This window comes from Pithys albifrons, chromosome 12 (genome assembly GCF_047495875.1).
Source record: "Pithys albifrons albifrons isolate INPA30051 chromosome 12, PitAlb_v1, whole genome shotgun sequence".
Lineage (NCBI taxonomy): Eukaryota > Metazoa > Chordata > Aves > Passeriformes > Thamnophilidae > Pithys > Pithys albifrons.
This window is the reverse complement of record NC_092469.1, coordinates 2,858,684-3,105,425: the sequence shown is the minus strand read 5'-3', so window position 1 is coordinate 3,105,425 and position 246,742 is coordinate 2,858,684. Positions and strand designations below refer to the sequence as shown.

At 44.9% G+C, this 246,742-nt stretch overlaps 2 protein-coding genes across 3 annotated transcripts; one reads left to right on the top strand and one right to left on the bottom strand.

The window, feature by feature from the left end:
- The first annotated feature begins 34,826 nt into the window (after nt 1–34,826).
- KCTD15 (potassium channel tetramerization domain containing 15) lies at nt 34,827–82,897 on the top strand. 2 transcript variants are annotated; one of them, XM_071567171.1, is made up of 5 exons: nt 34,827–35,099; nt 40,821–40,996; nt 63,542–63,686; nt 73,036–73,341; nt 78,803–82,897. In XM_071567171.1, exons 2-5 carry the CDS (start codon nt 40,833–40,835, stop codon nt 78,956–78,958), a joined length of 771 nt encoding a protein of 256 aa, XP_071423272.1. In that variant the 5' UTR covers nt 34,827–35,099; nt 40,821–40,832; the 3' UTR covers nt 78,959–82,897. The 2 variants fall into 2 exon arrangements, with proteins under 2 accessions (XP_071423272.1, XP_071423271.1); XM_071567170.1 differs by lacking the exon at nt 34,827–35,099 and adding an exon at nt 35,270–35,599.
- Nucleotides 82,205–238,254, bottom strand: LOC139677320 (transcription initiation factor TFIID subunit 4-like). Its single transcript, XM_071567169.1, has 15 exons — nt 237,384–238,254; nt 233,467–233,639; nt 218,355–218,456; nt 216,714–216,941; nt 215,754–215,876; nt 214,526–214,615; nt 211,907–212,164; nt 201,580–201,685; nt 197,385–197,499; nt 186,294–186,463; nt 167,334–167,464; nt 165,208–165,333; nt 154,456–154,512; nt 128,346–128,468; nt 82,205–83,956 (listed from the first exon to the last, which is right to left on the bottom strand). The coding sequence occupies exons 1-15, from the start codon at nt 238,252–238,254 to the stop codon at nt 83,789–83,791; spliced, it is 2,841 nt and encodes a 946-aa protein (XP_071423270.1). The 3' UTR covers nt 82,205–83,788.
- Nucleotides 238,255–246,742: the final 8,488 nt, after the last annotated feature.

Genomic DNA, 246,742 nt, shown 5'->3' with positions numbered 1-246,742 from the left:
CCTGCCCGACAGGGCAGTTCCTTTCATTGCTGCAAACAATTTGCACTTGCTTATTTTAGTAACAATTAGATCTGACTGAACATGCAAAAAGTATTCCAGGTGCTTTAGTTCAGTTGTTCATTTTCTGTATTTGGGAAGGCTTTCTCTCATCTCTAGCAGAATGTCTTGTGAGAATCAAACACTTGTACTCCCACTGGTTCTGCAGATCCTCAGACATTCTGTTCACAGACCCCTTGTTCACATGCCATTTCTCCACTTGACATGATGACACCTAAACTGGCCATACTGGAACAAGGATCAAACTCCACCCCAATGCCAGAGCTGAACTCCTCAGTTATTTCTAGAGTTTGCATTTCACAACCAAGAATTCCACCAGAACAGGCACTGTCTGAATGTAAACACATTTACATCTGAAAGACTTTGTTGGCACTTTACACATTAAGTGTTCATTGTGTGAACAGAAAAAAATACCAGCAAAATTACACTTCTGATTGTATCAAACCAGTGCTTTTCCTACCACTACCCCCTCTATATCTATTTTAATTATTTTATAATAAAAGAGGACAAAACATTTTTAATGACAAATGAAGATGAAGGCTTTGACAGGGTTTTATTTTGTCTGGGGTAACACACATTCTCTACACAAAAACTCCTCAATGATTTGCATGTTTATGACAAGCTGTATATGGCACAGGAGCATCTGTTTTACTGTATCTCAAGGAAGACAGAAGTGTCCCTCCAATCCTCAAAGGTACTTAGTACTGGCTAGCTGCATTAACTTAACTTTGTTATTCATTTCCCAGTCCCAACTGACTAGTAGAAACAAGGCAACAAGTGGTTTAAAATAAAAAAAAATCTAAAGATATATTTTAAACCCAGAAGAAATGCAATATCTTGAACAAAAAAATTCTGAGGCAGCAGACAAGTAAACTAATATTTTCATATCAATCAAAATGTTTAAGTGAAAAGTAACAATTTTGACTAGATGATGTTAAGTTTGCAGACTGCTCATTTCCCTTTGGATTATCTTGTCTATCCCCCCACATATAAAATCCTGGCATTTTCATTTCTGATAATGCAATTGAATTTTTTCAGAGGTGTTCATTCTGAATTCATTCCCATATTTTATCCTTCCCTTCAAGTAGAAATATTTCATTTGATATGGAAAATGGAACTTAAAGGCAACACAAAACAATCCTATTTTCAGACAAACAGCCTAGCTCAGAGGTCAGCCAAGGCAGACATTAGACAAAGTAATTTTGTCAATCCAATTGGGTTTTTTTTAATTTTTCTTGCTGTATCTTAGGTAAGAGGTGAGATTTGTTCCTACTGGACTGATTGCTGAACTGTACTCCGAGCTCTCACCTTCAGGTTTTTGCTGGTTTTACTCCTGCTCTTTTCCTGCCACCTCTCTACTCACAGCTCTGCTGTCCTGGATCTCTGTCCATCCTACAAACAGCTCAGGTCCACCTGCCCCAGCACCTCCCACGCACACAGGGTACAAACCTGCCCTCCAGCTTCAGACATCCCTTCTGAGGCTGCTCCAGGACTGGAGACACTTCCCTTAATTCCCTCTGGGCAGCTCTCCATTACACCTGATGGACTCACAGCTCCCCAGATCCACATTTCCCACCTTGGGATGGCTCTGCACGGGAGGAGGGAAGTGTCCGGGATCCCTAAAGCAGGGACAGAGGCTGAGGAGGGAAGTGTCCAGGACCCCTAAAGCAGGCACAGGAGCTGAGGAGGGAAGTGTCCAGGACCCCTAAAGCAGGGACAGGAGCTGAGCAGGGAAGTGTCCAGGACCCCTAAAGCAGGGACAGGAGCTGAGGAGGGAAGTGTCCAGGACCCCTAAAGCAGGGACAGGAGCTGAGCAGGGAAGTGTCCAGGACCCCTAAAGCAGGGACAGGAGCTGAGGAGGGAAGTGTCCAGGACCCCTAAAGCAGGGACAGGAGCTGAGGAGGGAAGTGTCCAGGACCCCTAAAGCAGGGACAGGAGCTGAGGAGGGAAGTGTCCAGGACCCCTAAAGCAGGCACAGAGGATGAGGAGGGAAGTGTTCAGACCCAGCTACAGCAGGCACAGGAGCTGAGGAGGGAAGGCACACAAACACCAGCAGAGCAGAATCTCAGACCTGACACCTCCAAGTGCTCTAAAGCCTCCAGCAGAAAAAAGGATTAGCACAGGTACAAAACTAAATCGTGTAAACCAGGTCGGTGTTCCCTGAATAAATCAGCAAGAGCATTTTCAGAGGAGAGACCACCTAAACAAAGCCCAGCTTTTTAGGCAGCTTTTGCTGTCCTGGCACTGCCAGCTGCCAGCTGCAGCCCTGCTATTCCATAGGTATTTCATGAGAACTAAACCAACCAGGGACCCAGACCCAGACCCAGTCAAGACCCAGCCAAGGGAAACTGAACAGTGCAATGCACAGTTTGTTATCTGGCTTTGCAGTCTCGAACTGAAGACAGCAATAATCTTTTAATTAAGGGATAATTTAAGAACTTGACATTGGGATGCTCTGTAAATGAAATTCATTAAGATCTAAGCAAACTCATCTTCTTTAAGACCTCTGTGTGTCCAAAAAAGTCATCCTTGCAATGTGCACAAATTGAGTGATGGTGATTTGCTGATTTTTGTGTTATAAAAGCCCCCACCCCAGTAAAACAGCTGTTTACCATGGCTGACTTCATACCATAACAATCACCAGCATTTGAGCACATCAGACTGCACAGGATCAAAAGAGAGGATGAATTGAGGACAGCAGATCACTTTGGGTTTGCCACAATTTATATTCAATGGTCTCAGAGGTCTTTTCCAGCCTAATTGACTCTATAATTTGATTTACAGTTTATCTTCACAATGGCTGAAGCAAAGAGTTTTTAAAGTTTTTAAAATGTAGGTACTGAGCTCCAGTGATCCCCTTCCTCCCCAGCCTCCCTTGAGCAACTCACTGAGAAAATCCACTCTTTGGATGATCAAGAGGTATCTGTTTTGAGAGAGAGAGCTCCAGAGTGAGAGAGAAGCACATCCATGGACTGCATGTACTACACAGCACATGAATTTATCCTTAGTTTCCTCACACTGCTCCTGTTTGGGCGACAGCATCGCTGTCAGCAGAAGCAAGAGCACACCTATCACAAATCCATGTCCAGTTTATCTGCTCACATGCACACATGTAAAGTGCATGGGGGAAAACAACCTGTGCAAAAAGCATTACACACACTAAGGCATTTACAAACTTACAAATGCATAGGGGAGAAATAATCCCACAAAAATTAATCAAAAAATTAATTCAAGGTATATCAAACATATGGATAGGTTTTAAGTTAGTTTTCTTAGTTTTCTAGTACAATAACACCAATTAATTTGTCACACCAACTCAAATGGTACCACGTTACCAGGATTGAACAGATCAAAACTGTTTTGGTTTTTGTTGCTGTTTCATTAAGTATTGTTGCTTTCTTATTGACACTTTGAGTCACTGAGCTGAGATGTTATTCTACCTCCAACAAGAAATCCCACAGGCAGCTGGGCATAGCCCAGCCAGCTGCTTGGAAGAGAAACAGAACTGCACAAACCTCAGCCTCACACCTACACACTTTAACTTCACTGACACCAGAAGACCATCTGCAGCAGCAGAAGTTTTGTTTGCAGAGCACAACGTGAGGGACAAGGCTGAGCACGGCCTGTTGGAGCTGACAGTGCTTCAAGGCATGATTTTCAGACTGGCATTGCCAGTTGTGGTGATTTCAGAGCCTTCCCATGCACCTGCACACCCTGGAACAATGAAGTGTCCCAGGCCTCACGTGGAAGGTGCATGGAACTCATTTTTGTCCCAAGACAACAGCTCCTGGTTAAGAAGCACCAGCAGCTTTCTTGGCTCTTGCCAATGGAAGCAGAAGGCAAGGCTGTAAATAAACACCTCCAATGGCTTCCAGCATGATGCTGTTGTAAAAATGCACCACAGCCAAGAACAAGAGACTGAACTTTCTACATTACTGTGCCAGTGACAACTGACACTTGCCATTGGTGAGGCGCTTTGGCCAAAATCTCTCAGAACCACCCATTCCAATAGAGGTGTCCAGGACTAAACATGCAGGAAAGAGTCACAATGATTCAGGTTTTAAGAACAGCAGGCACTCACCCATTCTCCATTTCTTGATCCTGAAATATGGGAAAGCATTACACACAAAGCATCACTTGAGCAGTAAGGGCGAGGCAGCACAGAACATACTGACACAAGAGAGCAAGACAGATGGGACTAAGCCTTGCTCACTGCCATCAAACCATTTGGTTAACACACTAGGAAGCATTTGACACAGTCAGTTGTGACTCATGGTAGAGAATAAGAACTAGTCCTGTAGAAACATTCAACCTTGCAAAAATATTTCCTGGTTTGGTTTAACAAAGAACTCCAAATATTTAGTGTTAAAGTAGCACTTTGGATGCACACACACATCTCAGGGGCCAACTAACATTCAGGTAGGGAGGAGCACATCTACACAGCACCTTCTACATGGAAAAATCTTTTGAGTGTCATTTTCCAGGCAGTTTGTGCCACAGTGATTTTTACCCAAATGAGCTTGTTCAAATTATGCCATCCATTGCCATTTTTGCCACCAACTTTTTTCTTTTTAACTGAAGACACATTGCAGCAGAGGTCAAGTTTTCCATTATGTACCTACCTTGCATGAGACCCAAATTCCTCTGTTTAAATTCAGCTATTACAGCAGACCTGGCCCTGTGTTTCAATTCAGCTTCATGGGATTGTCTGTCAGTGATCTTTTCTAGCAGTGTCATCTTTTATCCTGGAGCTTAAAATTACACTGTCAAGTTATGAAAAATGAAAGAGCCTTTCACAATCCAACTTTTCCACAATTATTTTTCCAATCTGGGATTCCTGTCCAGATTTATTTTCACTTAATGCAGGAAATTTCCTCCCAACATATCCAAACATAAGTATGTCACCAGCTGCAAAAGGTGTTAAGATTATGTTCAAGCAGAGAGAACAGCAGCATGGGAAGCAATGGCCTGAGGCAACTGCACTAAGAGCTTGTCCCAATCCATTAAACACTAGTGGAGGTGGCTTCTTTCCCAAGAAATGAAAGCTCCAGGCTACAGTTCACCTTCAAAGTCATAGATACAGACTAACATACATTATGATCACAGAAGAAAGTTGTTTTATCTTTGTTTTAAGGGGGCACCCAGGCAGTATAACCCTTTCTGTGCACCACGGTGGAGCCACAGAGAAATCCCATGAAGGGGATGCCGGTCCATGTCCAGATCCATGCCCTGAAGACCACAGAGCTCAGTTTAACTGCCTGTTCCCATCAAATGTCAAAGAGCTGACCTGTTCCTACAGCTCTCACTCACAGCAACACTCCTACACCCAGAAGTCAGGGATGGGCAGACTCAGGGCAGGTAACTGGGAGCTTTGGGCTGTCGCCTGCCCTGGTTTGGATCTGAGCTCCCAGAATTGCTCAGCTCGCCTTTGTCCATCCCTGGTGTGGAGGAAAACTCAGGAATTAAATAACCCTTAGTGTTTTACACTGTATTGCATTTACTGATCTCAAATTCATTTAATTCACCTATTGCAATATGTGTTTAGCTTGGGGGTTTCCCCACTGATGTTAGCAGAATATTTTTTTCTTAATAATACCAGAAAAACCCCACAAAGTCACTACAGCACAGGTAACCTGACCAATAAAACAGACAACGTGATAGAGCAAGAAGCTGCAATATTTATGCAGTCTCTTATTATATTTCTCAACTGAAATCCATCCAGACATGAATCCTGCTCAAGTGACACACTGTGTACTCATCAAGGTGATACTGTCTTTATAAATCAGGCATGCAGTGACCATTTCAAGCAGTGTGGAAAACAGCAGCCATAATATGAGATGGGCTATGAATCTGACAATTTATCCATGTTTATCCTTGAAAAATGGGGTTTATTTTTATTATCTTAAGTAAATCTGAGAACTTCATTAGATCATCCCACCAAAATTGAATGTCAGGTTTATATTACAGCCTACAAAGTGCACAGCAGCTGGTAATGATCAAAACATTTTACCTTGGACTTTCAAAATTGACTATTCAGAATAAAAAGCTAAGCCTGCCATACTTGACCAAACATACAGCTTATAAACACTGAAGATTGAACATGTGCTGAAGTAAAATGAAATTTAGAAAAACTCAAAGACAAAGTCCTGATAGTACCCACTATTTATCCGTTCTCTCCTCTTTCACAAGCAGCTACTTCTCCCCCACTATTCACCATTCTAGACTATGACAAGTAATACCCAGAATTACAGTAAAGACTGGTCTCAAACCCATTTTCCCATTCCCTACTTTCAACTCAAAAATCTGTTTCCTTGCAGATATACCTGACCAGCAAAGTACCCTGAAGGAATACCTTCCAAAGTCCTGAGCTTCCCAATCCAACTGGCTCTGAAGGCATTGACTCCTCTGGTTTTCTGCAGTAAAAAGGAAGTACTGTCAGAGCTGTTTAAGGGGCACTGTCCACTCACTGACTTTGTATCAACCTGGAGGTGTTAAAATCTCAAAAGTAGCTGATCCACTTTTGCCTTCATTTCAGAGTTTATGTTGTAGCCTTGCAGATTATCTGTACCCAGAATGGTTTCAAATGCAATGGGCCTGTTTCTTACATCTCCAAATCTCTTAACCCTCCTGAAACATCCTTAAAGAAGCAGGGATGGGGAGAAGCTGCACTGCCCTGCCTGCCCAAGCAGCTGCCTGAATCTCCTCAGCACTTCTATATGCTCCTGGTTTTGGACTTACACCCAACTTCTGCAGGTTCAGTTTGTGACACAAATGTCACACAGTGCCAGACAGATGTGCCAGTTCTGAAAATCCAAGTCAGAGGGAGGATTCCCATCCTCCCTGAGAGCAATTCCAACCTGCAGGTACACTCAGCCTCACTAATCCTGGTCTGTGGATGAAATGCTAACACAAATCCAAGGATATGCAGCCACACTTCACTTCTGCCTTCATGGACTGTTTGATTGGTAATTAAGGCATATATTTGGTTCCAGAGATACAGAAAAAAAACAAATCCCAAAGGAAGCAGTCGAATCTGAGCCCAAGGTTATTAATCATACCGCCTCTAATTGTATATAAAATATCTTTACTCCCTCAAAAATGTTTTTTAAATATTATGGGATTTAAATATGTCACAATATTCTGGATATCTTGATTAGATCTCCTTTAATATCCTGCCTCCGAATAATTCGTAATTTATTTAACACCACTATAAATCTCACAGAAATGAAGAACTCTTACTAATCATTAAGATTAAGCAGAATTTTTAGCCTGACTAGACTAGCAACAAAAGTTGATAAGGGGAATTTTTTTTTACTTAAACAGTGCTTTTTACTGTCTTCTTGTAATTAAAGTTTCAACTAAGGTCCCATTAGGCTGATAGTGATCCCCCCTGTGAGTCAGACAGACCCTCAAGTCTTCAAGTTTCCAGAGTTAAGTCTCATTGGTAAGTGGCATCTGGGAAGGTTTGGACTAAATCAAGCGAAAACTCACTAAGATTAAAAGCCTAAAGAATTTTGCTCCTCATTGACATTTAAAATACTTTCAAGAGCATTCCCCTGATCCATCCAGGGGTTGTGGTGTCCCCACAAACACCACATGGGTTACTCCAGCCCTCCTTCCCCTGCAGTCAGCCCTGCACAGGTGCCCATTGCAAGGCAGGCAGCCAAAGGACATTCAAGTTTGCTAGAAATGCCTTCCCTCATTCAGGGGCCCCTCAAGATTAGGGCATCAAAATCAGTACAGTAAAAGGCAGGGAGGACACAGAACCTGTACCAAGCAGAAATCAGCTACAGGGCAAAAGGAAAGGGAGGACTATACAGGATCTCTGAACAGAGGAAGAACTGGCTTGGGAGAAGCACTGCAGGATCTGCCCAAGGGAGAACACACTACCCACACACCTGGGCAGCTGGGCCAGGGCTGGGCCTGCACTGGAACTGCTTTAGAAGGTTTCCCCACACCTCCAGAAGCTGTAGCAGGGCCATTCTTTTTTTCTTTTATGGCTTCTATGCCCCTTTTATCTTTGTAGTCCTTCCACAAGTGTGCCTACTTTGATAAAAGCCACCAAATCCCTCCTGCCTCTGCCAAGAGCACTTCCAAACTACAATCATATATATTCTCCAGGGGGCTTCATCCATGTCACCTTCTGATCATACATGTTCTCCATGGGGTTTCATCCATGCCACCTTCAGATCCTGGCTCTCACAGTTTCTCTTCTGCATTACCCTTACAGCTCCTGTAAAATCCCTCGCTCAGTCTTTCCCTCTCCCCTCAACCAACATGCCAGACTGTAAGACCCAATTCAAGCTTTCAGACTCTCTCCTTCATGGTAAAGATATTTTAGAACTGCCTGGACTACTGCTCTACTAGATCACCCAAATCAACCTCCTCCATTCCCTGTTCATTCCATTTCTCCCCCTTACAGCTCAATTGTAGCTCATAAGCATAGATATTTTTATATCTATAAATAAGCATACATTTGCCACCTTCCAAGTCACCCTGAAGAAGTTCAACTTCAAATCCTTCTTCCCAGTGCTTGTTGCTCTCCACAAACCCAGCAGACCAGCCCACAAACTCTGGGTGGGCCAGGAGGGCAGATCTAATGAACAGATAATCAAAGCATCAAACTCACAGCACAGGCAAGGCTGACCTTGTCTACCCACCAAGGACTTTAATGAGGACATCTGGACAGTCCATCCAGAGGGATGGGCAGTCAAAGCCAGAGAGGCCATTTCTCTAAGAAAGGGATCCCCAGATGGAAGCAAAGCAAGTCTTTCTGTTACCTTAAATATGCATAAAAGCTCAGTGCAAGGCTGCTTTTTTTATAAGCTTTAACCAAACACACCTCAAAACAACCATTAACTCTGGTCAAGGACTGCTCTTAAACAAGCATTAGAATAAAAAGGACATCGTGCCTTTTGCCATACCATAACAGTGTGAAATCCTGTATTTACCATAAAACAGAAACAACAGTGTCTGTAGCATTTGATCAGCTGAAGAGATCACCAGTCCCAGTTTTGTGTGTTAGTATTTTCAGCTCCAAAGAACTGAAAAAAAACTAACAGCATTGCAGCACAGCTAGTGAAGACAAAGGGAGAGTAAATCAAAGCACCAAATGGAGAAGAGGTAGAAATCCACACACACCAGGTCTGCATTCAAAGTTGCCTTCCTGCTCAGAGGAAGGTTTTCCCTTTCATTCCCTTCTGAAGCATTCAATACAGCTCAGTGCCAAAGGCAAATTGCAGACTCACTAGCAGAACAATTCTGATGTTCTATGGGAAGCCTTATGCAGCTTGTCCCAGAATATTTCTCTGCATCCCACTGCTTGCCTGTAGCCTCAAAGGATAAGGACATTTTTATTACACAGGTGATCTGGTGACAGAAAAATATGAACTCTTCATGTAAAACATCTTGCTGCAGTTTTACTATATGAAGAGCCATAGTCCAGTTTTGAGGAAGATAAGGTGTTTTGGAAGAAGAAAGATTTAAAGATCTAATTAAGTTCCTTAACCAAAAGTGTTTAAATTATGACACTTTGTGCTGTAGGTACTTAATAAAGCTATTATCCAAAAAAGCAATTATTATTATTTGAAAATAAGAAGTGAAAGATGTCCTTATTTAGAAGCACAAGGCTGAGCACAAGAAGCTTAAGGAACTCCTGATCACAGACTGCTGAACTGCTTCAAAGATCAAGTTACTACAGCCAGAATCATTTGAGTTAAAACTGATAATGTGCTAAGAGAGTGAACAGTTCAATTAGTTTGTCTGAAACAAAAAATCTCAAGCCTATGTAGGGGTGCCAAGACCGTGCCAGCAAACTACTTGTTTCTCTGTGGCCAGAATAATGTCCTGAAGAAGTGTCCAGGTTCCTACCATGCCCCAAGTACAGCAGTTCTTACACATCACACATTTCCTAAACTGTCAGAGACACTTTGCACACTTGAAATAAGAACAGGAAAATGCACCTGACAAATTAAGACGTTTATCTATATAAAACTTGCTACATTATAATACAACTACTACCTTGGCATGCTGTTCTTTCACTTCCAGTTAACTTTTGCCATACTCTCCAGGGTCCCTTCATTACCTAGCTGTGATGCTAACAACTATTTGTTTCCCCACAGCCACAAATTCTTTAAATATCTGCCTTGAAGGAGGTGATAGATTATTTAAATATCTGTCTGGGAGGAGATGGTCTTTTCCTTTGAAAACTGGAAACCATAGTTTGCATCTCAAGCAACAGTGATCTTAAGTTTAAAAAGAAAGAGGGAGGGAAAAAAGAACTTACCCTTCATAAGCTTTCCCATTGGTTTTGAAAAATCTGGCAGCTGCCCAGGAGGAAAAAATTGTCCCAATAATAGAGGCTGTGCTGCTGAAAAATGTCAGCTCTAAAACTGTTGCTCATTAGTGAAACACCATAGATCAGGATCTTTTTAACCAGCAGCACTAGAATAACTTGAGAGGGTGACTAAAGCCAGTGAACAGTTTTCCCCATAATTACTGAAAAATGAAACTAATTTCTTTTCACCCTGAATAGCTTTCACCTCTTGCCAGAAGCACTAATGTAGAATACGGATGTTAATAATGAGGATAGTGGGAATGAGAAGTGTTTTAAGATTTAAAGGCTGACTTTTTAATGGTGTTCATGTGTAGTGTGGCATGCCACATAATTAATGCAACTCCTTTTCACCAATTCAGAAATGTGTACTTCTCTGCACAGAGCTGCAGTTCTGATGCCATTCAGGGAAACTCCTGGTCCTTTTGCACCCTCTCTTATCTCAGATCATTAAGGATTTTGGGGGACATTATAGTAACACAATTTACTTTCATTTTGTAAGGTCTTTGTCTTTCCAAATGTAATATAGCTAGAACTGTAGATGTTTTATGCACTGAACACCCCACCTAATAAATAAGAAGACTGACAAAGTATTCAGTAGAAATGGACACAGTAAATCTTTCCCACCTTTCCCCAAGCACTGCCTGCATTTTTTGTGCTGCTCTCACAATTGCAATCACTCTCCTTCCAGCTTTAAGAAAACTAGCTGGGGTGTGAGCAACAAAACTGGAGCAGAACAAGCCACTATCACAGAATTAACAACAAATTTTGGAACGTTCTTGGGCTGCTCACGTGCAAAGCCAGGCAGCTTCATGCTCAGAAGTACCTGCAGCAGCTACAAGAGAATTGTCAAGGCTTCCCTTTTCCTTTTCACGATCCTTCCTCCAGCTCACGTATTTTCACACCTGCCTGTAGACAAAGTTTTGCTAAGTCTTCACTTTCTTGAAATTCAATTGGTTTGAATCACAGCAAGCCTAACCCAATTCCAAGTTTTCTTGTAAAAAAAAACCAAAACCAAACAAAACCAAAACACCAATGCACACACTACGTGAAAGACCCAATTTTCAACATTTGTTATTTTCCTCCACTTACTCTAAAGCCAGATCTGAGCAAAACCTACAGTTCCATCATTTTCTTGTTTAGGGGGGTGGGGTAAAAATGCTATCCAACTTCTTCACAGCTATATTCCACAGGCAAACTTATGTTAATGACCAGCCAGACACTCTTTGCCCCTTAATCCTTAGTTACTGCCTTTGCTCCCGTTCCCAGAAGGTTCAGGATCACCAACACGGTAACTGAAGAATTAAATCTTTGGTGTCTTTTAATCAAGGAACTAATACTCTTGCACAGCTTTAAAATTCACACATCTATGAGTAGATTATTTCAAAAGACAAAAGTATTCTTTGCTAATGATGACAGTGTTGCCACTGTCTGCTGCCCTGATCTCACACAGTCACCTGTGGACTTCAGTCTCAAAATATTCTATAATACAGGAACGTTTTCATGCACTGTTTAAACATTGTCCTATCTAGAATAGAAATAGTGAGATCTTGACTTCATGACACTGAATGACAGAAAAGAACAAAATAAAAAAACAAACCCACCACACTCTTGGGGAATGCAAACATGTTGTAAAACACCAGCACCAAATCCTTAAACATCCAGTACGGAGCAAGGCCAACAGGGTAAGGTTTCTATAAGTCATCCAGGAGCTTCACCTTTCCCAGAGGCTTTTTGTCAGTCACTTGAAAAAAAAGGAATATACAAATGTCTATTCTGTATCTTCTGTAAGTGATAACTTTTCCATGAATAGCACAAATTGATGAGGAAGGTGCCTTCTCTAATTACTCACTGTGAAAGCACAGTCCAAACTGGAATTCACAATCAGCTTAAATAATAATCAGTCTAATGACTAAGTTGGCAACAGCCAGAAGCTGGAAGGAACAAAATTAGTTGCTGCAGGGTTATCACAGGGAAGGCTGCTGCTGATGAGCTGGGAGCTGCTGAAAAATCTCCTCTGAGAGTTTGAAGAGACTTGCAGTGAAGGACCACAGAGATCCAGCACCAACTGAAAGAGTCATAAATAATTTTGTACCAATGCACTTTCCATACAGCAGCAGCCAGAGGATGCAGCATCCCCAGAGACCAGACAAATTTACAAAGACCACCCCCATGGGACACTGCAAGCACTGAAGGACAAGGACTGCAGAATGAAAACCTACATGGTGAAGATGTCACCTTTAAGATTTATGCAAACATTAAATTGTGATGGTTGCAAGTAAAGCAAAAAGAACAAGTCACTGCTTTGAGATACTCAAGCACAGGTTTACCTGGGGTAAAACCAGCTGGGTTTTGTTCCATAATGATTCATGGCTATAAATCCACATGCACCACCCTGACCATGCCTGTGGCACAGAAAAGGACTCCCCACCTTTGCTCCAGAACACATTTACTCTTTGCCTACTGCTTCTTGTAAAAGATACACAAGTTTTCTTTGGCACTTCTGGCAGTGGGGTTTACTGTAAACACATATTAAGGCTTCCAGTTAACAAACAGTGGCACAGCTATGAATCAGTAATTTTTGTCTTCAAAAATTACTGCTGCAGTAGGGACTGATTTAAGGAACACTGGAAAGGCTGTGGAACACTCCTGATCTTTGCATACATATACACCCAGTAAAGAGGAAGCCTGGGGACTGTTTGGTCTTCTGCATTGCTCGCTTTAAAATGAACAAGGGATGAGGGGGAGAAAAGAGGCAGTAGCAGCTCATGTATTTCATTTGTTTGCCATGCCTTTTTAATCCTCTCTGGCTCTGCCTCTGCATTAGCTCCCTAACCTCACCACAACCCCTCAGAAGCCCAGGCTTGAATCCTGCTCTGTTCCATCTCACTCCCTTTTCCCCAGCACACACTCTATTGAAAAGCCCAGGCCCTCCCGTGCAGAAGTCAAACTTCATTTAGCTATTTTTCTCTGACAGCTGCAAACCACAAAAGGTAGAGATGATATATTTAGGCTGTTGTCCAAAGCCACCAGAAAGATGCCTGCTTCTTTTATCTTGCTGTATTTCATGTCATTGTTTAAGCAATGCCACATCAAGCCACAGCACAGCCACTGAGTGTTCACAGCAATGAAACCAGACCTGCTGCAAGCCCACAAGGACAGGGGGAACCTTCTCTCTGCATGGCATAACAAATGAGCATAACAAAACCCTTGGGATTGCTATCTCAGGACAGAGATGAGATGAAGACACAGGTAACTGCAGAGCTTCAGGGAAGGTAATTTATAAACAAGCCTTCCCCCAGGTCTAGGCCAGAAGAAGGCACAGAGCAGAGGGTAGTAGATGAAGGGAGAGGGCACAGAAGTTCTCTTTAGAGAGCTCTCACACTGAGATGACTGCCTGGAATTCTCAACAGACACAGCAGAGCCCAGGCAACCATTTTGGAAAGGTCCTTTACTAAGTACAATAAATTACCACAATTCCCAAATAACTGCAAGCCGTGTGTTTTGTGAATTCACATGTTCGAGTCACAACTGAGCAAAGCCCAGCGACTCCCACAGCCCGTCAGCAGTGGGTCAGTCTCTTGGGTGGATGGGGCTTAAGGGCAGGTACCACGGCACAGCTGGAGCTCCGTGAGGGGCTGCAGGAGACATTTATTTCTCCTGACACTGTAACTTACTGTGTCAGTCACAATGTTATCTGGGTCACCGCTACAAGTTTATGCGGCAGCAACAGCAGCTCCAGGGGCAGGCTCCCCTTCGGTACCTACAGCGAGGCAGGATTAGCATCCAGTCCTGAGCGCTGGAAAAGTTCGATTTCAATATCTCATCCAGGCCAAACTTCAGTGCACGTTCCAGAAGAGAGAGGAGAGCTATCAGTGAACAGCAGCATAATTGAGCTGCATTCCGGCTGTCAGACACCCAGCACGAGGGCCGCGCTGCGGCTGCCAGTCCATCTCTGAGGGCAAACTTAGAGCATTTCCTCGGTTCTTCTCCCCCTCAATTTGCCTCCTAACGCAGCCGTGAAGCAGCAGAACAGCCCCGCGTTCTCCCCTCGCCCTGCTGCGGCCCCGCACGGGTTGCGTGGGCGCTGCAGCCGCAGCCGCGCCGCGGAGCCCCCGGGCTGGCAGCGCCCGAGGGAGGGACGCGGCGCTGCGCTGGGTTGCCATGGCACCGCCGATGCCCGCGGCCCCATCCCTGCTGTGCCTTCTGCACAGCCCCGCACGCACCGCGCGGGGCTTTCTCAGCGCTGCGTGGCTGCTGCTGCTCCTTCCCTCGCTCTGAGCCCTCGGAGTGCACCATTCCCATTGTGGCTTCTTCCTTCCTTCCTTCCTTCCGAGCCCTCACAGCACAGCATTCCCATTGTGGCTCCTTCCTTCCTTCCCTCCAAGTCCTCGCAGTGCACCATTCCCATTGTAGCCCCTTCCTTCCCATTGTGACTCCTTCCCTCTGAGCTCTCACAGAGCATCATTCGCATTGTGGCTCCTTCCTTCCCATTGTGGCTCCTTCCTTCCTTTCTTCCTTCTGAGCCCTCGCAGTGCACCAATCCCATTGTGGCTCCTTCCTTCCCTCCAAGCCGTCATAGCACACCATTCCCATTGTGGCTCCTTCCTTCCTTCCTTCTGAGCCCTCACAGTGCACCATTCCCACTGTGGCTCCTTCCTTCCTTCTGAGCCCTCACAGTGCACCATTCCCACTGTGGCTCCTTCCTTCCTTCCTTCCTTCCTTCCTTCCTTCCTTCCTTCCTTCCTTGTGGCTCCTTCCTTCCTTCCCATTGTGGCTCCTTCTTTCCTTCCTTCCGAGCCCTCGCAGCGCATCATTCCCACTGTGGCTCCTTCCTTCCTTCCTTCCTTCCTTCCTTCCTTCCTTCCTTCCTTCCTTCCTTCCTTCCTTCCTTCCTTCCTTCCTTCCTTCCTTCCTTCCTTCCTTCCTTCCTTGTGGCTCCTTCCTTCCTTGTGGCTCCTTCCTTCCTTCCCATTGTGGCTCCTTCTTTCCTTCCTTCCGAGCCCAGTACATCATTCCCATTGCTTCTGCCTTTCCTCCATGCCCCCACCTTTGCTAATTAGGCTGGCACCTCATGGACCCAACACCACTCAGGGCTCCCCCAATTAAGCAGGAGAGCAGCACAAGGTGCTCTGTCTCTGCACAAGCCAGGCCAACAGGCTGCACGACACCAGGAAAAGCTCCTCTCTCAGGGTTTTTTTCTGAACTTTTTATTTTTTCCCCCATGGGAGAGATGAGGAATTAGGTATATTCACAAACAATCTGAAATTGAGGCTTTGGATTTTAGGATTTTGATTCCATTTCATTAAATTAATTAAATTTTTGTCATTGCTTCAGTAAAAAAGAAAATTTTTTTTAAAAATGGCAAATTATAAACAACCAAGCTGTAGGACCTGGAGAAAAGTTCCAGAGTTGCTAATAAGGTGATTACAAATGAATGTGTGAAAACAAGCAACGGCCATCAAAAATTCACCTGATGGCCTTCACCCTCCCTGCTTCCCCCAGGAGGAAAGAACTGGAACAAGGGAAAAACATTCTTTCAAGTCCAAAATGCCCAGCACTCGGGAATGGAAGTAAACAGGCATTTGCAAAAGTGACCTCCTGCCCTGCTCTCTAGGATGACATTAAAACAGAAATAAAAGCTCAGTGTCCAAATCCAGTTGTGATTAACACAGAGAGAAGGAATTTAATTACAGGGAAAATTGGCTGCTGTTTCATCTGAACCTTTTTTCTTTTCAAGAAAAATATTTTTCCTTAGAAGGGAGGAAAAAAAAATCAAAACTTTGTGTCATTCCCTTTTCTTTCCTGTGACAAGCTGTCACTTCTAGATATGGAAACCATATCACCATGTTGCTGGAGAGAATAAGTGGGGCACGATTTCTCCTTTCCTTTGATATGAACAAAGATTAAAGTAATAAAAAACTAAGAAGATGAGAGTGAAGGAGAAGCAGAATTTTTCAGCAGAGCTGATGTTATTTTAGTATGACATTCCATGAAGCAACAGTGGCATCCAGTGGTATATTTCCATAAGCAAGTTTCATATCCTACTTTACTAACTTCTGGCTTACATCAGAATTTTTATTTGTTGGGGATTTTGGCAACAGGTTCTGAAGGAACCTTCCTCCTCCCCCAACACCCACCACCACAACAACCACCATGCACCCAGCCATGAGCACCAGCAGTGGAGATCAAGATGCACAAACACAAGCTCTCAGCTTTCTCAAAGGCTGTTTATCACATGTGCACTGTCAGAAATTTCACATATTTACTGAGAAGCTGCAACGTTGATACAAACATTTTCTTAAATCTTTCTCGGGAAAACAAAGGGCATTTTTCTCCTGTTGCCCACAAGAGTGCAGCAAATAGAGTTCTGCACTGCCCCCTCCTCAGTGCCCCTCCGCATTTTGTTTCTCTGCAAGGCAATATGTTCATTCTTTTCTCATTTAGTGACATTAAGATTATTTTCACTTTATGATATCTAAGTAGATGCTCTGGGCAAAAATGAAGGGCTTATAAGAGTACACTACAGAGGAAAGCCCATTCAGTGAATTTATTATGGTATTTTCAGGCTGACATCACATTTGTAGTTAAGAAAGCACCTCGTGCTGGCACGAGCTCAGTACCACCAGCAGCTGTAATTTAGTAAGAAGGAGAACCATCTCCTCACCAATGTAGAGCTGAGAACCAAAATCTCAGTCTGGCTCTCAGGTCAATCAAAAACTTCTGGTTTGAATTTTTTTAGGTTAGGTCTGGAGAACTTTTAAAATAACCAACCTCAACTTCACTAAAAATTGTGTTTGTCACTTGAAATAGTTAAACTGGAGCATCTGCTCCATTTTAACAGGACAGTTTCTCTATGTGCACACCCCAAATTCACCTTCAGAATGCTACTGACTGATGTCTGTGGGTTCCCTGAAGGAAGGCATTAGGCTTGGTTCTCTCCCAACGTGATAAAACATAAACCCAAGCATCTCCTGAAGAAACTGAACTTGGCCTGCCTCCAGACTTGGTAAGAAAATACACTCACAGAGTTGACTGATTTTTAATTGGTGTGGTTTCAGGAGTATGAGACTGCCTAGCCAGCCTACCCCAGCAAACACAGACAGACAAGGATAATTATAATTACTGCCACACTGCTGAGGGAGAGGAGGCAGATTGGGAAGGGAGTGTTCAACACTGAGCTAAACTGCACTGAAGTGTCCCAGCAAACTCTCTGCCACAGCCCTTCTACTCAAACCCATTTGATCATCCAAAACTCTAACAGAAGCTGTGCTTCAGTTCTGCTAGCACAGCACAACAACTCACTCTTTGGAATAAACAATGCATTTTATTCATCATGATACCAAAACAGAGTTCATAAGTATCATCCATTTGTGACTCTAACAATGAGGTGATCTGAGAAACAGGTTACTCACACATGCCAATATTACTGACCAAGAACAGCCACCTGAGATGGGTCCATCCCATTTCAGTCTAGCCCTGAAATGCCAGATTTATGGGTTTAAGTATTTCCTAACTAGTTTCCCTGCTTGAACTGGCTAGTTCCCAAAAAGCATTATTTCTGTGCAAGCAGGCAAAAACTTGCTGCTGGAACCTGCCCCAAAGCAGGAAAAAGTCACTGCCAACAGCAGTTCAGAACTCTTATAATATATTGTTCTAGCAAGAGATATGCTAACATTAAAAACAGAAGAAAAATGCATAAAAACCAAAAGAAGCTCCAGAACTACTGCCTTCTGATGAGGGGGAAAACCCCACATGACTGGGGCAGGCAGTTCTGCACAGGAGATGAGCCTGAACTACAAAGCAGAACGGTGATTGAACTTGCACTGTGCTTTGGATAAAGCAATCTTTCAGCAGCAAAGTCATAACACAGAAAAATCTCAGACTGACATGGCATGATCAATATCCCATGGAATGAAACTTCAGAGGAATCAGGTACTTTAAGGCAGAGCTGAAAGATTAAGATGAATTCTCGTATTTTCTTTCCCCTGGGCCTCTGAGCTGAGCTGGGAGCTTCCTGAACATTCTTAATACATAGAGTTCCCAAGGAATTGCAGACTCTTTTTCAACAACATATTTTGGAAATAAATATAATAAAGCAAGATTTCTGCAGCTCTGAGCCCACCCTGATTTCATGCATGTTCTAACTCTAGCAATGTGACACCAAGCAAAAGGTAGCTCTATTTTTCCCTCCCTCTTCTCCTACAGAGTTCTTCCTCTCTTTCTCCTCCCTCACATCTGCAACCCTGGGCCATTCCCATGCCCTGCATCACCAGCTGGAAGGGAACAGAAACCAGGCAGGGGCTCCAGTGCTGAGCTCTCCAGTTGCATCTCCAAGCCAGTACCACATCAGTATCCCACACCAGTATCCCGCACCAGCATCCCACACCAGTATCCCACACCAGTATCCCGCACCAGCATCCCACACCAGTATCCCACACCAGCATCCCACACCAATATCCCACACCAGCATCCCACACCAGTATCCCACACCAGCATCCCACACCAGTATCCCACACCAGCATCCCACACCAGCATCCCACACCAGTATCCCACACCAGTATCCCGCACCAGCATCCCACACCAGTATCCCACACCAGTATCCCACACCAGCATCCCACAAGAGCATCCCACACCAGTATCCCACACCAGTATCCCACACCAGCATCCCACACCAGCATCCCACACCGGTATCCCACACCAGTATCCCACACCAGCATCCCACACCAGCATCCCACACCAGCATCCCACACCAGTATCCCACACCAGCATCCCACACCAGCATCCCACAAGAGCATCCCACACCAGCATCCCACACCAGTATCCCACACCAGCATCCCACAAGAGCATCCCACACCAGTATCCCACACCAGCAAGCAAAGCTGGGCAGCATCAAATGACCCTGAAAATTTGAGACTTCGTATTACAGAAGACTCAATAAAGAACTCAAATTTCAAAAAAGCTACTAGGATACTCATCATAGTCATTTAGGTGGCATTTTTCTGAAAAAAAATACTGGAATACTCAAAGGGAAATAAGTCTGTACCATATTAATTTATTTTTAGTGTCAATTAAGAGTTTGGAGAAGGAACTTTAAAAATAAGCTTTCTTTGGTAGCTTAGAAGAAGCAGAGATCACTATTTATTAAGAACATAATCATCTTGCCATGTTTACTGGTTTGGACAATATGAACTATGAGATCACAAGATATGTCATTCATCTCTGCTTCATCTCCAGCAGTGGTTTCAAACATCATATAATGCATCTTCATGTCAAATAATTCCATTTTTCATGGATTTCTTGCTCCCAATCCCATCTTTCCAGCAGATGTCACACTTCCCCTTTACCTGGTAACTCCAAACCTGTGATTATAACCCTGTACCCAGATGCATTTGTTCTTTTGCTGGCCACTTCCACAGTTTTTCCTTCATTAAATATTAGCCCTTCTGTTTGGTTTGCAGTAAAAACACTGCATTAAACACCAAATCATGTATTACTAGTGCTGTTAAGTTCAAGACCTCCCTTATATAGTGATGCTTATGCTGTCATAACCAGAAAAAAAATCTGCATTGTTCTGCTACGGTCTAAACCCCACACATCTGTATGCATCAACAGGTTATTGAAAATGACAAAAAATTCCCTTCCTAATGCCCCTTTTTAAACAGCATCATTCTTAGTGGTTTTATTTTTCAGGCCTCTCAACACTCTAGAGTAATTAGAGAAAAAACTTCCATTCATATTGACCAAATGCACAAAGCAGAAACATTATTTTCAAGCCCAAATACCTAAACCCAATCACTAAATAAGTGTTTTATGATAGAATTTAAGACGTGAAAAATAGGGGGGTTAAATCAATAATATTTTAAGCATAAAAGCAAAGTTTGGTCTAACCCTGCCACATTCTGAGGTGACCTCGGTTTTGTTTTACTTTCCTATTTCAGACTGCTGTGTCAGAAGGAACCATTAGCATTAGCTGCCTTCAGAGTCTGCAACCACCTGCCTCCTGTCTTGATAAATGCAATGCTAATATGTTAATCTAGAAAATAATCCAGGGAAAGGATCATTTTGAACAAGCATTACCTCAGCCAAAGAATATGCCATCACACTGGGCTGCAGTGCTTTATAGATTTGTACAATTCCTTTCCTGTCCTTTGACAATGACCTATTTTTAGGCACACATCACACTGAGTGGGTATGTCACTTGATAGAATACCATCCTGAAGATTCGAGTCTGTCATAAATAAATATGTAAGACAAACTGGTACATACAAGTTGCCTCTGAGACCTGCTTTCAAGTCCATTGCAGAAGGCAGTGAATGAAATCATTTCAAATGAATGTCTGCTGGTCTCTGCCATGTTCCTTCTCTGAGGATTGCACATCAGCCCACAGCTGAGCCTCTCCAGACAGACAGCTCTGAGAAGGGACAGAGCAGGACTCAGAGGAAACCTTCCACCACACAGGTGCCAACCCTTTTCCAGCTCTCCCCTCCCTGCCCCTTGGAGGGGAAGGTATCTGCTGAGATGCAGCTGATGCATCTGGTAACTCTGCAGAAGGAAAAATCACCACTAAATTAGAAAAACAAATAAACAAACACATTAGTATCAATAGCAAGACAACCTGCAGGAAGTATTATTCTGAGGAGACAGCACTTGGGTTTTGGGGGTTTTGCTGTTGATTTTGTTGTTGGTTTTTAACTCCACCTAGGAAATATCGCCTAGCAACAATGGGAGAACCCTCCTAACCAAATGAATCATGCAGGTATTGGCTGTTTGTTCCCATGAAGGGCTGTGTTTCCACCCTGTCAAATGACATCAAGGCCATGTTGCCAGAGGCACTGGGAGTTTTGACCTCTAAAAGGCAATTTTCTCACTGTCTGCTCAGAAATGTAACATTTTTCATATTGAAGGCTTTTATATCATATCTTGTAGGTTTCAGATCTACAAATAACATACTAAAATTCTCCAACACAATAAAGCACCAGCTATTATCTTTCACTATTAACACTGTAAACATTAAATATCACCAAGTTAGCACTCTATTAGCATAACTATCAGGCAACACACACAATAAAAAAAAAAAACAACCACTACATTGCATGATCAAATTTACTGGAAATGAACAGAGGTCAAAACTTGGTTCATACAAGTTCTGGATTTAAGAAAGAAAATATCCACTAGATCACCAGATACCCAAGTGAGGTTAACTCTGGGTTTCCTCGACCAAGTAACTCCTCTCTTAATTTCTTAATGGAGCTATTACAAGGAGGAGTTTTAAATTAGATAATGCACTAACAGCATGTAAATAGAAAAGGTAAGACCTGTTATTTGCAAAGAATGCAGTGAGTATAATTCTCACCAATAAATGGGCCTCTGTGTGTGTGTCCCCTCCCAAATTAATCCTTACTAAAAGCTTCCCAAATTTTAATTGCAACATCTCTGCTCAAAGTAGAGTGAGCCAGTGAGCTTTGGTCCTAAAATTATTGCTTTCCCAATTGCTCTGCAAAGGATGAAATGCAGCCTTGTGACAACTCAATTTATCCAATAAACATAGTTAACTACAGCCCTGCACACCAATACTGTGTTTGTCAAGTAAGGAGACAATGAGGAGTCCCAGGACACTGCAAGCACTGTCCTGCAAACTGCACTGGGAAACGCCATCAGGGGGGTTGTTTGCTTGCTTTTGCCCATGTGAAAAGTCATCAAATCTTTAAGAGAATCAGCATTTGCAAGCCATGGAGAGGCAGGCAGTTGTCCCGGAAAACATCAGCATTTTGATAAAATTATTCTGTCATTATTTGATCATGGGGGTGATGGGGGATGAGAAATTTCCCCTGAGCCAGCAGTGAGCACTCATAGCCCAGAACCCAATGGGATCCTGGGCTGCAGCCAAAGGAGTGTGGGCAGCAGGTCCAGGAGGGGATTCTCTCTCTCTGCTCTGCCCTTGTGAGACTCCACCTGAAGCACCGAGCACAGTTTTGGGGACCCCAACACAAGGACACGGAACTGTTGGAGCAAGTCCAGAGGAGGCCACAAAGTTGACCAAAGGACTGGAGCACCTCCCCTATGGAGACAGGATGGGAGAGCTGGGGCTGCTCAGCCTGGAGAAGAGGAGGTTCCATGGAGACCTCACAGCACCTCCCAGTCTGTGGAGGAACCTCCAGGAAACCTGAGAGGGATCTGAACTGCAGTGAAAGCACAAGGAGTAATGGGTACAAACTGAAAGAGGGGAAATTTAGGCTGGATTTTAGGAAAAAAAATTATTGTGAAGGTGAGATGCTGGCACAGGTTGTCCAGGAGGACAACAACCTCCAGGGAGCTTGTGGGTGCCCCAACCCTGGCAGTGTTTAAGGTCAGGCTAGATAAGGCCTTGATCACCCTGGTCTAATGGGAGTTATTGTAAGATCCCAAGCCTTGACCTACAAGCTCACCAAAGGCACTTTCCTTTAAAAAATATACAAGGCTCAAAAAATTCCTCAGTGAATTTTTAGAAGAGCCCTTGGTTCTTTTAACACTCTAAGAGCGAGGACACAGGAGAAAAAGCTGTACACATTTTGTCAGAGGGTGCTTTTTCTGGCAAACTTTAGAAAACAGCTTGGCAGAAGTTTAAAGGGTAACATTCAACCAAAATAAAGCATTTCACAAAGCACTGACTTAGCACATGCTAACCCGTGGCAGGGGGCTGGGACCAGGTTATCTCTAAGGTTCACTCCAAGCCCTTCACATTGTTTGATTCCATGATTCTGTCAGGCTTTTTCACAAAGTTATTCTACACAGCTTATAGAAATCAAGATAACCAACTGTGTATTTCTAGTGTTTTCCTCAAAGTGAAAATTTTGGACACAAGTGGATGGTCAAGAAATTAAATTCCGAAGACTACAAATCAACTTCCACAATCACAACCGATCTACAAAACAATGAGGTGTGAAATGAGGTAGAAGCACTCATAGGGGGGTGGGTTTTATAAGAGAACAGTAACTGTTCTCAAAATAATAGAATGTAATCTTGAATTATTAAGTAATTATTTTCCTCAAAAATGCTCAACAAAGATCATGCACTGTATGTTGGCAACCTTTCCCAGATATCTGTACTACAGAAGGAAAATATTGAAGCACTTATTATTCTATTCAGGGAGTTTACTCCATCATTTTCTGAGAACTGATACTGATACTGTGTATTTTCTATCCCAGGAATAGTGCATTGCTCTTCATCTAACACAATGTTACTACTCTATTACTTTCTACAAGCCACAAAAACACCAGTAACATAATTTTGGGTTCAAGCACCTATTTCTGGGAAGTCAAGTGTTAGCAGTGTTGGCACCACACTCCTTGGAGAGAAAAAAATGAGAATCCCAGGGGCTGAGAAAAGCTCCCCAAGCTTTGCAATGCAGCGTGAAACTCGAGAGCTTACGGATATCTCTATGGATAGATTTATTCAGTCATACTAAATTCAACTCCTATATCATCTCCTTTCAATTTGGCTTGTTGAGAGAGACCTTCTCCCTTATTACCTGTCTCAAGAAGAAATTAACTCCAAAATAAACATACACTTCCACATTGAAATGAGATGTTTTTAATCAAGTTCTTTGCTTGAACATCATCACTACAAGCAAGTCAGACACAACCTCACTACAAATGTGTTGTTAAGTGCATGGTTGAAACTGAGTTTATAAAAAGTACATAGACACAAAGTTGAAGAAAACACATATTAGACACTTCTATAAGTACTTGAAATTAGCCCCGGGGGCGGGGGGGATATTATAACATAAAAGCAGAATCTAATTCATCTCATTATTTCTCCAAAGGACTCCTGACAAAAGTTTATCCCAGCACATGGACACATCCAAAACATCACTAACAAAAACTTTAGCCCTAGAACCAAGTGCACTTCCAAGAGCAGGCAGTCCAGTCCTCCAGAGCAAGGCTTGCACCAGGGATGAGCAGGGCCATCATCCCCAGGGATCAGCAGAGCCATCCCCAGGGATCAGCAGGGCCATGCCCAGGGATCAGCAGGGCCATCATCCCCAGGGATCAGCAGGGCCATCCCCTGGGATCAGCAGGGCCATCATCCCCAGGGATCAGCAGAGCCATCATCCCCAGGGATCAGCAGAGCCATCATCCCCAGGGATCAGCAGGGCCATCCCCAGGGATCAGCAGAGCCATCATCCCCAGGGATCAGCAATGCCATCCCCAGGGATCAGCAGGGCCATCATCCCCAGGGATCGGCAGGGCCATCATCCCCAGGGATCGGCAGGGCCATTCCCATGGATCAGCAGAGCCATCCCCAGGGATCAGCAGGGCCATCATCCCCAGGGATCAGCAGGGCCATCATCCCCAGGGATCAGCAATGCCATGCCCAGGGATCAGCAGGGCCATGCCCAAGGATCAGCAGGGCCATTCCCAGGGATCCATGTGGGTGCTCTTCTAGTGAGATGGATAAAAGCAGGAGTCAGTCTCACCTCCCCATTACTGGCTGACAGAAGCAGGAGAACAAGCATTTAGTATCCAATGAGGAAGGACTCAAATGAGCAGAGAAAAAAGCTGTACAGGAAATCAGCCGAACTACTGCTGGAACTACATAAATATCGTGTATTTCTTCTGTGCTACAGCCACAACAGCAGAGTTAAGTGCAGCACAGGACCCAGGCAGATTTATAAGTACTTTTTAATTAACTGAACCCTAGAATATACCTTTGTTGCTGGAATACTCCTGAGAGCCCCATAACGCAGATTAGGCTACCACACAGGCATTAATTAGAAACAACAACACTCGGTCCCTCTCGGAGGGCCGCGCTCCCCCGCAGCTCCCGACACCGCTGCCTGCGGGCACTGGGAGCGGGGGTGGGCCCGCAGTCCCTGCCGCCCCTCGGGGCTGCCCCCACCCCGCAGCCCCTGCCGCCCCTCGGGGCTGCCCCACGCCGGGGTACCGCGGGTACACCCGCCGAGGGGCGAGCACAGGTGGGCACGCTGCGCAGCCCGGCCCCGAGGGCCCTCCACGGCGCCGGACCCCACCCCGGAGGGTCCCCCCAGCCCCGGGGGCTGCTCGGCAGTGCCGGACCCGCCGAGCCAGTCCCAGAGCCCCGCAGGGCCCGCTCCCAGCGCCGCTTCCCCGCAGCCCCCGCAGCCCCCCGAGCATCCTCCCGTCTCCACGGCAACGGCAGGCGCGGGAGGCCGCAGGGCTGGGGCGGCACCGGGGACACGGGGGGGCTCTCCGGGGCCCCAGCGCAGCTCCCGCACCCGGCCCAGCCCCGCCAGCTGCCCCCGCACCCGCGGCCCCGCCGCGGCCAGGCTGGAGGCTCGGGGACCCCGCTGGCCCCACGCCTGTCCTGCGCAAAACCCCGACCTCAGCGACACAAACGGAGCCACAGCTTCTGTCCTGCATTATTCATGCTCTCAGCACTGGATACGGGGAGAAAACTCCACCGAAATATATCTATCTATCTATCTATCTATATATATTAATGTACAACTATTTTTCAGATCGCTTCAACATTCAAATTAATTAAGATTAATTAAAAATTAAATAAAAAATAAAAAGCTCCAAAAGTGATTTTTTTCTATTTCACTCACATCTTTAATGTAGAAGTAACTCCAGTGGGGTTGGTATTTTTAGTTTCATGCAGCATAACAGGAGAGATGGGGACTTGCTATTCTACTGTGGCAGAGCTGCCAAGCGGGGAACAATGTGGATGGGGAAACGACTGGCAAAACACGTGTAGGGATGAAGAGGGGACACAGGAGGAAGACTGTGGCTGAGATGTCCTCCAAGAGAGGCCTCTAGTCCTTCTCCTTCCCCTAAGCCAGACCAGCTTCCTACCAGCTCCACCAAATGGAAAAAGAAAAGGGAGAGGAAGGGAGAGCATCTTCTCTGCCTCTGCCATCGCTGACCTCAGGGAAGCCACTGCCACAGTCACCCACCCTGCTTTACCATTCCCCCGATGCATGAAAGAAGAATCTTCAATCCTCTTGGAAGAACTGCCCTTTTCACAGGCAAAATGTGTGTTCCCCCTTCCCCACCATTCTGGGAATATGAACGTAGACGCTCATGAAAAGCAAGTAAATACCTGGCCCACAGGGGGAAGAGTCTGCGTTTGAATTTGAGGCCTGTGACTGAAGAGAGAAGCTGAAAAGTGGCAAATGAGAAACAGTATGGGATCCTGCACAGACCCAAGTGTAATTCTTATTCACATCCCTTATCATTTAATCAGAGCAATTGTGTTGTGAGCGCTGCTGCCCAGGTGAGAAACGGGCTCCAGTGTGGGCTGGACCACACAAAACCATCACTGCTCCAAAAATGCCCAGTAACACCTGAAATGAGATGCAAGAATTGAACAACAAAGCAGCAAGAGGAGGAAGCTGGAGGGTCGTGGCAATGTAGATGAGATTACTTGTCCTTGGACACCTTTATGGTCCTGTTGACTGAAGATCATGTCCACCTGCTCAGTTCATTTACCCTTTTACTATTAAATCAGCAGTTCCTCAGAGGAAAGCCAGTAGGTTCATTTGTTATGTCGTAACTCAGGAACATCTTGTGAGGAACAGGGGGTGGTCTAGAAAACTAACTCCAAGATGAGGTTTTACAAGGAGAGACACTTCTGAACAAACAGATGAGTAGCCAAGGCTGATCTCCTCTGTTTCAGAAAACACAGTGTATTCAGAAATGAGAGATTAATGTGGAACTGTTTGATCCAAGGACTTTTTGAATACCTTTAGTCACCAAAGGTGTTTCACATCTGAAAATTTACCTGCACTTTTTTCCCAAGAGGATGTCTCGACAACAGAAAGCTTAACTGAATAACATTTACAAAAATAGTGGAAGTGCACAACAGTTCTTTGCACAAAGCAGAAACAGTGTAATGTTCCTAAAATGAACAACACACAGCCATGTAAATGCTGCTACAAACCATTTTAGGAAGGCTACTGTCTTGGCTCTAGTAGCATCAAATAATCTTTTTTTCAAATTGCATCAAATTCATCTGTTTACACAGTTCTTTTACATGTTCCACATCTCAAACGCTGATTGCAAACTGAGAGCTGGATATGAAAATACAAATTTTAGTTCCTTTTATAACCTTTCAAACTGAAGATTGACTACAAGGTGGGAAAAACCTGTGGCATTGTTCTAAAACACTTGAACTAAAGGTTAAACAAGGGTTTCACAGAGACTGATTATTCTCTCCTTTGTGCACCATTTAATATGCACTTCATGATGAGAAAAGATGCCTCTTATTTAAGGAATTTATTCCAACAAACATTCTGCTGTTCTTTATCTGAGAAGAAATCCATGACAAAAATGTGGAATAATACAGTACTTAAGAAGTCAAGAGTGCAAATCCATTGAAAATGCACAGGTTAGAACAGGTAAATATAATTTCTACTGCTTGACAAGCTTCTGTTTCTATATCAGAAGCTTTGGGGACACTTGTTTTATTACTTGTATGATATCTGGTGTGATATCACAGAAATAAAAAATTCTACAGAGTGAGGATGCTGGAATTTTACTCTCACAGAATACTGGTCTCTGCTTTTGCACCCAAATACACTGTTAAAGTGAAGAAGTCCATCCCTCTGTATCTGCCTGAAAGCATGTCAGGCAGGGAAAATGGAAAGCTGCAAATAGCTGCATATCTGAAATCAGTGAAGCAAAGGAGCAGAGCCCATCAGGGAGACCGCTCAGGCCCCTGATTCTCAGGCCCAGCGTCAATGAGAGCCCAGCTGGCAGTGGCACTGGGGAGACCATACGCCAGCCGAGGCTGGCTGGAGCACAGCATGTTCCAACCATATGTCTGACATACTGCCTCCTTTCCAAGGGGCTCTGGCAGAGCAGGAGCTGCATGGGCTGCAGCTCAGCTGGCCAGGTCCAGAGCTCTGCTCTCCTTTGTGCTGGAACAATGGCAGCGGGGCTCAGCTCAGCTCTCCTGGGCAGCCCAGGAAGGGCAGCACTGCCACAAACCCCTTTGTAGAAGCACGTTCCCACCACGGGGTGTGGTGGAAAGGCTCCAGCTGAGCCCACCCATGTCACAGGTGGGCAGGGACAACCACTGCGGGGGTCACAGGCAGAAATCCTGGACCACAACACTCACACTGCTCCCTTTTGTTGCCTGAAAAGTCTGTGAAAAAAACTCCAAGCCAATTTTGTAGGAGATAAGTAGGCAGTGGCTTTAATGAGCTGTGCTCATCCAGGAATACATCGATGTACATGTGAGCAAACTCTAATTTCCATGGCTTTTATAATACGGTCTATCCAATCATTATTTTACACATCTCCCTTTTCAACCTTGTCCCACCCCAGTCCCACCTCCTCAGGATCTGAGTCAGGGGTCGGTGGGAACCTTTCTTTCTCATTTTCCTCTTCCTCAGACTTCTGGAGTTCTTCCAATGTTCTGACTTCTGGGTCACTCTGCCCCATGTTTATGTCTCCTTTTGATTCTTCAGCCTTCTGCCTTGAGAAGAGTCTAAACAGCTAAAAGAATTTGAGCTATGGGACAGGAGTTACAATAGACAAACATCGAACTTGAGCTGTCAGAAATATTAACACACTGAATCTGCCTTTGCTACACCTACTGCATTCCTAAAATCTATAAAATGTAAAAATCAAAAGTCAAACCCCCTTCCTGCATCACTTTGCACACTGGTAGCAGCAATGAGTTTTGTTTTGTGGTGTGTCTCATTCTGCAAGTTCATCACAGTCCCCCCGATTTCAACTCACCAGTCATTTGATCCAAAAGATGGACATCACAACCCCAAAATTAGTTTTAGTTTCCTCCTTCCAATCATGTTACTTGTTTCTATTATTTAGATACTTTTGCAACATAAAATTGTGCTTAATTGCATCTTTGTGTGCTGTTAAATTCAGGTTTTGGAAGAATTTGCTCCTTACTCTTCCATTTTCATGTCATTGTCGTGATGCTTTAGTGAGCTGCTGCTCTCAGGCTCCATCCCTGCTATGCATGATCTAAAACCCTTGGTCTGGTATTTGCCAAAGAAAAAACATGCTGAAAATGCTGCTACATAAACAAGAAGCTGTGACTCTAGAGGTGCCTGTGCCCAAAGACCCTAAAAACTGCAAACGATTCGTTACAAAAGGGCCATTATGGTTCTTTTCTTCATTCTCTGTATTCTGCTAAGTGATTTTTTTTCAGTTTTACATATTCCAGACCTTTGCTGGCAGAAGCAATGCATATAACCTCCCTCAGAAGTGTATTCAGTTGGGAGCTGCCTGGCTACACAGGATTTTATACATCGTTCAGCTAAGTCAGCGATCCATATGCAAAAATCAAGTGCTCAGGGACACCATGTGGATTTGTGACATTCTTCAGAGCACATTGTGCCTCTAATAAACCAATGAATGGATTAAACTCAGCCATAAAAAGGTTTTTCCCTTCTGTGACATATATAACATGGAGAAGACTTATTTAATAAGTAATTAAAAACTAATGCCAAGCATGTTCCTTAGACAGGTTAAAGGGTTAAAAAAACCCTTCTCAGTTTTATCCTTAAGGAGGGAGAGCACTCAACAAAATGTATAAAACTGAGAAACACCATACTGAACATTAACGTGGGACATCTCAATTAAGTAAATTTCATTTTGGAAGCTATTTTTGGCTTGTAATAGTTGGAAACAAAAGAGACAAACAAACCTTTCCTATCCTGTATTTCCTGACAAGCTATTTCATCTTGGCATTCCGGGACAGATTATTTCTTTGTATCACACTGTTGTCACGAGGTAGGCACTGGATAATGGATAGTTTAAAAAACAGTCCATCTGTATTTAGTCAATAAAGTAATGGTTTGTAAACTTACTCAGCAGCAAGCTGTTTCTTGAAAAGAATAGAAGAGCATTCAAGGGAAAAGACTGACAAGACTTGGTGATTTCCTAATAATCAGATTTTGTTCTTTGTATGGTCACACTTACTGCTCTCAGGAAACCCCTTATCTGCCTACAAATGAGAAACAATTATTTGACTTAATTTGCAAACTCTGGGTCAAGTTCCTGTTCCAGAATGATTGACACTCCTACTGGCTTGAGAACTTCTTCAAATGGGAGAAGTTCTTAATTCTTCCTTATTATTCCTTACATGCCAAGTGACTGTAGCAAGTGTTGGGATTTCAAGATGCTTAATATTTTCAGGTTGCTCATAGGCCTTTCTCCCCTGGTGCCTCTGTGGACTTGGAGATGGGGCTAAGCCCAGTTACATCTGTGAACTCACTGAAGGAAACACAGTCACACAGACTGTGCTGACTGAAGGTGCACCAGTCCAACAGCTGCTTTTGAAGCACAGATTTCTTTCTCAAATCTCTCTCAAGATAAAAGTCCATCTAGACTACAGCAGTGTCTTCACTGTGACTGGACAGAGTATCAATCTACATATCGATGTTGATTCCATCATTTTAAGGGAACAACCCCCTAATTCTCATTTATCTGCTTTAAACATTTAATGGAATTCTCCATCTTCTCTCTTACTGCTTTATCTTGAAATGCCTGGTAGAGTGTGCTGTGTTCTAGAGAGCTCAGGCAGCCCATGGTTTCCTTCCTGCACTCATTGCAGTCCGTGGGAATGTTGGCATCATCACCAGGGAGCCTCAGGTCAAGATAAGTAACATAAGAAGACCTGAAGTCCAGTTTCAACCTCAAGGTAAGACACACAACATAAGGAAAAGAGTAAGGACTAGGACAGGATGAAAATTAGTACCACAAAGTCATACAGGGCCCTCAAGAACAACACCAAGTGGAAGATGTTGTTACTCTAATTCAGCCAGCACAGCACGGAAGAGGTTGACATTATTTTTCAATTCATGATACCTTCCTTCATACATTTCAAAATAGATTTGGATCATCCTTTTGATAGGAAATTCATATTTCTTCAAATCAGTGTGTTTTCACAACCTAGTAATATTCTGTCCTGTAAAATACATAGTTAGTTATTTTTGGGGGAAAAAAAGGGTATTTTTATGGGCTTCTCTTTCACACTGTCTGAAGTGTGTCAATAAATATTTTGCCCATTTATTAAAAAAATGAAAATAAACTATGGAATAATTAGATATAAAAACAGATTATAGAAAGGTTCTGTCCAATTCCATTTTAAAGCACCTGCACAGAATACAAAGAACTGTTGGTAAGAAAAAAATCCAAAGTATTTATTTTAAAGTATTTAGTATCATAATAAACACATGCTGGGCATCTGGCCAAGAACTCTTAGACACCTATGATAAGTTACAACTTATCATTTCTAATTATAACATCCTGCTACTCAGCTCAGGAATCTTCTGTTACAAATTTTGTATTTCTCTATAGGGAGGATAATAGAGTTGTTGAGAAAATAAGTTATATTCAGCTCTAACAGTATTACTTCTTTTTTGTTCACTACATGCTATTTAGTATTTTTCTTTGTACACTTCTTAATAGTTGCGCTTTAAGTGAAACTCTGAAAAACAACATTATGATTCAAAATACACTGGAAGATTTTATTTTCAGGGTCACAAGTAGCAGAGCGAGATTTCCCTCTTAAACAATGACACTTAGTATCTCTGTAGTTCTATGAATACTTTTGAAGTGTCATATTAAAACCAATCTCTTGGCCTTCAGGCAAAGAGAAGCAATTAGTCTTGGAGTTGTGAATAAATAAAAATCCATTTATATACCCGTCCTTGACACGTACCTTGCAAATCTTAGAAACTTCATCTAGTGGGAAAAGAAATGTTAAATCATGAACACCAATACTAATCATCCTGCAATGTTGCTTCCTAAATCTGTTTAGTTTATATCAATCTTTTAAGTATTAATTCATATGTATATATTCATACATATTGGAACACAACAACAGAAAGGCACTCACACACTTGAGTGAGAAGAAAGAAAGGAGACCGTGCATATAGAGCTGCAGCACGTACCTTTATTACCCTCAACATTAATACAGGCAAGAAAAAACTCAAAGCTCTCAAGTACATTGTCCTTCTCTCACATGAGGCACAAACAATCCCGCAGAAGTTCCGTGCCATGCGCCTGCTTTTTCATCCCAAGTGCTACTGTGTCTTTGCTTTGATCCACAAGCAAACAAACCCAATCTGTATTATCCCAGCATCCCATTTCCATGTAACACAATTAAATAGTACCTGTCACAGATGTGTTGGGATGAGTCAGATCACAATTTCTACTTTTCATTCAAGCGCAGTATTTTTAGGTCTTCTCCTTCCTCTTTACTGTGCCTCAGTGCAAAGCATCCTATTTTTACAATGTTCTGATTGCTGTTCGAGATTCTCATATTTATTTTTCATTTAGCAGCCAGTAATTCACAGAGGAAGTAAAAATTATGATGCCAAGTCATCCCAAATAGTCCGCCCGCACCTCTGCGGAAGAGCTGAGTGGAACTGGGGCCGCACAACCGGTCCCTGAGTCTCAGTGGAGCTTGTCCTCCTGTATCCACTTGTTGACCAGAGTGATGAGGAAATGAGAGCACTTAGGCTACAGCTTGTCCAACCATCAGGTGAAGCAGCTGGCTGGGGACACTCCTGTGTTCGCAGGCTATTTGAGAGGAAAATCCACCCTCTGCCCGTGCTTGCATAGGCAAACACGGAGTCCCAGCCTGGAGGGCAGAGGTGGGACAGTGACCCCCAGCAAGGATCACACCTGGACTGATGGGATGGTCAAGGAAAACAAATTTTAGTCTGTTCTGGATGCAAATCTCTCTGCTGACCTAGTTCTCATTCTCCTTTTCATTTCAGAAGCTCAGCTAAAAATCCATAAATTAAGGAAATTAACTGATGGAGCCTCCGGCATCTTTGTAAGCTATTTAAATCTTTAAATTTACAACATCTTCTGCATATATCAAGTAATTGAACTAACTGCAGGGATGTAACTTTAATGAGAAAATTTCCCTCTTCTCCTGTAGTTTGTACTCTAGAAAAAAAATTTTAAAAATGGGAAAAAAAAGCTCTCCCTTAGGAGAAAAGTTTCTGTTTATTCCTGCCACGGAAGAGAACTTTAAAAAAACCCAAAACACCTTGGTTTTCGGGGGGGTCCTGCCTGCCATCGACCTTTGCGCGCTTTGGGGCCGGGCGGCTGCGGGGGGGGGGAGCGGCGGGAGCGCGCCTGTGCCCGCGGGGCCGCGCGGTTGCGTAACGGGGGCGCGCGCGGCGCTAGTGGGCGCTGCGGCCCCTCCGAGCGCGGCCCCGCTCCGCGCCCCGCGGATCCCCCCGCGCCCCGAGGGGGCGCGCACCCGCGCGGAGCGCAGCGCAGCGCAACGGGGCCGCGCATCGCCCGCGGCGGCGGCGGCGGCGAGCGGGGCCGCGCAGGGCACCGGCAGCCCCCGGCTGAAAGTTGAGGAGGGAGGGCTTTGCCTTTTTTTTTTCTCTTTTTTTTCCCTATTTTTCCCCCCTCGCACGGGGGGTTCCCTGCCGGCCCCCCAAGCCCCGACACGTGGGGCGGGCGCGCTGCGCGCCCGCGGAGCCGCCCGCGGAGCCCCGCGCCATCGCGCCGCGCGCTCTAATTGAAATGGCGCTTTTGGCCGGGGGCGGGCTGCCAGGGCGCTCCGCAATAGCACAATGCATGTCGATAGACGTCATTTGGTTTTAATGGCCTACAGGAAATTTGGCGTTTACAATGCGAGACATTAGCAAAGGGTGAAAGGGAGGGGGAGGCAGGCGGGATGGATGGATGGGAATAATTGCGGCCCCCCCGGGGCCCCCCGGCCGCACCTCGGCGGCGCTGGGGGCTGCGGGGGAGGGGGGGCCGCGGCCGGCTTTTATTATTTATTTTTGAACTTGATCTAGTTTATCAACAAGTGCAGAGTGGGTGCTACCCTAATTGTAACAGAGGAGTCAAGAGATGTGAGAAACGTGCCCTGTGTTACTTATTTGGGAGCTGAAAATTTATGCCTAGTTGAAAATGCCTGGGGAAATATTACATCAGACCAAATGACAATGATTAAAATCAGCTTTTTTCCCTCCTTGCCCCCCCCCCCCCCCCTCCGCTTTTCCTCCTTCTTCTTTTCAGTAAGTCTGTTGAAGGACGTGACAGTGGCCTGATCCTCCCCTGCACCGAACCGTTATCCCCCGGAGGGGCCGGGCCGGGCCGGGCCGGGCTGCGGGGGCTGCGCGGGGCTCCGCGGGGCAGCGCGGAGCGGCTCTGCGGGCGGCGGCGCCGGGGGCGCGGGCTGGGGAGCCGACCGCCTTCCCAGACTTATTTCATTTTCAAAGGCTGTATTTTATTTTATTCTTGGGGGGGGTGGGGGGAATAAATCTGCAGACCTTCACCAAAAGGAGGGAAAAATATCCAATTTTCATCGCAAAATTAGCTAGGGCGAGAGCAAAGGGCTGAGCTAATTGTAGCCTAATCCTCTGCCCTGCAGGCGTTTGCAAAGCCCTGAGCAAGAATTCGCTTTTTTTCCTCCTCTTCTCCCTTCCCTCTGTTATTTAGAGACGGGATTATTGCCTTTCTTCTCATAACAGCCTCGGCAGTTTCATTTAAAGGCTTTTTTTCCCCCTCACACACACACACAGACACATCCACACACACGCACAAAATAAATAGAAAAAGAAGCAGCAAAAACAAGGGGAGAGAGAGGAGACAGAGAAGCTTTAAAAATAATAATAATCACAGCAGGATCTGCGGAGCAAAGATAGTAATAAAAGCAAAAAGCTGAGCCCGTCCACACACAGCCCCGGCAGAGCCCAAAGCCAAAGGGGGGCTCGCAGATCTCTTCTGTGCTCAAGGTAAGGACCGCGGCGGCTCCCGCAGCCGCCCGCCCGTGCGGGGCCGGAGCGCGCCGTGCGCGCCGCGTCGTGCAGCGCATCGCATCGCATCGCATGGCAGCGCATCCGCCGCACCGCGCGCCTGCTCGCGCTCCCTGCCTCTCCTTCTTTTTTTTTTTTTTTTTTTTTTTTTTTTTTTTTTTGGAAAGTGCCTCTTCAAACTCACTCGGCTGCCGGCTCCGGGGAGCAGCGGGCGGAGGGGTGGTTTTTTTTAAAGCTACAGGACCCGTTTGCGGCCGCCCCGCTTTGCTAGCGCCGTGTGTGTGTGTGTGTGCGCGCGTGTGTGTGTGCGTGTGCGTGCGTGTGTATGTTTTGTTTTGCTCCGCTCCAGCATGGGCAGCGCCGGCGGAGCCCCGCGGCCCGGGGTGCCCGCGCTCCCGCTGCCCCCCCGGCCCCGGCTCTGAAGACGGCCAAGCCCCGGCACGGCGGAGGCAGCGCGGCTCGCTCTGCGCTCCCGCATGGTACACGCGGAGCGGGGTCGGGCGGCGCGGGGAGCGGGGCCGGGGCGCGGGGGCTGGCGGCGGGGCGGCTCGGCACAAAGGGAAGGCGGGCGACAATGGGGAGCGCCGCGTATGGAAAACACGGGCGGGCTGTGAATGAAACTCTGGCGCCAGTGAGAGTGGAAGGCTTGGTTTGGGGTAGACTTCAAACCACTCTAGGCTATAGTTTGCATTCCTGCTCCTGCATGCGATGTGGCACACTTCTGCAAAATTAATACATTAGCCTGGCTAATGCTCACCACCATTGGCTGCGCGGAAAATGTGCAGGATCGGGGATTCGGGCTTGACTTTTTTTCTTGCATTCATCTAAGACATCTCCTTTCTTGTTATGTGGGAATAAGTAAAGGACGCCATGTTGTGCCTTTTTTTTTTTTTTTGGTTGAATTTTACCTTTGGGCATACAGTGTGTTCGGAAGAAAAAGGCAGAAGTTGAGTGACCGGGTGCGTTGTTCGCTGGTGATTTCCCTGACCATCAGTAGGGAAAGGCATTTGGGTGACGTGAAACTTGCACTAAATAGACTGGAGACTGCCAGAGAGAGGCGGGTTGCGGGGGGGGTGGCAAAAGGGGGAGGAAGGAGAAAGCCTTTCCTTTTTTTTTTCCTCCTATTTTTCTTTTTTTCTTCCTTTTTTTTTGTTGTTTTTTTTATTTTTATGTTTTAGGGGGCGACCAGCTCTCCAGAGGGAGCTCCCTTTCCCCCTTCCCCCTCCCCACCCCGTAAAAGTTTTGGGCACGATCTGCTCTGTCACTCGGTCCAGTGTTGAGGGAAGCAGCGTGGAGATGTGTGTGCAAATGTTTGCGGACTTTTCATTTCGGAGCCCCCGAGCCGCGGGTTCGCAGCCCCCCCGCCCCGCTTTGTCTGCGGGCTCGGAGCACGGCGTGGGCAAGTTGGCTCGGGGCGGCTGTGCAGGCAGCCCCGAGCGGCCGCCGGGCCCGCTCCGCAGACAAAGGTAATTGCCCAGGCTGTGGCTGTGCCCCTCGGGCGGCGCTGGGCACGCAGGGCTGCCCCGCGGCCACGGCAGCGCCGGGGGATCTCCTGCCCGCAGCGCCGGGCGGGGGGCGGCGGGGGTGGCCTCACCCGGTGGGGCCGCTGGTGCAGCAGGGACGGTCCCTGGGGAGGGGAGAGAGGGGAGCACCTCCCCGAGGGTGGATGAGAGCGGAGCAGCCCGGCCGTGCCGGGGGGGGCACCGGGCCCGACCCGCCCCGGCTCCCCGGGAGAGCAGCTCCATGGCAGGTCCCTAAACCTGCCGTTTTCATTTCACGTCTTAAATGTGCATGAAGGAATTAAACTGCACGAGTGAATAACAGCATTAGTTTCAATTAATTTTTATCCTGGCAACAATAAACTTTAGAAACAAAGCGCTTTTACATCCTTAATTAGTCTTGCTTCCCATCTGTAGTCTTTTAAGTGCCTGCTCCTTGATTTAACTTTGTCCCTCCTTCAGAGCCGCCTCCTTTTTTATTCTTTTTCCTTTTTTTTTTCTCGTTCCCCCTTCCAGACTGCTGCCTGTTTCTTTCCTGCAACCTTTCACCTCCCTTGTCCCTGGCTGTCTGCTCTGCTCTGTGCAGTTTATTTCTCCAGTATTTTCCCAACATCAACAGCAGTATTGGTTACCATGGCCCCAAGCTATGTGCAGAGGTGGGAAAGCTTCATCCGCCCAAAAGTTCTTACACTTTTGAAGTCTTTCTTTTAGTAGGATCTGAAATGTATCATCTCGAGTGTGTATTAAATGAACAGTATTCCTGAAGGCTTTAGAGCAAGAAAGGCAACACCCTGGAAAATTCTGCAGTCTTTCAGCATTCTCTGCCCTAGGGTTATAGCCCTGGGCACGGAGCTGAATGGAGCTCTTACAACTGCCTTCTGTTTACCTTTTATGGTTAAAATAACAGCTTAGCAAAGAAGCAACTTCATGGAGAAACGATTCAGTGAAATCATCTCAAGCTGTAGCAGCATAGCTAGTTTAATCACCCCTAGAGAGCTGAACAACTGTGAGCACAATGGGACACAAAATCATTTTGTGTGTAAATGAGCATGGCATTGTGATTATTTCACTTTGCATGGGCAAATAGTTTTTACAAGCAGTACTTATGCAGTTAGCTTAGAAAGGCAGAAAAAGATAAGCTGGCTCTGAAAGATCTCGGTGTGTAATGTTTGAAAAACTAAATATTCACATAATTTGGGAATCAGGCTCTATTGATTTTGCCTTCAGCAGGTTCCTGTGTTACTTATTAGAGCGGGGTTATTGCCTGTGCCACTAGTTGGGATGCTGTATCCTGTTGTAGGCAACTAAAGAGCAAGGATTATTTTACATGGTTTAATAAATGAAGTTTGTTAGTGTTTCTGCGATATTTACCCTTAAGGTTTTAATTTTCACATCCATATTAGAAAATATGTGCATAAAGACTTTCACTGGATAAATACATTTAGGATTTTGCTTTGTGCATAAAATAAGTACATTACTCAGTGTGATGAATTTTAGCTGCGTTTTACATTAAGAAGAAGGAGGAGTCATTAGAAACAGGGTTATGGTACCTAAAGAAATGGGGGGTATTTATATTTTTTTTGGAGCAATAGGAGTGTTCTCAGTGCCCTTGGTGGAGTGCTTAGCAATTGTGCCCCTTGATAATTTGCTCATACGGAAATGACTGAATTCTACAACTTTAATAAAAATCTAGGATTCATTTTTTAGTATGAATCCTCTCCAACCAGGGGAAAAGCCAGTATTTTAATTCCCCTTTTCCTCCTCTCCCCCAAAAAGCCAGTGGCACCCTCAATAAGTATGAAAAGCCATAAAAGTTTGAGAACTATTTTAGCTTTCCAGTGATTTTCTGTAATTAAGTGTTTTTTCAACACATGCTCTAGCTGAGAAATGCCAAAAGCAGAGGATTGTTCAAAAGGTCCCTCCAGTGAATAGTATAAATTAAATATCTACTGTGTGAGTATGGCCTCCCTGAGAATCTCAGTCTTTACAGATCAAGGAATTTACTGGTATACTAACATTAAACAAAATCCTAAGATAGCAGCAGTGTTTAAATATGCACAAATAGATTCGTATCACTTGATCTTTAGCTATCTGTGCATATTTTAAAATTGAAGTCTGTATTTCAAGACAAATGGTTAAATGTAAGACACGTTTGCAGAGGACTGGAAGTCCTTTGATTTCATTTGGAAATTGTAACAAGGGGTGCAGATGAGCCCTAATTAGAGTCTTGTGTTGTGAAACTGCCTGAGATTTATTTCTAAGGCAGCCCTGTACGGTGCGAGTTCTGTACCTTTATCATTAGTGGTAATGGTTGGGGTCTGAACAAAGACAGAGTTGACATTCAGCCTAGATCTTCTGACCCTTTCATTTAAGTGAAGGAGTAGAGGCTCAACATGAGTTTACAGTGCTCTTTGGGAAGAAAAAACCAGCAACCTTTGTCTGTGTTGGCAGACAGATGAGGCACCCACAGATTAGTAACCACGTCGCTAGAAAACTGTAGGTACTTAGAGACTTAAGTTGTTTTTAGAAGTTAGTTGTTTTATTTATGCTATATGACATATTTACTGAAGATGGGCCACAACAGGCTCTTGTGGGAAACAAGAAAGCAACGTCTTCAGTCATGAAAGGATTCAGTCACTTTCCTTGAAGGTGGTGCTGTAGTAAAAATGTTAATGCCCAATTTCGCATCGGCTGACACAGAAGTCCTAGGACAGAGTTGGCATTTGCTTCGTGCTCAGTGCAGATGTCCATCCAGCCTCCGAAGAGGGAAGGATGTGGATTCATAATGGGGTGATGTATTTCTGTGCTGTAGATGCCAGGAATTCTTAGGAGCTAACCAAGATGAAATGCAGTAAATGGAGATGTTGTGAGGACTTTGTGAAGCCGTTCAGATGTATTAAGATTTTTCAATCCCTTTCTCTATAGCTTGGAAATCATTTTACAAGGAATGTTACTAATTGTAATTGTTACATTGAGTGGTGTAGCCAGGCATCTTGTGCAAAATACTGCTAAGAGAAAGGCGAGACCAGCTTTAGATTTCCAAGAAACATTGTCAAAGTAACGTGGGAGAAATGGGAATTCACTTTGCAGTGCTGCATGTAAAGTGCTTGTCAGATGTAAGGAAGAGCCTGGGTGCTTGGTAGCATGCTTGAATTACAAAATACCAAGAAAATTAGATTATATTCAGAAATGTCTTCAACTATAATGTTTTGCATATGTTGCTTTCCCTATAAGGGGTAGAATGGATGGACATTTTCCTAAACTTTTCTGAAGGGTTTTTTTTCCATTTGACATGTGCCGTCTGCAGCGATTGAGCTGAAATCAGCTTTGAGACACGCATTTCATGCAGAATAAGCTGTGCTTTTCTTACAGAAGAGAATTGAGGAATTGTCTTTTGCTATGGTTGTCCTGTTCATTTTTGAGACATTTTGGTATTTTTGAATTTGATTTTGCTGATGAATTTTTGACTCAACTCAGGAATTTCACGAATTTTCCAATATTTTTAGGGCAGGAAACATGAGATGGATTGTTGAATTTATAATTTCACGTGCTAGATTGTATAGTACTTTGTAACGCATCTTGTCACCAAAGCATGGGGCAGTTTGTGCATCTTTCTGTTGTCAGTGCTTCCAGGTATTGATTACTTTCAGTTTGAAAGCTTATTAGTTGTTTAGGTCTAATATTAAGGCTTGACTGAATATTATCCATTTATTTCACAGTTATTGAAAATAAACCAGAAAATTGATCTTAGTTTGATGTGAAATTTACTTACATGTATAAACTAAATGCCTTAGGTGCTGAGGAAGTCACTAATTTAGAGGTGTCTTGTTACTGTGACAAACTTGCGAAAACCCCCTGAATCCCAATTCACAAATTGGTTATTCGTTTGTCGGGGGATATTTCACATCTAACACATAAGCCCACGACCTTTAATTAGAATTTTGCAGTTTGTTTTATGCCCCTTGAGGCTGACACCTTGAAATTTTTTTTTTGATTTCTTATTGCTAATAAGCATCTTTCTCTTCCCCTCTGGTCCTTGGGAGAAAATGATGCAAATACACTTAATTACAGTGGTGGCAATAATTTGTTAGCTGAATATGTGATCAGGCAGATGCAAAAATGATCTGATTAGACCTGTGATCACACTGGAAAGAAAGGTACCATTTAAGAGAAACTGTTCTTTTTTGGCTGCCCACCGCAGGAGGGAAGAAGCATGTCCCGTCTGTCTCTCACACGGTCCCCGGTGTCTCCTCTGGCTGCACAAGGCATTCCTCTCCCAGCCCAGCTCACCAAGTCCAACGCTCCCGTGCACATCGATGTAGGAGGACACATGTACACCAGCAGCCTGGCTACCCTCACCAAGTACCCAGACTCCAGGTAAGCCCCTGGTGTGGCCAGCCTCGCTGCCCGTCTCTGCTCACTGCATGCAAAGAGGAGTATTTCAGTGCAAAGGACCATTTATTTTATATTCACCACTAATGAATTATTCAGTTTCCGATTTATACAGTAACTTCACTGGGGTTCCACAGAAAAAAAGCCTGTAAAATTTATGTATTATTTAGAGACTCTATTCATTTTCTCTCCCAACGTCTTCTGCGCTCTGTGCTACGTTTGAAGCACCTGTTGGTGTGTGCCCCAGATTATTGCCAGCTGCACCAGGCAACTTCATTCTTGCAGATTTAGGGGGAAAAAATGGGTTTATTCTTCCTGCAGAAAGAGGAATGGTTCTGCTACCCTGGGACTTTTGGATGCTTTTGATGGCCAGTGCAGGTCCTCACCTCCCTGGGAGCTGCCTCAGTGCCAGCAGCTGTTTGCTCTGGGCAGGGCTGGCTGTCCCTCTCTGGCTGCTGCAGCTGCAGCCTGGGCTGAATCCTTGTGTGTTTAAAGGTGGCTGCTGCTTTGTGCTGGGCAGGTTGTCACGTCTGACAAGATTTATATGGATCTGGTTGGTATTCTCTGAGTAGACTCCAGACATGCCAAATTATGAAGAGATGTGGCATGAGATTCTGTTTGCGTATGACATGGAGGCTCTTTATTGTTTTCCTGGCTCCCTGCAGGGCGCTGGGCACCATGAGGGATGGGGGATCCTGGGCAGGGCCAGGCCTGTGCCAGTGGCGGGGAGGGGAGCACTCTGTTAAGGGTTAAAGCACCCTCACTGGAGATGTGCCTGGTTTTGATTCAGTTCTGATCACTGAAGCAGTCCAGGCTTGTGCCATCCCCACTGTTCAGTGTGCCTGGTACGTACCCGGGGTGCCTGTGCAGTGTCAGGTGCCCAGCACACTCCTGGCTCCACAGCAACCCAAGCCCAGGTCAGCAGGTTTCCCTGCCAGAGGGTTTGCTGCCAGCATGGCCACAATTCCATAAGCGATAGACTTTTATTTTTTTTGGTATGACAACCAGTGTAAAACCCTAGTTTCATCTGAAGATTTTTCCTTTAAAAGAACTAAGGGGCTTTGCAGATTTGGCAGATTCCCAAGCAATAAATGACATTTATGGAGACACCTTGAAACGCCTCTGATGTCATAAAGCATATGGCTGTGATTTCATTCCAAGGGAAGGGAGCTACTGAAATTCCAATTATTATTATTCCAGCCCAATTATTAAAATACCTGTATTTTATGGTCAGACCAAAACAATAATGACTTTTCTGGACAGTGTGTGTTTAATGTCTGTGTAGTACTACTTTAATCATAGAGATGAAATCTGTTCAGTAGGGAGAGATTTATAACGGAGAAACAGGCAAATGCTTCATAGTATTAAAACATACAGAGAAGATTCAGCAGTTGTAATAGAGTGGCACATCTGTTTCCACATTTTAAAATATCGCTGCTGACACTATTTTTAAAATATGCCCCACATCAAACTTACTTAATAAAAGCTTCAGTTATGAAAGCTTTGGGAGAATATACATAAATTCACAGATTTTATTTCAAGAGACTAGAGTGGTGAACCAATTTTTTTGTCTGTTTGATAAATAACAGAAGCATATTTCTTCAGATTTTGTACTTTGTTTAAACTGAAGGTACAAAACTGTGGCTGCCCAGAGCTCACATGCTGCCTGATGTTTTGCTGTGTACTGTTTTTTGTTTGTACTGCCGTGTTATCTCATAGGGCATGAATGCTTTTTCAGCTGCTCACACTTCAGCTCTCACTGAAGTAAGAGCTTCCAGGATGAGACCCTTCACCAGCATCTCAAGTAGGACATACTGCTACATCAGTTATGAAGCTGGATGAAGGTTACACCTTAAATTATTGTTTTCTTTTTTTTAATATATATATTGTTTGTTCTTCTTCAGTGCTGCATAATAGACTTGGTTGTTATCCCCCACTGAGTCTGGCCTGCTCTCACTCCTGGTTAAGTCAGAGCACTTGCTGTTATTGCAGTGGGAATGGCTGGAGCTCCTGCTGGTGCTTCACTGCCCTGTTGTGCATCTTCCACATGGCATAGACTGTCTTTGCAGTGAACTGACTGGGAGAGGATTCCCAGGTCCCTCACAGGGGCAGGAGGAAAGAGGCAGCTTTTCTGAGCAAAACATCTGGAGTCAATGCCAGGGCACTGTTTGCTTGTGCTCAGAGGTGACATGCATGGCCACATTCACAGGCATGGCCACTCACCCCCTCTCAGAGCTTCCTGCATTATTTTGGACAGCACATTAAAACTCTTGGTTTGAGCAGGAGTTTAAAAGCTTCAAATCCAAAAATCACACAAATTTGTAGATTGTATTTCATCAAAACTTATAAGCATATATTACCTTGCTTGCTAAATCTCAGCTGAAGTCACAAAAAGTAGTCACTAAACTTGAAAGCTGTGGAAATGAATTTCCTGTTTATTTGTGTTACAATCTCTATTGCTTTGTCTGTGCTCCCAAATCCTGAATAGGCTTTTAGCTCGTAGGCTTTTCAGCATGTACTGTACATGGATATTTAAGGGCACGTGCAGATTGTGAGCATGTGTATAAACACAGCCTGGATATGCGTGCACAGAAACATCACATGCTGATGGGAAACAGAAAAAACCAAATCATCAAGTCATGTTTATGCTTCCTTAGTATTTTGAGGAGGTCCAGTCCTGTTTGGTCCTGAACAAACTCAGTCCATGTTGACTTCAGTGAAAGGGAAGAGCTCCCAGCAGCTGGGCAGATCAGGCCCAGCAGGAGCAAGTAGAGATATGACCAGTTCCTGCCCATACCTGCTCTGCAGTCACCCCTCTGGTATGATATAAATTACACCTGACAGCAGGCAGTGTGATACATTTCTATTGCAATCTGTTAGCAGGGACTGTGCTCTGCCCTCTCAGCTGCCTCTGCCTGGCTGTTCCCACCTTATTTCTGGGGCTGGGGAGAAAAAGGACCCAGTTCTGGAAGTCTTACTCAGGTGAATGAATGGCTGTTAATGTGAAGCCAGAGGCCAAATCTTGCATTTCAGTGAGCCCAGAGTTGTTTCAGAGCAACTTTGACGAAGTCTTTGATGTTGTTTGTATTAGTGCAGCTGCTGTGATCAGAGCATTTGTCCATTGATTAAATTTGCATAAGTAAAGGGTGCCAGATTAGGCATTAAAGGGGGTAGCCATCCTCTTCCAGTAAGTTTTTAAGGGCTACATAAATTCCCTCATCTAAAAGAGGAGAAAACTTGAGCAGGGCACAACTGGTGCGACAAAGGAGAGGAGAGTCAAACAGCCACTGTCAAAGGTGGTATCTAAAACCACTGCAAGTCACCTGCTGCACTACTCTTACACAGCTTTCCTGTGGGCTTTTTGAGTGAAACAGCATACAAGAAAAAAGCTGGTCTTTCAGAGGGTGAAGGGCAAGGGCAATGAGATACATGAAAAATAAATTGTGATCAACAACAGCATAATGATGGTGGTCATAGAAATTACCTCAGAAATAATATTATTATTCCCTTGTCCCATAGCTGCTTGAGGCCACTTCTCATGCACACCAGAATTGCCATTAAAGTTGACAAGCTTTGGAGGTACAAGGAGGCTTATGTTGCTTACCTGGATCTGAGGCTCAATTTCAGTAGTTTGTTTTCAGCAAATTTTCCTACTGAAACTCCCAACTTTTGTAATTCTGAGTTACAGGTAAAAAGTACCGTTGTTGAATTCTAGTTACTCTTACCATTAGCATCTTCTTTCTTAAGTAACTGGCTAAGTAGACAAATTATTCACCTTTGGTAACATTTCCTCTAGAGATTCCATTCCTATTTTCACCCAGAGGAACTCTAAAGCAGCCCCTTCACACATTGACACTCGAATGTGGATTTATATGACAGATTGTAACGGCTGCAAAACCTCTAGCACATCTATAAAGTGAGTTGCAAATTCTGTTTATCCCAGGGAGTGAGACAATCCTTCCATGTAGAAAGCAAACCTGCAGCAGAAGCCCAGGCTCCTGACATGCAGTCAGGAACCCCCCGGGGCATTGCCACATCCTGCAGAGTTCCTCCCCCTGAGCTCCGTGGCTGACGTCGTTGCCTTCAAGCAGAAAAGAAGCTCCACATCCATGTATGCCACGGCAAGCCCCAGCTTCTTGATTTCACTGGAAATTTTGATATCACTTTGAATTTTTGTTAGAAAGCAGAAGATTTTTCATCCGAAGCCTGTCTGTTTTGCAGCCCTGAATAGTGTTTTTAATCCAGAGAATTGCTGAGAGTTGTTCTGCTGTACAAGGTAAATACATATTTACCTTCCGTTCTTGGATAACTCGTATTTTGTATAACCCTTCATTAAATACACAATCATCTGTTTGAAATGTAGTTGTAAAAACTCGTCCTTTCTGTGGCATTACTTGTGACAAAAGCAGGAACGATTTGCCGTGAAGCAACACCGTCCAGGTGGGAACAGTGTGGGGCACAGAGCCCAGAGAGCCTCCCCTGATGGTTTGTAGCACACTGTGTTTGGACCTCTCTGCTCCCAGCCTTTTCCCTTCAGCAGAGCAGAGCTCCCTGGCCCCATGGCCCAGGGCATGCTGAGCCAGTGCTGACACAGTCACCTCAGCTCTTGGGGCCCTGAGACCCACCACCCCTTCTCTGGGGGCTGTGTCCTCCACAGAAAGCCAGCACAGGCTTTATTGTTTCAGAAGCTAATGATCTCTACAAAACAGTAGAGTTTTCCAGGAATGTCCTTGCCTCACTTTCCTCTGAACTTATGGACTTTTTTGGTGATGTGCAAAGGAGTCCCCTAAAGCAGATGTCTTCTCTGAATGTGTCTTGTCAAAACACACTTTTGATCTTACAGACCCACCCTCAGACAAGGTCTCCTACCAAGTATGGTCTTCTGATTTTAGCTGCTCTTGAGGTATCTGTGTTTTTTAATTCCTCTGCCTTTTCCTCCAGCACTTCCATCTCTCTGGTCACTGGAGCTCAGCTCACCTGAGATCTGCTTCTCCCCTCCTCTGCAGCCACACCAGGCTGGACTGAGTTCAGGGGAATTCTCTGCTCCAAGTTTTAGGACCTCTCTGTTGTCCCTGACAGAACATGGTTACTGACTCTGTGTAGCTGGATCCAGTGGTTTTATAGCTCAGACACCTTCCAAGATCTACAAGACAGATTTTCCACATCATCCTTTACACTGAGGGCTTCGTAGTGGGACCTGCTCTGCACTTCTTGGGAGGGAGCAGGAAAATTATTCATTTGAATTTATTTGGGATATGTAATTCTCTAGACATAGCACAGCTGATAACATCTCACATTTCTTGCTTATGTATGATCAATTCACTCTTACAATAATTTATTTGCTAATTTCCCATCAAATCTGTGTATTATCAATGTTATTGCCTGAAGACAATGTCCAATTAGCAAATTTTGCCACTTACCCCATGCTGGCAGGTAGGGTGTAAATCAGTCCTTGAACTGAGGGGCAGGTTAAGGGGGTGAAGACCAGATTTGTTCTCAACCAGTGGTTGTTGGTGGCTGTGGAAGCACAGTCCATTTGAGGGCAGGATCCCCATCTGGAGCAGAAGCAGTGTTGGTCCTCCTGGGACAGCTGCTGCAGTCCTGCACCACTGCAGCATCAGGGGCCTTCCACCTCCTGCCTGAGGTGCCTCCCAGACCTCTCCATGCCCGTGTCCTTCCATGCTGCTCACCCACCCAGCCCCTCTCTGGGTCCTCTCTCACACCAGCCAGGTGTCTGTCGAGCACAGTGAAGGACACGGGCACATTCCAGGCTCTGCAGGGCACTGCTCTTCCCCCCAGGGTCAGTTGTTTGTGCGGTGACCCCAGGCCCTGGCACTCCCAGGCTGGGAGCTGGTGTGTGTCACCCAAAGGCAGTGCCAGAGCCAGAGCCAGCACCCCACGTTCAGCAAAGCGCTCCAAAGTGCTGCAGCACAGAGCTCATTAATTTCAATAGCTATTGTGAACTTAACCCATACACGGAGTTTTAAGCAAAACACCTGAAGAGGCAGGAGAAGGTGTTTCCCCTGCACGTTACCAGTGCTGTGAGAGGTTCTGGGCATGGTGCAGGAGCGCAGGGACAGTGCCCAGCAGCTCTGCCAGGGCTCCCGGGGCTCTGCCACTGTGCCAGCCAGTTGGGTGTGTGCTGCAAATGAGAACAAGTAAAGGAGCCAAAACCCAGAGGTTTTGGTTACGTGTAGTGCCTTTTCTAAATTAGCACATGAATTCTCATGGAGATTAACATAATTTTTGGTTTCATATCGTGCACCTGAGATTTAGAGATAAATCTTTGAGGTTTTATCCTGTAGTTGTTGACTGGGCAAATCTCCCTGTAGTTTCCAAGGGAATTTTGACCAGCAGAACCCTTAGGATAAAAACCCTTATAAGGGCCTTTCTCCTTCTCACCCTTTGTCTCCCCCCAGTTTGCCTGTGGCAGTTGCAGTCACCAAAGCAGAAGCTGGAGGAAGGGAAGGGACTCTCATTGCCAGGCTGCTGCATCAGATGGTGCAAACTGAACCCTTTTGCAAAGCTGGTTCCATGCAGGTGCTACATGGCCAAGGTCACACAAGTCCTTGCAGTGCTTTGATAAGCTCTGGGAAAGGTGTGAAGTGTCTGATCCTACAGGCGTTGTGTCCTGCAGCAGCGTGTGACACATCCAGCACAGTCCTGGGCAGTGCAGGCACGTCCAGCACAGCTCCTGGGCAGTGCAGGCACATCCAGCACAGCTCCTGGGCAGTGCAGGCACATCCAGCACAGCTCCTGGGCAGTGCAGGCACATCCAGCACAATCCTGGGCAGTGCAGGCACATCCAGCACAGCTCCTGGGCAGTGCAGGCACATCCAGCACAGCTCCTGGGCAGTGCAGGCACGTCCAGCATGGCTCCTGGGCAGTGCAGGCACATCCAGCACAGCTCCTGGGCAGTGCAGACACATCCAGCACAGCTCCTGGGCAGTGCAGGCACATCCAGCGTAGGCCTGGGCAGTGCAGGCACGTCCAGCACAATCCTGGGCAGTGCAGGCACATCCAGCACAGCTCCTGGGCGGTGCAGGGCACTGAGGACCTGCCTCCTCTTGCAGACTGGCCAGAGCTGCCACGGCAGGAGGTGCATCAGTCCCAGGTGCCAGTGCAGGGGCCCATGGCTTGGCCTCTGTGGCTGATAAAAGCGATCTGTAGTAGGGATGTAACTGCAGCCTGGAATGATGATGTTAGATGCTCTGTTAGCTGGCACTGACTGGACAAGGTCCTGGATTCAGGGGCTGTCAGAGCCCCTGCAAGAGGCACACTGTGATAGATTTCTGTGTGTTACCCAGGGCTGTTGTGGCACAGCTGGAGCAGTAACTTGGATGGTAAAGGAGAATAGTCCCCCTAACCCTTCATCCCAGTGACTTAGGGAGATGGAAGGGCAGGAATCTACATGGAAACTGATTCTTCAGACTTGTCTGTGTCCACGTCCCCGGGATATCCTACTAACTGGCACGGAGGGAGGCACAACAGAGCTGAGCTGTCTGCTGTGATAAAAGTGTTTACTCCTTACTGGACTTGATAACCACTGCCTTGCCCAGCTCAGCCACAGCCTGGGAAGCACCTGCAGGCTCTGGAGAGGGAAAGCCTCTGGGAGTACAGATCTTACTGTAATTGGGTGCTGAGATTGGGCCCTGTCGATGAATGAATTATTTGTGTGTTTACTTGGAATAGTTGATGAAATGTTAAAGAAAATATTGCCTAGCTGGTCTCTGATGACCAGCTTTTTCCCAGAAATCTTTTTTTTTCCAGAAATTATTTTTTTCTCTGTATACATTTACAGCCTGGGTTGTGTGGAGTTCTTGGTATAAGTGGGTATTACAGCATCTAGGAAGGGGCAGACCAAGCCAGTCATGTGGAGGAGCCGACAGCAAATCAACACTCATCTGACAGAGAGAAGTAACATTATGGCTGTGCTGTGCCTGGCATGGGCTGTTCAAACCCCCTGAATTTTGAGCAAATAGCCAAATAGTAGCTTACTTGCCTCAGCTAGTCAAAAGGAAGAGCAGGCACCCCCGTGCAGCTTGTGCAGCCTGGCCGTGGTCAGGAGGGAGGTCACCTGTGGCCTCTGAGAGCTGTGCAGAGATGAACATTGCACGGGGTCTCCAGGACCTTCTCTGCAAACCCCAGCTGACCTTGCCTTGTTTTCTGCTCTTCCCTTTCATCTTCTGCAATGATAACGTGACTGTAGCTGAGTTACACTTAGCACATTAGTAATGCACAGTAATTCCCACCCTTCCTGCTTACAACAGGTTGAAAACTGGTTTATTAAAACTCACAAAGAGAATCCAGCAGACAAGACCAAAATTTCACCTTTTTTTTTTTTTTTCATTTAGCCCTCTGTAGCAGTTTCTGATGTTAGGTGCTCAAGTACTGTGTCATTTCTTTCATTGCTACTTTTGCTTACCACTCACCTGACAGGTCACTTTGGTACCAGCAGCATAATTAAAGTATTTTTCACCAGTCATTTTCAGGAAAGCAACATGAAAAGCATTAGCAATGTATTTTGAGAAAACACTCCCATAGGGTGCTGTGGGGGTAACCTGTCTTCTCCTTTTACATGCTGTGAATGGAGGCTCTTTCCTGCTGAAGAGCGTGGTGTGAAGTTCTGTAAAGATGCTGCATCTTTACACTTAAAGCAAGGGGAATCTCCTGTACTGGTTGCTCCTTTATGTGTCGTTCATGCAGCTGCCTCATGGCATGGGGAGGAGTTGTGGAAAGATCAAAATTCAGTTTCTTTGTACTGGAAGTCCTGTCCTGAGGTCACAGGAACCACACACCTGTGGAGCAGGCGAGGTGTTACCCTTCATGTTAGGACTTTGAACACACCTCACTGGTGTTTGTCCTTTTGATTTACAAACTTTTGATTTATAGAGACCCTGCAATGGCAAGCAGACCTAGTGTGCTTAGGGGGATATTTCAGGACTGTTTAGGAAGTTTATAAAACAGACTCCCTAGATTATGGAGCAAGGGGGTATCTGTTTTGTAAGGAACATGTTATGAAGTGAATTTGTCTCTAGGCCTAACTTAATTATTTTAATGATCCCACTGGTGGTTGTCGTAGGTGTCGCTCTGTGTGTATATTGTGACCTACATGCTTGTGATCATTTATGAAATCTAAAGATTTAAAAATACATTGGACTTTATTAATTCATTGCCTCCTTGCCCTGAAATAAATGGAGGTGGTTTGGATATTGGTACGTTGGGCCAATTCTCTATTCCAGTGAAGTCAATGAGAGTTTTAATCTAAGCTTAAGCAGAAAGAAAGTAGGCAAACCTTATTCTTTTAGAAAATGGACTAAAAATAAACCTGGCCAAAATAATCCTTAGTGTACCCCTGTTGTCCTCTGTGGAGTTACACCAGGGATGAGCACTGATGTGATGTGTGGAGAGGAGTTCCAAGAACCTGAGCATTGGAATAAGATGCTTCTGCTGAGTGCCCACAGTGCATTGGTGTAAAACCAATGGTCAGTGAAGACAGAGTGTCCTGCCCTTCCCAGTGCATGCAGGGACCTTTCCTGGCCAGGTGACCTTCCCAGAGAGATGGCTCTGCTGGTTTTGAAGGAGTTGGTCTAAATTTGTTCCCACATAACCGAAATCAGAATTAATCTATTCATGGGTTAATGAAATCTTTAAGAACAAAGTGCATATTTAAATAGAAGGAATATGCAGGCATGCAAACACAGGAATCATGTGTGAAAGCACAAGGGAAGCAAGATGTCTGGAGCACAGAGTAAAAGGCTGGTGTGGAGGATGCCAGGCTGGAGCTGACACAGACCATGGCCATGCTGGGATAGCCCCATGGACTTTGCCAAGGTCTTGTTATGTGAAGTGTAATTTGAAGTTGATGAGCACACCTAGGCCTTGCAGGACATCAGCTTGTTCCCTTGTGCTCTGCTGGCAATAGATCTGGTGACTGGACAGGAGTATTGCCAGTCACTCCAATCACTGGGGTATCTGCACTGACACAGAGTTACACCAGGGTGGTGGCTTTCCTAACCCAAACCGACAGCTGGGAGAAGCTGCAGAGCTGGAATTAAACTCCAGAGTTACAAACTCCTCTCTCTGTGCTCTCTGCACCAAAGTGCCTACTCCTGCACTGCAGCTGCTGTGATTAGCATGTGCTTCAAGCTTAACAATGAAATGACACCTGTAAAAATGTTAGAGGGGTTTGTTTTCACCTGACTGGCTCTCACTTCAGGCTCTGCCTGGCAGGACAACTGTGAGCTTCCCAAGTGTGCATGGCTGTGCTCCTTCCTGGTGCAGTCTCTGTGCCAGCTGTCAGGGCTGGGCACCAGGGCAGAGGGACAGAGCAGAGGGACTCAGTGCTCACCTGTGCTGTGTTGGATTAACTCTGCTGCAGTATGGTGTGTGTTCAAAACCTAAAACTGCTGGTTTTTCATCTGCTGAGGACTGCATAAAGCAAAACCTGAAAGGAGTGCTGCACATGGATGCTGGGAAGTCACTCTGCAGCCCTGGCACCGTTATTCTTGGTCAGACTCAGAGGGGATCAGCTGGCAAGCACTGGGAACTGAGATTTGCACCATAAGGCTGAGAGACTGGAGGAATCCCAGTCCAAAGGGCAGGCTCCCACTGCCCTCTCTGCTAATGGTGCTCCCAGTGCTGCAGGTAATCCCCCTTAGATCTGGTAGGTGCTTTTGCAGCAGTAAATCTCTCTCTTGAGAGCTGAGAAAGTGCACAATGAAAACTGGGGACTCTTTGGTGTCGTACTGTGTTAGGCCAACAATTTGTACCAGTGTGATGTACACCAAAGGCTGCAGCTCTGGCATTTGGGGAATGTGGTGTTCCTTCTGGCAGACCACTGCCTAAATTCTGCCCTTGCAAAACTCAGACAGTTTCATGGACAAATCTGACTAGTGGAACTCCATGGGAACCAGCACATGACAACAGAGAAACTGGGTCCTCTACTTGTGCTGGGGTTGTCTGGGAGGGAACAAGGGCTGAATTTGGGCCAGTAGGACATAACACTGCTGTTGAATGAGGAAAAAAATTCAGTGACTGCTTTTTAATCTCATGGAGTTGTAACTAGTTTCAAACATACTTCCTCTCTTTTCCCATGCAGTTGTATTCTGTTTGCAGGCACAGGGGTTTAAAATGGGGCCTGTTTCTTCTTTCAGTTAAATCAGAGCATGTTTGGGCCTTGACTTCACTGGGACCAGGATCAAATCCATGACCACAGTATTATATTTAAGAATGGGTCTCTCACAGTCACATAAAAACCCCAGGTTCAGCTCTCAGTAGCTCAGCACAATTCAATAGCTAACAGTTTACATTGTTTTAAAGTTTTTGCTGAACTTAATTCTGTAGGGCAGGTATCCTCTGTGCAGCAGGTGTATTGTCTCCTTTCCAGGTATGGGTTCCCTCTCTCATGACCTTAGACAGCGGCTCCTCCTTTTTTTGAGAACTGGCCATGGAGGTGGGCTCTTCCCAGCAGACTTGGTGGTGGGTCGAGTCCTGTCTGTCCCTGATCTGCAGCTGCAGTAACAAAAACTCTGCTGGAGATTCCTCTTTCCCTTTCATCTGCCAATGGCTCAGGCTCACCAGCAAAAACTTACACAAGTCTTCCTGCCTGGTGTGGCTCTGTGGGCTTTGGTGGTTGTTTTCCCTTCAAAATACCGTTTTAACAAGTCATTCCTGATGTTGTTCTTCAGTGTCTTTAAGTGAAGAACCAGAAAAAATGTGTTGGGTACAGTTTAATCAAATGTAAGAACAAACAGGAGAATAAAAATTCATACATCATTTTAAGCATGATAATAAAAACACAGATAGAGAGAGGTGGCTTAACTTCCCAATCCCATGCATGCTTGTAGAGGAACATGACCAGTTACAGTCTTGTGCCAGAGCGTGGTGGTGTGAGCTGTGCTGGGGGTGGACAGTAGTGTAATTCAGCACTGTTGTGTCATGGGACTGGGAAAATTTGGTGTCATTTACTCACCAGGGGACAGAAGGGTGGGCTGCAGGAAAAGCAAATAGAGCAAGGATGCAAGACAAGCTGTGTTCTTCCTGTGTTACTCCCTACGAATCACTGTACCAGCCAAATGCCCAGGCAGCATGGGCAGCTTCTTTTGAGCAGGAAGCTAATTCCTCTCTTCACAGAGAGGCTGGTGGTGTTCCTGTTACAGCAGTGGGGATTGCCCTGGTGCAGCAGAGCCCAGTGTGGGCACCAAGGGTCACCTGGTGTTCCTGCTCAGCCCAGGGGATGCAGAGCTGCAGAGTCTCGGGCAGTGCGTGTCAGGGAAGTTTCTCCTGTGAATCTGGAAATAAAGAATCCTAGGAAAAAGCTGCTCAGCTTTCACATATCTGGGAGCAGAAGTGAAGGGCTCAAGCAGATGAAACAGTCTAGCTGTGTGCATGAGTGCTGCATACCAAAGTGAGCGTGGTCCCTGTCACCATTCATGCTTTAGAAAAGGTGCAGCCCTTGAATCCCCGTCCCTCTTTCCCTGCTGGGTACTGAAATGGTCTGGTTTCACAGCACCCACACATGCAAAAGATGCAGAGGGCCAGACTTGCACCCTGGAAGGGAAATGAGTTGCATCTGAAGTTTTCCCAAACTTCCCTCACTACATCCCAGTGGGAGTTTTGTTCTTGACTTCAACGAGGGAGGATTTAGCCCATTTGTATTATAATGTAACCAGTGGCTGCATGTTTGCAGCCTCCCAGCACGCCCAGTTGTGCAGGGGGGTTGGCAGCGGGGGTGATGCCCAGATTCAGTCAGATTTTAAAATCTTAATAAAAATACTGCGTTATCTTCCACTTGAAGTTACGGAAAGTAGGTGAGCAGCAGAAGAGCTGACACTTGGTGCAGCCCTGCTCTCATCAGGGCCCTTGGAGCACCATGATTTAGGGAAAGGGATGGTTAAAGGAATAGCAAGAAAGGACTTGTATGGGCAGGAATGTTTTGTTTGAATTGTGCGTCTTCTCATGTGTTAACAACTTAATTCTCTTGAGTGCCCACAACTCCCACAGAGTTTGAACTGAAATGCAATTCTTGCAGGATTGGGACCTATGGAAAACTAGGGAATGCTTGGGAAACTAAGATGCTGGTTTAGGATTTTGTTTCAAATTAAAGAATTTTTGTTCTGAGTTGATTTTCATGGCCAGAATTTAGTGTAAATTCTGTCCTGAGAAAACATGAGAGGCCCAGAACCCTCACAGGGCTCAAATCAGAGCAGCAGGAACAATGGCATAATAGAAACAGGATACAATATAAATTTGTATTAATGTTTTTAATCTTCACCAACTATTTAGGCAAACGTTCAGTTAGAATGAAGTAAAAGGCACAAAAAGAGCAAAAGTAACCTGAACTTTATACTGAGGAAAAAAAAGCAATAGTACTGGAAATCCAACTAACATGCTTCTTTAACTTCAAGTGCTAAGTCCACAATTGAAAATAAAGAGAGGGGTTCCCAAACAATTGGTGTTACCTACAGTGTAGGAGCTTCTGTGCAGTTACCTGGACCTTGGCATATTTCACTGAAAGAATTATATTTGGCTTCTGCCATTAACACATTCTGTGCTTTGGTGGTTCCTAGTATATTGTAATATTATTTAGTTACTTTTATTAAAAGCATGCAAGTCAGCCAGACTCTGCTCTTCTCCCCCTCCCTGCATGGTTACTGCTTGTTGGGAGCAGGGGTGGCAGAACTGGCCTGGCCTGACCTACAGTAACAGCAGCTCTCACTGGGCCACCCTGGATCCACGTGGCCAAGGCTCCTGTCCTGCTCATGGATACTCCAGAGCAGCCCAGTCACTCCAGATGATTGGAATTGTATGGTTAAGGATCAAAAGTCATGGGAGGCTGTTTGTCACTGTCCCTGGTACAAAGGATGACCAAACCACACCAGTGGCAGGTGGGGAACTTCCAATGGAGAAATACAAATTGTACCTGTATTTGAAAGTTCTGTTTTTCCCTTATTAAGCCCAGAAACCACTTTTGATGACTGGTGAGTTCAGTAGGTCTTGTGGGATGCTGATGTATGTAATGAATGAGTGCTGCTCTGTGTGGGTGGGTCTGCTGCCCCTGCCTCTGGATGTGGGTATCTGCCAAACACAAGGAAAGGATTCCTAACCAGCAATCAACAAGCTAGAAACTGTTTGTTTAGTGAAGTATTTTTATAGCTGCTCAGATAGACAAACACTTGAATAAGGCAGAATGGACTCAGTGGCTGATGGAGGGCTGGATTCTGCCCCTGTTCCTCATGGCTGAGCTCCTGCTGACCACCCACAGGACAGGTGGCAGGAACAGGTCCCCAGGGAGGAACATGCACTCATAAATTTGGGATGAGGGACCAGTGCTGATGGGCTAAATCCCACTGTCCCAAAAGGTGAAGGGCTTAGGGTTAATACTCATGTAAACCTGGGGGGAATGAGAAACCTGGAAGGTAAAGTTTATGGTAGCCTCAATTCTTCTCTTAGTAGTTGGTCTGCTCACTGTAGATGTTTGACCACTCCTCCTCCTCCTCTTCTTCCTCCCTGTTGAGATTCTTGGCTGAACACATGCAGGACCAGAAGGGCTTTTAACTACCATAAGAATTTTTTCATGCAGGAAAAGGCACAGGCTTCTCTACCTGGCATTAATGTTTCCACTTCCTTGTCTTACCTGCTAATTTATGTCCAGGTGATACTGTTTCTACAAATTTAACAAGAAGTGTAATGCATGAAAATAGCAATACACATACATTTCCAGGAAATGATGTATCAATTATATCATCTGTCAAAGTGTCTTAAAAGTGGACATAGGCTATTAACAACAGGCATCTCTCATCCTTACTGTGAATGCTTTGTGGTATTTCAGAAATAATAGGTAGTTTCCACTTCAGTGGATTTTATTACCTGTTGCTTCAGTGGACTTTAATTCATAGTAACAGAGAACAGAAAACACAATTGTCCGTGCCTTCATTTTGATTACAAAATCCATTGCATACCTAATTTTGCTTTTTAGTGATGTTACAGAAAGAAGAAAAAAAATCCTTCCAGAACTTCCTAAGAATAATTCTGCATGGTAGATTATAATGTTCTTTATGGATTACTGACTTTTAAAAATACATGTTGATGCTATATAGACTAGCTCTGATCTGTTACTAAAATAGATATTCTAGCCTGAACAGCAAAATATGAAGTATTAAATCTAGGTAATAGATCCTGCAGTTCCTTCAGGTGCTTAATAGTTAATGACTGTAATATCCTTGAAAAGCATGGCAAAGTGAGCATATGGCTTAAAAAACCCCTGTGCCATTCCAAGATCAGCATTGGAAGGCAGAACAGGTTATAGGAGTTGGAGATGGGTGACCATGTTATCAGTGAGTTGCCTCCTCCACCCTTCTGCTGGGATTGGACTGTACTCCTTGATGCTCTTGTTAAAAATTGAGCTGGGGCTTGGGGGTTGCAGGCTTTGGTGTCTCTGGTTCTCCCAGGTCAGTTCTGTACTGGAACACCTGTGGTGGCTCACTGCCATCAGGAGTGACGGGCCCATGGCTGAGTGATTCCTGCACTGAGACCAGCAGCGCCCACAGGACACTGGTGCCCGTAGGACACTTGTGCCTGTAGGACACTGATGGCTGTAGGGCACTGCTGCCTGTTGGACTCTGGTGTCTGTAGGACTCTGGTGCCTGTAGGACACTGATGGCTGTAGGACACTTGTGCCTGTAGGACACTGGTGGCTGTAGGACACTTGTGCCTGTAGGACACTGATGCCCGTGTGACACTGGTGGGTGTAGGACACTTGTGCCTGTAGGACACTGGTGGCTGTAGCACACGAGTGCCTGTAGGACACTGATGCCCGTGTGACACTGGTGCCTGTAGGACACTGGTGTCCGTAGGACATTAGTGGCTGTAGGACACTTGTGCCTGTAGGACTCTGGTGTCTGTAGGACTCTGGTGGCTGTAGGACACTTGTGCCTGTAGGACACTGGTGTCCATAGGCCACTGATGGCTGTAGGACATTGGTGCCTGTAGGACTCTGGTGTCTGTAGGACTCTGGTGGCTGTAGGACACCAGTGCCCATGTAGGACACTTGTGCCTGTAAGGACACTGGTGGCGGTAGGACACCGGTGCCCATGCGACACTGGTGCCCATGTGACTCTGATGCCTGTAGGACACCAGTGCCTGTGTGACACTGGTGGCTGTAGGATACTGGTGCCCGTGTGACTCTGATGCCCGTGTGACACTGGTGCCTGAGGCTGCCCCACTGCAATGCCGCTGCTCACCCTGCTCTGCTTGGAGTGGTGGCAGAAGGAGTCGGTGGTTGGGATGGCTCGAGCAGTGCCCTGCCTAACACTGCAGGCTTGGCACCTGCACTGCATTTGGGACTGGAAGCCAGAACTTGATCTTCCTTTTGCCAGAAACCCCTTTTGGGGCACCCCTTGGTGCCTTCAGGCACACGTGGCTGCTTGGATTTCATACTTTGCAGAGCAGTGGTTTATACCCCGAATTTAAGACTCAGACTCTCACACATGCACAGTTTTCCCATCACTGTAAAAATAAAAGATTTAAAAGATGCTTAAAACAAAATTCTCCCCAGCTGAAACACCCTCCAAGCCAAGCATATACCTGAAGCAATCTGAGGTGGTGAAGATGTTATCTTTGATTAAAGTGGAAACCATGGCAGAGCCGGAAGGATGAAGCCTCTCAGTGGTGTAAGGATGAAGCCTCTCAGGGTTATAAGGGTGAAACCTCTCAGGGTTTCTGCAGCCAGTGTAGGGCAGCCAGGTCATGTAGATCCACACACTGCAGCCAGAGCCTCCTCAGTGCTTTCTTCTCTGGAGAAGGGCTTAAAATCCCTGCTCAGATAGCAGGGTGGGAGGGTATGGTATAACCATACAACAGAGCTTTTTTAATGGACTGTCACACTAATTACAGCTGAAGTTTTAAACTGAGGCACATCAGAAAACCTACTGCAGCCAGATGCAACCTTCAGCCACGTTCCTCGCTGTACAGGGCGTGAGGGAGCATCTGTCCTGGCAGAGACAGTGCTTCAGCAGCTCTCTCATAACTGCTGCCAGGCCAGGAGGCAGAAGACACCCATGTGCTGGGTTATCCCTGTCCTGCACTGGCCAGCTCTGCCTGCTTTTTTGGACAGGCTGGGTGTTTTAATTAATCTGCCTGGAGAAAGCAGATGTAGGTGCTCTCCCCGTTATGGTTTGCTTTGCTGAGAACTTGTGCACAAACCCAATCAAGTTTTACAGAAATAATGGAAATAGGAAAAATGCTGCTGGGAAGGTCTGGCAGTGCTGTCCTGTGCTGGTGTGGCAGTGCCAGCAGAGAGCTGGCTCCTGGCACACCGTGGTGGGCAGACACAGCCACTTCAGAGGCTCTCCACTGTTCTTTCCCAGCTGTTGCTTCCCCGTGGTGGGACAAGTAGCAGCCTTTGAACAGCCAGAACTATGCAGTGCCAGACACAGTGTAGGGCCTCTCAAGCACCTCTGCTCCAATTCATGGCATTTTTTCTCTTCCAAGCAGATAACAGTATCTATCCTACCCACCTTGAGCAAATATTTCAGAGATAAGCAGCACTGTTTATGCTCAGCAGCAGTGGCTGGACTCTGCTCAGACACCTGGGACGCTCTGTTAACATGGCCCGCGGGGCAGTTTCAGGTCATGCTCGGTGTCCTGCCTCCAAACAACCCTCTTCTTCCCCTCTGTGGCATTTCCCACAACCACCTCCTCCTCCTGCAGCTCCACAGCCAGGCCCACAGCCAAGCACAGCTGACAGCTGTGTGAGGCACAGGGGAGCTGCAGAGCCCGTGTTGGCTGCTCCGTGTTGTGCTGAGGAGCAGGAGGGCACACGGAGGGGGCAGGTTCAGCAGAGGGCACCGAGGGCAGCACAGACCCACTCACTTGCAGGATCCACAGACAGGCATTTCTCTCTTCTTCCCCTCTCCGCCCATGAAATTAGGCAAGAGACACAATTTAATGACAGTTTGCTGAAATGTGCACTCCCTGCTGATTTGACATTGGGCAGAAAAAGTGTCTACAGAATCAATTTTTAATAAATGTAAACAACTAAATTATGAATGACAAAAATATCACTGAACAGTTAAATATTAATCACATAATTACTTAAATTAATACTTTTAGTGCAATATTGTGATAGAGAGTTCTGCTTGCATGGTGTCACTGCCCTGGCTGGGCTGGGACGTGGGGGAGGACAGGACCACGGTGGACCCCAGCAGAGAGACCTGGGGACAGAGTCATCTCATGGTGCCTCCCACAACCCCTGCTGCTGGTTGTCCCACAGGTCCCACAATACTGGATGCTCCTCTTGAAACCTCTGGAACCAGATTTATTAAGAAAGAACTTTTGTTTTCTGTTCACAATCAAGCTGTCAAGAAAATGGCTAAACTGGCCCCAAACCAGAAAGTAACCCCAAAAACTTTCCAGTCCCAAAGTGCCATGAAACTCCCTGACAATGGCGTGTGATGTGCAGAGCCATGGGGGTGCTCAGTGATGGTCTGGGGAAGATCAGGGGTGTTCCAGAGAGAGCTGGGGGTGCCAAAAGCTCTGGCTGCTCCTGAGATGGAGTTGGGAGAGTTTGTGAAAGAGGTGGTGTGTCATGAGCTCTGCTGGAGGGGCTGGAGCCACTGCCCTGTGGGCACCCTCTGTGCTCCCACCTGCACAGGTGCTGAGGGAGCTTGTGGGGTGGGCAGTTGGTCACCAGGACTCTGGGGGGAGGGCAGCACAGAAGTCCGTAGGTACTTGCAGGCAAGCACACGACTTCTTTCCCTGCACAAGAAACTAAGAAAAGAATTTACTGGCACTCTTGTCCTTGTGGGCTGGCTGGCTGTGCTGTTTGTTTTTAATCTAATAAAAGGAGATCTTAATATCATAGTAAAATCTGTACAAAGCTGGAAACTCGCCCCTCGGCGTTTTGGCGAAACATTATTGAAAATGTGAAAGCCTTTAGCAGAAACAACAGAAGCACAAAGAAACAGTAGAAATAGGATCAACAGGTTGTGTTGTGGATGTTGGGAGGAGCGGGATGTGCACCCTGCCAGGGCTGGAGGTGCCAGGGGGACCCGCTAGGCTGGAGGCTGAGGGCAGGGGCCCCTGGAGGGTCAGGCGGGTGGGAAGAGCCCAGTGCTGGGAGGGCAGGAGCTGCTGAGCAGGAGGAACAGGGGACTGGGAAGATCTGTGCACTGGGCAGATGGTGTGAGCATAGCAAGCCCTGGCCAGGGAGGTGGAGGCTGTGGAAAGGCACACTTGCCATCCTTAGGCTTGCAGCTGCTGGAATTGATCCTGGCTTGGTCTGCTCCATGTATGGAAGTTAAAACCAGACACAAATTGTAAGTGTTTCTAAATTAGCAAGTGAAGCATCTCGTGCAAAAAGGTAGGGATGCTGAAGAAGCATTTCTGGCTCAGATACCCTTTGTTGTAGGACCCAAGTGCAGCTCTGTTTGTCTTGTCTCTGTATTCCTGTGCCTCCCACCTCTTCACAAGCATCACTGGAAGTAACATTCCTGTGTGCCACAAGCAAGTGGCTCCTGAAAATGCCATTACCTTGTTTATCCACCAGTACAGTACCGGTCACCGTGACCACTCATACAGACAACCATTTTCGGGGTGGCTCCTGCCCAGTCTGAGCTGCAGCCACTCCCTGTGGCTTTAGCTCACACCACACTGTGGGGCACTGGAGGGAGCAGCTTCCTGAGGCCTCCAGCCAGGCTGTACCTTATTTCTGATCATCAACAAGTTTGGACAGTGCAGAGCCATTCCTGTGCCTTGCACTTGCCAGTTCTCTGACAGCCCAGCTGCATTTTCCTCCCACACAGCATTTCCTTCTGGCCACCACAGACCATCCAGAGCACTTCAGGTCCCCGTGGGGCTTGTGGAGCTTCTCCAGGTCACTGTGCTCTTCTCCATAGCCTCACACATGAGGAGTGACCCTGTCAAGCCAACTCTCCATTTGCAGCTGCTGTTTGAGTTCACTTGGTGCTCTCATAGTGTTGCATTTTCCGATGGACTTTTGCAGGTATCGTATATGCTACTGAGAAGGGAGAAGCAGGAGTGCTTTCCACAGGCAGCATTACAACATGCTGCACTGGAGTTGGTTCTTGGAACAAAGCAGCCCCCTAAAATGTCAAATAAATCCTTAAACTATTCATCACTCTGTTTTTGGGGTGGCAGTTAAGTCTTTCAACACTCTGCGAGTTTCTTTCCCCAGCAGTAATTTCGCTGGTGAAGAAATACAGCTCAGGGCACTCCACAAAGGCTTCAAAATTCATGTTTTGTTTTCATTACCAAAAAAATGCTTCACTGCATTAAAGAGTGGCCCATTAAAACTTTGTATCCTGTCTCCTCTGCACCCTGTCGTTGGCAAACCCTCCCCCAGGCGCGTGCAGAGCCAAGAGCAGCTTCTGCCATCACAGAGAAAGGGAGGAGGGTTCAGCCACAGCCTGGTTTTAGGTGTAAGACCTCCAGACTTTCTATAGCCATGCAGATTCACTCAGTAATTGTGTATACTGAACCCTAAGCTGCCAGTGCTTCCTCTGCTTTCAGCCCATCCCACACAGCTCATGTGCCTGTCCAAGGAAATGCATTAACTGTCTGGTTCCTGGAATAAAATGAAACACTGTACAAAGCTGTGAATTTAATTGTCTGGGCCAAATGGCCCTAAAACAATTACCAAAAATTAAAATACTGAGTTACTAGGGTCTTACTGAACTTTGGGATTATGTGAGTTAAATGTTGCCATGTGACCTGGCTGGTGTTCTCTGATACCAAAGAAATGCTGGAGGTTGGAGACAACAGTAAACATGTTATAATTAGGGTTTGGGGGAGCATTGGGGTTTTCTCACCAGTAACTCAGAGTACCTGAACACTGACATGGGCATGAGAGAAGGCAGCGAAACCCAGAGACTGCTTAAGAGAGCAGAAAGTTTTTTAGCAAAATTCAGTGGGGACTTACTAAGTCCAGGTTCATTTAATATTTCCACAGTTTATTTAGATATAAATGACATGTTAATTAAATTTGCAACTATATTAGGAAGTTAGAAGATCAGAGCAAGGTGCAGCTGTGGAGAGCACATCACCAAGTTGCATGAGCCAGGACCCAAAGCAAGTGGTGCAGGGCACAGCCAGAAGCACCAGCACTGCAGGGGACTGTGGGGTATCAAACCTGCCCCTTCCCATTGCTGGGGTGGGCACTGGGGTCCCTTCCATCTGCTCCCCACACTGCTGGACCAGAAAGCTTGGGGTGGGGTGGTGATGCTGGAGGGAGGGAGGCAGCAAGGCTGTGGCTGCAGCACCAGCAGCAGTGCTGGACATTGCCCTGAGCAGGGTTGGATAAGCTTGTTTTGCAGGGCAGGGGAAGGCCCTGCCCTGGTCTCAGCGAGGGATGTGGGGGGATTTCATGGCCCATTGGAAGGGGTGGCTGGATGGGGAAATCCAGCGGCTGCAGGATGGGCTCTCTGGGAAATGGAGGAGCCCTCACTGGCAGGATTATTTAAGACTCGACTTTGAAAGATGAGACACTGTGCAGTTGGGAACAATGCTGCACTGTCAGAGAGATGGACTCAATTACTTAATAGGTCGCTGCTGTCTGTCTCCTGTGATTTCCCTTTCAAGAACATATATTCAGCTGGGTTATTTCTCATGGGAAGACAAAGCGTTGTGAGGGAAGCCAGGCATTGGGAGGGGAGAGCGGGAGGAGCAGGCAGAGGCAGAGCGTGTTCCTCAGGATGTGGAGAAAGCTGGAATCATGGAGCCGGTGTTGTCCTTTGGTGCTGTACCCAGCTGATCCCCCAGTCTCACAGATCTCGCTCCCTTTTCCTTGCTCACAAAGGATTTGCCACTTTGCTGTGCTGCTGCCAGGCTCTGATCCCCAGCACTGCTGGTGGTGGCACTGTGGTCCCACGGGCGGTGCTGTAGATGCTGCACGGGCTGTTGGTTTCTGTTGTGCCAAAACATTCTGCGTGGGATGGACACTGACAGGCCCATACAGCTCATCTAGGTGTGTGGCAGCCCCTCCTCCAGCACAGGAAGGCTCTCATGGCATGGGATCAAATGACAGCCAAGCTGGAGGAAAAGCTCATCTCTGAGTAACCACTTGGTTCTCCTTTAGCAGGATGTGGTGGGCAGGGATGGGTGAAGGAGCCAGTGACTCCTGTCCTCACCCAAACCACTGCCAGCCATGGGGTGGGCATTTCATGGGCTCCTTCCTCCTTGGGCTCATGGGCCTGACGGGCAACCCTGACTAGGGCAGCACGAGTTGGGTGCCAGGGCAGCACGAGCTGGGTGCCAGGGCAGCACGAGCTGGGTGCCAGGACAGCTGCAGGGCTCTGGTGCTGGTGTGTGCACACACGTGTGTGAGCCTGGGGGTGCTCACACGTGCCCAGGGCATGGCCTTTGTGCACTTGTTTGTCACCAAATTAAGATACTGCGTTACCTTATGCACACTGAATTGATGCACCTAAATTGGCTGCATGTTCCTAAGCCCTGGGGCTGTAATGAGATTTTGTCTCTTTTGCCCATTTCTTTTTCTCTTCTTTTTTTCAGAATAAGTCGTCTGTTTAATGGCACAGAGCCCATTGTCTTGGACAGTTTAAAGCAACACTATTTCATTGATCGAGATGGGGAAATCTTCAGATATATATTAAGCTTCCTAAGGACATCTAAGCTACTGCTCCCAGATGACTTTAAGGTAAGGAAAGCTGTAGTTGCAATCTGTTTTTACCTTCCATTCTGTCAGTTGTTTTGGTGCTGGTTGGTTTGTGTGCTTGACCTAAACACACTTAACTAAATGTTGCTGTTTATTTGTTAGGATTTTTAGTACTTGTGTATTACACCAGGGATGCTGTTATTTAATAAATGGACCCATGGTTGTCATGGTTACCACAAAAAGTTAAACGATGAAGCTTATGGCTAAATCAGTTTTTCTAAACTAATTGTATTTTCTCACATTCTTAGCTTATTTATCAGAGTATAACAACAATTAAGAAGCCACATCAGCAACTAGTGCTCTGAATCTGAAAGAAATGTTTTAAATTTGATACTTAGAGGACTTGAACTGTATAAATCTTTTTCTTGTTGGTATAAAAAAGAAACACCCTTAAAGAAAACAATGAGGGTTTGTGTTAGATATAACCAATGCAGACACTTTGATTTCAGAAAGTAATCTGTTCAGTTTATGAATGTCAAAATATTCTTGGTAGATGGAGTTGACTGAGGGCTTTGTAAGGAGCAGGACGTTTTCTGTGAAATAGTGGCACTGGTTGTTGCTTTGCAGGCCTTGATTGTTTAAAGACTCTCCTCTTAGCCTTGTTTGTTTGGCTTTGCACTTACAAAACTTCCAACATTGTCACCCTTATGTATGAAAATTGGAAGACAAAAGTGTCCAAACTGTAGATGACAAGATTCAACAAAAGCACTTACTCCAGGATGAAATGATGAATAAATTGGGATGGCAGATGGGGATCTGCTCAGTTAGAGGAGCAGAGCATTGCTGGAAAGGAAAGCTCCTGTGCTCTACAAGGAGTGCTGGGTGGGCAGAGTCACTTGGCTGGTCATGGCTGAGTCAGTCCAGAGCTGTGGCTGTGGTGGTGGCTCTCTCCTTGGAGTGCATCTCATCCTCGTGCTGCAGCTGCTCCTCTGCCAGTCCTGCCTGGGTTATGAGGATATCAGGAAGAAGTTCTTTACAGAGAGGGTGATAAGGCTTTGGAATGGGCTGCCCAGAGAGGTGGTGGATTCACCATCTCTGGAGGTTCTTATGATGGCACTGGATGTGGCGCTGAGTGCCGTGATCAATAATCACAGTGGTGTTTGATCAAGGGCTGGACTCGATGATCTCGGAGGTCTCTTCCAACACAGCTGGCTCTGTCATTCTGTGATTCTGTGATGATGGTGTTTGACCCTGTCATGGGACGTGCTGTGCAGTGGGAGCACACGCCTCGTCCCAGGGCAGGGAAGAGGTTCGGCACTGAAAGGCAGTTCTGGAGCTCCAGCCCAGAAGGGCTGTCCTGAGCACTGGTGTTCCAGGTGGGTCAGGGAGGCTGCCCTGGGGATGTGGCTGTTGTGAGACAGGGTGAGAGCCAGAGCACTGAGGGTTGGGTGCCAGAAAGCTCTTCACAGAGAAACCCTGTGGGTAGCAGTGAAGCTGAAGAGCAGGCCAGCCCTGTGGGCTGTAAGATGGATCAGGTCAGGGGGGTGGGTGGAGTGGTGGTACAGGTGCCAGAGGGATGCCTTAGCAGCAATGTTTTGGACAATCTATTGGGACAAGGAGAGAGGGGAGAAGAGATGCAGTTCAAGATGATCATGGCCTCAACCTGCATCCAGATTGCAGGGCACAAAACCAGCAGGATTCAGCAAGAGCCTGGAGGGGAGGGTGCAGTGGATGCCAAGGACTTGTCTGCACAGCGAGCCGCTGGCAGGGCTGGGAGCCTCGGCAGGGCCGGCGCTGTGCCCGCGCTCAGGCTCTGCTTCCAGACCAGCTCTTTGCATAGGGTTAACTGTATTTTATTTAGTTCCTCCCTGGGAGAGCTTTAGAGCAAACCCCAGGCTAATGAGGGCTCAAGAACAAAGCAAAGCATTGCTAGGTAGGGAGTAACTAAATAAAAATGCATAGAAGAATGCGCTGTAAAGCTGTATTAAAACTGCATTGTAAACGGATTTGACTTCACAGAAATCGTGTAATTTTAGCAGCATGATTAAAGTGACAGAAGACAATAATCAAAGGCAGCAAATGGAATCACTCGGTGTTTCTAAATGCAAAACTCTATTTAAGGTATAAAACCTGACAGGTTTTCCAGTGAGACTTGCATTAAATGTTCTTTATGTCAAACAAAGCATTATCAAGTGTTTTGAATATTTATTAGTTTTTACCCCTTAATTTAATCAAGCAGTTTATTAGCCTCAAGGTTTAGCCAAGTTGCTTTTCAACTTGAATTGCTGCTCACATGGTTATTTTGGAAAGTTTGGAATGTTAGTACCACACCGGCGTGACTGTGTTTGCTGTTTCAGTGTTGTTTTCAGACAGAGTTAACACTGAAATGCAGAGAAGGTGGGGTGTGTGTTCCAAGGCTAGTGATTCTTTATTATCAAGTCTGAGTGGTGTGTTTACAGTGAATATTAATTACACTTCCAACTACTACTCAGCTAGAACTCGAAAGTGTTTCCCAGGTCTTCCTGCTGAAAGCAGCTCTCTTGCAGTTCATGCAGTTTCCCTGCTGGGTCTGGGGAGTTTGGAGCCACATGAAGGATGCTGAGGGGTTCCTTGGCTGGGTTCTGCTTTGCAGCCAGCCAGGGGATGGTGAGCAGCCCCTCACAGCTCCTCCTCCTGCACTGGTTCAGGGTCCTGTGTGTGGGACCACAATGTTGTGGAGCAGAGCCAGGAGCCAGCACCCCATGATGCTGGACTGGCTGGCACAGAACTGCTCCAGCTCTGATGCCCAAACAGTCCCTGCCTTGATCTCCCCCTGCCATCAGAGGTGTTTCCCCAGGACATTCATGAGCATCACATGTCCCCTTCACTGCCAATATCGAACTTCACACAAAATCAGGACATGTTGGACCTACTTGTTTGAGACTCACTCCCTGCTCAGAGAGCATCAAACTCCATCTTAAAGAGGGGAGGGGCACAAATGCACAGGACATCTGAGCTTTATATGGATTACAGAAGTAACCTGCAACACCAGAGTGACAAGGCCACCACTCTAATTTATTAATACAGTTACAAAATTAGTGTGCTTTCATCTAATTTTGTCTTCTCACACTGACCTTAGCAAATGGTGCAGTTGTCATCACAGAAGTGAGCAACTTCCTCTTGTAGCCAGGAGTCAGATCTTCACAGTACTAAAAATATAGAAGAAACATTGAGTCAGGATGACAGTTTGTTGTTTCATGTAATAAAGAATAACCAGTGAAAAATAGGCAGAAAGAGCCATTTCAGCCTGTTCAGGAGTCAACATTAGGTACAAAAAAATAAAGGATGTCTTTGGTACTGAGAGAACAACATCAGGTTCACAGGAGACACGGTGGCTCAGCATGTGTTGGGTATCTCTGCTTGTGGTTGGCACATCTGTCCTGTCCCACTGCACTGACATCAGAACAGCAGCACAGCTGGCCTTGAGGTCACACCTCCCAGCTCCTCCCCAGCAGGATGTTCCCCTTGTCATAACTGACTGTAGAATTTAGCCAATGCAAAATCCACCAGGAAAAAAACTTTTCTACCCAACAGTAAGCAGAAAATTATTTCATGAAAGGCAAAAGGCTGCATCTTTGAAAGATATGCTTACCCTTCCCATGAGATCTGAGTGTTGGCCAGAAGTTGTGGATGGAGAAAGGCTGTGTGCATCCCACCTGCCTCTCTGCTCCCTTCTTCAGGTGACCTGGCAGAAATTCCCCACTAGTTCCTACAGCAGCCACAAGAAGTTGAAGGCTCATGGTAGCTATGAAGGCTTTTTGTGGTACTTTACAGAAAAAATAGAGGCTGTACATATGCCCTTTCAGAATAGCCAAGAGCACCCTGCTTGGGAGCAGGGACCATTGCTGGCCTTGGGAATCACCCTTGGAGGGAAGTGCTTTTCCTCAGCCAAAGAGAAGCAGCTCCTTCAGCTCTCACAGGCAGTGCTCGACTCTGGGCTGTACTGCCACAAGGCAGGGCAATAATCCTTAGAAGAAGTGGGAGAGGCATTAGTCCTGCACGACAGGGAACTACTGGATGCTGTACCAAATCTGCCATGGATGCTGCACTGGCAGCAGGGCTGGAGCCTCCGTGAGAGAGAGGGTGCAGTGTCTGTGTGCAGTGTCTGCAGTGTGTGTGCAGTGTCTGGGTGCAGTGTCTGTGTGTGTGCAGTGCGTGTGTGTGCAGTGTGTGTGTGTGCAGTGTGTGTGTGTGTGCAGTGTCTGGGTGCAGTGTCTGTGTGTGTGCAGTGTCTGTGTGCAGTGTGTGTGTGTGTGCAGTGTCTGGGTGCAGTGTGTGTGTGTGTGCAGTGTCTGGGTGCAGTGTGTGAGCAGTGTGTGTGCAGTGTGTGTGTGCAGTGTCTGGGTGCAGTGTGTGTGTGCAGTGTGTGTGTGCAGTGTCTGTGAGCAGTGTGTGCATGCAGTGCCTGTGTGTGTGCAGTGTCTGTGTGTGTGCAGTGTGTGTAGTGCAGTGTCTGGGTGCAGTGTGTGAGCAGTGTGTGTGTGCAGTGTGTGTGTGCAGTGTCTGGGTGCAGTGTGTGTGTGCAGTGTGTGTGTGCAGTGTCTGTGTGTGTGCAGTGTGTGTGTGCAGTGTCTGGGTGCAGTGTGTGAGCAGTGTGTGTGTGCAGTGTCTGTGAGCAGTGTGTGTGTGCAGTGTCTGTGAGCAGTGTGTGTGTGCAGTGTCTGGGTACAGTGTCTGTGTGCACTCTCTGGGTGCAGTGTGTGTGTGCAGTGTGTGTGTGCAGTGTCTGTGTGTGTGCACTGTCTGTGTGCAGTGTGTGTGTGCAGTGTGTGTGTGCAGTGTGTGTGTGCAGTGTCTGTGTGTGTGCACTGTCTGTGTGCAGTGTGTGTGTACAGTGTGTGTGTACAGTGTCTGTGAGCCGTGTGTGTGTGCAGTGTGTGTGTGCAGTGTGTGAGCAGTATCTTTGTGCAGTGTGTGTGTGTGTGTGCAGTCTCTGGGTACAGTGTCTGTGTGCACTGTCTGGGTGCAGTGTGTGTGTGCACTGTCTGGGTGCACTGTCTGTGTGCACTATCTGGGTGCAGTGTGTGTGTGCAGTGTCTGTGTGCACTGTCTGGGTGCAGTGTCTGTGTGCACTGTCTGGGTGCAGTGTGTGTGTGCAGTCTCTGGGTACAGTGTCTGTGTGCACTGTCTGGGTGCAGTGTCTGTGTGCACTGTCTGGGTGCAGTGTGTGTGTGCAGTCTCTGGGTACAGTGTCTGTGTGCACTGTCTGGGTGCACTGTCTGTGTGCACTGTCTGGGTGCAGTGTGTGTGTGCAGTCTCTGGGTACAGTGTCTGTGTGCACTGTCTGGGTGCAGTGTCTGGGTACAGTGTCTGTGTGCACTGTCTGGATGCAGTGTCTGGGTGCAGTGTGTGAGCAGTGTGTGTGTGCAGTGTGTGTGTGCAGTGTCTGGGTACAGTGTCTGGGTGCACTGTCTGGGTGCAGTGTCTGGGTGCAGTGTGTGTGCACTGTCTGGGTGCAGTGTCTGTGTGCACTGTCTGGATGCAGTGTCTGGGTGCAGTGTGTGAGCAGTGTGTGTGTGCAGTGTGTGTGTGCAGTGTCTGGGTACAGTGTCTGGGTGCACTGTCTGGGTGCAGTGTCTGGGTGCAGTGTGTGAGCAGTGTGTGTGTGCAGTGTCTGTGCAGTGCCCCAGCTCACCTGGCACAGTAGCTGTGCCTCTCTTGGATAGGTCCAGGAAGATTTGTGTCTGCATCTGCCTTGGGTAACTTATCAAAACTAACAGCATGGAAATGTTGCCTTGCAGTTCCTGTGGCACCTTCCTGGCAAGGTTCCTTGTGGGTTGAATTCTTCTACTTCATGTTTCATATTAAACTTTTGCAATTCATCAGGATAGGATTTTATATCTACAGTGCAAGGGTGGACATACCTATGTCAGTATTCCCTAGGCATCCTGAGCATTCAGTGCAGGCAGTCCAGAGCTGGGCATCACTTCCAGTCCTGTCACAGTCACCACTGTCACACAGTTCCCCAAACAGTGTATAAAACCTGGAGGAAAAGATCGTGGACTTGGTGGTGTGTTGAGTCCAAGATGCTGCCCAAGCACAGGCTGTGAGCCACTCATCCCTTGTTCCTGGTTTTGTGAAATCCCCTTGCCTCCCTAAACGCACTGCAGCTTCCCTCGGGATGCCCCAGTCCCTCGGTGCAGAAAGGCCACATGTCCTGTAGGAGGAGCAGAGCGGGTCAGGCTGTGCTGGTGCCTGGCTGTGCTGTGGGCAGCTCGGGGACTGCGGGTCACACGGAGTGTCCCTCCCCAGCACTGGCACTGGTGAACAGCAGAGAATTTCTCCTGCTTACAGAAGACACTTTTTATCCCCTCTACTTGTCACAGCACAACAAATACCCTTTATTGACACTGCCTGACAAGAGGTGCCCAGACTCCCTAAGGCCCAAGGTGGACATTGCCTCTTGGCACGAGCACACCTCAGTGCCCAGTGTGCATTACAGACCCCTTCTTCCAGGGGCACAACCCTTTCCAGCGTATTTGTGCTTAACCCAAGTGTGGAATAGACATAGGAATGACAGTCTTATTTTAGAAACTAACCCAAACACCTTGGTTTAACCCAGGCAGTAATGACCAGGTCACCTTGTCCCACAGAGCATGTGATGCTCCAGCACAGCCCAGATTTCCACACAGCCACCTGAACTCTCCATGAGGTGTGTCTCTGTCATTTGGGAACAGTAGTGGAAGAGCAGGTTGTCTTCTCACAAAATGATACGAGAATATGAAATTTATCCTGTATATTTTAGGGCAAATGGCAGCTAGCAGGAGGCACTGAACTGCTGCATTGGTGCAGTGGGCTCAGAGCTGGCTGTGGGGCAGGTGGGGGTGGTGTGAGCCTGGTTTTGTTTGGCTTGTGGCATTACTGTTTGGGCCTGGGGGTGCAACCCATTGAACTCTGTGATTCAGGCCACTGTCAGGCTTGCCCAAAGCCCAGGAAAGGCAGTGAAGCCCCTCATTATTGCAATGGGCTTTGTGTCCAGCCTCAGGAGCAGTGTGCTGCTCTCTGCTTCCAAAAATGAAGGACTGGTTTTTCTGTCCCTGTACCATCTCTTCTAGGTTTTATTGTGGTGTTTTCTTAGCACATATTCACTTGATTGACCTTACAAATAATACCTTACTTTATAGTGACCATGAACCCAGATATTTCAAAACTAATTTTTCAGGACCTACTGAGAACAGCAGATGCCTTTCCATTGCCTTCAGAAAGCACTGGATACTCCTGTTCACTCTATAGGATTGCCTTTTTCCTTAGCATTGCATGCTTTCCTTTGCTTGAAAAAGAGACCCACGGCCCCAGCAGATGCCAAGTGCATGTTTGGTTTGGGCCACTGCACACACCTCTGCACTGAGCATAGTTGGGTGGTGGTCTGTGCTGATTCTGTGTCCTGCACCAAGATTTCAGAGAATTTGGGGTAGGAGTTGTTTTTTAATTTAGGCCACTAACCCCTGTAGGTTTGAACTGTTCCCCTGCTCAGTGTGCAGGGAGCTTCACTGGTGGGCAGGGAAAAGCTGTGATGGCTCAGTAGAGGGGAAGGGGGAGAACACTCCCCCTCAGGGGCCCAGGCTTTGGGGCTGATGCTGTTGCACCTGGGAGCAGGTAGTGCAGCCACAGTCCCCACACCACCTCTGTGCTGGCCTGTTCCCAGCACCAGCTGTTTGTAGCCTGCCTTCTGCAGCATTTCTTCTTTAATCTTCTCGTTGTTTTTCATCTTCAAGCTATGTCCCGTGAGTGTGTTTGTTGCCCTCATTTCTTCCCACTTGCTCTTATCCCTCTCCCTCTCTGCTCTGGTCTTTTTTTCTCCCTTAGCAGTGTGTGCATTGTCCCAGCCTTAACAGACATCAAAGAGATGTAAAGCATTGGATGTCCCTTTTGTAAGGAGATAACCTTGCCGCTGTCACTGTGAATATTCATACGTCTCCGGGCTGCAGGCAGCCCTGGGGTGAAGGAGCACCTCAGCTAACGGTGGTGGGTCTGTGGTGCCAAATTTGAACAGAGCTAACTGCTTTGGTTCAGTAATGCCCTGCAGCAGCAGATTTTACAGGTTAATTCCGAACCACTATGGAGGGTTGCACCTTTTTGTGCTGCACGTTCATTTGATTCCCCTCTTCCCTGAGTCCTGGGCCAGCAGCACACCCGTTATTTTTCATGTAATTTGAGTGTCCATTTCTTAATTGCTCCTTGTCATACTATTCTTTCAAGCCAAAATTATCCCAGTCATTTCACTCTTGTGATTTTCTTTTGTTTCATGTCACGGGTGTAGAACTGGCCTGTGTTCCATGTGCCCCAGCAAACTGCACAGGGGAGCTTACCTGGGGTGCAGCATCTGCATCTGTAAAGAGGTGCAAGGGCCAGAAGAGCAAACAGCAGGTCTTGGCACGGAGGAGCTGGTGCTGTGCTCCTGTTGCTCCTCCTCCTCTCAGGAGGCTGAAGGAGGTGGTAGGGCCAGTGTAAGCACAGTGCCCCACGGGGAGCCCTCTCCTCTTCCTTCTCTGGCTTGGCCTGGTGGGCACTGCTGCCTCCTCGGGTTGGGGGTGCTCTCACATGTCTCAGCTGAGGTGGAAAGATCTGTCCAACATCTGATGAAAGGATGCACATCCCATGAGGATGTGGTGAAGACATCTCAATCACTGAAGTGGGAATGGGATCAGATGGGGAATTTGAATTGCCCATGTGAGGTGATGGACAAATGGCAGGGAAGAACAGCTTCTTATAAGCCTCAGGAATAGGCAACAGAGTGCACAGCTGATTCCCAGCCAGCAGGATGGTCACTCCCTCCATATAATTTACCAGGCTCCAAAGTATTCATCAAATACATGAATAGTCATGAAACGCAGGGAGCAGCTGAGCTGCTGTAGCTGAATTTCAGCCTCAGCAAAGACAGGTGAGAAGTGAAGCTGAACTGACATCTCCATCTCGTAACATGTGCGAGAGGCGACAGCGAAGCCTGAGATCTGTCCTAAGACCAGAAGTGTCTTAGGCCAAGAGTGAAGATGAGGGCTTGGAACATCTCTTACATCAGCAGGCTGTGTTTATTGCAACCAGCTATTTTGATTTCTTAATCCAAGACTAAAGCCTTCTGGCATTGAGCTTGTGGGATAATAAATGAAAGGATAATTCAGTGCAGTGGGAACTTCATGGTCAGCTCAAACAGATTCAACACTAACACTGTGTGGTTTTCTGTGTAGGTGTAAGATGAAGACAGAGTAAGAGGATACCTGTTGCCTTTGTGCTCTTGCTGACAGTACATAAACCTAAGTAGGTCAAACAGGAACAATACTCATTTTTAAAAGAGAACTATAAGCATTTCTAGTTTCTCTCTCTGCCTCTCTTTTCTTTTTTTTTTCCCTCCCAGGACTTTAATCTTTTATATGAAGAAGCAAAGTATTACCAGCTGCAGCCAATGATTAAGGAACTTGAGCGATGGAAACAAGAGAAAGAACAAAGGAAACATTTCCAGCCTTGTGACTGCTTGGTTGTAAGAGTGACTCCAGATCTGGGGGAAAGAATTGCATTGAGTGGGGAGAAGGCTTTAATAGAAGAGATCTTCCCAGAGACTGGGGATGTCATGTGCAACTCAGTGAACGCAGGCTGGAACCAGGACCCAACCCACGTTATCAGGTTTCCCTTGAACGGATACTGCCGGTTGAACTCTGTGCAGGTAATGAATGGCCTTTCTGTGCTGGCTCATCTCTTTGCTGGGGTGGTTTTTTATGATGTCTTGTTCAATTATATGCAAATTATTTGCTTCTGCCCAATTACTTTCAGTGCTTATACTGCAAGGAGACATTTCTGCCTGGTGAGATCACAGTCTTTCAGGTTTTCCTAAGTCTAAGCAGAAAAATAGATTTAGATTGTGTGTGTGTTAGTGCCATGCTGGTCTCATAATGGTGTTATACTGATAAATGCTAATTTTTTCATCAATGTATAGCCTTCAGCAGTTTTTTTTTTCCTCCAAAGTGCCTGCAGGAAGAAAGAGAGTTCCAAAAACTACAAAAAAAATCTCCACACCATTTTATAGAAAATGCAACAATGTGTAAATGCATAATTTATGTCTCACTCATAATTAAATGATGGTGCCTGCGGGATGGACTTAAAAAAATTGATCTCTGCACTTTTTTTTTTTCAAAAAGATGTTCTATAAAAATTGCCCAGAGTATTTTAAACAAAATGTATTTCATTTTATACTCAGAGTTTTGACATTAGGTTTAAAATTAAACATATGAAACAAAAGAAGATAACTGGACAGATAGGTGGATGGCAGCAGAAATAAATACGTGGCCTGTGTTTAGGCAGCTGCCTTGGGGACAGGCAGTGCCATTTCACAGGGATCATCACCACAACTGCCAGAGCTCCATGGTGTGGGTGTCCTGGGGCTCCGGAGGGGAACAGGGGTGGGTGATGGTGCCATTAACTTGGGCCTTAATTAGCAAGGGCAAAGCAGAGCTCTTAGTTTGTGTGTGCCTTTGGAATAGGCTGCAAAGGGAAATCATCCTGTAGGGGATTATTTCCCAATGTGCCACCCCCCGCAGATGGGCTGTGGCTGCAGGTGTGCACTGGGCTGTGGGAATGGCCTTTGTGGGCTTCCCAGACTCCCCTGTGGGCAAATCCCGGAGGGAGAGCTGGCCCATGGCCCGGGCTGGCCAGAGGGGAGGGACCTGTAGCAGCCAGGGAGCACAGGAACCCACCCAGAGGTGCTGCCTACCTGTGTGGTGATTCACACCAGGCTGGGGGGCCCTCCATCTCCCAGGCTGACCACATTTGCAGGACACCTGCAGTTACATGCAAAGATGGATGGAGTCGTTTCAAGAACCTGAATTTGATGGTGCCACACCCCCCATGGGGCAGCATTGCCTGGTGCACCCTGCACTGACAGGTGTCTGAAACCATCCCAAACGCAGCTGCTTTGGATGATTCTTGGTTCAAGGCTCCCAAGTGGTGTATTTGGTGGAACTTGAACAGTCTGTGGCTAATTCTGCAGTCCTTAGCAGTGCCATGTTTGGCAGGGGTTGGAGTGGCTGCCCCAGGACCAGCAGGCTGGGGGTGCTGAGGGGCAGTGCTGGCACTGGCACTGGCACAGGGCTCAGCCCATGCCCGTGCTGGGGGGAGAGGGGAGCAGCTGCAGCTTAGCCCAGGTGGGTGGAGAAGGAACAGCATCTGTGTCTGAGCCACATGGTCCATATGATCCAGTGAGATGCACTCAAGGAATTAGAATAGCTGAAACAAAAGGGGTCCCTGTGAGGCACTGCCCAGCTCAGCACTGCCCAGCTCAGCACTGCCCAGCTCAGCACTGCCAGCAGCCTGGCAAAGCACTGGGTGCCCACACAGCCCTCCTTTACCCACAGCAGTGTAACCAGTAGGATACCTGTGCTGGCAGTCAAAGGTGAACACTAATTACTGTTATTATTTGAATGTGTTTTGAATTCAGTCAAAATTCAGACAGAATCAAAGAGTCTCTTTGCAAGTTTATGCTGTAGAAAAAATTTCTGTCAAAGAGTCTACAGTAATACTATTAAATTACATCATTTTACTAAATTACATCATTTTACTATATAATTAATAGAAAGTGTTTTCAAACACTCTGTGGAAAATGATGCATTTCTGAGTCCAAAGGCTGATGAAATCAGCAGATAATTATCACTGGCTCTGATGAGCTCTGGTCAGTGAACAGGCACTGCTCTTCCCCTTCCCAGGATTTTTTGGGCAAGACAATATGAAGTCAGAGGTTGGAAATACAGTGAAGCAAATGCACAGACTTAAGGGAGATGGGTAGTGTTTGGAAGAGCAGAATTGCTTCCAAAGAATCCCAGAAAACCTGTCTGTTGTTTGCTGAGATACATCCCTTCTGTCTCCCTATGCCCTGCTGAATGTATTTGGTAGCACAATTGCAGTATTTATAATTTTTTTATATTTGAAAAAAATATTAATTAAATGCTTTGTATCAAGAACTGCTCATATAAAACAAAGAATGTCATCACTGAATAGGTAGTGGTAGGCAAAAAAATACAGTAACTCTTAATTTTACACCCATTTGTAATTATATAAAGGTATAAAGGTTTTTTTCAACTCCTTGCAACAGGGTCTGGTGAGAATCATGAGTTTACTTTAGAGAAAATTCTGTGATGCTTTTGTGTATGTTGAATACTGAGTCTTCATAATTAAGAATGTATTTGTTAGTATTCTGCAAAATTTAAATTAAATGCAGTAGGTGAAAGGATCATGTTTTTATTTGGAAAACTTTTCAACAAAATCAGATGCACTTGGAATAGTGAAAGACAGTGTATGTTAAATCCTAGCCCAAGTCCTCTCTGTAGCACAATGTGTGTCCCATACATGGGAGAGGCACAGCTGAGACTCACTGCTTGGCATATTCTCTCTGGGGATTTTCAGGAAAGTAGCTCTGATTTCATTCAGAGATGCTTACCCTTTCCCCCTGCCCATATCTTACTTTCAGAAGAAGTCATGTGCGTGGAGTCAGATTCTCCAAGTGGAATTCAAACCTGCCCATGTTCAAGATGCTGTTCCCTCTGGTGCCCATGCCAGTGTGTACAGACAGTGCTGAGCACACAGGGCAGCCCTGCAGGAGCCCTCCTCTTAGACCTGAGCTCAGCCTCAGCCAAGCCACACTTAAAACTGCAATATTTAAACATTCTCTGCCTTGCTCACAGGATTTGGCCTGTTCTGTTTCTTGCTGAGGAGGCTGATGATGCCAAGGTGTGTTACCCTGGGTTACAGCCTGGCTGCAGTCTGCCCTCCCAGCACGTACCCACTGACTCGCTCTGTTGCTCTGAGGTGTATCATCTACCTGGACTCTGTGTGTGCACAGAGGGGCTCACTGAACAGGAATCCTGAGTTAACATCCAGCCTGCCATTGCTTTGGTCTGAGGCAAGCCAAGGGCACCCCCGTGCTTGTTTTGTCTTACGAGCAAATTGATTTAAAAAACTTTTTAGTGAGGATTTGAAGTCGAGTCTCTCTGAGAAACCTTACCTGTCAATCCTCTGTAACACTATCTAGTTCAGGGGGAGAAGCCTCCTTTCCTGTGGCTGGGTTGTCTCTCATCCTCATCTTGCCAGGGCTGGGAGCACTGATACATAATACAGGCAAAGTACCCACCAGCCTGTGAAACAGCAGCCTGCTGATGTCTTATTCCTCCTTCTGTCTCCACTCCTCCTGCCTTCCATTCGGAGGAGGAACAAGTATTAGTGTCTGCACCCCATTTCTGTCCTACAGGCCTCATACAGCCTGGACAAATAAGGGAGATGAAAGCTTTCTTTCTCCGCCTTTTAAATATATTTTGATAACCCACTCTCCTGCCCCTTCTTTTCATCTCTCCCGGTTCATTATTCTTCCATTCTCTGGTGTGCTTTTTTGATCTTTCAGTTCTACAACTTTTTTATTGTGTAGAGTATGTAAAAATCAGGGCAAAAGTCAGGGAGATTTGGCAGATGTGACTTTCTGAGAGCGTTTAAGTCCCCGTGTCCCAAGGCCAGGCAGAGCTCCTCAGGCAGCTGCTCTCCAGCGGACTCTGCTCGGCTCAGGCAGAGCTGTGCTGGAGCAGCTCTTGCCTTTGCCCATCCCTTGCAGCCAGGGTAGCAAAAGTAAAACGTTTTAGTTCCCACTGGAAACCCCAAACCCTGGATTAAGTGCAGATGGGTGACACAGGCGGCCTCTGAGGAGGGATGGAACGGATTAAACCAGCAACTGCTGCTGCCATGGCTCACATTGCACTGCGACACCACCTCGGCCACAGCTGTGCTGAAATCATGTTTCTGGAAAAAACAAAGCCAACATTCAGGCAAAGGAAATGGTGCACTAAGAAATGCACTGTGGCCTCACGTGGGTCTGTGTGTGAGGGCGAGGGCAGGGTCTGGAGTGCAGATCTGCAGAGTCAGTGTAACTGCTGATGTGCCCGTGGGATGGGTAGAACTGGAAAGGAAATTCAGTTCTGTCCATAACCTGAGCTTATGAAAGCAGCCTGATGGTGAGTGCGTGGCTTAGACACCTCCCTGGGTTGAGTGAGCAAGTGGCTTGGTCCCTGCTGCTGTGGGTGGGTGTCACATGGGATGCTGCTGTGGCCAAGACCGTGGGGCTCAGCAGCCCATCCGTTCCCTTCCCACGAGCTGCAGCAGCGGAGGCAGTGCCCTGGGTGAGGCTCTCAGGAACAGCCCCGGCTGCTCCCCTGGGCACTGCTGATCAGCACAGAAAGCCACAGGAACCATTTCCCCGCTGCTGCCCTGGTCTCGGGAGGCACCACGGCGTCTCCTCTGGTGGGTCCTGCATTGCAGCTCTGCCGAAGGTGGCTCTGGCATCTGCTCTCACCTGACCCTGGGAAGAGCCTGTGTGGGTCCTGCTCTGCTGGAAGCCGAACACCAACACGCTCAGACATGTGAAAACACGGCCCTGCTCACACTGCGGGATCGGCGTGTCCTGGGGTCATGTGCTGTGTGACAGTCACAGAAATTAAAGTTGCCTCTGGGCTCCTTAAATTCATGCATCTAAATTGCACCAACTTTTCTTTAGGAGGAGAAAGAGAAAATACATATTTGGGCAATACAGATTAACCTCTTTCTTGGGCCAGAACATTTCCCTGTCGTCCACGTCTTGGCTCTGCATCCCGTCCTGCCATGCTTTGCTAACAGCCCTCCCTTCAGCGAGGGAAAACAGCTGCCATTGCCACGAAGATTTGGAGTCATTCTGACTCCTGATACATTTTCATCTGCCAAGGAAGAGCTTTCCAGCCCCTCTCTGTAAGATTGTTCGTATTACTAATGAATAATGGGCACTCTTTATTACAACTTAAACCCGATGCTGCTTTCTATAAGCAGTAAGAGCATCAATATCACCACAGTCCAGTATTTTACTATATAATGTACTAAGCTGCTCTGCAGAGTGCTTATTTCTTTGATTAATTTTTGTTTTCTACAGAGGTTTGCTGAGAGCGAGACTTTAATCACAGTGTAGTCATTTAACAATAAGTTATAGAATTATAGCTGAATAATATTCATTCACAACGAGGACTCGAAAGACTAAATCCATCATTTGGATCTGGTGCTTCTGAATGCCTTTATCACTAAAATCTGCTAAATATTAATGTGATTTTTTTTCTCCCCCCACACTGCAGGTGCTGGAAAGATTATTTCAGAAGGGATTTAACGTGGCAGCTTCCTGTGGTGGTGGGGTGGATTCCTCTCAGTTCAGCGAATACGTGCTGTGTCGCGAGGACAGACGACCACAACCCACCCCAACAATCAGAATAAAACAGGAGCCCCTGGACTAGACCCTCCCTGTGCCCCCTTTGTAACCGTAGAAGTGTTGAATAGTCCCTTATGTGAAACACTAAGGATTTGCAAAACAGTATTAGCAAACAGATTTTGACTTGATGTTGCCAAGTAGTGGTATTCTGAAACTACCTGTCACATAGCCAGCCATGAGATGCATTTGAGGAGCCAGTTGTTCCGCTCTCCACGGTGGAATTCCTGAGCGCTCCCAGCGCCGCAGCTCTCTGGGATGTACTTTGGGCTCAGCAGCACTGGTGTGGAATGGGCAGAGCTTTGAGAAGCCCTAAGCCTGGACTGGACCTGTGCAGAAAGGCCAGTTGGAGCAGTGGCTGGCTCAGCAGGAGCAGTGGCTCTGACAGCCTTCCCAAGGACACCCCAGTGCCGTGGCATGTGGACGTGGCATGTGGAGCTGAGAGAGGAAGATGGAGCACTAAAAACTGCACTGAGACTCTTCCCTGACTGCCACACCCCCTCCATATCAGAGGTGCTTTCCACCTCCAGGCACCACGGGGCACCTCTGCGATTGTACTCGCCCACACTGGCAAATGGCTTATTTTTGTACGACATTTCCAACCGGAGTCTCTCTCTGTGGACAGGATCCAGAATCAGAAAAGGACCAATTTATAGTCAACTGGTGCTCAGTACTAAAAACCCCACACAAACCAAACAAAAAAAGTGACAAAAAATTAGTGACAAGGCCGATCATGGCAATCTTTGCAACAGTAGGGATTGGAAGCACAAAATCAAATGCCATCCACCATCACACAAGGGTCACACACCCGACATGGAGCTGTAGCTCTCTTAAAGCCAGTCTTGTTTTGACACATAAACTGTTAAGTTTTGCATCATCAAAGAAACATGGTTCTGCCAAGCAAGCTCTACCACCCCTTGTTAATTATTTACTAATCATGTTAGAAGTCCATATTTAGGAGGAAAGAATTTTGGACAAACCTACTCTTTATGGGTCTGGAATTCTTGCAAAGAGCTGTTAAAACCCTGTACTGGCGTTGCTAGATGAAAGCAGGCTGCCTTTGGTTTAAATGGTTTTATTATTTTAAATTATTATTAAAATATGAATTCTGTAGCTGCCCTCTCTCTGTGTAACGTTCTCTGTCACAGTCAGGGGTCTGCAGGAGGGTCCTGCTACTGCCAGGAAGCGGCATCGACTCCCAGGGCTTCCGAACTCAGGAGACAGCACCGTGTTGCAGGTGCAAGGTTATAAATAGCAGTCTGCTAAATCTGTTTATTGCTGTTTAGCATGATTGGGTCCTCAATAACTACTTCATGTGTTAATCACAATTTAGTTTCTCCCACATTAATTTATAGAATACTGTTGTAGATGCTGAATTCTAATGAAACTCTTTCTAGGTGCATAAAAATACGGCCATACAGAACAAGGGACAGAGTATGAAGTGGTCAACAGTTCTTTAATGCCAACTGGTTACAACCAGGCAAAATTTAAAAAGTCACATTTAAGACTAATATTTTCAAAAGTGATGAGCTGTACTGACTATCCAAGGAACAATCTAGGCAGGGGTCTAATTTTTGGAAAAGGGCTGGATTCCTGTCCATGGAAAATCAGACCTCTGCAGGTTTTCCCACCTTGGTCACCCAACCCAGAAATCTCTAATGGCAATCCTGCTACCTTAGCAGAACAGTTGAGCAAATCTGTCTACTTTAAGAGTTGTAAAGTTATTTTATTTTGTGGTTTTATACTTGTACGACATTCTAAAGTCGCTAGGCATTGCCATATTTGAATTTATGGCACAACATTCACCTTTGTATGTAAGATATCTGTAGAATTGTATATTATACATTTAATATTGTAAAGAACTTAACGTATAATTGTCATGTATTTGTGTATGCACATTTCTTATACAGTACTTCATGCCATAAACATTTCTGTAAAGTAAAGGAACAAAAATAAGCACGTAGGGTGGAACACTCACTGTATCTCCTATGTTGTTTGAAAGAGGTGAGAAATTTTGACTGTGTCTTCTCCAGCCTTCTGCTCCATTCAGCTTGATGTAGCCATGTCTTACAAAAAGAAAAGTCTTTTATTTATTACTTTCATACATTGAGTTCCCTTTAAGTCCAAAGTATCCTTAAATAATCTGTTCAGGTTCTTGTTTTTGCCCTGCCCTGCCCAGTGAGTGGCTCTGGCAGTGCATCCCCCCAGTTCTTACCTCAGCCAGGGAGGAGAGGGGACCCCTCCTGGGGACGTTTGGTCACAGGGGTCCAATCCTGCCCCTGGTGCTCAGGCCAGGCCTGCCCAGGGTCTGTGCCCCCAGGACCAGGTGCTGAGCACCCACGGGCAGCTCTCACGGGCAGAGAGGGATGATGCTTCTAGACATGTGGAGAACATTGGACTTGTTTGTGGTTGGTTTATCCTCAGTTTGGTGTTTACTGTACTTTTTTCTGTCTCAATGAAGCAGCTCCAGTACTGGGGGCAGCTTTGCTGAGGTGGCATTGGAAAGGCTGCCAGCCCAGTGAAATGTGAACTTGAGATGGAAAGTTTGAACCGTGACATCACAGCATTGACTGCAAAATAGCACTGAGGCAAGGAAGACATGTGGAAACAATCACTTTCTTAGAAAAAATATGCCTTTAAAAAAATAAAAAGTTAAGCTAGGACATGTTCTTTTAGTTAGTAACTTCAGGTCACTTATTTAAAGATTATTACAGTTTCATTTATATCTTTTTTACTTATTTCCCTATATTTTTAGGCAGCAATATCAACAAAAACTGATTTGAATTTTTACTTCTGGCCTTAAACCATAGCAACATAACTTACTGAAGAAGGAGACTGAGAGAGGCTTTCAGATGGCACAGACACTCCAAGGGCCGTGGTGTGCAGCCAGATGTTTCTGCTGGGGGGCCGCGAGGTGTAGCCTGGATTTCTGCCCAGTTCCATGGCACAGGATGGCTCTGGTTGGCTGTAGCTGAGCTCGGAGCCGTGACTGTCCCAGGCTGTCCCAGCCCGGCGCAGACGGAAAGGGAGAGAGAATCTTCTGTTGTGCTTGTTGGACTCGTGGCTCCCCACACAGAACTGCTGAGTGCATCCATTCTCTGGCTGATGGCAGCGAGGTTTGTTGACAATTTTATTAGATGTTTCTCAAAGGATAAGAATCAGCACAACAAAACATTGAAGTATTTGGGTTTAATATTTCTTTGTGGGTATTCTGTTAATACTTTAATGCAAAATGTTTCTGACCAGTGCTTAAGAACTACAAGACAATGTGAAATTCATGTTTGATAAATTAATACTGTATGTCACTCGATGTGTTACTTTAGTAAATTGTTTTATTTCTTTACAAAATAAGTACAAATAAGGGAGTATGTTTTCACACAAATTGGGGGTATTTACGAGTATGTACAGAAATCATCAAAATAACGTAACTCTAATAAACACAAGGCCTTTATAAACAATATGTACAAATTATCAATACATTTAAAACATAACTTTACACTTCCTGGCCTTAAATACCTTATGAATAATCTTTTGGCTAAATAGCAGCAGTATAAATTTTCTTCTGCTTTTCATAAACCTTAAAAAATAATTAAAACCTTTGTTTTTAAAACTATTGGACAAATAGTTCTATTTGTGCTTTTGCTATGGTTTCCCATCAAAAAAAAATTGCCTCAAAAAAGTGGCAAGCATAACATAGTAAAAATGGAAAAGATAAATAAGCAAATGTCTCCCATGACTGGTAACACTGTTAAAGTTGCCAATGCAACTTGTGCCCACCTGGCTGTTCTGTTCCTCTTCGATCCCCATTTCACAGACTCACTGGCGTCACTCGGCTTTGGTGCGGGCCCAGAATCCTGATCAGCAAAGCATTTAAAAAGCATTCACCTCATCTTTTAGGAACTTCCAGCTGCTCCTTGTGCTCAGAGCCTGGTGCTTGTTCAGGAGCCTGCCCAGACCGGAGCCCTCGGGTCCCACCACCCTGGTGGCACCGGGACTGTGGCAGCCCGAGAGGAACCGCCCCCAAAAACATTTACAGTGACTTCAAAAAGCCATATAGAATACTCTAGAATCTTTACTGAACAATACTCTCTTTTAAAACCACCATTAAACCATACTCTTTGCAATAAATAAATTAACATCTTGTAGAAAATAAAACCCCAACTTTGAATCAGCTGCTACAAATGCGCAAAAGGTTGAAGAGATTCGGAAAACAACTGGAAGCTACTCAAGGTAACTCAGCTGAGACCTGAGCACACAGACTTTCATACACTTAGGATTTGGTTCAGCAAATGGCTCAGGAAATGAGCTGTGCAGTAAAAGCAAAAATCCTAAATACATAAAATGTGTGAGAGTGTGCTGGTCTCTTGGCTGTGCAAAGAACTGCCATTATAACTAAGCTAAAATAACAAGAGGGATCACTGTGGTTAGTGAGACAGTGCCAGTAAACTAAAAACAAGCCCAGCACTATAGGAACACACAGGAGAACCCCATGGCTGGGCCCACCCTGTGACCTGTCCCAGTCCTGGCCTGGAGATGGTTTAGCTGAGCCATTGCAGCAGCCTTTGTATTTGTGCAACTTCAACACAGCTACTTCAGCCTTACCTAAGATGGCCAGATGAGCAAGACTTGGATGTTGTTTGTATCTGTGGAGTTAAGTTTTTTTAAAACCTTTTGCACATTTTTTTGTGGTTTTTATATATTTTTTTTTACATAAAGGGAATTTATTGCATGTGTCTGACAATTTTACAAAACAAAATTACTGGAACATTGACTTCTGAAAAAAATAGAAGGCACATTAAATGACAGCTTTCAATGCGAGTTGAGCTTCTGTATGGAGCAATCAGTACAAGTGTTGGCTTTATTTCAGCAGAGCTCGGTAGAGCAGGAGGGAATGGCTCATGTCTGGCTCCTGCTCCATGTAGAAGATGAAGTCCCTGAGGTTCACCCGCGTTATTTTCTGCCGTGGGTACTGCCTGGGGGACGCAGTGCCCAGCCCAGCCTGGCTCCCGCCGCACGCGCCGAGGCCCTGCAAGGGAAACACACCGTGAGTCCTGCAGAGCAGCAGCTCCTCTGCTTGGGGTCAGAGCCCCCAGTGCTGCATTGTCAGACATCCTCACTGCACAGGGTCACACCCCCACTGCACAGGGTCACACCCCCACTGCACAGGGTCACACCCTCACTGCCCAGGGTCACAGCCCCACTGCACAGGGTCACACCCTCACTGCCCAGGGTCACAGCCCCACTGCCCAGGGTCACACCCCCACTGCACAGGGTCACAGCCCCCAGTGCTGCATTGTCAGACATCCTCACTGCCCAGGGTCACAGCCCCACTGCACAGGGTCACACCCTCACTGCCCAGGGTCACACCCCCACTGCCCAGGGTCACACCCTCACTGCCCAGGGTCACACCCCCACTGCCCAGGGTCACACCCTCACTGCCCAGGGTCACACCCCCACTGCACAGGGTCACACCCTCACTGCACAGGGTCACAGCCCCACTGCACAGGGTCACAGCCCCCAGTGCTGCATTCTGTCACACATCCTCACTGCTCAGGGTCACAGCCCCACTGCACAGGGTCACAGCCCCACTGCCCAGGGTCACACCCTCACTGCCCAGGGTCACACCCCCACTGCCCAGGGTCACACCCCCACTGCACAGGGTCACAGCCCCACTGCACAGGGTCACAGCCCCCAGTGCTGCATTGTCAGACACCCTCACTGCACAGGGTCACACCCCCACTGCCCAGGGTCACACCCCCACTGCACAGGGTCACAGCCCCCAGTGCTGCATTCTGTCACACATCCTCACTGCTCAGGGTCACAGCCCCACTGCACAGGGTCACAACCCCAGTGCTGCATTGTCAGACATCCTCACTGCACAGGGTCACACCCCCACTGCACAGGGTCACACCCCAGTGCTGCATTGTCAGACATCCTCACTGCACAGGGTCACACCCCCACTGCACAGGGTCACACCCCAGTGCTGCATTGTCAGACATCCTCACTGCACAGGGTCACATCCTCACTGCACAGGGTCACATCCTCACTGCACAGGGTCACAGCCCCACTGCACAGGGTCACACCCTCACTGCACAGGGTCACACCCCCACTGCACAGGGTCAGAGCCCCCAGTGCTGCATTGTCAGACATCCTCACTGCCCAGGGTCACACCCCCACTGCACAGGGTCACAGCCCCAGTGCTGCATTCTGTCAAGACATCCTCACAGCTCAGGGTCACATCCCCACTCCACTGGGTCACATCCTCACTGCCCAGGGTCACACCCTCACTGCTCAGGGTCACAGCCCCTGCTCAGGGTCACAGCCCCCAGTGCTGCATTGTCACACATCCTCACTGCTCAGGGTCACAGCCCCTGCTCAGGGTCACAGCCCCCAGTGCTGCATTGTCACACATCCTCACTGCCCAGGGTCACACCCTCACTGCACAGGGTCACACCCCCACTGCACAGGGTCACAGCCCCAGTGCTGCATTCTGTCAAGACATCCTCACGGCTCAGGGTCACATCCCCACTCCACAGGGTCACATCCTCAGTGCACAGGGTCACAGCCCATTCTGTCAGACATCCTCACTGCTTGTGGTCACAGCCCCCAGTGCTGCATTCTGTCACACACCCTCACTGCTCAGGGTCACAGCCCCTGCTCAGGGTCACAGCCCCCAGTGCTGCATTGTCACACATCCTCACTGCTCAGGGTCACAGCCCCTGCTCAGGGTCACAGCCCCCAGTGCTGCATTGTCACACATCCTCACTGCTCAGGGTCACAGCCACCAACGCTGCATTCCTTCAGACATCCTCACTGCATTATCATCAGCCTCAAAGCATTACATGAGATTTTTGTTTAAATTTTTTTCCCTAGTCTGAGCCTCACCAAGTTAACCTGAGGAAGGAACTCAAGTGCAGGTGAGACCTTGTTCACTTACAACTTGGCACAAACGTGTCTAGTTCTCCTGCTCCAGTCATGTTCACTACAGACAGACTTGACCAGTTTAAATTCAAGAGCCTTTTGAGGACAAAACTATTTGCAGCAGATAAAGCCAGGTGTGCACCATCCTCGTGCACATCTGAGACTGGAACAGGTGAGTGGCATTTTGAGATGTTGCTGCTCTGCAGGGGCAGGTCCCACAGGGACCCCAGTTGTCTCCTCTGAGTCTGCTGAAGAAAAGGGCTCAGTGTGGGGAGAATCTCAACTTGAGCAAACATTCAGAAATTACATTAAAAAATCACAAAGACATTGTGTGATGATAAAGACAAACTTTACGATACTTGTTTCTATAGCTATGTTAAACAACTATGTATTTTTTACAGCTGGTTCACAGGTACTGAATTACAAATTATCTCATCCTGGCTTTGTATATTGAGAGAAAGTTCCCAACCTGGGCCTTGAGGATGCTGTGATCTGATCATTTAGAAACGGGAAGGACGGAATTACAGCCTCTGCAGTCCCATGGAGTTTAAACTGAAACCTGAGACACACACAGAGTCCTTTTTTCATCCGTGGGAGTCCATTGTTTTTATTAATTCCAATTGGTCTGTAGCAAAATAAACTGTTCTAACTTAGAAAAATAGGGTTTAATCTCTAAAAAGATTTAAGTTATTTTTCAAACCTCTTAGACATCTGGTAAAATTTTCAGTACTTTTAATATCCCAAATTAACTTACCTACCTTTCTTTCCTCAGGAAATACTTATTCTAGGACCTTGACTCCAGACATTAAGAATACAGTTAGGGGTAATTTTACTACTGAGAGGTTGTAGGGGAAATATATATGGTCAACTGAGAGTAAGACAAGGCACTGTCCTCTCTGTGCACCACAGCCAGTCAGGCTCCTTGCAGAACTGCACCATCCAGGTAATTTCTCCTATACCTGTTTAATAAATTACAGCAGAGGGGCAAATCCTGTCCTCCTGTGACCACAAAGGACTCAGTGGACTGCAGTGAATGTGGCTCAGCTTGCAGGGAACAGAGGGAGAAGCCCACAGCCTTGGAGCACCACGAGTGTTGGAGCTGAGGGATTCTGTCCTCCAGTGGGGAGTGGTTTGTGTTAATTAACTGATGGAGCTGCTCACAGGAAGGCACATGCTGAGCTGCAGGGGCTGCTCATCCCTGCTGCAGCCACACACATGCCCAGTGCAGAATCCATGCATTTAGTGGTGCTCCAAGATCAGCCTTTACACCAAAACACTTCACCTCCTAAAAGAAACAGGGTCATTTAAACTCTTACTCTCACCTTCCACAGGCTGGAACAATATTGTCCCTTAACCTGCCCCTCTCAGCTGCACTGGCCACACCCCCACTTTGCCAGGGCTGTTTCTAACCCTGAGAAACCACTGTGTGTGTGTTTATTTTAAATCAAGGTGACACAAAAGTTGCCCACATGGTGCATCTCTGCCCTGCCCACAGTGCTGTTCATTTCAGGCTCATCCTGAGTGCAGGACCTGGGCGGTGACAGACACACCTGTAAGAAATGTGGCCACCTTACACTCAATAGAAACCACTGTCCGTGGCCCTCTGGTCTAGAAGCATCCCACACACACCAAATAGTAATAGAAAAGCTAAATAATCTGGTTTTGCTTCATATGGAACTATTTCTTTAGGCAGTTGGGTAACATTTACAGCAAGTAACTGCCCTCTGTTTGGACAGAGTAGCTGGAATGAAGATGTGCCAAGTCATATCCATTCCTTTATCACTTGAAATACTGAACTGTTACATGGGAAGAACACAACCAACTATGACACCAAGTGTGCACATGAGCCAATCAAGTTACCTGACCGTGTTCTGGAGCTGTTTTACAAGGTGGAAAAAATAATAAAAATTATTTTAGGAACACATCTGCAACCTGACAGAACAGTAATTGGTGTCTGTCAACATGATCACTAAATTAAAGACCAATTTATTTGGTACTGCATCGTACTCAATATTATCCTGCAGATGTTATATAAAAGAAAAGTAAGAAAACTAAATGCCACAATTATTTAATTATGTACATGAGTTCAAGTATAGTTAAAAATAATGGCCAAGAACAGTGGAACTAAAGTAATTCAGAATTTTCTCAAGAAGAATCACATTTTTTATCAGCATGAGAGACTTTTCGTTAACCCAAACAAACCCTGTGTTGTCTGTATCTATGGCAACTAATCAGAGTTACACAGAAAACAGCCCTAATAAAGGAATAAATGGCTGTAAATTGTTTGCATCCCGTTTCCTGGCCTGCCACACCCAAGCTATTCCCAAATCACACACGCACAAATAATATATCAAGTTTTTGTATATATCTAGTTTTATATCTAGTTTTGTATCAGTGAACTCCTATTTATAATTTCAGGAAAACTTAAGATGTTCCAGACCAGAAAAACACTCTTTTCATTTATATATTAACTCTATGCCTCTTCATTTTGAGACTGCTCACATACATGAGTTACAGTGACCCTTCCCTCCTGGCCTTTCCTCAATTATGGCTTCAGAAGAATCAGAGTAATTACTGGTTCAGTTATGAACATTTTGAAGCAATTCTGAATTGATGTAGGATATGACACAAGATTTGGGACACCCTCCTCAGCCTATTTTTATGATTTTCCTCTGAGAAAACTCATGCTGTTGGCAAGGCAAAATATAAGCAGTTCAGAACAAAATAGTGGCCAAAGACTTGGTACTTCACTAGGTAAATAGACAACAATCTGCCCCAGAGAAGCCAGTGAAGCCTCATTTCTGACAGCTGTGTCACAGTTCTGTGGCACTACTGACCACAGTGTGGCTCCTCTACAGAGTTACCACCTCCTTCCTCTCCAGAAATATTCAGTCCGCTGCCCTTCACCAACCACAAACTCTCCCCCTGCCTCCCAGACCTTCACCCATCTCAAACCTGGCTGGGAACTACTCCCTGGTTGGCTCTTCTCCCATCCCCACGTGTGGTGGGTGCTGACCCTGCAGGCTCAGGGGCTCCTCAGCCACCTGGGAACGTGTGGCCCTGAGCCAAAGGCCCCCAGAGCCCCCGAGCAGCCTGTTCCTCCCTGCGTGTCTCTCTCCTGTACCCAGGCCAACAGCTCACAGCGAAGCTGCAGGGACTCAAATCTCAAGCTCCTTCCCACCTCTGTCCCCCTTCTGCTGGGCCCCACCACCGATTTGATCTGTGTTTCCCAAAAGCTTTCAAGGCTCCTGGGGAGGAGGACTCAGGCAGGCACAGCTCTTCCAAAATGTTCATGGGCAAACTCCTCCACTGCTCAGAAAGCAGAAGTGTCTTTGTGCATTAAATTACAATAATTACAGCAGCAGGTGGATGGAAATGAAACCAGGTAACTCCCAAAAGTTTGCTGTCCCCTGCTCGAGACAGAAGTGCTTTCACACAAGAAAGCACATGTAATAACAAAATCTGTATTTATTTTTATAACAATGATTTTTACTGTTGGATAATTAACTATTTTTTTCCCCACAAACCTTCAGCTTCAAATTACAGAACCATGGAAATACAGCACAATATTCTTGTGAGAACAGAAAGTTAAGAGCAAAGAGAAGATTGCATTTAATATTTTATCCCTCCTTCCTTCACCAGAAAACAATTCAGTGCTGACATCTCTGCTTTGAACAGAGTCTTGATCTGCAGCTATTGCTTCTTGCAGAGCCCGAGCCAAGGCAATAATGATGAAAGATCTGCTGGGTTTATCCCAGGCTGCATGGCACATCCTCATGGCACACACACCTCGGGCACAGGGAGGGTGGGAACCAGCCAGCAGCGACTCAAAGCTGTCTGTGGAGTAAAACAGCCCAGGAGCTGTGCCCCTGCAAGCTCCACGCACTGCAGAGGGGTGGGGAGAGGAGGAATCTCTCTGCTCCTATGAATAAGAGGCCTTGAATCACAGGAAACGTTCTGGAGATATTCTGCAGCAATTATGTTTACCTGCATAAAATGCTATTAGATCTTTGGCTGAGAGGCACATGAAAAACAGGTATCATATTATGTATGATTAGCTGTCCCACGTAAATTAGGGTTTAATTCAACACCTACTGGGGCTAATAATGATTTCACTGAAACATCCTTAAATTAGGATGCCCCTGAAGTACAGGAAAGTAATAACTGTTTGTCAGCACCTCAAAGATTAACAATACTATATGAAATACAATTATATCTATAAAAATACTGTGCATCTTTGTATGCACAACATGGTGGTTTGCAAGTGTCTTTAGAAAGAGTCATCACCAAAAGGTACCATTTAGGCCTTCAGATCAGCAGCATTTGCAGGAGGATTAGATCCAATTCTCTCTTTGGAAGCTGCTTATTTTCACTTGCCAACATTTTTTACCCTGTACTATTTTAGTGCAACTGTTCCTACAGACTCTGTTTTGGCACAAGTTCACTTGCTACACCCTCCTGGATGCAAATGCATCTCCTTTCCCCTGGGCACATAAACACACACCTCACCCTGCAGACAAACATCAGAAAAACTGATTTGCACAAGTACTTACAAGTACTTCAAATACCAACACAATTGCAACATTTCAAAGACAGCATGCAGTAATTTTTAAATTAAGAAATAATAAGGGGAAGGTAAATCATACTAAGTCATGGATACAGTGAAAATTTTTTTTTCAGATGTGATCACTTCAGTTTATAATTACCTGATGTTATTTGAACCCAAAGAATTGGGCTGCCATTACAAGCAGAGTGCTTTATATGTACCTGCTCTCTGCCTTTATTACACTAAGCCAAATCACATATGCAAGTACTATTGCAATAAAAAACCTGCTTTGTGAAGCAGCATCACACAGAAATCTTCCAGTTGAGGGAACTGGGCATTTGTTCCAACCTGATCACTTATTCCTCCCTCTAAGACAGCACTTCCCCCCAGCTGAATGACACAGGGGCAAAGAGCAGGCTCTGAGGCATTTCAGGGAGAAACTATTTGGGAACAAGAGGAATCTGCCCCAGTGGAAATAAATAATGAGGTGAAGTGTGAGGCAGCTGTGGGCTAAGAGAGGTGGGTGTTCAGCCCTCAGCAGGTCACTCTCAGGTAGGAACCAGACTGAACTGATTTCTGGTCCATAATCAGTGTATCCATGCACTGCAGTGTCTGAACAATCACTGCACTGGTGTAAGCAAGAAAAACCCGAGTTTTTCCTGCACAGAGATACAGCTCTACATTCTGCAGAGACCTTTAACCTCTCCAAGATCCTTTGGTATCCCTCACTCCCCACTTGGTATATGATAAAAACACATTGCTTTGCATCCTCCAGCTTCTTGCAACACACTCAGAAGTGGTGCTGGTGCAACTCTGGGTCTTTTCCTTTCCTTTGTTCCTGGCCCTGCTCTTCACTGCAGCCACAGGTCCTGCCAACATCCCTGTCCACAAACATCTCACACCCATCACAATCCACTGCCTTACTTGGACTTAGAAGCAATGACAATTTTACTTGATTAAGAATTCTCAAGTTTGGGCTGAATTCTTGCTGTGGCAATTATAAATGAAATATTCTATTTATCCTGTTTCCATCATACATGTGTATTTTCATTTTGCTTGGAATGCTTCTCCTCCCATGCTTTCCAAATGTTTAATCAAGTGCTGTTCCCTTTGAAATACTAATCCTGCCAAATTTTTTTATTGTTATTTTTCAAGCATTGTGGTGCTTTCCCCTTCTCATCTTTCAATATTAGCATAGGGGTTTTTTTCTTGTTGTGTTTTGTTGAGGTTTTTTTAAGGACTTGCCTGCCTTACTCCAGCCTAGTCCTGCTCTTCATCCCTACCTTCCCTCTCACTGGGAAATGTCAGACCAGCCCTGGGAGAGCCCCACAGCCCAGCTTGCAGGAGTCACATTTTCCTTGAGACACATTTGATTCCCATCTGAATTTTCTCTAATATCCTTGATATTTGTTTGAAACCATCTCAGTTTTACTTAGTGGGTGGCCCTTTCTTTTCTAACCTGTATGACTGTGGCTTTCATTAAATCAGAAACTTAAAATAATTAAAATATTCTTGACATTCATCAATCTCTAGACACACATAACCGTAAAATTTAATTGTTTAAATATCTAATTAAAATATACATAATTGCTATCCAGTAAAGGCTGCTTTTTGGTCTCTCTCTCACTGAAGACATGCTGAGCAGAACAACTGCAGGGGACTAGACTCACTCACAGCTGGTTTTGATGAAGAAGTCCAAGGTGAGACACAGGAATCACAGAGCTGCTTCATACACTGCCAGTCCTCCCGAGGGAGGGGAAGAGCAGGAGACAGAGAGAAAAGTGTCCAAATCTTGAACACCCAATCACTTTCTCAGCTCTTGAGAGCATGAATTGCCCTCATTCATCTCATCTGACTTTCCCTTCTTAAGCCTAATTATGATGTATAACACCCAGACTTTATAATAATTGTGTTTGAAAGGGTTGGCCATGCTGCTCTCTCTGCAAGTGCCAACCAAGTGACTTTATGCACCACTTGCCAAACAAAGGGCAAAACCACCCACAGATCTACCAGCTCGGTAGGACTTTATTCCTGGTAAAATGTGCTGGTGGATTAGTCCCTCTCCAGGCACAGTGATACAAACCCTTCCCTGTAATCAGCACAGACTGCTCTGAGGATTGAGGGCAGCACAGGGCCCTCCCCTGGACACCCAGCACATTAAACAACCAAAACAAAGCAGGCAATGTGGTTATCTCTGGATTGAGTGGCAATAAAATTAAGCCCTAAATGCTAATACCTTCAGCTTGCAGGATAAACACATTGTGAGAACACAGTCCAGTGTACAGGAAACAAGGCATTAACATTTGTAAATAAAAGGTGGAAGACAGCTAACACTCTATTACTGCAAAGATCATGGAATATAATTAAGGCTGGTGCCTTTCAGACATCAGGGAGAGATGACAGTTCAGCAGGGAGGAGCCCAATCATTCAGCCATTCACTTCTTGATTTCTTAACAATTCTCTTCCTTACAGCTAAGTCTCACTCTTGACTCTTTTTAACTTAGATGTTTTGCTTGTTCAGACAATATTTAAAAAACTTAGATTGGCACAAAGCACTCTTGGAAGAATGGGTCCAAAAAGGCATGGTGGGTTCTCTTGCCTGCAGACATCAGTAGCTCCCAGGAGCCCCATTCCCCAGCTCTTCACAGAATCACAGAATCGATTGGGTTGGAAGAGACCTCCGAGATCATCAAGTCCAACCCTTGGTCCAACTCCAGTCCCTTTACCAGATCATGGCACTCAGTGCCACGGCCAAGCTCAGTTGAAAAACCTCCAGGGATGGGGAATCCACCCCCTCTCTGGGCAGCCCATTCCAATGCCTGAGCACTCTCTCTGCAAAGAATTTTTTTTCTGATCTCCAACCTGAATTTCCCCTGGCAGAGCTTGAGCCCAACGTGCCCCCTGGTCCTATTGCTGAGTGCCTTCTTCATTCCCCTTCCACACCACAGAGACAGCCCCTTGCCCATGTTGGCCATGAGTGCTGTCCATCATTCCAGGCTCTTTCCCAGCCCTTTCCTGCCCCCCTGCCTCGCTGTCTCCCTCCAGGAGCACTCCCAGCACTCCCAGCAGCCACACTGGGTGACCTGCAGGGCTCCCCACCTCTCACTGCTCTGCACCATAATCTGATGGGCTGCCAAACTCACATCTTCATTGTAAAGGACACCCCAAACCACCCTCTGCCTCACACTGCCCTCCAACCTCTTCGTGTCAATCCAGGGTTTGCCTTTCTCTCCATTATTAGACGAAATAAGACAGGCAACCTTGAGTAACAAGCAGATCAGTTTAATTTATAAACACTATATTTAGTGGCAATTTCAACTTTGCTCTACTATTTAGAAACCCTGTAATTCCCTCTTACTTCACGAATTCCCAAATCCTTACCTTCCTCCAGCCCATTTCACCACAAAGCAAGTCACCAATCTTTTAAAGACACTTATATTCAACACAGCCAACAACAAAGAATAAACCTTGAATTTCAAGCTAAGCTATTTGAAAAAACCCACCAAACTTGTGTGCTTTTTGTAAAGTTAACCCTTTCACACACTCACAGTTATCCCAGATCTGCCTCACTGTATGAACAGTGGGATTAAATGCATCCCAAAACTTTCCAGAAGATCCTTGAACCAACTGTAACAAAATTATTGAGCAATCCATATCAGTATCTAAAAAGAATAAATGTCTTCAGTCTACAGATGATGATGGAGGAGACAGAGTGATGCAGAAAAACACTTTTTTCAGATGTTAAAGCTCTAAGTTATCTCTAACTTCTCATTTTTATTATCCTGATCAGTTTGGACACCACTCAGACTACCTCAAGAAAAGAAGATTTAACAAGTAAATATCATAACTATCACCACCTTTCCTTTATTAGAACCCCTCCAATATACATAGTTGTTAATTATTTTAAATAATTAGTAGTCAAAATCAAATACTCCAATACAAACAATTCTAATTAAAACAGAGACTAAAATATATTACAGAAATAGGTCTAAGACAGACAGAAAATCTCTCAATACCATAAATCAGCTGACACACACTGAAGAGCTATTATTAATGGGTCCCAACAAAAAAACCCAAACCAAAACTGACAAGTCTCTCATATCTAATTGTTCCCCAAATAAAATAAACATGAATATTATAATGTAAAGAAGGTTGTAACTACAGAGGAAAAGCCTTTACTGAAGCACTACCCCACACCAGAGGCTCGTGACGGGGTTTCTTGGCTGAGTTCACAGAAGGCAGGGGAGTGTCACACATTGCCCTGTTTGGAAGGAGCCGGCACAGCCCATCACGAGCAGTGTGAGAACCCCAGCAGATGATGGAAGGGGCACCCAAGCAGACACACACCGCCCCACACACGCACACAGAGGAGGATTAGAGCCTTAATGAGAGCCCAGTGAAAGAACAGAGTGTGCTGCATGGCATGGAATGGTGCTGCTGGCCTGTTTGTACCCTTGGCAGTGAGAGGGAGGCACAGCAGCTCGAGCAGGAGCGAGTGCATTATGATACAACACAACATGAGCATTAGAAAATGCGAGATGAATCTCGAGCCCAGAGGCTCTTTAGCACCACTCCAAATCACAACTCTCTGCCTTCATTTTTCTTCTTTGCTACCATTCCACTTCTCTCAGTACTTCTGACTTGATTAACCCTTTTTTCTCTTTCTTACCTTCATGGTATCACATCAGATTCTTTAAAAGGCATCTGAGTATTAAGAGCAGAGATTAGGGATCAGCACTCGGGTTTTCTGACATACTCTAAGCCAGTGAAGCTCCAGTTGTTTGCAGCGAGAAATTTATCACTTCATTGGCACCTCAATAAGACAGCATGCTCTATGGAAAATCTGGCCCCTGATTAAAAGTTACAAAAATCATAAATCAAATTGCAACTTGTTTTTAATGGTCTGAATTCCAAGTGCTGTGAATTTGTTTTTTCTTCCAATACTTTCCCCAGAAATTCAAGTCTAACAAGCCCAAAACAGACTTCCTGAAACACAAGTTTTCTGGGGATTAGAAAAGATGCAGCTGTGTGCTATGCCTAATTTTTGGTATCCCTTTGCAGAATGGTGAGTTCTGGTGCTCAGTTTAACCAGTTTTATCTTTCTCAGTAACGTGGCCTGAAATGCTGGCAGCAATTTGGTGTTTTGGTCTTTGTGAAAGTTTAACCACCAATGACACCATTCTCAGTAACCCGGCCTGAAATGCTGGCAGCAGTTTTGGTGTAACCAATTGCACCTTTCTCAGTAACCTGGCCTGAAATGCTGGCAGCCCTTTGGTGTTGTGGTCTGTGAGAGCCCCTGTTAGGCCCCTGCTCTGCTCACAGCCTGTGCTACCTGAGCTGCAGCAGCACCATATGGTGCAGTGGGTTGGAAGCATCTTCCCATCTGCTCTCCCTGAACTCTGACCTCCATAATCCCACATCAGCTCTTCCCCTCAACTGCCACAGTTCTTACATCTTGGCTTCTACTTACCCTTTTAAAATCCAATTGCAGCAAAATGCACAGCCAGGGTATGTGCTGCTCTTCAGGAGCCTCCTCTGCTCCCCAGGTGACTTAATTTGGCCTGGGCCTTAAACCAATTATGCCTTCAGAGCTACAGACCACTGTTTTGCAGGGAATAAGACAAATCAGTAACCAGAACATATTGCTCAAAGTCCTGTCATATCCTTTACATACTCATTTATAAAGTACTTTGTTTCTATTATGCTCTTATTTGGAGAAGGGCAGCACCTCCAGTGGACCTACAGAGCAGTCTGTATTTTCCAGGACCAAACTGCAGGTTTTTAGCAACGTTTCCCACAGTGCCTGACTGTCAAACCACCTCCCACTATGGGCCTAATTTGGGTTTTCCACCAACAGCCCCACTATTATAACCCCTCTCCATCTTGCTACTCTGTGCACCCATAAACCCCAAGCAGCAGCAGCATATTGAAAAATAACATGTTAGTTTTATGGCACTAAACAGATTCTGTAAACTGAGAGAGGACTTTAGAAACTTTTACTATTATTAGGGTTTGTTGGGTTTGTGTTTTGTTTGGGCTTTGGGTTTTTTGTTCTGGTTTGGTTTGGATGTTTTATTGCTTTATTTTCTTGCGCTTTTAAGACTTGCATCTCATGTCATCAAGTTCTATACAGATGCTGGAGTTTGAAAGTCTAAGCTTTAATTCTGGCTAGAACAGCTCATCTGGTGGACTGCCTTCAAATTTAAAGTCTGCCTCATTTACAAAAACCCCCAAAATACCTACACAGTAATTAAAACCCATGAAAGACTGTGGCTTTGGTATGATTTATACATACTACAGTTTATGCAAAACTATTACACACACACAGACATGGAAAACAGAGAGATATTTTTAATAAATACTAATCATAGCCACAAGAATATGTGCACCTCTATTTTTCACTGCAGCACTAGACAAGACCAGTTCTTATGGCTGATGAAACCGAAGAAAGAATCAAATATGGTTATCACCAATTACCATTTTACAGTATCTAGATTCAACTCAAAATATTAAATCATAACAGCTCAGTAAACTTCTGACTCATTATCAACTGAACCAGACTGTAATGCCTACACAATGAAAACTACATTTGTAGAATACCTTTCTAAAATTATTCAAGTTTTAAAATTCAATGCCTTCTCATTAAAAGTATTCATTTCTGCTCCAGTTTGAACCACCACACCATGTCTACACACATTGCTTCCTTTTGGATTCCTGTTTTGGATCTGAACAAAAGAGGAATTCGATTTTTTGAATGTGTGAAGAAATCAGTTCATGAGATATAATTTTGCTTTTTCACACATGAGCAGTTTAAATATGTTATTCAATGTTATCTTGAGGCACAAACATAAGGCATGTAGGTTAGAGAAGTCAAAACTACATACCAGACTGTTACCTCAAATGTCTTTCAAAACATGCAGCTGAAGAGCATCATGGAACTGTGGTTTAATTAAAGACTACTGAATTTAGTTGTAACCTGGGTCCTATTAGACAAATCTTCTACAGTGATTGTACAAATATACAGAGTCCCTGAATATATACATACATACATACATACATATATATATATATATATATATATATATATAAAATAAAAACTTCCATACATTTTCCAACTACACAAATGGATCTGTATTCTATAGTTCCACTTGGGAGAAGAGAGTAGTACTTTGGGTTTTTTGGAGTTTCTGCCAACAGCTTCTCCCTTCCCTATGCAATGCAAGAGAAGAGCTCTAATGGTTAACACCAGAGCTCACACTTCACTTTTCCCCTCCAAATACAGGAGGACATCAGCCCTGCCCTCCCCCCACAATTCTCTTTTGCATTCCAAATATTTCCACCTCTGCATAAAAATGCCTTTTTTCTTATGCAGTTTCCCAGCCTTTCCTAGGTGGCACCCCAGGAGCATAATCCCCGTTCACAGAACAAAACCATCTAATTACTCCAGCTGCATAATTCATTGGCCATAGAGCCAGGTTGGCCAAGCCATGATCTTATCTGGCAGACTCCGGGAGCTGGGTGGGAATGCCCATGGGACAGACCCCGGGCAGGGCTGGGGGTGCCTTGGGCTGCCCCAGGGAAGGAGGACAAAGGAGGTGCCACCCTGGAACCTGGCACCGCAGGCAGGTCGTGGTGCCTTTGCCCCCAGTCTGTCTGCAGGTGAGTCACTCCAGGAGAGGTTCCTCCCCAGCTGTGGGATCGTCCCCAGCCACACTCCAAGGAGCCACACGTGCCTCACCCCACTGCAGGAGGAAACACTCCAATTGGCCATAACTACACACTACGGGTTTCCTCCAACCTCCGGAGAGGCAGGACTGTCTTTGAAAATCAGACACTGCTCAGATGACAAAACCAAAACACACCGAGTATTCCGTGCTTTGCATCTATTTTTCCTACCACGCTGATGAAAAGCTCGGTACATTCACAGTATCCTGGCAAACTTCCCAACAGAAACCTTTTAGACACTGTCTACAGAGAATTTCAGCAGGTCCTTTTATTCTTGCTTGTTTGTTTTAATTTACCAGAGTTGCTCTCAAGTTCCATCCAACCTCTGAAAACATCATCCTGTTTGTTGGCACCATTCACTGAATTACAGAGAGGAGCCTGGACCACGCTTGGTGCCAGTGAGCAGAACACCTTCTGGTCTCACAGGAACTCCAAATGTAAAGAATTGATATTTAAAAGAACTATGAATTGGGTTCTAACGTGTAACATTTTACCACATACTAAAGACTAAGCTGGAAAACATTCCAATTCTCAGTAATGTTTTCATGCTGCATTATAACAAACCTGAGTGGCAGAGAGACTTGTCAGCCCAGTGGTTAAGGCACTATTCATCTTTCATCTCCCAGATCTGGGCTGCAACTACTCGGCAATAGACTCACTTTCTCACTGGAAATGTCATCTTGGAGCCGAGAAACCTTCTTGACAAATATGTTTTTGAAACAGATGTATTTTTGCTAAACATTTTATCTTTGACAAAAATGTATTTTGACAGAGAAAGTTTCATAGCAAATTTTTTTTCACCAGCTCTAATAACAAGTTAGACTTTTAGGGCCTAAGTGGGGACTCTGCTCAGCCCCTGCCCTGTTGGTTGAGGCTCCCTGGCTGGAGCAATGCCCACTGCTGGAAATGCCCTGATGGAAATACAGGTCAATTCTGCTTTGCTCTGTCCTGATTCCCCAGGGTTTACCCTAAACATGAGCCACAGGTCCCCTCTGCCAGAGCAGGGCTGTGGATGGGACCTCCCAGGCTCTCAGCAATAGGACAAGGGGGCACGATGGGCTCAAGCTCTGCCAGGGGAAATTGAAGTTGGAGAGCAGAAAAAACTTCTTTGCAGAGAGAGTGCTCAGGCATTGGAATGGGCTGCCCAGAGAGGGGGTGGATTCCCCATCCCTGGAGGTTTTTCAACTGAGCTTGGCCGTGGCACTGAGTGCCATGATCTGGTAAAGGGCCTGGAGTTGGACCAAGGGTTGGACTTGATGATCTTGGAGGTCTTTTCCAACCCACTCCATTCTGTGATTCCATTCGATTCTAAGCCTGGCTCATCCCCTCACTGCTCTGCACAGCTTTGACTACTGCCTGTACTTAAGTAGTAATTAACAACAGAAATGTTTAGAATAAACAGTAAGGACAGGGCATTTGAAAAGGAGTTAACAGATGTCCTTAACATTGCTGCTGGCCTAATAACGTTGCTGCAGTAATTCATTTGATGTGGAGTTTATTTAGCTGCTGCAAACACACAGGGTTATAATAATCATAAGCAGGTTGCATTGAGCACAACACGACTTGGGTGTTAGAAATAATCCCAGAAACTGCACGCCTTAAAAATCTTAGGTGTGCACCATCTCCTACAGCCTGACTGGGAAAAGCTAACCAGAAAGCATCTTTCAGACTTAAAAAAATTACTAAAAGAAATACAAAGCCCAAGACTTCTTTTACAGATAATTTTGCCTATAGTTTGGGATAGCAAACATTGAATTCAAACATCAAATCCTGGCATACTTCAGCAAGCTATCAGCTCAGCAGTGCTGCCTTTTTTCCTTTGAAAAATGAAAGAATTAAATTCAAAACAAACAACTTCAATTTAACACCAAACTACAGGATAACCAATCTTAAAAATGTCAAATTGTAATGGATCTTAATACCCATATAAAACACAAAAATAGTGGCATTGTTCCTTGGTAATGCATAGCAACCTTACAGAATTTCAGTGAAGGAGAAAGAAGGGGAAAAACACCTTATTACTTCTAACTCCTGCGAGCCATTTTGGTCTCCAAAGGTTTTAGACTGCCCGGGGCCATGTGTCTGCAGTGTTTCGGGAAATGACTTGCCTTCGCACGAACACTGCTCTGTTCTGCAGCTCTGCTGCCCCCCAGCATCCCCACTCCAGCAACAGTTAACTCTTCCTTACCTGCAGCAGCCTTTCCCCTCTTTTTTTTTTTATTTGCAGCAAGGTTTCAGAAAGGGTCTGCTTAACAACGACAACAAATAATAATAATAATAAAAAAATAAATAAAAAATCCCTCTGCTTTTTCTGACAAGTTTTGGGAATTTTTTCCCTCTAAATCGTAGAGAGAAAAAGGAAATCAATTCGAAACTGAAATATTTGGAAGCACAACTGGTTTAACTAACAATCAAGCTTTGAAGTTTGCCGCTGCTCAAACGTTCCTCTGTTTTGCCTCTGTTGACAAACAACAGTTAGAAAACAAATCATCAATGGCACTGCTGAAATCCTTCACTTATCACCGTATTTTTAATTACAGGTCGATTCAGGCCCTGGATAAGGCCTCAAAACTATTCACATATTAAAAGTAATGGGAGATCCAACACAGAGAAAGATTCAATCCTTCCTACAAGGTACTGAACTCACTCAGCAGAGCTATTTTGTGTTTCCCTGTGTTTCTGTAAGGACTCGCGGCCACACGCTGCTGTTCTGCTGGGCAGCTTTCTTAAACACCTCCAGAAAATCCCCAGCCAAGGTCACTGCTGGTTGACTCCAAACACGACCGTGGACGGGGCTGCTCAAATATTCTGTTCATCTCAGAGGTTGAGTAAGCAGCTCTAACTAAGAGGAAAATCAATATAATACTTCACAGTGAGGAGGAAAATGGAAAATAGTTTAGCAGTTAAGTGGTTAATGCAATTCCTAAGTGTTCAGCAATCATTGCAATTTAGTGCCATTTCGATTATTACACAATAAACAGACCATGTTGTCTGGAAGCAAATTTTTATGAGTATAGCTGAAGGGGTTGCAACTTATTTAGCTGCTGAAACTCTAAGGGAAAGAACATTTCTGAATGCTAACACTACAGATCAGAAACACACAGGTACACTGGAAAGGTTATTTTTAGGTCACTACTATGGTAACTAACCACACTGACCTTTAAAATTAGTATGCAGTTCAAGAAAAACGAAGTTCAGCAAAATCTCCTTTAAACGGGATAATTTTAATAAACAATCTTGCACATCCTTACAGCAGAATTCTGTCACTTTTTACAGCTATTAATTTTACTTTTATATCATAATATAATGTACAAGAATATCGTGATGCAGAACTGACTAGGAAAAAATGTAAACAGCCAGAAAACTGATTAAACTATCATTAATTTATGTTTAAAGAATTAAAAAAATAAGAACTGCTGTATTTATTTCTGTAGAATAAAACAAAACTGCTAGCTGGAGAATGCAGATTTTCACATCGTGTGAAGTCATGGAAACATTCAGAATAGCCAGAGTTAAAATCATCTTATTTTGTCTGGTTTTGAAATTACAGATTTTAAAGTGGATTTCAAAAGCAAATCCAGTTCTGCAATTTATAAATTCAAAGACAAAAAGGTGAGAATTATGTTGAATTATGAACAGCACAGGATGAAGAGTCTGATGGCAGCAAGGACTCAATAAAGCAAAGAGCATTTTGAAAAAAAGTACTCTCGGAATCCAACACACTAATGCTTAATTAACCAAACCTTCAATTACAATCATGGTTTGAAGAAATAATATGTTATGTACCAGTCCATTAGGTAAGAAATGGAGATCAAATTCTGGTCACAGAGGTGTGCTGGCTGTTGGTCAGAGGCCACCACAGAGACCACACTCAGCAAACAGGGGATGCTGGACCTTGGCAAGAGCCAATTCACCCATCAACTCAAATGGAGAACACAACTGTTTTTTCACTTTGTTTTATCTCAGCCATGTTTGAGACAGCTTATGATGTTATGTTAAAAGGCTGACAGTCACCCAGATACACCATCAGAAATTATTATATATACACACACCTAAATCACAGAGTCACAGAATGGATTGGGTTGGAAAAGACCTCCCAGATCATCAAGTCCAACCCTTGGTCCAACTCCAGTCCCTTTACCAGATCATGGCACTCAGTGCCACGGCCAAGCTCAGTTTCAAACCCTCCAGGGATGGGGAATCCACCCCCTCTTTGGGCAGCCCATTCCAATGTCTGAGCACTCTCTCCAGAAAGAATTTTTTCTGCTCTCCAATCTCCCCTGGCAGAGCTTGAGCCCATCGTGCCCCCCTGTCCTATTGCTGAGTGCCTGTATGTGCATATACAGGGAGAGATAGACACAACATTTTAGTCTAGCTATATTGTAGACCTTGATCAAAATGTGGCTCTTCCAGAAGAATATGTAAAAACTAATTTTAAAAGGGGCAAATGATATCTGCATTTTTCAAGACTCAATATGCTCCTGAGCAACGTCACCTTCGAGTGAGTTTTAAATGCCTGGATCACAATTGCTGTGAAAAAGGGAAAATATCTCAACAGCAAGTGGGGTTCTGTGTTCCTTGACTTCCATATTATACCTGCAGCTCTCAGTTAGTCCCAGGCAGCAGAGATGGATGCTGGTCAAGCAGTAACCACCTCCCCCTTTAAGGCCCATGTGGAAATCAGCACTCACAATATTCACTGTACAATGGGCGAGGAACAGGCACAATAACCAAGCCAACAAGGTGGAGGGGTATTAAAAAAGTGACAAGGCAACAGGGTCTTCTTTCCAAAATGTAAAGCAAAACCTTCTATTTTGCTTTTCTGAACATTTAAGGCCTATTGGTTAGTCTCCCCCACCTTTCCAGGGGGGGAATTTTGCTAGTAATTTTGGTAGTTAATAAGCAAAACTGTCATTTTTTGAAAGGCAGCCAAGACTGAGCATCCTTCTTGACATCTTTTCAGCCAGGACTGCTTACAGTGTTGGCCACTGAGAGGCCTTGTATCAGGAATGGAAGGTTTCAGTGTGCCAGACAGGTGAGAGTCCTAAGCAGGAAGGGAACAAACACAACAGGTAGAATACCTGGATGGAAAAAAATCCCCCAATATTATTCTTTCATCAGCAAAGACATTCATTTGCTGTACTGAATGTTACAAACCGCAGATTTATGTTAAAATAGATGCAGGTTCTGGCAGGTTATTTTTCATTTTGCTTGACTGGTGTTTACACAAACAAATCCAAATTTCAGTTCAAACAAACAAACAAAAACGCTCCTGTAAGTGCTAATTTGGAAGTGAAGTTCCACCAAGATATATTTCCCATCCTGACACAAGAGAAACATGAAGCAGAAATAATTACTGTCTGGCACTTGGAAAAATGATGGTGATTAACTGCACAGATTGAGCTTTAAAATACAGATTTCACTGCAATACCGTGGCCACATACAAGTATCCAGCTTTAAAAAGAAACTGCTAATTCAAAGGAGAAAAGAGGGGGGGGTTGAGTGTATAAATATATATTCTTTTCATCTATTTAGCGTGCAAATTTATTTAAAACACAATAAAATGACAGGCAGGTCCAAAGACTAAATACAAAAATATAAGAATGCCAAATGAACAAACTTTTCCAGTCTGCAGTTTTTATTTTATTATTAGATGCTATTCCTAACTTGTTAAAATTGATCAAATAGAAAGCTGTGAATAGAGAAAAAATTAAGCCAACTAGAAAAGTGTGACTTGGATTTAATATTTTATAATTGCCAAGGGACATACTGAGATCAATGAATTTTTGCCCGAGATGAACGTCAGAAAGAGATGTACTTCAGTCTTTTAGGGAACATTGGTCTATTTAATTCTTGTGTGTGATGCATGTGAAATATGCCTGTCTTGGCCTTGCCTCGTGCCCCAGGGCCAGGCTGCAGGCACACATTACCACTTTTAATGGGCCTCCATCTGAGCAATGGCAAGGGATCCAATAACCCAGCCACTCTAATGGATTTGCCTGTTTATTCACTTACACCTTTTCTGCAGCTAATTTTAGTTTTGCATGCTGAGTTGTTTCACTTTAAATTAAATGAATAGAAACAAAGGGGAGAAGACTGTGCAGCTAATAAACCATGATTATTTTCCAAGTTCTTCACAACAGGATCCTCCATATACCAAGGTGTATCACTCAAGAACAGATTTGCTGCTGTGTTTCTCCACTTGCTGTCAAAATTAACAGAGCTCCTTCTCAATTTAGTGAGACCAAAAGTAGGTTATTATAAACTTTTGTTTGGAATGCACTAATGATTTGCAGCAGTGTAAAGCACCAGCTCCAAATCATTGAGGGTCATGAGCATCTTTAAAGAATAATACAGGTAAGGGCAATGACTGGGCAGTGTGACCACAAACAAAGCCAATGTACAGCCTCATTTAGCCCTTCATGTGTAGTTTGAAGATCACATGTAACACTTAATGTGTTACTTATAAACCAAATGGAGTCCCTCTAGATACAGAGGAACTCTGAGTAATAAAAATTTTCACTACATTTGATCCTTAGGAAAAATATACATTACAGGCTAAAACTTATTAGGGGATATAATCTCTATATTTGGACTGCATTAATATTTTTTCCTCTACAGAAAAGCTCTCCCTCCCTGTTCTTGGGAGACAGCCCCTTGCACCTCACTCCCCACAACCTGGGGGTCCTCTGCAAAAGGATGAGATGACCTTTAACTTCCAACCCAAACCACTCTGATTTATTCGAAAAGCTTCTGCTCACCCACCTCCTCTTTGCCCAGACCCCCCAGCTCAGGTGCTTTGAAAGGACCTTTCTCAGGGGGTGTCACTGCAAGGCTCAGCTTCAAAACAGCTTCCAGTGAGATACAGAGAGGCCTTTACTCCAGGTTTGGAACGGCCCCTTTTCAGAGCTGCCCAGCCTCCAGCAGTTATCTCCAGGTTGGGAATGTCCCCTTTCCCGGGGCTGCCCAGGCTCCATCAGTTATCTCCAGGCTGGGAATGTCCCCTTTCCCAGAGCTGCCCAGCCTCCATCAGTGATCTCCAGGGTTGGGAATGTCCCCTTTCCCAGGGGTGCCCAGTCTCCATCAGTTATCTCCAGGTTGGGAATGTCCCCCTTCCCGGGGCTGCCCAGGCTCCATCAGTTATCTCCAGGTTGGGAATGTCCCCTTTCCAGAGCTGCCCAGCCTCCATCAGTGATCTCCAGGGTTGGGAATGTCCCCTTTCCAGAGCTGCCCAGGCTCCAGTTATCTCCAGGGATGGGAATGTTCCCAGACTCCATCAGTTATCTCCAGGTTGGGAATGCCCCCTTTCCCAGAGCTGCCCAGTCTCCATCAGTTATCTCCAGGTCGGGAATGTCCCCTTTCCCGGGGCTGCCCAGCCTCCATCAGTTATCTCCAGGCTGGGAATGTTCCCAGCCTCCATCAGTTATCTCCAGGTCGGGAATGTCCCCTTTCCCGGGGCTGCCCAGCCTCCAGCAGTTCAGAGGGCACAGACAAGGGCCAGGTGTCACCTGCTGCTGATCCTCTGCAGGAGCCTTTGTGTGCCCAGCCCGGGGCACCAGCCCCTGCGGGCACTGCAGCCCCTGCCAACTGCCTGCCCTGAGGAATCACCGTAATCAATGCAGGCAGGAATCACCCTATTTAAAGGCAGCAAATAATGCAGTTCCTGCTTCCAGAGAGCACAGCCCAGCTCAGCCCGAGGGAACCCAACCCAGGTCAGCACAGAGAAACAGCTGCTGAACTGGGGCATCCCCGGAGACCCGACCCCTCTGCTGCAAAAAAAACCTCTCTGCTGTCAGAAAATCCCATCAAACGCAGCAGCAGCTGGTCAGCTGTTCCCCCTTCATGGCAGAAGCCTAAACATGTGATGTCTACAAAAGGTAGAAGGATGTGGTGAGGTTTGATGAGCAAATTGCAGGAATATGGCTGTGAAAAACTAACAGTGAGAGGCAAAAACTTGAGAGCCAAAACTGGGCACAGCTGGCAGGGAGAGCAGAGATGGGTACCCCTTCCCTGTAGCTGGGGAGATCCTGCCCCTGGAGAACAGTCTGTAGCACTTAACAGCCAAAAATAATATAAAAACTCTCTTTGGAAAGAAAGAGATGAGAACAAAAAAGGGCCTGTATCATTCAGAAGGGTCCACAGCACTAACAAGTACTAAAGCAAAAGGAAAATGAAGCAGCTGCAAGTCTTCTTTTTGTCCCTAGCTGGTTATGTTTTTCTTTAAGGGATCACATTATGAATCTGACATCTTCTTTTTGCCAAAAAGACTTCACCTCTTTTTATATCATTTGCTGATCTCTTACAGATCCCTTAGTAACATGGTGTGACACCATCAACTCCGAGGCTTCAGCAGAGCTTTTGGGCTGGGTTTGGGGCTGGGGTTTTGCCACTCAGTGGCTCACAAGACACAGAGTATGTGTTTCTAAGGATGATCCACACATTATGAGAATCAGCATCTTAGCTTTGCATTCATTGTATTGTTAGTGATTCTGTTTTCTCTCAGAATTGAGGGTGCAGTGGGAGACCTTTTTCTGACAAAACTATCATCAGTACCCCCTTAAACATACAGCAAGAATTAAAACAAGGCTCCTCAAATCATTTCAAACAGATCTACATATCTAAACCATAAACCTGAGCCAAATATTTTTGGATAGTCACAAATCCAGCTTCCCTTTTAAGATTGCAACTCAGGCCTATTATTTAAATGCACAAACACCCAGAGCAATAGGACACAGACAAGTTAAAATAATCTGCCTGCTTTAGATACATTTGAGTGAATCTGCAAAACAGGAGAAGTTACACAGCAGCAGAATAAATTTTTTCCCCCAAATCGTATTTGTAGACCTGGATACTAACTCCCAGACACACTGTGGAAAGAAAAATGGGAACAACAGACTGAAGTTGGGATTGATTTACTTCATTAGCTGGGATTACAAGTTTAACTTACAAACCAGAGGTCAAAATTTCTCATTAACAAGGGGGCCATGAATCGCTGCAGGGCTTGGTTCAAGAGGAGACCACTCTTATTACTAACTACACATTTCAATCTGTCTTTGATGTTCTCCTTCTACCCTCCTCCCTTTTATTTTTTGGCAGAGGAGTTGATTTTAATTGTAGCTATACAACACAGCTCAGTTTGCCTGAGAGCCAGCCTCCACATCTGCAGCAGAGCAGCTCCACTGATATTGGGTGCAGTCCATAGCTCAGGGCTAATTTTAATGGCTCCCCTTTTCATACAAGGCTCAGATTGTTTTCCACGTGATTCCTGTTAATTTAGCTGCAGGAAAGGGCATCAGTTTTCCTTGTGAGTTTCTGATCCATACTTCTAAACTAGGTGAAATGTATTAAAGAAGAGAAATGATCACAAAATAAGGGATTCAGTTTTCTGCTACCTCCCGAAACTGAGAAAGCAAGTCCCACGATTTCAGTACAGAAAAGAAAAACACAAGGTACAAATTGTATTTTTCTCACATCTGTATTTTGGTAAACCTTTAATTTATGAAAAGCTGCAAAGCCCTTGGAACCTCTAACAATGCTAAGGGTTAAAAGAAAGAACACTTAAAGGGCTGTGCGTTGCACATTTTCAAAATCTACAGACTCAAACTAAGATTTCACAGCACATTTCCCAAAACAAGTAAGAGTTTTGTGCATCATGGCAGCAGATGGTGGAGCACACCATCAAATAATAAAATGTTTAATGCATATCTCCATTTTTGATGAATAGAACTAAAAATATAACTGGGAATAGTCAAAGGTGGAGTATTTAAACAGCTGAAACGTTCTCATTCTACAGGACCTACTCCATTTTTAAAGGAAAATATGCCACTGATGCTGGTTAAACAGCCAGAATTTTCATATATTACATACAGTTGAAATCATAATCAAATTTGCCTCAGCAATCAAAGTTATACTCAATACAATGGAATTGCCTTTGAGCATTGCCAAATTTAAAAACCCTGCAAAAATGAGCAGCCAATTCTTACAAGTAAAAAACACAGCTTTCCTTTTAAGACAAATGAAGTATGATGGTAATTTTTTTTTCATAATTTAAATGTAGAAAAACAATTGCTAAGGGTGACGGTTACCCAAATAATTTTTCATAGATATACAGTGTCTTGCCTTTGTTTACACACACTATTTTGACTACAAAGAGGAACCATCTCCAGCTTCATACCCATTTATTAGTAGTAATGAAAGACAGTTCTGCACACGGGAAATTCATAGAGGTTCATGATGCAAAAGGTGAAAAGGCAGGACCAATTAAGGTGAGTGATTTTAGTTTCAGTCCAACACAAATTCCTGTTTATTCTAATAGACAAAAATCTCCTGTAGATTATGCAGATGTGTTCCACATTTCCCATTTTCTGCTGGGCCAGTGTTCACTTCAGATATAACACTTATTAATTAACATAACAATTAATTAACAATATTAATTAATTAATATAACATTAATTAAATCCCTTTCTTTTGCTTGTTTATATTAGCAGTTGCTGTTAATACCCCACTGTCCCAGCTCTCCCTGGTGCTAAGGTGTCATTTCAGAGCCAAGCATGAACTTTTCCTGGTTGCCAAGTGGGTCCCCTTTTGTGCAATCTTCCATTTCTGGTCTGTAACTCATCTGCCAAGTGCTGGAAGCTCCCAGAGCCCCTCGTTTGCCCCTGGGAGCAGGATGGGGGTGCAGACCCTGCTGTCCTTGCTGGGGACACCCAGGTCAGGTCACCTGCCCCAGCCCTGCTGCCTCTCGGGGGCAGCAGCCGCCCCCCAGCTCCACCAGGGGGTTATCTGACCAACTAGACATCTTTAAAAGGTCATTATTGCAGTCTCATTTCCAACTGGCACCAAAATGAAGGGTTGTCTTTGTGCAGGATTAATTTAAAAACCTCAGGATTTGATGTCAGTGGGAAATAACCAGCGTGGGACTCATAATGCTGCCTTCTCCTGCTTCTGGCCAGCACCTTGGGCTAATTTCTTAGGAGATGAAAACTCTGACAAGCCCTTCAGTTAAGCTGAAAGCAGGCAGCAGTCCAGTAACACCCACAGGCCTCAGAGGCATCCTGTGACCCCCTTAGAAAAGTCACATTCACTTTGCTCTTGAGAAAGGAAAAATAATGCTGGAGGCATTTTGTTTTAAACCATGTGAAATAAGGAAATGTGAGGATGTGAAAATGAAGTGAAAAAAGTTAGAATTCATTTCCTCCCTTTGCAATGGCTTAGAAGCAAAACTGGTTCATTTTGAAAGTGTGTGTAAAAATCTGATACATTCACCAGTAGGCAGTGACTACAAAATGCTTAAGGTAAAATATGTAAATATGTAAAATAATCTCTTGAAAACCATCTCCTTTTGTGCTTGAAAGCATTTTGTAAAAGCATCTTTATTTCTCAGTAGCATTAACAGACAGTCAGAGAGAAAACTTGTCAAAACAAAAAACAGCAACAAAATTCAAGGTACTAGAAAAATATTTTGAAAAAAAATCTGCAGAGTAGTGAAAGAGAAGAAAATTAATGTGTAGGTTCCTTGGATGACTTCTGCCCTTTCAGTATTAATCTGAATAATAATAAAGGGACATGTAAATTACAGTCTCAAAATTTTAAATGGGGTTATTTTAACTATCACAGACTTAAGGCAAAGCTAATCTGCCAAGTCTTCACTCTCATTTCACTCTAAAACTGTGCCTCACTTTTTCACTCCTGTTATGCCTTTTAACTTGGATGAGCTTTTTATCTCCCAGCTAAGCACATCCAACCTCATTTCCTCATTCCCATTAAAGAGGTCTGCACAAACTACATCCAATCTGTTTATTACTTGCCACAGATTGCTCCTCTTGTTCCAAAATATTCTCATTAATGAAAGGTTGCACTTGGAGGACCCATTAGGATGCTCAAATTAAGAGTACCTGAATACTTAAAACTTTCATTCTTTGTCCTAAATTCTTGAGCTGTATTATGTATCACCATATTATCAACTATAAAACCCAAACCAAGTAACAGAGAATTCATTAACATTAATACAATTTTCAGAAACTGCTTCACAAGTGAGGTCTCACTTCTGAAAAATGAACTCCAGCATTAGAATAATTTGCTTTGATTTAATTTTTTTCCTTATGTGAAGAAAGCTGAGAATATACAAGGAAAGTTGGGGTAAGGAACATGTAAGGAAGGGGACAGGAAACAAAGGCAGAAGGTGGGGATCTGGAGTTACTGCAACACAGGTCCTGGGTGATCCTTCCAGCTTAAGACTATTGGGAGCTGGCTGAAAAAATTCACATGGCATCAGGGGCATGGAACTACAGAACTACAGAAACACCTACACTAGAAAGGAAACAATGATAAACTGGAATTATTTCAAGACATGGCAAAATTTATACAGTCCAGTTTCTTTTAAAAAAACCTCTTAGCAATTAATTTTTTTCAACATAAATAATAAGTAATAAAATAAATTGTTGGCAGCACTGCATCTGAGCCCCACATTCATTTATGGAGAGACAGACATATTTACCACGTTGGAGAGAACTTCTTACCACCACCCCAGATCTTTAATGCAACACTATGAGAAGTTGAAAGGAAACCTGAGAAGCTGATAATGCCAAAGAATGATGTATCCAAAGCCTTCATCATTCTCTTTTCCACAGTACTGTGGCTAAATGGATAAACAGTAGGAATGGCAGATGTGGATGCCACAGAATCAAAACACTCAGCTTGATTTTCCTCCCCGTCATCTGCTCAAAACTCTGATTTTTCAGTGCACCAAGGATGGAAAAATGCATCTTGACATGCTTTTAATATGCAGACAAACCATTCCTCTTAGAAGGTATGACTCTACCAAATTTTTAAATCTGAAGTACATGCTTGAATTAAAGCATTTAGATAAATTGGCATTTTTTTCTACCTAAGACAGCTACAGTTAATGGGTCAAAACATAATTTGCCTGTCCTGTTTGAGCTCAGAGACATTTGTACAAGTGTCACAATCATTCATGTGACACTCGTCTGCTTTATTATTCCATGCCAAAACCAAGCAAATGTTTACAAGGTTTGTTTCTCTGAAGCATATAGAGAATATATAAGAAAAGGGAAAGACATGAATAAGAGTAAGCAGGAAAGCTCAATAGATGCTCTGACTGCTCCTTTCCAACATTTCTTTTTGGATTTTAAGCTTCTCCTCCCAGTGTTCTTTTTATTAAATAATTACAAGAATGTTTATAATCAACTCAGTTATGGTCAAGTGTGCACTGGGCTGTGAATTCAAACCTCCTGCCCATCCACTCACTTCCTCACAGGCACAGAGAGAGGATATTCCTGACTGGAACACCCCCAGTGTGTGGGCACAGGGGCTGCTCCTCCCCGGCTTTTCCACGGCAGTCACAGCACAGCTGAGCAGCTTCTCTCTGTAATTCCTTTATTTTAATTTCACAGCTGCTCTGTGCTGAGACTTACACACATAACCATTGCTGGGAAAGTAGAGGAAAGTTAATAATTGTTAAAGGGTTACATGAAGATAATTGTTCTATTTCTCCGGAATTGCCAATACCGATTTTGCTGTGAGAGGGGATTATGGAAAGACATGGAAGGCTGGAGATGGGAAAGCACCGTTCCCAAAATAAGCTAACAAATGCAAATACAGCCCCCAGTATTAACACAAGTGTCGAGTCTGAGAGCACAGACAGATGTTCGCGGCGGATCCAGCTGTGCTGATCAAGGGCTTTGTGCCCCCCAGCTGCTGCTCCTGCCCCCCGCTGCAGTCATTGTGCTGCGGAGCTGCCAGCGCTGCCAGGCACGGGGGCAGGACCAGCCCCAGCCCAGAGTCTGCTCTCATTGTTCCCAGCGATGCTGCCCGAGGCGGGCACTGCAGGGGCATCCCCATCCCCATCCCCATCCCCATCCCCATCCCCATCCCCATCCCCATCCCTGCCCGACCCTCCCGGCAGTGCCTCCCCATCCCACGGACGGCAACGGGGCAGTCCCTGCACTGGCACTGCCATTCTCAAGCTCTGAACCAGGCACTGCCAACCACCACCCCCCTCGGTAACATAAATAAAAAGCATTTTAAAAATCACCTCAGCAAATACAGCAATGACTAAAATCTGATTTTTTAATTTTTTTTTAAGCAACAAACACACCTATGGATTTTTCCTACTGACCTACAGACAGGACTTACGACAGTGCTGAAACCAGCACAGACAATAATGATACAGATCTTCCAGAACTCAAACTGTGCACAGCACCAAAAACATCACCTTTGTTCAAATAATCACCGAGAGTAACAACTCCAACCACAAGCCAAAACATTGTTTTGCTTGGTGGTTCTTCATTTGGAGGGAACACATTATGCCTGATGCAACTTTCACACTGAAACGATCTGAGATTTTTGTTAACAAAGACAAAACTAAACACATAAATCCAGTAACATCTAGAGCTGCAAACTCATCAGGTCGATAACAATACACTCCCTTTCTAACCTCTACAACAACAACAAGGATTTGTTTTAAATTTGCAAGAGAGTTTTGTATCATCTTCCACCTATTTTTGGAGGTGAATTTCCAGCCATACAACACACATTTCCCAACCTTAGCACAAGGTGTTTACTGTTACACTCCACGTTAAAACAGTTCTTTAAATACTAAATACTGATTCCAACTGCATTTTCAACAGGATTTCATCCTGCTCTGGTAACTTCTCTAGTGAGGTGACAAACTAGCAGTACCTGAATTCATTATAGCCTGATTAATTATGCTGCTTTCATACAAAGGAGCACGAGACTTCAATCAGAAGTGGTAACCTTGCACAGTACCTGTGTAGCAGTGCATCAGAATATCAATCCCACAGCCATGCACTGCCATTTGCTTTGGGAATTCTTAGTGATTACTTCTCCCTTTCTCTCACACAGGTCAGCTCAACACCTTGGAAAACTAAAGGAAGAGGTTCAGAGCACTTCAGTTGTGGCTGGCAGAACTTACCCAAGTTATCAGAAACACTGCCCTCTGTACCTCACACTCTCCATTTGGCACAACCCAACTCCAAACTCCACTGCACAACCTGCATCTTCTCCCCCAGCTACACACAGAGGAGTTTGGGAATAAAGGGGGAAGAGAGCAGTGGAGCCCAATGTCTTTTCTCATAAAGCTGAGGAGTTGCCAAATTTTCATCTTCAGAGGCAATTTCCTTAAACTGAGACCCACCTGGCTCTTACCCTCTGCTAAGGCAGGACACAGACATGGCACAGAACACCCACACCCAGACAGCAACACTCCTTGTGATTGCTTTCTGTCCATGCTGAGCATGCAAAGGCAAATTAAGACAACAATCAGGTATATGTGTCTAAAATACACACTGCATAATTAACCTGAGAATGAAAACAAATCAAAGCTATATATGTTCAAATAGTATTTATTGTTCCTTTACATAAAGGAAGAAGGAACTTGGCAAATATTTCTTAGGAATAAAGGCCCATCTTCACAAAGGTAATGGGTTATGAATAGCAATGAACAAGATAAGAGCACCTAAGATAGAGGCAGCCAGAGTAAGCACAGACAGGAGCAGAGCCAGACTGACAGTGGAGGAATTCCCACCCTACCAGTGCTCTCCACACAACGTTTAGTGCCACTGCACATCAGCATTTACACTGCAAGTGACACTTTAGAGGAGCATTTTTAAATGCAAAGTTTGGGATATCTCTTTTTTAATATGGATAATACTCAAAGCATATTTCTCTCTACAGACTCAGGTCTCTCGTGCTTCGAGCCTGTGTGCTCTGCTGCTGAGGGCAATTTGAGGAATTTGCTGTACCTACAGAATTGTATTATGGAGATCCTAGAGGGGATGACTAAAACTTGTTGAAATTAAGTTCTAAGAAAATCTCTAAATGTAGGTGACTGGTTAGGGTCTGGTTAAAGTGAAGAACAGGAGGTGCTCCCATGTGTCTCTCACAGAGCCAACTGCCTGTAATAATAAAGACACAGGGTTGGAATCGGGTGCTTTGGAGAAAAATAATAATGCATTAAAAATATTGCCAGACCACCAGGCTGTTGTGTGTCATTCCTGTAGGAACAAACGCTGTAGGAAGACAGCTTAGACTGTCACACTCAGGCTGGCACTGCCTGCAAACAAAATGCAGTGACAAAATGTCATCCCTCCTGTTCTTCACCTAGGGATGGATGCCCCTGCATCTCACTCAGGGTTCCTCTCAGCTGGGCAAAATAATGTTGCAGCTAAAATGTATCCCAAGAATTTACAGCGTTAGTGGGGAAGTGTGGGATCACCTTGTCAACCCTCAGCCCTAAAAAACCCAAGGAAATAAAAATACATTCTTTAATAAAGAGCATTGTTTAAATACTCAAAGCAGCTCCTCCTGTGAACTCTCATCTTTATCCAGTTTCTGTAAACAAAACTCTTATTTTTGTCACAGAGAAGAGATTTAAAGCCACAGAATAAGAAGTGATCAGAAAACATTTTATGAATTAATTAAAACAAGTTGTGAAGCTATATTGTTCATTAAATCACTAACATATTCTTCTAAAGAGAATGAAATACAAACAACAATTCAATGGGTTTATTTTAGACTATATGTTTGCCCTCTTCTCAATATTTTCCCTCAAAATTTAACCACGAAGAGAATACCTTTATGTGGCTGAACAACAGAGATGAAAATATGTGCTTAATATTTTATCAATTATGATTTACTTTGCTATTAGTATAAGATTTGAAAACAGGAATTCCAAAGAGATCTATAAACCAGCCATGAATTAATCTTAAAATTCACAGTAGGGCAGAAACCTCCTCCAGAGTCTTCAGATTTGGTTGGCTCGACCAATGTGCTGCAGCCACTCAACCAGCTAAACTAATTCCTGTAATGGTTTCCCCATTTCAGGCTGCCCATCTGCAAGTTCTTCCTGCCAACACAAATTCCTGATGTGTCTGTTTAACGTGATGCTCATTCCAACCACACACAGGGCAGGTGGCTTTGGTTGGCAGGGCAGGAAAAGAGATTCATTCACTTTGGTTTTTGTTTTTTTTATTTCTGGAGAAAAGTTGTATCAGAAATTCAGCACAAATAAAAAGTTTTCAGAAAAGAGCTACTCACATATCCCAACTGAATTGTGCACCATTCCTGATGTCTCCATATGGAGATAAAAAAATAGCTCTGAAACCCTTAAAAACTAATTGTTGTTCAGGCTCATGTGATCACACTTGTGATTTAAAAGCAATGAATCTCAATGTATACACAATTAAATAACTCAGAAGTAAGTTACAGATGATACTGCCTTGTTAAAGAACTGTTTTGAAATGAGAAGACTTCTCTTAAATTCATCATTTAAATAAGAAAAGCAAAAATCTAATTTTGTAGAATCTGTAGTTGGAAAAACATTTTCACAAGAAGAAACACAGATTTGCTGTCTCCCACCTACACACTGGGGACAACTTAATAAATCTACCACAGCACTATGTAATACTTAGACAGTAAGGGCAGAAATATAGGAAATTATGGTAAAAGTAATTGGTCTTCATCACTACCAGGACAAATGACTTAAAAGGCAATATATAACCTTTTAAAAGTTGTGTGAAGCCCACAAAACCTTCTATCCCAGTAGATCTAGTATAAAAAATGCATCTGACTGCAGACCAACCAGGATTTACAGCTCAACACAGGCTGCACAAGCTGAATTATGGATTACATTACATTTCTTTATATATGGCACTCTAGAAAAGAAACCCCAAAAGGTCAAACTGACTTATTAATCACTATAGCTAAAATAAATACTATGTGGGAATAACATCAACTCATGGGCCACAAACTACACGTAGGTGGAAACTTCTGAGGACACTTGGAAGATGGGAGTCTTCAGCACCTACCAACAATGTCAACTGGAAAGCATTAAAATGTTCATTAAGCAATCTTAACTTCCATTAATTGCTGCAAAGTGATCAGATCTCAACCAGAAATACACAATGTACAGATCTACAGGTTTGATTCAGCCTGTTCCTTTCAGACTTCACTCTGGATGTTCCTGGTCAGGAGTTTGCTAAAATTATTACATTATTTATTTATTTAGTATTTAATTATTATTATTATTATTATTGCTGAAGTGACTTGGACACTGATGTGCTCGAAACTGACACTGATGATCTGGGGTGGAATCAAAGTACCTGTTGTGATTCTCCTTGTCCTTAACCAAGAGATGCCACAGAACTTGTCCCACTGCAGGGAAGCTCATCAAAATAAAGAACATTTCACAATGCTAAGGAATAACTAATTGAAGATTCACACTCAAAGTACTTCTTGAAGTAAATAAGATAATTTTTCTTGTGCTTTCTCAATCAAGACATAAGACACTGATGCCAAATATTTCCAAACATGCAATTTTTATTTACAGTTTCTTCAGAGACACAAACCCTACCTTCTCTTTTAATTTTCTTCTCAAAGGCCCTCCACATTGATTCTAATTTATTTATGGAATATTATGAAATGAAAAGAATCCTTGAAATCTTGATGTATGTTTTTTCCTAACATCACTGGCCTGTTGCTTTGACATCAATGCCAGGAACATGCAGTTCCTCATTGTTCTGTCACTTAGGAAGGTAAGAGTGGAGTCAAAGCAGCATCAAATTCATCCCAGCTCACTGTACCTGCACAGCTGAGGTTACAGACTTTTGATAAAAGAATTTTCTGGCAGCACAAATTTTACCAAAAAGCCCCACACTTCTGGCTGTCAGTGGTGTCTGTGGGCAGGAGTGGAGCAGACTGCACTTTGATTCCTCTTCCCTCCTTTAATTGAGCTTCAGTGTATTGCAATTGGATGCTATTCATAAAAATTATTTACAGAGACAAGGAAATTAATTTTGGCTTTGGAGAAAAGCACCAGGCATGTCTTCCCAGTCCATCAGATACAGCTCACCTTTTGCTTTGTAAAGATGTTTCTTGAAGTTGCTTTTTTAAATTGTAATAGCAAAAGTATGAAAACAAATTTAGAAAAAAAACCCAAGGGATTAACAAAACCTTGCTAAAGAGAGAAAAGTAGGTGGCCTCTTTTATGGATTGGGAAAAATGTATCCCAGGGCAGGGATATGGCCTGGGAACAAACTGCCCTGTGCCAGCCCCTCCCTGTGGATGCAGCAGGCTGCACTCTGCTGTCTTTTTGATCAAGAGAAGAAATCCCACACCAGTGACTGTTTCCCCCGACAGACTGCTTGTCCTTTTTAATGTTACATGAGAGCACCAGCCTGAATTTCCCTCCCCTCAGAGCCAGTACCACTACCACTGATTAGAGATGCTGCTCTGCCTCAGGGAACTCACTGCTTTGGCCAAGGCTGTTTAACCTGTTGTGCTCCTTGTACTCCCTCCCTTCTCCTCTGCAGATGGAAACTTTGCCTTTCTTATGGAACTTTTTTCTAAGAGAGCATCCTCTAAATTGTTCAGTAATTGGTCCACCACAGAGGTTCAGCTCTTTGGCTTTGCAAGAGACTGTCATGCTCAAAAAGACTGGAGGATTATCTCTTTTCTTGCTAATGGCAGCACGGGCCAACACTGTTTCCATGCTGCTAAAGGATGGAAATCACTATCTGTGACACCTTCTCAAACCCAGCTGCAGAAAATCTCCTCATTCTCTTCACCCACCTCCAGGTACAACACTGCTGTTCTTTGTCCTGTGTTTGCTGAGGTAATTATTATACCCAGAGTACTACAAACAGAGGAATGAAGTCAGTGACACCAGGTTTGCTGCAGCACCTACGTTTATAATAACTTACCTTGGTTTTTGACACTGTGAAGTGTGTGTGTGTCTCCAGCCATGTCTGGAAAAGTGCTCTGTAATGAACTCACCAGTCACTGAAACTGCCCCCTGAAACCAACTCCAGATTCCTGCAAAGTGGTGCCAGTTAAAAAGCCATAAAGACCATAATTTTATTCAAATCCGTGTAACTTCACACAGGCCAACAAAGTGAGGTTTTGCTTCAAAGACAGGAGGAAAAGGAGGGAAAAAACCAGTTTGACTGACAAGTCCTGGAGACACTCATGATAATTTTATCACCGCAGTCCCTCTAGACTGGAGAAAATTTCCTTAAATTGCTGCTATTTTTTTAACCTCTCTGCTTCCCTTTTTGCCTGTGCTGAAGCACCCAGAGCCCAGCAGTGCCAGGAGGGCTGCCAGGGCTGGAGCTGCAGTGCTGCCCTCCCTCCCTCCCTGCAGGGACTGGCTGCCAGCCTGCACTGCAAGGCAAGCAGGAACCAAGGAACTAATAAATAAGGAGTACAGCACCAAAGTAAACAGTGCCCTGGCTATAATTAGCCAGAACAGACAGGCTGCTGGTGGTGGATGTCTCTCCCAGTCCCCTCAGGCTCCCTCCAGCCCCCACAGAATCCCTTTAACCAGCATGCTCCTGTTTGACTCCAGGCGAAACAAAAACAAAAAACCCCTTTTTTCCCAGTCACTCACTAGAACAGAGCATGGAACAAAAGGAACACCAAGATGAAGATCCCACTATCAGCTATTTTAGCTGCATTATTTCTTTGAAAGTAAAATGCTGCCTGTAATATCGAAGACACATCGGGAAACTTCCTAAACCTGCATTTAACACACACTGACAGCCCCAAAGACCTCCGTGGTCAGATAGGGTGGGACTTCTCAAAAGCATGAAATGTGCCAACTTGTAGGAAGAAAACTCAGGAAAAAAGAAAAGAGAAAATCAAGCCTTTTCCTCCATCAGAAGCAGCCACGGGTTAGCAAAGCTGAGTGGATGCAGCAGGAGAGACACAGATTGACAGGAACACCGAGGCACACATAAAGCTTCCTGCAGGTAATTAATGTTCTACACGAGCATTACTGACTTCAAACAAACCAAGCCCTGCTCCAAGTGGAGCCTGTGCACATGTCCCTGCAGGTCTGGAGCTCCCCGAGCTGCTGTGGCCCAGCTGTGCCACCCATGGCCCCTGCCCAGGGAGGGTGTGCAGGGCACGTGCTCCTGTCCCCTGGCACAGACTGCACAAAGCTCCTTTCAGCTCAAGGGTTAAATATTTGAGCCCCCCCTCTGATTCTATCACTGGCAAATTTCAGCCAAATTCTCAGAGAGGAATGTGGACACTGAGAGATTGGCCAACACATGTGCAAGAAGTGTGAGCTTTCACTTCCAAATTAAACAAGTGCTGCCTCAAAATACTCTTAAAATTCAGAATAGATCACAGAGATTAAAAACACATCATGTTCCCTGAACAGCAAAGTTGCTCACAGTAAATTTGCCTGCACCACAAACTGCTGATATTGTGTCACTTCAGGATGACATGACTCAGGAAACCTGTAGCAGGGACCTGACTTTTGTGCATGTCCATACAATATGCACACATGGAACACTCACAAACTGATACAGAAAACATTCTGATTGACAGGAAGATCTTGGAAGAGCTGCAGATGGAAACAGCAGACCATGAAAGGCCTGTTTTCATTTTTCTTTTTTGCACACTGAGCTTGTTTTCAATTGGGACTACTTAAAATGAAGGGATAATTTTTTAGTACACATAATAACACAGCAAGTTCTGAATTAAACGTTTCTCTGTCAGGCTGTGTTTTATTTTTGCTTTCCTTTTAATTCAAGAACCTCTACTTTTTATCACCAGCATGTTGTGAGGCCACATTCAGCTGCAGCCTGGGAAGATCCCTTTAAGGGACACTCAGCTTGGACAATGGTTTGGTTCTACACTTGGCATCAGGTGAAATAATAATAATAAGTTCTGTTCAGTACTCCTGGGTAGGGTGTTTACATTAGAAGCTGCCAACTGTATTCCCTTGAAGTTCAAGACTGTTTGCCTAAAGGCTCAGGGTAAACTAAAAATGTTACCTTAATTGTCACTCTCTGTCTGACCAATACATCACTTGGCTTCCTATAAAAGAATCAGGCTGAAAATATCCAAAAATGGGCATCTTCATACATTTCATGTTTTTTAGATTTTTTCCAAACCTTAGCTTCAGTACAGAATTTTTAGGCAGAAAGGAAAAAAATTATTCCACAAAATGTACCTGGCATTGAATAGGATGGAAGGGAAAAGGAAATTAACCTGATGATTTGTCTGACTCCTCTGGAGAAGGATCACTTAAATGGCAAACATGGACACTTTCAGGCACAGGTATCATTTTTTCCATGTGTATGTTGAAAAGTTACACCTTGAAAATTTTTTGGTCAGGTTTTAAAAATTATTTTCACTGACATCTAAAAAATGTCACAGCACCTTGGGCTTTACCTTCTGAAGTCAATGGGCAGACCCTCAGCCAGACCCTTCCAGACTCTCTCTTAGTCTTACCAGTTCTATTTAGCCAGAAGAAAGAAAAATTCTGTAATTACAGGTGTCAGAAAAACAGAGGCTGCAAAATGGATTTTATCCTTCAGTGTCTGAAAATCAGGGAGACCAACAGTGAAGACAACTGAAAATAGAGCAAACTCACCCCCAAACCAAGCCCAGACAAAAAGGAAGCTCTGACCCCCTCTGTCCCCTCATCCTCAGGGAGCCCGTGCAGGGAAAGCACCTTCCCAGGAACAGCAGCTGACCCACACAGGGACTGGCAAATAATGGATGAACCATTAACTGCTCCAAAGTCACTGTGCCAAGTTCTCATTTTCCAAGCTAATAAGCTGCACACACTATATTTATAAAGTACCCATAAATAAAACAGTTGTATTTAATATTATCACATTGCTAAAATTATTTTCTTTTCAAAAATACGGTCTTTTTTTCCTTTTGTAACCAAGAAGGAGGATTTCCATTGCAAAAACAAACAAACAAAAAGTAATAAATCACTATTTAAGTAAGAAAGAAGTAAGAAAGCTTTGGAAAGCAGAGAGAGAAATGCTCTCATGGTCTCCTCCTGTATGTTACATCAACATGGGATCAACTATTTCCATCTGCAAATGAAGTAAAAATCAAATTTGTGCTGGCCAATAAGGAGAAACGATCAGAACCAGTGAACCTCTGTCAGAATATTTTGTGTTCCCCAGATCAAAGGCACACACACACACTTTGCAAACCTGTTCTGCGAGGGAGAAGGAATGTTTTGCCTGGCACAGAGCCATTGCTGCTTCCTGGCACTGCTGCCTGGCTCTGCCCCCCTGTCAGCTGAGATCCCTGCAAAGCTGCTCTGCCGCCTCCTGACTCACTGCCTGCACCAGGCACAAAGTGCATTTCTGCACTTTCACTCCAGATTGCAATTATTAATCATCAATGTAAACACAGCACTATCCATCATCTTTAATGCCTTCCACGTTCTTACTGCTAAGTCTGTAAGATGCAGTAGAGGAATGTTCACAAGTCTTGTTTCACAAAATAAAACCCAGATTCTGAAAAAAAGAGTCTGTGTTCATTATGGGCTAAAAGACAGTTTGAAATTAAATTTCTAAAAATGAAAATTCATCATTGGGGCAATTGATTTTTAAATTGAAATCCCACTTATTTAAGAAAAATAGGTACAATTATTAACTAGAGTAACATTTATATAGTGTTTCAAAAGACTGATTTTCCAGTAGGAATTAACACATTTCTTGTGGACTATTTTAGCATTTATTTGATTTTGAAAGCAGGAAGTACAAGCCACAGACGTTAAAGCAAAACTTGAGATTTTCAAAGATTCATAAAGTAGTTTGCATGTAATTCCATAAAAAAAAGTATGGACAGACTCCTTTCTTCTGTCTCCTTGAAAATCCCAACCCATACATTTAACTGGTAGCTTTGGGAAGCCCCAGGTGGAATTCTGACTGTGGGCAGCAGTGACCTCCCACACCAACACAGGGCTGAGATAACCCTGCATGGCAGTGACACATGGAGGAGCAAAGAGTGCTTGAAAAGACAATGATAAATAAATCAGACCAATTCCTCCTGCTCTGCTCTCAGTCTACAGGCTTAAAAAGCACAAAAAGCCAACTTCAACTTCTTGAACTGGTTGCCAGAGGTGTCCTGGTCTATGAGATCTGCTCTCAGAGACAGCTTAGGCTCAGCCAGTGTGAAGGATCCTCAGACTCCAGTGCTTCCTAAACATGCCTTGACCACTTTAAACAAGAAGCAGTTTATCAAGAGCCAGCTGTGAAGACCAAGCTGGGACTTGAGCTGTTGAACAAGTTGTTCCAAGGATCTTTGGAAGTGGATGCCATAAAATTAACTTTAGTTCCAGAAGGGTGAGGGAACAGCCTAAGGATTTGCTACGAGAATGGCAACGCCAGTGAGTGCTGTTTACCCCCCAAATAAAGGACTGCTCATTGGTTCTGGTTCTTTTAGATGTGTCAGAAGCAGTTTGCTGGATGTATTGGTGATGAATGAACCTCTGAATGTGTGATCCTCGCTGAGGAGATACCTTGGAGAGAAGCCAACACACACCCCTCTGCAACAGAGACTTCTGCAGGACACACTGCACATCTCTGTGTGCTTCAAAGGGCAAGAAAGGCAGGAAACCAGGCCAGGTTTGCCAAGACACAGCTCATGTCTGACCCATTCCAAAGACCAAATTACCCAGTATTGATTCTTCTTCATATTTTTAAAATATTGACAACCAATTTGAGGAATAATTGCAGGTGGTGCAGAAATGTCTGTGGATAACCCAGGATGAAGTGAGAATGCCTGCTGAAATGGTGCAAATTAATTAATGACCTTCAGTACTGGGTAACTAAAAAGAGACTGCAATCAAAAGCAGTTTTTTCCAACTATGTCACAGTATCCAAGTGCTTCTTAAATAGTCATGAATCCATCCTTACATTCTCACTTAGAAATCAGGAGTTACCAATAGCACAAAGACCTGAGAGAGAGGAGTATTAAGTAACTTCTCTGTGTTTGCATTTGGAAGCCTGTGGTATAACAGATTCCCAAGTCTTAAACCAGAATCTTAATCATGTTTTATACAAAACCTAAACACAAAACAGCATTAAAATACTCAAACCATCTTTTAGATTAATTTAATTAAAAGATGTGGTGCCTCGTACCTGGAACACATTTCACAATCACTTCAGTAATTATCTTTTCTCTACACAAAACATCACTGTTTTAACTGTAGTTTTGGGACTTTCCAGGTCTGCAAGAACATTATCCTTCCTGACTAATATAATGGCTGAGAAAACACACAGAGTGTCAGCTCTCCCTTGAGCACTGCCCAACATATGGTCCTGCACATTCTGAAGGATGGTGCTTGGGATAGTTTGCTGCACATTCTTGAGATGACTGCTCTTCTGCTGTGAGAAACAGGGTTTTTTCTTATCCCTAAAATGACTGTCTTCAATAAGTGGTGATTCACTGAACCAGCCCTGAAGCTGCCTTTGGAAGCTCAGTATTCAAGAACCATCTGTGCCAGCAAGTACCAGGAGAGGGCTTTCACTTGATATTTAAACAAATTATACCCTCAGATATTTCAAACAGATACTCTGTATTTATGTATTTTGGGATACTAGCCATAGGTCTCGATGAAAAAGAAAATTATTTAATAATAATTATTGTTATTAAATACAGAAAATATTTGCATTTAACTTCTACACTGTAATTCCATAATAATAAGGAAATACAGAAATTCTGCATTCATTCCACCTTAGCACTACTCAAATATTTAGTTCATAAACCCACCTGACCCAGTCTGGCAATGGTCAATCCTTTTCTTAAAGCTCTAACTCTTAAAATTACATGAAAATACCTATTTCATAAACAGAACCAAATTTGAATCCTAACTCTTTAAAAGCCTCACAGTTCAAGAAAAAAACATTGAAAATGTGAACTGAACGGATTTGAAATCAAACAAAAAGCAGCTGAGGTAACCAAAGGCAAGTCAAAACTTAGTCTGTTTAATGTGCCATGGGAGGTGCCTGAGGATGCTCCCCAAGGAGCTGAAGTGGTTGCTGTGCTGTGTATTGGCACGTGTCGAGGTGACCCTCTGCCCTCCCTCTGTCCGTGCTCAGCACTGGTGGATACCTAACTTGCCAATCACACTTTTAATTCCAAAAAACTGTAACTCTGTAAGACATTTTCCAATAAATTTTGCTATGAAATAAATGAGAAGTCTCTAAAAAATCCTGCAAATGCAATATTTTCAACTCTGCAAGGCAGAGAAGCTGAATCCTTCCAAAGGTATCTTGCTTGTCTTTACCCCTCTCTTTCACTCTTGATCTAAACCACATTATAATAACAAGCAGGCTGAATAACTGATGAGCTGCTGCTGCTGTTTGCAGCAGATCATCTGAAATACAAGAAGACAAGAAAGGTACTAAAAGGGAAGCAAATGAAGTGTAGGTGATCTCACGTTTGCTGCCTCTGCCTCGCTGTTCTTCCCTTTCCAGTGCTCACTGGGCTCTAGGCCAAACTACTTCAACAAGCTGAGCAGGAACTGCTCCCTTTTGATTGTTGTTAGCTTAGTCTTCTTTCTTATTTATCAAATGGAAATGGGTTAGCCCAGGGTACAACATGAGGCAGGGCCAGGCAAAGGGAAAGGGCAGGGATGCCCTGCTGGGGACAGGGACAGGGACCACAGCCTGCAACTGGCCACACATCAGGGCAGTGTCCCTTCACAACATCCCTGGCTCATCCCCTTGGCTAGAAAGGATTCTTGCCCATTTTTTGGAAGGGCAGTTTGATGTGGTTGCATGTAGAAGCAAATATAAAAAAAAAAACATGTAAAAATAATCCCACCCCAAAACTACTGGTTTTCCACATCCCCAAGTAAAAGTAATAAAAAAATAGCTGTACTAGTACAGGAAAGACAAATGATGAGCCTGGTCTTGATAAGCTACAATAATCCTGCCATCCAAAAAAAAAAAAACACTATTTAGCTGTGGCTTGAAAAGGAGCAAAGAAGTCCAAATTAACCCTGGCAATGGGAGACAGAGAACAAGTTTAAAGGAAAAAAGTGCTGGTGGAGAATATTGGCAACGATGAGCACAAGCCTTTTCACGTTTATAAAAGCTGTAGAAGAGCTATTTCTCTCTGTACAACAATCAGTACTTGAACACTGAAACACTAAGCTTTTTCAGCAACTTTTTATCTTAAACAGAATACCCATCAGTGCTCCCTAAATTGACCTCCTGCTCAGATCAAAAGGGTATTAGTAAAAAGATCTGATTTCCAAAGAGAAACTGTGAGCTGGTACTTCTGTTAAAACAAGAAGCTGGACTGAAACCCAACACTTCTCTTTGAAAAATGGCCAATGCAACCAAGTAAAATACCCAACAAGAGTTAATTCAAAAAAGGAAAGAAATGTAACATGCTGGAATTTTACAAATCATGGAATGATTTCTCTCTGGATCAGCAAACGTGCAGTGTCTCAGCTGCAACAAAAGCAGACACGTAAGTCAAAAAAGATTAATGAGGAGATGAGCAACTTTGATGCAAAATCTGAGTATTTTGACTAAAAAAACCCGGCAGGCCAAGGAAGCTGTGGCCAAGTCAGACCTTGCAAGCAGAGATTATCAGCAGCAAGGGCTTTAAGCAGCTTAGAAATTGCTCAGAGAAATCGGTGTCATCGAGCACAGTGGAGGTCAGACAGCTGAGGGTGGAACTGGGCTTAGGGGATGGCAGCACCACAACAGTCTCATAACAACGTTTATAATCCCCAGAAACCCAAAGAAGAGATATAAGACAGTCCTACACAAACAATACGACATTCCAGTACCTTTTACAGTGCAACATTTTGGAGGAGTTGAGTTTATTTCTGCATGGCAGCCCCAGTAGGCTCAGGAGAACCACAAAAAGGCAGTTTCTGCAGCCAACTCGTGTGCTGCAGCTTCTGCAGCACTTCAGGTGGTGCTGCCCAGCAAAGGCATGAACAAGGCAGAGACAGGACCCAAGAGCTGGAAATCAGCTTGCAGCCAGGCATCAGCTCTGTCAGCTGGCCAGCTGTCTTAGTTCAGCAAGCTGGGACCAGTTTATCCCTGTGTGGGTGTGACCAAAGCTGGGCATTCTGAAGCCTCTCTGCCATTGCCCAGGAACTGTTCCCAATGGCCCATTGGCAGCAGCTGCCCAGGGCACAGCTGAGCCCTCAGGTTGGGAGCTGGCTGGGAAAGAAGCCTGGCAGAGGAGATGGGAGAACTCCCCTGCAGGGACTCCTTGGCACCTCCACACCCACCTGAGGGCTCAGCTCTGCTGATGGGCCAGCAACAATTCCAAAATCCCCCCTGACTGCCAGAGTCAGATCCCCCAGAGTGGAACTCCCTGCCCTGGGGGAGGGACTGGGGGCTCCCACCTGCACCTGAGGGGATGGAACCTTGGGGTTTGGGGCCTTTGGGGACCACTCATCGGATCCAGAGGAGGAGCAGATCCTCGACAGGAGGAGCCCCCCACTCTCCACCAGACTGTGCCATCATCTGCACCAACAGGTTTTTCAGCTCCTTTTCCTTTGGACTGGGGGGAACCACGTGGGGCTCAGCACAGGGGCCACCAAACCCCCCTGTGTTTGTGCCCCAGGGGGCTGGGTTACACTGCTGGGTTTTGTGGGTTAAACCCAATTTCTCTTTGTGCCACTGCATTTATTGTAATATTGTTATTAAATTGTAACTCATAATCTCTTTTGTGTTGGGTTCACTTCTCCTCCAGGTTTACCTTTAAAACCAGCACACCAGGATGGTGAGAAGCTGGGAGAGGAGCATGGGAGCAATTCCCTCTGAACTGGCACACAGGTCATGGCTCCAGGAAATCCACATATCGGCAAAAACTTCAAGGATAATTTGCCAATTGAACAATACTAGAGAAGCAAGAAAAGGAAGCAAAAATCTCCAGAACCCTTTGAAATTTGTCACAGACCTTTCTTTCTCTTTCTGTGGAGAACTGTACCAGAATGAGGAGATGCTCTTCATCATAACCCATTCAGGCAGAGCTCTCAATAAAATGTTTCACTGAAGGTGACCATAATTTTGTTTCTCAAACTATACAAGCTTACAAAAGGATCATTTTTTTTTAAATGGGCCAGTAGACAATAAAAATTAAATTCTGACACTTGGGAGAAAATATTCCCTTGGTCAAGTGAAGACGAGCAGGGAATGTACTTTTGGTAAAATCTGAAGGGATCCATGTGTTGTTGGAAGGCTCAAATCAGTTTTAAGTGAGTGAAAGCCAAAGCTATCACTATCCAGTTTGAGCTTCCAGTGAAAGCTTCTTTTGGCCTGTTGGAGTGAGGTTTCTTGCACGTCCAAATAGAGGAGGACAAAATCCTTTACCAAACCTAAGACAAGGAGGGAGACTGAATGGGAGGGAGTGACAGAACAATACAAAACCTGGGAAGCTCCCCCAGTCTGAAACTAATTTTACCAGAAACAGGAGCACCTCCTACATATCTGGAGTCCTAAGTCAACTTTAGAATGTAAACAAGATCCACTTCTTTTCCTAGCTTAGTTAATTCCCTAGCACCAATCTCAGCACATGGAAAGAGAGAAGTCAGATAAAAGTTACCCAAAATGGGAAACAAAAAGGCCTTTAGAAGTGCCTGGCATTCAGACAGTCAAATGCCTGAGCCAAAACTGTTAGTTTAGTTATTCAAAACAAAACGTTTGTCTTTTCCTCAGCACAGGCATATAAAGAGAGAGTTGCTCTGTCTGCACTGTGCAGACTGAGCAGAGCTTTCAAAAGCCCCCACGTGCATCTGTGCAGAACAAGGGCTCTTCCCCAGCCACCAAGGCAGTGCCACCCCATCCTTGGGCACTGCACATCAGGCTCTGGGGGATTGTGCATTCCATGGTGCAGGGCAGCTACTTCTCCATCTAACAGAGAATCATGCAAACAAATGACTCTGCTTCTAGAGCACAGTGTTCTCATTAAAGTTTCATACAATTTAGCATGATTATATGCTCATCTTGGCAGTGAGGGGGACAACCTGACACTCTGTAAGAAGTGTTGGCACATTTGCCACAAACCCCACACACTGGTACTACTGCAACCTCTTGGTTCAAACTCTATGACTACAGTTATGGTTTTCTGGATACTTCTTCATGCCCTACTCCTTTGTTTTGTTTCCCTTCAGATCACACCGAGGACAAACCAGTGAGTAGTGTAAGACCTCCACTTCATATTTAACTATATAAAATACCCTTTAATTATCTGCTGAAAGTTTACACTTGAGAATACAACTAAGAGAAGATGTCATTTTAACTGTGGCAAGATCAACTGGAGTCAGGGCCCTTCTAATTGAGAAATGTGCCTTTGCAGGTCCCACAGTCCACTGCAAACCTCAGCACGGAGCAGCCCTGGCCATTCCTGGGGTGTGGAGGCAGGAATGGCTCCCCAAGCACACACATACCTCCCCTGCCATGGAGAGCAGCCCGGGGGCATCCACCTTCCGCTTCTTCCGGGGCCCGATGGCTGCCAGGGCCGTCAGGTTGGCATCCCTCTGCCGCATCTGTGCCAGCTCCTGCTGCTGCATCTGCACAGGGAGAGACAGCTCGGGTTAGTGCGGGCTCTGGGGCACTGCAGAACCTGGGAGCAGCAGGCAGGAGTCACAATCCAGCAACCCCTGACTGTAGGTACAGAAAAATCAAAGGTGAGCAATTCAGATCTATGTAGACCTTGTGACACTGAAAGCAGCTAAGAATAATCAAGGCCACAGCTGCTGTGGATTGTTAAAGGAGAAATCCCTCTCTGGGAGCTCTCAGCAACTCCCCAGAGGTTTCTCATGAGAACTCCTCAGGTTTCCCACACCACGCCGGAGATGTACCTGAAAACAGGATGAGTTCACCAAAACATTGGACTCGTGAGATATGGATTATAACCAATTGGGATTTGCAACTAGATGGTGTGAGGTTCAATTTAGCCAATAGAATGCAGCTTTAACCCTGTATAAACCGTGTGCAGTGTGTAATAAATGGCATTCACTCAATCACACTGGTCTGACGTGTGGTGTCCTTTTTCCTCCACGTTATTTATTGTTTACTTTACCTGACAGCACTTTGCTGTTCCCAGAAGGACCATTTTAGCAGCTTTGCCATAGAGGAACAATGAAGATACAGAAGTTCTCGTGACTTTTCTGCTTCCAAATAACTCACCTGTTTTTGGAAACTCCATCCTTCTCATTAAAAACTGCCTTAGCAAGTACTAAATAATAACTACACATGTCCAGTTTAAGACTGATATGAAGAATGTAAATGTCAGTCCAAATCTTCAGAAAACATTTTTAATCTCATATTTATTTCAAATATACTTGAATATTTCAAATATACTTGAATCTTTCAAATACACGTGTTATTTTCTTTTAAAAAATCTAAATTAATAAAACACCTCTGCCTAAACACCAGTTGGACATAATGCTGACACAAAACCTCTACAAACCAAATTCAAATATAAGCTGCTTTCTGGGATTAGGTTTTAGGTAAGAACACATTTGAGTAGTTTGAAGCTAAGAATCCAACAGCCTGCCAGCTGCATGGTGTAATGCTGTAGCATGCTACAGAAAAGATGAGAAAATACTCTGGCCAGCACAGGAGAGGCAACATTGCATCTTCACTGTAAACTGCATAGTTCTTTCAGAGAGTTAAGTGTCACACTCCCATGAACACTTTTACTTTATTAAATATTCTGATCACCAATACCACACACCAATAATTGAATGGGTAACACATTATATTCTTTCCATTAGATAAAAGTGATCACAGCTCTTAGCAACAATTCTTATTAATTTCAAAACCTTGGGTTGGCAAAATCCCTCAGTAAATTAAGAGAAGGTGTTGACTTTCTAATCCCACTGATGTCATACTTGTCCCTGCCTCAGCAGCAACACCTCAAGAAATTCAGTGGTGGTAATAAAACATTGTATGATACAGGCACAATTCTTCATTAAAATAAAACTGACCATAGATAGAAGTGTCTCAGCCATTACCCACATGTGACCTGCACATACAAGCAGGGTCTGAACTGTGTTGGATGACATTAAAAGAAAAGATTTAAACAAAAAATGCCAGTATAAAGTACTTTTCTCCATTCACCTCTGCCCAGAAAGAGCAGGTCCAACTCCTGCCTCCTATTAGTGCATTTTTCAGATTTGTTCAGTTAGCAATTTGTGGCCAAGCATTATGTCTGAGCAGCTTTGGTCACAAGCTCCCCAAGGAGGGCTTTGAACCCCATGTGCTGGTGGAGGCCCATGCCAACCATCCCACCATGGCAAGGCCAGCACATCCCAGACCTGAGGAGGGGCTGCAGGTGAATGGAGAGCACCTGGAGAGCAGCACAAAGGACTTGCACCCAGCAATGGCACATCAGCTGCACCAGGGCCCCAAAGGGAGCACAGGGGGCACAAGGCACTGCCCTGGTCCTGCTGGCCCCACTGTTTCTGGTCCAAGCCAGGATGCCCTTGAGCTTCTGGGCCACATGGGCACAGCTGAGCTCATGTTCAGCTGCTGCCAACCAACACCCCCGGGGGCTTTCCTGAGTGCAGTCAGTGGCTGATGGTGACAATGGTGTCCCTCAGGGTCAGCACTGGGACCACATCTTTGAGACACAGGGGCAGTGGGGTGGGGGCAACCTCCCCCGGGCTGCTGCCAGCACCCAGCTGTGCCACCCTGAGGGTCCTGGACAGGTTGGAGAGCTGGGCCCCTGCAAACCTGCCCCTGGGCTGGGGCACTCCCAAGCACAAACACAGGCTGGGTGGGGAATGTACCGACAAGAAAGACCTGGGGGCATTGGTGGGTTAGGAGTTTGACATGACCTCATTGGCAGCCAAGAAACAAACCACATGCTGGGCTCATCCCACAGTGTGGGCAGCAGGTGAGGAAAGGGTCTCTGTCCCTCTACCCTTGTGAGACCCACCTGCCTCCAGCTCTGGAGCCACCAACACAATAAGGACATGGAGCGAGTCCAAAGGAGGCACCACAATGATCAGAGGATGGAGCAGCTCTGCTATGAAGAAAGGCTGAGAGAATTGGGATTGTTCAGCCTGGAAAAGAGAAGGCTCAGGAGACACCTCACTGTGGCCTTCCAGCACCTAAAGGGGGCCTACAAGAACACTGGAGAAGGACTTTTTACAAGGGTATGTAGTGACAGGACAGGGGGAAATGGCTTCAAACAGAGAGGATCTGCATTAGACACAAGGAAGAAATTCCTCCCTGTGAGGGTGGGCAGGGCCTGGCACAGGTGCCCAGAGAAGCTGTGGCTGCCCCAGCCCTGAGAGTGTCCAAGGCCAGGTTGGACGGGGTTTGGAGCACCCTGGGCTGGTGGGAGGTGTCCCTGCCCATGGCAGGGGGTGGCACTGGATGAGCTTTGAGTTTCCTTCCAACCCAAATCATTGTATGTTTTCACATTCTTCAGAAAAAGTGAATTCAGTAATTCAGAGTTTGAAAATCCATCTCTCACATTTTTATGCCATAAATGTTGTTGCCACTTCAGTTACTGTAATAACTCCAGTTTAACATCATCTAAACCCACATATCTCACCTACAGCATAAAAGAATTTCCTAAACACAAAAAAGAAACGCAGAACAATCTCTAAATAATAGTGCAAAGGTCTATACATCCTTCTCTTTGCCAACTCCTATTAGGTTTTTAGCTCAGCTCTCTTTGGCTGTGTTCCAGATGAAATGCCAGTTAGGCATTGCTGCCCGCTTACCCTTTCACGGGGGATGGCAGCAGTGGGGAGCTCTAATCATTTACAAAGGTCAGCATAGGAAGCTAGCCCCTGAGCAGTCATTTAAAATTCCATTGATCCCTATTTGTAGTCAGGGAAAGAAAATGGACATTTCAGCTGTATTGTAATTATGAGGCTTCAAGGCAACTGTAAATAGATGTGCAAATCCAGATACTGGCAAATACCTTAGAGAAGAAATTATTACTATGGTATAACATATATCCAGGAAAGGTTGAAGATAAAACTGCATATAAAAAAAGATCAATCATCTTTTTGCTAATTTGCCATGCTTGCCAGCCTATAAGGGTTATCACAATTATCAGAAGTCTGATGAATATTTAAGCGGGGGCCAACTGGCTGAGAGTGATCTCAGACGAAGTTGTTGAGCTTCACAGAGTAAGAAATTCTGCACTGGAGTAAGGATTCATTTCCTGGGAGGTGCAGGTCACCAACGCAGTCTAAGAGATAACTGGTATCATGCAAAGGTTATATGAATATTATATGAGTGTCTTATCCAAAGTTCCCATTTCATTTCCAAAGCCACAGGAACTAACACCTGGCTCTGTCCTACCTGTGCTGCACTGGGCCATGGTTGTTCCAACATGCAGTACAAGCACAGCCTCTTTTCCTTTTCTTTTTTGCATATACAAATCAAAAACAAATCATGCCTTTTCTCTAGATTCCCCACAGTGGGATAAATCCTGCCCTCACCTTGAAACCTGCAGTGTCTGGTGCTGTTCTACCAACAAAACATGGAACAGCTTCAAGAGTGCGCAGAAGGTTTGGCACTCACCTGTTCCTCAGGTTCTCTGTCCTTTCCTTTTTAAGCAGTGAGCAAAGCTAAAGACAGCTCTTCAGATCACATACTGATTTTTGACAAATGCACAAGATTTTCCAGCACCTGTAATTCAGCAGCTGACAGGGAACCTGAGACCAACAGCCAGAGCCAAAGGAGCTGGGTGAATTCTGATTCACCACACTGCGGAATCCTGGCAAGACCCTCCTCCTCACCTCCCTGTGCCTCTCACCCCACATCACCCAGCTGTCTATTCATGCCATAAGCTCTTCAGACAAGGATCCTCCCCCACTACATGCCTCACTTATAATCAAGCCCAGTGGGATGAATAGACATCACTCATTTCATACAAATAAGGACTATGCTGCCAGGTACAAAGCACCAGACAAACACACAATACAGTTTCTGGTACTGGTTTTACAGTACACACCATGGTAAACGACAGCAGGAAAGAACAACCTCATGTAAACAAACCCTCATGAATGCTGATCAAAAGATTTCTAATACATCAAACACATGCATCATCAGTGAGGTCACAGCATCCTAAGGTTCTATAAAGTAAGGTCTGAAGTGCTGAAATGCTTACAAATACTGCTGCACAAAGTCTCATCAATCTTTTAAAAATTATCACTGGTGGTTGGGTTTTTTTTAATAAAAACTCATCCAAAGGCAGAGAACCATAAAAATACATTTAAAAATAATCAACAGAATTATGATCCTGATACTGGTGACCAACAGAGTCTTAGTCTTGCAGTGGTTACTGTGCCCCAGCTGACTTAGGAGAACCTCTCTGCACACTCACTATTAACTGTGGACTTGCTTATAACAAAACATCTTTGCAGTTCATGGCTACTTAGTGGCAAGACATTTGAGGAGATTCCTGGATGTTCTTTAACATCCCAGAGCAGACTGACCCCCACTGTTGGCTTCTTCACACCCCCATTCCAAGTTTATCTTCTTTCCATCTCCAAGTCACATCCTGTTTTTTCTCACTGGCTACATCAGATTACCTGAACCAGACTCTGTCTACTCATCATCTGTCTCTTCATCAAAAACATTCCCCCCAATTGCAACCTTTGTTGAAAATAAAACAATGGAGTGTCTTGGCTTTGGTCCAAAGGAGGGGACACTGCCCCTTGGCCACCCTGACCTGAGGGACACTCCTCCCCAGTGCCCTGAGCAGCCACATCCTCTGTGTCAGTGGGAATGATCTGCAACCAGTTTTGCTCTCCTGGTTCTACAGCAATTACCCTCTGAATTCTCAGCTCTAACATTAATTAAATGTATTTCAGTATTCTGAAATGATTCCTAGAAGTACCTGTAAAACTAAAGCTACTTAAGCTTCCTACTTTACACAATCAATTATATTTTAAAGCAACAAAGCAGCCTGTTATTACAATACAGCTTATCTTTAAGCCAGTTACTAATTCCTGGATATTTAAACAAATGAAGCACCTGTTACTATCTATACATCCTGATAAAATAATTTCCTGTTAATTAACATGACTTAGCAGAATTTAATCTACCTCTCTATATCAACCAGCAAGATGCCATCACTTGATAGCTGCTCTCATTTTCATACTGGACTGCTGATGCAAAATCATTCTTTAACTTCATCACAATTAAAATGCATATATTTATCAATAACATATTAAAATTTCTGCCCTCTGGGAAGGCAGCAATTCTTCAAATCAGAACTACACTAATCAACAACAATTATCTTTTTTGAAAGTAAAAATATTTATCTAAAACACAAATATTTCAATATATTATATAAGCAAAATGTTTCCAAATCAGATGCTGCTCCTTGCTCCTTATCCAACCCAAATGCATTTCCAGCATGCCATTTGCTTACTGAGAGGCATCTCACTTGATGACAAGCACAGCATAAGAAGGAAGCATTATCTGGACATTGACATTTTCCTCTTTTGGATGGTGGCACAGCATTAAAACCACAGAAGGAACACTGTTTCTCTGCTTTTACAAAGTACACCTCACCACAGAGGTCCTACAATGTTAGTTTGTTTTCTTTGTGCCATTATTTGTTATGACACATTTAGGTGTTCCAGAAAGAAGTGCCCCAAGCCATTTGCCACAGGGAAGACAGCCATATGTCTGTCTGAACTACCAACATTAGAGCTTAAAATCCAGATCCAATCATTTCCAAAAACCAAGAATGCAACTTACTCATCAGGCAAAACACAGGCAAATGAAAATTAGCTGGTCTGAAGCAGAGATGTAGATGAAATATGGGCATGAGCTGCCAAGGACTGCACTGAGAGAAACCTCCTGCAATATGGGCAGAAGGTGAGAGGACAAGTGGAACTCTTAAAATTCAAGTCTACATATAAATACCTTCAAAAATAAAAGGGAGAAGAGGGAGTGGCATCACATGAGAGAGAAAAGGTCAAGGAGGTGTTTCTCTACCTACAGGCAAAACTGAGGGATGTTTTTTGGCCTGGAGGGAAAATAACCCAGTGACAGACAGAGATGACTGTGAAGATAAAGAAGAAAGGGCTTAAGGAAGAAGTCATGTATGTTTAAATACTGCCAGCACAGGATTTGATAAGGGAATAGAAGCTGAGTTGTAAAATAAGTTCCTGTAGTCCCAGAGCCAGCTCAGCCCACAAAGAACTACCATTTGCCAACACACAATGCCCAGCATTGCTCAGAAATGGCACCTGAGGGGTCCAGCACCAGAGAGGCTGTAAATAAGTAACTGCAGGCAGAGTGAGGGCAGTACAGGAACCCCCCACAGGACACTGCCCGGGGAGGGCTAAAGGCAGAAACGTCTGATGAGAGCAAGGTCATACCAACAATGATTTCAGCCCTGATTTCTGCCCATCAGGGAGATCCCTCCTAACTCTGCTGTGATGGATGGCTCAATTCCTGATACCAGGGTCATGTGCTGGGAAAAGCTTGTTTAACTGATGGGTCTGCACCAAGGATCTATCAGTCTCAGACAGTGATTACACCCCCCAGAAAAACATCTTTTCTGCTGAGCAGTGCCTGAGATGTGGAACCATCACACATGTCTGAGATGCCCACAACAGAAGGTGCAATTAAAAAATGGAAGTCATTAAAAATGCTGGCAGTGACCTCAACAAGGCCAGGACAATGAGCAGGAAGGATTGGGGCATCAGTGAACTTGAGAGAGCCCTGAACAGCAGCTCCTGCCTGCAGATGCCCAGGCTGTGGCACCCAGGGCTCCAAAGGTCAGCAGAACCCCACAGCTCCTGCTGGGAGAAACTGGGCCCAAGGAGGGAAGTTGAGAGGAGGCACTGCCATAATGCAACAGCAGAGGGGTTTTACCTCTGTGTACACTGAATGTGTTCTGTGAGACTTTGAAACATTCACAGCTCCGACAAAATACATCTCATTTTCTTCAATACTTCATGAGTGTCCCCCACACCTCAGTAAAAGCTCCAATCAGGACTTGCAATGGCTGTACATCTACTTTAATGAGATCAGGATTTGACTTTACTGCAAAAGCTGTTTGTATTTTGGGTTTGGTAGTACTGGTTTTTTTCTTTTTTTTTTCTCCCACACTATTAAAAGCATTCAAAAATTTTTGCATGGTGTTATGAAAAAGATCACCCTGGGCAAAGACCACACTGGGAACACTTCAGGCCCCACAATGGCTGTTTTTCAAACAAATGAGCATCTGAACCCCGTTCTGGAATCTTAACTGGCTACTTTGGACCAAGCATCCTTCCTACAATAGCCATTTGTGTTTATTACATCTAATTTCATTATGGTTCAGAAGTTGCCTCAAAACTTCCATTTAAATGGGCCCTATTACTTTCAATCTGTGCCAAACTCTGACACAGAAACTGTCAGGTGCATCCTGCCTTTCAGTTTTACTTTTCCCTGAAAGAAAAAGCCTTACTAGTAATTTTCTCCACTCAGTCACATAGAGGACTTAGTTAAATGTGATTTTAAAACAATTATCAGTAAAACTACAATTTTATCTCCTTACTACTCAAGACCACATACTGTCTGAGCTGACTATATGTATATGATACAGGTTTAATTTTCTTGAAAGTATCCATAATAAATTACTCATAGCTTATGAAAACCAAAAGAATGAGGAGTTTTGAGATTTGATTTTAAAAAGTCATGTAATCTTTTATCACACTTGGTTGCATTTTTTGATTTTCCAAATACAGTACCACTATTTCTGTTTAACTTAAACCCATTTATTTCTGCAACTCTCCAACCATTTCTTCAAGATACACATTCCTATCTAGAGTGACACAAGGTATAATAAATACTTTTAGGAAGATATCCCTCAAACACTGACAGAGTTCTACAACAATGGATTTTTTTCCTATCCTTTCAGTAACTCTAATCATTACATTTCTTCACTCCTCAGGATGTTTCTGGGGCTCCAGTACCTTTTGTCTGGGTTGGTTACACTGTTCCTCAATTTACCTCCAGCAGCACCAGTCCCAGCCTCTCATGTACTAAGCAGGAGGAACTCTATTTTAAGCCTTGATATTTGTTAGTCCCATAATAGTGTTTGGCTCATTTGCCAAGCCAAATACAGGCCCTTTGAGCAAAGGGTTTCTGAGGTACAATCAACTGGGCAGGACCAGCATTACTGGAAACACTGAACTTATTGAAACTTATTCAACTTATTGCAACTTATTCAACTTATTGCAATGTTAATAACCAACTTGGAATGAAATCAGAAAAAACTCTGAAAAAATTCCCTAAGATCTGTTATTTTATTATTGGTCCTAATGTTATTTCAGAGCAATGCAACAGTTCAGATCTTCTCAAGCTGCTCTTCAAAGGAAACAACACATCCAGCTAAATGTGACTGGCAGAAGTCAAAAAGCTCCAAGGGTTGCTCAGGTCAGGGGATGGGACAGAACCCCTCACTGCTGGGGCACTGCTGAGAAAGGTGGGTTAAAATCTCTTCCCTTTGCCAATCTGAGTGGGGGTTTGCTGTCCTCCCCACATTTCTAGGATGTTCCCCCTTCCCCTTGGAGGGAGACACTGAGAGGACTCAGCCTGATGCTGTAACAAAGATCAGAGAACATCAAATCAGTGAAAGCCCCTGTGAAGGACAGTCATGTTCAGGGTTACAGAACAGCAAACCTGTTTGCTGTGCCTTCAGCTGGGGCCATCTGACAGAAACACTGGGATAACAGGAGCTAACTAAGAGGGGAAACAGGCTTTGCTCTGCTGAAGCCATGCCCTGGACATGTGAGGGCCAGAAGCAGCTCCCAGGGAAGCCTCCCCTCAGCTGCCACTCCCGCAGCAGGAACTGCCAGGGCTGCTGTGCCAAGCCTGGCACTGGAACCTGAGGGAACTGCCCTGATTTTCAGATGGTGAATGTGGGAGTTTTGGCTTTAGTTTTAGGTATCCTCATTCAGCAGGCCCGAAGGATGTCACATAGATTAGAAGGGACAAGCAACACCTGATTTAAGCAACCAAAGAGGTATTTCATGTCATCTGACATCCTCAAGAAGTGTTAAGGGGTATAAAACGAGAGAGTGGGAGCTTCTGTCTCTTTTTGGCCAACACCTCAGCCCCAGGAGGACGTGGTGCTCTGACTCTCCTGAGATTAGGCCTTGTTTATCTAGGGAGGTGAACATCTTCTTGTTAATTTTCTCTTTTCTCTTACTGGGAGGTTTCTTGGGAAGAGTTTTTGGGAGGTTTTCTGGGGTTTGGGTGGTTGGAATCTGCATTATTAACTCAGGTGACTCGGTGAAGGTGTTATTATTTTTTTTCACATTTGTATATATATGTATTATATTCTGTTTTAAATTTTCATTTCTTCTGTGCAAATATAAAAACTTTGTCATTTCAAAGTTCCATTTATAGGGTTTTTCCCTCACTCCCTTTCCCTTGGAGGGGACCCTTTGACTCTGGATTGGGCAGTTGGCATTTTGCCAAGCTAAACCATAACAGTGGAGTATCCCTATAACAACATTTTTGAAAACACCCTTTAAAGAATCTTCCACTGTGTCTGAGTAATCCAACAGCTATTTGGGTGGTGACAACTCTCCATGGCTGCTCCAGCTCCGTGTCAGTCTGTGGCACTCAGAGCAGGAGTTCCACCTGCAGAGCCCTCTCTGTGCATCATGACTCTCCTCAGCAGATCACACCTTTCTGTTACTTTTATTTCTGTCCCACCTCTGGCACACCCTTGAAATCTGAAATAATTACAAACCAGTGCACCAAACTCTACCAAAAAGCTGGAGGAAGTTCTTGGTTCCTCTGTCCATGGGGTCAGCTGCAGGCTGAGGCTCAGAGAAGAGCTCAGCTCCATGGAAGGGAGGAGAAACAGCATTTAACACCATAAAATCTCAAGTCAGCCTCAAGCATTTTCTCCATTTTTTTTTCAAGTATTTCTGTCTTTTGGTAAAATTTCTGTGGCTATATGCCATTAGCACAAAACTTCAGAATAGCAGAAATTTAAGTGCATTTAAAATAGTAGTTAATCAGAAATTCCAGTAAGAGGCTTTACTAACTAGATTATTCCGAAAGAAAATGCCCAGATTTTGATGCCAGTCCTCCAGCACTCTGTTGGGAAATCTGCATCTTGAAACTGCAGCCTCATTTGAGGAAATGAGGCAAATGTAGCAATCTACTAAAAATCATTTGGCTGTAATAAGTAATTTTAATCAAATAGTTAGAGAGAATGGCACTGGAGTTAATGTGTGAAGTGGCAGAACCAGATGGGAAATGTGCAGGGGAGCGACTGGGTGTGCACTTTTAAGGCAATATCCTTTTCTGCAGCCTGGATTGGGGTTTGATCAACTCTAACTGACATGACAAAAACAAATTTAATTTATTCTGAAACTATATTCAACTAAAGAATACACACTACAGCAAGTGTGCTGCTCTGTTAGGAAGTGAGATTTGAGGCAGAGCAAAATAGCAGGAACAAAAATAGCCAGCCAGGCACCCCCTTCCTCCCTCCAAAGTTGGGGGGTAGTGCTGGGGCTCCACTGGTGCAATGGGACTTCCACTGGGGATGCAAAACAAGCTCAAAATTTAAATAATCTACATTTTTTTTCTATTTTAGATTTAACCACAGCAAAACCCTCCTGCTCATTTCTGCTGCAGATCAAGGGAACAACACACCACGGCGTGGGGACAAAATATTTCAGGCAATTTCTTAGACACTGACAAGGAGTAAATGAGGGACTCTTGTAAGTACAACTCAGTATCTCCCCTCCTATTGATCACGTATCATTTACATCTTACAAAGATGTGAATTCTTGCATTCTCACTCCACAAGGAAAATCTCAATGATTTATTCATTTCAAATAAAAAATAGAAGGTAGATGAGAAGAATGACTTCACAGGCTGCAGCTTTCTCAGGGCACAGTGCGAGGCTCTTCTCTCGCACTGCCCAAGGGCCTTTGTGTGCAAGTCCCTCTAATTAACAAGGTGAATCATGCAGCAGCTCCCTAATTAGTGAACATGACAAGCCAATGGAAACAAGCAGCCAGACCTGGCGTACAGAATGGTCAACAAAAGGCACAGCAACACACCATTAAAAATGCCTATTTCATGTAAATAAAATAGAAAAGCAGGAGAACTAGCATAGTACTTAATTTTCCTTTTCATGTTTTCTGCCTATTCCTCATTTATTGCAGATCTAAATAACGACAGTAAATCAAGGTTTTCAGCTGCAAGTCACAGCACCTCTCCAAAATCAAAGACTACTTACCCTATGTGAATAAGCATCTGCTTAAAGGGCAGTATTTGTTTTCTCTCTTGTTTTTCTATTTTAAAGAACTGCAGTTACATTAAGCTTAGCACTTTAAGAACCCCCTAATTAATTCTATTCAAAATTATTTTTCCTGAAATCCTTTTTTCACCAATAGATGAAAGGAGTGCAATAGTTGCACTATTATTGCACTATAAAAATGCCCACATTCCCAATATGTTGTAATTTCTACCTTCTGTGTAAGGATAAATAAATAATAAAAGTGAATAATCAAAGAATCAGATTTGCATTAAAAAGGAAATTAGATGATCTAAAAGGTACCTCCTTACATCCATCTTTTCAAGTAAAATATTTTTAATCTTTCACTCTTCCTTCTGCTTTTCCCACACACACTCTCCCCGTCCCCAAAACAAAGCAGGGGGGTTAATTAATCTTCAATTTATTGCAAATTGAACCTTTGATTTAGAGCTTTATGATCCTTCAGCATATTACCAGTCTAAAATGTGTGTCACCACCAGCAGAATATAACTCTCCACAGAAAAATTCCACTGTATTCTTTGCTCATTGCTCATTCCTTGGCACATTACAATAAGTGAGGAGAACTCCACATTATTCCCTCATTACAGGCTCCTCTTCCTCACAAGCTTGTAAAAGAAATAGATTTCTTACTTTGCTCTTCCAACTGGGTAAAGTTTCCTTACATTCTAAACCGAATGTTCAAAATATTCATGTCTAAACCCCCCCAGTTTTCTGACCAGTCCAGTTTTAAAACTCTGGGGTTCAATACTGGCCCTAAGCAATAACGACCCCACACGCCTTTGGAGGTTCTTTTTTGGTCATAAATTTGAAGGCTAATTAATAATGTTCTATTATAGGACTGTGAAGTGTCTGAAAGCAGTTTTAAACTCACAACAGACACTACAGGGATCCCAGGCAGGAGGTTGGAATCACTACAAGCTCTTTGCTGAGTTCACTTTGCCCTTCTCAGTCGTGCCCCCAACTCCCCTCAGGTGCCACCAATGCCCAGACCCACCCCAGGAAAACACCAACCTTCCTGCTGGCATCTCCAGCAACAAAGTCAAAGGGGGCAAACTGGGAATAGGTGCAAAACCCAGAAATTAATGCAAAATCACAAGATTTTGAGTTGATTTTCAGATAAATGGTATACACGAACACAAGTTATTTTATATGTACAATTACAATACTTTGCATTTAAGTAAAAATGTAAAGTACAGCTGATAACAATAAACCATAATTGCCCACAGGAGTTGGTTTGATATGAGATTACATCTAACACCAGAGGGACAGATTCTGTTTGTTCTGAGTACTGCTGCTGATGTCCACAGAGATATTCCAAGTCACAATGGTGTGACAGAAGAACTCAGTTATAACAGCTCAAAAGTGAGGGACACACATTTAACGTGTGACAGGAGCCAAAACACAGCAAGGGGCACATGGGGCACAAATACACATGCCCAGTACAGAACAGTGAGATCACTGTCCCCCCTGTGCCCAGCCCAGCACATGTGCCCACAGCCCAACTCCCAGTTCCTCACTCCCACTCACAACTCCCGTGGCACTGCCCAGGCACACGTTCCCTCCTCCCCCTGAGCCAGGGCCTTGGCTTTGCACATTCCAGTACCCACAGAAATCATGTCTCACACAGCCAGGTGCACAGGTGAGCATTTTTAAACTGAGGAACTATTTTTAAAGCCTCAGCGAAAGTTACCTGAGGATATTCATGAAATGTACATTTATGGGTTTTTTTCTTTTGTATAGCTGAGCAGATCACAGAAATCCCATATATGGCAATGTTAACAGAAGCATCAGTTGACAAATTTAAAAAATATATACATTTTAGATAACATAACAATGTACAAGCTATTTGAATAGGCATTGTAATAGCTCTGTGTCCAAAACATCAAATAACCACAGAGCAGAAAGCTGTCACACATCATTCCTGACACCATGACTGCCCCAAACCCACACAAGTTTAGCTCTATAGTGAAGTATATTTTATCTCCATGTAAATTACAAGTATTAAACCCAGACAAAACTGGGATAAACAGCTGGTCTCAGAAAGCTGTGCCAGTCTCTCTTGACCTCAGGTTACCTTTCTCCTCTCAGAAGTGACATGTTGGGTAAAATCCAGAGCACTTTTTGAATTCTGCACCCTAAAATAAGGTGCAAGTTTTCAATCTGAGCCTTAATTAGAGAAGCCTACAGGGTTAACTACTGTAGCTGCATTTCCTGAGATCTTTTCCATGCAGCCTGCAGGTTTTTATCACTCTGTCTGTGCTCACCTACATCACTAAAAAGGTAGAATAGCCAAAAGATGCAAACAACTTTTATTGTTAGAGGGAGGAACAAAATCATGTCATATTTTTGTTTTCTGACACACCCTAATACCCCACAGACTCCCTGAGCATGTTGGTTAAGGAGGAAAGGCTGGGTAATGCTGATGACAGGCCATTACTGAAATAGAGGCCAATTTGGTTGAATGCTGAAATTACTGTTTCTCAAAACAAGAAGCTGAAAGCATTTTACTCAGTTCATCAGCAGCATGTACAGTGCAGCAATAATGGATATTCAATAACCTTAATCCTTACCTGTCACAGTGAGGCCCAGCAGTTATTCTCCATATCCTACAGGTCCCCATCCCATTCTGCAGAGCTGCCCCAGGTCCATCCCAGCCACAAGTGCTGGGCTGCCTTCAAACTCCTCATGAAAACATATATCAGATTTCCCCAGAATTTAAACTCAGATTTTGAAAATAAATAGATAAAATTATCCTATTTCTCACAAAAATGTGCTGTCCTCTCACCAATTTCCATTCCAGTGTGTTTCTAACAGAGTGAACACTCTCCTCCTCTGCTGCCATTCTCAACACAATTATCCCCTGATTTTAGTTTTCATGCCCTAATTTCCCATTTTGTCTGTTTAGTACTTTCCTAAAGCTGACTTGGATTATCCAGCATGTTTCCCAAGTATCAGCTCTTCTTCTAGGATAGATTTTTTTTATAACTACTACCTTGTAGGAAATCAGTAGATTTCCCAGCACCTTAAGATGACAACATGGCTTTTGGTCATTAAGGGAATCTTTGGAATCTCCAGTGGTATTTCTGTTTCAAGAATATAAATGCCTGTTCTGAATTCAAACAGATCTATACCTGTGAAGGGACAGGGCAGAGCAGTGGAAGAGCCAGAGTCAATAAACCCAGAACTGGCACTGCATCACTCTGGGTTTCAATTTGCTTCTGCTCAGCCCTCCCAGATACTGAGACATCACTTTTGAGAAGCTGCAACACCTCTGTGGACACACATCCAGCAGCACAAATGTACAGAACACACCTGCCCATTCCAGAAAACCAGGTACTCCTCACCAGTTCCATGGAAAACCAGAAGTTAGCCCCCAATTCAGCAACAATTTTTGCCACTAAATGAAAACAAAGCTTTCACAAATCGTTACTCAACTGCCTAATGACGTTAAAAATGCACTAATACCTTTCAAGTGTTTACATTTTAGAGATAATTACATCCACCTTTAATAAACACATACTGGAGGGAAAAACAATCATCCAGACCCACACTGTGAATGGCAATAATAAATTTTTTTTATCTGAAAGATTGCTATTACTGAAAGGTAACTACTTTTTCAGGGTTTGCTGAGCAGTATCTCGTTATTCAGCTGAGATGAGGTAACAAATCCTTCACAGGCTGCCACAGGATTTTTTAATGACAAGACTGAACTAAAAATAGGAAATAGATGCCAACACACCTTTCATGACCTCTGCCACCTGGATGGCTGTTTAGAGGAGTATGCACATAACCTAGTTAGTCAGAAGTGTTGAGTATTTATCAAAGCAGACACTTCACCCTACTGTTAATGGCATTAAATACTCCCTAAAATCTCCACCACAATAAAGCATTTTAAAAATGAGAACAAAGCTGCTGTTCACAGCACTCCACAATCCATCCACAGGTGCTCAAACATTCCCTGCCACAGCCCAGCACAGGCAGGAGATGCTGAGGGGCCTCGTGGGGAAATCCAGCATAGTTGTACAGAGCAGATTCACAGAAACAGGTTCTTTGTTTCTGATTTTACAATCTGCTAAATTAACTACTCTTCAAGAAATTTGTGAAAATTGAAGTCCTGTGTATTTTAAATTACTTGGAGATACACAGAAGTATTGCTTGCACAGATTTCAACCCTTTCAAAAACTGGCTCCCAAGGATGTTCTAAATGACTGTTCAAAAATTTTACTCCCACATTCCAACTTTAGGTTTAATTGAGCTCCTGTGAACTCCTTCATCTTCCACTAACTGACCACAAACAGAGCCCAAATTTTAGGAAATGCACAGGGCTCTGGGGGTGCCCCAGGCAGGGCACACAGGGCTCTGGGGGTGCCCCAGGCAGGGCACAGGGCTCTGGGGGTGCCCCAGGCAGGGCACACAGGGCTCTGGGGGTGCCCCAGGCAGGGCACACAGGGCTCTGGGGGTGCCCCAGGCAGGGCACACAGGGCTCTGGGCTGCCCCAGGCAGGGCACAGGGCTCTGGGGGTGCCCCAGGCAGGGCACACAGGGCTCTGGGGGTGTCCCAGGCAGGGCACAGGGCTCTGGGGGTGTCCCAGGCAGGGCACACAGGGCTCTGGGCGTGCCCCAGGCAGGGCACACAGGGCTCTGGGCTGCCCCAGGCAGGGCACAGGGCTCTGGGGGTGCCCCAGGCAGGGCACACAGGGCTCTGGGGGTGTCCCAGGCAGGGCACAGGGCTCTGGGGGTGTCCCAGGCAGGGCACACAGGGCTCTGAGGGTGCCCCAGGCAGGGCACACAGGGCTCTGAGGGTGCCCCAGGCAGGGCACACAGGGCTCTGAGGGTGCCCCAGGCAGGGCACACAGGGCTCTGGGGGTGCCCCAGGCAGGGCACACAGGGCTCTGGGGGTGCCCCAGGCAGGGCACACAGGGCTCTGGGGGTGCCCCAGGCAGGGCACACAGGGCTCTGGGGGTGCCCCAGGCAGGGCACACAGGGCTCTGGGGGTGCCCCAGGCAGGGCACACAGGGCTCTGGGGGTGCCCCAGGCAGGGCACACAGGGCTCTGGGGGTGCCCCAGGCAGGGCACACAGGGCTCTGGGGGTGCCCCAGGCAGGGCACACAGGGCTCTGGGGGTGCCCCAGGCAGGGCACACAGGGCTCTGGGGGTGCCCCAGGCAGGGCACACAGGGCTCTGGGGGTGCCCCAGGCAGGGCACACAGGGCTCTGGAGGTGCCCCAGGCAGGGCACACAGGGCTCTGAGGGTGCCCCAGGCAGGGCACACAGGGCTCTGGAGGTGCCCCAGGCAGGGCACACAGGGCTCTGAGGGTGTCCCAGGCAGGGCACACAGGGCTCTGGGGGTGCCCCAGGCAGGGCACAGGGCTCTGGGCGTGCCCCAGGCAGGGCACACAGGGCTCTGGGGGTGCCCCAGGTAGGGCACACAGGGCTCTGGGGGTGCCCCAGGCAGGGCACACAGGGCTCAGGGGGTGGCAGATGAAGGCTGGCAGCTGTGCCCCCTCTGCCAGGCAGGGCCCACAGACAGAACTGAAACCCTCACTGGGGTTTATTCTGCAGCACCAAAGCAATGCCCAGAGAGGGGATGGGGGTCCTGCCCACAGGCTGATGCCCAGGCACACCCTGCCCTGTCCTTGCCAGCCGGCCCAGGTACACCAGGGCATGTCAATAATACCTCAGATTGCTGTCCAAGCACCTCCTCTGTTCCTACAAGCACACAGTGACATTTGCTGCCCTCTACTTATTAAACAGACAATCATATTCCAAAGTCTGAAGTGCTGTTGTTTTGCCAGATTAGCAGGGAAATAATTCAGTTACAGTGTTCAGACAAAACAGGTATGTGATTTTTCCACATTCAGAGCTTGCTCCAAAGGAACTTTTTTCCTTTTTCCCCCTGACAATGACAAATTGTTTCCACCTGAGGAAGACCCATATTTAGAGAGAACACCACTGAGGCAAAAGGAGAACTAAAAGCCCAATTTTGACATTTTCATTGCACAAATTATTCTGTTATATATATATATCTCTGTAAGTGTATATATTTATATGATTAGATATATAAAAGGAATTTTTAAAAAATCTTTTGAAAAAGGAAGGACCATTGCCCTCATTCTCACTGTCCCTCCTGGATCCTCTGGATGCAGCTCAGGCAAACTCAACCTCCCTGAGCAGAAAGGGAACGGAAGGGAACAGCTCCCTTGTGTCTCCCCCAAGCCTGGGCATCCAGGGATCCAAAAGGGATCCCAAAAGGGAACTGCCACCTCCACTGGCTCAGCAGTGCCTCAAACCCAGAAAGCAGCAGCACTGCTTATTCCTGCAGACATGGAAGGGAAATTGCAGACCTGCAGGTCTGAAAATTCTACTGTTACTTTACTGTTACCATCCTCAAAAAATTCAGTATACAAGACAAAGTTCCTGCTGGAGTATTTTGGTGAAATTCAGAAGATTGGAGTCACCTTCAGCTCTGGAAATTCTTCACAAAAAGTTTTAACCATTCTAAACCCAAATTCTGGAAATTCACATTTATGTCGTCCTGTTGCTCTTTAGTGAGAGAACCTGTTACAACTCCCTTGTATTGGGCAGGACTCCATCTCTGTGTGTGTGCCCTGGAACACAATGAACAGCAGGGATGGCGGCTTTCTGCTTCCCTGCCACTTTTGGCTTTTTAAAAAATGAGATCTGCTAGGTAGAGCAGCACTTGGAACAGGAATTGTTCTTTTGGAACTATTCAAACACAGCCCAAATATATTTCACATCACAATGAAACTCTAATTTGAAAATGAGTCTTGAGTCTTCCTCACTAGTTTTCCTCAAAAATTAGAGTACACAGTTACTTAAAATTTTGTTGGGGAATGTGAGAAAAAAAAATCACCAAAAGAAAAGCACTTTTACAACTCTGTACCACTCTTTGTTGCTTCATGCCCAAACTCTCAGAGCACCACATGGGAACGTTTGGGCAGCAAGGTAAGGCAATGACTGTATTTCATTGCATGTGGAGATGGTGAAGTCTCAAAGAGCAGAATGCATGAGGACAAACACATCTGTCACACAGAATCCAAGGGAATGACACTGCTGGTGTGTGAACCTGAAGGCTGATGCCTTTCAAATGCTGACTCAGTGAGACATCAACTAAGCCAGGAACAATGCCTGACCTGACAGCTTTGCTTTCTTGTCATACTCACAGAATCACACAATAGTTTGGGTTGGAAGAGAACCTAAAGACCATCTTGTTCCACCCCCCTGCCATGGGCAGGGACACCTCCCACCAGCCCAGGTTGCTCCAAGCCCTGTCCAGCCTGGCCTTGGACACTTCCAGGGATGGGGCAGCCACAGCTTCTCTGGGCACCTGTACCAGGGCCTGCCCACCCTCACAAGGAGGAATTCCTCCCCAGTATCCCATCTCACCCTGCCCTCTGTCAGTGTGAAGCCATGCCCTGTGTCCTGTCCCTCCAGGCCCTGGTCAATGGTCTCTCTCCAGCTCTCCTGCAGCTCCCCAGGCACTGCAAGGCCACCATTAGGTCACCCCAGAGCCTTCTCCGCTCCAGGATGGACAGTCCCACACTCTGCTGTCCCATTTTGGTTTGCATGAGCTCTCCAAGCTACACAACCTCCTTTTTGCTGCTTCCAAACACCTCCCAGCAAAGCCTCACAGATCTGACAGGGCCTTTGGGGGGTTCACAACCCATGGATGCAACACTGACCATCCTCCTCACACCATGCATTCTCACTGGGCTAAACAAAGTTCTAAGAATTCCTTTTCTAGAGAGCAAGTATAAAAAACACTAAAAGAGTCTTCTTACTCTATATTATAAAGATGTATCAACTGTAAAAGTAGTTTGTTACTTAAGAAAGGCCGTGTATTTGGCTCATCTGTCAGTAAAACAGCATTTCCCTTTAAGAATGTTAAACCAAACAGTTGTAATCAGTCAGGAAAAATAACCATTCCTGTTAACTAAACAAGAGCTAGGCAAGTATGTGTATGCTGAAATAATGCATCACCACAGAATGCCACCAACTGCATTTGCAGAAGGAAATTACTATGTTGGACAGGATTGGAATTTAATTTAGATTTCTGGCAGACTAATGAGGTAAGCTTGGGTCAAGCTTGGGTTAGAGAACGGGCCAAAAAACCCCAGCCCTTGACTCAGCTGTAATTATATACATTTTACCTAAGCAGGAATAAACCAATCTGACTCAACTGGAAGATGCTGTGGCCATTCCTCTGATCCCCTGGCATTTTCCTGTCCATCATCCAGTTCCTGGCTCTCTGTGCAGCTAAGGGAACACCCCACTCAGCCACACAACCTGCCTCCAATCCTGCTCAGCCTGGAATTGCCATCAGCTTCAGTTTTACAGAGAGAAACGCAAGTTCTGCTGAATAGTAAGACTGCTCTTGACTGAAGTTCTTCAGGACTTGTGGAATTCATAGCAGGGCAGAACTTACCCTTGGAAACAAGCTCAAGCTCTGCCACGGGAAATTGAAGTTGAAGAGCAGAAAAAAATTCTTTACAGAGAGAGTGCTCAGGCATTGGAATGGGCTGCCCAGAGAGGGGGTGGATTCCCCATCCCTGGAGGTTTTTCAACTGAGCTTGGCCGTGGCACTGAGTGCCATGATCTGGTAAAGGGACTGGAGTTGGACCAAGGGTTGGACTTGATGATCTCCGAGGTCTTTTCCAACCCAATCCATTCTATGATTTAGCAGCAGTATTTGCATATGCAAATACAGCACCATTCCTCTCCTGTCCTTCCAGTAAGTTCTATAATCAACTTCAGTCATCAGAATTGGACTGTTATCATATACCAACGTCCCTTGAAAAGGAAGAAGCCACAGCAAACACAAGCACTGAGCCTGAGAATGCAGCAGGTTTTCAGGAGAGTATTTTCACTGGTAACAGACAGGACCACTCTGTGAGGTGCAAGGTTAATACCAGCATTTGAGGGCACTGCAACAACTCTGTACCTTCAGAAAACCCTTGCCCTCTGAAGCCAAACCCAGGCAGTGTTGCCTGGGCTCAAACCAGACTGGGATGGGCTGAGCATTTTTCTGGGGACAAACACCAGACCTGTGGCACAGGCAGAGTGCAAACAAAGTGACATTCTCTAACTTTCTACATGTATTGAAAAACTGCTTCATTCCTTCTGCATCACAGCTACAGCCTTGGGAACCTGGTGCAGAAAACTGTTCATGAAATAGGTCTGTCCTGAGGAATCAGTGTTGCCTCAACACTGTACCATCATCACTCCAGGTATCACATTCCCAGCTCTTCCTCCTTCCCACCTACTGACCCTCACATGGCTTAGAGAGCTCAGTGGAAATGTAATTTAAACTTATTTCTGCTCAAGTGCTCCATTTCTCAGTGGATCATTCTATAAGAAACCTTTTTATGATAAGACTGTTGCTTTTGAATTATGTCAGGCATGATAAAATAGAGAACTTTCTCAGACTTCTGATCAGGAGAGACACTGCACTACTAGTGCAATTTTAAGGACTTTGTCTTTTCTAAATAGGTGAAAATGAATGAGCTTGCCAAACAAAACAAAATCCTTTTCATTTGCTTTTCATTTTCAGTAATTATGAAAACAGGACAACTGCAGTAAACTAACATTTAAATATTTTAAAAGAAGTCACTCCCACTCCTACTGATAAGTAAATATTATCATAGTGACAATTTATTTAGGGTGAAGCTGCTTCATATTGCAACCTCCAAGCTGGAGTTTCAGTAATTCTGCTACAACAAGTTATGTTTTTCTGGAGGATTTAAAATCTCTGAGGCAATGTTAGAACAGTGTAAATACACATCACACGATGGCCATGTTTCATTATTTTTAAGGGAAGGATCCTTTAGCATCTCATGGATTCCCATCTGCTGACAGTCCATGTATTCCACTGAGTGTTATCTCAGCTGACCTGGGTCCTGGGTACAGGCCCAGACATTTATGGGCTCTGGTTTAAGTTGTTATTATTATGCAATATTCTTGGGTGGTGAGGACACAAAGATTTCAACCAAGTTCATCTTTCAGGATCAAGCTCAGCTACTGGACTTGTAAATCAAAACATTTTTTGGCCAACAGATCCTGAATATGTAGAAAAATATCCCTGACAGGATGTTTAGGATCTTCTCCCTCTGCTTTTCCTTTAAAGAATTCCTGTTATTAATTGCGAGGTGTTGACTCAGTTTTTCCTAATCTTGATCTCCTCCTGCTATCAGTTATATGGCCTCTTTTATGTTCTATTTAATGAAGCCTTTTAATAGAAATTAGAGAACTCATAATTCCTTTAACTCACATTTGTGACTTGCCTTGCTAACAGACTACATAAATCAGTGTATTCCCTCAAATTGATTCCCAAAGCTTTGATCATGCAGTATAAAATACACTGCTCACAAATGATGCCACTTGTTACAAAGCAAAGCAACAAGTGACAGCTGAAGAGCAGCATTTCCCTCTGAAAATATCTGAAATAAAACCATCTTAAACAGGTTTGCCATTACAGCAATGATGTGCTGCCCACTGACAAAAGGCTGCATTAATTCAGAAGTGTGACAGCAAACAGAGTTTTGAGCAATACAACCCCCAAGAGGCACATCCTCTTCTTTAACACAAGTCCATTAGAAACAGGTTAATTCTAAAGCAAACTAAGAGACTCAGGTTGAAATCAGAGTGGCTTTAGTGCCTTAACTGAGCCAGTGCTGCTCTGGGTGTGAGTGGGACCTGACTTATGTCTGTCCCTACAGTCAGGCCACGTGTAATGGCCCTTGGTCTGCCTGGGACAGTATTTAAAAGCAGTTTAAACTCGATTTATGCCCATCTCCAGAGTGGTTTGAAGACTGGCTAACAAATGGAGCAAGATGGAGGAAAAAAATTACAATCTCCACCTTACCAAATTAATTTTAAACTCTGTTCAAAGGATCCCACTGTCCATTGCCCTCATGACACTAATAAGCAATAAGGGAACTTCTTACTGGCAGACATTCTGTGAAGGAAATGGAACTGATTTTTTTTTCTTTTTAAATTAGGAAGAAAAACAGAGCGTTACGGAATGAAGATTCCAAAAGATCCATAAAGAATGTTCTGGAACAAATACCCTTTGCTAGACTTGTTTCCTCCCCATCCTATAATCCCTGCATTGCTACCTTTAGTTTGCATTCCAAGGCAATGTCTTCTGGAGTTCTCTCAAAAGTTTTGAAAAGTTTTTTCCTAAAAGATTTAGAAAACTTTCTGAAAAATACTTTAAATTACTTCTTTAGGTGTTTCACTTTCTCTCTGACTTCTGTCAGCAGTGTCACTGTTCAAACTGACAACACTCAGAAACATTGTCCATTTTCAGAACATACTCATGAAATTCTCAGCTGTTTTGCTGGGATGAAAAAACAAACTGACAATCAAAGCATTAAACAAGTAGCACAGGCTACAAGTGCTGCAGGTCTCTTGGGTGCCTCTTTGTGCCCCTTAAACCACCCAGAAGTCACTTCACTATTGCCCAGAAGAATATCTGAATAACAGAGGTCTTCAGGCAACATTCAAGACAGAGAAATCACAGAAATACAGCTCCAAATCCAGGTTATTATCAAAGCTGACAGTATTGGACTCATCAGCTTGTACAAAACCTGGAGGAAAACCCAACTTCTCTCAGAGTTAAGGGTCATGTGCACATTTAAGACCAGCCCAGCTCTCAGTGAAGTTTGAAATTTTTACATCTTTGTAGGCACTGATTCAAAACTTCTAGTTTCCAATGACAAAGTCATGTCAAAGACAGTTTTCTTAATCAACCTTTTAGACTATAAAATGGGTTATTTGTTATTTTGGCAGTGCCAGTATCATTTGAGACATCAGCATATATCCAGTATCCAATGCAGAAAAAAATATGAACAATATTTCAACAAAACCTGCACCACACCCCAATCCTCTCTGCAAAAGAAAATGTTTTTACTCAATAAATTTTAATATCTTAAGTGAAAGCCTCTAAACTGGTTGAAGAAAGTGCTTCAGAACCCTGATTACTAAAATCAGAGACATGCTTCTGGTTTTTATGGTTTCAAACATGTAGAATGAAACTCAACTTCAGAGAGGGGCACAGTGCCAGCAGATGGCACAGCTTTATTGGGAGGGTGGGCAGGAGGGCAGGGCTGGGTACAAAGAACAGGGGGCAGGGCCAGGGCTGCTCCTGCACTGGCTCAGAGCACAGAATCACTGCATGTGCTGAGCTGGAAGGGACCCACAAGGATCATGGAGTCCAATCCTTAGCCCTGCCCAGGGCCATCCCCATCTGTGCCCCAGAGCATCACCCAAACACTCCTGCAGCTCTGGCAGCCTTGGGGCTGTGCCCACTGCCCTGGGGAGCCTGGTCAGTGCCCACCACCCTCTGGGGGAAGAGCCTTTTGCTGAGATCCAACCTGACCCTGCCCTGGCACAGCTCCAACCATTCCCTGGGTGCTGACCCTGCACTGGCACAGCTCCAGCCATTCCCTGGGTGCTGTCCCTGCCCTGACACAGCTCCAGCCATTCCCTGGGTGCTGTCCCTGCCCTGACACAGCTCCAGCCATTCCCTGGGTGCTGTCCCTGCCCTGACACAGCTCCAGCCATTCCCTAGGTGCTGTCCCTGCCCTGACACAGATCCAGCCATTCCCTGGGTGCTGTCCCTGCCCTGACACAGCTCCAGCCATTCCCTGGGTGCTGTCCCTGGTCCCCACAGAGCAGAGATCAGTGCCTGTCCCTCCTCTGTCCCTGCCCAGGAAGCTGAACTGCAAATGTCACTGTTCTCAGGAATGGCACCACCTGAAAATCCCAGTGTGAGCTCAGCATTTGCACTGAGGTTACCACCCAAATTCTTGCTGCCCCTTCCCCACAGCCCAGCTCTCCCTGCTCAGCCACACTCCAGGCACTGTTGTCCCCTGGCAGGGCAGAGTCACCCCCTCCAGCAGAAGGGCATTGGCTCCCTGGGCACCCCAGTGCCAGCCAGGGCAGAGCTGCAGCCACACCACCAGCACTGGGAGCAACCCAGGGTCACTCTGAGCACTTCAAATGTGGGGTTTTAACCTTGTTGTTCCCTTGCATTTCCTCAGGTTTTCAATGGCTGAGAAAAAAAACCCCAAAAGCAAATTCTGTAACAGCAACACCTCTGAGTACAGCCCATTGTGCTCCCAGCAGCTCAGCAGCCTCAGTGCTCAGCCCCACAGCAAGCTCTGCCTCCATCCACCCCCTGCTCCAGCCACACAAAACCCAGGCACCACTAAAACCCTGGCTCTTTTCCTGCCAAATAATGTGGTTACCCCGTTCCATTTCAATACTTGACAAATCCAGCTCTGGGTAAGTCCTGGTCTGATGTTGACAAGAACTCATTTCAGCAAATCCTACTACCTGAGCACATCATGAAATAAAGGCGAGCAGAACTCAGGCATGCAGCTGGATTTTTTGTACTGTTCCATATATCTATATAAATATATAGATATATACAAAATCAGTATAGCTAATGGGACTATGGAATAACTCTGGAATGCTGCCAAGGGGCAAACAAAACAGGAAAAACAGGTCAATACAAAGGTTGCATTTTTCTGTATCTATTACCTTCTGAAGTATAATTATTACCTGTTAATGTATATATTCCAGGAAGTTGGCTAAAACACCCAGCATGTTTGTTGAAATTACCTTCAACTGATAGATATTTCAGTCTAACTGATTTAAGTTACAGCCCAGTCTGAAGCCATAAGATGCCTTAAGCAAAGGACAGTCACTCTAATTTACAGCAAATTAAGGTGCTCAGTACTTCACAAATTATCACTCTTAGAGTAACATAGCAGAACTTGACCTGAAATGATTTGATAATTTTTAGATTATTGAAATCCAGACAGATGAGTAAATGTTGCACTGAACACACTGCAGAGAATCTGCCTGCAATGACATTACTTGAAAGAACGTTACCAGAACAAAACTGTTAAGCAGCACATCTCTAAGAAAGTGACATTTTACAGAAAGACAAAGGCATTTTCCACCAAAATGCAGAGCTGCTGTCATCAACAACCCAACAAAAGCTACACTACCTAAAATGGAAATGAAAATGTAATGTATGGAAATATTCTCTTATAAAATCTCCTTAGGCTTCACATGTATTAATGTATTAGTTTGCAAACATTAAGATCAAAGGCAAAGCAACAAATACATCCTAAAAAGTTTTTAGTCAGATTTTTATTAACGATATACAAGTAGCAAGGCATAAAAAATTAATATGTTCAAGCCTTGAAATGTCAAGTGTAATGATCTCTAGCTCTGCTTACCTCCTTTGCTTTTTGTTTCAGTCTGGCTTGCTCTGGGTCTTCTTGCCTTGAGCGACTCTACATGGGTAAAAAAATGGGGAAAAAAGGTTAACAGATGGTTTAAGGACCCTCATCTGTTGCAGTAAGTTAAAAAACAGCAAAGAAACAGGAACAGGATACAGACATGGGACACTTAAATTGACAGAAATGCAATATCAAACCAATAAGCCTCACCCAAAAGACTTAAATATTCAGTTGTAAATAAAATCTACCCTTGATTTATTAAAAAAAAATTCAATGCCAAAAATGCAAACCCCCCCCCCCCATTTTTGTCAATGTTCAAGTTTCCATACAGGTTTAGATTGCAATTATTTCATACAAACAAATTCAAGCATCCAAGAGTGGAAGTGACACCATTCCATTATCTGAACTTTTTTATTGAAGTCCATACAGTCACTTATTTTCAAACTCACTGTATGCAACTAAGCTTTATTCAGCTCTTGGGAGAGAACATGGAGAAAACAGCAGGACAGTTGCCCTCCCAAAGGTGGATCTTCATCATCCCTGTGAGTACAGCACAGAACACACACCTGAAACCCAGCCATGCCCTGATGGGACCACAGTTCTCATAAATACTGGATAAATATTGCTAAATGGCCACTTTGTACTTTCCTTCCAAAACCAGGACAAACAGCTCTAAAAGCCCATTAAGAGGAATTGTTTAATTGCAATAACAACAGCACATTCCTTGGATACAGAGTGTTTTACAGGCACATGTTAAAACTATTCAATTCTTGCTTGTGCTCACTGAGCTTTCTCAGACTGATGGAACACAAAACTCAGGAGGCAGATAATACAGGCATTATTGTACTTTTACAGCTGCCTGATGGGTCAGCATCAGCACAGGCTGCAGGAAAAGCTGTGAGAAGCTGCAGCAGCACTTGTGGCATCCATGGAGAACTTGTTCCTGACACCTGAGAGATGCAGTAGTTTTATTTTGGTATTTCTTTGAGATTTAAAGTGGTGTCATTTACACAGCTCCTAAAGGAATATCTATGCCCTCTCCTCTCTGCCCTTCTCTGCTCATTGCTATGCTGAAGGCAGACCTGAAACTGGGAGGATTATTAGTTGGCAAACTTAGATATGCTCAGATTTCTCCTGGTGTTTGAATTTTTCATACCATATTCTGTTCAGAATTAAAAAACCCATTAGGAAAACCAAAGGAGAGCAGTTTTAAGGGCCTGTCCTTAAAAGGGTCATGAAGTATTTCTGATACACCTGGAGGGTGCCTTGGCTATGACTTGGCAGGCAGGGCAACAATGGCACTGAATTCTCCAGCCTTTTTCCTGTCAGTTTTTTGGGGGGCTGGGTTTTTTTATCTGGAACTATTTTTTTTTCAGCTAATAAAGCAACCAGATAAAACACAGAGATGATGAACCATGGCCAAATTAAACAATAATGAGATTTTTAGATGATGTGTTGAACTCTTCCACTGTGCACATCAACTTCCAACAGCACCTACACCACCCAACACCCTCCAGCACCAACACCTCCTGTTGGCACAGGATCCTAGAAAATAATCCCAGATTAAAAAAACCCAACCCCCCAAAAACTGACAGGAAAAAGGCTGGAGAATTCAGTGCCATTGTTGCCCTGCCTGCCAAGTCATAGCCAAGGCTGTGTGACAGGAGTGTCTGCAGCAACAGAGTGACAAATTAAATCTGAGACAGCCAATGACCGAATCAGACTCTCATGTTGTGGCTCTGCCAACTGAGACAGAAACTCCACCTTAACTCAGACTGAGATTCCTTCTGACTGCTGTGGCCACACAAAGTGCAGATCACAGAATCATAGAATTGACTGGGTAGGAAAAGACCTACCTGCTGTGCACAAACAAGCTGCCTCTGTATTTGGAGGAACACACAAGGCTGCATTTGAAAAAGCAAGGCAGAAATGGAGAAAGCAATCACAATAGACAAGGATTATTGGTCACTGCCAGTGCAGGACTACACCAGTTTTACAGACTGCATTCATAGAATCACAGAATGGATTGGAAAAGACCTCCAAGATCAAGTCCAACCCTTGGTCCAACTCCAGTCCCTTTACCAGATCATGGCACTCAGTGCCACGGCCAAGCTCAGTTGAAAAACCATCAAGGATGGGGAATCCACCCCCTCTCTGGGCAGCCCATTCCAATCCCTGAGCACTCTCTCTGCAAAGAAGTTTTTTCTGATCAACTTCAATTTCCCCTGGCAGAGCTTGAGCCCATCGTGCCCCCTTGTCCTATTGCTGAGTGCCTGGGAGAAGAGACCAACCCCCACCTGGCCAGAACTTCCCTTCAGGCAGTTCCAGACAGTGCTGAGGTCACCTCTGAGCCTCCTCTTCTCCAGGCTGAACACCCCCAGCTCCCTCAGCCTCTCCCCACAGCACTTGTGCTCCAGTCCCTTCTCCAGCCTCGTTGCTCTTCTCTGGCCCCGCTCCAGCCCCTCAATCTCTTTCCTGAACTGAGGGGCCCAGAACTGAACACAACACTCAAGGTGTGGCCTCCCCAAGGCAGAGTCCAGGGGAAGGGTCACTGCCCTGGTAACTGGCCCAGTTCATGTTCAAAGGACAGAAAGCTATTCCATGAAAAACATGGATGTGCCAGAGAGCTGGGGCTCTACTCACAGCAATCACTAAGAACCTGATTAGATTTATACCTATTTATTATTTTAAAAACCAAAGGAACAAGCCCTGCCCAGTGAGCTGCCCCTCCAGATGGGCTCAGGTGGGTGTTTATGGGCTGAGCTGGCCCAGTCCTTGCTCTGTCCCTTTGCAGTGACACTTCAGTCACTGTGAGCCTCAGTTTCCCCAGCACGGTGTGTGCAGAGGCACACTCAGCCCTTTCATGGGGTTTGATGATAAATTCATAAATGTACAGTGAACTTCTGTTGCCTTGTGAGTCTGACAGTGAAAGCAGCAGAGAAACACAAAGTGTTGTTACGCCACTGTACGAAGCTGAAACATTTGCCAAATGCAAAGCACAAGTTAAAAGCAGCTTGAGGAGGCAGCAGAGTGTCCTGGGAGAATCCAGCTGAGACTTCTCATATTGTTACCAACTTTCCACAAGGAAGGGAGAGAATCCTGCAAAACGCACCAGATCTGCATCGTGTTTGGGGACATGGTAAGAAAAATTAAAGCAAGAGATGCAAAGTTACACTGCAAGTTCTTGGACTCCAGAAGTGAAGGGAAAACTCTGAAAGTGCTACAGAGGAAAAAAAGTAACACATTTATAATTTGAGGCTTTTTCTTTTCCCCAGAAACTGGCCAAATAACACAGAATCTGCAGCTCAGGATAACCTCAAGCAAAAGCAGATGATTTGCTCTGTGTAAACCTCCAGCCTGGTCATGATAAATAATTAATGAAAATTATTGCAGAGGTGAGAACAGGTACTCAGCTCCTGAATGCTATTAAATATAGTATTTTATTTTTTTCAATAATGAAGATCTAAAATATCAGGTGAAGTTACATAAACCCAAATTGAAGGTGAAGGTAAAACTACTTTTACATTTAGAATAACGCAATGATTTTCTAGTTATTCCTTGAATCCACACCAAAAAGCCTTTCCAAAGAGCTCAGGCTCTCATTTCAAACAAGAATTCCAACTTTACATTGGATGTGTCATTACTGCGAAAAAAATTTAAGGGATTTAACTGTAATTTTCTATTTCTTTTTGTGTTCAGATAAATTTTAACAGACTTTTTAAAAAAACATATTTCTAAAACTAAACTACCTTCCTACTGGCTATGTATCATTAAGCTTCAGAAATAAAATCATCAGCATATGGAGGCTGAAATGTGTTAAAGGACAAGTATAAACACCAATTATTTCGTTAATTCTTCACTTTACCATCTAATGTAAATTATAAAAGCCCCTTCAATGCTGATGCAACACAGATTAAAGCAAATGAAAATGTCAAGCTTAGCAGAGGTGCCTGGATAAGCTTTAAAAATGTCACTGGATCTCCTTTACACTCCATTCCACACATGAACATCTTTCCCTTCCTCTGAAGAGTCTGAACAATTTTGCTGCTGCTCAGCTCTTGTAGCTTGTCCACATGGCCCCATTTTTACTAAGCAATTATTTCACTATTTTACACTTAGTTTTGTCAAGCTGCTGCCCAATCAATCATTCCTAGCCTTTTTTTAATTGCAGTTTAACTCTTTCTTCAAAGTCATTCATATTCTGAGTTTTCCCTTCCTTTCTTCTTTCCCCTTTAACAGCCAAACCATATGCAGCATCCCACCTGTTTTGTGAAACATGTTTTTCCAAACTCTTTCAATGCCCCAATGTCTCCTTCCTCCAAAGCTCTGGGAACACCCACTAACCACAAACCCAGCAAATCAAACACTTCCAAGGAGTTTATCCCAACTCCTTTGCCTTCCCCTCCCTGTTCATCGTGCCTAGATCTGTAAATAAAGCTGCATTTATGTAAAGGATTTTCCTGTTGCTGAATAAACACCTTTAGAAGCAAACTGGCTTCCCATAGTCATTTTAGAGAAACCTGGGACTGATCCTAACCAGATAACATTCCTTTAAATACATTAAATGCTTTCCCTACTGAGAACTCATTCACCCAGCCGGGTTTGTTAACATTTCTCCCAAACACCAGCTATTTTTATTAGGCCAGACAGCCTGATATTTTAATTGTGAAGAAGGAAAGTGCTTTGTGTTAGAGAACTTGCTATCTTATTTATCTGAAAGCTGCAGAGATCCCATCAGGTCTATGGAAATACTGGACCTTCAAAGTATGAAAAGCAGCACGTGGTAAATTTAAATTGTGTGTATTCAAAACACAATAGAAATAAGGGGGTTCATTTACATGTGTTAAAGTCCCTAATGTTCCAAACCTCAGCTTTTCCCCTTGCTTGGGTTGAGGAAGGAGGCCATGAAAACACACACCTAATTACACAGTGTGGTTTTAAGGGGATTCTGGATTTCACAGAATTGCCTTAAATTAGAAAGCAACAGTATATTTAAAATAATAAGGTATCTGTAGCCCATGTAATACTTAAATACAAACACCAATTATTTTTAAAATTGGAGGATACTCTGCATCCATGCAGATGGACAGACTAGTAGTACTTCTGATGTATTTAATGATCATAATTATTCAATATTCTGTTGTGATCAGTAATGCTGAAGTTGCATTGCTGTTAAATTTTTGTCCCACTAACAAAAAAAAGTTTTCTATCAAACTGGTAAGGGATTTTAAAGTCTCAGGTTGTCAGACTTGTGTCAGGAAATGCCTCACAGGGTTCTTCTACTCTCAGCCACACCTCAGCCCAGTTAAGGCTCCTGCCCCTTCCCAACACACACACTGGAGTCTGGGATGCTTCAAATTCATCTTTTCTCATTAAATAAAGTCAAGAGTCCCAACTGCAGGTGCTGTATTGAGAGCCACTGCTGTGCCAACAGTTTCAATTTGAAACCTATTTTCCCCCATTGATGACATTAGAACTTCACCCACGGCTGTACCAGCTTATAACTCTCACTTTTAATTAAAGAAATTAAATGGGCAACATGACACACTTTGCTTTGCCATTAGCTTTGTTAAAAAGAAGTGGAAGTTGAAAGCATCCTGGCTGAGGGTGGAACACTCTGCAGAGCCGTGGAAAGCAGAGCACAGCCTGGGAATGGATTTATATGAAAGTCATTACAACTGCAGCAACAGATTCCTAAAAATGCAGACAATTATCTCCACACAATGATTCCCCCTTTGCTCTCCTCTCATCAGAAGCAGATGCAGGTCCATCTCACAGAAGGAGAGCATTAAATTGCCATGACAGCTGAACCCACCTCTGACTCAGCACAGCCCCTTCGAGTCCTCACAGCAAATCTGCATCCCCAAACTTCCCTCAGCTCTCCAATAAAAAGCCCCTTCAGCCCATGGGACTATAAACCCCACCATCAGCCAGAAATGCTAATTAACTCTGCAAACAACTCTAAACACCATTTTCCATTTACTTATGTAAATTCTCATTTTACAGAACAGATCTCACTCTTGCGACAGTCGTATTTAAGATCTGAAAACTTGACAGGCTTGTGCCACTAACACAGAACACCCACAAGAATAGACTAGTAGAGTGTATATATTGAGAATTAAATTTCAAAATAAATTTTATAATAAAATAAACATGGATTTAACCAGTTTGAGCAGATGAATTAGCTCAGTAATTTTAACATGATCCACTTTATCACAGATTCTAACACAGAAATGTGATTCATTCATTTTCTGAAAAGCAGGACAACCCCAAGCTGTATCTCTTCACTGCATAAAGCACCACTCTCTCAAAAAAAACTCAGAAAGAAAATCAAACAAACAACAACAAATCAGCTACAACCTTCTCCTCCTGCTGCTGCCAGAAATATTTCCATTCCTAGCCCAGACCCAGAACCTCATTCCATGTGACAGACACCACCTGCCTTTGCCAGGTTTTGGGAGGAGCTCTCAAAGAGCAGGAACACAGGTTGGCTGCAGCTCTCCTGGGTTTGGGTTGTTTTTAGAAAGTCCACACAAGGCACACCATGTCAAATGGAGACTCCTCAAGAGCTCTCAACTGACTTTTGACCTTTCTGCAGCCTGAGGACTCTCCTCAGCCCTCCTGCTCTGTGCTGCGCACTCACTGGAGAGCGGAGCAGGAGCTGTCTGGCCCTGCACACACCTGGGCACAACAGCCAGTGGGGCTCACAGGGAAAACAAACAGGAGATGGCCCTCCCAAATCCTCCTTTAAAGAGACTGTTCTCTACCTGTGTTTAGATCAAGCTGTGCTGGTGTGGCTGTCAGGAAGGATCCCAGGGCACTGCCAGGCACCAGCTGCAGCCTGTCCCTGTGACATGTCCTACCTGTGAGTGTGTGAAACAGGAGCTGTTCAGGTGACTGGGGCACACAGTTTGGGCACCTGGATGTCTTTAAACTTTTCTAATTAAAAGAATTACTAGGAATTTGTCCCAGTTCAGCAGGTGGGACCAGTTTATGCCTGTATGGGTGTGACCAAAACTGGGCATTCTAAACCCTCTATCCCATTTCCCATGAGCTGTTCCCAATGGTCCATTGGCAGCAGCTGCCCAGGGCACAGCTGAGCCCTCAGGCTGGGAGCTGGCTGGGAAAGAAGTCTGGCAGAGGAGATGGGAGAACTGCCCTGCAGGGAGTCCTTGGCACCTCCACACCCACCTGAGGGCTCAGCTCTGGTCACGGGCCAGCAACGATTCCAAAATCCCCCCTGACTGCCAGAGTCAGATCCCCCAGTGTGGAACTCCCTGCCCTGGGGGAGGGACTGGGGGCTCCCACCTGCACCTGAGGGGATGGAACCTTGGGGTTTGGGGACTTTGGGGACCACCCATTGGATCCAGAGGAGGAGCAGAACCTGGACAGGAGGAGCCCCCCACTCTCCACCAGACTGTGCCATCATCTGCACCAACAGGTTTTTCACCTCCTTTTACTCTGGACTTGGAGGAACCACGTGGGGCTCAGCACAGGGGCCACCAAACCCCACTGTGTTTGTGCCCCAGGGGGCTGGGTTATACTGTTGGGTTTGTGGGTTAAACCCAATTTCTCTTTGTGCCATTGCATTTATTGTAATATTGTTATTAAATTGTAACCCTGACTTGTAATCCCTTTTGTGTTGGGTTCGTTTCTCCTGCTGGTTCACCTTTAAACCAGCACAGAAGTTTATTAGAGAAATGCTTTGGGCCACACAGTCTAGGCTGGCATGGGAACGTGGGGGAACACTGTGGGCCATGCTCAGGACCCCTGAGGTGTGAGAGGTCATTCCAGCTCCTAAAACACCATAGCTGGGGGTTTAAAAGAAATTTTACATTGCATTGCTCCTACAGCATAGTATGATTTTTTTTCCTTCCCTGTCAAGTTTATCTTCCCCCAAAATATCTCACAGGAATGAGAACATCAGTCATTATCCTTCTAAGCTTGTGGGATGAAGTTGCTGTTTCTTGAGTATTTCCCAGGCACAGGACAGATTGTGCAATATTCTCTCCTTGAACAGCTAAAGAACTCTGCTGGTTTGTTTCCAACTTACTCATGAGGCTTCACAACTTATTCTTAGTGACTTTTCTCAGAATGGCAGAAATTGTATTTTTGAAACACGGTTGGGGTTTTTTTTTTCTATCTCTTCATCTGATTTTTTCTCTCATTCTCCCAAAACCATTTCCTGAAGCAAACCCAGGCCCATCTGGGTGCTTCCAGATTCTGCAATCACATCCTACTGGAACAACTGAAACTGTCATTACAGATCAACCACAACACTCGTATCAAATACTTTCCTTTCTCCTGCTAAAGACACAAACCCACCACCCAGAACAACAAAAACCTGCAAACCTGACACCTCCTTTGACCATCATTTACGTATTTTGTGCCCCTTACTGAACTCAAATGCAAAATTACCAAATTGGCTTTGAGGCTTCCCCAAGACTTCCATCTATTCCTTCAGTTTTCATTATCTTCTCCACTAATTATTCTGTTATTGATTATTCCACACCATGCACTCCAATGCCCAAAACATCTCCTTCACTACCTTATTCTTTGTCCAAACCTGAACTTTGGCTGTTAACAAGGCTCCAAATTGTAAACAATTAAAGAAGAATTGTCACTGTCCAAGTTCAGCCTGTTTCTGCTCCTCCACCTGAGACAGTAGACGAGGTATCACCAGCAGGAAGTTTTGAAACTTTCCCTAAAATTATTCTGCTGAGTAACTTTAAAAACATGTTGCAAAATAACATGTCCAAACATTTACAAGATAGAAGATCACTCTTTGTCTAAAAGGCACATTAAGAAGCTGCAATTCAAAATAAGTATGATTTTTAGATTTAAGCACCTGTAGGAAAAAAAATCAGAAATTTAACTTTAACCCCCAAAGTTTTCTCTCCTTTAAAGACAACACTGTCATTTCAGCAGCACTATAGATTTTAAGGAAATAATGAAAAATCCATTATTCAGAATAAAAAATTGTGATCTGACCACATATTTGCAAACTGTGTCCTGCATAACTCCTGCAACAGGTTGTCAATGCCCTGGGATAGAGTGGGGAGCAGCAGCTGAACACCCCCCAGAGCTCAGCTCCAAACTGGCATTCCCCTTAAACCACAGCATTGCAGAAGAGCTCCCCAGAAATTCACAGTGTCTTCAGCTTCTCCCTCTGAACATTAATATTGACACATCAGCACTGCTTTTCCATGGCTTGGGGTTGGTTTTCAATACCTCCATGTATTTTTCTGGTATACCATGAATTTATGCCAAGCTCTCCTACAACTTCCTGGTTATGAAGTTGATTTGTGCATTCCTTATTTCCATTAAGGTAATTTTTTCAAATCATTTTGGAGACTCTCTTACATTTGTTTGTTGCAGAATTCTTCCATTTGCTCTTTCTGTAATCTGTAGGAATCAAACTTGATGATCATGTATTTGTTTCTTAAATTTTTACTTCACAGGGGTTTATAATAGTCAAGATCAAAATAACAACAAAACCCCCCCCTCAAATTACAGAATGTCAATTCCTGAAGGAATTCAGGTTGGAAGGAACAACAGGAGGGTCTAACCCAAGCTCAGATCAGGCAGGGAAACAGGTTTGAACTAAGCACTATAAGCTACTGCATTTTTCTCCATGTTCATTAAAAAAAGGCAACAAACATCCATAACAAGCAGCAGGATCCACAGCAAACATGATTCACTGAGATCTGTTCACTGAGTGGAGCAAACAGGATAAAAAATAAATAAGCATTTCTTTATTTTTAATAAATGAGAATCAAGAATGAAAACAGAAAATCTGTTGTCATTAAAACATTTAAAGAGTAACTCTGTTATGTGACAATCTGTGTAATATTTAAAATGTGAACAATTATGAATTAAGAGTGCAAAAAGGACAGGTTAAAATAGTCTAATTGAGAAATAGATTTCTGAAATAAGCAAGGCTAGTTTGTTTTTTTTAAATCTCAATTTGTGAACATTAATGGCCCAAAATCAGGAGGCTGTGCTACAACTGAACATTGAGTTGTTCTGTGTAATCTCTTTAGAATATCCAATAAATAATTCAATGAAAATTCAAATACAATTAAAAATGGGAGAAGTGAGGGATAAACTTACTTGGAGTTTGGTATTATATATATAATTAAATTTACAGTTATAAGCAGGATATTTACCAATACCTATGTGCTCTGCAATATGCTCTGAGTTTGTTCTATTGCACATACAAAAATTGAGTCTCTGGAACTGAAGTTACAAAGGAGGAAGTTCAGAAGAACTGAAGACAGGCACAAATCAAATAGTGCAGTTACAGAGAAGTGACTGGAACACATCTAAATTAGGATAAGCAAATGAAAAAATCTGTTTAAAAACAAAGTACTTAAGAAGTAAACAGCATCAAAAAACTCCAGAATTGTGTTTAACCACCAGAAGTGTAGGTTAGGATTTGAGTGGCACAGAAAGCTGCCATGTATCAAACTGCAAAGGCAGCTGTAGAATGGTCTGACAGAGGTACTTTGGCCGTGTCAGGCACTGCCCAGGACTCCTCAGGAGCAGAGCCCTGGAACAGGAGCACTCCAGGCAGGGGGGCTGGAGCCATCACCAGTCAGGGCACAACTCCAGCAGCTGAAGGGGGGAGGCCACAGCAGCATCTCTTTTGTTGTAAGAAACAACACGTGTTATGAAACAGATACCACAGAGCTCAGTAACTGTTTGAAGACATTGTTAAGCAGTGAAAACAATAAGTAAAGCTGATACCTTGGCAGCCTTTAGCAGGATTTCCCTCTCTTGCTCATCCTTCCTTTGCTTCTCCAGACGCTCCAGCTGCTCGAAGAACTTGAGCTGTGCTCGCACATCAGTGGCCTGCTCGTACCACTCCTCGTCCTGCAGGACAGGCAGAGCTTTAGACACAGCACTGCTGCCAACCTGAGCATTCCAGACAGGAAAATCTTTCCACTGTACCAACAATAAAAGAAAAACTGTTCTTTTTAAGCTCAGGGGAACGAAGTCAGCCTATTGGTCAGTAATGCAGCTAGATCTGATGATTTAATTAATATCTAAGCAAATTAAAAACACAAGGATTGATTTATCAGCACCAGAGACATCAAACAGTTAAGAAAAATAAAACCAATGGACTCAGCTCAGTTGGTTAAAACTTGGTTGTAATAATGCCAAGGTCATGGGTTCAATCCCTGTGTGGGCTTGAGTTGGACTCGATGGTCCTTGTGGGTGCCTTCCCACTCAGAGTAGTCTGTGATCTGTGATACTGATGAGAAGCCTCTAAGATGCTTTACTTTATCACTGAACAATCCTAGATACAGTTTATAACAGGCTTATAACCTAAATTCCTGTATCTATACTCATCTTGAACTAGTAACACATTTTATCAAGATGCAGCATTTTAATAGCATTAAAGCTAAAAATTCAGTTAAAATAAGCCTCTAATTATAATTAAAACAGAAGCTTATTACAACTAAGGGCACATAAGCTTTCCTAGTACACAACAACCAGAAGAGTTTGTGACACCAGCCACGTGGGAACACTCAGAATGTCACTCAGAAAAATAAGTTATCCACAATACTTCCATCCCATTTATCCTTTTTGACTGCAATGCTATGAAATCAAAGACCATTAACCAAGAAAAATACAGAACACAATGACAATGCTACAATTTAATCAGCGACAACACTCACTATTGCCTAAGAATGTGTTAAGATATTATTTTAAATGTATCTTTGGCTTAAGATGGACTAAGTGAACTGTTTTCTTCTCAGACACCATCCTAGAGAGGAGCAGGGATTTAACTCTGCTGAATCTGGCAAAGGACACTGGAAAGAACAAGGAAATTTCACTTTTAGTCCAATATGTAGAATATTTTCACCAATCAAAATGAAAGATGTAAGTGTAGGTAATAATCAGGAATAGTGGCCTTTATTTTTGTAATTCATATAATGTTGATGATAGTCAGAGATCCCAAAGGTGACTATTTTTGCAATTATCACAAGAAATAAGACCAACTGTGACTCAGGTTTGGGAAACAGGTGGGCAAAAAGAAGTCCAAAAGCTGATCAGACTCCCAGCCCAGGAAAAAAAAAACATTACACCACAAAATTAAGAAAAAGCTAAATCAGAGCTATTCAATGTATGTATATGCTAAAGAAATCTACACACAGCTCAGACAACACACAACTAGTTATTGCCATCTTGCTTTTACAGCAGTTTAACAACTACTGAAAAAGATAATTCAAATTTTCTACTGAAAAAAATAACTTCAATACATCAGAAAGATGTTCCATTTGAATTTCAAAGTGGTTTGCAGATTTTTATTTCAATTTTCCCCCGGTTTAATATTTCAAAATTGTTTCAGTTTTCTTCAGGACTACAACGACTAACCAAAGAATCAGAGTAGCATTTTACCTTTGAATGGCCTTTTTAAAGAGAAAATCGTGTTTAATTACAGTGAAGAATTTACAGCTGAATTCTTTAGTTGCTGGTTTAAGACACATTGGTAGCTTTTGCAAAATACAAATATTTCTCACAGCCAAGGACATGTAAAGTTACTGCAGATTCCTAAATACTGAAGCAATTTTGATCCAATTAACAGATGCCTTGGTCAAGAAAGGAGATACCAAGAATCAGCAGTCCATGGGCACAAACAGCTCAGCAGATGCTCCATGCCAGACACTTCAGCACAGAAAGACAAACAATTCTGCCCACAAATTCTGTCCCAGAGGAGCTGACAGGCAGTTCCACCAGCCCACCAGCTGGCCCAACCTGCATTAGCACAAGCTCTGCAGGCAGAACAACCCAGAACATCCACATGTGCTCAGAACCCCCAGCACTGCATTGCTGGGTAACAAACACTCCTCTCTTTGGGCACTTACTTTGTAGGACTCCATTCGGTGCTGGGTTATCACTGTCACCTTCTCTATCACTGTCCTCAGTCTGTTCTGGGTTGCATGGGAAATGAAAGTAACCACCTCAGCTGGCACGTCAGTAATTCCTAGTTTTTTAGCTAAAGCAAAAAAACAAAACAAAACAGAATTAGTTTGCCCCCCACAAAAAGACTCCCAAAGTTCTAAAGGACTTTGTTTTCCTGAATACAAATATCCATTACTGTATTAATGCAGCTTTCATGACACATTCATAGAATCACAGAATGGATTGGGTTGGAAAAGACCTCCAAGATCATCAAGTCCAACCCTTGGTCCAACTCCAGTCCCTTTACCAGATCATGGCACTCAGTGAGTGCCACGGCCAAGCTCAGTTGAAAAACCATCAAGGATGGGGAATCCACCCCCTCTCTGGGCAGCCCATTCCAATCCCTGAGCACTCTCTCTGCAAAGAAGTTTTTTCTGATCAACTTCAATTTCCCCTGGCAGAGCTTGAGCCCATCGTGCCCCCTTGTCCTATTGCTGAGTGCCTGGGAGAAGAGACCAACCCCCACCTGGCTAGAACTTCCCTTCAGCAAGTTATGGAGAGTGACCCCTTAATATGGGACTATATTTAAAAGTCTGAAAAAGTCTGAAAGACAAATCACTTGAAAGGATTTAAGAACTTTGCTGAAGTTTATCCTAAGCATAACAGAGCACGAGGCAGTTTGAGTTCTCAGTTGTTCTACAGAAGAAAAAGCCACTCCTTTGTTTTCAGAGGCATTTACTGCAGAAGAATTTCAGTGCTGAGGAGGTGAGGCTGCAGCCCAAAGAACAAGAACACTGTGGCATCCTTTAGCCTACACTATTGGCACGGTACTGACAACAGAACTTCTTCAGGGAAAAATTCCCTGTTAATGAATATGAAGAAATAAAGTCATATTAAAAAGAGTTATTTAGAAACACCACTTGTCCCCCAAACACATATTCATAGATATTTGGACATTTGATACTTCATGCTGAGTTTATGAGAAAAGCAAACAGTCTAATGTATTGATATATTTAAAAAACACTTGAGCTACAGAAAGAAGAACACGGATAACACTTAAGGACTCCTAAATTCATCATAATAATTACTAAGTATTGGATATAAATTTGTAGATACACAAATACACACACTAATCTAAGCTACAGTCCTGCAAAGGCATGTATGTGATGAGTTCTAGCAGGACAGTGTTCTGGACAGAAAACTCCCTGTGTGCACACCCAGATACACATATTTCACACAGGAAAATATCAGGAGTTGCACTGTGCATGGATCACTGGAGCTGACCCACCACAAAAGAATAAATAAACTGGTTATACTGACTCAGCTTTCCATTAATGAGCACAAAATTTTCAACGTGGTTTGGCTGGGACACATAACAGGTATGCAAAACAGTACAGGAAATGTGTTTGAGACTATTTTGGAAGGAGTGAACTGTGTGAGGAACACACACCTGTGGAGGAGTTCCTGAGCGAGCAAATGCAAACTTGGGTGGCACCACCGCGAGTGTTTGTTGGTGAGTGTGTGTTGGGAGAGGGTTTGTTGGGCCAGTATTTGTTTGTTGGTGAGTGTGTGTTGGGAGAGGGTTTGCTGGGCCAGTGTTTGTTTGTTTGTTGGTGAGTGTGTGTTGGGAGAGGGTTTGTTGGGCCAGTGTTTGTTTGTTTGTTGGTGAGTGTGTGTTGGGAGAGGGTTTGTTGGGCCAGTATGTGTTGGGTGAGTGTTTCCTGGGTGTTTCTTGGGACAGGGTTTGTTTGTTGGGCCAGGTGGTCCTGTCCCTGCCTGGCCAAATTCCAGAGCAAGGAACCACTGCACGTCTGAAAAACAAAGCGGAAGCAGCGGTGTGTTCACATCAGCCCGTGTGTGATGGGGGCGGCGTGTGCGGTTCCATCCCCGGTGTGTGATGAGAGCTGAGTTGGCAACGCTCGGCAGCACCGCCAGCTCCTGTCAGTGCCCACTCCATCACTGGGGTCAGCCCCTCCCTGTGGCTCCATCACTGGGGTCGGCCCCTCCCTGCGGCTCCATCACTGGGGTCGGCCCCTCCCTGCGGCTCCATCACTGGGGTCGGCCCCTCCCTGCGGCTCCATCACCAGGATCAGCCCCTCCCTGCGGCTCCATCACCAGAATCAGCCCTCCCTGCGGCTCCATCACCGGGATCAGCCCCTCCCTGCAGCTCCATCACCAGGATCAGCCCCTCCCTGCGGCTCCATCACCAGGATCAGCCCCTCCCTGCGGCTCCATCACCGGGATCAGCCCCTCCCTGTGGCTCCATCACCAGGATCAGCCCCTCCCTGCAGCTCCATCATCGGGATCAGCCCCTCCCTGCAGCTCCATCACCAGAATCAGCCCCTCCCTGCAGCTCCATCACCAGAATCAGCCCCTCCGCACAGCCCCAGTTCTGCCCAGCCCATTCCGGCGGCTGCTGTGCCTCCCTTGGCAGGACTCTGCACACCAGATATTTATTGCTGGTGCTCATTTCTGCACTGACTCTTTGAAGTCATTGCCTCTCACACTGATTTAACCCATCGCTGGCTCCGTGTCATGCACGTTTACCTGAAGGATTTCAGCAAGATGTAGGTGTATCCTTTTTAACTGATTTTTGCCTTATCGTGGAAAAAACTAAATGAAACCTTTCTTGGTGCCCAATTTGTGGTGTGTAATAGAGCTCAGGCTGCTGAAAGCTGAACATGTAATGGAAAGCAGACACATGCATTAAATCCCAAGGCTGCGAGAGCCACCCAGGCAAATGAAGTCCTTGAAGTCAGGAGGAAGATTCCCATGGGCAGGAGTGATTCCTCTGAGCCACCCTGGCACTATCAAGGCCTATTGGAGCACACACCATTTTATTATGTAAAGATGTGTAAGCAAAGCCATCAATCAAAACCCCTAGTCGGAAAGATAAAATGCAAGAAAGAAGGGAAATTTAATTAACTAGTATCCAGAAATGAGGTTTGAGATGGAAAAATCTGCCAAGTATTCTAGGTAAGGGTATGAGTGAGTAATTGGTAAAATTCTTTGAATTTCAGCAGTGCAGCTACAGCTACTCAACTTCCCTGAAAGCACACGTGCTCCTTTTCTAATAAAGAACTGTCACCAGCTTGGTTTTTTTTTTCACAATAAAGGTTTTCTTATTTTTAAAGACTTTAAGTAAATTCAACCATTATATGGTTTGTCTGGTCCATTTAACTCTTCAGCAATTCATCCATAATCCACAGGCACCTGAGAGTCTCATCCTTTGTCCTCTCCATCAGCCTCTGCAATATCCCAGTAACCTTCTTCTCCTGAGGTCCCTCAACACAACAATCTCAAGTCCGGAAAAGTACCTGGAGTCCCTCAGGAATCTGTCCTGGGCCTTACCCTTTATAAGACTTGAAAAAACTTGAGCCCAAGGAAAAGTCATCAAGGGGGTTATGGGGTTGAAGCAAACAACCTGTCTGAAGAGAACCCGAGGGTTCATCCTGGAGAAAGGAGGCTCAAGGGAGGGGTTACTGACAGGATGGAGTCAGACTCTTTACTGAGGCTGCCTGGAAGAAGAATGAAAAATAAATTCATAAACTGAAACAGCTGTTTCTGACTGGATACAGGGAAGAATTCTTCTATGAGACAATTAAACACTGGAACACCATGCAGAAAATAGTTGTAGACTCTCCCACTGCCCAGGATTTTAAGACTCAGCCTCATAATGCCCTAAACAACCTTGTCTGAATTTAATGTTGTCCCAGCTTTGAACAAGAGACTGGATCAATGACCACTCAAGTTATCTTCCAACCTGAGTGATTCAATGATGCCTGTCCTGCACATCTCCTCCTGTATTCCCTGTCACAGCACAACACCCTCAGACCCCTCACACGTGTAGAAGACCCCTCAGACATGCAGGATCACCCCCTGGCACAGCTCCCAGTCCATATTTGCCCAGTTTGCTGGCTGGGCACAGCCAGTGCCCCCCAAGGACAGCCTGGCCAGGCTGTCCCAGAGTGCTCCCAGCAGCCAACCAGGCAAAGAGCAAAGAAAGGGAAAAAATTTGCTCATTTTTCCCTCAACTCAAGACACACAGAGGAGCTCTCTGACTCCTGATTTATCAACGGGCTCAAGGCAAATGGACTATGGAATCACTTCAGGCTAGAATTCTCTGGAAAACAGGATAAGGAAAAAAGAATACCAATTTTCCCCCAGATGAATTCGCATCAAGAAAACAGACTACAAAAAGATAAATTTTTAAGAAGTCAACTTGTCATGCACAACATTCATCAAGCGTGGGAGCATCATCACATCTGCCCTGCTCTAAATTACACCAGTGAAAGCCCTGTTAGCATGGGATGTGAGAAGCAGGGTGCATTCCAGAGCTGGATACTACATGGAGACTTGGCACACTGCTTAAATACTTGGATTGTACTTGGGGCCAGGGTGGGAGAGCCACCAATTGCATCTGCACTTGGAAATGCTGCCCTAGTTCCACTTCCACACACAGTATTGATCCACTGACCTCACAGAAGTTGGGACACCACTGCTTAAGATTGTCTTGGTCTGCTTTCTGCTCCTCAGAAAAGAAGTCAAACAAAAACTGAATCTATGCAAAGGGCTGAAAACTGTTCATTTGCTGTTTCTGTATTCAAGGTTTAGTATTACTTTTCTTTACTGTCACAGCTCCCGAGTTTTACATCTGGAATTCTGTCTGCCATCAAAGGAAAATAATGCTGATCAATAAATAGGAAATTCCTGGCATATTCTTCTAGTCTGCATAATTACTTTTCCCAGTTTTAATATGGAAAGGCTTCTCTTCCCTTTTCAAGATTCCCTAGAGTGATAATGATGTGGCAACAGAAATATGATCCATATTTTTAAGAAACGTGTATACACACACACATATATATATATTCAATAATACTAAACAGTTAATTGTATTGCAAAACACAAATATCCTTACTATTATTACTATTCACCACCATGTCACTGGGCAGTGGCTCCACCTACAGATATTTTTATTTAGGCCTTAATATTCTGCATTCTGGTCTTAACTGCACCATCTGATCTTTATAGAGTCTTTACAATACATACAAGTAGAAACCAAAAACCCAAAGAGAAAAAAATAAGATTAAACTACAAAACAAATGAACTTGGGTCTATCAATAGACTGCTTTCCCCTGTCTTTAGCTCAAAAAAAGCTGAACTTCTTTCAGATTTTTAGGTGGTCACCTCAATGTGCTTTAAGTTTGATGACGTGGCAGAGTCTTAACTTACAGTCTTGTGACCAAAGACATCATGATTTGTGTGATTTGAAAAAAGTTGTTTGCCTTTAAGTAATACATTTGCTAAATTTAGAGATTTTAGATAACAAGTATATGCTTCAGGTCTTTTAAATTACTTCAGCAACGTAATTTTTCACTTCCCCTGGAGCTATGAGAAAAACATGCTCAAGGTTAACAGCAAAGGAGGAGCTGCAGCAAAGCAATGCTCTGTGTCTCCACTGGATTCTGAGGTTTGATATTTTTAAAGATACAACTCAGGTCATGCTCTTTATTCAAGTGTTCTTGCTGATCTGTATTTCACCAGAGCTGTAGAGACCATCAAGAACTGAGGGCTGGTTGCCTGAACATCTCAATTCTTTGTGGCAGAACGTGGTTAAAACACCCCCCCTCAGAGGCATCAGATTTACCAAAGCATCTCCTGAGTCACACTGTACCATATAAAAAATAAAAGGCACAAATTAACACCCCTAAAGTCCAAATTCTGAATCTACCAAGCATTACAGAACAATATAACAGTCTGCCTACATGCTAATGCTTAATTACATGTTTGGAAGCTTTAATTGCAAACCCTGGTTCAATCACAAGTTAATAAAGATCTGCACTGCATGAGACCATGCAAGAAGCCTAAGTGTTAGAATATTTTGTTACAAATAAACTATATTATATTTAGAAGTTTGAGATATTGCAACAGAGTTTCTATAAAGTCAGAACTTGTATGTAAGTTCCAAAAACCTTGAGGGAAAGAGCATTCAGCAATATTATTCTGGTATTGGCATGTGTGTCAGTAGCACAAGACTGTTTTTTACAAACATAAAAGCATCTAAACCTTGTAATTGAAAACTTTTCAGGTCCCAAGAAGTGAACAGTCTGCTCTCATCTGCTTAGTTATCCGAAAGGTACTGGCTTTCCTGCACTTTAAAAGTTTAATTATATTTTATTGATCAAAAACTGAAACAAATCATAAGGAGGGTACTGCCCTATTTGAGAAGCAGAAGAAAAATACTGTCTTTGCAGATAAGCTTTCAAAGAATCAAAAAGTTACTTCAATAATTTATACTTTAAGAGGACTGACAGCATTGAGATCAGAGACAAAAAAAATTATTTGCAAAACATCAGGTCTGACTCTGATTATTGATGTGATAAATTATTGAGTGCCTGTATAAAATCTCTTTACGTTTACACTTAAAACAGAAAAACCTTGAAGAATTGGCTTTAAACAGTTAAACAGCATCTATTTAGGGCTTGAGTTTGTCTTGTCCTTCAACAGAAACATGGGGGTGCATAATTAGTGTCTGTCTGCCCTAACCACAGGTCAGCCAGCAATGCAGAAACACTCACTCCTATCACCCTGACACCAGGAGCAGCTTCTTAAACTTCACATTCTGTGCAGAAAGTGTTGGCCCAAGATGCAGCAGGAACCAGCCCTCTGAACAGCTGGCTTGCACACTGCAAAACAAACACAGGTCCATCCCCCTGGGAGCTGACACTATTAGAGCTTTCCTTTAACCTCACCCAGCAGCAGCAGCTCCAGAAAAAGCAGCAAAGCAGCACCCGGTCCCACCTGCCCACCTCCCTCACCCTGCCAAGGGCTGGGCTGAGGCCTGGGTTGCACATGCAGACACGGGCTCCTCCCCAACACAGCCACCAATGTCACAGCTCCAGCCCTTCCTCTGCCACCCCAACACCGCCACCAATGTCACAGCTCCAGCCCCTTCATCTGCTATCCCACCACAGCCACCAATGTCACAGCTCCAGCCCTTCCTCTGCCACCCCAACACAGCCACCAATGTCACAGCTCCAGCCCTTCCTCTGCCACCCCAACACAGCCACCAATGTCACAGCTCCAGCCCTTCCTCTGCCACCCCAACACAGCCACCAATGTCACAGCTCCAGCCCTTCCTCTGCCACCCCAACACAGCCACCACCAATGTCACAGCTCCAGCCCTTCCTCTGCCACCCCAACACAGCCACCAATGTCACAGCTCCAGCCCTTCCTCTGCCACCCCAACACAGCCACCAATGTCACAGCTCCAGCCCTTCCTCTGCCACCCCAACACAGCCACCAATGTCACAGCTCCAGCCCCTTCATCTGCTGTCCCATCACAGCCACCAATGTCACAGCTCCAGCCCTTCCTCTGCCACCCCAACACAGCCACCAATGTCACAGCTCCAGCCCCTTCATCTGCCACCTCAACACAGCCACCAATGTCACAGCTCCAGCCCCTTCATCTGCTATCCCACCACAGCCACCAATGTCACAGCTCCAGCCCTTCCTCTGCCACCCCAACACAGCCACCAATGTCACAGCTCCAGCCCTTCCTCTGCCACCCCACCACAGCCACCAATGTCACAGCTCCAGCCCTTCCTCTGCCACCCCAACACAGCCACCAATTCCACAGGCTCCAGTCCCCTGCAATCCTTCCCATCAGGAAAAACAATGTATTGGAAACATTAACGCTTGAATTTCTGCAGCCCTCAAACTATTCAATTCTTTAATAAATTGTAGTCCTTCATTTCAACAGCATAAGGGAAAATGATGATTTGATGGTTCTGCTGCAGGTGTCAGCAGTGAAACACCTTAATCTCTGAGCAATTACATGCCATCAAATACAACATTTAAGTTAAGGAGACACTATTCAAGACTTAGCAATATACAGGGACTCTGGAAACTACAAGCTAAAAAATTGGGGTGAAGGGAAGCACAGTTCACCCTCTAAAAGCAGATAAGCAGTACCTGTGTATCCCAAGACACAGAAAGCAGCAGAAAGCAAGGGGTGCTTTGTGTGACTGGTGAATCCATAATCCTGAACTGAGCAGCCCTATTTAACTATCAGGCTGACCAAACACAGAGGGGACACAACTCTGTGTACCAAGGACCACTGTCATCCTGAGAAGTGGAAATGGCAATTATTGAACCTACTCCCCCCAACCTCACCAGGTGGAACTTCAGAACACGCCACACCTTCCACAGAGCAGAGGCCTCAGCCTGCAAGGTAACCCACCAACACTGCACTCCTGCTGCTCTAAGGGAAAATCCCAACCTTAAATATTAAACCAGAGAATGAGGGATGGGACACAGGAAAGGAAAGAACTGAGGAGGTTGGTTGGGCACAGAACAGCCTGGGGTTGTGCTGGGGGGATACCAGAGCCCCAGACAGACTTGCAGTACTAAAAACTTTGGGCAGAGCTCGTTAAACAGTGTGAGAGTGCAAACAGCAACTCCTGGTTCTGATGATGACTGAGATTAGAGACTCCTAGGGCTGCAAGATAACCTAGTGAGCCCAGGCAAAAGAAACAGAGTGATAATTTTAGCTGCAATTTTCTGGCTTCAGTCCCTTAAATAAAAGCTTCACTTTAGGTCTTACTCACTAAGTTCATAAATAATTTAATCAACGTTGACTTGCTGTCCTGTCAAGCCTGCCTGGAGCTGGGAGACAGGATGGAGAGAGGAGAAACCACAGAAGGTGAGTTGGTACCCTCACAAACCCACATGCAGCTGCTGGAGCAGCAGCTCTGAGGAACCTGCAGCCTGGGGCGGGTTTGGGGAGCCCAGACCAGGGAGTGTCTCCTGCCACAGTGGGCAGAGCTGTGCCAAGGGCTCTGGCACTGGGCAGCCATGAGCAGGGAGGGACAGACACAGCCCAGCCCCAGCCCAGCCCTGACCTGCAGAGGGAAGGGTTCTGTGAGCCAGTTCTGTCCAACACTGCACCTGCAGTTCACCTTCTCAGGGAGTTAATTCCTTAGAAAGAATGGCTTCTTATCACTCCATGTTATTTACAACACAATGGAAGGCCCTCCATGAATTCCTTCAGCAAGCTTGTTTGGAAAACCCCATTCCTCCTCTCACAGGATAAGAACTCAGTCATGAGCCAGCTCCTGGATGAGAGTGGACAACCTTCCTGAGAACTCCCACCTTGCTGGTGGAGCCTTTGTCCTACACTGCTTCAGAACTACCCACCTTGAGATGATTGCCCGGGAAGCATCTTGTCAAACTGAGAAACATCAGGGTTTTTTTAATAATGTACTAAATCCAAACTTGCACATTAAAATCCTCAAGATACGTTGCCATTTTCAGTGCCAGACACAGCAGGGAAAAAATAACCAATCATAGCACTGCAATGTAAGCTAAAAGAATAAAAATGCTGAATAAACACTACACAATTTTTAATATTCTCTTCTCCTCTTGCTCCCTCCAAACTAAATGCCAACCAAACTAATTCAGCAAAGTAAGATTCGACCAAGACTCAAGCTCTGTAGTGTCAATGCACTGGCACAAAACCACACATAAAGTGTATTTCATGCCCTGTAGTGGATTTAATTTATTCAGTACAAACTATATTATAAGAGTTATGTATTTATAAAAGTGCATAAAAAGTTAAGGAAAGCTACAGTGATAACACAGTCCATCACCCTTTCTCCTCCCAGCAGTGGGAGATCCTGCCAGAGGAGCATTAAAAGGGTGGGTGGTGCAAACTGTGCACCAAAACACAGCCTCAGTCTGCCCTAAGTTACAGCATCTTATCTGTCCATTAGGTCCAGATGGAATGTTTTTCCCACTAATTTTTCAAGTAGTCTTTTGAACCTGAAACATCCTAAACCCAAGAGTTCCACAATGTAATCACCCACCTGGCAAAAGCAACCTTTTTGCTTCTTTGGAACTTTTACCTTCTAATTTTGTTTAATACCCTTTATTCTTGTCAAGGGCAAACCAGAAAAATAGCTCAGTTCTAGAGGGTCACATTGGTGTAGTTATTTTAACACAACAGAGCCAGAGAAATAGCAGTTTCCATCCAAAATCCAAGTGTAGCCCTGGCCAAAATGTCTGATCTTGGTCTGTGTGCTGATTCAAAGCCTTTATATGCAAGTCAGAAGGATTTGGGGCAAGACAAAAAAATTCATAAAGTAGAGAGAGAATTTCTCAAGAATCCTACTTTAAACTATAGAACTGGTGTTTTTTGATGAAAGACATTTAAGACTGACCAAAAAAACGCCTTCACTTCCCTAAGAAGCCTCAACCAGGGGGTAAGTCTGGGAACTCACACAATTCATATTGTTTGGCAAATAAAAAAAACTACTTTGAGAAGAGCTCTGTCCCAAAGCACATCTAACCAGACAATCCAGTTCCCAAAACTCTGTCTCTGAGCTTGATAATTAAACAGCTGAAAGGTAGCTATTAATCACCCCTGAGGAGCCTTTTTATTACCCTTGGTGGTTTGTGTCTAACAGAACCAAGCCAGTCCCCAAAAACACAGGCATGTGAGGCCTGGCAAAGGGCAGGGGTTGGCACAAACCAGGGAGCACCCACATTTAAACTGGGCATCCAGGAGAGGAGAAACTGGCACTCAGGCTGCAGGGAGGCCTTGCAGCTTCATCAGAGAGGACAGACAGAATGCACACTCTGAAGAAACAGAAAATACTACAACTAATCTTTTCCTTGTTCTCTTCTGCAACTCAGTTGTATGTTACCTAATTTCTTTTAGAAGAAATCAAAATCTCAACGTGTTAAGGAAAGACAATATCCTTAATTCCTTTTCTTGGAATAATTCATCTTTAAGATTAATTTTGTGCCATTTGATGTGTGTATTCTAAGAGAAGGGAGGATGCTGAGGCTGTTAAAAAGGAGGCACTGAAGGTCAAAGAGTCTTTGAGAACCACATCCAGATCCACATCCTACAATCCCAGTAACCTGTGCTGCAGCAAGGGAACAGTGTGAGGAAAATGCAGAGGACAGGAGGGATGAGAACTGAAACAGAGCAGGTCTCAACAAGTCAAATTAGAACACACAGATTATAGTTATATGATTCCTTTTTCTCTTCATCTTAGTTTTCCCAAAACAAAAATACAACATTAATAAGTGTTTCCAAAGACATTCAGGAACATTCAAGAATAAACACAGAGTGACTGTAGAGAACTGGAAAATATGTTCAGTATTTTTATGAATAACAGTACATGCCCCAGTGCACCCTTGTGCTTGGTTACTCACTGCAGAGTCAAATCAAAAGAGATTGTCACAGGGAGCAGATCAGGAAGAACTGATCTGGCAGTGACACCAGGAGGAGTTCTGAAGAAAACAACAGAGTGGTTAGATGGGGATTCATCCCCTCTCTGTTTTCATGTAGACTAGAAAAATGTGTTTCTTGAGCTAAGTTCAAGGTACTAAACCACTGCAGGACCTCAGGCTTAGATAAAAAAAGTACATGATTATGACAGTCCATCAGGTGAGACAGAGGTGGGGACAGAGATGACAAACAGATGGCAGCATCCTACACAGCCCTCACAGGAACAGAGCACACCCTCCACCACATCCACAGGACTGAAAGAAACACCAGCTGTAAGAACTTGCCTGTATGATTCTGTTCTTTTAAAGCAAATCCTGATGTTCTGGCAATCTTTTTTTTCCTGGAGAAACCACCTCTCTGACACTGTAACCTGTTGTCCACTGCAAGTCTCATGCCAGGCAGAGCAGCTAACCCTGAGGCTCCATCTTAAGGAGGTGGGATGGACATGTCAGACAGAGAGGACATGCACAAACCCCAGGAAATTATAAAGGAAGGAAGACCATAACCTGAACTTCAAAATGTCAGCACCTTCATCTGTGCATGCCCAGGATTAGGAGAAAACTGCCAAGATGAGGACTCTGTGCCACATTCACTAATACCAAACAGGGCACCAGCAGATCATCCACGTTTATCCAGGTCAGACATGGCCACTTGATTTTGTCAAAACAGCTTTAGTTTAGACAGTTAATATTGAAGTTTCACTTCCACATCCCCGTGCAAGAACAGATGGTGGTACCTCATCTGGCACAACATTGTGGTGCAGCTCCTTCCTTCATAACAAACACCCTTTCATTACCAGTACAGTGTCTTTGTTCAGCATTTGGCTCTGACTTATTTACCACCAGGGACTGCAAAACAGACCAACCCTCTCTGTGTTATAACCACTGAACAAAGGGTCAAGTTGCCAAGGAGTCCCAGCAGAATCTGGTTTGTTTGCAGCAGGCTCAGCCATATGAAGGAGAATAATAAATGCAATTCAAACTCAGGGGAGAAGGAAAGATTGAAGGGAAGTTTATGAAGTTTCTCAGTAATTTTAAGAAATGAAAAGACTACAGCCTTAGTATGAGCAGCAGGATTGCCAAATAAACATAATGAACAATCATTGCAACATATTTTAAAAAATATTACCTTTTTTGTTTTTCCCCCTTAAACGATCCTTGAAGATGCTGCTCACTGATCAGTGACTTCCTCCTCCACAAAGATGTTCCAACATGTGTTGAGCTTTGGGGACATTGGCACCACCTCCAGAGCATGGAGTTTGCCTACAGGGATAAGGTAAGTCAGCTTTATTGCAATATTGAATGGTTCTCTAAGGTTTTCTTTTTATTGTTCTTATTTTACATCCAATATTTATTACCAGAAATCTCTTTAGGAGATGGACTTTATAAATGAATCTCCACAGAATGATGACCTTAATTTTACTCTCCTTTGCAGAGACCAAGAGATTTAAGCCATTCAATTCCCAGATCCAAACTTATTCTGAGGCTGGGTAACATATTTTGGTAGGCCCTGAAGGCCAGAACTGCCTTCCAGACACAGCAAGACCTTTTAAAGATGGCTCTTTCACTACATTCACAAAGCAGAATGAAAAACTGGTGAAAACAAAATTATTATGGTGCAAACAAAGCCTGAAGTCTCCAAATATTTCTAAGAGCAAGTAGCATGGTCATGGTCTCAGTTCAACTGGAGCAAAACCTTTGAAAATGATGCCTGAGGAAACAGCATCATTTTCTTCATAAATAACCACAGTTTAAGCATAACTAAACTAATGATATTTGAGAAATTACTGCTTGATGAAATAACATCAGCTCTGCCACCTGAAGGTGCCACTGCCAAAAGCACAGCTCAACTTCTGTGGTGTTGCAGAACCAATAAGATGAATAAAAAGAAAACCTTGGTGGGAATACACAAAGCAGTGAACAGAAGCTGCCCTACCTTTCACAGAAAGGCAGACTCCAAGCTCTCAGGTGGTACTGAAGTTACCATTCCAACACATGTTGGGACATCTTGTAAAACAGGAAGTCTAAGCATGGACCTATTGAAGAAAGAACAACAGGATGTTTAACATTGTGCTGAAGTACTTCCTGGTTATGTTTATTTGGCAACACTGCTGCTGATACTAAGATGGGAATGTACTCCCACCTTTTTGAAAAGGAAATAACAAATGTAAATAACACATAATTGGCTTATAAAGTTGTAACATCAGCAATTGATTAAGTTGGAATATAAAACCAGATTCTCTGTTGAACATGTGCCATAAACTCCAATCTCAACATAAAAACTAAATTATCATAACCATGGACATTGGTTAGAAGACTGGGAGGAGTGCACACCTTCCAATCCAAATACAATTTCTAGCAAATTGCTTGTTTGATGCTAAAGGAAAAAGCCCTAACTCAGAGCTATTCCAGGTGTCAGAGTGCAGATACATCTCCACACTCTGCATGGACAGACTGAAGCCTGCAGGAACCAGGGCCAGTCAGTGCCTTTGGCAGGCACAGAAACTGCAATTTGGATTAGACATCACTGTTTTCCTGACAAAAGCAGGATCACAGAGAACACCACTCCAGGTACAGTTCAAGTGGACTAAGCATGTGATTAGGACAATGCCACACTCAGGAGCAGGTCCATGTTAGAGCAGCCCCAGGCACAGCCAGAGCCATGTCCACAGGCACTCAGAGAGACCATCCTGACAGAGATGCTGAGGGCAAAATGGCATTAAACACTTCAGTTGGAAGACAAATCAACTTGTGGATAAAATGTTAAAAGTCAGCAATGAAAACGACAAAGTCACATCAACAGAAAGTGCAGTGAAACCCAAAGTTCCATTCCCAGAGAACTGGAGAGCTCAGGATTCCAGAGCCCACAAGCCCTGCAGTGGGAGCAGCCACAGAAACCCTCCAAAGCAAAGCAGCCAGGGAAATAAACACACTTTCATGGCAGAGCTGCTCTGTGTATGGAAGAGCAATCCCAAACAGGGCAGGCTCATCTCATTCAAACAGCAACACAACGTTGACAACAAACTGGGAAAGACTCACTGAGCTGGTACCAAATGCTTTAACTAGAGGCTCTAAACCTCCTGGCTGTCCCACCAAGGGTACCCCAATCACTTGTACCATGGTTTAACAATATAAAGTGCCTTCTAGAGTATTCAAATTATTTATTTAAAACATATACCTATGCATACAACTGCTGCCACTGTGATGCCACACTGTAGATTGACTGCACTCCAAAACCCAGAAAACACAGCTCAGCTATTTCTGTAGGGTTTAACATGCAGTTTTATGGCAGACATGCAATTCAAGTGTGGCTAAACAAAGAAAGAATCAAGACAGAACAATGATCAGTATTTTATCAGACAGAAATATATATTTATTAAAATATATTTTACATGTAAAATAACAACAAGGTAAATCTATAAATTAAGCTGAGCCTAACCCTACAACTGTTGCATTGATAGAGACAGTGGCTTAATTCTCCCAAGCCAAGCTCCTCTGAAACTGTTTAAGGAAGCATGAAGGTCTCTGAACTACTGGACGAGGAGACTTGGGATTCATCAGCCCATTTTCATAATATTTAACATGCACCACTCTGTGTGTTCTACACTAAAAATCTGCTTGTATGAAGCAGGAGAATCCAGTTCTAACTCTGGGGTAGGAAATATTGCAGATATCTGCTATGTTGTCAATGTAACAGACTTTTTCCAGAGGAAATTCATAGCAGTGCCAGATAACAAACAAATATTGTATTTTGCAAAATCATGCTTTAGAAAGTTTGGTTTCTTTATGCAGATGTAAAAAAACTCTGAATGAATATGAAAAAATATATAATTGATGATGCTCCAATAAATTTTATCATATTTAAGTTTAAATAACTTGAAGATAAAGGATGGACAGTTAAAATGTACTCAATATGGACAAACCAGTCCCACATCTCTAGTGTGGCACATTTGCATTTATTCCACTCAGCCAGTGCTCTGTAACAATAAAAGTGGGGTAGAAAAATTGAGTGAAGAACCATTGAAAGTGAAGAGAAAGAAACAATCTGAGCCAAAGGAGACAGCAAGCCAAACTTCTCCTTCATCAGTCTTGCATTAAGACAGTTAATTTATGGTTAAGATTCACACCAAGTTGTGATGTTTTGGGGACAGACAATAAAATCCAAATGGCATCATCTGGTTGCAGAAGAATCAGAACTGAGAGCTGTGGGGGTTAATAATAAGCCTGTGAGGATTCCATGATGCTCTGCTGACAACAAAACATAAAGCAGATTTTTGGAACCCTGAGTGAAGGTTCTAGAGACCACCAAAAATTCCCAGCCAAAAGATCTCAGCAAAGCACCCAAGAGAGCTGTGCCCTTTTCCCATGGATTGTTACCAGGCATTATAAAAAGGATTATCTGTTATCCTGTCCTTTGCTACATCCTGCAACCTTTCACTAATATTTAATATAAAATGCAGCCTAATTCCTACCTGTGCTCAGAAACAATCTGTATCAAGTCATTCCTGAGCCAAAGAGTCTGTCTTGTCACAAGATGGTTACAAACTAGACAAAACTGTCACAATTAGAACAACCTGCTTTATGTCCCATTCGATACACAAGGAAAACTCAGACTGCCAAAAACCAGCTTCTAAAACCCAACACAGCATCCTTAGCAGCAAGAGAGAGCTCAGGAATGAGCAAAAGTGACATAATTACAAATTAAGCTTATTTCTCTTGTTTCATTCCCACAAAACCACATGGAAAAGCCAAGATTTGCCACATTATTTATTTGTGAGGGTCTAATCAGCTCATTTGCCCTTTGAAGAAATACAACTCATTCCATAACAAGGTTAAAGACCTAGAAAGGTCTAAGAGTTTGCAGGCACATGCAGGATGAGTACCAACCTCTGCCTCTCAACTCCCAAAAAGAGAAACAAAAGCCTCACAACCCTTTGCACACCTTTCATTGTGCTGTCGTGTAGGAAGATCAGGGTTTGAAGTTTTATGATCCTGAATGGAATGGCAAAAGAAATACATTACCTGCCGAGAAATACCCACTCTTGATTTTGCATCACAGACCTGAAACAGTCCCAGCCCTGCCTTCCTCCAGGAACAAATGGCAATGATTGCCAGCCCAAAGATACAAAACTGGATAAGGAAGCACGTGGGAAGGGCAGGAATATTATCTCTGCATGCATTACCTTTCAGTAACTTCTTCCATTTAAAAGGATCAATATTAGTCACTTAGATTTAAAATAAACTTTGGCTGATAACAGTGCCAAGTTAAAGCAGAGATAAGAACACAGAATATATTAGGAAAGCTCTTCCACTCTAACTCTGAGGCATCTGGCTGGTGGTGACTGCCAAAGCCTGAAGAGCATCTGCTCCCACTTTAGCAGTTTGTATTCCCACTCTGGTGAATGGAAGCACAATCTCTGAAACAGCCTTTGGGGAACACCACTGAGCTCTTACTCAGAAAAGAGAGGAGGAGATTAATATTACAGAAAACTTGAAAGATCTGGCTTCTGAGAAAAGAGAGAAGAGCAGTTTCCTAATACTGTACATACCACAAATCTCTCTTTTAGTAAAACATTAAAAACCTGCCCTAAAACTGAAGTGATTAAATATGAATAGATCCAAGGGTCTAAATAACATCTGTTTGAGTCACATTCAGGTAAAAGTAAGAAGAAACAATGTGGTTTATCTCATTTGTCAATGGGCACAATGGAAAGAGAAGAATGAGGACTCACATGACCCATGTTTTCCCAAAGTGCCTGAGAACCTCACAGAGCTTTGCTCAGCCCTGGTGTGTCCACACACAGCCACACAAGGCAAGGCTGAGCTCTGTCATGAGCTTACAATGCTGTTATTTTAAGTGCCCAGTAGCACAAACTACTAAATTTGTGTGTGGTCCTAAGCAAACAACAAATCTGGCCACACACAGTGCAAACCAAGCTTCTAAAACTTCAAAATCAGCTGAAGGAATTCCTTCCTCAAGAGCCATAGATCCCAGATAGGAGCCACTTGTGAACCCCACAGCCACTTTCAAAACTATAAAAGGCTTCAAGTAAAGCCAAAATAAAGCTCTAAAAGTGGCTGCAGGAGATCACTAGGAGTGGCCGCTCCTCTGGATTCACTGTTTCTGAAAAGTAAATCCCTGCAGCTGCTTTTAAAAGCTTTCAAAGTTTCATTTCAATTATCAAAGCCAATAAAGCTTCCCAAACAGCCATAGGGATTTGTTCCTCAGAGGAGCAAACCCCAAAAGGCAGTGATGAATAGTGTGATGGGTTCTGTGGCTCTTGAAGTATGTACAGATTCCTGTAAGTCCTGCACTTGTAATTACAGCTCCATGTTGGCCAGCAATTGTTACACCCAGACAGTTCATTAAGGCTTATGTGGCAAATTCATTACTGATTTCCCATTCTTTTTAACAGTTTTATGCCTGTTCCCTTTCTGGTTTTGACACCTGTATCCCTCACACCAGTTTCTCTGACAGCTCCTGAAGACCCTGCAGTAGGAGGGCAGGTCCTGAAAGGCTGCCCAGCTTTCCCAGACCACATCCCAAATCCCATCATCACATCAGCCCAACGTGGGAACTGCAGCCAAACAACTCCCTGCTCTGAAGGGGAGCTCAGGAGGGCATTAGGAAAGTGCAAGAGTGAAGGCTGACAATGAGGCAATGGAGACCTTGCCTGCAACTGCAATATAAAAGGCTCCCATTAATTCAATGAATATAAACACAGATAACATTTCAGAAGCAATCAAATCACTTAAAAGAGGCAACTGTACTGATCTGCAACAAGATTCTGCTCTTATCTTTGAAAGAACTAGATCCTCCAAAATTTAGGTCTGAAAGAACTAGATCCTCCAACATAGGTCTGAAAGAAATAGATGATTTACACTCCTGAACAATTTGAGCTTCGTATCTTAAGACACTGATGGCAGTGAAAACATTACCAGAATTATGCTGAAAAATACACATTTCAGTGCTAGAACATACAGAGGATATTAACGAAGTATGGAATATAAAATACATTCTAAGCACACATCCTAACCTTAAAACATCACTGATTTTGAGGTTACTCTACTAAAATTTTTAACTTCCATTTCCAAGCTGCAGAATAAATAAATACACCTTTTTGCCATGATAAATAAATAGCTTTGTGAAAAAGTGCTGTAAGAAAATCACCATGAACTTAAATAGATGCAGGTGGTAAGAACTGAATAACTGGTTTATGTGGGGGAAAAAAATCCTGACAGGAAACTTCCACATTCTGTCAAATGTTATTCACAGGTGTCCTCTGTGACCTGTACTACTTACTTTACCTCTCTGTTTCAATCTTCTTATGTGCAAAACATGAAGGAGCATTGTGAGAAATAATTAATGTTTGTAAAGAGCTTTGAGATCCTTGGATATAAAAAACAGGGGGAAAGCATGAAGTTTAAAAGCACCAGCATGCTCATTTTTTATTTTCCAACTCAAGGTAAGACACTTTTATCACATAAACCTTGAAAGTTTAGTAATACAAGATTAAGTAACCAAATGCTTAAAAAACAATCTTAAGTGCTAAGCATATTGTGTTGCTCAGAGTCAAGAGTGTTCTGGAGGGAACTGTACCAGGAGGAAAGGAGGTGCTTCTCACCCGTGTCAAGAATGCGCTTATGGAGAGGGAGAGCAGCAAGGAAGGGCTCGTCCTTACAGGGCTGTGGCTGCGTCCCAACCAGGTCTGAGTTGGTGGCCAAGATCCGGGCACTTTCCTCACTGAGATTAACCCCAGCCATAGAGGCAACATCATTGATGTCATCGTCATCTCTGCAAGGGAACAGAAAAGCCAAAGAAAAATAATTTTGCGTCTGATACATTCACTGAGTGCGATACATCCACTGTGTGCGATACATTCCCTGTGTGCGATACATTCCCTGTGCGCGATACATTCCCTGTGTGCGATACATTCCCTGTGTGCGATACATTCCCGGTGTGCGATACATTCACTGTGTGCGATACATTCCCTGTGTGCGATACATCCACTGTGTGCGATACATTCCCGGTGTGCGATACATCCACTGTGTGCGATACATTCCCGGTGTGCGATACATTCACTGAGTGCGATACATTCACTGAGTGCGATACATCCACTGTGTGCGATACATTCCCTGTGTGCGATACATTCCCGGTGTGCGATACATTCCCGGTGTGCGATACATTCCCTGTGTGCGATACATTCCCTGTGTGCGATACATTCACTGTGTGTGATACATTCCCTGTGTGCGATACATTCCCTGTGTGCGATACATTCACTGTGTGTGATACATTCCCTGTGTGCGATACATTCCCTGTGTGTGATACATTCCCTGTGTGCGATACATTCCCTGTGTGCGATACATTCCCTGTGTGCGATACATTCACTGTGTGCGATACATCCACTGTGTGTGATACATTCCCTGTGTGCGATACATTCCCTGTGTGCGATACATTCACTGTGTGTGATACATTCACTGTGTGCGATACATCCACTGTGTGCGATACATCCACTGTGTGTGATACATCCACTGTGTGCGATACATCCACTGTGTGTGATACATTCACTGAGTGCGATACATTCACTGTGTGCGATACATTCACTGTGTGCGATACATTCACTGAGTGCGATACATTCCCGGTGTGCGATACATTCACTGAGTGCGATACATTCCCTGAGTGCGATACATTCCCTGTGTGCGATACATTCCCTGTGTGCGATACATTCCCTGTGTGTGATACATTCCCTGAGTGCGATACATTCCCTGTGTGCGATACATTCACTGTGTGTGATACATTCCCTGTGTGCGATACATCCACTGTGTGCGATACATCCACTGTGTGCGATACATCCACTGTGTGTGATACATTCCCTGTGTGCGATACATTCCCTGTGTGCGATACATCCACTGTGTGCGATACATCCACTGTGTGCGATACATTCCCTGTGTGTGATACATTCCCTGTGTGTGATACATTCCCTGTGTGCGATACATCCACTGTGTGCGATACATTCACTGTGTGCGATACATTCCCTGTGTGTGATACATTCCCTGTGTGTGATACATTCCCTGTGTGCGATACATCCACTGTGTGCGATACATTCACTGTGTGCGATACATCCACTGAGTGCGATACATTCCCTGTGTGCGATACATTCCCTGTGTGCGATACATCCACTGTGTGCGATACATTCACTGTGTGCGATACATCCACTGTGTGCGATACATTCCCTGTGTGCGATACATTCCCTGTGTGCGATACATCCACTGTGTGCGATACATCCACTGTGTGCGATACATTCCCTGTGTGCGATACATTCCCTGAGTGCGATACATTCCCTGAGTGCGATACATCCACTGTGTGTGATACATTCCCTGTGTGCGATACATTCCCTGTGTGCGATACATTCACTGTGTGCGATACATTCCCTGTGTGCGATACATCCACTGTGTGCGATACATTCCCTGTGTGCGATACATCCACTGTGTGCGATACATTCCCTGTGTGTGATACATTCCCTGTGTGCGATACATCCACTGTGTGCGATACATTCCCTGTGTGCGATACATTCCCTGTGTGCGATACATCCACTGTGTGCGATACATTCACTGTGTGCGATACATCCACTGTGTGCGATACATTCCCTGTGTGCGATACATTCCCTGTGTGCGATACATCCACTGTGTGCGATACATTCCCTGTGTGCGATACATTCCCTGAGTGCGATACATTCCCTGAGTGCGATACATCCACTGTGTGTGATACATTCCCTGTGTGCGATACATTCCCTGTGTGCGATACATTCACTGTGTGCGATACATTCCCTGTGTGCGATACATCCACTGTGTGCGATACATTCCCTGTGTGCGATACATCCACTGTGTGCGATACATTCCCTGTGTGCGATACATTCCCTGTGTGCGATACATTCCCTGTGTGCGATACATTCCCTGTGTGCGATACATTCCCTGAGTGCGATACATTCCCTGAGTGCGATACATCCACTGTGTGCGATACATTCCCTGTGTGCGATACATTCCCTGTGTGCGATACATTCCCTGAGTGCGATACATTCCCTGTGTGCGATACATTCCCTGAGTGCGATACATTCCCTGAGTGCGATACATTCACTGTGTGCGATACATTCCCGGTGTGCGATACATTCCCTGTGTGCGATACATCCACTGTGTGCGATACATTCCCTGTGTGCGATACATTCACTGTGTGCGATACATTCACTGTGTGCGATACATTCACTGAGTGCGATACATCCACTGTGTGCGATACATTCCCTGTGTGCGATACATCCACTGTGTGCGATACATTCCCTGTGTGCGATACATTCCCGGTGTGCGATACATTCCCTGTGTGCGATACATCCACTGTGTGCGATAAATCCACTGTGTGCGATACATTCACTGTGTGCGATACATTCCCGGTGTGCGATACATTCCCTGTGCGCGATACATTCACTGTGTGCGATACATCCACTGTGTGCGATACATCCACTGTGTGTGATACATTCCCTGTGTGCGATACATCCACTGTGTGCATCATGTGCTCCTCCAACAGCAAAGACCCCACCACGGGCCCAGGGCCGGGCCACTCTCAGGCACTCCTAACCAGTGGAAGTGGATCCACTGTCAGAATTTCCAAGTGTTTCTCTGAACACAACAGGAACACTTCAGGAGGACAATTGGAGTGTTCACAGGTGGTGTGACACAGTCAGTGGTATCAGCAAACCCAGGGTGGTCAGGAAACCAAAGGCAATGATCAGCATTAACAACAGAGCATTTGGATAGTCTCTTTTACCATGAAAACTAGGAGTAAAATGGTAAAACAACTAACCCATGGGAAATGAAAAGCAAACCCATGGATTTGTAACCCTGCACTGTTTCACAAGTTCCTACCAAAATGGGCACCAAGGCATTTTCAGCAACAGCCAGGGAAGATTCTTTGTCCCTGGGGGGTCACAGGTAAGCCTGGGTTCCACACTTTGAGTGTGTGCTGGTACTTCCTCTGGCAACACACAAAACTCAGCTGAATGTGCCAACAAGTTTGAGGAAAACGAGCTGCATTTGAGAAGAGGATAGCACATCCCAGGCCAGTTTTGACCCTGCAATATCCTTCCCAACAGCCTGAGAAAGTACCAATGAATTAAAGTTTCCACACCTGTATCTCCCCAGCATCTCTCACCTCCTCCCTCCACCAGGAATGACTCAGAGCTGTGGAAACAGCCATCTGTATTCAGCACATTCTGTTCTGGGGCTGTGACTGACACAAACACTGCATTTCAACATATTCCAGGAGTGGTTACACAACCTTTGTGAATATATATATGGAAAAGAACTACATACACCCAAGTCCAGACTCCTACTACTGTATAAAGTAAACAAACAAAAGCTTAAAATATTTTTTACAAAATGCACAGAGGTTGTTCTATGCACCCCAGAGTACTCTGTCACTTGTGACAAGCTTAATGTCTACAGTAAAAACCAAAAGCTGCACGTGAGGTCTGGCATAAAGGAATGAAATCCAGAAATCCATAATCTTGGTCCTCCCTGTCCTCCCATACTTTCCCTGTTATCTGCACTAGAGCAGCCAACTTTGGTGGAAGACAACTGAGCTTTGTCAGATACTGGTTTTGTTTTCTTTTGTGGAGAAAGTCAAGAAGGGATTTTCGTTGGTGTGAACCTGCAGAAATGTGCTGGACACTTGAGGCAGGAACTGGAAAATTTTACAATGATTGTCAGAAAAACACTCCACAAATGACCTTCTCTTACTTCCCATGAGTGTTGAGCACCTGATTCCTTCTCTTAAAATTAAATTCCTGAGAACAGTGTTGCAAAATGGAATGGGTTGAAAGGAACCTTACAGCTCATTTAGTGCCACCCTCTGCAATGGGCAGGGACACCTCCCACCAGCCCAGGCTGCTCCAAGCCCTGTCCAGCCTGGCCTTGGACATTCCCAGGGCTGGGGCAGCCACAGCTTCTCTGGGCACCTGTGCCAGGGCCTGCCTACCCTCACAGGGAAGGATTCCTCCCCAATATCCCATCTAACCCTGCCGTCTGGCACTGGGAAGCCATTCCCCTTGTCCTGTCCCTCCAGGTACTTGTCAATAGTCCCTCTCCATCTTTCTTGTAGCCCCTTGAAGCACGGGAAGGCCACCCCAGAGCTCCCCTTGTCCAGGCTCCACTTTGCCAGTTCTCCCAGTCCCTGTCCACAGCAGAGCTCCTGCTCAGGCTCCATGGGCTCTACGTGGTGCTCCAACCAGGCACAGCCCCAGCACCAACTTGGCCACGCAAACCCAGCAGCCCAACACTCAATGACCAGTCCAACAGTTTGTAACCCCACAGGTGAAAATGTGGGGGTAAAACCCTCAATGCTTAAAACAGAGTGAGAATCACCCAGGACTAGGGAGGCCAAGCCCAACTGTACCAAGGTGGTTCTCAGAACACAAACTCTGTACTATGTAAGGCAGTGGAAGCTTTGGGGAAAGGGCCTTGAATCCAGAATTTCAAAGCTGGTGCAGCACGAGGTCTTGGAGTGTCCTGGGAACAAACTCCCTGATCACATTCCTGTGCATTCCCTACTCAGCCCTGGAACACACTCACTGAGCACACACAGCCCTGAACACACTCAGTGAGCACACACAGCCCTGAACACACTCCCTGAGCACACACAGCCCTGGAACACTCACTGAGCACACACAGCCCTGAACACACTCACTGAGCACACACAGCCCTGGGACACACTCCCTGAGCACACACAGCCCTGAACACACTCACTGAGCACACACAGCCCTGGGACACACTCCCTGAGCACACACAGCCCTGGAACACACTCACTGAGCACACACAGCCCTGGAACACACTCACTGAGCACACACAGCCCTGGAACACACTCACTGAGCACACACAGCCCTGGAACACACTCACTGAGCACACACAGCCCTGGAACACACTCACTGAGCACACACAGCCCTGGAACACACTCACTGAGCACACACAGCCCTGGAACACACTCCCTGAGCACACACAGCCCTGGAACACTCACTGAGCACACACAGCACTGGAACACACTCACTGAGCACACACAGCCCTGGAACACACTCACTGAGCACACACAGCCCTGGAACACACTCACTGAGCACACACAGCCCTGAACACACTCACTGAGCACACAAAGCCCTGGGACACACTCAATGAGCACACACAGCCCTGAACACACTGAGCACACACAGCCCTGAACACACTCCCTGAGCACACACAGCCCTGGAACACACTCCCTGAGCACACACAGCCCTGGAACACACTCCCTGAGCACACACAGCCCTGGAACACACTCAGTGAGCACACACAGCCCTGGAACACACTCCCTGAGGACACACAGCCCTGGAACACACTCCCTGAGGACACACAGCCCTGAACACACTCCCTGAGCACACACAGCCCTGAACACACTCCCTGAGCACACACAGCCCTGAACACACTCACTGAGCACACACAGCCCGGAACACACTCACTGAGCACACACAGCCCTGGAACACACTCACTGAGCACACACAGCCCTGAACACACTCACTGAGCACACACAGCCCTGGAACACACTCCCTGAGCACACACAGCCCTGAACACACTCACTGAGCACACACAGCCCTGAACACACTCCCTGAGCACACACAGCCCTGGAACACACTCAGTGAGCACACACAGCCCTGAACACACTCACTGAGCACACACAGCCCTGGAACACACTCAGTGAGCACACACAGCCCTGAACACACTCCCTGAGCACACACAGCCCTGAACACACTCACTGAGCACACACAGCCCTGGAACACACTCAGTGAGCACACACAGCCCTGAACACACTCAGTGAGCACACACAGCCCTGAACACACTCACTGAGCACACACAGCCCTGGGACACACTCAGTGAGCACACACAGCCCTGGGACACACTCAGTGAGCACACACAGCCCTGAACACACTCCCTGAGCACACACAGCCCTGAACACACTCCCTGAGCACACACAGCCCTGAACACACTCACTGAGCACACACAGCCCTGGAACACACTTCATGAGCACACACAGCCCTGAACACACTCACTGAGCACACACAGCCCTGGAACACACTCACTGAGCACACACAGCCCTGGAACACACTCACTGAGCACACACAGCCCTGGAACACACAGCCCTGAACACACTCACTGAGCACACACAGCCCTGGAACACACTCAGTGAGCACACACAGCCCTGAACACACTCCCTGAGCACACACAGCCCTGAACACACTCCCTGAGCACACACAGCCCTGGAACACACTCACTGAGCACACACAGCCCTGGAACACACAGCCCTGAACACACTCACTGAGCACACACAGCCCTGGAACACACTCAGTGAGCACACACAGCCCTGAACACACTCCCTGAGCACACACAGCCCTGAACACACTCACTGAGCACACACAGCCCTGAACACACTCACTGAGCACACACAGCCCTGAACACACTTCATGAGCACACATAGCCCTGAACACACTCACTGAGCACACACAGCCCTGGAACACACTTCCTGAGCACACACAGCCCTGAACACACTTCATGAGCACACATAGCCCTGAACACACTCCCTGAGCACACACAGCCCTGGAACACACTCACTGAGCACACACAGCCCTGGGACACACTCCCTGAGCAGACACAGCCCTGAACACACTCCCTGAGCACATCCCTGTGCATTCCCTGCACAGCCCCCACCAGTGCCCATCACAGCCTGGCACAGCCTGCACAGCAGCAATCCCCATCAGGCTGCCAGGACAGAAGTATTTTCACCTCCATCAAGCCATTATCCATTAAAAATTAGAAGCCAAGACATCAGTCTTGACTTCAAGAACACAATTTTTAAGTGAAGTTCATACTTATCTCTCCTTTTATTTAAGAGCTGAAGAAAGTCCAGTAATCTTTTACCTTCCTTCTGCTCAGCAGTTTAGCTACTCCAATTTTTACTTAAAGATCTGCAACCACATTAGAAACAAACAAGTGTTTTCTGAAATAAAAACCAGACAGTTAATTTCAGCACAAATCAGGATTTCAGTGAGATTCTAAGTGCTATTCCTTCTGTTCTGATAAAGAGTACCATGGGAACTCCTGGACAGAATCATTTCCTTCCATCCTTGCAACCTACTATCTGCAAATACTTCTTTTTTTAAAGTATTACATGGAAGACAAATAAGAAATGTTTAGCTGGAACTACAATCTTTTCAGTCTGACAAGACCTTTTTTACTTTGAAGAACCTAATCATGAAAAAAACCCTGAGTTTTGGATACTGAAACACACACTTTTATATATAAAGAGGGCTGCCATTCTCACCAAACAATTTCCTATAAAAGTGAACTTTTAAGCCCAATGAGTGAGTTTTCAGGAGTCATTCTGTGGAACAAAGATGCCATCCAGTGGTTGCCTGGATTGATGATTACTGTCTATCTTTCCCTTTCCATCAGAACACAGTATTTAACAATTTCATGTTTCTTGGCATATATTATTGTGCCTGTACTCATTCTACTGTTTCAGTAAATACTTCTGGTTTGTCCTGAATTATATTCTGAGTCTCATGGGATAAATCTAACATTCCAACATGCATGTTTTTAAGAAGACAGTCTGGGTTCCCAAACTCCCTCCAAACACAAGCTCCATCCTAAACTAGTCCAAGAGTCCACATCTTCCTCCCATACTCAGCCTCATGTAACACCTCTCCCCCTCCTCCTTCATTAAAAACACTCAGGCAATTACAAAATAAAAAAAAAAATCTTATCTGAAAATAATCAAGAAAAGCCAAAGTAAAATGTAAAATGTTCCAAAGATCCTGTTTAAAGCAAGACAAGCCATAATAAAAATCTGGCAGCATTTTCTTTATGAACAATCTCAACTGTACAATTCAATCTCAACTGCACAACTGCCACTGTTTTTCCTCCTCATGCACTCTGTGAGACTGGAGCCAGTGCTATCTCAGAACTGCTACACTGACCTGCTCCCCAGCCAGCCAGAAGAACATATAAAACAACTGAGATGATATCACAGTACTGGTTCCCCTCTCTCTTACAAGGGACAGTCCCATCACACATGAAGACTGAGAAAGGCTGCAAATCCACAGGACACACAATCAGAGATCAACAATACCTTGGATATAAAGAGTGACGTGAAATTACTGTAATAGCCACTATTACCATATATTTATAAAGGCCTAAATCCTATTTACACATTAATTAGAATGCTTATTCTGATGTTCAAGCTTTAATTGGGAATTTCTCCCTAGAACTGCTTTGTCACACCATTTTCAGTCTGTGTGGAATCCTCTCCCTGAGAGGCAAATGAGAAGACAGAACATGCCACATTTATGGTCAGGATTTTCCTTTATTTTGAAATATTTGGAAAAAATACATGGTCACCTTGTGTTTATTTGCAAAACCAAAGAAACTTACAGTGAAAGGTTCTGTCACATACCATTTTGAGATGAAAACTTTTAACCTGTCCATTTAACAGCTACATTAGATTCCTATCACTCCTTTAAAGGGCAGGTTGCTTTGCCCATTATTGGATGTAACATCATTGCATTTTGAGGCATTTTATTAGGGTTATGATATCAAACTTTTATTTTTAAAAGTGAAAATAAACCACTAGACAACAGACTATTATGGCCAGGAAAAGCAGGTTTGAAAAGTCTGGAGCTCTGCTTGAAAAACAAACAGAAAAATCCATAAAAATTCCAATTTCCATCCTCAAGTATTAACATAGTTGAAAAAGCAGCTAACTGGGGCTGTCTGTAGTTCTCTCTGAAATATTCAGCAACAAGAAATTTTAATACAAAAAAAGTGGCAGGAAATTTCAGGAACAGTTGGGCTGAAAAAGCTGCCTCAGAACAGCCACTGTAACCACCACTGAACTCATGCAAGTCTCACAGTTCATTAATAAGTGCTGACATTAAAGGCTAAGCTATAATTTGCAAAGTTCTTAATTGCTCCATCTTTTATGTAATTCCATCTTGTATCTCCCACAGTTCAGAATAGAAAAAAAAAACCCCAAAGTTCAAATTTCTGTTTGTAGTGACCAACACTTCACTCACAAAAGTAAAAGGCTCAAATGAGTTATTTCAAAGGAAGCAGAATGTAAAATAATGAAACAAATATGCAATAATAAAACACTAAGGGCAAAATAAATTTATACATAACACAACTATTTTTCAAAATTCTTGCTTTGCTTTGGATGCCAGTTTGCCTTCTGGCTAAAAACACATTCTTCACACACGCTGGGAATGTTGAGGGAAACTAGTCAGCATTCAGAGGATTAATACAGATTTCCAGCTCTGTGCCTTTAGGCTTAATAGTCAGACATCTATTTGTCCTCAGGAGAGGTTAGGGGTTGAAATGCAAATATGCAAACAACCCAATTCTTTGTTAAGATATCAAGAAAAAGCTTGATCTTTGCTGCTGTTTAATAAATCCTTGCAATTTTTTTATGGACTTATTTAAATGCAGCTTTGTGTCTTACTATTTTGAAGGAGAGAACAATGCAAGGAAACAAACACATTCATTCTGACTAAAATTTGTTCTCTAGAGGAAAAATGACATACACCCTTGACAGCTTATTTACCAAACTCACTAAAGATTTATTGATTTATCAATCAGTGCCTTGAGCATTTGCTTCTCCCCAAGGGAAAATTAACAATTCCAGCTAACCTAATATATTCTATGTATAAACTAAGTGAATGCAAGAATCAATCCTGGCACAGTTTACAACATCCAGTTAAAAAAATGCTGTCCCTGTTGGTGTATGTAAAATTGAAAGCTGTACTAACGAAGAATAAATGCTCCTGTGGCTCACAAACATAAAAAATACTTATTAAGACAGTACAATTGAACCCAGCAGACATTTTAATTCATTTAAATACTCAGTGGGAGGCAAAAGCATTGGAAAATAAAAAATTGAATGATTTTGCTTCTAGATTAATACTAAGTACCACCACTATTAGTTGCAACACTGACATGCCTCAAAGCAGAGGTATTTCAAAGAGCTACAAATTCTCCTTTGCTCCACCTGCAAAAGCACAAGCCTGAAAATTAATTAGTGGTTTGATGATGTCAGGGCAACATCAGAATTCCAGAAGATGAAAATAAAAATCTAGGAATATTTTTGCCATTTAACAGGCAAGGAAGATGTTTTAACACAAAGCAAACGTGCACAACTGAAATGGTGTCAGTGAAAGCAAAATGCAGGAGAAGCAAGACCTGCTTTCCACTACAAAAAGTAAAAATACCCCAAATATACATGGCAATGAAAGTTTGAAGTACTAAAGAACTGGTGTAAGGCACAGTCCACAGGAACACAGAATCCAACACACAAACCAACCAGGAATTCTTCTAAAGGTTCATGCACATAAATTTAGCAAAACTTCCATTATAATCCATGGAATTTAAGGCTAAATATTAAAATGCATTTAGAGAAAAATCCTCCAGGTCTGGCATGATCCCCTCCCTTGTTTTGGAACAGAATAAGTAGGAAAATCCCCCCCAGACCCGGGGAGGAGCAGGAATCCCTGTGGAAGGCTGCCCTCTGCTGTCACAGCAACCCCACAGTCTCCTTTATATTGAACATCCCTCCCAACCACCCCGCTCAGGTTTTTATTATTATTTTTTCTTTTTTTTACCTGAAAGAACCACCTCCAGGGTCATTCAGCTTGTTTTTCTGATTTGCAGAGACCTGAACACCAAAGCCCCCAGGACTTTTACTGGCTTGTATTGTTGGTGCCTTCCCTACTGTGCCTGAAAAACACCAAGCAATGTTATTATGAGCTGTCTTAGACAATTTACATCAAAGAACCTTCTGTCCAGGAACTAAATTTAACTGTCTGTAAATTGCAAACAAAGGAAGTTATTATTTTTAAAGATTACATGCTGAAGAAGAACAATTTAAAATACAAAATTTATATTAACATTAGAGTTTGTTGAATATTTGCAGAACAGTGAAGATTCCAAAACTGAAAACCATTGGCCATGACTGGTATAATATTTATAATGGCTATAAGTGTGTTTGTAATTGCCAATAAACCCCTTTTCTGGATAATCTGTACAGAATAAAGAAGCAGAATTTGAAATGTTCTTAACACAGATACTTTAAGCCACAGTCACTCAGGGTATTAACTATGCCTTTCACATTTTTTATATAATAATTGTTCTTTCTTGCAGTGAAAAACAAATATTTCAGAGTTGAAAACACTACCTGTATTTTAAAATGTTTTGCATTGCATGTAAAAGAAAAATCACTATTGCCAAACTTGACATAACCCCTCCCATAAAGGTTGTCTTTTGCTTTCTTATCTTGAAAACAATTTAAAAGCAATTCATATTTGTATCCAGACTTTACAGGTTTGCAGAAGAAAAACTGGCCTTTCTAAATGAGCCAGTGTGGTGGGCAGTCAGTAAAGGAAAAAGGGATCTTAATTCCTCCCTGGCATTTGGGAAAACCCAACCAAAAATAATTACAGATTTATGTTGTTAATTAGCAAATCATTAGATTATTATTATTAACATAGTATGGGAATGCAACTGGAAAAGCACTGGCCAATGAAACTTGTGGGGTAACTCTCCTTCAGTGCTTTAACACATTTATTTGGGTGTCTCCTGTGCCTCCTTCAGCCCCACCTGTCTCAGCAGTGAAAGCAGCTCCTGTATCTGCCTGACTAAAACCTCCCCTTCCCTTGGGATCATTCCCTCTCCCTGAGTGTCCCACATGTCGTGTTGGAGACCTGGGGGAGGACATGGGAGCTGTTCCTGCTCCCCTGGGACTCAGTGCACACAAATGGCAGGGGAGGAACCTCTGCAGAGTTACAGGGGTTTCTTTCATGGATTATAAAAACCTGAAACACAACTAGCCCAACAAATCCATTTAAGAACACTTCTTGGCTAAAACAAAAAGTGTTAGCTTTGAATGAATCCTGCATTATTTTGGTTTTTATTTTGAAGTCTTCATCATCTCCAACATATGATCTCAACTAATTTGACAGTGTTTGTTCAGTTCTCCATCTGCATAAACAAACTGCAGTGTGGACTCTCAATGTTAGCAAATAGAAAACCAGATTTAGGACTTCAGGCTCAAGCCTGGGGAATAAAAATATTTTGTCATCAGAATATTCAAGGTCCATGAGATGCCACAGACAGCATTAGTGCATGGACCAGACAACTCATTTATCTATTTCAGATGAACTGATGGAAGGGGGTTCTACTAAGTGAACTGGAAGGAAAGAAATAATACAATAATAAAAAATAGCAGATCCCTGCTTTCTAAGATTAATATTTAGAAGATTAAAAGCATGTTAGGCATGAAGAACATTGCAATGGCAAAATTAAGGTAACAATGGCATTCCTCCAGAATTAATATCCTATGCCTTTGGAATCAGAATCAAAGCTTTGCTTCTACAGATGACAATTTTTGATCAACCCCTCCCCTAAAAAAAAACTCAAAAGGGTTCAGCAACAGAGCAGTTAACCTCTTGGCCTCGGGAATGTGTATGTCTGCACTGCACATGGAAGAATTAAGTCTCACTTACTTTCATCCCAAGTATGTGCAATTCTACTCCAATGGATCTGGCAAAGTACCTGTAAGGCTTGGGATGACATACAAGTTTGCAGGTTTAAATAAATCCCAACTGTGCATGACTAAGCAGTTGGACATAAAATGTGGCCACAACATCCATTTATGTTGTGGGGCAGGACTTAGTTTGGAAGCAAAAATCCCCTGTGGGCCTGGATATTCCATGGGATTGGTAATGACATACAGAGGCTTTCACCACTGGATCCTTGCTGCAAATTTTAAGTAGCCCAAATTTAGGAGTTTATAAATTCCCAGCTGTATTTCAGCACAGGTTAAATGGCTGCAATGAATAACTAATTATTTTATTCTTTGGCTCAATTCCTCCATCCCTAAGATGCAATTCACCTAATTATTAAACTGATAAGTGCTTCAGTAAAGGAGTGTGAAATTTTCGTGCAATAACAGTGGTGTTACATCCCCTGGTGTGGAAGTAATTGTGTTTATATAAAAGTCCTTAAAGCCTGCCAATTTTATCTAAACCACTGCTTTAAAGAGCACTCCAGTCTGTTCCCATGGATGTATTAAAGATACATTCCACTTGGAGATCACTCCTCTCCAGGAGGAAAGAAAGGCAGCGCTCTGTGGAGGGCACCTCAGGCCTGGGGTAACCACCCTTAAAAAGTCACACTCCACAAAGTTCTGCTACTGGAACTGTTATTTAGACCATGTCCTGTTGCAGTGTGTCACCTCCCTCTGCAGGAATACCTGGGCCAGTGTGAAGTGTCACTGTTCTGGTGGTCACAGTGAAAGGTTTTCACAGTAAATCAAACCCAGCTGTCTCTGGCAGTGCCACAGCAGCAAACCAGAGCTGCTCCCACAGCCATGGCCATGGACAGGCTGGCAAGGGGATGGTTTCTAAATGCCTGTTCTTGTTTGCTCTGTCTGTGTAATTAAAACAATCCAGTGGTGGGTTTAACCAAACCCATAAATTGGAATAATCACACCTGAAACAGGATTTTGTATAAACTGGCTTTTATGAACCCACTGTCCACCTTAAGCCAAACTGGCAGTCAGGTTGCATTGCACTGGGTGGCCAAGGGCTATCAAGAATAAATTCATATTCTGAATCCACTGTTTAAAAGACAGATGCCAGTACCATGCAGATTCTTGGCATTCTGTTGACATTCAAAACTTGGAGATTGAACAGCCAAAGAAACAGAATCTGCCTTCACTCTCAGACACACTGGTCAGAAGTGAAAGCTCATGCTCTAAGATACATGGCCATGAGTATCAGTGCTATCAGATATACACACTTTATAGGGACTAAATGTATTTCTTCCCAACTTGGAAAAACAGCCTACAAGATTACAGTGACAGCTTGGTCTCCATGTCCATTCAAACTTTGGATTCCCCTAAGAGAACAGAGCCAGTAAAACATCAACTGCTATTAAATGGGCTTGATGTTTTTCCCAAGGAGAACAGAAACGACCAAGCAATGAAATCAAACAGGCAGCAATAGCTTTTATAAGCATTTAAAGCAGTTTGATTCCTGATTCAATACCTGCAGATGACAAGCTCTGTATACCATTACAAACCCTCAATTGTGTAAATGCCCACATGCAATAATAACACACTGTCACACATTCTCAGGAAAAATAAAAACCAAGGTTTAGTGGTAGGAAGAAACAGGTGGGTATTTATTAGAAGGCAAGGAGGGTTTGAGAAGCCTCTCCCAAAGTGGGATGTGTCAGGCAGAGGAGGCAGCTGTGCACACCCCACATGGCTCACTGGGGCATGGCAGGTGCTGCAGGGCAGCCTCTGACCTCTCCAAAAAGGGAATACACTGGCAGGGGCCAAAAAAATACATGAGGCTTGAGAAATTTCCCTAGGACTCCTCCCTTGAGCTCTGCAGCTGCAGGGACAGTGACTATCATGTTCTGCTTCAGGAGTGAAAATTGGAAGGATGATTAAATTGAGGCACCCACCAGGCTGCAGGAAAAATGGAAGAATTTCTCTCTTGGCCCAGAGTTACAGCTTAGGACAGTAAGAGCCAAGTTCCTGACCTGTTTTAGAACCTTCCATGAAATACTACTGAGTAAGGAGCTAAACAAGTGAGAGTTTAGTCCTAAGGCTGTTCAAAAACGTTTCACCCTGTTGGTCTGAAACACCTTGAAACTGCACATGAAAACATGCACTGTTCAGCCAGCATGAGGTAAAAAATCAATGTCAACAAAGCTGCCAATGCCACTGTTTGTAATGACAACGAAATTCATACAAAGGTAACAATCTCACTAGAACATTGAAACCCATACCTTGTGGTCTAATGGTCTGAGTTATTACCACTGGCATCCTAATCTGGGTAGTCTGGCAAGCAGGGGTTCGTTTCACAGTTTGAGCAGATGTTGACTGGATAATCTGCTATTATTAAAGAAAAGTATACTTATATTATACTCCTTATACACAAACACACACAACGTAAATACACTAATACCTGTAATCACCAAGATAAGCATGAGGGTCTCTAAAAGCACAACCAGCTGGTGACAAAAGTCATATTCATGTAATGCACGTGGTTGTGTGTGTGTGTATATACCTATTTTTGCCATTATGCTTAAAAAAATAAAATCATATTTGACACAAATGTCATATGCCACAACCTTCATCAAAAATATATTTCTAAGTCATAAGGTTAATATTAAAGTTTAGACTTGTGTCTTCAGAAGTTTTCCAAGGAAGAAAAGCAATTTTGTAGAAGAAAATGCTGCAATAATTTTAGTGGTATCCACCTACAAACATTAGGCCTTGCACTATATACCTACACTTTTTAAAGACAGCATATACTAAAAATAAATTCTAAAATATTATGGGTTCCAAAGTCAGGTGTACTCAAGGAAGGAAACCAAGTTTTGAGGTGATCATATACTATTAATCTTTTAAATATTAATTGGAAATTCTCAAGGTTTCACTTATTACTAACTCAAGTTCTGAAGTCCTTCCCCAAAACTGAAACTGGGTTAGAAACTTAAAACTTGACCCAATAAACAAATCAAATAAAAAAGAAAACACCTTCAAGGGTCATGTCTAAGCAACAGCAAAATGTACATTCATATGATCAGGGACCAGGTAGGCACAGATGTCATGAACAGGAGATTCAAAAAGATGTGTGGATGCTGCAGAGCTGTAAAAAAATCCACAAATAAACTGTGAAAGTGAACCACAGGCAAACAGCTACGAGTGAGATCATAACCACAGGCTGGGCACAACAACCTCAGACACCTTGAGCTCTCCAGAGGCACCACTGGGACCCTCCCACTGCACCGTGACCCTCCCACTGCACCGTGTCCTGCTCCTCAGTGCCAGGGGCAGGCACCCCTCCCAGTGTGCAGCAGGAATGGGGCAGCATTCCCTCCTGGAACCCTCCTCAGTGCCAGGGGCACTGCAGCAGGAATGGGGCAGCATTCCCTCCTGGAACCCTCCTCAGTGCCAGGGGCAGTGCAGCAGGAATGGGGCAGCATTCCCTCCTGGAACCCTTCTCAGTGCCAGGGGCACTGCAGCAGGAATGGGGCAGCATTCCCTCCTGGAACCCTTCTCAGTGCCAGGGGCTCTGCAGCAGGAATGGGGCAGCATTCCCTCCTGAACCCTCCCTCAGTGCCAGGGGCAGGGCAGCAGGAATGGGGCAGCATTCCCTCCTGAACCCTCCTCAGTGCCAGGGGCAGGCACCCCTCCCAGTGTGCAGCAGGAATGGGGCAGCATTCCCTCCTGAACCCTCCCTCAGTGCCAGGGGCAGTGCAGCAGGAATGGGGCAGCATTCCCTCCTGAACCCTCCCTCAGTGCCAGGGGCAGGGCAGCAGGAATGGGGCAGCATTCCCTCCTGAACCCTCCTCAGTGCCAGGGGCACTGCAGCAGGAATGGGGCAGCATTCCCTCCTGAACCCTCCCTCAGTGCCAGGGGCACTGCAGCAGGAATGGGGCAGCATTCCCTCCTGAACCCTCCCTCAGTGCCAGGGGCACTGCAGCAGGAATGGGGCAGCATTCCCTCCTGAACCCTCCCTCAGTGCCAGGGGCAGGGCAGCAGGAATGGGGCAGCATTCCCTCCTGAACCCTCCCTCAGTGCCAGGGGCACTGCAGCAGGAATGGGGCAGCATTCCCTCCTGAACCCTCCTCAGTGCCAGGGGCAGGGCAGCAGGAATGGGGCAGCATTCCCTCCTGAACCCTCCCTCAGTGCCAGGGGCACTGCAGCAGGAATGGGGCAGCATTCCCCCCTGGAACCCTTCTCAGTGCCAGGGGCAGGGCAGCAGGAATGGGGCAGCATTCCCTCCTGGAACCCTTCTCAGTGCCAGGGGCAGGGCAGCAGGAATGGGGCAGCATTCCCTCCTGAACCCTCCCTCAGTGCCAGGGGCAGGCACCCCCTCCAGGTATGCAGCAGTCCCTCCTGGAATTCAGCCACCACACCACACAGCCCAACGGGAAGGGAATGGAACCACTGCACCTCCATTCAGTATTATCCCTACAAAGTGTATCTAAAACCAGATTATTTAGCTAAACGAGTGGGCATTCACTGCAAAGTACCCCCTGGAGAAAGGGAAAGCAGCAACAGCATTTTCAAATGAGATGCAAAAGAGGAGAATGAAGATGCTACAGAGCAAAGAGGAAATTTTTCCATCAGCTGGAACCAGGGCTGCCAAACTGGAAGGGCGAGAGGTGAAAACAATAAATAAGAATAATGAGGGATCTGCAGTGTGTCCTGGAGAAAAAATGAGGAGGGCTGTTTCAAAGTTACAGAATTGCTTTGTGTGCATCCTACAATATTAGAAGTTGAAAAGTCATAATGAACCTGTGGATGTAGAAACATCAGCAACAGCCACCTGGCAGGAAGGGAAAAGGGAGAAGAGATTAAGGATTCAGCTTCAACTGAGGACACTGAAGGAAAATGGAGTGTTGGTTCTGAGCACAGAAATGGAGCAATGGATGTAAACTGAGTCAGCTGAGACAGGCAGTGAGTGAACAGTCACACTCAGAGGGAAAGAACAAATCAGCTACTGAGCTTAAAACCAGGAGAGAGACAGAGCTGGTATCTGCAAACCAGGGGGAAAGTCTAATACAACTGCATTTTGATGCACAGGAAACATGTGCAAGTGTATTTTCAGTAAAGAGACAAGAGAGTTCATGGGAAAAAACCTACATTGGTATGAAAAAGAAGGAAAGTGTTGCCACTTTCACAGTAATTTACTGGATGAGTGTTCAGAGAAGTCACCATACCTGAACAGGCCAGAAAGGACCTGTGTGTGACCTGTGGGCAGAATGACTACCTGGTATTACAGGAATCTTCTGGGATTAGAATTCTTTTTCTCTCTGTGAAGCAAACACTTCTCCAGTTCAGAACCAAGTGCTGTTTCACTTGATTAATATTTTTATGTGAATTCCCTATATAATGAGCCACTAATATCATTAAAGGTAGAACAGTATTTAAACATTTAAGATGACATAAATAATGTCTATGTTTTCTTTACTATCAAATACAATCAAAAAAGGGTCCTTCAGCAAGCACTGCAGTAGGACATCAATGTATGTACAAGTGCTGAAAGGGCAGAAAATTGAGAAATGAACTTTCTCAAAGGGCAGGGACCAAAATCATCATCTTAAATTCCATACAGAAGCCAATCAGCAACAAGCACTACTGTCTCAAAGGAACAGCTGCACCAACCTCACAGCAGCATTTTACACCAACTTAAACCCCAGTTTCTATACTGGAGTTTTAAGACACATTTCAACACAGACACAACCCCCAGATCTGGAATCATTAAGGGATTAACACCAGCAATTTGTTTCTGAAACAGAATGTCACCTCCTTTGTAAGCAAACAAGGGACATAGTAAAAGCTGTTGAATCAGAGCAAACTGATCCTGCATTAAAATCTATAACAATCCAAACCACACTTCATCAATTAAGATCATTCAAACTGTTCAATCCTCTTGCCTTTCTCCCAACATCATAAACAGTACTATTTTGTCCTTAACATGGCCTGAAAGTTGCAGGCAATGAACAAGTGCACTAAGCTAGTCTGGGAGATGATTAACTTAACTAAATTATTTCCTATTTCTCACAGCCTACAAATACAGCCAAGGAGTGTATCCCATCTCATGTCATCCATCCATGCTGAGTCGATGCTGAATGCCCAGTGATCAGTTTGTAAGCACCAATTTACTAACCCAGACTGACAGGGCAGACACATCAGTGGGGGGTTTTGTACACTGGGGTCAGACATCACTTCAGCCTTCACAAAAGGGCAGAACTTACTGCTGTTTGCAGCCACCTATGGGAAGAGAAGACAGAGCCAGACTCTCTCAGATGGGCAGAGCAGAGGATGAAACACAAGGGACACAGGCTGGAATACAGGAAATTCCAACTTAATATAAGAAAAACCATCACCATGAGGGTGGGCAAGCTCTGGAACAGGTTGCTTGAAGAAGTTGTGTAATTTCTTCTTGAAGACACTCAGTGGTGACCAGGAGACATCCTAACCTGTGAGCAGGAGGCTGGATGAGGCACCTCCAGAATCCTTTCCAATCTTCACCACTACAGCCATAACCACATCCTCAATGACTTTATACAGTGCTGAGTCAGAAGAGGCAACAAGACAGGATATAAAAGTCTTCCAAGGCTACAGAGGCTGTTCATCATTCCACCCCCACTAAAAAGGGAAGCATTTTCATTATTTGCACCACTGAAGACAGCAAGCACAACAACAGAACAACAAGGGCACAGAAAATAGGAAAGATGGAATGTGATTTAGTCATTGCCTGCATTTGAAAACTTTGGAAAATAGCAAAATTAAAAAACAACATTATGATCAAGACAGAGTTGAGACAGCAAATACTGTCATATACCAGCTTACTCCTCTTCAACTTATCAGTCAAAATTTGAAGAATCATCTCCTAGGCTGCTGCACTCTGGAGCTCTTAAAGAAACACAGTGAAGGAGGAAAAGTCAAGTCCAAGTGCAATGCATGAACAGTTACCTGAATTTTTCTTCTATAAATTTTTTCTGCAAAAATAAGATGTACATTTCTCACAATAAAGTATTCTCCCTCTCTTTTTATTCCATCTTTGCCCTTCTCCCCTTGCCACCTTTCCACTCCACTGGTCACACTCCCTTTGCCTCACCCTTTGCTCCTCCAGAGCAGTTCCCTCTCTCACCTCCCAAATGTTTCAGACTTTACCCTGTCCTTTCTAAAGCTCACTTCATGCTCACAGCTGAAAAAAGGATGTTTGTAAAAGCTGCTTCCACAAAGTAAGGAGATCCATGAAGACAAAAAAAAAGATATTGAACAGTCACACTACTGATAACCAGAATAACAAAGAGCTGAAATACTCATTTTTCTTAAGGGCCTTCCTCAAAAATTGTAGATCCAGTGGCTGTTTGAGAATAAATAATGGTGCTCTCTGGCCCTCATCTCAAGCCAGAAGTGAAGACCATTCCCTGGCAGCTGTGAATCTTCTACCAGGGCAGTCATTGCAGGACAGAGAACAAATCACAGACATGAACACAGACCGATAATTAACACAAAGAACCAAGAAATAAGACTGAGAAACAATCCAGCCAAAGTGCATCAAACACACAGGAGCAGAAAGACTCTTATGTTCTCTCTCTCATGTCTACACAAGAGACACAAATAAAATCAAAGCCACTACCTACAAACCATTGAAAGGAAAAGTCCTTAAGGACTCACTGCTGAAGTTTCTGAGGGTTTTGCCCCTCTCTTCCCTGTGCAACTGCAGATGCACAAGGCCCCAACAAGAGACTTGACAAGGGCTCCAAACCCACCTGACTCAATTCACACCAATCACACTTGGCAACAAAAGCATCTGATCCCAAAGCTTTAAACCTACCAAGTACCACAATAAAGACAAAAGCACAGGAAACAGCAGCTTCTGCAAAGAATGGAAAATTAAAATAAATTGGAAAAATATATCCTTTACCAAGCATTTTTTTTCCTCTCAATTAAGTTAAAAAAATTGTGGGAGGAAGAAAGAAGACACTTGTAAACATATAAAATCCAGAATGGCTGTGGTCTGATATGACATTTATCTTCACTCATGAGTAAACACTTGCTAACTCACTTGTGGCTATGCCACTTGTGATTTATCAGTCTACTCACTCCTGAAGATAAATGTCATATCAAACCTCAGCTATCATGTAATCTGGCAGCATTAACTTACAATGTTCATGCTTTTATGGGCCTGGAATTCATATTCACCATTGTTCCCCATGCTGCACTAGCAGCAGTTACAGCAAAAGCCATTATTTTTTCTCCCAAATAAAAACACCTGACTTCTTAAAAACTCAGCACGTTAATGTTAATATGAAATACTGTTCCATTGTGTATGTTCTCAACAAAGCAGTGACAAAAAAAACAACCCAGAAGCCACCTGATCACTTGTCCCAATTTATTATACAATTCTTCCTCCAGTTTGTCAAATGGTCTGGTTTTGAATGTCTTCAACTATGGCTTTTTTATCAGTCTTTGGGAGCCTGATCTATCCTCTAGTAATCTTCCTTACTCTCAAGATATTTTGCCTTATATCCTACCTAAATCTTACTTCATTTAATTATATCCTGTTAATCATTTTTAGACTGTCTTGGTCTGCTCCAAATAACAGTCTTTTATTCTCCCTTTTAGTCAGAGTTTGACCAAGTTACATGTGTTTAATTCTCTTAAGCTTTTCTTTTAGTCCTTGCTTTTCAGGCTGCTCTTCTGTTACTGGTTTCCAAACAGCAACCAGTGACAACATTCTCCTTATATTAAGGTACAGCCCACAAAATTCTGAAAGTAAAGTGTATGATAACACCCTGAAAAACTGTTAGGCTGTACTTGCAATAGGCACACAATTTGTCATGTACAGGTTTTGTTCCTGTTAATGGGTCCCAGATGTCTCCTGCTCAACAGCCATTTTTATTTAAATGCTATTGCACACCAAAGTCCAAGTCAGTGACTGGATCTTTATTAGTTCAGTAACAGAAGCCACTCCTTTAATCCAAAAAGCCATCTATTACCCTTCCATTTCTGAGCTGTCTTGCACACAGGACAAAAAGAAAATTATTTCCTGTGCATCACTAAAATGTGTACACACATTTGTACAGGAAACTGAGGCCAGGAAAGGCTTCAGTGGAGAATTCAAAAGCAAAGCAGAACATCTCCATATAACACAATCCTTATTCTGCTGTTGTATCTCTTTTCCAAATTCCATCACTCCATCTCACCTTTAGGGAGACTCCAACCACTGGGACAGTCCCTGGAAAAGTCTTTGTAAATGTTTGAGCAAATCCTGCTCTAAAATAACTTACAAGATGGCAGAGTCTCCCCTCTGTGCTCAACTTACTGCAGCAATTACAGTCCAGATGTATTTCTGGACATCCTTCCTAATCCCAGACCTGCACGAGTCTTTATACAGCTTTGCATAAAATCAAACCTGTATAAATTAAGATGGATCACTGATTTTCTTTCTGGTTTTCCTTATCATTCAAATTTAATAACTGGCTTTAAGCTCCAGGAGTACTTTGTCCTTACAATGCAGTCAGTGTCAACACAATATGCAAAGTGCTAATCCACCTCCATCACTCATCAATCCACTTACAACTTCAACACATTTAATAAAGAACATCTCTCCCATTCATACAAGTTGTACCTGCTGTAACACCCAGAACCAGACAGGCAATATAGAGCACATGGGCCCTAAGAATGGCAATTTAGACCAACTTTGAACATTGCACTTGGAACAATTAAAACAATTGATTGCTGGCTTATCTCATTAGTGTCTCATCAATAAAATATTAGCCTAAGATTACTCTCCTTTTCTCTATGTAGAAGCAGCAAAATTAGCTCTTAAAAGCATTGCTTTTTTCACAGTTTGGAACATGAATCCAGTACTTCACAAAACAGATAAAAAGCCAGTCTCCCCTTCCATCTGCACTCACATTAATCATTTCAAAGCCTTTGTGCAGGCTGTGCTGCATGCTGACAGTGTACAGAGCACTTCCATGCTGCAGGATACCTCAACAGCACTGGAGGAAGCATCACCTCATGTGACCCCTCTGTGAAACAGAAATGTCAAAAGGAAGGAGCAGCAAACAGATTCTCCACATTCTAAAGGAAACTCAACTACTGTAAACTGGCTGGTAGGAAAAGCTCTCCCTTCTAAAACAGGCTTGCCCTTCTGCAGCTGGACAGTTTGCACAGCCAGCTGGAACTGTCTGCAGTGAGCTGCAGGCTTGGAAAAGCTGGAGCTGGGCCAGTGTGCTCCATCAGTGCTGGGCAGCCCCAGGCAGGACAGCTGCAGTGCTGCTCCCCGGGCACGGCCGGGCAGGACAGGCAGGGCCCTGGGCACTGCCCTCCATCCGGGAGCACCCCGGGCACTGCCCCTGCACAGCAACCTCTGCTGAGCAACAGCCACCACGGGCTGTGGGGCTGCTGCCCACTGCTCTGCCTGGCACCTGAGCTGCTGGCTCTGCTAGCCAAGATTTGGTGCTGCCTTTGTCTGTACAAATTACTTTGAGCATCACTGAGTGTCTGGTTAACACAATGTTGGGTTCTATCAATGAATGACTGATAAATTCAAAGCAAATACAAAAAGACAGTTTCACACTGAATTAAATAAATTAAATTAGGGTCTTCTCTTTAGGATTTTCTAGGGGAAAAAAAAAGAGTATTAAGCATAGTTTTGCTCTGTGCAGTTTGTGACCTTTTGAAAATGTAGCAGTCATTTCATGTACTCAGTAAATGAAAACCCAACCCTAGACCTGTGACCTCCTTACAGACAGAAAACCAGCTTGTTTTGCCCATCAGATCAATCTCCACAGGGCATCACTCAAGCTGTTTTCAGCCCCCTCCTCTGACACAGGTGTGTTGAATAAGCTGACAGAGCAACTCTTCACAGTGCTCATCTCTACTCAGGTCAACGTGACCGCTTGTTTTGGGTATCCACTGACAGGAGGCAGATGGTGTCTCTCCCAGAAACTTGGCTTCATTCCATTCAGAAAATATTCCACAAGAACTGTAATGGTAAGAGTAGGAATTCCTGTGGACTTGCACATCTTTGTTCTGCATCAGTGTTTCCCAATAGGTGGAGTGCCACCTGCCAGGTGGGCACAGGACTGTTCGAGGTGGGTTGAACAACACTGGAAAAAGCCATTTTACTTTAAGGTGAGTCTTAAGATTGTGGCATGAGGCCAGACTTACTGGCCATGGATGTTTACACTGACAAGCAATCTGTCAGCTGCTGTCACAAACTTGCTTTGCCTGGACAGGGAGTCATTTTTACACCAACTGCCTGTAATTACCACCAGTTCCTGCTCCTCTACCTTGGGCAGCCAAAGCCACTGTCCATTCTGAAACATGGACATATCAAAAATATGTCACAAAAAGTGTGAGGAACACTTTCCTAATTTAACACAACAATCCAGACAGGGAGGGCAGACCTCCCCTCAGGAAAAGAAAGAATGCAAGAGGCTGAACAGAGATAAGGTGAGGAACACCCAACTGTCCTGTGTGCATTACAAGAGGCAGAGGCAGAAATCTCAGCATCCAAGATGTTCTTACACATTAAAACTGTGCTCACTAAAGGACTATAAAATTATATTAATTTCATTCTAAAGCTAGCAATTTAACCACCAGAAAGTATTTCTAAGGTTCAAGAGGTGGCTCAGACATTTTCAGATCGTGCACTGCTTTAAATTAAAGCAAAAGAAGTATTCTGTCTCCACACACCCTACAAATTATTTATGTCCTTCACAGGCTGGATCACTATAAGGTTTTATATTATCATGTATACATTTCTGAACCTGGATAATATAAATTTTTACCAACTTGATATACATTCTGGAACATGCCAATTTGATTTTGAAACCTAAGTCAAGTCTTCTACATACACTGAAGCCAAGACAAGGGACCTCTCACCTCTCTGCTGAAGGATGGCAATGCCTGTACAAACTCAAGGCCTTCTAAAGATCCTTCAAATATTTTAATTACAACTGCAAACATACACACAAGCTCCTATATGACAGCAGGATAAATTCCCCACACTCTCAGGGAGTCCCTGGCTGTTCAGCTGCCTTATGATAATTTGAATTAATGAATCTAAGCACACAATACTCCACTGTGCACAACAACGATACATTTCGGTGAGTAACAAAGAATGGCTTTATTTCTAAACAAAGCTCCCTGGCACAGCTATTCTTCTACAAGGTTTTATAACTCTGTGAAGAAGAGTTTCAAATGAGAGAGTTAATTTTACATGCAGACTAATCTAAGCAAAGCAGCATATCTAATGACACACTAAACATTATACTTTTGTCTATAAGTCTTGAAGAGCTTTTTGTTCTACACTTGTAATCCCCTCAAATTCCACTGTGCTCATACAACAATCACAGTATTGCAGACAAAAAGGCCAAGAGTGCACTTCCTTAAATTAAGGCTGTTAATGATGTTATCTAAATTAATGGTTGAGCATACATGTGAAATGGCATAAAATGAGGTATCACAGAATATGGTACAAACAAAAAAGTATTTTCCAAAACAAGCTGCAATAAAAATAACACTGAAAACAGTTCATTAAGAAGTTCTCTTTTATACTCCAGTACCTACCAGTTGAGAACTCTGATTTGACTGTACCACCTTAACCTGAGGAGGCTGCACTGTATTGGATACAGAGACTGTGCAAATGTTGTTTGGTTGCCTTATTCCTATAGTCTGTGTGGTGCCAACAGAGGAGATGCTTCCCGAGGCAGACTGAGGTATGGCTGGCGAGAGCTTGGGCTGTGGGAGCGGCTGCTGAGACGGCTGGCCTTGCAACACCAAATGCTGACTGTTCAGCAGAGATTGTCTCAGTGCAGGTAGACTTTTCTAGAAACAGAACAAAGCTTGTGAAACAGCAAACTCAGCAGGCTGACAAAAACTATTTTGACATTTGCTATAAACACCATTAGCAGAAAGTAACTTTCTTTCCAACTTTACTATCTGTCCACTCATCAAAAAGAAATGATTGAAGATATTTGTAAGAGATAAAGTATTTTGACATTTGCTAAAAACACCATTAACTTTTGTAGGGGTGACAGTGAGTGCATCCCTTAAGGAAAGCAGTTTAGAGTTCACCCTTCAAGAGAAGAGAGCTGCCAGGAGTGGGGGGGGTGGGTCTTGTAGCCAATGAGATGCTTTGGTGAATGTGAGGTGAATGGGCAAGCCAACCATGTCATGACATGTTGGATGTGAGAGGATATAAAAGGTGTGGATGTTACTGAGAATAGAACTACAACTAACTAGAACTACAACTTCTAACTAGAACTATTACTAGGAACTAACTACTACTATGAGCTATGAGGGAACTGTCTGTGAAACTATCTTGAATAAACTCCTGTAAGCCTTCTGACCAAGCCTTCTGACCAAGCCTTCTGATGCCTGCTGTGCCGTCATGTATCTCAAAGTAATTATTACCTTGTTCACTTTAAGCATTACTACACTCTTCTCTTGCTTCCAACTTCTGACTCAGTGTTCATTTGCTTTCCTTAAGGGATGCACTCTCTGTCACCCCCACAAACTTTCTTTCCAATTTTACTATCTGTCTACTCATCAAACAGAAATAAGATTGAACACTTCTTGTAAGAGAGAAAGTTCTGTTTGCATTTTTAACAAGCTTGCAATTTGGATTTTGCAACCCTGTAGACTTTCACGTGCCCCAAATTCCACTGAAGCAGTAAAATGTAACATTCTTCTTCTCCAGAATATGCAGAACTTGTAGCTCAGGTGTTTGGAGGGGCAAAAATGGAACCAGAAAATGCAGAACTGTAGGAACAACCCTCTCCCACTGCAGGCTCGAGGGAGAAAGGTGCACTGGACTTCTCTGACACGCCTCCAGCCCCCAGAACAGGAGGATTTCACTGTGGATGCCCTACAGCAACAGCTTCTCACTGTATTGTTCCTGCTCTAAGGCATTCTGACTGGATTAGAAAAGTGTACTGCTGTATCCTTCATGTTCAAAGCACTCCAAGTCAAAAATACAGTTCCAAAAGGCTGTACTGTACCTTCAGGAGCACAGTTTCTACTTTCTAAGTGGCAGTGGTGTTCTTGGGAAGTGCTGTAGAATGCAACAGTGTTTAGCCCAAGCTACAGTCCTTTCTGAATTTACAATATTTATTTAAAAACTTAATGCCTATTGCCAAGAAAGGACTTCAAAGAAAGGAAACAAGTCAAAACTGTTCATGATGCCACAAGTGGCTGCAGGAAAAGGCACAAATAAGGGTTAATGGTGACTTGAAAAAACAGAAGCAGAGGGAGAAAGCTCTGAAGAAAAGTTGCAAGGAGAGAATTAAAAGAGAAAACCTGCCCTAAACAGAGGAGTTTTGAACTAGACAAAAATGCTTTTTAAATTATATTTATGGCTTTGTTGGAACATAATTAGACAAGCTTTGTATGTTTGTATATAATCTTGCATGTGGCAGTTATTGTAGCTAATGTACAAACCCATCCAAAAGTTGAATTTATCCCCTGGGATACAAACTTAGGGCTCAACAATGAATCCATTTGGTATCACATCAAATTCTACTACTGATTAGTTCCAAATTCCAAGCAGGATCATTCTAATCAATTATTTTAACAGCATTACCCATTTCAGTTTTTCATAATAACTGTTACATGTGGATTGAAAGTTTTAATTACTCAAACATAGATTACAAAAACAATATGGAAAAAGCTGATTAAATTACTTGAAGTATTCTACAGAAATAACTTGTGACTCTCCCAAATGTGAATGTTCACAAAAATTACCTACTGGCAGAGAAAAGTGTTCTTTATGAAAGTACAGGATCACTACAGAGGAGCCAATGGAGGAGGAGGTAGCAGCTTTATTATATAAATCTAATTACTGCAACATTCTCAGTCAAGGCTGCCCAAGCCATGGACCCCTGATCAGCTCTGGACAACAAACACACTCTTCTTAAAGCTAAAGCAAAGCCCCAGACACACGGGCTCCCTCCTGCAGGAGATCCTGTCCCTGCCCACTCCCAGCCTGACAGGAGCACTCAGGGGAGCAGCACCTGCTGTTGGCACAGAGCTGGAGCTGCAGGGCACTGCCAGCCAGGGGGACTCTGGCACAAAAGGGCAGCATGGGGCAGAAAGGGAGTAGTCCTGCTCTGGGCAGGAAGAGTTAATGCCACTTCAAAATGTACTGGAATTTGCACTGAAATAAATCTATCCAAATATGCACATTACCTTAAGGAAAGGTACAAGGTATGGCTGAGGAGATGATTTGAGTTCTGTTTGAAGGCGGCCGGTAAATTCTTCTGGATCAATCTTTGCATCCTTCAGGGGCAAGGGAAAAAAGCACAACAGCTCAGCTCAGTAGTTTGGTTGCTTCTTTTCCAGCTAACATACACCCATCTATCTCTTGCTAACTTTCAGAGCTGAAGCTCCTCCATTCCTCTCTAAGATCCTTCTGTCAAGAGCTAATTCATACTTGTACCATGTCCCCCAAAATTCAGGATGTTCCCATGGGGAGACACAATTTCATACACAAAGAGACCACACAAACACCCAAGTCTCTTTGGGGATTCCATTCTCTTGCTTACATTTACATTGTGATTTCTTTTCTTAACTTAAAAGAAAACAAAAACAGGTTATTGAAGTAACCTCACAAACTATTGTAAAATTTGCAGCTCTTGCAATAACAGAAGATTAAATACCCACTTGCAAAACCAATTCTGATGGTACAATTTAACTCAGTAGAATGTGTATATATAAAGCTAAATACATAAACCATAGGCACATATAAAAAGTATAGATACAGGCAGACAAAATTTTCACCTCCATGAATTTGTATATATACTCACAGAATGCAGCTATAAATATATCAAATACATAAGTAGTGGTTTATTTAGTAGTTAATACAGGAGAACTCTATAACTCAGGTGCATTTTATAATGCTTCTCAAGTATGATTAGTCACAATCTCAGGTTGTAATAAAACCATTCATTAGTTTTCCTGGACTGCCACAGAGCAAGAGAAAAAGCAAACAAAGCAAAACAAGCTTCAATAAATATATTTATTATATGTGTGTTGCTACTTTGTTTAGAATACTTTAAGTAGCTACATTTAGTTATTTCATCTTTCCAAGTTTGCAAAAGATAAAATGAGATTTTACTGTAACCTTTGACCATGATTGTTGAATGGCTCAAACCTGGGAACAGTCTTAGGCTTGTCTAAAATATACAGGGTTCTCTGGCAATGAATTCAAAGAAATTACAGCAACTACTTTTAAATCCAAGCTCTTCATGGACTACATTTTTCTTTTTAAGAAGCTTGACCATTTTTCCAGTTCCACAGTAACAACTCCCTTCCCTTCACTTTCATACAGCCAAAGAATTGTTAAGATCACAGCAATAGTTTCCAGCACATGTAAATAACAGGTAAGTAACAAAAAGAAAGATAACTAAACATTTACCAGCAAATCTTGAACCAGAGCTTTCACATTGCGGGACGTTTCTGGAGATGGTGAATTATGAGAAGCAAGTTTTATAAGGGTAGCTAAAAAGTTTTTGCATTTTTTCACATTCTCTTGCATTTCCTGCAAAAGCCAAAGAACACAAGTATCAGATCCATGCTGCTTTTCCATCAGAATCAATGCAGGCTCTGACCAGCACAAAAAAGGAAAATGATGACACATTTTAATTCAGACAGGACTCAAGTGAAATACACCTGCAGCTGTTTGGTATGGCTGAAAGTCACCTGATATTTTCCTCACTTCTTTATGGAATTGAACAGCACAGCTCACAGAACAGAATCAATGAAAGAAATACATTTTATATTTTACAGCCTGCTTTGGCAAAACTAACCTTAAATATGAGAAGCAACACAACAATTTGCTGGAGATGCATTCCCCTTTGAGATGCCCAATACAGAGTGTGCCAACCTTCCCCAAGCTATCTTAATTTGTTGAATTATTGATTTAGGATGTTTTTGTACAAAGCAGCTGTAGCAGTGAAATCAAATCAGAAACAAGTCTTCAAACATCACCATATCTAATCTTTTCCTCATCACTAGGAAAATAGGCCATTATTTTTACATGCTGTAATGTCTACAAGAAACAGAAACGTCACATTTCACTGTGACCACAGTTCTGAAACCCAGAAATAGGGTAATCATGAAGTCTGCAGACTGAAGGCCTGATTGTTCTGTCTGCAGACACAGAGCAGTTCTTTCACTGCTGCCACATACACGGCAGGATGGGCAAAGCTTCCTCCCTCCCAGAACTTGTATCCCACTCAGCTGCAACGAGGGGAAGGCTTCTCTTGCTTCTCAAGCATTTGTTCTACCATAGCTTGCAGGAGAGAAAGCTCTCCCTGCTCCTGAACAGACCCAGAAGTTCCCAGAGCACGAAGAAAACGAGGATTTCTGGACTTGCCTGTGACACCACTGTGGTTCCAGGCACGGGGGAGCTGGGGATGACGAGGGGCTGTGCGGGCACCTGTGCTGCTGTGTGGGGTGGGACAGGCAGCCGGGGCTGCCCCTGGCCCGGGGCTGCCCCTTGGCTCTGCCCACCAGGGACCACTGCAGCCTGCTGAGGAGCTGAACTTCCAGTTGCTACTGTTGTCTTGAACAAATTCTGAGCACTTGTCGTAGCTACTGATACCTGTTAATAATTTATATTGAAAAAACAGGCAATTACCTTCTCAATTTTTTCCTCAACCATAACGTTCCTGAAAGGAAAAACTTGTTTTCTTTCAAATACAGCCCTGCTGACAAAATAAAACCATTGACTTTACTTACTTACTATTATCCTAATTTTGTCACTCTTTCCTGAACAGTGCAAGCCCTCATTTGAAGCCCCTTTTGTCACAAAAATAAATGTACCACTATAAAAGTAGTTGCTCCCACACAGCCTTTTAAGATCACTATGATGGTGTGACTTCTGTAACCCAACTTTCTGCAGATTTGGCCCTTAAACAAGTCCATTCCCAGTGATGTGTGGTAATGCCATCAGGTTTACACCTATCCCCACAGTGACAGCTCAGACCCAGCTGACACAAATGCCCCAGGGCAGCTTCCCAGGGCAGTCAGGGCCAGCAGCGGGCACACCTGGGCACCAGAGCACAGCCCTGGTGGGCAGAGCTGTCCTGGACCAGCTGGGCACATGGACATGCCCCTCAGTGCAGCATGTCCACCACTGACATTGTGTCACAGCTCCAGCTGATTGGAGTTATTTCTTTAAAAACCCTCAATCTAGACTACTGTCAAAGTTGTTACCATCTAGGAAACAGTGGAAAATCTGATCCAGGCTATCCCTCAGCACCTGCATGACACAGTCTGACTGCACATCCATTCCTAATGTCTAGGATTACACTTGCAATAGAAGGAAAGATGTGAACATTAAAATTCAGTTTCAAAAAAACCCATGTAAATCATACAATAATGGAATGGCTTGAGTTGTATGGGAACTTAAAGCTCATCTTGTTCCACTCCCCTGGAAAATTTTACAATGATTGTCAGAAAAACACTACACAAATGAGCTTCTCTTACTGCCCATGAGTGTTGAGCACCTGATTCCTTCTCTTAAAATTAAATTCCTGAGAACAGAGTGGCAAAATGGAATGGGTTGGGTTGGAAGGAACCTTACAGCTCATTTAGTGCCACCCCCTGCCATGGGCAGGGACACCTCCCACCAGCCCAGGTTGCTCCAAGCCCCATCCAACCTGGCCTGGGACACTCCCAGGGATGGGGCAGCCACAGTACCTTTGGACAACCCATCTACCCCTGCCCTCTGTCAGTGGGAAGCCATTCCCCTTGTCTTGCCCCTCCAGGCCCTTGTCAATTGTCTCTCTCCATCCTCCTTGTTGGATCCTTCAGGTCCTGCAAGGCCACAATTAATTGTTCCACAGGCAACAATCCCTTCCATGTATCGAACCCAAATTTCTGCTCTGCCAGCCCGAACTCACCACTCCTTGTCCATCCCTCCAACCCCTGAGATACCCAGGCAGGTTCCTGGCTGCCCCCTGAGCACCAGGCCCTCCCCTGCCCCGCTGTGGGTGCAGCAGTGCCCACTCACCGTGGTGTGTGCCAGCACAGCCGCGGCGCCGGCGGGCGCGGCCACCTTGGCTGGCACGGGCAGGCCCAGGCGCACCGTGGACGTGGCCACAGAGGTTGGCTGCTGGGAAAGCAAAAACAAGCATCTGGATTATTTTTTCATCTCTCCTTTGTAATTTCATCTCCAAGGCTCTTCAGTAATAGTGATTGCAAGAATAATTGTTATTAATGCTTCAAAAATAAAAAAGAAGCCAAACCAAGTAATGTTCTTAAATATATATTTACAAATAAGCTTTCTGAGGTTCAATAATGGGCTTGCAGTATTTCTCCTAAAAGCTCTGACTCATACAGCTATATGGAAAAGACACAAAAAATGGATGTGACCTGGAAAAAACTGATGTTAGGTTGATGCATTGGTTCAGTTGTAATATTTACATGTCAGTATCCATCAATATTTGAGTTCATCACCAGTAACACATACTGGTCCTCCTGGTATTTCCTGACCTGTCCTAGTGCTTTTCCTTGAAGAAAATTAATATGGAGAGAAAATTCAGAGCAGAAAGATATCTTTAAGATAATTTCAGATTGAATTATATAGAAACTAACATGCACAGAAATGAAGTCTAAGCATTTGGAGAACCTCTGTCATAGAACACAGACAGCAACTGGAACGTGAAGTGCAGAAAAGAAAATTACTCACTTAGACCTTTCCTTCAGTACCAGACTCTACAACTCAGGAAATTTATCTTGTGCAGCAAACATATTCGTTATTTTTTTAATTTATTTTAATTGTAAGATTGAAATCTCTCACCATCATACAAAAGGAAAAGACTTAGGAATAAAAATGTCTCAGAAAAGTTGTGATCTAATTCTGCAGGAATGGAAAGACCTTATGAAAGAAATATATCACACAATATGGCAATGATGACAAAAAGAGAACTAGCCATTATTAAAAATGGAGGCCACACTGGTCTCTTATAACTTGCATTTATTTAAATTTGCATTCAAACACACACTTGGAAAAGACAAATTTTCTAAGAGGATGGAGTAATAAATCATGGACAATATTCTTTCTCACAAGACATAACTAATTTTCCTTAATTTACATTTCAATTTATATGTCTCTGTAATTAGTATTTTTATAAAGAACTGCTTATTTTAGATCCTTACACTGCCTACTAAACCTACATAAAACCCTTCTTCAAAGAACACCCAGTATGGTCTCAGAGATCTCCAACAGGAAGAGAGGCCCAGGCAGACACTCAGGGCCCTGAGCATCCCTTACAAACCAGCCCAGCAACACCCTCTGCTGATATCCATCTTCTCTACTTGGGGAAAAGAGGAGGGAAGAAACCAAATCAAATAAATCTACCTAACATCTAAACCAAGCACTTTTTTGTTGTTTGCAAAGCTTTCAAGACTTTTCCAATCTTGGCTAGGGCTGCCTTCCATAGTGAGGGAGCCCAGAGACAAAGAACAGCAGCATCCTGAAGAGGAAAACTTGGCTGGTTTCTTGTAATAAGGACCATCTAAGCCTTTCCCTGTTTTAAATCCCCCACCTCTTCCCTCCATTGTCAAAATGACCACTGGTTTTAATTTTAAAATTGTGGCTGAATGAAACTGTATTTACCCAATGAATGTCTGCCTTTAGAAATACAAACACTGTGTATCTTGTGCCAGTGTTTGCAACCTAAAAGTACAGCACCCCTGTGATATCTGCCCCTCCTCAGCAGCACGAGCTCCCAGAGTGAGGATTCATAGCCAGGCAGACAACCACAGACACTCCTGGCAGCCACTCAGCTCCAGGCAAGATCTGCAGCCAGAAACCCACAAATACATCATCACACTGCAAGCTGCAGAATTATTTCTCAGCTAATAAATGCCCACAACCCATCAGAGGAACATACTCGGAAACAAAACTGCACATAATTAAAACATAAAATTTCCCTATCAGAATATTATCAAACTAAGTATGTGTTCCACTGTGCCAAACCACAGCAAGCTGTGCAACCTGAAGACTAAATTCACCCTCAGTTTTAAAAATCAATAGTGACAAAAGCCTCTTGGCAGCAAAATCTATTAATGTGTTGGATATGAAGAAAAAGCCTCACGACCAGGGACTGCAGCTACTTTATTAACATGATTCCAGAACTCCTAAGAGTTAAAAAGGTAAGTATGAAACAAGGGGATGAGGAACATAACAAGGAACTAGCCTGGAGAAATTCTTAAGCATCATGGAAACGATCCTCAAATGACAGCTACAAGTTGCCAGAAGACACTCTAAGGACTCCCAACACAAATGTTTCAAAGAAGAACTGGACAAAATGCTGTGTTTTCTATGAAAGGAAAGATGTAAACAGATCTCATGAGGAATCCATCAAAAGGAAAACAAAAATTATCAGCATTACATGAAAAAAATCATAACCCAATGTGTGAAGTTTCTATTGGAGTTCCTTCTAAAGGAATTTATGGTGTTCCTTAAAGAAAAACTGCTGAGGTTTGGTAGGATGCTATTAAATTCCAAAATCACCAAGAGAGTTAGAAAGAAACACATTTTCCAGTGTAACTATTATTTTTTTATTAGACACATCAGATATTTTTACATTTCCTAAACACACAAAAGTAGTGTTAGAGAGAGTTTGGCCCTGTACTCAGACATTACCAGGCAGGAAAGGAGCACATGGATGAGCACAGTGTGTATCTCACCCACCTCCACGGGACAGAGTGCCTGTTCCACACACACCTGGGCTGGCTCTGCCCACACAGGGCTCAGAAATCCCTCACCTGCTGCTGAGGACAGGAGGGTGTCAGGGAGGGATCTGCTTCACACCTGGCCAGCCTGGAGCAGGGACTGTCCTCAGGTTTGCTCTGCTCACTCAAGTCCCACAGGGAGTACAAGTAACTCCACTTTCAGGGCACAAGTCACGGTCACACAGGCACAGCACACTAGAACTGTCCAGGGTGGAATTCCTCTGTGTCTTGTAAATTCACTTCCTAAACAACACCTTCACTTTCCTTCTCCCCAGAGCTCTGGACATGTGAACGGAGAGGCAAAGCTCCATCCTACCTGCTGTGCACAAACAAGCTGCCTCTGTATTTGGAGGAACACACAAGGCTGCATTTGAAAAAGCAAGGCAGAAATGGAGAAAGCAATCACAATAGCCAAGGATTATTGGTCACTGCCAGTGCAGGACTACACCAGTTTTACAGACTGCATTCATAGAATCATAGAATGGATTGGGTTGGAAAAGACCTCCGAGATCATCAAGTCCAACCCTTGGTCCAACTCCAGTCCCTTTACCAGATCATGGCACTCAGTGCCACAGCCAAGCTCAGCTGAAAAACCTCCAGGGATGGGGAATCCACCCCCTCTCTGGGCAGCCCATTCCAATGCCTGAGCACTCTCTCTGCAAAGAAGTTTTTTCTCATCTCCAACTTCAATTTCCCCTGGCAGAGCTTGAGCCCATCGTGCCCCCTTGTCCTATTGCTGAGTGCCTGGGAGAAGAGACCAACCCCCACCTGGCCAGAACTTCCCTTCAGGTAGTTCCAGACAGTGCTGAGGTCACCTCTGAGCCTCCTCTTCTCCAGGCTGAACACCCCCAGCTCCCTCAGCCTCTCCCCACAGCACTTGTGCTCCAGTCCCTTCTCCAGCCTCGTTGCTCTTCTCTGGCCCCGCTCCAGCCCCTCAATCTCTTTCCTCAACTGAGGGGCCCAGAACTGAACACAACACTCAAGGTGTGGCCTCCCCAAGGCAGAGTCCAGGGGAAGGGTCACTGCCCTGGGCCTGCTGGCCACGCTAGTTTGGATTCAGGCCAGGATTCCCTTGGCCTTCTTGGCCACCTGGGCACACTGTTGGCTCCTGTTGAGCTTCCTGTCAATCAGTCCCCCCATTGCACATTCACAGCTTTATCAAAGCAAGACCATTTAAACTGCCACAGGTTGGTATGTAAATCCTTGGAAAGTGGTTTGTGATACACTCGTGTTTTGTACTACAGAACCATCTACAGCTGAACACTCCAGGCACCCGCAGCACTGACTCTGCTCTACAAAGCAAGGGAGCTCCTCTTGACAAGGATGTTGCAAATATTTTTCATATCAGTCCTGTCTGCAAACTTGGCCACAATTAATCACAAAAGGAAGAAAGAAAATACGCCAACAGCATTTCAACAAACATTAACACAAAAGCAGGGCCAAGTTTATCACAACACACATCATGACACCTCTTTAAGTGTCTTCCAACACATGGCTTCCCTAAATATATGCAAAATTCAACAGAGTATGACCTCCAAGTTTAGATTTAAATTTGCAAAATCTGAAATAAAATTAAATTTTATTTCTAGTCATTAATTCAGAAGACTTCTTATGAACAAAACAGGCAATGGCAAGATGCCATCTGAGATGCCTCAAACAATCAAAGACACTGTTTAAAAGAAAATTAAAGTGGGATCACAGACACTGGCAGCAGCACAAGCCAAAGGTCAAATCTCAGAGCTCACCTGTACTGGTTTGGTGTGGGCAGGGGTGGGCGGGTGGGGCAGGGCAGGGGACCCTCTTGGAGAAGCTGCCAAAGCTCCCCCAGGCCCAGCAGAGCCAGAGCCAGACGGGGCCAGGACGGACCCACCGCTGGCCAAGGGCGAGCCCAGCAGAGATGGGGCAGCTCCTCTGGGGAACACGGAGAGAGGGGGAATCCCTGTGGAATTGCAGAGATGGGGCAGCTCCTCTGGGGAACATGGAGAGAGGGGGAATCCCTGTGGAATTGCAGAGATGGGGCAGCTCCTCTGGGGAACACGGAGAGAGGGGGAATCCCTGTGGAATTGCAGAGATGGGGCAGCTCCTCTGGGGAACACGGAGAGAGGGGGAATCCCTGTGGAATTGCAGCTGGAGAGCAGTGGGAATATGGGAGAGGGGCAGCCCTGCAGCCCCCAGGGCAGGGCAGGGCAGGGCAGGGGGTGCCCCAGACACAGCAGCTGAGGGGCCCCTGCAGCCCCAGGGGAGCCCATGGGGAGGCAGCTGGGCCCCTGCAGCACAGGGGGGGCAGGGGGGCTCAGAGACCCTCCTGCAGCCCCTGGAGGAAACCCTGGAGCAGGGCATGGATGCCCAAGGGAGGCTGGGATCCCATGGGAAGCCCACACTGGAGCAGCTCCTGGCAGGACCTGTGGCCCCATGAAAGGAGCCCACGCTGGGGCAGGTTTGGGGGCAGGACTTGGGACCCCACAGGGACCCACTGGAGCAGTTTGTTCCTGAGGGATTGACCCCATGGAAAGGACCCACTCTGGAGCAGTTTGTTCCTAAGGACTGATCCCATGGAAGGGACCCACTCTGGAGCAGAGGAAGAGTCTGAGGATCCTCCCACTGAGGAGGAAGCAGCAGCAGAGACAACATGGGATGAGCTGAGCACAGTCCCCTTCCCACATCCCCCTTCACTGCTCAGGGATGAGGCACAGAAAGCTGAGAGTAAAGTTAACTCAGGAAGAAGGGAGAGACAGGAGAACATGTTTTAAGATTTAGTTTTTATTTCTCATTATCCTGCTCTGATTTGATAGATAATAAACTCCCTTCCCCCTGCTGAGCCTGGTTTGCTGTGTCAGTACCTGGTGCCTGTCCCATCCCCACCCATGAGTCTTTCACTGTATCCTCTCTGCCTGTCCAGCTGAGCAGGCAGTGACAGAGTGGCTCAGGTGGGCCCCTGACATCCTGCCAGGGTCAGCCCCACATCATTGTCCAGTAACTCACTCACACAACCTTTCTTACAGGCATGGCTGGCAGCCCTCACTGCTATCAAGGCATCACAACACTGATTAGCAAGCTCCATTTTCCAATACTTAAAAATTCTGCCAAACTTCTGAAGAGTTTACAGAGAAACTTCACATCTTATTTGCCTGCCTCTGAATTCCTTTGGTCATGGTTCATCTGGAACATGCACTTAAATGTCAGAGGTAGAGCAACTTGTTGTTCAATTCAGAGATTTGAATTTTTTTTTCACTCTGGGAAAAACACAGTGAAATTGAGCCAAAGTATTAACCCTTTAAAAACCTGACATTTGCACACAATTCCACAAAATTATTGGAAGCAGAATCTCTCACAAGTCAGACAACAGAGGCAGAACCTTCCCTGCCAGTGCAGTGTCCTGAGTGGAGCATCAGAACCCACAGCAGGGAGATGTTGCCGTGTTCCTTCTCTGAGTGATGTTCCTTTTGGGACAACAACAGGAAGGAAGACACAGCACTGGGAACAATCAGACAGGACAGGCAGGGCCACCAAAGAAACCTCTCAAAAACCAGGGGTTCTAAGCCCAAAAGCCCTATTGGCAAAGCAAATACTTATTAAAATACTTTCTGATGCTCTGGTGAAGCACCTAACCCATGAATAAGCACCAGGTTCTGCCCAAAGCATCCAGTGGACAAAACACAGCTGAATTCTGGCACAACAACCAGACTGTACCCCTGCCTGAAGTGCTGCCTGCAAATGCAGACAAACCATTGTAAATAACTACAATTATGCCACATGTTTGTGGGTGCCCAGCCTGAGATGTGCAGTCTGTGACCAGGAGAGGCCATGGGAGACAGTGAAGTCAAACTGAACATAAGACATTCACCAGGATTTTTAATTTAATATTCTAAATACAGACAATTAGGCTCCATTGCCTACTTACAAAAAAGAGGTTAATAATCCCCTTAACTGCATTGCTGAGAAAGTTGTTACAGGGATAAGCTTCATTAAAAAGCCTGCTTAGTTATTAATCCCCACTGCAGAGGGGGGCTGAAGGAAGCCTGAAGGAACCCACTGAGCAGTGGGGAAAATTATTATATAATTCTTCGTTAATTAAGACTGTCCAGCCTACACACTGTAGAAAACAAAAATAACAGTAGTATGTGCATATGCATTATGCTGTGTGACCACATGGGAGCCACTGATGGGTTGCTCAGGAACCTTCTTTAAGCATTTCCTAATCCTTGCATGTGCAAGTTTACAGCATTACTATCACTGGAGTGTTTCCTAAGTTTTAAAACCATGTTAATGTATAAAATGCAAACAGATAATTTGTAAGTACTGAAAACTTACTGTCTGTTTATGCAGAAAAGAATCACTCTTCAGGAGGGAAAGGCAGGAAAACTGTTGTGTGGTTGAAGCACAGTCAGACCAGACATGCCTTACTCTCTCTGACCTCCCAGCCCTCCTGCCCTGCTACCAAAATGTTTTGTCCAGAAGCCCAAACCCCATCTATCCAAAAGAAACAGCACAGAATAGTTTATTTGATAATAATGCACCTTGGCAACAACAAAGATTTATCTATTTGCTTGAAATTTCTGCAAAAAGTAAAACAAGCATTTTTTTCAGAAAATGTGAAAAACAGTAGGAAAAACAAGAATCAATAACAATCAATAAATAAGAAAATAAATGACCAAAGCTAAAAGCTGCCATGAAACACCAACCCTGCTGAACACAGAGGCAGAGTGCACTACCAGAACCATCCCAGAGCTGAAAGGCTCTGCTGGAGCAAGGACAGTTTGGAACTGCTCTCAGCACCACATGTGGCAGCAGAGCCTGAGCTGGTGCTGCCTGCACTGAGCTTATTGTGTTTTCATTTCAAAAAAGGATGGAAAGTGAAACTTTACAGAAAGTATCAAAACACAGACAACAAATAAGTAAAGTTCATGACAAAAACTTCAAATTCTGAAGAGCAGAAGTCAGAAAAAATGCCTAAAACAAGAAAAAACAAAGCAAGGGAAGAATTGACATTTTGTTAAAAATCCATCCATATGGATTGATTGGACTGTTCAGACAATGAAAGCAAAGCTCAGGGGATTGGGAACCACCTTGGGAGCACAAGTATTGCCAAGCAGCCCAGGTATATGCCTAAACACCTGAACACCAAACCAGCACACTTCACACAGAACCATCTTCTCTCATCACTAAAAATGTATGAAGAAACCTAATATTGGAAAACACATTTTGAATCAAACTCAAAACACAAAAATTAGTAAACTCTGCAACTAAATCCATTTTCAGCAGCAGTAATTCCAAGAGTCACTAATAATTCCAATATTCACTACTTCACCTGATTATTAAGTTCCAACATATATTCAGAAATGAAATATTAGTGATCTTTCCTGGATGACCCTCACTTTATGTTCTTAGTCTACAGCAGCACTTTAATTTCATAACTAACATAAAATAAATTTAACTAAAAATAATTTGAGATAAGTTACTTTTTGCTATTTGGTTATTAATGTAAACCCATCTGTGTATTAAGACACAGAAAGCCAGTGAACAAAATGCACCAAAGGCACAAAGAGCCCCAAACTGCACAAGTGGCACATGCAGACAAAGGAAACGCAGCAAAGCAAAACTAGATGGCAGCACCTCCCTATTTTTCACAACTTCACACGTACGAGACTCAAAGCCAGACAGAGGCAAAACCCTGATGCAACCTAATAATTAGTTTTAAAAGACTTGTGAATTTAGTCCTCTCTGAAGGACACAGTAATGCAGCACAGCCCATCTGAGCTCTTCATAAGCCAAGAATCCAGAGAAAAACTTCTGTAAGATCAACTGAAGCTCCATCCAACTACAGCCTCTTTCTCAAAAATCCTGACCCTTTAACATCCCACAGCAGGTAAAATTCTGGCAACATTAATGATTTTTTAATGTTCAGCTAAAATTAATGTAGAGCAAAAAGTAAAAGGAAACTAAAATCAGCAAGAGAAAATAGGTAAATTAAAATTGTGCACAGCTAAATCAAAACAAGGTTTGCTTTAAGCATCCAAATATTTATTTCATTAAACATGTTTTTCAAAACAATCACATTATCACTTTTACAGTACAACAAACTTGCACTTTTTAAAGCATCAAAAAAAGATTATATTATAACACTCATAGAAGACCAAGTACTTCCATGTGGACCCTGAGACACCCATTCAAAAAAGACAAGCCTGTCACAGCTGCATTGATAAGATCAATTTCTATTCAGAATATGAAAATTATTTTCAATATACGTGAGTATTTTGCAGTATTTTTTCCCTAGACAAAACAAAACACTCAAGAAAAACAGCAGCCAGGAGTAGTTGTATCATAGGACTGTAGATTGATTTAGGTTGGAAAAGACCTGAAAGGTCATTGAGTCCAACCATGAATCTCCCCATTACAGCCCTATACAATCTTATAATTTGAACTAAATTAAAACTACTATATGGAACAATTGTACCTATTTATGTTTTGCTTGAATATTTTAGAGAGACTGTAAATGTAAAAGATCAATAAACTATCAAGTACATCTCTCTCTATTGCAGGTACTTCTCTCAGTTCCTGATCTCTCTGGCCTGTTCTGCTGCTTCCATGCTCTGATTCCTTGGACTGGGTCCATTCCAGAGCTCCTGAGGGTGCTGCAGACACTGTCCATCCTGCTGGGACACCTGCCCATGCTCACAGCTCTGAGCTCAGCCTTTAAATGCTTAAATGTGACCTCAGTGGTCACAGCTCAGACCTCCCTGCAAGGTCCTTGCTTACCAGTCTGCCACTTTCCAGAATTCCACCAGGAATTCAAACCACCCAGCTTTACATACCAGGAACTGAGAGGAACATAAAGTCTAATCAAAGATTGTCCCACCTAAGAGTCAAGAAGAACCCAAGTATTCTCTTCAAAATGGAATTACCTCTCTTCTATGTATCAAAACTAGCGTGGCCAGCAGGCCCAGGGCAGTGACCCTTCCCCTGGACTCTGCCTTGGGGAGGCCACACCTTGAGTGTTGTGTTCAGTTCTGGGCCCCTCAGTTGAGGAAAGAGATTGAGGGGCTGGAGCGGGGCCAGAGAAGAGCAACGAGGCTGGAGAAGGGACTGGATGTGGCTCTGAGTGTCCTCTGAAACACCTCCAGGGACAGAGAATCCAACATGTCTTGACCCAACCCTACTGTTATCACTCTGTGCCCTGGGCTGGTGATCACAGTGGGGTTGGATCAAGGGTTGATAATCTCCGAGGTCTCTTCCAACTCAACTGAGAAGAGAAGAGCAACGAGGCTGGAGAAGGGACTGGAGCACAAGTGCTGTGGGGAGAGGCTGAGGGAGCTGGGGGTGTTCAGCCTGGAGAAGAGGAGGCTCAGAGGTGACCTCAGCACTGTCTGGAACTGCCTGAAGGGAAGTTCTGGCCAGGTGGGGCTTGGTCTCTTCTCCCAGGCACTCAGCAATAGGACAAGGGGGCACGATGGGCTCAAGCTCTGCCAGGGGAAATTCAAGTTGGAGATCAGGAAAACTTCTTTGCAGAGAGAGTGCTCAGGGATTGGAATGGGCTGCCCAGAGAGGGGGTGGATTCCCCATCCCTGGAGGTTTTTCACCTGAGCTTGGCCGTGGCACTGAGTGCCATGATCTGGTAAAGGGACTGGAGTTGGACCAAGGGTTGGACTTCATGGTCTCAGAGGTCTTTTCCAACCCAACAGCTTCTATGATTCTGTGATTCTGTATCTCACTGCTTCTGACCCTCTCTGCTTGGCACTGCCATCCAAATTCATCCCTTTTTCTAAACGTGGGGAGGGCAGAGGGGGGGCTGTATCCATTCCCTGCTGTTGTACACAGGTGTTGGACTGCTGAGCCCCCAACAAGGATAAAGCCACTGACCCTCAAGGAAAGCCTTTACTTCAGCCCCTCTAGGAATTTCCCAGGGAAAACAAGACTACACCTTCCCTCTCTCAGGGAAACGGACTATTCCAGAAGCTTCCATTGTTCCTGCAGAAAGGTGGCTCCTTCCTCACACACTGTCCCAGACACCAGCCCAGCTGCTGAAGCCAGAGGAACTTACAGGATTCATCTTCCTCCAAAACATCTGGGAGAAGATTTAGCAAATGATGGCTCTGGGATATGGAAAATAAAATCTTGCTGTACTACCAGGCTGCAGAAGTGGCTCAGAATCTCAACAGCTCTGTAGGCACCAACCAAGTCAACCTCATTTAAGAACATTTAAAGCATTGCCTTATTTTCCCCTTCTCCCTTCTCAAGAGTGGAGAAATGACACAGCTGTCACAGGGAGAGAATCAAAGAACTTTCAAATTAAGATGCACACAAGGGCAAATTTTCTAACACTTTCTTCTTTTTGGGAAAAAAAATAATTCATATTCCATTTTATATTCTCCAGTTATCACTTTCAACACTTCTTAATGAGTTGCCAAAAGTAACTGCCAGCCTTTGCCAGGGCTTTGGCATGTTATTTAATATCCTGTGTTTTACATCTAATTACACAGCTCACAACAGACTTGCTCAACACAACAATTACATGAAGAGTATTTATAAATTAACACTTGGAACAACCACTTAGCTGAGCACCTTGTGACACTTGACACTGGCTCAGAAGTGGAACACCCTGAAGAAAAGCAACCATAACACCTACAAAGCAGGAATGCCATGTCTTTTTCTGACACATTCTTCCTAAGATTTTATTTCCTAGAACCCTTAAGGCAGACTGCAAATTTCTACCTGTACAGACACAGGTAAATTAGAGTGAAACACACCCCCAGTGACTGAAGTACAATACTAAGCTCTACACATCTTAATCCAAATAAAGGTATCTTAAAATAACTGAAGACACAGTAATAAATTTGAGCTTTGCACAGTAATATAACAATCATTCCACTAACATATCAGAGAGAAAGGCTCAAACTGCACGGCCTGCCAAGTTCATCCATCTCATAAAATACTTTGCAAGACTCAAGCAATTAATATTTATTTTCTGTCTCCCTTGTGCTAATGGCACCAGAATTTTCCTGTTTTTCAGTCACAATGACTCTTGAATATTTTACTTTATAGACATAAAACCATTAGACATTACTTCTGATTAACTTTGAACTTCTCCTGAAAATTTTAATTCACAGAGTTCAGCTTTCTGACACATCACAGATTCTGAAAGAAAACAACTCAATCATAAACTCACCAAAAATTACTTTACAGCCCACACAATTTCCTGTGTTTAGAGCTTGATCTCTCTGTTGATTAATTACAATGACTACTCTAACAAATAACTGCCATTTCCAAAACCTTAGCACAGTATTTGCTATTGGACATTTCCTCCAGAAAACCAATGAACAGCCCCTGGTTACAAACCATCCACCTAATCAAACCAAAGTCTCGTGTCTAGTTCTGATAAACCTCCAGAATTTAAACCTTTCAAGCTGGTTTTAAAGGGCTGTCACCCACAATTTTTAAAGAACACACTAAGGTCAAACACATATAAAACATAAGCACAGTCACAATGAAAGAAGAGCCTGCAGATCACAAGCAGAGTCGGGGAAGTTCAATGTAAACTTCCCAAGGACAATATTAATCATTTCTCACCCCTGTTAATTACAACACATAAAGAAATGATGCAGTACAGTTGGGGCAGCTACCACAAAGACCTGCCAGAGGACATGAATCCTGACAAGCTACAACATCATGATTTGAATCTCACTACATGGAAATAATCAAACTTCTGCACCCTCCAAGGTATTTATCATTCAGAAGGGCCTTGCTGGTTTCCTCTATTCTCAACAGCTCAGGAGCTGTAGGGAAAGGACCATCTCTGATGCAGTGGGGTATTTATCTGGGCAGGACTCTGCACAGAAACAGTGGCATCTTCCCCACACCTGAACCCCCAGATTGCAGTTGACTCTGCAAACACATCAACACGCAGTATCCTCAAGGGTTTATTCTTATATAAATCCATCAAGTAGGATTGCACTCCTCCTGCAACCTTAACTGCTTCACATACCCAGAGAGCAGCTGCCTGAGGCCAATGTGATCAACACCTGCTGTGCACACACATCCAAGGCTGACTTTGGGATCTCACCCCAGGCTGAGCAGAGCCAAGCAGTCTGCCTGTATTTCTGCAATGCTTCCCAAGGCTCTGTGCAAGAAACGTGTGTTCCTCAGAAGTTTTCAACTGGCAAACCATTTGTTAATATCTGTTAAGGATGTTTTCCTTCTGATATTTAATTCTGTATGCTGGCCACAGCAAATACAGCAGCCACACCTTGAGTGTTGTGTTCAGTTCTGGGCCCCTCAGGTCAGGAAAGAGCTTGAGGGGCTGGAGCGGGGCCAGAGAAGAGCAACAAGGCTGGAGAAGGGACTGGAGCACAAGTGCTGTGGGGAGAGGCTGAGGGAGCTGGGGGTGTTCAGCCTGGAGAAGAGGAGGCTCAGAGGTGACCTCAGCACTGTCTGGAACTGCCTGAAGGGAAGTTCTGGCCAGGTGGGGCTTGGTCTCTTCTCCCAGGCACTCAGCAATAGGACAAGGGGGCACGATGGGCTCAAGCGCTGCCAGGGGAAATTGAAGTTGGAGAGCAGAAAGAAATTCTTTGCAGAGAGAGTGCTCAGGCATTGGAATGGGCTGCCCAGAGAGGGGGTGGATTCCCCATCCTTGATGGTTTTTCAACTGAGCTTGGCCGTGGCACTGAGTGCCATGATCTGGTAAAGGGACTGGAGTTGGCCCAAGGGTTGGACTTGATGATCTCTGAGGTCTTTTCCAACCCAATCCATTCTATGATTCTGTGATTCTATAAAAACTACCAGCTCAAACTAACTCACTGGAACAGACTGAGATCACACCCTTGCACAGTCCCACCCTACAACTTCCCTTGGCATTTACCCTGTGCACTTGTCTCAGGATCCACTGCCAGAATGGGTGCTTGGGAAGAGGTGATTGTATTTTCTCACAGAGAAAGCCCCAAACAGCCAAAGACAGACAGACAAACTCAAAAGGAGAACTGGTCTGCAATTTTGTTGTCATCAAACCAGTGAAAATAAAAAGAAATCTCTAAATGTACACAGGCTTCTTTCTGTGTTTATTTTTCCTGGAATACATTCCTCTTTGAAGGCTTCTACAAGTCTTCTCATCCTTCCAAACACCACAAATTTGAACATTAAATGGCTGCCTTTTCTGCAAAAAGTTTTTTATAAATTTCACCCAATCCTGCACTTACCTCTTTTCTGAGAGCAGAAAGTTCTTCCCATCATTCCAGGCTTTTATTATGTCTTTCCTCAGATACATTCCACTGAGCTACAGTCTTCCTGGTGACACTGATTTCTAAAACTTACATTCTAGTTGACTACTCTGTGGTTTAGATTTTCTCCTGTTACTAATTTCTTTTTAATTCTCTGATTTCATTCTGGCTTCCTCCTCTTCTGAAAAGTATACAATAGCTTTCAGTTTTCAATTAAACAATAATCTTTTAGACTATAAATATGATGTAATGCATAAAGCATGTAACAGGTGAGTAATCAAATGTTAAATGTTGGGAAATATCTGCTAAAGTTATTTCAAGCAACTTATACAACAACTGAAAAACAATACAGGCAAATTCTTCATGTCCCTCCCACTCAGAATTACTGATCACTCCTGAGGCAAAACTGCCTTAAACTCTGGCTATGATTCCTGTGGCACAGCTGCCCTGTACCAACACCCAATTACATGTTTGCCTCTTCATTTCAGTGAGATGGTTCTGGTTCAGCTCCAGCCCCACACAGCCCAAAGCTAAAGTGCCTTCCTACAAACTTTTACATCAATGAGGCCTTCAAAGTAATTTACAACACAATACACCTTGACCCTTGAAACTGCATCGGTGTGAGTTGCAATCAGCGCTCCAGTGAACAGTTTGGGACAGCAGAGTACAATCCCTAGAAAAAAGGAAGAGTGCCCATGACACAGACAGGACAGATCACACCCAGAGGTGAATCAAAGGAATCAAACCTTTCTTTTGAAGAAAATGTACTTAAAAAGTTAATTCTTGCCAGTCCTTGTACAGAATGTGCTTGTCTTTTTCTTTGCTAATGTCCAGTGAAGTCCAGCTGTCCCAGTCAGCCATTCAGCATGCTGGGATACCACAGTGCTCCTGACTCAGAGCACTACACCAGTGACACACAGCCCAAACTAAACCCGAGCCTCCTACCCCGCAGTGATCTCAGTCTGAACAAGGTCTTGAGAGACTTAATAAAGGAGATTTTTTCCTGAAATAAAAAAATACTAGGCCTCAGAAGATACACTACATTGGAATAAGTAATTCCTGTTGTCACAACCAAAAGGGGAGGAAGGCAAAGCTGCAATAACATACGAGCTGATGATGTGTGAGAGAGAGCAAAACATAATGCACGAAAGTGAAGTGAAACCAAGCCAGACATACCTGAGCTGTTGACAGGCGAAAAACGGGGCCAGAGGTGGGCACAGAAAGTCTGGGTGAGAGGCTGGCAGGGCCCTGTGCCTGTGTTTGCACCTGAGCCTGCATCTGAGCCTGTGCCAGAGCCTGCTGGGGCACCATCACCAGCTGCCCGGCGTCCGTGCGCACCAGCACCATCCCTGCGGAGCGAGAACAGCAATGGAGCCATAAATACAAACAGCAGCCAGGACAGCACACAAACAGCTCCCTGACTGTGGGACACAGAACAGAATCAATGGATAGCACCGGGCATTTTTCTCTACATTGCATCTTTCCTTCAGTCTCATGCAGCATGAGGTTTAATTTCAAAGAAAAGGAGCCCCTACTAGCAGAGAACTCATACCCCACCCAGTCTGGAACTCAAATAACTGCAGTTTATGGACAGCAGGGATGAAAAAAGCAGTGATGAAAAAGTGCCTTGAGTATGTGTAGGTGTACAGCAACTTCCAGCAGGCTAGTCAGGGTCAGAATACAATTATAAAGAACTATTCATTAAAAGTAAACTACAGTGACAATGCAGCAGCTGAGAACAGAACTCAGTATTTCTTATTCCAGGGACAGTGACCTGAGAGCTTCACTAAAACAGCAGCTTATGGGGACATGAACACGCAAACATTAGACCAGACACATTCTGGGTATGCAGCATTTGAGATGTACTGAAACGCTGAGCCTTAACAGAGGCATTGATTTGGTACCACCATCACCACTCCTACCTGTGCTTGGGACACAGAGAACCAACACAGTCACTCAGCACACAATGACACACCCGCAGCAATTTCAGAGAAACGCCAAAGGAATTGCTTTAAGATTAACAGAGTACTTCGCAAGTCTTTCCTAACACTTTCTGGAAGTAAATGATAGTTTTTTCAGGTCATTTTCTTGTAAAGCACCTCACAAAGACAGGCCTTTACACAACACAGCCACTGCCATTAAGTTTGGCCTTAAGTTTTCTGGTCAGCAGGTCAGAAAAAGGGAGACAATGGCTAAGGTGGTCCCTGGATCACCTGGAGTTTCCTTATTCAAGGTCACTGCAAAGCATGTAATAATCTCCCTCCAGTTCACCCAAAACGAAGTCGTTCAGAGACAGAGTATTTTAAAAATATTTCCAATCAGTTCCAGAATATGTTTTAATAATTTAACCTAGATAGGATACAATGAGTCAAATAAACAGGAAAACATCCTGTCTGCAACCACTGGAGAACCAAAAAATAAGAACCTAGGAAGTCACTTTTATTCTGCTGAGAAGAGTCAGTACACACACTTTCTACAACTTATCTCTACGTGCATATGTATTTTTTAACTTTTCAAAGTTAAAAAATAAAGGCAATAAAAGCACACATCCAGTTCTAATTGATAACCTCCCATGAAAAAACACCTCCTCGCTAAAGGGACACAGTTTTCAACACACCGTGACAATGACGTAACAAACACTGTTGTAACAAATTTCAGAATGCAATACCAAGAAAGTCTTTCTGTCAGTCTCTGACACAGAAAACCAAACCCCAGTGGTGGGATGAACACAGGGGTGACCTGCAGCACCACCAAAAGCCCTCACTCACAGTCTCGGGAGCTCCAGCCAACCTGCACTGCTACAACACAAACAGAAGGCAAATTTCTGCCACCACAGACTAAAGATCTGTGGAAATAAAGGATTAAGGTAAGAGGCAGACAGGGCAACAGCAAGGACCAAAAGTCATAATCATAACTCTCTTTCAAAGCCAAGTTATTTTAAAAAAAGTTGAAAGAAACCCCTTAAAAACTCTTTCCAAAGGTAACCTTTAAGGTCCATTAGCCATTTAAGGATCACACTTCACAGTTTATATTTGCAGAAAATTCTGCAAGCAGAGAAAGTATTTCGTATATGCCAAGCCTGAAACGTGGATGTCCAAACATGTTGGCCAAAGAGGTTATCAGTTCTCCGGTTATGCCGAGGACCTTCTACAAAAATCCTCACAGGATGATCCTGCCAGACATTGAGAGCCACACGCTCCATTTGCATTACTCAGATTCACAGGTGTGTTATTAATTTATGTGCCCATTTTCTAAACCTAATTCTGAATGGAGAAAAACTGAATGGAAAGGACAAACTAAATGCAGCACATGCCACATGTCTCAGTGAGAGTTGCAGACATAATCACTGCTATGGATGCAGAAATGTTCATGTATTAACATTACGTTTAATTCAGTTTGGAGGGCCACAAATTCCTTTTACTGAGCAATATGGACAAGTCAGAATCTGGTCAAATGATGAGATCAATTTTACCTTCCTGTCAGCCACGTAAAGATGAAATACACAACTTAGGAGTATTATACACTACAATAACCTATTGTCAAAAACTGGTTCTGAATTTCTGCTTTATACAGGAGTCTGCAATATGGGAGGTTCAGATTAACTATAAATTACTCACTCATTTAAAACCACAAAAATAACATTGTATTTCCTGAATAACTTCTTTTAGAACATACTATCTTCATCTTTATGCAAATTTAATGGACTTCCAGCTAACCTGTAATAAAATCAAATTCAAATTATAACTTTCCAGAGTATTATTTCCATAACACTTCCTAAATCCTGGATCAGACCAAGGGCTCCGTTTTCCCTCTTCTTTTTGAAGAGATCACAGTATTGACACAATGAACTTCACAAACTGTGTGCAAAGTTACAGTGCACATTTATCAAATCTACAGAGTAACTTTGGACAGACTAACAAGGGTCTTCTTGTCAAGTCTGAATAGTAACTTGTGTGTTTCAAGTTAGTCAGGTGTTCATCAAACTGGTTTGTGTATTTGGGGAATCAGAGTCTGGAGCACAATTTGGAGGATCTTTCATAACTATGGCCAAATACACAACTACTAAAAGTAGAAGCAAGCTTGCACACCATCACATTGCTGCTCTACTTACCTAATAAATATCAAATATTTTAAGAAACAAGACGGAAGAAGTGATTAACAGGAAAAAAAATTCAAGTGTCAAATCAACTCCTGAGTCAAAAAGACGAAGACACACAAATCTTTTCAATGTGAAAATCGAAGCAGGGGACCACAAAAGCCCTTAAACGAAACAATAAACACAGTGGGAATCACTGGGATGAAGGGATGCTGCTTTGGTTAGTCAGCAACCTTCCTGAACTTACACTTTTACTAAAGAAAATTAGGAAACTTAAGAGATGCACAAACAGGACATAACAGTTGCTTCAGAGCTGCAAATAAAATCCGGTGATGTGCAGACTGCCCTGACCAGCAGCCAGTGACACCACCACAATTACTGGCGTTAAAACTCTCCATTGCACAGATTTGCCCGTATCTCGCCACTGCATTCACAGCAGAACACATTCTTTCCAGCAGCAAAACTTTTCAAGCGTAAAGCAGAAAATAAAGTCCCTCAAAACACATATAAAGTTATACTTAGCATTTCCCCAGCTGTTCATGCGGCATCCCGGCGGGTGGTAACTCACTCCCCGTGCCCTGCGCCGGGCACGGCAGGACTCGCCCAGCCAGGGCAGTGCCCGCCCCGAGCGCCCGCACCCCGGTGAGAGCAGCGGGGCCGGCACCGCGAGCTGCCCCGCGGCCTCGGAGCGCACGGCTCGGGGAGTGGGGAGAGCAGAGCTGGGCAGGGCAGAGGGTGCTGGGCAGGGCAGAGGGTGCCGAGCAGCGCTGGGCAGGGCAGAGGGTGCCGAGCAGCGCTGGGCAGGGCAGAGGGTGCCGAGCAGCGCTGGGCAGGGCAGAGGGTGCCGAGCAGCGCTGGGCAGGGCAGAGGGTGCTGAGCAGAGCTGGGCAGGGCAGAGGGTGCCGAGCAGCGCTGGGCAGGGCAGAGGGTGCTGAGCAGAGGGTGCTGAGCAGAGGGTGCGGTGCCGAGCAGCCCGGGCCGGGCGCCGCGCACTTACCGGGCGGGATGGTGAAGCCGGGCGGCAGCTGGATGGTGGTCTGCGGCGGGGGCCGCACGATGAGCTGCGGGGCCACGATGCGGGGGGCTGCGGGCCGGGGGGACACGGGCTGCGGGGCGGCGGGCAGGGCTGCGGGCAGGGCATTGCCCGCCTTGGCGGGGCCCGCGGGCTTGGGCGCGGCGGGGGCCGGCCCGGGGGGCGGCGCGGGCGGGCCGGGGGCGGCCGGACGGGCCCCCTCGGCGGGCGGTGCGGGCTCTGCGGGGCGCGGCGCGGGGGCAGCGGCAGAGGCGGCGGCGGAGGGACCCTCGGCCGCTCCCGCACCGCCCCCCGGCGCGGCCCCGCCGGACCCCGCGGCCCCCGGAGCGCCGAGGGCGGGCGGGCCGGGCCCGGGGCTGGCCGCGGCCGCCACATGGTTGCTGACAGGCGCCGCTCCATGTGATTGCTGCACACTACTACTGTTTACACTCGCCGCCCGCCCCGCCGCCGCCAGCGCCGGGGGGGACGCGGCCGGGGGCGGCCCCGCGGCCGGGGCTCGGCTGCCCGCGGGGCCGGGGAGCCCGGCTGCCTCCGCTGCCCCCGGCGCGGGCGGGGACGGGGACCCGGCGCGGCCGCTCTGCTGCTGCTGCTGCTGCCGCTGCCGGCCGGGGCTGCTGCCCCCCGCCTGGCTCCCCTGCTGCTGCTGCTGCTCCTGCTGCGGCGGCGGCGCCGGCTGGGACGGCGCGGAGGTCCTGGCCGGGGCTGGCTCGGCGGGGCCGCGGCCGCCCGCCAGCTGCGATTCCAGGGAGCCCACCAGGTCGCTGAGCGCCTTCTCGTCCACCTCCTCCGAGAACAGCAGCATCTCTTCCAGGGGGTCCGACGCGCCCGCCGCCATCTTGCGCTGAGCTGGGAGCCGGCGGCGCTGCGCGCATGCGCGGGGTGTGCGCGCGCGGGGCACCGTGGGAGGGGCGGGGCTGGGGCCGCCCTCGGACCGCCCAGAGACGGCCCAGGGACAGCCCAGGGGGAGACCGGGACAGGCCAGGGAGAGACCGGGACAGGCCAGGGAGAGACCGGGATAGGCCAGGGACAGCCCAGGGAGGGACCGGGACAGGCCAGGGAGGGACCGGGACAGCCCAGGGGGAGTCCGGGACAGGCCAGGGAGAGACCGGGACAGGCCAGGGACAGCCCAGGGGGAGACCGGAACAGCCCAGGGACAGCCCAGGGAGAGACCGGGACAGGCCAGGGATAGCCCAGGGGGAGACCGGGACAGCCCAGGGACAGCCCAGGGAGGGACCGGGACAGCCCAGGGAGAGACCGGGACAGCCCAAGGAGAGACCGGGACAGCCCAGGGGGAGTCCGGGACAGGCCAGGGAGGGATCGGGACAGGCCAGGGGAGGACCGGGACAGCCCAGGGAGAGACCGGGACAGGCCAGGGGGAGACCGGGACAGGCCAGGGAGAGACCGGGACAGGCCAGGGACAGCCCAGGGAGGGACCGGGACAGCCCAGGGAGGGACCGGGACAGCCCAGGGACGGCCCAGGGGTAGCCCAGGGAGAGACCGGGACAGCCCAGGGAGAGTCCGGGACAGCCCAGGGGGAGTCCGGGATAGCCCAGGGAGAGACCGGGACACGCCAGGAACAGCCCAGGGGGAGACCGGGACAGCCCAGGGAGAGACCGGGACAGCCCAGGGAGGGACCGGGACAGCCCAGGGAGAGACCGGGACAGCCCAGGGAGAGACCGGGACAGGCCAGGGAGGGACCGGGACAGGCCAGGAAGGGACCGGGACAGGCCAGGAAGGGACCGGGACAGCCCAGGGGGAGTCCGGGACAGCCCAGGGAGAGACCGGGACAGCCCAGGGAGAGACCGGGACAGCCCAGGGGGAGTCCGGGACAGCCCAGGGAGGGACCTGGACAGCCCAGGGAGGGACCTGGACAGCCCAGGGAGGGACCGGGACAGCCCAGGGAGGGACCTGGACAGCCCAGGGAGGGACCGGGACAGCCCAGGGAGAGACCGAGGCAGCCCAGAGACGGCCCAGGGAGCGACCGGGACAGCCCAGAGACGGACCAGGGAGGGACCAGGACGGACCAGGGACAGCCCAGAGACGGCCCAGGGAGGGACCAGGACAGCCCAGGGAGAGACCGAGGCAGCCTAGAGACGGCTCAGGGACAGCCCAGGGAGAGATCGGGACGGACGAGGGACAGCACAGAGACCGGCCAGGGAGAGACCGAGACAGCCCAGAGACGGCTCAGGGAGGGACCGGGACGGACCAGGGACAGCAGGGAGACGGCCCACAGAGACAGCCCGGGACGTACGAGGGACAGCACAGAGACCGGCCAGGGAGGGATCTGGGACAGCCCAGAGAGAGACTGCCCAGGGACAGCCCGGGGCGGACCAGGGAGAGACGGGACAGCCCGGGACGGACCAGGGACAGTCCGGGACGGCGCAGGACCGGCCCGGGACAGCCCAGAACCGGCCCAGAGCCCACCCGGGACGGCAAAGAGATAGATCAGAATAGTCCAGGGACAGCCCAGAGACCGGCCGGGACCCCGTAGAGACCCATCGGCCCGTGTGCTCGCCCGTGTCGGACTCAGCCCCCTGGACTCACATCCTCCATGTTCCTTCCCCCCCTCTGTATGTTTTTTTCCCTGAGGTTTTTCTACGTGTGCCCCGGTTCGGGTGGAGGGCGCCAGAGAGGGCTCTGCCTGCGGGCTGCGTGTGCCGAGCCCTGGCTCCGACAGCCACACCGATTCCCAGCAGGGACGCTGCTGGAACAAGGCTTGTGAAGCAAAACTCGGGCTCTGTGCAGCCCCGCAGCAGCTGCTCTGGCGCGCCGGGATCCCCCGGCATCTCCACGGGAAGTTTACGGCGGTTCGTTTCGTTACTAACACTTTCACAGAATCCCAGACTGTTCTGAGTTGGAAGGGACCCACAAGGATCATCGGGTCCAACTCTTAAGTCAATGGCCCACACACGGGATTGAACCCATGACCTTGGCGTTATTGCAACCAAGTTTTAACCAACTTTTGCCGCCTCACTCCTGTGCGCCCTTTCCCCGTCAACACTTCCTCAGGCATTGGGAAATAGCAATTAAGGGAAAGACAGTGGTCCTAAATAATTTTTTAACTAATGACAGGGCATTGTCTTTGATGGGAGCCTCCAAATAAAAAGTGTCCCTCTATGAATACACGCAGGGCTGCCCCGTGGATTTGTGCTCCCGCAGCAGCTTGGGTTGCAGCTCTGCCCCTGCTGGCAACAGCAGGACTGTCTGCGACCGGGTTCTGCTTCTGGTCTGAAACACGGAATGGTTCTTCACCACCTGATTTTTCAGGATTTTCCACAGAACTGAAAGAGGTGCCTCAGGGAATGGCCCCCCTTCAGCTGCTCACTGCGCTGGGGGGGCAGGCAAAGTGCTCTCAGCTCCTCTCCAGTCGCCACTCACTGCCCATACCCTGTAGGACCCGCTGCAGTCACAGCACTGAACGGCCCCAGCTTTCCTCTCAGTGCAAGTTACATTTTTATCCAGGGTGCTTTATCCTGATTGTCCTTTAGGAGCAGGTTTCTGATGAATGAAAATAAACCACTTTCAAAATGCATTAAATAGAGGTTGCACCAGTTTATTAGGATAAGTTTAAGTGTCTTCTGAAATAAACCAGTGCATATTTCTTCAATAAACGTCCAGTAAAAGCACTGAAGACCCAAAGGTGTGGTCAGGATGTATGAGCAGGAGATGGTGCAGTAACTGAATGGGAAAGTAGAGCAGAGTTTGTGAAAAGCAGCATATAAATTAGTACAAGAGGTCTATACATCAGAAATTTGCTTAGCACATGAGTGTTGCTTTTGGGGAGTGCTACAACTGAATTAAATTTGGATTTTAAAAAAAATGTTTCTACCTGGAAAATTAATTAAAACATAGTAGGTGCCATGACTCAATTTGCTATTACACAAATACAAATAATAATTATTTGGGTTGGAAAAAATACAAACTATCCAATACTACTTTGTTATGAGTCACAGATTTTATTGATTTTATCAGAGAACATTTCATGCATTCCTCACTTGGTTGCCCTGGCCCTGGATTTATTTGCAAACCACCATCTCCAGAGTTTCTATAAGAGAATGGGAAGTTAGAAATATGATTCTGCAATTAGCTCTGACTATGAAACAAATGTCAGTGTCCATCTCTCCAACACTGTGGCATTAAACTGGGTATTTCCATGAAAACCACCCTGGAGGAAACTTTATTGCTTTGTAACTTTAGAAGATAGAAGTCACCTTCCCACCAGAAGGAGAAAATGGAAAGTATTACAGTTTTAACATACATTTGTGGGTGGGAAGCCTGTAAGGCTTTAATTTGTATTTCTTTCCACTCACCTCTTCTATAATTGAGCCATTATATATATATATATAAACACAGAGAGCAAGGAAGTAAACCAGAATGTTTTATTCACTCAAACATGATGTACACTGACTCCCACTGGACTGCTTTCAAGTCAAGAGGTGAGGACATACCTAAGAATGTCTATGAACTTGTTGCTGAAACTGGTTTGGGGCTTGAGCTTTCACTTAGGGAATGAGATTTCTAGTAAAGCACAAAATCTCTGTGAACATTTGTATCCATTCTTTATTCATTCTTCTACTATAAAAATATTTTTCAAATTTTTACATGCATTTCATCACAGAAAACATTTCTGAATATATTTGTTGCCCTTTCATTTTTAGGTGTTTTATATGTACAGAAGGAAAAAAAGAAAAATCAAAGAGACCACTGTGATCATCTCATCTGATCTTTTAAGATACAGTCTTTCCTGATTAATGTTTTGTTTGAAATAGAGAATAGTCTTTATGAAAGTTACCTTCCAACCAGGGTTTTAAAACTGCCTGTGAAAGAAAATCCACCGCAGAATTTGTTGAGCTGCTCTTCAGCTTTCAAAACTGGTAAACCCTGTGCCATTTCCAACCCCAGTTTGTCATTAATAACCCAGCACACAGCAGGAATCCCTCTGCCACATCCAGCTGCAAGGAGTGATAACAGGGCACAGAAACAGCAGCTTCTTGTCTTCTAAAGAAGGGAAAGTGCTTAGAAAGAAGCACTGTTATCCTGGTTATGGGTTTCCTTCAAATACACATTTCCAGTGCCTTCAGATATACAGTTCAACTACTTTCACATCAAGATGGTACCACCAAGTTCAGGTAACATTTTGAGACATGTTCTTAAAATGAACCTGCAGAACTCTTTGCCTGTATTATTGAAATCCACTTTAAGCTATAAAAATATTCCTTCAGTGCTGATTTTAAGTATGACTTAGAAACAATAAATTCCAAAAACTGGAGAGCACAAAGATGATCAGAGGACAAACAGCTGTCCTGGGAATAGCATAGAACTGTTTAGATTGAAAAAGACCTCTGTCCTAGTTCAGCAGGAGGGACCAGCTATCACTGCGTGGGGGTGATCAAAGCTGTGTATTCTACCCCCTCTATTCATTCCCCAAGGTCAATGGGCCATGAGCAGCAGCTGCCCAGGGAGCCATTGGCACCTTCACACCCAGCCTGAGGGGGGCGGAGCTGCCAATGGGCCATCAACAGTTCAACACCCCCTGGCTCCCAGAGTTAATCACCCATTGTGTGAGTCCCCGCCCAGGGGGAGGGACTGGGTGCTCCCTGAGGGTACATAAGTGGTGGGTAAGACCTCGGGAACTTCTTTTCAGATCCAGAGGAGCAGCAGGACCTCGACAGGAGATCACTGCTCTCACCCAGACCACAGCCCTTGCCTGCACCAACAGGTTTCTCACTTCCTTTTGCTCTGGACTTGGGGAACCATGCGGGTCTCAGCACAAGGGCCAACAAACCCCTTTGGGTTTGTGCCCCAGGGCACTGGGTTATACTGCTGGGTTTTGTGAGTTGAAAGCAATTTCCCTTTGTGTCAGTGTATTTATTGTAATGTTATTATTAAATTTTTAGCCTCTGGCTTATAATCTCTCTCGTGGTGAGTTCATTTTCCCTGCTGGTTCACCTTTAAACCAGCACACCTCTCAGATTCCCCCAGCACTGCCAAGGCCACCACAAAACCAAGTTCCCAAGTGCTACATCCACACATCTTTAAGTTCCTACAGGGACAGCGACTCCAACACTGCCCTGGGCAGCCCCTTCCAGTGCCTGACCACCCTTTCCATGGAGAAACTCCTGCTGCTGTGCCCCCTGGCCCAGCCTGAGGCCATGCCCTCTCCTCCTGGAGCAAAGCCCGACCCCCCCCCCCGGCAGGGATTGCAGAGCCAGAAGGTCCCCCCTGAGCTTCCTTTTCTCCAGGCTGAGCCTCCCCAGCTCCCTGGGCTGCTCCTCATACCATTTCTGCTGCAGAGCCTTCACCAAACCTGGATCAACTGCTTGGAAGGCAGAATATGTCTGAATTCAGTTCTATATATCTCAGTTGCAAAGGAATTTCTTTTTTATATATGGCTTATAGAAATTTTGGAGGTCTGGACGTTAGTTTTAAATACTTGTCTATTCACCCAGACAGGGCCTGAAGGAGAGGCTCAGGAATATTGGATATCAAGAAGGTTACAATTTAACCCTAAAAAGTTTTTCAAGAGGGTTGTTTTCTATTCCTAGCCTTGTTTGGTTTGGTTTGATTTCATTTTAATTCTTTCTAGCCACCTTCTCTTTCTTAGAAACTTGCAAGTTGTTTCAGAAAAGGGTGTCCAGCCTGTTCAGCCTCAAGCACAGACCCTGAGAGGGACCTCCCCATGGCTGGCAGTGCCTGCAGGGAGGGGGCAGAGCACAGACCAGGCTCTGCTTGGGGACCCTGCAATGGCACAAGAGGAACGGGCAGGAACTGATGGCCAGAAGAACTTCTTTGCTGTGCAGGGACCCAGCACTGACCAGGCTGCCCAGAGAGGGGGTGGAGTCTCCTCACTGGGGATATTCCAGACCCCTCTGGACACAATTCTGTGCCATGTGCTCTGGAATGGCCCTGCTGGAGCAGATGAGCCACTGACCCACTCTGTGATTCTGTGAAAAACAAACTCTGATATTTATCCACTTGAATTCCCTCCTGAAATACTCATTTACTGGGTCCTGATCTCCAGGAAATCTCCATTTCTATTTCCTCTTCCAACCACACCACCTTGGAACCCTAATTCTGTAAATGGGAGCCTTCAACTCCAGTTTTGAGAGGGGCAGGTTAGGGAAGACTTAGGAAGATGTTCACCAGAGGCAAAGCCACGTGACTCTTTGGGGCAAACAGTTGTATTTCAGGGTATTCCTCGTCCCCTTCTCCGGGCTGTCCTGTCAGAACCGCCCTTCCTTCCTCCCTTCCCCTTGCTGTCCTCTCTCTCCAGGAGCCAGGGGCCTGGGCTGCCCTGGAACCTCCTCCAAAGCGGGTTTCTCCTTCCGAGCCCCATCTGTACCTGCAGCAGATACAGCCCCTTCCCTGGGGATGCAGGAACACGTTGTATCGCAGCCGCAGCCGATGCTCTGCACTGTTGGAGCCTCTCCACCTCCTCCAACAGCTGTCCTTGTGCCATGGCTCCAAACAGCCTTGTAACAGAATAGCGGTGCCTTTGGTGCCTTTGTTACTGTAGCTTTACTCTGAGCTGAGTCACAAACGCAAATTATCACAGTCTTGACATGGTTTATCAGTCACTAACTGCAGAACTTGGCTCCAAAGTCTCTCAAGTAGTCCAGGCCATGCTGGAAGCAATGACAGCAAAGCTCTCTGGGCACTCGAGCCCTCCGTGACTTCACAGTTCAACTTGGGCACAAAGTTCCCAGGAGCCTATTCTGGCTCTCATTTAGGAACACACAGGCCCTCTCAGGAAAAATCTGTCTTGTTGTTGCATTTCAAAGCCCTACTCTGAACTAAATACTTGCTGAATCTTTGTATTAATGTCCAGTAGCTGCAACAAAAGCTGTGGGTCCCCTTGCCAGGGGTCAGACTTTGTTGAGGTTTTCTAGGCTGCAAACACAAAAGGGGCTCCTGTACCGTTTTAACAGGCAAAGCCTCCAACAGAAGCCTCATTTGTGGCTTTTATTTGAGATGTACAAATTAAGTGCAATCTCAAAACCACGATTTTGTGTGTGTACTAAAAGGGCACTTTTTAGGATTAGCTCCACTCTGGCTGTGTTGTGGGCTGGCACTGACACTCTCAGCAGAGCAAACCCGAGTGCCCGTGGAGTACAAACCGTGTCACCCACCCACACCCCGGGGCACTGCACGGGGCAGCGGCCTGACCCGGCTGAGTGGGGCTGGGCTGGGCTGGGCTGGGCCGGGCCGGGCTGGGCTGAGTGGGGCAGAGCTGGGCTGGGCTGGGCTGGGCTGAGTGGGGCAGAGCCGGGCTGGGCTGGGCAGTGCCGGGCTGGGCTGAGTGGGGCTGGGCTGGGCTGGGCTGGGCTGGACTGGGCTGGGCTGAGTGGGGCAGAGCCCGGCCGGGCTAGGCTGGGCTGGGCAGTGCCGGGCTGGACTGGACTGGGCAGTGCTGGGCTGGGCTGGGCTGGGCTGGGCTGAGTGGGGCAGTGACGGGCTGAGTGGGGCTGGGCCGGGCAGTGCCGGGCTGGGCTGGGCTGAGTGGGGCAGTGCTGGGCTGGGCAGAGCTGGGCTGAGTAGGGCAGTGCCGGGCTGGGCTGGGCTGAGTGGGGCAGAGCCGGGCTGGGCTGGGCAGAGCTGGGCTGAGTGGGGCAGAGCCGGGCTGGGCTGGGCAGAGCTGGGCTGAGTAGGGCAGTGCCGGGCTGGGCTGGGCTGAGTGGGGCAGAGCCGGGCTGGGCTGGGCAGAGCTGGGCTGAGTGGGGCAGAGCCGGGCTGGGCTGGGCAGAGCTGGGCTGAGTGGGGCAGAGCCGGGCTGGGCAGTGCCGGGCTGGGCTGGGCTGGGCTGGGCAGTGCCGGGCTGGGCTGAGTGGGGCAGTGACGGGCTGGGCAGAGCTGGGCTGAGTGGGGCAGTGCCGGGCTGGGCTGGGCTGGGCAGAGCTGGGCTGAGTGGGGCAGTGCCGGGCTGGGCTGGGCTGAGTGGGGCTGGACTGGGCTGGACTGGGCAGTGCCGGGCTGGGCTGGGCTGGGCTGGGCAGAGCTGGGCTGAGTGGGGCAGAGCCGGGCTGGGCTGAGTGGGGCAGAGCCGGGCTGGGCAGTGCCGGGCTGGGCTGGGCTGGGCAGTGCCGGGCTGGGCTGGGCTGGGCAGTGCCGGTCCAGTCCATTGGTCGGTGGGTCAGTCGCTGTCTGCCTGTCAGTCGGTCAGTCTGTCTGTCGGTCAGTCGGTCTGCCTCCCTGTCAGTCGGTCTGCCTGTCTCTGTCGGTTGGTCGGTCTGTCTGTATGTCAGACTGTCTGTCTGTCTGTCGGTCTGTCTATATCTCTGTCGGTCTGCCTGTCTGTCGGTCGGTCGGTCTCTCTGTCTCTGTCT

Bases quoted from the DNA above. Each gene is read 5' to 3' on its own strand.
- KCTD15 (XM_071567170.1), top strand. The intron at 63,687-73,035 runs GTAAGGAAAGCT...TTTCCCTCCCAG, and splicing joins TGCTCCCAGATGACTTTAAG to GACTTTAATCTTTTATATGA. The intron at 73,342-78,802 runs GTAATGAATGGC...CCCACACTGCAG, and splicing joins GCCGGTTGAACTCTGTGCAG to GTGCTGGAAAGATTATTTCA.
- LOC139677320 (XM_071567169.1), bottom strand. From the start codon at position 238,254: ATGGCGGCGGGCGCGTCGGACCCCCTGGAAGAGATGCTGCTGTTCTCG. The intron at 197,500-201,579 runs GTATGGGTTTCA...GGTGTTTTTCAG, and splicing joins TCAGACCATTAGACCACAAG to GCACAGTAGGGAAGGCACCA. The intron at 128,469-154,455 runs GTAAGCAGAGCT...CTCCCTGTGCAG, and splicing joins TGAAACAAAAAGCAAAGGAG to ATGCAGCAGCAGGAGCTGGC.